The sequence below is a fragment of the Oryctolagus cuniculus genome, chromosome 9 (genome assembly GCF_964237555.1).
Source record: "Oryctolagus cuniculus chromosome 9, mOryCun1.1, whole genome shotgun sequence".
Taxonomy (NCBI): Eukaryota; Metazoa; Chordata; class Mammalia; order Lagomorpha; family Leporidae; genus Oryctolagus; species Oryctolagus cuniculus.
The window spans coordinates 112,177,654-112,431,178 of record NC_091440.1 but is presented as its reverse complement, the minus strand read 5'-3'; the positions used below and the strand labels follow the sequence as shown (position 1 = coordinate 112,431,178).

Genomic DNA, 253,525 nt, shown 5'->3' with positions numbered 1-253,525 from the left:
AAGGAAAGGCAGAGAGAGAGAGAGAGTTTTCCATTTACTGGTTCACTCTCCAACTGGCTGCAATGGCCCAAGCTGCGCCAATCTGAAGCCAGGAACTAAGAGTTTCCTCCAAGTCTCCCACATAGGTGCAGGGGCCCAAGGACTTGGGCCATCCTCCACTGCTTTCCCAGGGCCACAGCAAAGCTGGATTGGAAGTGGAGCAGCCAGGACCCGAACTGGCACCCACACGGGACATCAGCACTGCAGGTGGTGGCCCCACCCGATATGCCACAGCGCCGGCCCCCCAATTTTTGTTTCCTAAATCTAAAACTATTCTGAAATAAAATGTATTTCATGATAAATAAAAACTATGCACTGTGGCGTAGTGGGTAAAGCAACTGCCTGCAGTGCCAGCATCCCATGTGGGCCCCAGTTTGGATCCCAGCTGGTCCATTTCTGATCCAGCTCTCTGCTATGGCTTGGGAAAGCAGTAGAAGATGGCCAAAGTCCTTGGGCCCCTGCACCCATGTGGGAGACTCAGAAGAGGCTCCTGGCTTCTGTCTTCGGCCTGGCCCAGCTCCAGCCATTGTGGCCAACTGGCGAGTGAACCAGTGGATGGAAGACCTTTCTCTCTCTCTCTGCTTCTGCCTCTCTGTAGCTCTGCCTTTCAAATAAATAAATCTTAAAAAAAATGCATGGATTGAGAAAATTTTACCCATCCAAATAAACTTACTTTTTTTCTACTTTTCCACTGACTTCTTTTTTTTTTTTTTTTTGACAGGCAGAGTGGACAGAGAGAGAGAGAGAGAGACAGAGAGAGAGGTCTTCCTTTTCCGTTAGTTCACCCCTCAAAGGCCACTGTGGCTGGTGCACTGCGGCCAGCGCACAGCACCGATCCGAAGCCAGGAGCAAGGTGCTTCTCCTGGTCTCCCATGTAGGTGCAGGGGCCCAAGGACTTGGGCCATCTTGCTGGTCAGTGTTGTCCGGAGGGGTTTTTTTTAGAGGGATTCTAGTCCAGGCAGGGAAATTCCAGGTTTGGGGCAGAAGGTGACTGCCACTTACATGCCACCACCAATCAAAGCTCACCTGGCCATCATAAATTCCCTAAAGAGCACAGCATCACCAACCAATCAAAGGAAGGTCACATGCACGCTTGAACCACCAGGAACTTGGACATGAGATGAATAAGCACCTCTCAACCCCAATTTCAATCTATAAGAACCTTCAGCCCTAATTCCTTGGTGATCCTGACAATTAAGCAGTAGCTACCTAGCTCCTTGCTTTGCATTGCAATAAAATCTGCTTTCTGCCACCACCCCAATATCAATGATCGAACAAGTAGAACAAGGTTGGGGTTCTATAGCAATGCCTCCAACTAGTTTGCAACAGAACTATGATGCATTCATTTCTATATCTGAGATGTTAGCCTTGTGCCCAGCTAACACAAGTAGTAGGTACCTCATGTAAGTTTGCTGAAAAAAAAAAAAAAAAAACTGTGGTCTATTGACTTCAACTATTCTTTGGCATAAAGCAAATTGATTCTGAGTTTGTCAGGAGCTCAGATGAGCTGCCAGGTGTGATCAAAGCAACAAGCCAAACATGAAAGAGTTATGCCTTTAATTACCTATTCCTGTGGGTATAAGCCAGCATGTAAAACCAGAGCAAATGCTGACTTCCCTGGAAAGCTTTAAAAAGACTTAATATTTTTTCTTTAAATAAGTGCCTCTCTGACTAGCGTGTACCGTAGAGCTGGTAAGGAGGGGAGAGTAGAAGTCTGGCATCATTTAGGATACACTTATCAAGGGACCAGCTGAGAGCCGTGTGACTTAGCCGAGTGAGGCAGTGGTGGGGTGCCAAGTGGTTGGATCCCTGGTAGGTTTTTGTTTTGTTTTGTTTTTTTGTTTGTTTGTTTGTTTTTGACAGGCAGAGTGGACAGTGAGAGAGAGAGACAGAGAGAAAGGTCTTCCTTTTTGCCATTGGTTCACCCTCCAATGGCCGCCGTGGCTGGTGCACTGCAGCCGGCACACCATGCTGATCCAATGGCAGGAGCCAGGTGCTTTTCCTGGTCTCCCATGGGGTGCAGGGCCCAAGTACTTGGGCCATCCTCCACTGCACTCCCTGGCCACAGCAGAGAGCTGGCCTGGAAGAGGGGCAACCGGGACAGAATCCGGCCCCCTGACCGGGACTAGAACCCAGTGTGCAGGCGCCGCAAGACAGAGGATTAGCCTAGTGAGCCACGGCGCCCTGGTAGGTTTTGAAGGCAGGTATGACAGAATTGACCAACCATTCAAATGAAGAAATGTACAATATCAAGTCTGGCTCTAAGATGTTTGGTCCAAGCAATTGGATGAAAGGGGCTACCATTTCTAAAGATGTAAACCACTGAAAAGGAACAGGATTGAAGCTAGGAAGAAATCAATGGAGATTAAATAGTGGTTCTTGATAATGAAAAGGAAGACCGGAGTCAAATCATAGAAAGCCTTAAAATCCACATTAATGGATTTGACTTGTTTTGTGAGCATTACAAATCAAAGTCTGAGATTTGGAAGATAAATCTGACACAGCATGTATGGTCAAATGAAATGGACAGAAAAGCCTTTTCTCAATTTAGACAACAACTAGAGGACAGAGAAGTCCAGGCCCTGTTGCTCCCCCTCTTCGTGGAGGAACGACACAGGACCCTGCGCTGTTCTTTCGTCTGCTCGGCCCTCCCCGGGTTTGCTGCTGGTTCTTCCCGGGTTGGCTACTGTCCCTTCCACCTCCGTGGAAGGGCGGTTCCCCCTGCCACATTCCCCACTTCCGCGGGGGAGCGGCACACCGCCGGCCGGCTCTCTCGGGGGCTGCACAGGTGTTCCTTCAGATGTTCCCCTTAGATGTTCCTGGTGCATGCCATCTCTCTCCTCCTTTATAGTCCTCCTCCGCCAATCCTAACTCAGCTGCCCACACGCCGAGTACGCTGCTCTCCTCCAATCAGGAGCAGGATCAGCTCCTGGAGGTCATCACTCAAGTTGGCAAGAGGCAGCTGCGTAGAAGCTGTTTTCTCCTCTCCCAGTGCCATATTGTGGGAGAGCAGATGCATAGAACAAGTCTTAATTCCAGCAACACAGTCCAGTCCAGGTTGCTCCCCACAGGCCCGAGAAAACATTACCTAATATGGCAGTGATGAGCACTTGAGAATTCAAACAGCGGACAGAATTCAGTGGCTAGTTAGAACTCAGGTAGAAGGAAATGGAAAAGTCAAATAAAACTCCAAGTTTTTGCACCTGTATGAGTGAGACAATGTGATACTAACTATGGAACTGAGAAGTCGAGGCAGAGTTTCTCTGGAGAGATGGTGTTGAACATGACTGAGCTTCTGTCATAATCACCTGTGTGTCTTGGTACTTTATATAGGGCTTCCACACTTCTTCCTAGGTGTATACATGTAGTTATTTTACAAATGTGAAGAATACACATAAAACACAATTTATGTTAAAACAATTTACCTCTCAAAGTTTTAGAGATAGCTCACCTTCACAATCTGTATGGCACTTATTATTTGGCAGGTCTGTATTCTCATGTTAATTTCTGTCACCAGATATCATAATAAGGCCATGGCTCATGCTGCTGCTTCAGCATCAACTATTTGCATCTGTTCCAAAACTGCATTATTATTGGGTGTTATCAGCCTGAAACCTACATCCTTCTAATCAGATTTCATCTTTCAAATAACCACAACAAGGATAATTCTAAAATCAGAGATTCAGGTTTCAAAGAAAAATAATAGGAAACTGACCCCTTGTTACTCAGATCCTTGTCTGAACCAGATAGCTGCTCATTCCCTCTACTGCATTTGATCTGATTTCATGATTTCAGGCACTATTTAGCACACCTAAGTGAAATAAATATACCAATCATGACAACACAGTGTTTGGTTTACACAAACTTCATATTTATTTTAAGCGAATCATTGCGGCTTATTATCTTCATCTTCTGTTTTTTTTTAAGATTTATTTATTTATTTATTTATTTATTTGAAAGAGTTACAGAGAGAGGGAGAGACAGAGAGATCTTCCATTCACTGTTTCACTCCCCAGATGGCTGCAACGGTTGGGGCTGGGCTAAGCCAAAGCCAGGAGCCAGGAGCCAGGAGCCAGGAGCTTCCTCTGGGTCTCCCATGTGGGTATAGAGGTCCAAGCACTTGGGCCATCTTCTGCTGCTTTCCCCAGAACACTATCAGGGAGCTAAGTCAGAAGTGGAGCAGCCTGGACATGAACCAGCATTAATATGGAATGCTAGAGTTGCAGGTGGCAGCTTTACCCATTACACCACAATGCCAGCCCCCCACCTCCTGTTTTTAAATTGAACCAGTTCCCCAAGAGATTGGCTATCTCACAACTGAGCTAATTAACTGACAATCAACTTCCCACACCATCAAAACTGGGTACCACTGTGACATCACCTAAGCAATTTCATCATTGGTAGTAGCCCTATTTGGGCTTCCAGCAACTGGGTTGCTTAAAACATAGTGTCACTCTGCCTACGGCAATCCCTGCCATGTTCCACTCCCTCTGAAGAAAGCATTGCCTCATCTTTTATTATTGTGTAATGCCTTGTTCCTTACATATTATTCAAACAAGCCTATGAGTTATAATTGCATGCTTATCCCTTGACTGAAGACTATAAGATCATGGAGAACAGAGCTTTTGTTTTATTCTTCTTCATATCCCTAATGCCCAGCAAAGTTCCTGATACATCGGCCTATTTACAAATGAATGAACAATTCATGCCATGTCAATAGCAAAAGTTACTGTAGGTCAAAGACAGCTGTATTTCTTTAGGTTTATTTACATGTTGAATATATGTGCTGTCATATTTGGTTTAGCAAGCCTGCCATTTGACAACACAATTATACTTACAAATATAATAGGGAGGCATGTGCCATGATACATTGTATCCCTCAGCTTGTTTAATTCTCAAAACAATACTGTGAAGTAACAATCATTTCAAATTTTCAAATAAAGAAACACATTCTAGACCCACACTTGGGCCTTATTGCCCACACTGCACAGTTCACCAAGCCACAGGCAAGCATACTGCATGTGTCAACTATGCCACTCAGACCCTTGGACTAAACCTGGCCCCAAAGCTCAGGAACACTGTGGTGATCTGCAGCTGTTAACCACATTCTTTCCAAGCTCCCCCTCTTCTTAATAGCTGTGCACTTGTACATCCATGTGAGTGTCATTGTTAAGAAATATGGTCATTGCCAGAAGAGAAAACAAAGTGAAATAAGGGGGGCCGGCACCGTGGTACAGTAGGTTAATCCTCCGCCTGCAGTGCCAGCATCCGATATGGGCGCCGGTGCTAGTCCCAGCTGCTCCTCTTCCAATCCAGTTCTCTGTTATGGCCTGGGAAAGCAGTAGAAGATGGCCCAAATGCTTGGGCCCCTGCACCCACATGGGAAGACCGAGAAGGAGCTCCTGGCTCCTGGCTTTGGACTGGCACAGCTCTGGCCATTGTGGTCATTTGGGGAATGAACCAACGGACGGAAGACCTTTCTCTCTGTCTCTTCCTCTCACTGTCTGTAACTCTACCTCTCAAATAAATAAATAAATAAAATCTTTTAAAAAAAGTGAAATAAGGATTTTTTTTGTTTCTAATTATGGAGTTTAACCTAGTTTACACGTTTTGGAAAAGCAATGAGTAAAGAGAAAGGCCAAGGGGGCCCATGCTGTGGCGTAGTAGGCTAAGCCTCTGCCTGCAGCGCCGGCATCCCCTATGGGCGGCAGTTTGAGTGCCGACTGCTCTACTTCTGATCCAGCTCTCCACTATGGCCTGGAAAAATAGTGGAAGATGGCCCAAGTGCTTGGGCCCCTGAACCCACGTTGTAAACCCTGAGGAAGTTCCTGGCTCTGTCTTCAGCCTGGCCTAGTTCCAGTTGTTGTGGCCATTTGGGGAATGAACTAACAGATGGAAGATCTCTCTTTCCCTCCCTCTCTGTAACTCTGCCTCTCAAATAAACAAATCTTTTTTAAAAAGAGAGAGAAAGGCCAAAGGTAAAGAAGATAGACATTTGATATATTAAGGCTGAAGTAGGAGACAAAAGGAGAAAGAAGGGGCCAGTATTGTGGAACCAGATAGTGGGGGGCACCAGTTTGAGTCCCAGGTGTTCTGCTTCCATTTCATCTCCCTGCTAAAGTACCTGGGAAAGCAGCAGAGGACAACCTGAGTGCTTAGGATCCTGCCACCCATGTGGGAGAATCAGATAGAGTACCTGGCTCCTGGCTTCAACCTGGCCCAGCCCTGGCTGTTAAGGCCATTCGGGGAGTGAACCAGTGAATGGAAGATCTGTTTGTCTCTCTCTCTTTCTCTCTGTGTATGTATGTTCTGTGTGTCATTCTGCCTTTCAAATAAATACATAACATTTTTCAAAAGAGGAGTAGAGAGGGGGCCGGTGCCGTGGCACTAAGCCTCTACCTGTGGCACTGGCATCCCATATGGACACTGGTTTGAGTCCTGGCTTCTCCTCTTCCAATCCAGCGCTCTGCTTATGGCCTGGGAAAGCAGTAAAAGATGGCCTAAGTACTTGGGCCCCTGCACCCATGTGGGAGACCTAGAGGAAGCTCCTGGCTCCTGGCTTCGGACTGGCCCAGCTCCAGCTGTTGGAGCCATTTGGGGAGTGAACCAGTGGATGGAAGATCTTTGTCTCTCCCTCTCTGTCTGTAACTCTACTTCTCAAATAAATAAATAAAATATTTTTTAAAAAATAAAAGGGGATAGGGAGAAGAAGATATGAGAACAAGATAGCAGGTGGAAGGGGGTGATCTTAGATGAAGAGAGGGTGAATAGTTCCTCCATTATAATTCATGGAAATGAAGAAAACATGGATGGAAATCCAGGTACTTACATGAGGTTGGTAGAAGGAAGTTGAGAGAGTTCCCATACTATGTTCCACTTTCTCTCTGAGATAAGAAGTGAGGCAATCTGCTCACAGCAAGAGAAGTTTGAAGAGAGTGAAAAGAGTTTGAAGAAGTCTTTGTGGAAGTGAGACAGCAAGCTGAGCAAAGAAATGAGGCTAAATAGGGCTGAGGATCTATTGGAAGTTGTGATGGAAAAATGCTTAATGGCTTGAAACATTTTTGCAGACTGGTCTTCTCCATTAGTACAACTAGTGGAGTAGAAGCACAGGAAAAACATATATAGCTGAGTTCATCTGGGTATTTTGTTGGCCAGGTTAAACTAGTAATTGAGATACCTTTAAGAATGGCTCTGCTGGGGCCAGTGCTGTAGTATAGCCTGTTAAGCTGCCATCTACAGTGCCAGCATCCCATGTGGGTGCCGGTTTGAGTCCCAGCTGCTCCACTTTGAATCCAGCTCTCTCTAAAAGGCCTGGGAAAGCAGCAGAAGATGACCCAAGTCCTTGGGCCCCTGTACCCACATGGGAGACATTGAAGGAGCTCCTGGCTTTGGTCTGGCCTAGCCCCAGCCATTGTGGCCATTTGGGGAGTGAACTAGCAGATGGAAGCTCGCTCGCTCGCTCTCTCTCTCTCTCTCTCTGCCTCTGCCTCTCTGTAATTCTATTTTATAAATAAATAAATAAAATTTTAAAAAATGGCCATAGTAAATCTACTATGATAAAAAGTGGTCCTGTTGAATTTCCAGCATCTCAATGATACCAATTCTTTTTTTAAGATTTTTATTTAATTATTTGAAAGAGTTATGGAGAGAGAGAAATCTGCTGGTTAGTCCCTAGATGGCTACAACAACCCAGGCTGGGCCAATCCGAAGGCAGGAACCAGGAGCTTCTTCAGGGTCTCCCACATAAGTGGCAGGGGCCCAGAGACCTGAGCCATCCTTCACTGCTTTCTCAGGCACATTATCAGAGAGCTGGATCAGAAATGGAGCAGATGGGACTTGAACCGGTGTCCATATGAGATGCCAGTGCTTCCAATGGCAGCTTAACATGCTATGCCATGGCACTGGCTCCATCAGGGCCATTTTTAATGGCATCTCAATTACCACAGTGCCAGCCCCACAATGATGCCAATTAAGTCATTTTCTAAACAAGTTCTTACAAACCAAGGTTACTTTAGAAAAATCTGATCATGAAACAGAACCACAGCAAACCCTCACCAATTTAAACATCACAAGTCAACAGTCCTAGATACTTTGACATGTACATTTTAACTTTAATGGAGAAAAATGTGCCTCCATTAATCTGTAAGTCATGTACAAATCTAAAACTCTCTTACTATCAGCTCTCTGATAACCAGCACAGTACCTAACTTGTTAACTGCATAATGAATGCCCCAAGAATGAATATTCCAATGTGGCTTACTGTTGTGATAGCGAATGTGTTATTGGGAACAATGTTCTTAGATAAGATAGATGGCTTAGCATCATAAAGACGTTAGGCGCCCTAAAAAGCAAAACAAAGCAAAAAAAAAAAAAACTTGTAAAAATAACCATCTTACTATAATACCAATCTCACTATAACACTCCAACAAAGGTTTTATGGAGTTAGATGAGAGTTTACTAAAATTCACACAGAAAAATAGGTATGCAAGAATAGGCAGAAAAACACTAAAACAAAAAAGTAAAACAAAGATTTCTAGACTTGCCAAGAATTAAAATATTTTATAAAACCTCTATAATTAAAGCAGTGTGATATATAGACTAGTAGAATAGAGTAGACAAAGAATATATACAGTGCCTATGGAAATTAGCATATGATAAATATGACATTTCAAATTATTTGGAGCAAAGATGGATTTTTGTAATAAGCAGTGCTAGAACAACTGCTTAGGCATTTGGAAAAAATAAAGTTATATTTATGACTCACACCATATATAAGAATAAACTTCAAGTGCATTAAGAATCTAAAATAAAAACAAATGAAGCTTGGCTAGCGCCGCGGCTCACTAGGCTAATCCTCTGCCTTGCGGCGCTGGCACACCGGGTTCTAGTCCTGGTCGGGGCGCTGGATTCTGTCCGGTTGCTCCTCTTCCAGGCCAGCTCTCTGCTGTGGCCAGGGAGTGCAGTGGAGGATGGCCCAAGTACTTGGGCCCTGCACCCCATGGGAGACCAGGATAAGTACCTGGCTCCTGCCATCGGATCAGTGCGGTGCACCGGCCGCAGCGGGCTGGCCGCGGTGGCCATTGGAGTGTGAACCAACGGCAAAGGAAGACCTTTCTGTTTCTCTCTCTCACTGTCCACTCTGCCTGTCAAAAAATAAAAATAAAAAAATTAAGCCATGCAAAATTAGAATAAAATATTGTAGTCTCTTCTTTAACATTAATATAGGGAAGAGCTTTGAAATAATCAAAATTATTGAATTTATCAAAATCCAGAAGCAATAAAATAATATGACTAGGAAAAAATATACAATTTTACATGGCAAGTAACCACCACAAACAAAGCCAAAAGACAATTGAAAACTGGGAAAAATATTTTTAACTTGTACATGGGTACTTCAAAATGCTCGTGGAATAATAGAATTGGGGCCAGTATTGTGGCATAGTAGGTACAGCCGTAACCTGCGGCTCTAGCAGCAAATATGGGTTCCACTCCTGGCTGCTCCACTTCTAATCCAGCTCCCTGCTAATGGCCTGGGAAAGCAATGGAAGATGACCCAAATATTTGGATCCCTGCCACCAATGTGGGAGACCTCCATGAAGCTCCCAGCTCCTGGTTTCCACCTTGCTCAGGGCTGTGCCGGAGACCAGCTGCAGCCAGTTCAGGGGCCCCAAGGTGTGAGAGGTGTTGGAGCTCGAAGAAATGAGAGACACTCACAGCAAGGCTGATGGCATGGCTCTGGCTTTTGAGCACCAGATTTTTTTTTTTAATGTTTTTTTTTATCTTTTATTTAATGAATATAAATTTCCAAAGTACGACTCATGTGTTACAATGGCTTCCCCCCCATACCATCCCTCCCACCCACAACCCTCCCCTTTCCCACTCCCTCTCCCCTTCCATTCACATCAAGATTCATTTTCGATTATCTTAATATACAGAAGATCAGCTTAGTATACCTTAAGTAAGTATTTCAACAGTTTGCTCCCACACAGAAACATAAAGTGAAAAATAATAGATGATTTTTTTAAATGATGATGAAATCAGATCAGACCTATTGTCATGTTTAATCCCAGTGAGAGTCCCAGATTTTATTTTTATATCATAAGCCACACAATGATTTTTTCTTCTTACAATGAAAAACCTGTTGTCCATTTTTCCTAATTACAATTTTTTTTTTTTATTTTCAAGGGCATACTCAGAGCATGGGTTACAATCACAGACAGGTGCAAGATAACAGGCTGCCCACACAAGCCAAGGCCTTGAGTGCTGCTGAACTATGCAGAAATTGGCTACATAGGCTAGAATAGTACCTTCCTAATCTAATCTTTACTAGAAGCCCCAAGTTCAAAGCAGACCCTTTTTAAAATGTATCCCCTCTTTGCAATTTTTTCTGTAATTCTTTAATTTCTTTATTGCACTTATTTAAACATTTATTTAGATCTATTTTACAGTTTTGACATCCTAACCATTGTAGTATTTGTAGCATATAGTGAATTAAAGCTTTATTAACATCTATCTTTATCTAGTGGGAAGTATATACCAGAGAGCCTGTTGCCTTTTATTTATTTATTTATTTATTTTTGACAGGCAGAGTGGATAGTGAGAGAGAGAGACAGAGAGAAAGGTCTTCCTTTTGCCATTGGTTCACTCTCCAATGGCCGCCACGGCTGGCACGCTGCGGCCAGCGCACCGCATTGATCCGATGGCAGGAGCCAGGTGCTTCTCCTGGTCTCCCATGGGGTGCAGGGCCCAAGTACTTGGGCCACCCTCCACTGCACTCCCTGGCCACAGCAGAGAGCTGGCCTGGAAGAGGGGCAACCAGGACAGAATCTGGCGCCCCGACTAGGACTAGAACCCGGTGTGCCAGCGCTGCAAGGTGAAGGATTAGCCTAGTGAGCCGCGGCACTGGCGCCGGCTCGCCTGTTGCCTTTTAATTCTTTTCTACAAACAGCTCAACCTTGCATAAGGCATTAACCGTCTCTTCTACACTAACATTCTGCTTGATTAAAATTCTATAAGGCAATGGACATTTTGGAGGTTATGAGACTAAATGCTCTTCTATAAAATTAGGAATACAGCAATCATTAGCAGGACCACCAGGAAGCTCCAGCTTGCACTTCCCATCAAACCTAAAACCACCAAGAGGACCGCAGCTGTCCTTCTCATGCCTTGCTGAGACAGACCTTCTGCTGTGACCTTATCAGCCAGCTGAAGTTGCCTTGGCCTCGTCAGGGCTGGTTGTTGCAGCCATTTGGAGAAGGATTAGAATATGGAAGATCTCTTTTTCTCTCTGTGTGTCTCTCTTTCTCCCTCTCTCTGTAACTCAGACTTTCAAAATAAAAATAAATATTTTTTAAAATAATCTTTTTTTAAAACACTTTTTTAAATCTTTGTTTAAAAAAGACAGGTTTATTTTGGTGCAAATTTTTTTGAAATATATGCATATGTTTCCATAATATGTATGTTCCAGGATCTTTTTGAGATACCCTCACACCACAAAACACTAATATCTCTACTATACAAAGAACTCTTCAATTCTAGAAACAAATGACCAAATCTATGATCAAAAAATAGGAAAAAGACATGAACAATTAACAAAAGTATATTAATTATTTATTCTAAAATATATTAAAGGATGTTGAAACTCATTCCTGGGGAAGTACAGGTTAAAGCAATACTGAGATACCAATTTTCACCTATCAGAATGGCACACATGCTGCTGGCAAGGTGTTGAGGAACCAGGCACTTTCATTTTTGGTAGTGGAAATACAAACTAGTACCACCCTTTTGGAGGGCACAGAAGTTAGTACAGCAAAACTACATAGGCATATACCCTCGGAGTCAGGAATCTCACTTCTAGAAATTTACCCTGAAGGCATACCTCCAAGATGCAAAAAAATAAATGCACATGTTGGAATTGTTTGTAATGGCAAGTATTGGAATCAAGCTTAATGATGCCCACACATAGGAGAATGTTAGATAAACTGTGATAACCCACAAAAAGCTATAAGAAATAATAATTTTAAATGAAAATGAGTATGTATACACTATGATCCTTTTCAGTAAGAAAGAGGAAAATAAAATATGCACATGGATTAGCTTACTTTTGAAAAAGAGAAAAGAGGAAGAGAGCAGAGGAGATTTTGATCAAAAGAGGTATATCATAAGGAGATAGGAGATGTAAGTTTAAGAGATCTATTATACAGCAGGGTGACTATAATAAATGACGATTATTGTATTATTGGAAAAGAAACACTAATGATATATGAAAAATTAATTGGCAATTGCTTAGCTACAGGGGGTAGATGGGAACAGAATGGAGAGAAATAAGAACTAGAACAAGCTTCAGAGATGTGGGGTGATACTTCTCTAAGTATAACTTTCTGTGAAGTTCCACCTTTTAGAACTATATTAGGGGCCAGTGTTATGGCATAGCAGGTAGAGCCATCTCCTACAATGCCAGCATCCCAGCATCCCATATGGGTGCTTGTTTGAGACCTGGTTGCTCCACTTCGAATCCAGCTCTCTGCTATGGCCTGGGAAAGCAGTAGAAAATGGGAGACCCAGAAGAAGCTCCTGGATCCTGGCTTCAGATAATGAAAGGAAAAGCCACAGTCTGTAAGACAATAGTTCAGATTATAAATCTAGGAAAAAAATCTTATATCTCTAATATATAAAGAACTCTCAAAATTCAATTAGTATCAACACATGAGTATTTCCAGCAAAACGTCAGAATAAGAATCCCGTATCCTCTTTCCCATTATGTGCACACTGATTTAACAATACACAGAACAATTCCCTTTATGAGAAATTTGGAAACCAATTAAGAGTCTCCTGCACTATGAGAGAGAGTGAAACCAGCTTCATCAAAGTTAGTGGGAAACTTTGAGGCATCTTCTTGGTATAATCCTCCCCATAGCGCAGCCTCACGCAATCAGGAGGAAACACTAGCTCCAAACTTCTCTCTGGGGAGGGAAGAAAAGATTGACAGTACACACAACATTCTGACTTTTCTAAAGCCTTCCTGAGGGACTGGTTTCTGTCTTGTCTGAACATGAACACTGACAACAAGGAATCCCAGGGTGAGAGCTGCTGAAAACAAAGGTTGTGGTTTGGACTAGCCTTCTTACACAACCACCATATAACCTTTCCTCTAGATCAATGCAGGATGAGTAAGGAGAAACCTTCATATCCTACCTCTCCCAAGGGAGGGAGAAAGCTGGACAATGCATCCAATATAGCAACTGTTCAAAAGGCTGCCTTAGGAATTAACTTCTGGCTCAGAGTGCTAATGGGAACAGTGCACATCAGATACCTGGGGGCCCTTGGGCGAAAAAGGATCTTGGGGCATACTGTTGTTTCAGGAGACCTGTGGTACAGTAGACAGACAATAGAAATCATGAAATCATGAACTCAAGTACACAGCCAACCTCTCTGATTTGGAATATATGCATAAGTTTAGAGAAAACTCAGAAGAGAAGGCTTTAGGGCTCCCAGAGTCTCTCACTGGCCTGATGGTGAGGGTTTACTTCCTGTTCATGAAGACAGGAGGGAGTGATCATTTTTTCTAATGAGTAGATACCAACACAAAGAGTTGAGGAAAATGAAAAAATGGAAAGCACAACCCAAACAGAAAGACAAATCACACAAGGCCAACTCTAATTGAATGGACGTATGTATTATCTGACAGATATTTCAAACAAACCATTACAAAAATACTCAACAAGTTCAGAATAAATAAAAGAGAATATCAACAAAAAGATTAAAATTTTTTAATGGAATTATACAGAAATCTTGGAACTGAAGAATGTAATAACTAAATGGAAAATTAAATAGATGATTTCAACAATAAAGAACAAGCAGAAGGAATGAATAAACTTGAAAAGGTCATTTAAAAAAAAAAGAGAGAGTGAAAAAAGCTTTAAGGACTTAAGGTACATCAGATGTGCCATTATGGAGTTCCAGAAGGTGAAGAGTGACAGAAAGCATCATAAAACTTATCCAAAGATGTAAGAGGTGAAATTTTCCAAAATCTGGGTACAGAAACAAACATCCATATATTGTAATAAAACTTCAAAAATCAAAGACAAAGAGAATTTTTAAAGAAGAGAACAAACTGTTATCTCTAAGGATGAACCCTCCATAAAATTAAGCATATTTCTCAACAGAAACCTTGTCTGTGGCCGTGGGCCCTGTTCCCTGGTGTCAGGGAGTAGAGGCTGGGCTGCGAGTGCTGCTGCCCCTGTGTCACTCCTCTAATGCACTGTAGAAATTGTATGTAATGTATTTAAATCAATGCAGATGTATGAATAACAAATCCAATTCTGAAAAAAAAAAAAAGAAGGAAATGGAAGATACACTCCAATGTGCTAAAAGAAGAAAAGCTTCTAAAAATACTTTATTTCCTAAATTGTTCTTCAAAATGAAAATCAAACTTTCTCAGATGAACAAAGTTTGAGAGAGTTCATTACTAGTAGGATCTTACAAGATGTATTATAAAAAATGCTGGGACCGGTGCTGTGGCGTAGAAGGTAAAGCTGCCAGCCCGCAGTGCTGATAGCCCATGTGGGCTCCAGTTCGGGTCCCAGCTGCTCCTCTGCCTTTCATATAAAAATAAATAAATTTAAAAAATAAAAAGAAATGCTAAAGGGAGTTCTTTAGCTTGAAAATAAAAGGACATTAAATAACATATGTGTGTAAGAAAACAAAACTTAATAATGATAATAGACAAATGCTGAATATTGTTTTTGCTGTAAAAGTAGTGAGTAAATTACTTTTTTTAAAAGATTTTATTTATTTATTTCAGAGATAGAGTTACAGTCAGAGAAAGGCAGAGACTGGCAGAAAAGTCTCTCTCTCTCTTTTTTAGATTTGCTCATTTATTTGAAAAGCAGAGTTACAGAGATGCAGAGGCAGAGAGAGAAAGAGAGAGGTCTTCCATCTGTTGGTTCACTCTCCTAAATGGCCACAACAACCAGAGCTAGGCCAATCCGAAGCCAGGAGCCAGGAGCTTCTTCCAGGTCTCCCATGTGGGTGCAGGGGCCCAGGACTTAGGCCATCTTCTACTGCTTTCCCAGACTATAAGCAGAGTGCTGGATTGGAAGAGGAGCAGGTGGGACTCAAACTGGTATCCATTTGGGATACCGGCACCACAGGTGGAGGCTTAGCCCACTACACCACAGCATTGACCCCCAAGTAAATTACTTTTAATTCTGCATGAGACCTGGATGGCGCTCCTGGCTCCTGGCTTTGGTCTGGACCAGCCCCAACCATCCCAGTCATTTGGGGAGTGAACCAGCAAATGGAAGATCTCTCTCTCCCTCTTCTTCTCCTTCTCTTTCTGTCTTTGCCTTTAAAAAGGCTAAGCTGTAAAATTTGAACACAACTGTGCTGAACAGGAGAATTTCTAGGTTTTAGAAATCCCAGTCCACATAAGATCAGACTAAAAAGAGTGAGAAATGGGGCTGGTGTTGTGCTATAGCAGCTTAAGCTTCCACTTGTAATGCCATCATTCTGTATGTCACTAGTTCAAGTCCCAGCTGCTTCACTTTTTTTTTTTTTTTTTTGACAGGCAGAGTGGACAGTGAGAGAGAGACAGAGACAGAGAGAAAGGTCTTCTTTTTGCCGTTGGTTCACCCTCCAATGGCTGCCATGGCTGGCCTGCTGCGGCCGGCACACCGCGCTGATCCGAAGGCAGGAGCCAGGTGCTTCTCCTGGTCTCCCATGGGGTGCAGGGCCCAAGCACTCCAAGTACTTGGGCCATCCTCCACTGCACTCCCTGGCCACAGCAGAGAGCTGGCCTGGAAGAGGGGCAACTGGGACAGAATCCGGCGCCCCGACCGGGACTAGAAACCAGTGTGCCGGCGCCGCAGGTGGAGGATTAGCCTAGTGAGCCACGGCGCCGGCCACTGCTTCACTTTTGATCCAACTCCCTGCTAATGGCCTGGAAAAAGCAGTGGAAGATGGTGCTTAGGCCCCTGCACCTACATGGGAGACCCGGATGAAACTCTGGCTCCTGGCTTCAGCCTGGCCCAGCCCTGCCTGTTATGACAATTTGGAGAGTGAACCAGCAGCTGGAAGATTCTCTCTCTCTCTCTCTCTCAACTCTGCCTTTCAAATAAAAAATAAAATATTTAAAAATAAAAAAGGTAATTTAAAAAATAAATAAAAAGAGTGAGAGTGGGGCATTAAGCATCCATTACTATTTTGAAAACACTTTCTCTCCTTCTCTGCCTCTCCTTTGCCTTTCAAATAAATAAACTAAAAAAAAAAGAAAAGAAAAAGCTTCCTAGATGACTCATGCTCCAACTGTTGTTTTTGGCCATGGCAAGGATTTGCAAAAAATGTATAAACAACTGCAAAAATGGCATGAATGGAACTATTAATCAAAGTGTTTATTCCAAGTAAAAGGCTTAATCTGTAATATATTTTGTTTCAAAGAGTACAAAAGCTAACTCAAAGCGCCTGATTCTAGTTTCAATCCAATCAGGAAGATTTGGTCAATCAGGACACTTTCAAATATTTTAATTTTGTTTATGTAATGTGAAATGTCCTGTGGATATTTTAAAGTCAGATATTTTATTTATTCATTTTTATTTTTTGAAAGGTAGACACAGAGAGATAGAGATAGAGAGAGAGATAGAGAGAGAGATAGAGAGAGAGAGAGAGAGAGAGAGAGAGATATTTCCCATGTTCTGGTTCACTCCTAAATACCTGTCATAGCCAGGGCTGGGCTAGGTTGAAGCAGGTCAGGAACCCAGGATTCAGTTTAGGTCTCCCACATGTGTGGTAGGGACCCAAGTACTGCAGCCATCACCTGCTGCCTCCCAGTATGTGCATTAGCAGGTAGCTGGTTTAAAAGAAGAGCCAGGACTGAACTCAAGCACTCCCATGAGGGATGCCGATGTCCCAGGTGGCATCTTAACTGCTGCATCAAATGCACACACCAAAATTAAACATTTTAAATGAGAAAATTACTAAATCCTTGTTGTAAAAATTCTGAAAAAGTATTGACAAGTGGGGAAAAGAAAAATCTTCTCCAAATCTGAATTCTGAAACACCCATTATAATATGCTGTCATTGTTCTTTCCTTTGTTGTAGTACAACAAACTCAGTTATGATACAGTTGGCAGTTAACTCCCTCCCTCTTTCCAGCCACCATTTCCATTTAATTCTCCTTGCAAAAATGTGCCTCTAGGGGCCAGTGTTGTGATGCAGTGGGTTAAGCATCCCATATGAGTGCTGGTTCGAGACCCAGCTGTTTGACTTCTGATCCAAATTCCCGCTAATGCACCTGGGAAAGCACTGGAAGATGGCCCAAGTATTTGGACCCCTGCCACCCATGTGAGAAACCTTAGTGGAGTTCTAGGCACCTGGCTTCAGCCTGGCCTGGCCCTGGCCATTGTGGCTATTTGGGGCGTGAACCAGCAGATGGACAATCTCTCATCCTCTCTGTAACTCTCTGCCTTTCAAATAAATGAATAAATCTTTTTTTTTTTTTAAAGTATGCCTCTTACAACAGACTGGCTTTGGACTCTGCTTATTGCATCATGGTGGGTTTTGACCACATGTACATATTTTACCTTAACAATCTCAATGCAGTTCGGCCCTCCCTCGAGTTTTTACCTAGTCTTAGATGCCATGCTGACATGGCAAGTATGCTTCTCTTCCCAGCACTGCAGTCCATGCTGTCATCTGGCTTCAGAACCATGCACTATTGGACAAATGTCTCACAAACTCCTTTTTGAAATCTAACTCCTCTCCCTCTGTCTGTGGCCCTGTTCTCTTTCAAGGGCTCAAAATTAGGGCTGGTTCTGTGACATAGTAGGTTGAGCATCCACCTACAGTGCCAGCATCCCACATGGGCACTAGTTCATGTCCCATCTTCTCCTCTTCTGATACAGCTTTCTGGGAAAGCAGTGGAAGATGGCCCAAGTGCTTGGGCCTCTGCACCCACGTGGGAGATTGGGAGGAAGCTCCTGGATTTTGGCTTTGGACCAGCCCAGCTCTGACCATTGTGGCCATTTGGGGAGCAAACAAGTGGGTGGAAGACCTTTCTCTCTGTCTCTCCCTCTCTCTTTCTGTAACTCTGCCTCTCAAACAAATAAAAATCTTTTTTTTTAAAAAAAGAGCTAAAAGCTAAAAGTGCAATCTAGTAAAGTAGAATATCACACCCCATTCTGTCTCCCTCTCTCCATCCATTCTGCTTTCCCCTAAGTGCCTGCATACAAGCCAGCCTACTTCTCCAGTTTCTTTCCTCAGTGCAAACCAACCCAGGAAGATGGGTACATGTGACCTCATGTGTTTATCAGATAATTTCAAATATGAATCCCACACAACCTAAGTGTCTAGGATCATTTCCTAGAAGATGACAACAACAGTATGGGCTTCATACACTTTAACATAGTGAGAACACCCATGCCCACCCACCCCATTCATATCAAAACCTGCAGGTGCTCAATTCCTTTATATAAAACCACATATTTGCTCAAACATCCTCCCTTATACATTACATAATTTCTTGATCACTTATAATACCTAATATAGTACAAATGCCATATAAATGCTTGTTTTCTGTATTGTTCAGGAATAAAGACAAGAGGGCAAGTCTGTACATGTTTGATGCAGACACAATTTTTCCCCATTATTTTCTACCTGTGGTTGGTTGGATCTGTGGATACAAGCCTGCAGATGCAGAAAACCTACCATCGATCGCCCCTCAACCATTTGTTTTTCACAGCCAGTTTTTGAAAACATGAATCATTACTCAATAGTAGTGGTCAGGATGTACCAAATCATTGCCCAATTTATTTGGCAATGAAAATGGCCATTATGGTTTCTGTGTAACTTTGCTTCTGTTGTGTAATCCTTGTTGGCACAGTGTTCCAACCAAGTTACTTGGTAGTGACTACTGTACAGAAAAGAACAGGCAAGTCCTTACATTAGTCACCAGCCAAAGCCAGAAATTAATGTGAATTGTGCCATGAAGAATGCAGCTTTAGAAACGCCGCTTGTGTCATCAGACCAAAAGGAAGCCAAGGGATAGAGTCCTGCTGATAGAAGCCTCGGGAGGAGGCTGACCTTGGGTTTCAGAACCCACCTGTGAGTGTTAGACTAGAAGGCAGACATTAGCCTAAGTACGTGAGAAGGGGCAAAGAACAAAACCAGGAATTTCATGGTGGGCGACTGAGGGAAGAAATTCAGAAGCATGCACAGGACGCTGACCAACATTTGTACATCAAAAGTCTTGCTCGGGTCCAATAACCTTGTTAGGTGGGTCCCAGCCCTCACTCAGAGACATCTTACACAAATATCCACCTAATAGCCCCCATCCAGCAATTTCCCAGGAGAAGGGGTATTGGGTGAGGAGAAATGGTGGGCTCATGCCAACAAAAATTCCAGTCTGAGTACAGACTATCCCTTGGTTCTTTGCACAGTTGCCCACCTGGCCTGTCTGGTATATTATTTGCGATGCAGCATTATAGACAAGAGATAGAGATTTCTTCCATCGGCTGGTTCACTCCCCCAAAATGCCACAACAGCCAGAGCTGGACCAGACCAAAGACAGGAAGCAGGAGCTTCTTTTGGGTCTCCTACATGGGTACAGGGGCCTAAGCACTTGGGCCACCTGTTTTACCAGGCCGTTAGCAGGGAGCTAGATAGGAAGTAGACCAGCTGGAACTCAAACCGGTGCCCATATGGGAAGCTGGTGCTACAGGTGGAGGCTTAACCTACTACACCATAGTGCTGGTCCCTTAAGTTCTTTTTCTATGGGAAGACAAGACCCTCTGATGCAACCGTCTCAGGTAATAAGAATACTGAACCAGCTTGATTGCTGAAGATGCAATCTTGAATTTACTAAACTGGATGAAAGTTTCTCCATTAAATTTTTACGTTCTGACTTCCCTGTTCAAGTATTAATTTTCACTTGTCATTTGAAAGTATATCAAAGTAATTCTTTCAAAAATGTTTCCCAGAAGTTACGTTTCCTTCATCTTCCACACATGAACTAAAATTGAGTATAAAATTTCCTGATCACAATGTTTTCCCTCAAAAAAGACAGAAAATGGTACTCTGTTCTCTTTTGCCATTTCACATTTCAGAGAAGTCTAAGTCAACCTGATTTTTCACACTTTGCAGGTAATATTTCCCCTCTATTGAAATAGTCACAGCATTTATTGTATTTTTTGCACAGCGTAATTCTGAAACCACTACTCTGTTTGTAGCTCACATGCACTAACTGCTGGAGAGAGACCAAACCAAATTTTAAAATCTATTTGTTTGCATTTTATTTATTATATTTACTTCAGCAGAAAGTAAATACATAATTTATATATCCTACAGGATGTAGGAGCCAGTGTTGTGGCCTAGCAGACTAAAGCCGCAGTCCTTGACAGCAGCGTCCCCTATCAGAGAGCCCATTCAAGTCCCAGCAGCTCCTCCTTCATTCCAGCTTCCTGCCAATGTGCCTGGAAAAGCAGCAGTACTTGGGCCCCTGATGCACACTGGAGACCTGAAATGTCGTTCCAGGTCCCTGGCTTCAGCCTGGACCAGCCCCAGTCTTTGTGGTCACTGGAGGAGTGAACCAACAGAGACTCACCTTTGCTGAGAGAAAGTTCAGCCTCCAGGGCTGGGGAGCCTGAAATACTTAGACTTGAAAGAAGTGGTGATAAGAGAGGAATGTGCTGCTTGCCAGGAGGACAGGGAAGTGTTGCCTAGGGCGTAGGCACTGATGGTAGCTTGGAAAAGGAGAAACCAGATGGTAAGAAAAGCCGTCTGGAAAGTCAACAGTCATTAAAATCCATCTGTTTAAGCTAGTCTTTGCTGAAACTATTAGTGATTATCACCCCTCACCCACCTATTATACTTCTGTCCAGTCATATATACATTTATTTTTACCAAACCATTTTCAAGGGAGCTGCAAACATGACATTCCACAACATCTGTGTCCCACAATAATTAGATCATCTTTCTGCATATCCACAATACCATTTTCTTCATTTTCTTGCTTATTTTTTAAATATTTATTTTTTGTTTATTTGAAAGGCAGAGTAATAACAGAGAGGGGAGAGACAGAGAGAAATCTTCCATCCAATGTTTCATTTGCTAAGTGATCACAACAGCCAGGGTTGGGCCAGGAGCCCGGAGCTTCTTCTAGGTCTCCCACGTGGGTGGCAGGGGCCTAAGTACTTGGGCCATCTTTTGCTGCTACCTCAAACACATTAGCAGGGAGCTGGATTGAAAGTGGAGTAGTGGCATCTATATGGGATGGTGGCATTGCAGGCCGTAGCTTAACTCACTATGCCACAATCCCAGCCCCCACGATACCATTTTCAATCCAAGAAAGTTAAAGACATATACTACTATCTTGTGTAATCATTACGTATTCAAATGTCTCCAAATATTTCCTCCCCCCAAAAAATGTCTTTCTTAGATATCCAACCCACCCCTACCCCCACACACCCTCCTCAGGATCCAATTACAGATCAGACACTGCCTTTGGTCATCCCTCTGTTGAACTGTTGTTGAGAAAGTGTCCTTCATTTTTTAATTTTTTTTTTATTTTTTGGTGGGGGAATTGGTATTTTGCAGGAAGGGGTGAGGAGTGTCCATTACGTAACTGACTTTTTTTCTTAAGAGGGAGAAACAAAGAGAAAGAGAGATCTTCCATCCATTGGTCCACTCCCCAAATGCCCACAATGAATGTGCCAGTAGCCAGGAGGCCAGAACTTCACCAGGGTCTCCTACATGGGCACAGGGGCCCAAGTATTTAGGCCATCATTGCTGCATTCACAGGAACACTAGCAGGGAGTTGGACAGGCACCCATATCGGATGCCAGTGACCTCAGTTTAACCCACTATGCCACAATGCCAACCCTATACTGATGGCTTCTCAATGCTAATTACTCCTCTGTACTATTAGACTCCACTGGGAATGTTAATTCCACTCTTTTTAGTTTTCTATCAGTCTGTTTTCATTCTATCTCCCTCTTCATCTTTTGTATTTTCCTTCCAATCTGCTTTTGTTTAGAAAGGTTCTTGGGGCTGGCATTGTGGAGTAGCAGATAAAGCCACTGCCTGCAGCGCCAGCATCCCATACAGGTGCCAGTTCGATTCCTGGCTGCTCCACTCTAATCCAGCTCCCTGCTAGTATGCCTGGGAAAGCAGTGGAAAGTAGCCCAAGTGCTTGGACCCCTGCATCCATCTAGGAGACCTGAAAGAACCTCCTGGCTCCTGGCTTTGTGGCCGTTTGGAGAGTGAGCCAGTGGACGGAATATCTCTCTTTATAACTCTGCTTTTCAAATAAAATAAATTAATTCTAAAAAAAGAAAAAGAAATGTTCTTAGTAAATAGAAGCTGCATTTTCCTATACTCTATGGGAGATGCCAAAATATTTTCTAAAATCTCTTTTGGTTTCTAAAATTCTAAGAGATTTTAAGATTTCAGGGTGATGACCCCTTTTCTTATCCTGTAATAATTTTCAAAGACTCCATGTCTTGCTGATGTGGTTGAGGCAGGGAGTCAGGAAAGGATAAGGTCTACCAAAACCCAAGCCATGGGCACCACCCAAATCCCATCATCTCACATGCCAATTTGACATAGCTGAAGCCTCGGCACACCCACTTGTAATCATGCAACTAAGCCTCACCTTACACCAGGCACCAGGTGCCAAGTCACCTTGGCAATTACCATGGGCAGCAGCTCCCTGGCCAAATCCTGTCTCCTTAGGATCTTCAGTCAGGCCTTGAGGCCCCTACCCCATAAAAGGGTGACATTAGGCTGCATGGGGGCATTTCTCTGTCTTGAGGTTGCCTTTAGTCAAGTCTGAGAGTGTATTATCCCTCTGCCTTTCAATAAATCCTGCTTGTGTGCTCTAAGTCTCCTAATTGTATTCTTACATGTGAGAAGACAGGAACCTGGACTAAGCCTAGCAGGGGGTCTCTCTGAGCCAGCCAGGGGTATCAATCTCCATAATATAATTTGGGGATCTCTACTTCCACACAATACTGGCTCTTGTTTCTTTTTACTCATCTTAAAATTGAAAGGGTTAGCAGATAGTGCATGCTTCTCAACAGAGGGAGTACTCAGATTTCTCTTGGCTGGGCTCCAGAACTCCAATCTCAGACTACAGTTGTACAAAGATTGATAAGCACAGTTTCTAACTCAATTCCCCATATCCAGAAGATTTTCATCTAGCTTACACAACTACACTGAAATGGATCTTTCCCCAGAAATAATTCTGAAGTTTTTGACCCTGAGTTATATTTAGATGTTGGTTTTTGGCCACTTTCCAAGAATGAACTGCCTCAGGTGATTCTTATTATCTTTATATAGGCAGTAGGAGCCCAATTCATCAAATATTTATCAAACACTTTTCACTTATTCATTGTTGTGCCAATACCTTAAGGGCTTAAATCCTTCTTTATAACCTGAAAGGAGAGCAGTGACTAAATTTTTTTTAAAAAGATTTATTCATTTTATTTGAAAGGCAGAGTTGCAGAGAGAGAGAGAGAGAGAGAAGAGAGAGAGAGAGGTCTTCATCGCTGGTTCACTCCCCAGATGGCTGCATTGAGCAGAGCCATGCCAATCAGAAGCTAGAAACCAGGAGCTTCTTCTGGGTGTCCCACACAGGTGCAGGGGCCCAAGGACTTGGACCATCTTCTACTGCTTTCCCAGGCCATAGCAGAGAGCTGGATCAGAAGTGGAGCAGCTGGGACGTGGACTGGTGCCCATATGGGATGCCGGCACTGCAGGCAGCGGCTTTACCCACTACACCACTGTGCCAGCCCCTAGCAGTGACTATTTAATACGGAAATATTCTGCATCTGCATTCAAGGCTGAACATCACTAAAAAAAAGAAAAAGGTTGTATCTTGCTAATTGTTTTTGTTTGGCATTTGCACTTTCTGTAGAACGAAGAGAAGACCAAGATAGTAAGAAGGGAGAAAAAGTAAATAGAGAGGAAGTTGATGCCAGCCACACAAGGTTGTAGATACTCAGGAAGGAACTGAAGAAAGGTTTAGAAAAATTACAAAAGGAAAAAGAAAGGTCAGGTAAAAATTACATCCCTTAAGCAATGCAGAAAATGGTCTCAGCCCTGACAGTATTCAAGAATGACTTTTCCAGCCTCTTTGAAGGTAAGGGTGAGAGATTGTCCACCAACAGAGGGTAAGGTTTGTGACTTTGCCATCTGCAGGAAAATGGTAATAGGAGCAGGCAGCTGGTCTACCAGTTGTGCTGCCGTTCTGTATCCACATCGGAGTGTCTGGGTTTGAGTCCCAGCTGCAGTTCCTAACTGCAGCTTCCAGCCAATGCAGACCCACATGGGAGACTTGGATTGAATAACTGGCTGTCACCCAGTACATCCTCAGCTATTGCAGGCATTTGGGGCAGAGGTGGGGTGGGAAGTGTGTGAACCAGTAGATGGAAGCTTGCTCACTTTCTCTCTCTCTCACTGCCTGCCTGGAAGGAAGGAAGGAAGGGATGGAGGGAGGGAGGGAGGGAGGCAAAGAGAGAGAAAGAAAGAGAAAGAAGGAAGGAAAGAAAGGAAAAAAAGAAAGAAAAGCTAAACAGGCCATTTAGTCAGTATTCAACCTATACAGAAACTTCTTCGTTAACTTCTACCTCTTCTACCATAGCCAGTTCTTTCCTGGTTCACAGTTCACCACTGATCTCATGATCCCAAAGGTAAGGCATGCTGGCAGTCTTACAGCCCCTTGCTGGGGGCAGCCCCTCCTTGGTATACCAATTTGTAAGACATCTACAGGTTGGAAACCACAGTGAATGGAATTGTATACAAATGGCAGGCAAGTAGGTGAAAGAGCAGATAAACAGATGGTAAAGACTGTTATAAATGAGCAAGACAAGCTCCATAGACGTCAAGCCATACCCAGGATTTCTGAGCAATATTCATCCTTTCTTAGGTTCCGCAGCAATTTAGACTCAATATTCTGAAGTCTATGAATCCAGTGGTTGAGTTTAACTACATAATAATGGATGGGAAAATACAAAAGAAAATCAATTACAGAAGTCAATATACATACATGCAGTCACACGGTCATCTAAAATATCCCCCCCCCCCGAGTTTTCTCCTGAGAAATTCATATTGAACCTGGTAAATCTTGTACCACTAGATTTATTCCATGAATCTTAGGTTTATTGTTCAAGAAAGATGAAAACAAAACATTAGAAAACCAAATAATAAAATTTGTGACTTTTTGAGGTGTTTTATGTACAAAGAAAATGGTTTTCAAAATCCATTAAAATGTAAGAGCCATGAATCTGAGGGACAAAAATGTTTTGAAATATTCAAAAGCTTGGCTGGAAAAATGGAAAGGCACAGGCTGAAATAAAATGGCATAAAATATATTGAAGAACAATACATTGGAATAAGAATTATGCTGAAGTTGAATTCTTTCCTATCCACAGCAATAAAAAGTTTGAAAAGCTGTTGCTGATTTTACACACACACACAAACACACACACAGATGCTTATGGAAAATTAAATTAAAGATAAATTTAGGGGCAGGCATTGTGGCACAGTGGGTTAAGCTGCTGCCTGTGACTCCAGCAATCCCTTGTCAGAGTCTTATTTGAGTCCTGGCTGCTTCCTATTCAGCTCCCTGCAAATTTGCCTAAAAAATCAGCTGATGATGCCCCAAGTGTCTGGACCCACTGCCACCAACATAGGAGAACAAAATGGAATATCTGGCTCCTGGGCTTTGTCACAACCATTTGGGGAGTAAAAGTGGACAGGACATCTCTCTCTCTCTCTCTCTCTCTCCCTCTCTCTTTCTCCCCCTCTGTCACTCTGCCTTTCAAATAAATAAAATAATAAAGATTAAAAGAAAAGATAAATTTAGGGGTGGGCATTTTAAACTTTGGTGCAGAAAAGAAATTGAAACAATGCATACAGAAGGTCTTCAAAAAGTTTATGGGAAATGTTATTACAGAAAAACTATTCATGGATTTCAGATTAGTTTTGCGCCAAATCAAACCATCTTTTTTATTTCATTTTTCTGCAAACTTTTTGAAGTCCCCTAAGCAGTAGGTCAACATGAAGAGCCTAGTGCCAAACTTCTCTAAATGGAGTCACCAAATTGAATTGGTGGGGCTGGGTGTGTGTGGAAATATTTGGTAATAAAAATTCAAGATAGATCTCGAATGGCCAGAGCAAAGGAGCTTTGTTTAACCCTTCCGCAAAGAGCCTGTGAACTTGCAAGCCTTGAAAAGGAAAAAAGAAAGCCCCTCATGATGTCTGGGTTCCAGAGCAGCAATGACTGAGGGAGGTATTTGGGGAGATGCCCCTGAGGTCAGGCTCACTGACTGATGTACGCCAGATCAGAGTATCGTTAAGTCCTGACTGCCACTCCCCTAGAGTTCAGAGGGAACTGAGAAGGAGTCAAAGAACCCAATAGGATCCTGCGGTCCAGATGTAGAGGTTGCCAAATGTGTCAGAAAGAGCTGGCTGCCTACCAAAAACCTGTTTCCACACTGAGAGATGACGTTCTAGCTAGGGGCTACATTTTCCAGTCTGGTTAGCACACAGACAATATGTTTAGTTCTTGCAAGTGGAAGGTTACCAGAAGTGATTAAGATACCAGAGGGCAAGGTCGGCTTTGTAGTGTAGCAGGTTGGGCTGCCCGAGATGTTCGTATCTCATACGGGCACCAGTTTGAGTTCTGGCTGATCTACTTTTAATTCAGCTCCCTCCTAATGTGCCTGGGAAAGCAGCAGAAGATGGTCCAAGTCCTTGGACCCCTGCAGCCATGTGGGAGATCTGGATGAAGCTCCTGGCTCCTGGTTTCAGTCTGGCCCAGCTCGCCATTGCAGACATTTGGGGAGGAACCTGCAGGTAGAAGATCTCTCTTTCTCTACTGTTTCTGTCTCTCTTCTTTCTGCATAACTCTGCCTTTCAAATAAATAAATATCTTTTTTTAAAAAAAGATACCAAAGTCTTTACCCTTTTGTGGCTGAAAGAGAAGACTTCAAGGCTGCAGGGTCGTGGCTCTGGCATACAGTATAACAATTCAGTGAATTATAGAGGGTACCAAAGGATATATTAAATATTCATGGGAAACAGTAATAGCAGAACACACTATAATGAAAGAAAAGGGCCCATTGGGATGCTTTAAATTGTTGATGGATATATAGTAAATGTATGTTTGTGGGGAGCAACTCGGACTAGACTGTTACTGGAATTAAGACTTATTCTATGCATCTGCTCTCCCACAATATGGCGCTGAGAAGGGAGAAACAGCTTCTACACAGCTGCCTCCAGTTCAACCAATAAACTGTAGGACCTGCTCCTGATTGGAGGAGAGCAGTGTACTCGGTGTGTGGGTAGCAGAGTTGGGATTGGTGGAAGAGGACTATAAAGGAGGAGAGAGACAACATGCACCAGGAACATCTAAGGGGAACATCTATCTGAAGGAACACCTGTGCAGCCCCCGAGAGAGCTGGCCGGCGGTGTGCCACTCCCCCGCGGAAGTGGGGAATGTGGCCAGGGGGAACCGCCCTTCCTTCCATGGAGGTGGAAGGGACGGTAGCCAACCCGGGAAGAACCAGCAGCAAACCCGGGGAGGGCCGAGAAGACAAAAGAACAGCGCAGGGTCCTGTGTCGTTCCTCCGCGAAGAGGGGGAGCGACATATGTTAAACACCAGGAAAATGACTGTTATTAAGTAGTTTGGCCCTCACTACTTAATAAAATAGATGTCATGTATTTCCTTTGGTCTGCATCTCTGAAAATCTGTTACTGAGCCTTTAAGATACTATAAACCATGAAAGTTTGGGAACCTCTACTTTAGGGAATGGTAGAGACACAAGATATAAGAACACTGGACTCCTAAATTTCTACATGGAGAAAATCCACCTACTAACTAATTAATAACTCTAACATTGAGCTGGCTCATGAGTGGAAATATACCTTTTATGCATTAATCCATTGACCTTCTAGAGTTTGTTACTGTAGTTAGCATTACCCTAGTGAACATACAGAATGTGTGAAAATCAAAACCCAAAATCAAAGTATAGCTGCAGATACCAGCACCAGATCTCTGGGCACCAACATTCTTTCAGACTGCATGAGACAAATTACATCTTAGTGAAGGCCACTAAGCCGAGAGAAAATCTCACAGAGTAGATACCCCTTACCCAACACCAGGTCATTGCATAAAACCCTGAAACTGAGACCACATCAAAGAAAAGGGGAAAGGATAGAGAGGAGAAGAAATGTACGAAGGATTTGACCCCAGAGACATTGAGTAACCTTATATTTAGCATTTAAATTTTTTTTATCAGGGGCTACATACCGATTGGAATAGCGGCTTGGAGACCTTCTGGGATGCCTGCATCCAATATCAGAGCTCCAATCCAACTTCTCATTCCAGCTCCCTGCTAATACATACTCTGGGAGAAAACAGGTGATGGCTCAAGTACCTGGGTTTCTACCACCTTATGGGACACCTGAATTGAGTTCCTGGCTCCTGGCTTTGCAATAGCCCTTGCAGGCATCTGAGGAGTGAACCAGGTGATAGAAGATTTCTCTCTCCTTGTCTCTCTTTTAAATAAAATTTTTAAAAAAATATTTTACTGTCCATGGATGTTTAAACACTAGGTTAATTATACTTTCTTGGAAAAGAAATTCACAGTTTGATTATTTCATTTGGATCTATAAAGTTTTCAGTAAATTCCTGTTGTAATGAGGAAAGAAACACAAAAAAGTAGAGGCCATTGCTGATTTTTCAATCAGATACCAGCTGAAGATATTAATGGATTCCATCCTCCCCTTTCTGTCCATGTCCTCCTAGCTTCGCATCAGCCTCTCAGCTGGTTGGAGATTCTTGTCCATTGGGATAAGGATAGGTGAGGTGATAGCATTGCCATTAGCCATTTTCATGAGACACAACCATACAGGCACTCCCCTGAGTTCTGTTAACTGCTCCTTGTCCCTGCTGTCACAGGACTTCTTCCTTTTGATACACTAAATTACTCGACTCCATAATCCTATTACCTGTTGTTTTAGAGGAGCTCAGAAAAGACCAGTTGGCACTTTCAAATTCAGATTCAGTGGAACCACTCCTAGTGGAAACACACCTCCACCCTTGCTCACTAGCATCTTCAGCCAGAGGAGTCCACAGTAATGAAAAGCTGGTATCAGGAATGGTGTGGCTGGCGCCGCGGCTCACTAGGCTAATCCTCCGCCTGCGGCGCCAGCACACCAGATTCTAGTCCCGGTCGGGGTGCCGGATTCTTTCCTGGTTGCCCCTCTTCCTAGCCAGCTCTCTGCTGTGGCCCAGAAAGGCAGTGGAGGTTGGCCCAAGTGCTTGGGCCCTGCACCCCATGGGAGACCAGGAGAAGCACCTGGCTCCTGCCTTCGGATCAGTGCGGTGCACCGGCCGCAGCGCACCAGCCGTGGCAGCCATTGGAGAGTGAACCAACGGCAAAAGGAAGACCTCTCTCTCTGTCTCTCTCTCACACTGTCCACTCTGCCTGTAAAAAAAAAAAAAAAAAAAAAAAAAAGGAATGGTGTGATGGATGGGGAGAGTAGAGTAGGCCCCAGCCACACAAGTCCTTCATGGAAGTGGTAAGAACGTTTCACAGCCCCCTGTGTCTTCTTGGGTCTGCTTCAGCTCAGGGTTTTTTTGTTTTTGTTTTCTTTTTTCTTCTTTTTTAAAAGATTTTATTTAATGAATGCAAATTTCATAGGTACAACTTTAGGAACATGGTGGTTCTTCCCCTCATAGCCACCCTCTCACCCTCTCTCCCATCCCATTTCCTACTCCTTCTCTCATCCCATTCTTTATTCAGGTTCATTTTAACTAACTTTATATACAGAAGACCAACTCTTTACTAAGATTTCAACAGTTTGCACCCCCCCACACACACACATAATATATGAAGTACTGTTTGAGAACAAGTTTTGCAGTTAATTCTCATAGCACAACTCATTGAGGACAGGGGTCCTACATAGGAGTAAGTGCACAGTGACTTCAGTTGTTAATTTAACAATCAGCTCAGTTTTAATATGAGTGACATCTGTTATTTCCCTCCCAGATACATAAAACTTGCCTGATATAAAAAGGCAAGATAATCATCTAATCCAGTGATTTTCAACCAGGGACAATTTTGTTCCCTGGAGGGAATATTTGACAATGCTGGAAACGTTTTTCATGGTGGTAGTAGTGTGTATGTGTGTGTGTTGGGGGAGGGGATCCTACTACTAGCTTCCAGTGGATTTAAAGCCAGGGGGATGCACAGGACAACTCCCCACAACAAATAATTACCTTGTCCCAAATCGCAGCCTTGATCCAACCAATCTGTTTACATGTCTGCGAGCAGGGACATTTGTCTCGTTTGCCACTCTGTTCCTGGACCATGGTAGTCAACAAATACTTGATGACTAAATAATAGGTGGATAAAGGCCTCATCATTCACACCAGGCATTTTTATATACATTATTTCATCAGAACACGGGGCTCTTTGGACGGGAAGGTTAGTAAAGTGACAGAGGGTGACAGAGGGTAGCATGACTCAGAATACTTGGGGTGGCACAATGTCCCTGAATGACCTAATGTAGTTCTCTTCTGGACACAACACAACCAAAATGCTCCTGATTTTTTTTTTGTTTTGTTTTTACTTTTCTAATTTGAAGGAGAATGTGCAGTTTTTGTGATGTCCTCTGTTCCTTTGTTAAAGAAAATGTCACCAAACAAAATTATGACTGTGTTCGCACAGACACCTGATGGATTTTTAATTGTTCTGTCCTAAATGCATTTCCCCCTCGCATCTTGCCTCAGTTCAGCTTAGAAGGCCAAGAGAGAGGGAGGGGTGCCTCGGTCGCAGCCTGTGTGGTGACTTGTGCCCTCCTGCCCCCTGGCGCATCCTACGTTCCGCACAGCTCTCGGCACCTGCAGCAATTTCCAGGCACCTCACATCTATGGCGGGGTCCCTGCGGCAGGGCGCACTCTCTCTCTCTCTCTCTTTTTTTTGACAGGCAGAGTGGACAGTGAGAAAGAGAGAGAAAGGTCTTCCTTTGCCGTTGGTTCACCCTCCAATGGCCGCCACTGCTGGCTCGTTGCGGCCGCTGCACCGCGCTGATCCGAAGGCAGGAGCCAGGTGCTTCTCCTGGTCTCCCATGGGGTGCAGGGCCCAAGCACTTGGGCCATCCTCCACTGCCTTCCTGGGCCACAGCAGAGAGCTGGCCAGGAAGAGGGGCAACCGGGACAGAATCCGGCGCCCCAACCGGGTCTAGAACCCGGTGTGCCGGCGCCGCTAGGTGGAGGATTAGCCTATTGAGCCGCGGTGCCGGCACAGGGCGCACTCTTAACTGACCTTGGCCCCCCCACCTCGCCTGGAGCATTAAATGGGCTCAGTCAAGCCTTGCTGAATGCATACGATGCCTTTTGCCCACTTCACAATGTCACCCAGGGCACACTCTGCCATCTTCACCATACATCACCCAAGGCCTACTTCACAATGTCACGTTCAACTGCCCCCTGCACAGCAATGGGGGACCTCACAGGGGCTCAGGGGAATCTCTGTCCGGGGCCAGCACTGGCTGATGAAGACAACCAGCCAAGGATCCAAAGTCTGGGGCTGTGCTAATGGATTCAAGCTGAGCAGCCTGGGCCGGAGGGGCACGGAACCCTGAGGGCTTGCGGGACCTGCGAAGGCGTCTCTGGAAGCCCAAGGACTCACAGCTGCGTGTAGGCGGGGGCATGTATTTCACCGCTGCTGCTCGGGGCGCCTTGCCCGCCGTCACTTCACAGGAGGGGCCGATCCTGCGGGCAGGAGCAGGTGATGTGCATGTGAACTGATTTTACAAGCCTCGGGTCGCACAACTGCCGGCCCAGCCCGGAGAAAGCGGCGCGCAGCCCCATAAGGGCTGCCCAATCCACAGGTGGCCAGAGGCTCAGCCCTAAAGGGCCCGCCTCTCCCAGGCTGGGCCCAGTAGGGCGAAGGTTGTTCCCCGGGCCACGTGAAGCTCCCTCGCCCCTAAAAGCCCGGAGCCGGCAGTGCGAATGAAAGAGGAAAGTTGAGACCGTCCCAGCCTCCCAGCGGCCGCGCCGGGAGCCTCCCCTGTCACAGCCGCCGCCGCGGACCGCGGAGCCCCCAGTCCCGCCGAGAGGAGGTCGCGGCACCGAGCCATGGCCCTCTGGCTGCCGCCGCTGCTGTTCCCGCTGCTTTTGGCCGCCGCGGAGCCGCCGAGCCCCGAAGGTGAGTAGTGCTCCGCCGGCCAGGGCTGGGACGCTGCGAGGTGAGGCGCCCGGCACCTGCCCGTGCCCCGCCGCGTGCGCTCGAGCCCCAGCCCCGCGCCCGGCCAAGCTCCCTGGCTTGTTTCTGGGTGGACGCCAAGGAATGCGTTTGAGCGCGGGCACTGGGCGGTCCTGCCTCAGCCGCGTTGCTCCTGGAGGGTACGGGGGTGCGCTTCTGCGGACTTAGAAAGTTTGGGTCACAAAGTGTTGGCAGGCATGGGTTCGCTCCAACCCAGACTCCTGGCCCACGCGGCCTCGGCTCGTCCTGAAGAGTTCCAGCCAAAGGACATCTAAATATATTTATCTAGATCATAGGATGATAGGATCCCAGGCTTCCACTTGTGCTTAAAAACAAAAACGGACCATGACTTTGGCTTAAAATAATGATGGCAACCTGGTATTGTCAGCTTGATGGGTGTCAGGAGGTGTGCTAAAGGGCTTTATGGTTTTTTTTTTTAATTTAATGCTCACTATAATCCTATATAATCCTATATAGAATTATAATCCCCATTGTACGGAGAAGAAAACTGAGATTGGGAAGACTCAGTTGTATGCCTAAAAATAAAACAGTGAGTGAAGACAGCTGGGATGCCACAGGGTATTTGCATAACTCTTCTTGGTAAACAGGTTTTATCTCCTACAGGTGTGGATGCTACACACCTCCCTTCCTCCCTCCCTCCCCCCTTCCAAAGAAAAAGCCTTGGATTTTTCACTTCCATTTTTAATGTGACCAAGATTGTGACCTCTAAGGACTTGAAAGACCCCAAAGCTAACTTAAGAAGAGGATTAATTCTGTTTGATTTCATAATCCCTTTTCTAGTGCAAGGAAAGGGTGGGGTCTGGGGAGGGTGCCCTTCCCAAATGGGTGTGCTGATCTTTGTTACGACATCTTCCATCTACAAGTGTCTGCAGTTATTGGATTTCAAGGCCTTTGCTTTTGCAACTCGCCCGATTATCGCTCTTCAATCTTCAGTTTCTAGTCTGGTCCGTCCTCTGAGATCAGGAGGGGTGAACCTGCAGGCTCCTGACCCTTGATTTAGCTGCACACTCTAGTCTTTGCCTTGACTGTGGAGGGGCCACCGTTTAGTTCAGAGGAAGTGCTAATATAAGCATACCTGGGAGAGGCTTGAGTGGGTCCCAGGAAAGGAAATGGTTTTCGTGTCTGCAGTGCTGGTTGAAATCTTTTTTTTTTTTTTCCTTTGGACTTGCAGATTACTTTAGATGCTTTGGTAGGTGGAGGGGGCAGCCTGGGGAGTGAGAGGCAGGCGTTGTTTTTCCTGAAGATGGCACACTGTTGGAAGATGCCACTTGTAAGACTCTGCATCTTAGTTTAAACTGAGTTCCCCAAATAAGGAACGGACTCCGTGCCTGGAGGACCTGGAGCCCAAGCAGAAAGTGAGGGTGTTTGCGCAGCTGCAAAGTGACCTGAGAGCACCATGTCCAGCAATGCGGAAAGGCTTCTTCCCATGGGCTACAAGGGCATCTGGCAATGCCCATGTTAATTGTTCCAGACAGATGTGATCTCTGGTTCTTTTGTTCCACTCTTATTCATCTGTTTTCCATTGTAGCTTTCTCTTTTCTAAGATTGATTTATTTGAAAGGCAGAGTTAAAGCAAGAAAGGAAGAGATCAAGATCTTCCATCCCCTGGTTCACTCCCCAAATGGCCACAATGGCCAGGGCTGGGCCAGGCTGAAACTTGGAACCTGTTTCTCCATCTGGGTCTCCTGTGTGGGTGGCAGGGGCCCAAATACTTGGGCCATCGTCTGCTTTCCCATGGAGCCTGCTGCAGCTTTTTTGATCTTTGTCATGGTCTTCTAGACTGCCAACAAGTTGAGAGTAGAGAACGGGGACTTAGCTACCTCTTGCTTGACATGTGCTCTCAGAAGTACTCAGCACAGCACCTTGACCTTAGCACAGTGAACTCTAAAGAGCTTGCATTAGACTTCAGATGATGGTGTTGCATTGATCTTTCCAGACTGCAAAGCCCACTATGTGTTTTTAGAAGGTCCTTGTACAATTTTTCTAAGTGCCATGTGTGGTGAAATTGGGCTACCAGTGAGGAGGGAGAGGTTTTGGCTGCTGACTCACCAGGTGGCCTGTGCATTGTTAAACTGGTTCAGAAACCGGCTTTCAGTCTTAAAAGGGCTAGACTCCAGAAATTCAGTCTTTCCAGTGCTCCACATCAGATCAGATGCAGGGCAGCTGATTCATTCTGATAGACACCCAGGTTTAGTCACCAGACTTGCTACTTGTTTATTCATTAGAGATAACTGTCAGGTGGATGGAGTATTTGCATAGCCTGCTGGAGGCACATTCTCATTGTCATCCAACCACCTGGGGTAGCAATGTCAGGCATTCCAAGCTGTAGGCCTGATTCATCTCTATTCCAGTAGATACTAGAAACTTGACTCGGGCAGTGCGGTGCCCCTCTCCTGGTCAGTGCTTGCCTGGCACCGTTGCCCCTCCAGGCAGCCTTTCCTGCACTTCAGTGGCTCACTAGTGCCCACCTGAGACTTAAGATCCCTCTTCTTTTTTAAAATTTATTCATTTTATTTAAAAGGCAGAGTTAGAGATGGAGATCTTCCATCCACTGCTCAACTCTCCCAGAAGCCAGGGTTGGGCCAGGCTGAAGCAAGGAGCTTCGTAAGGATCTTCCCACATGGGTGGCAGACACCCAGTACTTGGGCCGTCTTCTGCTTTTCCAGGTGCAGATCTAGCAGAGAGCTGGATAGGACGTGGGACAGCCAGGCCTCAAACTAGCACCTGTATGGGATGCCGGAGTCTCAGAAGGTGGCTTAACTTGCTGTGCCACAATGCCTGACCCCCTAGTCAAGTCCCTCTTTAGGTTGCTAATGCCTTTGGTTGCCCAAGAGTTCACTGTCTGGAAACCATTCTGTCTCTGCAGGTGACTTGGCAGACCTAAGTTTAGGACCAGTCTCACTTGCTCCTTTAACTCCAGGGTGTTCCATTTACAAACTCATCTGAGTCTGGCTCATGGTTGTTCTGTGTGTTTGTGTTTTACACAAAAGATCTTCCTTCTGGGAAGTACAATATTAGGTGGCATAAGATTCCAGAAATTCCTAGGTCCTGACTCTGGCTCCGACACATACAGTGTGACCTTCATATGGTCACTTCTCTTCCATTTCCCCTCTGTAAAATGGGTGTAATAATATCACATAGAGTTGTTGTGAGGAATGGTGCCTTGTCCACAGTGTGGCTAGGCAGTTGAGTGGTCATTAGTGTGGCCTCTCTCTCTGAAGGCACTGTGTGCGTCTTCATAAGCAAAAAGGATTGCAGATGACCATTCATGTGCTTCAAAGTCATAATCTGATAAAAGCTAGATGTTTCCTTAATCACGGCCCAACATTTCAGGGATTTTCAGAAAACAATGGGCAGCCTCCTCATTTGCTTTTCTTGATCGTAACTCACTGGAATCACCTGGATCGCTGGATCACTTTTTCCTAAATACATTTTTTTTTAAAGGATTTACTTTGTTTATATGAAAGGCAGAGTGACAGAAGGAAGGAGAGAGAAGAGAGACCTTCCATCTGCTGCTTTACTTCCCAGATCACTGCAATGGTTGAGGCTGGGTCAGGCCAAAGCAAAGAACCTGAAGACTCCATCCTGGTCTCCCATGCGGGTGCAGGGCCCAAGCACCTGGACCATCTTCCACTGCCTTCCCAGGCACATTAGCAGGGAGCAGGATGAGGAATGAAGCTGGGACTCAAACTGACACTCATAAGGAGATGCCAGCATAGCAGGCTGCAGCTTAATCTGTGACAGTGCCAACCCCACCTAAATGTGGTCTTTAAAAATTGTTTTAATTGGAACCAATGTTGTGCCTGCAACAATGGCATCCAATATGGGTGCTGGTTTGAGTTCCAGCTGCTCAAGTTCCAATCCAATTCCCTGTTAATGGCCTGGGAAAAGCAGCAGAAGACTGGCCCAAATTCTTGGTCCCTTGTACTCATGTGGGAGACCCAGCTGAAGCTCCTGGCTTTGTTCTGGGCCAGCCATGGCCATTGGAACCATTTGAGGAGTGAGCCAGCAGATGAAAGGGGTGTGTGTGTGTGTGTGTGTGAACGTATGTGAACCCTGTAAACTCAAAAATTTTCTTGTACTCTCCTGATATCAGTTTAGTCATTAAAAAACGCATATGTGGGGCCAGTGTTAGGCTAAATGGTTAAGATGTAAGTGAAGAAAACTGAGTTCCATAATGGAGCACTTAAGTTTAGTGCCTGCCTGTGGCTCCTGACCCCAGCTTCCTGCTAATGCAGACGCTGGGAGGCAGCAGTGATGACTCAAGTAATCTGTGTGGAGGACCCAGATTGAGTTTCTGGCTTCTGGCTCTGGCTCTAACTGCAGGCCCAGCCCTGGCCATTGTAAATATTTGGGGGTAAACCAATGGATAGGAGCTGTTTCTGTTCATCTGTCTCTTTCCCTGTGCCTTTCAAATTAAAGAAAAACTCATAAAATGTATACAAATTCAAGAACAATATCTGGGACAAGTGCCCGTTTATCTTTATCATTAAACTTTGTATCTGGGGACTGGTTCATGTCCTGGTTGCTCCGCTTCTGATCCAGCTCCCTGCTAATGACCTAGGAAAAGCAGTGGAGGATGGCTCAAGTATTTGGGCCCTTGTACCCATGTGGGAGACCCAGTGAAGTGCCTGGCTTCTTCCTGGCCCAGTCCAGGCCATTACAACCATCTGGGGAGTGAAGTAGGGGTGGAAGATCTCTCCTTCCCTCAGTAACTCTCATTTTCAAAAACTTATTTTCAAAAAAAACCCTTCATGAGGTACCTTTCTCTGAAGGGAAAAGAGAACTTCCACTTTGACTATGGACCTTGTCTAAATAAGATAAGAGTCAGTGAACTCAAAAGGCTTCCATAGCCTTGGAAACTCATGACTGTAGCATAGGGAAATTACTGATGCCATAAACAAGAGTGTCAATTTGTAAAATCAACAACAGGAGTCACTGTGCACTTACTCCTCATGTAGGATCTCTGTCCTCAATGTGCTGTACATTGTGATTTAATGCTATAACTAGTACTCAAATAGTATTTTTCACTTCGTGTTTCTGTGTGAGTGCACACTGTTAATCTTTATACAGATCAGTTTAGCATATATTAAGTAAAGAGAATTGAAAATGAATCTTGATGTGAATGGAAGGGGAGAGGGAGCGGGAAAGGGGAGGGTTATGGGTGGGAGTGAAGTTATGGGGGGGGGGGGGTGGAAAGCCACTGTAATCTAAAAGCTGTACTTTGGAAATATATTCATTAAATAAAAGTTTAAAAAAAACTTCATATTCTGATCTTTCTGGAAATAGAGATTTGTTAAAGATACAAACTTTTGTTTAGATGAAAATTAAATAGAATCCTTCAGAGTTTAAGGTAGAACAAGTTAAAATTTTTTTCATAATTTATTCATTTTCTTGAAAGGCAGAGTAAGAGAGAGCTTCTAGCCACTGGTTCTCTTTCCAAATGCCTGCAATAACCAGTAGTTAAGAACTCCATCCTGGTCTCCCATGTGGGTCATGAGCCATCACCTGCTCCCTCCCAGGCTGTGCATGAGGAGGAAGCTGGATGAAGCTAAGTAGCTGGGGTTTGAACTGGACTCTGATAAGGGGTGGAGGTGTTCCAAATGGCTTTTTAACCCACTGAGCCATAACATTTGCCCATGATTTTCATAATATGTAAATGAAATCATGTAAACTCGTTTGTTCTGACTTGAATAATGGAAATTTTTACTTTGTACTTACTTAGGCATTAATTTTCCATTGTTGCTCATTATTTTTGCTTTTGTTGGATTCCAAATTATAAAGTGTTAACTATGGAGACTGCAAAAGAGGAAACAGCAGTATTCATGATGTTAATCTCAAGGGACTTTTTTTTAAATCAGTTTTTGCATGCATAAAAGTTTGTCCTTCATGGCATAGATTTCAGGATCTTCCACACCTTATAATTCTCAATCTTTTGAAAATTTACCTTTATAATGTGGCTGAGAAAAGCATTTATAATATCTCATGTAGCTGCTTTTTGCAGCTGCAAAAGAAACTTGGTGAATGTGGTTAAAAATGAAATAGAGGTAGTGAAATTATGAGGAAATTTCAGTGTAAATCTTGAAACTCTGTGTCCACAGAGATAACAGCATGTTACAGTCTTCCTAGGGAAAGTTGTAAAAGTCCCTCAATTGAGAAACTTGAAGATAGAATGAGCTAATCAAAGAAGAGATAGGCTTGCTCTGAAATTTGTTCATCATCCTTGTGAATTAAGTAATCTGACAACACACAGTGTTGAGTTACTTGAACCAACGTTATTTTCTTTAGGGTCATTTGCAAACCTAAGACACCAAAGTTGTAATTTGTAATTAGACATCAAGGATTAATATGCTGTGAATTTGACAGGAGTCTATTGCCAGGTGTTGCTCTCCCAGTCAGGGTGAAGGACTGGGACTTAAGTGGCCACATAATCAATAAAGGATTGTACTGGACCCAAGGGAGTACATACAGTGACATAGGAGCTGCCACCTCTCACTCCCAAGGAGCTTGCAATCGGGTCTGTTGGACCAGATACCCATAAACATACGCAACTACTAAAGGATCTAGATGAGGAGGGAACCAAGGGCCAAGTCGTCTGGGGCAAGTTGACCTCTGTTGCTGAGACTTTTGGCAAGACCTCAGACATCAGCTGGCAGTGAGGAACAGGTTTGTTTCAAGGGAATGCCGGAAAGGGATCATTCCAGATCCAAGCAAGTCTGCAGCAGTTTTTTGCATGAGTGTTTTGTCACTTTTAAGCTCCTTTTGAAAGCTCTTTCCTCTGACCTAAAGTGTCAGGCACCTCATAGCCCCACCTTGCTTCCCTCCCCTGCCTTCTGTGCTGGCTTCCTGCAGGTGTCATCTCAAGCGTGTCAACTCGGCCACACTGTGTGCCATCTCCTGCTCTGTACCCCAGAAAGTCTTGAAAATCAGTCCTGTCCTGAAGCACATGCAAGTCTGGGGATGAGGGAATTAATGCTTCTTAGGGAAACTTTAAAAAAAAAAATGTGTATATTTGAGAGAGGAAGAGAGTCAGTGAGCGCCATCCATTGGTCCACTCCATAAGTACCTGCAATGGCAGGAAGCTGAGGCCAAGAGCCAGGGACTCAATTTATGTTTCCCTTGTGGGTGGCAGGAATGCAACTACTTGGGCCATTACCTGCTGCTGCTTAAGGTCTGCATTGGCAGGAAGCTGGAATAAGGAGCCAAAAGCCAAGCCAGGCATCGAACCCAGGTATTCTGATATGGGACATGGAAATCGCAATCAGTATCTTAATGGCTATGCCAAACACCAGTCCCCATCAGACAACTTTTGAGCCATGTTGCATGGATGCAGGTATGTAAATGCTCTCATCTGTTCCTGGGGGTGCAGATTTTAGAAGCTCATTCTCTGCACCTTCTCAGAGGGCTTCAAAGGAGTCAACCAACAGTGTCGCTGGTGGAGCACCTTGAATGGGCTTTCTCTACCTGCCTTTGTTACTCCTTCAGTTCCCTGGGAGCACTGCCAAAATAATCCTCCTTTCAGCAAGAGTCTTGGACTCTGATCTCCAGACAGGGTCCCAGTTGCCTGGAGATTGTTTAACTCAAGAACCAGTTATCTTCTTAGTGACTGATGAAGCATCAAAGCAAATCTGAAAGCCAGGTATCAATTTACCAAGAACACTTTCAGATTGAAGTGCAATGCCAATATACACAGGGAAAGTTAAGACTGCCTCGTGAGCATACAAGAGGAAAACACTTCAAGAATCGGAAGCATTGAATTATTTGCCAAGTCCAATCTGAAGAGATGAAATATTTTTCACTTTTATTTTCCCCAGAAATCTTTTATTTAAGGTACACCAACTTCATGCATTTCATAAATAGAACTTTAAGAACATAGTGATTCTTCCCACCGTACATACCCTCCCACCCTTCTTCCTCCTCCCTCTCCTATTCCCATTCTTAATTATTTACTAAGATCTATTTTCAGTCAACTTTATAATCAGATTATACTAATTAAATATTTCTGAACAGTTTTTTGATTTATGTTTTGATTTCTTCTGTGACTACTATTCATTTAAGAGATTGCTGTTCAGTCTCCATGTGTTCGCATATGTTCTAGAGATTCCCGAGTTGTTGATCTCCAGCTTCATTCTATTGTGGTCAGAGAACATGCATGGTATGGTTTCAATTCCTTTGAATTTGCTGAGACTTGCTTTATGGTGTGGCCTGTGGTCTATCCTAGAGAATGTTCCATGTGCTGCTGAGAAGAAAATGTGTATTCTGCATCTGTGGGACAAAAAGTTCTGTAGATACCTGTTAGGTCCATTTGGTCTGTAGTGTTCATTACTGTTTCCTTGCTGATTTTTCTGTCTGGTTGATTTGTCCATTGCTGAAAAGGGGATATTGAAGTTCTCCCTTACTATAGTATTGGAGTCTGTGTCTCTTTAGATCCATTACCATTTCTTTTAAATAGCCAGGTGCCCTGTAATTAGATGTGTATAACTTTATTATAGTCCTATCTTCCCATTGAATTGATCTCTTAATCATTGCACAGTGACCTTTTTCTCTTCTAACAGCTTTTGTGTTAGTCTATTTTGTCTGATATTACAATGGCAATACCAGCTCTTTTCTGGTTTCTGTTAGCATGGAATACCTTTTCTATCCTTTCATTTTCAGTCTGCATCTATCTTTGTTGGTAAGATGTGTTTCTTGTAGGCAGCAAATAGATTGGCCTTGTTTTTCAATCCATTCAGCCAGGCTGTGTCTTTTTTTTTTTTTTTTTTAAAGATTTGTTTACTTGACAGTCAGAGTTACATAGAGAAGGAGAGGCAGAGAGAGAGCAGTCTCCATCTGCTGATTCACTCCCCAGTTGGCCCCAGTGGCCAGAGCTGCGCGATTCTGAAGCCAGGAGCTTCTTCCAGGTCTCCCTCATGGATGCAGGGGCCCAAGGACTTGGTCCATCTTCTACTGCTTTCTGAGGCCACAACAGAGAGCTGGATTAGAAGTTGGAGCAGCCGGGACTTGAACCGGCCCCCATATGGGATGCTGGCACTGCAGGCAGTGCCTTTACCTGCTATGCCACAGCACTGGCCCCAAGGCTGCATCTTTTAATTGGGGAGTTGAGGCCATTTACGTTCAAGGTGACTATTGATAAGTAATGACTTGGCCCTGCCATTTTCCCAGAAATATTCCTATTGTTTACTTTGGATTTCTTTTGTACTGGGCTTTTTTCATTAAGATAATCATCATGTCTGATAACACAAGATCATTAGACTTTTTAACTTTTGAACATTTGTATCAGTAGCATTTTACATTATCATGACAAATTTAGCACCACTTCACATCTTGACAGTACCTTTAATATAATCCAAATAGCCTTATTGTTGGTATCTCCACAAGATGAGCGATCCTTTGATATTTCCCAGGGGCCCAACTGGAAATATCAAAGTCCAAGAAATTGGAACTTTGATTTTTTTTTTTTCCTTTGAATGCTTGTCAAGGATGCCAAGAAGGCTCAATATCTGATTGAAATAGGATCCTTTAACATCATGACATAATATAAACCAGATGTGATTATTGATACAAATTAATTACTCAAATGCTTTAAAATAAGCACATATTTAAACAACCCATAGATCTTGTTTAAAAATAGCTGAGTTTTTATTAATTAGAACTTAACAGACATTAAGAGAGCACAATAGATAACTTCAACAGAACACAATCTCTTTGGTAATCCCAAGAACCATAAATAAAAAATTATTTAGCACATGGAATTATCCCATGACTTGGAATAATTTCAACAGTCAGAACTAGGGAAGATAAAATAGCTTACTGGAGCAGACTAGAAAACTGAAGAGTCACCAGTTTAAAAATTGCAGCATCTTAATAGTTTCATTTAACAGATTTTTAACACTATTTCAGTATATTTACTAACATGCATTGCAAAAACCTCATTGCTTTAACAGAGGATCAGAGTCTAGTTCTATGTTAAATAGACTAATAGCTTTTGCTTTCTACCTGCTGATTTTCTTGATTTACATTTTTGAAATAACCCTTAGAAATCTCCAAGTTAAGACTATTTTCTTAAATACGCTAGCACATTGAATTTCAAGCTTAGTCTCTTCAAGTAGTGTTGAACTATTTTCATATGGATAGCTTATGAAAACACATTAGCAGGCCGGTGCTGCGGCTCACTAGGCTAATCCTCCGCCTAGCGGCGCCAGCACACCGGGTTCTAGTCCCGGTCGGGGCGGCGGATTCTGTCCCAGTTGCCCCTCTTCCAGGCCAGCCCTCTGCTGTGGCCAGGGAGTGCAGTGGAGGATGCCCCAAGCACTTGGGCCCTGCACCCCATGGGAGACCAGGAAAAGCACCTCGCTCCTGGCTCCTGCCATCGGATCAGTGCGGTGCGCCGGCCGCAGCGCGCCGGCCGCAGCGGCCATTGGAGGGTGAACCAACGGCAAAAGGAAGACCTTTCTCTCTGTCTCTCTCTCTCTCTCACTGTCCACTCTGCCTGTCAAAAAAAAAAAAAAAAAAAATTAGCAAATCCAAACAGTTTTTCCATAGAATATAAGGTTCTAAGATTACCTAAAAACACATTTATCTCATTTGCTTTACCTAATTTACATTTAGCAATTACACCTAGATGACTGAAGATGCTGATATTATATCATACCTCTATCTGAATTAAGGTCAAAGTCACATTTATATCAAATTCTCCTTTTTATAAAACTCGAGGTATGAATCAGTGACATTAAACCAGAGATTACAAAATCTACCTTAGGGGGTCTATAATAGGCATTGATTACCCATTGCTATCAGAAACTTGTTAAACCAAGATGTAAAACAAGTTTGGCAAGTTACAAAGCAATATTTTTTAAAGACAGTGGCTCAGCAGGGAGGTTTGATCAGTTCTGTTGGCATAGTTTCATGCTCACCTCCTCTCCTCCAGCGAGACCAATGCCTGGGTGCTAGCCCCAGTGGGTACAGTGTTCATCTGCACTGTCACAAGAACCACACAAAGGATCTGTGCAGTCCCAGGTGTGAGCACAGATCCTGCAGCAATGACCCTCACCAGGGAATCGGAGAGCCACCCGCAGTGATTGCCCAAAGGACCCGGTCACACCCTGCATCCTCCTGGTGTTTTCAGAGTCCCAGCATACAAGGCTCCCACCGTCATGAGCTCCCAGCCCGCTGTCAATTCTCCCAGCCAGACTCGCGCATCTCCTCTCAGCTGGGCACATGGACACGAGTTGGTACAGCTGTTACATCTATCCAAAATAGTGCCTGCCCTCTCTGCCAGTTACAGGATGCCGGTGCCAGGTGGTCAGGGAGAGAGAAACATGTCCCCCCTCCCCCTTTTCCCTCTAGGTTGCCAGGTACACTGTCCCCCCAAAGAGCTCCAAGTTGGACTTGAGCAACATTCTTCCCACAGCTTTATCACCAGTGGATTGGGCTGCTGCAGTCTGATCCCACCTTACTCTCCAAAGCTGGTGCTGAGGCTATTGGCTGCTGGGGCCCTGAATTGTATGCATCCATACCCTCCATGTAGACCCACAGTGTCCCTCTAATTTGCATGGAGTTTCCTGTCATTTTCTTCCTAACTCTTCCCAGAGATTTCACTCTCTCCACTTTTTTTTTTTTTAACTATCTTTCCCTAGACTAGAGCAGTACGTTCCCTATTCTGCCATCTTGGTGCCTCCTTTTGAGATTTTGATTATATAATTTTATTTTTTCTGTAACACATTCTACCTTTTTGCCTACTCCCCCAACCCCCATTTCTTTTTTTCTCCCCTTTCTCTAACTTGCTGAGTATACATTGTACTGCTCAGGGTTGAAAATCACTTACTCTTTAATAAATGAAGTGCTAGGAAAATGAGGTTACAAATATGGAACAGTGGTTTAAACCACTTATGAGTATTACACAAATTTTTCCTTTCTAAGCAGGATTAGGTGGATTTTTCTTTCAATTAAAAACAATGAACTCATAGAAAATGTTAACATTTACAAGTAAATGAAATAAATTTAATTTGGATGTTTGAGTTTTCACATAGAAATATAATGATGGGGCTTCTTGATTTATAGAAGAAAATCTGTTTTTACAATGTAACGCTTCCATTCATTTAACAAATACTAAGTGCACTGATTGTGAAGCCATTTCTCTTCAAAATGTTAAAATCCGATTTTTCATTTTCACAACTCTAAATACAATATCACACAAGGTTCTTAGCTTTGGGATTGATTAGACTTGAGGTGAGATGCCTACAGCACCTCTTGCCCAAACTTGAGGATATAAATAAGTACTTGGGCTATTTTAGACTAACTTCGGTAAATTTTCTGATAAACTTCATTTTTGAAACAACAAATACAAGTGAAAACTAGATTTGTCAAAGGCATGTTGTTTGGTCAACTACAGTGCTCCAGGATGTAAAGTGGTGAGCAGACATAGCTCCTGCTTTCACAGTTTTTATATAAAGCTGGGTTAGGATTAGAGTTGTATAATATTTTTCCATCTTCACTATTAAACTTTTCATACCATTCACTCCCCTTCCTAACATGTAAATGTTTCTGAAAAATAGAAACATAGGGTTAGAGTTGTGGCATAATGGGGGTAAGCCACCACCAGCATACAATATGGGCACTGGTTCGAGACCTGGCTACTCCTTTCCAATCCAGCGCCTTGCTAATGCACCTGGAAAACCCGCTGAGAGTAGCCTGAGTCCTTAGGCCCCTGTGCCCAAGAAGATCTGGCCCAGCTCTGGCTGTTGTAGCCATTTGGGGAGTGAACCAGTAGATGGAAGGTTTCTGTCTTTCTCTGACTCTAGCTCTGATTTTCAAATGAATAAAATCTTAAAGTTATAAAGGCTTAAACTGATTTAAGAGAATCTGAAAAGTATGGATATTTGGGAAAACCAGAATGCATGGAAGTGTGAAGAAAACATTGAGGAACAGAAGACATCCGTTAGGGGTAGAGTGATTCTCAAAGAACATACACTTTGTTAGCAGTATGTTTCTATCATGAATTCTCCTGAGGACTGGGGAAAGGTTTATTCATGCATAGAAGTAAACTGGTGTCAAAAAATGCATGTATTTGCAGAAGTTTATTTTTGTGGTTAGGAAATTAGGTAGTACCAGCAACAGTGAAAGCACAGTGCTGGAGTATTCAGATTGCCTTGAGGAAGCCACGATGTCCAGCAGAAGGGGGAAGGGAGAACACGAAGGTTCTCAAGATGAGAAATCTGCAGGTTATGGAGAAGAGGCCAGAGTTAAAATCACGCTTTGTGGATAGAACTGAAAGAAGAAACTGCTAAGGTTCACTGGACTTCCTTTATTCTTTCCCAGTTCCTGTTTATGGCCACTCCCAGCACAGCCTTTTAAAGCTGCTTTTTCTTTCCTCTTTCTTCTCCTCCTCCTTTATTTTTTTTTTAAAAACATTCTTTCATTTTTATTTATTTGAAAGAATAACGAGAGAACATGAGAGATCTTCCATCTCCTGGTTCATTTCCTCAGTGCCTGAAACAGCCAGGGCTGGGTCAAGACAAAGCCCAGAGCCAGAACTTCATCTGAGTCTCCTACATGGGTGGCAGGGAGTCAGTACTTGAGCCATCGTCTGCCACCTCCCAGAAGCATTAGCAGTACTGGATCAGAGGCAAAGTGGAACTTGATCCCAGCCATGCAGATAAGGGATGCAGACATCTCCAGCGGGGACTTAACCTGCTGAGCCCCAGGGCCAGTCCTTTCTCTTGAGCCAGCCATGTCTCCTCATGCTCTTACAAGGCTAACTGCAAGTGAGGGTGGAAGGGAATGTGCAGAAAGAGCTCAAGCTATGATGCTTAGGGTCAACAATAAAGTTAGACTCTTCCAGTTGGGAGGGGGAGAAGGAATGTTGCCATGGATGCTACCCAGGATGGTCAAGTTGTGGCTGATTGGCTTCATTAACAACTGGAGAATTATTTGTAACTGGGAGTCCATTGACAGAGTATCTTAATTATTGTTTTGAAAAAGCCTTCCATTATGGTCATGATTTTACTAAGTAGATGAGCTTAATCCTACTCACTCATTCCTCAAGGGTCATAATCTGGATTAGCTTCCAAGCCTGACCAAGTACCAGCCTATCCCCAGCTCCTCTGGGCCAATGTACCATGATACTTCTCTCTCTGTCCGCCTCTCTCTGTCCGTCTCCCCCTCCCCGCCTCTCTGTCCGTCTCCCCCTCCCCGCCTCTCTGTCCGTCTCCCCCTCCCCGCCTCTCTCTGTCCGTCTCCCCCTCCCCGCCTCTCTCTGTCCGTCTCCCCCTCCCCGCCTCTCTGTCCGTCTCCCCCTCCCCGCCTCTCTGTCCGTCTCCCCCTCCCCGCCTCTCTGTCCGTCTCCCCCTCCCCGCCTCTCTGTCCGTCTCCCCCTCCCCGCCTCTCTCTGTCCGTCTCCCCCTCCCCGCCTCTCTCTGTCCGTCTCCCCCTCCCCGCCTCTCTCTGTCCGTCTCCCCCTCCCCGCCTCTCTCTGTCCGTCTCCCCCTCCCCGCCTCTCTCTGTCCGTCTCCCCCTCCCCGCCTCTCTCTGTCCGTCTCCCCCTCCCCGCCTCTCTCTGTCCGTCTCCCCCTCCCCGCCTCTCTCTGTCCGTCTCCCCCTCTCCGCCTCTCTCCGTCTCTGTGTGTGTGTGTGTGTGTGTGTGTGTGTGTGTGTGTATGTTAACGATTTATTTTATTTGAAAGGCAGAGTTAGAGAGGGGGATGGAAGATCTCTCAGTCTCTGTCTATCCACTGGTTCACTCCCCAAATGGCTGCAATGGCCAGAGCTGAGACAAATTGAAGCCAGGAACCAGGAGCTTCTTCCAGGTCTCCGACGTGGGTGCAGGGGCCCAGGGACTTGGGCCTCCTCTGCTGCTTTCTGAGGCACGTTAGCATGGAGATGGATCAGAAGTGGAGCAGCTGGGACATGAACCAGTACCCAAATGGGATGCCAGCCCTACAGGCGGCAGCTTAACACACTGCATCACAGCATTGGTCCCCATATATTTTTAGACTTATTTGAAAGGCATTTCAAATTTGCTATTTTACTCCCAAATGCCTGCAATAATGGGTTGAAGCCAAGTGCTGGGAACTCAGTTTGCATCTCCTACATGGGTAGCATGTAGGACTTGAACCATCACCTGCTGCCTCTAGGGATGCACGTTAGCAGGAAGCTGGAATCGGGAGCACAGCCAGGATTGGAACCAAGCACCCTGACAAGGGATGCAGGCATACCATGCCACATCTCAACCACTGTGCCGAACTCCTGCTCCCATGATGCTCTAGTATTAAGTAAGCTGCAGATTGAGTGCTTACTGGGGAGACAATCTTTGCACCAAAAAATAAAATATTGATTCAGATGGGAATGTTGCCAAAGATAACAGCATATAACAAGTCTGCTTCTAGTTTCTTAACCACTAAAACCCAGTTTGTCTAAACTAAACTCATTACATCCCAGACCTACTCCCTAATTGCTTCCTCTCATTGAATGATACATCATCCATCTGCTGAGCCCCAGTGGAGAACCTGAGCATCATAATGGTCTCCTTCCACCACATTTTAAAAATAGAGACACTTCATCAATGTTTAATTTTAAAAGATTGATTTATTTATTTGAAAGAGTTACACAGAGAAGGAGGGGCAGAGAGAGGGATCTTCCATCCACTGGTTCACTCCCCAGTTGGCCACAATGGCCAGAGCTGTGCTGATCTAGAGCCAGGAGCTTCTCCTGGATCTTCCACGTGGGTGCAGGGGCCCAAGCACTTGGGCCATCTCATTCTGCTTTCCCAGCCCATAGCAGAGAGCTGGATCAGAAGTGGAGCAGCTGAGACTTGAACCAACCCATATGGGATGCTGGCACATTGATTTTTAATTTTTTTGATTTGTAACTGATGTATAAGTTGTACATATTTTGGGGGTACCATGTGACTTTTTTTAAATACATACTCATCATGTTTACTTTGATCTGAATATTATGTCTGTTGTATCAAATATTTATCATTTCTATATGGTGAAAACATTTCAAATCCTCTTCTAGATTTTTATTTATTTTTGTTTAAGGAATACAACTTCACAGAATTTAATATATAAAGATTTGGTAATATGATTCTTGCCCCCCTACCTCCCTCCCACCTCTGCTCCCATGTTTCTTCCTCCTCCCTCTTCCTTTCCTGCTCTTATTTTTTACTGAGATCAATTTTGTTAATTTTTATACTCAAAGATTAACCTTACACTAGGTATGAAGAAAAAAAGTAAAGAACAAAACCAAACAAGAAAAACATTGTTCCTCCACAGTCAAGGCAAGAGCTGTTCAAAATCATTACATCTCAAAGTGTCAATTTTGCTCCTATAGATTACATTCTAAGTACTCGATTAGTTATCACAGATCAGACAGACTAAATGGTATTTGTCTTTTTGTGACTGGCTTATTTCACTTATAATAGTTTCCAGTACATCCATTTTTTTTGCAAATGACAGGATTTCTTTTACGATAATTTCTTTATCTAGACCAGTTGATGAACATCTGGGTTGATTCCATATCTTCAGTATTATAAATTGAGCTGAAATGAACATGGTGGGTACAGGATCACTCTTTTATATGTGCTTTCATTTCCTTTGGATAAAATCCCAAGAGTAGGATGCCTGGGTCGTATGGTAGGTCTATATTCAGCTTTCTGAAGTATCTCCATACTGTCTTCCACAGTGGCTGTAATAGTTTACATTCCCACCATCAGTGGAATAAGGTACCCTTCTCCGCACATCCTCGCCAGCATTTGTTTGATTTCTGTATGAAAGCCATTTAAAGGGGATGAGGTGAAACCTCATTGTGACTTTGATTTACATTTCCCTGATGGCTAGTGATCCTGATAATTTTTTCATGTGTCTACTGGCCATTTGAATTTTCTGTCTTAAAATGTTCAGGTCCTTTGCCCATGTCTTAACTATGTTTTGTGGTGGTCGAGTTTCTCGAGCTCTTTATAGATTCTGGAAGTTAATCCTTTGTCAGTTGCATACTTTTTGCAAATTTGTTGTTTTTGAGGTCCTTGACATGCACTGACAGCTCATTTAGTGACTTTCCACTTTGTTGATGTAGACACTAATTGCCATAAACATCCCTCTTAACACTGCTTTTGCTGTATGCCATAAGTTTTGATATGAGATATTATCATATTCATTTCCACAAATTTGATTTCTTTGATTTCTTTTATGACACACTGTTCATTTAGGAACAGGTTGCTCAGTCTCCAAGTGTTTGCATATTTTCTTGAGGTTCTTGAGTTGTTGGTTTTGAGCTTCAGTCCATTGTGATCAGAGAATATGGTGTTTTTGATTTTTTTGAATTTGCTGAGACTTGCTTTATGGCCTTGATTATGGTCTAACTTGGAGAAAGTTCTGTGCACTTCTGAGAAGAATGTGTATTCTGTCACTGGGGTGAAAAGTTATATAAATATCAATAGGTCTACTTGGTCCATATTATCTATTAGCTTTGTTTTTTCTTTGTTTTTCTGTCTGTCTGATCTATACAGTGATCAAAGTGATGTGTTGAAATCCCCAATTACTATTGAATTGGCATCTATGTCTCCCCTTAGATCCATTAACAGTTCTTTTAAATAGTAAGGCACCCTGTAATTAGGTGCATATGCATTTATTATAGTCAAGTCTTCCTGTTGTATTGATTCCTGAATCATTACATAGTGTCTTCCTTTGTTTCTTTTAACAGTTTTTGTGTTAGTCTATTTTGTCTGATATCACGATGACTACAACAGCTCTTTTTTGGTTTCTGTTAGCATGTAATATCTTTTTCTGTCCTTTCACTTTCAGTCTGTGTGTATATTTGTTGGTGAGATGTTTCTTGTAGGCAATAAATGGGTCTTGTTTTTAATCGATTTGGCCAGTCTATCTTTTATTAGAATTGAGGCCATTTATATTCAAGGTAACTATTGAAAAGTATCACATTGGCCCCGCCACTTTTTCCATAAATATTCATATTGTTTACTTTGGATTTCTTTTGTGCTGTTACTGGGGAGTCGTGGTTTTTTTTTCCTTCACATTCTTTCATGATGGCTTTCTTTCAGTTCTACACATCCTTTAGCATCTTTTGTAAGGCTGGACAGGAAGTGACATTCTTTCAATTTTGTTATGGAAAGTCTTTATTTCATCTTCATTCATAAATGAGAACTTTGAAGGGTGCAGTATTGTTGAGTTGACAGTTTTTTCTCTTAAAACTTGGAATATATACCGCCATTCTCCCCTAGCCTGTAGGGTTTCCAATGAGAGGTCAGCTGTGTGTCTAATTAGATTCTCTGAAAGTAATCTGGCATCTCTCTCATGCACATTTTAGAATCTTTATGCTTTACTGTGGAAAGTTTGACTACAGTGTGTCATGGTGAAGATCTTTTCTGGCCATATCTGTTAGGAGTTCTATGTGCTTCCTGTACTTGGACATTCCTTTCTCTAAATTACGGAAGTTTTCTATAATTATTTCACTAAGTAGGTCTTCCAGTCCCTTCTCTTTCCACAACTCTAGGCACTCCTATGATGCATATGTTGGGTTGTTTGATAGTTTCCCATAGATCTCTAACAGTGTTTTATAGTTTAACAAGTTTTTTTTTTTTCTTTTTTTTTTTTTTTTGTCTGAGTGAAAGCTTTCCAAAGACTTCTAGCTCGGATATTCCTTCTGCTTCACCAACTCTGTAAGGCTCTCCACTGCATTTTTTATTGGTTCTATTGAATTCTTAATTTCTAGTATTTCATTTTTATTTCTCTAAAATCTCAATTTCATGTGAAATCTTCATATCATATATAGTTTCCTTTAGTTCATGGATTTGTTTCTGGTTGCTTTTAAGTAATAGTTTTTTAAATTCCATTTCTGGCATTTCCTCAATCTCTTCATCTTTACATTCTTAATATTGAAATGTTGTGTTCCTTTTGAGAGCTAATAGTGTCTTATTGTTTCTACAAATGCCTAAAAATAAATGCAGAAATTCAAGAATGTGTTTTCCTCTGATGGCTTTTATTTTGAGCTATGCCTATGTGGCTTAGTGGAATGTCTACACTTCAGTGAATACCAAGAGGTGTGTGGTGGGTGTGGCCAGGGAGCTCTGGTCAGTGCTTCAGGATGGGGCAAGTATCCAAGGTAATTCTGCTCTGGTTAACTGGATGCAGAGGAATTGGTGTTACCATCCCTTCTCTTCCAAGCTGAGGAATGCCCAGATGTTAGCCCCAAGTGTGTTCAACACTCAGCCACACTGCCATATGAACCACATGTATGGTCTGCACAGTCCTTCCTGTGAGCACAGTTCCCTCTGCTATGAGCTGCTGTAGGCAACCAAGGAGCTTTGAGCGTGAAGTAGTACTCTGATTGCCCAGAGCTCAGCCACACCCTGCCTCCTCTCATGCAGTCAGTGTTTTCTGTCTCAGCTTCCAGGGTTCTCACCGTCAAGGAATTACAAGTGGGGCCACTCTGCCCCTCTAACACATCCTGTCTGCAGGGAGACTGAAGTGTTCCCAGAACCACTTTCCGTGTATGTTCCAGTCCACTAGATTGAGTCCAGTCCTCTCAACTAGATTTGATGTCAGTGGAGAACATGGGTTTTTCTCTAGTAAGATCTCTGGATCATAGGTACACAAAATACCCACTAACGGCAGCCCCGCCTGCTTCACAGTTGTGCTGGCCACATAGGAAAGTCCCGCAGGCAGCACTTCTCTTCTGTAGGGATGGCTCCTCTCCCTATCTGTTGCCAGGTGGGTGGACACTGTCTCTGTCAGTTGCTCTTGGACTGCTGTGGTTGCCCCCACTGGGTGGAGGGCGAGCCCAATAATTGCTGCGTGTGTACATACAACTTGGAGCAGCCACTCCTGCCTTTGTCCCAAAACGACACCAGCCCTTGGGGCTGGTGCTGTGGCTCACTTGGTTAATTTTCCAACTGCGGCGCCAGCATCCCATATGGGCGCCGGGTTCTAGTCCCAAGTATAGGATGCCAGCTTTGCAGGTGGCAGCTTAGCTCCCTGTGCCAAAATGCTGGCCTCTGCTCCCACATCTTCAATGACCAACCCAAATGTATAGCTTTCTCTTAAGCAGAGAGATGTGCAATGGTTTCTCACACAGAGAAAAGGGTGCACATTTCCTTTTTTTCTCGGTCACCTTTCCTTTCACAAACATTTACCCAGTACTTGTGATGGGCTGGGCACTACACTGAGTGCTGAGGAAGGCCTCTGGCCTCAAAGAGTTTGAGCAGACCTGGAAGTTACTGAGTGGTGTGCAGGGTGTAAAGAAGGTATGCACACAACCTACAGAGCTTGTGGAGAAAGCCAACCCCTGCAAAGCGGCTGCTGTCTCCTGAGTCCTCAGCAATTTTGAGATTGCCCAGTGGTTTACAAGAGAGGAAGTCTCGAGCAAAAAAAGTGACTGTTAAAAACTGGATCATCACGGTTGGAGAGCCGCATGTAATGATTTCTGGACCACAAAGTGCAAGATGCGGTGGTGGTGATGAAACTGGTTAGGTAGATAGAAATGAGGCCAAAAGGCTAAGCTGATAATGTTTTTAAAAATAGGAAATAGAAGCCATTTAGCAGGCAAGCTAAGGAAAACTGTTTGCATGTTAAAAATGCTACCCTAGTCAGTGACTAAAGAATGGGTTGGGAGCCATTTAGCATGGTGGCTGAGATGTCACTTGGGATGATTGCATCCCCTATCAGAGTGCTTGGGTTCAAGTTCTGGCTCTGCTTCCTACTACAGCTTCCATCTAATGTGTACCCTGGCGGATAACAGGAGATACTCATGTGGTTGGGTCTTGCCACCATGTGGGAGAATTGGATGGCTCCTGGCTGTTCCAGGCATTTGGGGAGTGAATCAGCAGATGGGAGAGGTCTGTCAAATACAAAAAATTTTTAAAGAAGCTATTAAAAGGTCAGGGCGAACTTGACAAGGCGTCCTCTATAGTTGAGGCTAATTGTGAAACATAAACTTAGAAACAGATAAAGAAGGAGGGGTTGATGGGAAAGATAATTAGATTTTGACTAAAGATTGGATATGAAGGAGGGGGAGAGAGAAAAAGGAGGGGAGGCCAGGATAGTCTTAGGTTTCAGAATGGGAGACGATTGAACTCAGAATACGGAAGATGGGTTGGGATGGAATATGTATTTTATTTTCAGTATTTTTAATTTCTAGTGCTTATGGAGTCATCTAGAACGTGTTACGTTAAAAGGTATACTTCAGGCTGGTGCCGCGGCTCACTAGGCTAATCCTCCGCCTTGTAGCGCCGGCACACCGGGTTCTAGTCCTGGTCGGGGTGCCGGATTCTGTCCCGGTTGCCCCTCTTCCAGGGCAGCTCTCTGCTGTGGCCCAGGAAGGCAGTGGAGGATGGCCCAAGTGCTTGGGCCCTGCACCCCATGGGAGACCAGGAGAAGCACCTGGCTCCTGCCATCGGGTCAGCATGGTGTGCCGGCCACAGCATGCCAGCCACTGCGGCCATTGGAGGGTGAACCAACGGCAAAAGGAAGACCTTTCTCTCTGTGTCTCTCTCTCTCACTGTCCACTCTGCCTGTCACAAAAAAAAGGTATACTTCAAAATATTTGTAGAACTAAATGTTTATTTTGGCCCTGAAAAATTTTGAAATCTATGCAGTTATTTTTTAATACACATTGTCTATGAACATTTTGAAAACCTCATCTGCATGGATTTCAAGATTCTTTTGCACAAAAGTAAACATCTTGTAATTCCATTTTCCATGAACTATTTGAAACCTCCTCATACAAGAATAGGCCTAACCCATGGGGACAGAATGAAGTGGTACACAGAGGGGGAGCAGATTCCAAAGAGTAGTGCCCTTGAGGCCCTGGGTTGAAAGGCTTTATTTTTTATTTCATTTGAAAGGCAGAGATCCAGAGAGGGACAGAAACGGATATCTCCTGTCTGCTGGTTTACTCCCCAAATGCCCGCGACAGCTGGGGATGAGCCAGGCTAAAGCTGGGTCTCCCACATGAGTGACAGGGACCCAGATACATGAGCTATCACCTGTTGCCTTCCACGGTATGCATTAGCAGGAAGCTGGATCAGAAACAGAGGAGCCAGGACATAGACCCAGGAACTCTGATATGGGATGTGGTGACCCATATGCTGTCAACCGCTGTGCAAACGCCTGCCCCACAGAGTTGCAAGAACACATTGTCCCCAGAGTCGGTGCTCTGAGGTTCTTATGACATCAGGACTCCTATTCCGTTAGCAACTTAGGCAGAAGTAGTGCTGGGGCATGTGGGGTGGCTCGCAGATGGCAGCAGGCTCATCTGAGTGAGGCAGGTATGAGACCAATGCCAGAGCACACTTCTGTCTTTGGAAGATGAGGCCCAGACTGTGCCTGTCCTGTTCACCACTCTATCACCAGCACCTAGCATGGTCCTTGATACAACCTGGCTGCTCCCTAAAAGTTGTGAAGGTTGGGGCTGGTGCTGTGGTGTAACAGGTTAAGCCACCACCCTATGGGCAATGGCTGGAGTACCGGCTACTCCACTTCTGATCCAGCTCCCTGCTAATGTGCCTGGGAAAGCAGCAGAGGATGGCCCATGTGATTGGGCCCCTGCACCATGTGGGAGTCCTGGAAGAAGTTCCTGGCTCCTGGATTTGGCCTAGCCCAGCCCTGGCTGTTGCGGCCATTTGGAGAGTGAATCAACAGATGGAAGACGTCTCTGGCTTGCCCTCTCTCCCTCTGTCTGTAACTCTGCCTTTCAAATAAGTAGTCACCGGAACCAGAGAGAGCATTTATAGATGACCTTTTGTTCTCTGTGAAAGTGGAGCTTGTTAATTGTGTTAAAGAGAAAGGAGCAACTGCAGAGAGAGAGGAGGAAGCGAGTGGTTTTAGGACACAGAGGCAGGAAGAAATAGGATGGAATGACATTCCTGAACACAGTGGGAGGTTCAGAGCATGGGTAGAAGGAGGGAAGTGATCCGGAGGGGAGAGATGGGTAGCAGTCCAGGCTTTGTGAGGATGGATTCACAAAACCATCAAGAGCTAGAGATCACAAGCAACAACATCCAATTTTTCTGCAAAATAGGAACCTAATTTTTACATATGAAGGATTAAGCACAAGATACAGGATTAGTATCCTGAGAATGGTGATGCTGAGAGTAACAGAAGAAATCCATTATAAAAACCCTGTCCTTGGCTGAGTGAAGAGGTGGGGCAAAGCTCCAGCCATGCTCAGAGTCCCACCTTAGCCTTAGCCTACCTCAGTCCCATTGTTGATACAGCTTCTGCTACCCCTCAACTTTGACCTGATTCTTTGTGCTCTGAGTCCCTTTCCCTTGACGGATGCTCTGATTGTCCCCCATTGTAATAAGGAGAGATGTTGATGACAGGTTTCCCAATTCTGGCAAAATGGACACCTTCAAAAGCAAATATGTTGGAATTTGTGGATACGCAAGAAATATTTGTCAACAGCTCAGCTGACCAGCGTTCTGCCCTTTTCTTCCAGGAGTCTCCTATGCAACAGCCTACTGGATGGATGCCGAGAAGAAAGTACAAGTCAGAAATGTACTAGACAAGAATGGGGATGCGTATGGCTTTTACAATAACTCTGTGAAAACCACAGGCTGGGGCATCCTGGAAATCAGAGCTGGGTATGGCTCTCAGGCCCTGAGCAATGAGATCATCATGTTTGTGGCTGGATTTTTGGAGGGTTACCTCACTGCCCCGTAAGTACCCTGGTTGTGGCAGAGCACCTGCCAGGCAAGCTCTGTCCTTGTCTTTGTCCAGCTGTGACTCTAGTCTTCCTGGCATAGTACCTTAGAACCAAAAAGTAGTTGAGGCCCGTTGCACCTGTAATCAGAACCTGCCTAGGAGATACAAGGCCCCCAGGTGCGGTGTTCTTCAATCCTCATGGCATCAATCTCCCTAAAACCTTTCCTTCTCATGAAACTTTTAAAAGACAGGGAAGTCATTTCTTCGTATTGATCATTCCTGCTGTCTGGGAGAGAGAACCCGAGAGGTGGAGACTCAGGACCACAGTGAGTGAACATTAACTAAAAATTAAAATGTAAGATCATTTAGTTTCAACCATCTTGAAACAATACTCCAGAGGGCAAAGAGATTACTCACTAAAATTTTAGCAAGTTTACTATAAATGTCCCTTCCAGTTCTGTGGTTACTTGATTTTGGTGTCCTTGCCTTGCCATATGTAGTTAAAAATAATGCAATCAGGATGCCTGCTTTTTAGAAAAATGCTCTTTAGTGAAAGCAAAGTTGCAACACTTGTAATCAGGCCTTATCCCTCCTTTGATATCAAAAGTGTCTTATGATTGGGCTTGCTGCTTTTGTTCTCTGTGCCCTAGATTAAGTGCAATCTAACCAGAACTTATGTTGGGCTGTTACTACCTGAGTCATGGTGAGGTGCTGATCTGTATCTATTCCTGAGTACTGGAGATTATATCAGCTGTTGAAATGACTAGTTGTTGGGTTTCAACTGTTCTGCATAAATATAAACTGTATATTCTGTTTTGTTTTATTTTTAAAGGTTTATTTATTTGAAAGAGTTACAGTGAGAGAGGGAGAGACCGATATCTTCAATGCACTGATTCACTCCCCAGATGGCTGCAAAGGCAGGGCTGGGCCAGGCCAAAGCCAGGAGGAGCTTCTTCCAGTTCTCCCAGATGGATGCCAGGGACCCAAGCACATGGGCCGCCTTCTGCTTTTTCTAGGCCATTGGCAGAGAGCTGGATCAGAAGTGGAGCAGCTGGGACATGAACTGGCACCCTTATGGGATGCTGGCATCATATCTGGCAACTTTACCCTCTATGCCACAATGCTAGCCCCTCTTTTTATTTAATTTTTATTAATTTTTAAAAATAGATTTATTTGAAAGAGAGATGGAGATCTTCAATCTGCTGGTTCCCCGTCCAGATGGCTGCAACAGCCAGGGCTGGGCCAAGCTGGAGCCAGGAACTTCTTCCAGGTCTCCCACATGGGTACATGGGCCCAAGCAGTTGGACCATCTTCCCTTACTTTCACAGGCACGTGCGCAGGGGGAGTTGGATTCAAAGTGGAGCAGCTAGGACTCAAACTGATGCCCATACAGGATGCCAGCTTCATAGGCAGCAGTTTTACCCACTATGCCATAATGCCAGCCCTTCTGTTTTAATGTTTAATGACCATAAAAATGCCCTTAAAACCACACTATTCAGTGATATGAAAGATTTAAAAAGTGAATTAGAAAAAAAAGTAAATTAGATGTTTAAAGCCATATTATTTAAGTAAAAATCTTCTTATCCTCTAAATCTTTGTCTCTTCTCTATCAAGTGTTGATTGTGTTATTTAAATAGAATTGCAAATGTGGGGAAATAACTCTGAAGTTGTAATGAATGTAAAAAGATGAACTCATGGATGATATACAATGGGTTGTTAAGGGAAATTGTGGCAGGAGTAACACTCTTCTGTGAGAATGTTTTGAGGATAATTGTGTCTTCCTGGGCATTTCTGCTGGCTTTCCTGCTAGAGAGACCTCATGGAGTTTAAGAGGACTTGTGACAAAAGTGGCAGTTCGATAGTCTCATGTTTTACAAGATAACCTCTCTGTTCATCTCTGTAAAGTAGGTTGAGCATCTCATAGAATTCAAATTTCACCTTTACCTTTTTTTTTTTTTTTTTTTTTAAGATACATTTATTTATTTGAAAGAGTTAGAGAGGAGAGGCAGGGAGGGGGGTTCTTCCACCCACTGGTTCACTCCACAATTGACCGCAATGGTTGGAGCTGCGCCGATCCGGAGCCAGGAGCTTCTTCTGGGTCTCCTACGTGGGTGCAGGGGCCCAAGGACTTGGGCCATATTCTTGTGCTTTTCCAGGCCATAGCAGAGAGCTGGATTGGAAGTGGAGCAGCTGGAACTTGAACTGGCATCTGTATGGGATGCCAGCACTGCAGGTGACGGTTTTACCCCACTACGCCAGGGCCAGGGCGCCTTTTCTTAAAAGACAACTATTTAGTGTTCTTGTTTAACATTTTTTTTCATCATGGCCTTTCAAAGAAAATCTGACGTGTAGTTTAGCCTTTAAAGATTTAAAGTCTACCAAATTGCTTCCTACCGATTATGCTCCATAATGTGAGGATCTCAGAAGTAGCAGCAGCTCCCGGGGGAGTAACAGGAGTTAGAGTGAGATGAGTCTAGTTTTTATTTGCAAGGTGGAGTGGGGAGGGGAAAAAGTGAGCACCTATCCATGAATTCACTCCACAAATACCCAGGTGCTGGGAACTCAACCCTGGTCTCCCATGTGGTTGGCAGAAACCCACGTACTTGAACCATCAGACGCTGCCTTGCAGGGTGCAAATTCACACAAAGCTAGAAGTGGAATCGGAGTAAGGACTTGAACCAGGCACTCCAGCATGGGAAGCCCTGTCTTCACTACTATGCCAGATACCCACCCCCTAACCTCAGCTTAATACTGGACCCTTACAGAAATCTTGGAACATGCTTGGAAGCAGCTTTGCCACAGAGTGCTCTGACCAAAAGAACTCCAGCCCAGGAGAGGAAAGTGCCCTGGTGGCAGAGCAAAGGCTGTGGAGGAGGTGTTTACAGTCTGGGGCTTGCCAGATGAGACCTGTTTGGCTTGGCTGGGAGGAGAGAGAAGGTCATTCTGGGCAGATGGTGACCAAAAAGAGCAGTGAAAGGGGTGCTGAGTCTGAGGGGAGTGAGTTGTGTTCCTGTGAGCAAGGAGTGGAGGCTGTGACTGAGCAAGCAGAAAACAACATGTCTGAAAAGCTATGGAAGGGGCCGGCGCTGTGGCGCAGGTGATAACGCCCTGAACTGAAGCGCCGGCATCCCATATGAGCACAGTTTCTAGTCCCACCTGCTCCTCTTCCGATCAAGCTCTCTGCTATGGCTTGGGAAAGCAGAGAAGATGGCCCAAGTCCTTGGGCCCCTGCACCCACGTGGGAGACCCAGAAGAAGCTCCTGGCTTCAGATCGGCGTAGCTCCAGCCATTGTGGCCATCTGGGGAGTGAACCAGCGGATGGAAGACCCCTCTCTTTCTCTGCCTCTCCTCTCTGTGTAACTCTGACTTCCAAATAAATCTTTTAAAAAAGTTATGGAAGGCTTTGGAAGGAGAGCTTGCTTTCTTTCCTTCCTCCCTTTTTTAATTAAAAATTATTTACTTATTTGGAAGGCAGAGTTACTGAGAGGCAAAGGGAGATCTTCCATCCAATGATTCACTCCCCAAATGGTCAGAGTAGCTGGAGCTGGGCCTATCCAAAGCCAGAAGCCAGGAGCTTCTTCCAGGTCTCCCACACAGGTGGAAGGGCCCGACTACTGGGCCTTCTTCCACTGCTTTCCCAGGCCATAGCAGAGAAGCTGGATTGGACGTGGGGTAGCCTGGTCTTGGACCTGTGTCCACATGGGATGCTGGCACTGCAGGTGGCAGAGTTACCCACTATGTCACAGTGCCGGCCCCAAGGAGAGCTTTCAACAGTTGTTCTTGGCTGCCATTGCTCAGGGGTTTCTTGGATTTGAAAGATAAGCTCATTGTTCATCTCTGTCTCATCCTTGTGACTGGTGCTTTTCCCACCTTCTGGAGGATGGATTTCCTGTATATTTGGAGCCATGGGTCCAAGAGGGCCACATGATACCATCTGAAGGTCCCCCATCTTGTGCACACACTATTACTGTTGTAAAAACACTGGACTCAGGGCTGGCACTGTGGCTCACTAGGTTAATCCTCTGCCTGCAGGACCAGCATCCCATATGGGCACCGGTTCTAGTCCCAGTTGCTCCTCTTCCAGTCCAGCTCTCTGCTGTGGCCTGGGAAAGCAGTGGAGGGTGGCCCAGGTCCTTGGGCCCTGCACCGGCATGGGAGACCAGGAGGAAGCACCTGGCTCCTGGCTTCGGATCAGCGCAGCTCCATCCGTTGAGACCATTTGGGGAGTGAACCAACAGAAGGAAGACCTTTCTCTCTGTCTCTATCACTGTCTGTAATTCCGACAAAAAAAAAAAAAAAAAAAAAAAAACCATACTGGACTCGGCTTTCTGAGAAGTGGAGCGTTTATCTTTACCCCATGGTACTGTAGGAGAGGAGGGCAGGTCATGTACAGAGGTTTGGGAACTTAGGGAGTTAGGGTAATCAGGGTAGAAATGGGGGAAAACCAAATGACAGAGCATGATGGGTACAGAGGGCAGGGGTGGGGAAAGTCCTCTGAGCATTCGCCTTGGCAAATTGCATCTGTACATGCGTCCTATGTTCAAAGATGGCTGCTGGGCTGTCATTGGAGGTATGTCATTTAGAATTACAGGGACTCGAAGGTCAGCCTGAGTCAATCTGCACAGGCTTCAGTTACAAGGATGATCAGAGCCCATTCTGTCCAGTCTTGTTAGGGACCCTAGAAAGACAACTTAGCAGATCTTGCTTTTTTTTGCAAAAGCTACTAGTATGAGATTACAAATTGCTATGCAACAGGTAGGCACTGAACAATTACAGACAGCGTATTAGGCACGGAGGCTTGCTGTTAAGCCAGAGAAGGGGGATGCTTTTGTTATGCATTGTTTTATGTCATTGAACAAGGGAAGAAGTCGGTGAGCAAGAAGATGCATGAAGGAGAACTGAAGAGGGTGGAGAGAAAAGACAGATGAGGAAGAGGAGGAGGGATAGAGAAGGAAGAAGGAGAGGAAGAAGGGTAGAAGTAAAAAAAGGGGGGGAGGAGAGAAGGAGAAGAAAAGAACAACAGGAAGTGTTAACTGAAAAGTCATAGTCTGGTTGAAAAATCAAAGTTGCTGGGGCTCACTAGGCTAATCCTTCGCCTGTGGCGCTGGCACCCCAGGTCCTAGTCCCGGTCGGGGTGCCGGATTCTGTCCTGGTTGTTCCTCTTCCAGGCAAGCTCCCTGCTGTGGCCCAGGAGTGCAGTGGAGGATGGCCCAAGTCCTTGGGCCCTGCACCCGCATGGGAGACAGGGGAAGCACCTGGCTCCTGGCTTCGGATCAGCACGGTGCACCGGCCACAGTAGCCATTGGGGGGTGAACCAACGGAAAAGGAAGACCTTTCTCTGTCTCTCACTGTCCACTCTGCCTGTCAAAAAAAAAAAAAGATTTTTCTGCTGGTCACACTAAGCATTTAAACCCAGAAACAATCAGGTTCCCCAAGATGGCTGGTCCACAAACCTGAATTTGGTTACAAGGTAAAGATTTTTCTTAGAGTATGTACATGCATTGACTCAGTCACACAATACATGTTTATGTGGGATTATCAGTTATATTGAAAACTAAAGAGTACCTTTTTGGAAATTGAAAAATACCTGGTAACAACCAACAGACTTGATTATGATGAGGGAGATACATGACATTCCCACACTCAGTCCCACATTGCATATGATCTGTGTGCCGGGGAAGGCAAGCCATGGGGTGGTGACTCCCTCTTCCTAGGATGGCCCTAGATGGAAAGCTCCTTCTTAAAGTACAGTAGATGCTTCCTTGCCCATGACTGAGGCTGTTGCCTTGCAAGAAATGGCCTGTTACCCAGGGAGCCAGCTGCAGGCCTCTTGACAGCACTGACAGCACCCTGGCTCACTTAGGCTTTTGCAGGATTTGAGTTCATAGGGAGGGAGAATAGCAAGAGGAGAGAAAAGAGGAAAGAAAGGGAGAGCAAAACAGAGGAGAAGGAAGGGCTGCAATCAAAGCCGTCTCTAGAAGAGCCTTTCCCACAAGTTGCTTCCCGGCTAATCTGCTAATTGCATTACTGAGAAGTCATATATAGCAGGGTTTTTTGAAATCAGCAGGGATTTAAAGTGGTGGCTCTGAGCCTAGCTCTCAGCTAGATACAGTGGGATGACCCACTAGTGGCCAGCATGCTGAAAACAGGCCTCCAGCAATGGGCTGGGGAAGAAGGATGATGTCCAAGAGATGAAGGACAGGAGCCAGGCTCACAGGGGCAGGGAAACAGCAGAGTAGATGCTGCAAGGATCCATGGGATTGCAGCTTCCCGATGAACAGTACCACCGAGGACTGCTGCAGGCAGAACCACAGACACACAAACTCCTCTCCCGCTGTCTCCGTTGAGTAGTGGGAGACAGAATGGTGCCCTAAGTATCTAGCATTCTTGGAAGCAAAGCAGAAGATCTGGGGCAGGCGCTTGGCACAGAGGTTAAGGCATTTAATGGAGTGCCTAGGTGCAGGGCCTGACTCCTCTCCCAATTCCAGCTTCCCACTAATGCAGATATTAGGAGGCAGAAAATGATTCAAGTGCTTGGGTCCCTGCTATCCATGTGGGAAATCCATTGAGTTTGCCTGGCCCAGTCCTGGTTGCTGTGAATGAATCAGCAGATAGGAGTTCTCTCTCTACCTGTTCATTCATGTCTCTGCCTTTCAAACAATAAATGTTCTTAAAAGTAGAGCTTGAAATGCCAATCTTTTGAAACTGTAACAATAGCAACAAGCCAGTGATGAAGAATGCTGGTCACAGGCTAGGGGCGTGTGTGTGTGTATATGTGTGTTTAGGTACAGAGTTAGAAACAGAGAAAGGTCTTCCTTCTGTTGGTTCACTTCCCAAATGGCCGCTATGGCCGGAGCTACCCCGATCCTAAGCCAGGCGCCAGGTGCTTCTTCCTGGTCTCCCATGCAGGTGCAGGGGTCCAAGCACTTGGGCCAACCTCCACTGCCTTCCCGGGCCACAGAGAGCTGGACTGGAAGAGGAGCAACTGGGACTAGAATTGGGCGCCCATATGGGATGCTGGCGCAGCAGGTGGAGGATTAACCAAGTGAGCCACGGTGCAGGCCCCGCAATATCATCTTAATATACAAGTATGTATCAAAAAAGCCCCAACCTCTGCAGGAATTTAGAAATTGGACCAGTGGATGGGAATATTCTCTGTATTGAAATACTGATTATTTTTTTTTTTTTTGGCAGAGAGATACAGAGTCAGAGATCTCCCATCTGCTGGTTTACTCCCTTAACGTCCACAACAGCCAGGGCTGCCCCAGGCCAAAGCCAGGATCCTGGAACTCAGTTCTGGTCTCCCATGTGGGTGTCAAAGTCCCATGTAACTCGGTCATTGCCTGTTGCCTCCCGTAGTGAGCATTAGCAGGAAGCCTGAATTGGGAGTGGAGCTGGATTCAAACCCAGGTACTCCTAAAAAGGACATTACGAGAGGCGTTTTAAATACCAGGCCAAGTGTGTGCCTCTTTTGACTCTTAAAATTAGTCATAAAGCTTGTACACATTAGCAGAAATATGGCTTTAAAAAAACAACCAGGGGCCAGCGCTGTGGCTCACTTGGTTAATCCTCCACCTGCAGCGCCAGCATCCCATATGGGTGCCGGGTTCTAGTCCCGGTTGCTCCTCTTCCAGTCCAGCTCTGTTGTGGCCTGGGAGGGCAGTGGAGGATGGCCCAGGTGCTTGGGCCCCTGCACCTGCGTGGGAGACCAGGAGGAGGCTCCTGGCTCCTGTGCTACGGCACAGTGCTGGCCATAGCGGCCATTTGGGGAGTGAACCAACAGAAGGAAGACCTTTCTCTCTGTCTATAATTCTGTCAAATAAATTAAAAAAAAAAAAAAAAAAAAACCAGGAAAGGAAGATGTTTTCCTCTACATCAATCCTGTTCAGACATTGTTAATGACACATAACCCATTCCTCAAAAGAACAAGGGAGGGTTGCATGTGCTAACAGCATAAATTCATATTTTATGCAAAATTCATATTTTAATAAAATTTGATTTTTAAGGTATTTAAAACTGCACTCACTGGAAGTAGCAGCTACCAGACATGCACATGCCCCACTGCTGGTAGTACTTCCTGGTGGTGCTGTTGTGTATCTGCTCTGTTACCCGTTTGTGTCTCCTGTAGGGTCCTTCCCATCCTGGCTGCCATTAGCATTTCCCCTTTCCCCTTTGAGTACCTTCTCGCCCTTCTTTACAGAGACTTTTCTAGGCACGGGTGCTGGCCTTGATGATTTATCATGACACTCAAGGCCATTGTGACTGCCCCTGCTCAGGGACTCCAGGCTGGGGCCACTTCTTGCAGTAGGCATTACATGTTTTCAGGGGCTTCTCTCACCATTTTGCCTTGTGTCAAACTGTTCCTTTCTGTCCTTTCCTCACCGGTTGCCTCCCCCAGAATCTTGGGCTGAAGAATGTTGACATTGTCCTGGAAATAATCCCCACCCATGGGTCACTGAGCTGTGTTGTGAGACCACAGACTGGCCTGTGTTACCAGATCTTTGTTATATCCCCCTTTCTGGCATCTCTTAGAACTGTGATCCCTGAGAACCAGACACCGCCTCTCCCATCTCCACCTACTGAAAAATTGCCAGGACTCCAAGACTCATCTCAGGTGCTGTCTTCTTGACAAAACTTTACTTTTTTCAATTATTTTAAAAATGTCATTTAAGTTATGAAAATTTCATATATCTCATACACAGACTTAGGAACATAGTGATACTTCCCATCCTACCCTCCTTCCTGCCCACACTCCAACCTTCCTTCCTCTTCCCTCTCCCATTCTCTTAATTTTTACAAAAACATACTTTCAGTTTACTTAATGATTGTAAAATTAAAACTAAGTAAAAGAGTTCAACAAATACTATGAAGAAAGACAACACTTTCTCGACAGGATAAGGGCTGTGAACAATCAAGTCTCAAAATGTCCTTTTCACTCCAATACATTACATCTTAGGTAATCCGTTAGTTTACTTCACATGAGGGAAGACAGATGGTGTCGTTTTGGGAATGGCTTATTTCACCAAGTATAATGATTTACAGTTGCATCCATTTTGTGTAAAAAATAGGATATAATTTTTTACAGCCAAATAGTACTTCTTAGTGTATTTATACATCATAATTTCTATATCCAGCCAACAGTTGATTGATAACTGCATTGATTCCATATCTTAGGTATTTTGAATTATGCTGCAATGAATATGGGGGGTACAGATAACTCTTCAATATTCTGATTTCTTTTGACTCGGGTAAATTCCCAGAAGTGGGATGGTTGGCTCATATGGTTGGTCTATATTCAGATTTCTGAGGTATCTCCATACTGTCTTCCACCGTGGCTGTACCACTTTACATTCCAACCAACAGTGGATTAGGGTACCTTTTCCCTCACATTCTCATCAGCCTTTATTATTTGTTGATTTCTGTATGAAAGCCATTCTAACTGGGGTGAATTGAAACCTCACTGTGGTTTTGATTTGCATTTCCCTGAAGGTTAGTGATTCTGAGCATGTTTTCATGTGTCTGTTGGCCATTTGAATTTCCTCTTGACAAATGCCTGTTCACATATTTTGCTCATTTCTTAACTGGATTGTTTTTGTTGAATTTTTTGAGCTCTGTATAGATTCTGATTATTAACTCTATCAGTTGTGTGGTTTGCAAGTATTTTCTCCCATTATGTTGGTCATCTTGTCACTTTGCCAAGTGTTTCTTTTGCAGTGCAGAAACTTCTTGGCTTGATAAAATATCACTTGTTTTTTGTTTTAATTCTGAGGCCTTTTTTTTTTTTTTTTTTGACAGGCAGAGTTAGACAGTGAGAGAGACAGAGACAAAGGTCTTCCTTCTGCTGGTTCACCCCCCAAATGACCGCTACGGCCGGCGCACTGCGCCAATCCGAAGCCAGGAGCCAGGTGCTTCCTCCTGGTCTCCCATGTGGGTGCAGGGCCCAAGAATTTGGGCCATCCTCCACTGCCTTCCCGGGCCACAGAAGAGAGCTGGACTGGAAGAGGAGCAACTGGGACAGAACCAGCGCCCCAACCGGGACTAGGACCCGTAGTGCTGGTGCCGCAGGCGGAGGATTAGCCTAGTGAGCCGCAGCGCTGGCCAAATTCTGAGGCCTTTCCTAAGAAGTCTTTGCCTATGCCAATGTCTCGCAGAGTTTGCCCAATGTTCTCTAGAAATTTGATGGTATCAGGTTGTAGATTAAGATCCTCTGATTTTGAGTTGATTGTATATGGTGTAAGATAGAGGTCTAGTTTCATATTTCTGGATGTGGATATTCAGTTTTCCAGGCACCATTTGTTTCAGAGACCGTCTTGGCTTCAGAGATTGATTTTAGTTCCTTTGTCAAAGATAAGTTGGTTATAGATGCATGGATTGGTTTCTATTCTGTTCCATTGGTCTGTACATCTGTACATCTGTTTTTGTACCAGTACCAGGCTGTTTTGATTATAACTGCCATGTAGTATGTCTTGAAATCTGGTAATCTGGTATTTTGATTCCTCCAGCTTTGATTTTGTTATATAAGATTGCTTTAGCTATTTGGGATCTCTTGAATTTCCATATGAATTTTAGCATTGTTTTTTCTAGATCCGAGAAGCATGTCATTGATATTTTGATTCAGATCGCATTGAATCTGTAAATTTCTTTCTGAAGTATGGACATTTTGATTATATTGATTATTCCAACCATGAGCATGGAATATTTTTTCTTTTTTGTCTTCTATTTCTTTCTTTAGTGTTTTGTAATTTTCATCATAGAGATCTTTCACATCCTTGGGTAAACGTATTCAAAAGTATTTAATTCTTTTTGTAGCTATTGTGAATGAGATTGATCTTAGAAATTCTTTCTCAGCCATGACATTTGTCTGTGTATACAAAGGCTATTGATTTTTCTGAGTTGATTTTATATCCTACTTTACCAAACTCTTCTATGAGTTCCAACAGTCTTCTCAGTGGAGTCTTTTGGATCTCCTATACATAGGATCATGCCATCAGCAAATAGGGACAGTTTGACTTCCTCGTTCCCAATTTGTATCCCTTTGATTTCATTTTCTTGCATAATGGCTCTGGCTAAAACTTCCAGGACTACATTAAATAGCAATGGTGAATCCTTGTCTTGTTCTGAATCTTAGGTGCAATGCTTCCAGCTTTTCCTCATTGACTAGGATACTGGCTATGGGTTTATCATAAATTGCCTTGATTGTGTTGAGGAATGTTCCTTTTATACACAGGTTGCTTAAGGTCTTCATCACGAAAGGATGTTGTATTTTATCAAATGCTTTCTTTGCATCTATTGAGTTGGGCAAATGGTTTTTGTTATTCAGTTTGTTAATATGTGTCATGTTTCTTGAATTGCAAATGTTGAACCAGCACTGCATGCCAGGGATAAATCCCATTTGATCCTGATGAATGATCTTTCTGATATTTTGTTGGATTCACTTAGATAATATTTTGTTGGGGATTTTTGCATCTATGTTCATCAGTATTATTGGTCTATAATTCTCTCTGTTGTATCTTTTTATGGCTTCGGAATTAAGATGGTGCTGGCTTCATAGAGTTTGGGAGGATAGCCTCCCTTTCAATTGTTTTGAATAGCTTGAGAAGAATTAGAATTAATTCTTTAAATGTCTGATAGAATTTAGCAGTGAGAGCCGGCGCCACAGTTCACTAGGCTAATCCTCCACCTGTGGTGCTGGCACTATGGTTGGGGCACTGGTTCTGTCCCAGTTGCTCCTCTTCCAGTCCAGCTCTCTGCTGTGGCCCGGAAGTGCAGTGGAGGATGGCCCAAGTGCTTGGGCTCTGCATCCACATGAGAGACCAGGAGGAAGCACCTGGTTCCTGGCTTCAGATCAGTGTAGTGTGCTGGCCGTAGCGGCCATTTGGGGGGGTAAACCAGTGGAAGGAAGACCTTTCTGTCTCTCTGTCTCACTGTCTCACTAACTCTGCCTGTCAAAAAATAATAAATAAAATTTTAGCAGTGAAGCCATCTGGTCCTGGGATTATCTTTAAGAGGGTCTTTATTATTGATTTAATTTCTGTCTTGTTTATGGGTCTGTTTAGGTTTTCTATGTCTTCATGACTCAATTTTGGTAGAAAGCATTTATCCAGGAATCTGTCCATTTCTTCTAGGTTCCCATTCAGCTCTTTATAGTAATTCCTGATTCTTTTATTTCTGTGGTATATGTTGTTGCATTTCTTTTTTCATCTCTAATTTATTGATATGGGTCTTCTCCCCCCCTTTTTTGTTACACTGGTGTATCAATTTTATTTTTTTAAAGATGTATTTATTTGAAAGAGTTACACAGAGAGAGGAGAGGCAGAGATAAAGAGAGGTCTTCCATCCAATGGTTCACTCCCCAGATGGCTGCAACGGCCAGAGCTGCTGCGCTGATCGGAAGCCAGGAGCATCTTCCAGGTCTCCCACGTGAGTGCAGGGGCCCAAGCACTTGGGCCATCTTCTGCTTTCCCATGCCATAGCAGAGAGCTGGATCAGCAGTGGAGCAGCCAGGACTTGAAATGGCGCCCATATGGGATGCTGGCGCTTCAGGCCAGGGCATTAACCCGCTGTACCACAGCGCTGGCCCCTCAACTTTATTTTTTCAAAACACCAGCTCTTCATTTAGTTGATCTTTTGAATTTTTTTGTTTCAATTCTGCTTATTCTCTAGTTTTTATCCTTTCCTCCTAATTTGGGATTTGGTTTGTTGTTTTTCTAGATCCTTGAATTGACAGCTCATTTATTTGATATCTTTCCAATTTCTTCATGTAAGCGCCAATTGCTCTAAACTTCGCTCTTAACACTGCTTTATCTGTTAATGTTAAGTTTTGATAAGTTGCATTGTCTTCATTCGATTCCAGAAATTTTTACTTTCTCTTTTGATATCTTTTATGACCCACTGTTCATTCAGGAGCATGTTGTTCAGTCACGGTGTGTTGGCATATAATCTAGAGATTGAGTTGTTGATTTCCAGCTGCATTTCATGGTGGTCAGAGAAGATGCATAGTATAATTTTTATTTTTATTAATTTGATGAGACTTGCTTTATGGCCTAGCATGTAGTCTATCCTAGAGAAAGTTCCATGCACTGATGAGAAGGATGTGTATTGTGCAACTCTGGGGTGAAAAGTTCTGTAGATGGCAGTTAGGTCCATTTGGTCCATAGTATCAATTTGCTCTGTTTTGTTTTGTTTTTTTTTTTTTTTCTTTTTAGATTTACTTATTTACTTGAATGTCAGAGTTACACAGGAAGAGAAGGAGAGGCAGAGAGAGAGAGAGATAGGAGAGAGAGGTCTTGCATTTGCTGGTTTCCTCCCTAACTGGCTGCAATGGCCGGAGCTGTGCCAATCTGAAGCCAGGAGCCAGGAGCCCCCTCAGGGTCCCCCACGCAGGTGCAGGGTCCCAAGGACTTGGACCATCCTCCATTACTGTTGTATTAGGGTCTATTTCTTCCTTTATCCATTAACATTTCTTTTAAACAGCCAAGCACCCTGTAATTGGGTGCATTTATGTTAATTATAGTCACATCTTTCTGTTAAATTTATCCCTTAATCATTACCTAGTGCCCTTCTTCATCTCTTAACAGTTTTTATGTTAAAATCTATTTTGTCTGGTATTAGGATGGAAACACCTGCCCTTTTCTGCTTTACTTCAGCATGAAATACCTTTTACCATCCTTTCACTTCCAGTCTGCATGTATCTTTGTTGGTGAGATAGGTTTCGTTTAGGCAGCAAATAGGTGGGTCTTGTTTATTAATCCATTCAGTCAGTCTATCTTTTTACTGGAAAGTTCAGGCTATTTACATGCAAGATTTATAAGTAATGACTTGGCCTGCCATTTTCCATAACTATTCCTATTATTTACTCTAGATTTCTTTTGTACTTTTACTGGGGGATTTCCTGCCTTCACATCTTTCATAGTGATGGCTGTCTTTCTGTGTATCAGGGTGTAGCATTTCCTTAAGCATAATTTTTAAGGCTGGATGAGTGGTGACAAATTCTTTGAATTTCTGTTCGTTATGGAAGGTCTTTATTTAGCCTTCATTCACAAATGAAAACCAAGCAAGTTATGGTATTCTGAGTTGACAAGTTTTTTTTCTCTTAAGACTTGGACTATGTCTTAACATTCTCTTCTTGCCTGTAGGATTTATGATAAGTCAGCTGTGAATCTAATTGGAGATTCTCTGAAAGTAATCTGACATTTCTTTCATGCACATTTTAGAATCTTTTATGTTTTACTGTGGAGAGTTTGATTAAATGTGTAATGGTTAAGATCTTTTCTGCTCATGTTTCTGAAGAGTTCTATGTGCTTCCTGTACTTAGATGTCCCTTTATTTCTCTGAATTGACTAATTTTTTGGTAATTATTTCAGTAAGTAGGTTTTCTAGTCCATTCTCTTTCCAGACCTTCAGGAACTCCCAAGACCAGTATTTTGGGTCATTTGCTAGTATCTCATAAATCTCCAACACTGTTTTAAGTTTTGTGATTTCTTTTTTTTTTTTTTTTTTTTTCTGGAGGGCAGGTCTGATTTGAAAGATTTCCAAAGATTGGTCTATTAACTCGAATATTCTCTGTTCTGCCTCATCCATTCTGTTGTTAGGCTTTCCATCGCACTTTTTATTTGATCTGTTGAGATCTTCATTTCTAATATTTCATTTTGATATCTCTTTAAAATCAGTTTCTTTGGAAAAATTTTCATGTCATGTATGATTTTCTTTAGTTTGTGGATTTGCTTTGATATGCTTTTGAGTAGTCCTATGATTGATTTTTGGACTTCTGTTTTTCAGCATATCCTCAATCTCTTATCTTCACATTCTGATACTGAAATGTTGTGTTCCTTTTGAGGGGGTTGTCATGGTGTCTTCCTTATTGTTCCTTGTATTTCTGCATTTATTTTTAGCATTTGTGAAGTTACTTGTTGGTCTTTTCCTCTGATAGCTTTTATCTTTCTTCTTGTTTTTGTTTTTCCCAAATAAACCTTTTATTTAATAAATACAAATGTCTCACACTAGGTAAGTACAAACTTGAGGAATATAGTAATTCTTCCCACCCTCCCACCCCCACTCCCACCATTCTCCTTGCTCCCTCTCACATTCCCAGTCCCATTTTCTAAGATCCATTTTTCAATTTACTTTATACACAGAAGACCAAAAAAAATAAACAAACTGTTCCTCAACAGTTGACATAGGGCTGTTCAAAGTCACTGCATCTCAGAGTTAATTTCACTTTTTTTAAACTTTTATTTAATAAATATAAATTTCCAAAGTACAGCTTTTGGATTATAGCGGCTTTTCCCCTCTCCGTAACTTCCCTTCCACCCACAACCCTCCTATCTCCTGTCCCTCTCCTGTTCCATTCACATCAAGATTCATTTTCAATTATCTTTATATACAGAAGATCAATTTAGCATATATTAAGTAAAGATTTCAACAACTTCACTCGTATAGAAACACAAAGTGTAAAGTACTGTTTGATTACTAGTTACACCATTGATTCACATAGTAAAACACATTAAGGACAGAAATCCTACATGGGGAGGAAGTGCACAGTGACTCCTGCTGTTGATTTAACAATTGACACTCTTGTTTATGGCGTCAGTAATCACCCTAGGCTCTTACGAGTTGCCAAGGCTATGGAAGCCTTTTTGAGTTTGCCAACTCCGATCGTATTTAGACAAGGTTGTAGTCAAAGTAGAAGTTCTCTCCTCCCTTCAGAGAAAGGTACCTCCTTTTTTGATGTCCTGTTCTTTCCACTGGGATCTCACTCGCAGAGATCTTTCATTTAGGGGTTTGTTTTTGTTTTTGTTTTTGTTTTGTTTTGCCACAGTGTCTTGCTTTCCATGCCTGAAATACACTCAAGGGCTTTTTAGCCAGATCCGAATGCCTTAAGGGCTGATTCTAAGGCCAGAGTGCTGTTTAGGACACCTGCCGTTCTATGAGTCTGCTGTGTATCCCGCTTCCCATGTTGGATCGTTCTCCTTTTTTTTAATTCTATCAGTTAGTGTTTTCAGCCACTAGTCTTGTTTATGTGATCCCTTTGACTCTTAATCCTATCATTATGATCAATTGTGAACAGAAATTGATCACTTGGGCTAGTGAGATGGCATTGGTACATGCCACCTTGATGGGATTGAATTGGAATCCCCTGGTATGTTTCTAACTCTACCATTTGGGGCAAGTCCAATTGAGCATGTCCCAAATTGTACATCTCTTCCCTCTCTTATTCCCACTCTTATATTTAACAGGGATCACTTTTCAGTTAAGTTTCAACACTTAAGAATAACTGTGTATTAATTACAGAAATCAACCAATAGTATTAACTAGAACAAAAAATACTAAAAGGGATAAAGTATTAATTTGTTCAACAGTCAGGGTGAGGGCTGATCAAGTCACCGTTTCTCATAGTGTCCATTTCACTTTAACAGGTTTCCTTTTTGGTGCTCGGTTAGTTGTCACTGATCAGGGAGAACATATGATATTTGTCCCTCTGGGACTGGATTATTTCACTCAGCATGATGTGTTCCAGATTCCTCCATTTTGTTGCAAATGACCAATTTCATTATTTACTGCTGTATAGTATTCTATAGAGTACATATCCCATAATTTCTTTATCCAGTCTACTGTTGATGGGCATTTGGGTTGGTTCCAGGTCTTAGCTATTGTGAATTGAGCTGCAATAAACATTAAGGTGCAGACAGCTTTTTTGTTTGCCAATTTAATTTCCTTTGGGTAAATTCCAAGGAGTGGCATGGCTGGGTTGTATGGTAGGGTTATATTCAGGTTTCTGAGGAATCTCCAGACTGACTTCCATAGTGGCTTAACCACTTTGCATTCCCACCAACAGTGGGTTAGTGTCCCTTTTTCCCCACATCCTTGCCAGCATCTGTTGTTGGTAGATTTCTGAATGTGAGCCATTCTAACCAGGGTGAGGTGAAACCTCATTGTGGTTTTGATTTGCATTTCCCTGATTGCTAGGGATCCTGAACATTGTTTCATGTGCCTGTTGGCCATTTGGATTTCCTCTTTTGAAAAATGTCTATTGAGGTCCTTGGCCCAGCTGTTAAGTGGGTTGTTTGTTTTGCTGTTGTGGAGTTTCTTGAGCTCTTTGTAGATCCTGGTTATTAATCCTTTATCTGTAGCATAGTTTGCAAATATTTTTTCCCATTCTGTTGGTTGCCTCGTCACTTTCCTGTTTCTTTTGCAGTACAGAAACTTCTCAATTTGATGTACTCCCAATAGTTAATTTTGGCTTTGACTGCCTGTGCTTCTGGGGTCTTTTCCAAGAAGTCTTTGCCAGTGCCAATATCTTGAAGGGTTTCTCCAATGTTCTCTAATAATTTGATGGTGTAGGGTCATAGATTTAGGTCTTTAATCCATGTTGAGTGTATTTTTGTGTAAGGTGTAAGGTAGGGGTCTTGCTTCATGATTCTGCACGTGGAAATCCAGTTTTTCCAGCACCATTTATCGAATAGACTGTCCTTGCTCCAGGGATTGGTTTTAGATCCTTGATCAAATATAAGTTGGCTGTAGATGTTTGGGTTGATTTCTGGTGTTTCAATTCTGTTCCACTGGTCTATACATCTGTTTCTGTACCAGTACCATGCTGTTTTGATTACAACTGCCCTGTAGTATGTCCTGAAATCTCGTATTGTGATGCCTCTGGCTTTGTTTTTGTTGTACAAGATTGCTTTAGCTATTCGAGGTCTCCTGTGCCTCTATATGAATTTCAGCATCATTTTTTCCAGATCCGAGAAGAATGTCTTTGGTATTTTGATTGGTATCACATTGAATCTGTAAATTGCTTTTGGGAGAATGGACATTTTGATGATATTGATTCTTCCAATCCATGAGCATGGAAGATTTTTCCATTTTTTGGTATCCGCTTCTATTACTTTAAGATTTTGTAATTCTCATCGTAGAGATCTTTAAGGTCCTTGGTTAAGCTTATTCCAAGGTATTTGATTGTTTTTGTAGCTATTGTGAAAGGGATTGATCTTGGAAGTTCTTCCTCAGCCATGGCATTGCCTGTGTATATAAAGGCTGTTGATTTTTGTGCATTGATTTTATATGCTGCTACTTTACCAAAGTCTTCTATGAGTTCCAGTAGTCTCCTAGTGGGGTCTTTTGGATTTCCTATATGTAGAATCTTGTCATCTGCAAATAGGGATAGTTTGATTTCCTCCTTCCCAATTTGAATCACTTTAATTTCTTTTTCTTGCCTAATGGCTCTGACTAAAACTTGCAGGACCATATTTAATAGCAATGGTGAGAGTGGGCATCCTTGTCTGGTTCCGGATCTCAGTGGGAATGCTTCCAACTTTTCCTCATTCCATGTGATGCTGGCTGTGGTTTGGTCATAAATTGCCTTGATTGTGTTGAGGAATGTTCCTTCTATACCAAATTTGCTTAGAGCTTTCATCATGAAAGGGTACTGTATTTTATCAGATGCTTTCTCAGAATCTATTGAGATAATCATATGGTTTTTGTTCAGCAGTTTGTTAATGTGATGTATCACATTGATTTGAGTTCTTTAAATGTCTGATAGAATTTAGCAGAGAAGCCATCTGGTTCTGGGCTTTTCTTTGTTATGAAGGTCTTTATTAGTGATTTAATTTCCATCTTGGTTATGAGTTTATTTAGGTTTTTTTATGTCTTCATGACTCAATTTTGGTAGATCGCATGTATCCAGGAATCCATCCATTTCTTCTAGGTTCCCAATTTGCTGGTCTTTTGTATTGTTTTATTTGGATTCAATTTTGTTGATTTCTTTAATTTTTTTTTTTTTGACAGGCAGAGTTAGACAGTGGGAGAGAGACAGAAAAAGGTCTTTTTGTCGTTGGTTCACCCTCCAAGTGGCCACTACGGCCTGCGTTGCGACCGGCGTGCTGCACCGATACAAAACCAGGAGCCAGGTGCTTCTCCTGGTCTCCCATGCGGGTGCAGGGCCCAAGCACTTGGGCCATCCTCCACTGCCTTCCCAGGCTACAGCAGAGAGCTGGACTTGAAGAGGAGCAATCAGGACAGAATCTGGTGCCCCAACTGGGACTAGAACCTGGGGTACTGGTGCCTCAGGCAGAGGATTAGCCTAGTGAGCCACAGCACTGGCCTCTTCTCTAATTTTAATCATTTCTTTTTTCCTACTAGTTTTTGGTTTGCTGTTTTTCCAGATCCTTGATGTATTGATAGTTCACTTATTTGGTGCCTTTCCAATTTCTTGATGTAGGCACCAATTGCTATATCCTTCCCTTTTAACAATGCTTTTGCTGTATCCTATCAGTTTTGATATGTTCTATTGTCATCTTCATTTGTTCCCAGAAATTTTTTGATTTCTCTTTTTATTTGTTCTATGACCCATTGTTCATTCAGGAGCATGTTGTTCAGTCTCCATTTGTTTGCATATGTTCTAGAGATCGCTGAGTTGCTGATTTACAGCTTTATTCCATTGCAGTCAGGGAAGGTGCATGATACAATTTTGATTTTTTAATTTGCTAAGACTTGTTTTATGGCAAAGTATGTGGTCAGTCCTAGAGAAAGTTCCATGTACTGCTGAGAAAAATGTGCATTTTGCAACTGTAGGATGAAAAGTTCTGTAGATATCTGTTAGGTCCATTTGTACTATAGTGTTGATTAAATCTGTTTCCTTGCTGATCTGTCTGGTTGATCTGTCCATTGCTGAAAGTGGGGTATTGAAGTCCCCCATTACAATTGTATTGGAGTCTAAGTCTCCATTTAAGTCCCTTAACATTCCTTTTAAATAGCTGGATGCCCTGTAATTAGGTGCAAATACGTTTATAATAGTCGTATCTTCCTGTTGAATTGATCCCTTAATCATTTTATATTGCCCCCATTGTCTCTTCTAACAGTTTTTATGCTAATGTCTATTTTGTCTGATATTATGATGGCTATACCAGCTTGTTTTTTTGTTTCTGTTAGCGTGGAATAACTTTTTCCAATTTTTCACTTTCAGTTTGTGTACTTCTTTGTTGGAGAGATGTGTTTCTTGTAGTTCAGCAAATATAGATGGGTATTGTTTTTAATTCATTCAGCCAGTCTCTTTTAACTGGAGAGTTGAGGCCATTTACATTCAAGTCATTATTAAGTAACAGTTTTGCCCTGCCATTTTCCCATAAGTCTTCCTATTTTTTAGTTTGGATTTCCTTTGTACTTTTACTGAGAGAGTTTCTGCCTTCACCTTCTTTCACAGGGATGACTGTTTCTGTGTGTAGCACATCCTTAAGCATCTTTTGCAAGACTGGACAGCTGGTAACAAATTCTTTCAATTTCTGTTTGTTATGGAAAGTCTTTATTTGACCTCATTCATAAATGAGAGCTTTGCAGGGTACAGTATTCTGGGTTGACAGTTTTTTCCCTTAAGACTTGGGCTTTATCTCACCATTCTCCCCTAGCCTGTAGGGTTTCTGATGAGAAGTCCACTGTGAGTCTAATTTGGAGATCCTTTGAAAGTAATCTGGTGTTTCTCTCAAGCACGTTTTCGAATCTTTATGTTTTACTGTGGAGAGTTTGACTACAATGTGTCACGGTGAAGATCTTTTCTGGTCATGTCTATTGGGAATTCTATTTGCTGTTGTACTTAGATGTCCCTTTCTTTCTCTAAATTAAGGAAGTTTATTACACTAAAAAGGCCTTCTAATCCTTTCTCTTTGTCCGTGACTTCAGGAACTCCAATGACCTGTATGTCGGGTTGTTTGATAGTGTCCTATAGGTTTCTAACAGTGTTTTTTAGTTTTCTAATTTCTTCTTGTTTTTCTTCTGACTGTATAGTTTCTTGTGATTTGTCTTCTAAGTTGGATATTTTTTCTTCTACTTCAGTGATTCTGTTTTTAAGGCTTCCCACCGCATTTTTTAATTCTTTTTAATTCTTCATTTCCATGATTTCATTTGATTTCTTTAAGATCTCAATTTTGTGTGAGGAATTTTCTTTAACATCATGTTATGGATTTCATTAGTTCTTTCATTTGCTTCTTTTTACTTCTAAGTAATCCTATGATCAATCTTGAATTCTGTTTCTGGCATTTCTTCAATCTTTTCATCTTCACAATCTAGTATTGAAATGTTGTGTTTTTTGAGGGACATCATGTTGTCTTCCTTATTCTTGTTTCTTGAGTTGATGTATTATCTGGCATTTGTGGACACACTCATTGGTTTCTGTTTTGTCACTGTGTCAGCATTCATCTTTGGACAATACCTCTTTCAATTAGTGGAGTGTCTACTTTGTCAGTGACTACCTGGAGGAGTGGGTGGGTGTGGTCAGGCAGCTCTGTCCAGTGCTCTAGGGTGAAGGGAGTATCCAAGGTGATACCCAGGTTGGGTATGGGAAGTCTCCTCTTTTTATTTTTCTTTTTAATCAGAGGAAGGTTTGTTCTGCTCTGTTGGAATAGTCTCAGCTCACCACTCCTCAAAGGAGACCAGTTCCTGGGCGCTATCCCCAGTGGGTATAATACTTGTATTGCCACAAGAACCACACAAAGGATCTGTGCAGTACTCAGTTGAAGGTCAGATTCTGCAGCAGTAACCCTCACCAGGGAATCGGGGATCCCTGAGTATATGGAGCCTCCCACAGTGACTACCCAAAATCCCAGCCACACACTGAGCCTTCCCACACAGTCTCAGTGTTTGCACAGTCCCAGCACACAAGACTCCCACAGTCATGAGCACCCAGCCACCCATCAGTTCTCCCCACCAGACTTGGGTGCCTCCACTATTCTGGTTGCTGGGTGTGGACACGAGTTGGCACAGCTTGTCCAAAATGGTGCACACTCTCTATCAGCTTGTTATAGGATGCCATTGCAGGGTGATTGGGGAGAGAGAAATGTGCCACTCCCTTTTTTCCTCCTCTAGTTTGGCAGGTACGCTATCCTCCACAGGGCTCTAAGCTGATTCCCTCCAGGTTCTTCATGCAGCTTTATCACCAGTGGCTTGGGCTGCTGCGGATGGTTTCACCCTGCTCTCCAATGCTGGCATGGAGGTTCTCAGCTATTGGGGTCTTGAGGTGTGCACAGCTACACCTTCCACATAGGTCCACAGTGTCCCTGTAATTTGCATGGAGTTTCCTCTGCTGTTTTCTCCCTATCTGTTCCCTGAGGCTGCACTCTCTCAACTTTTTTTAAACTATCTTCTCCTAGACTAGAGCAGTAAGTTGGCTTTTACTTTTGAACTATTCCTCTGTGTCTTAGTGGAGTGTCTGCACTTTCAGTGAATACCAAGTGGTATGTGCTGGGTATGGCCAGGGAGCTCTGGTCAGTGCTCTAGGGTTGGGCGAGTATCCAAGGTAACACCCACGTTGGGCATGGTAGATGGGGAGATGGTCACCTCTGATATGATTTCCCCCTCACCTCCATTCCTCCAAGCTGAGCAGTGCCCCATGTTAGCCTCCAGAGGTTTCAGTACTTACCCATACTGCTGTATGAATCACACAGATGATCTGCACAGTCCTTACCCTGAGCATAGTTTCAGCTGCAATGACCTACCACAGGCAACTAAGGAGCTCTGAGCATGTGGTATGGAACCCAGTGATCGTCCAGAGACCCAACTGCACCCTGCACTCATGTAGCCACTGAGTCCTCATGGTCTCAGTACACAAGGCTCCCACAGTCGCTGGGTGCAGAAGTTCAACTCTGTTCTTCCAGACTGTCCAGTCAACAGAGTGGCAGATGTTTTCTGATCCACGTCTACCTAGACAGCTTGAGCGCATGTGGGGAAGCTGAAGGCGCATCACAGTCCTTGTTGGTGCCCAGCCACCTGTCCATCCTCCCAGCCTGGCTCAAAGTCAGTGGGGACTGCAGATTTTCCCCTCCATTAGAATCTCTGGATCACATGCATATGTAAGGGCCACTGGCCAAAGGTTGCCCTCTCCCTGCCGCTGCCCCCAGTATTGCCGAGAAGATGGTATCCTGTCTCAGCCAGTTGCTGTGTGTATGCTCAAAGTTTTCCACTGCTGCCTCCCAAGCCCATAATGGCCCCCACCATTTCTCAGCCTGGCAGCAGATGCCATTGTTGGGAGGACTGGGTGAGACAAACAAGCCGCCTCTGTTTCCATTGGATCCGCAGGTGACAGCTACTAACTGCTAGCCCCTAGGGGTCCAGTCCGGACTCAATCCATACCTCCTTCCACCTATAACACCATGGGTTGCTGCGGTCTTGTCTCATCTCTGTCTCTAAGCTGCTGCCTATTCCATCTCTCGGCTGCTGTGGACGTGTGCTGTGTCTGTTGATGCTACGTGTCCACACCTTCCACAGAGGATCACGGCATTCCTCTTTAATTCTCCCGAGAGTACACTTCCTACACTTTTTTTAAATTATTATTTATTCTTAGCCTAGCATGTCATTCCCTAATCTGCCATCTCTTTTACTTTTTTAAAAATACTTATTTAAAAAGCAGAGTTATGAGGCCAGCACTGAGGAGTATTAGGCGGTCTCTGCTTGTGGTGCCAGCATCCCATATGGGTGAGGGTTCATGTCCTGGCAGCTCCTCTTACATTCCAGCTCCTGTTGTAGCCCAGGAAAGCAGTGGAAGATGGCCCAAATGCTTGGGCCCTGCACCCACCTGGAAGACCCAGAAGAAACTCCTGGCTTTGGATCAGCCCAGCTCTGGCCATTGCAGTCATTTGAGAGTGAACCAGTAGAAGGAAGACCTTTCTGTCTCTCCCTCTGTCTGTAACTCTACCTCTCAAAATCTTAAAAAGAGTTACAGAGAGAGAAAGAGATCTTTCATTTATTAATTCATAGCCAAACAGACTGAAGCCAAGAGCCCAGAGCTCCACCCAGGTCTCGATGTGAGTGGCAGAGGCCCAAGGACTTGGGCCATCTTCCTTCCATTGTCCTCCCAGGCACATTGGCATGGAGCTGGATAAGAAGCAGAGCACTGGGACTTGGACCAGCGCTCAGATGGGATGTGGATGTTGCAGGTGATGGCTTAACTTGCTGTGTTACAGTGCCAGCCCCTGACAAAATATTTCATGATTTCGTTTCTGCTGGACCAGAGCTCCCTCTCTCCTCTTCAGGGCAGAGTCTTCATTTTATTTATGAACCCCAGACACCAACACACTGCTTTGTCCCCAGCAGATAATGATGTGTTTATGAGGTTTAATTGAGTCCTGTTGTCATTCCAAGTCTATCAGATGAATCAGGATGTGGTCCATATTTCCATGTCATGCAGTGTGGCGGGGCAGCCTCAGCCAAACTGGAGCGTCTTCCTTTGTGTGTTTAACTCTTTGGGATGGCTCCCTAAGAGGTACAAATTCAGAATCTGACATCCCACTGATGTAAAAGCTGATAGTCATGGTTGATTATTATTAATACCATTAATATTTGAAATGGAGAGAGAAAGACAACATCTGAGAGATCTTCCATTTTCTAGTTCACTTCCCAAATGCCTAAAACAGCCAGACGTTGGGTCAGACCAAAGCCAGGAGCCAGTAACTCAGTGTTTCCATGTGGGTGCCAGTGGTCCAAGTACTTGAGTCATTACTGGATGCCTCCCAAGGTACACATTAACAGGAAACTAGAGTGGTGGTTGGAGCTGGGACTGAAAACCAGGCACTCCCATATGGTATGCAGATGTCCCAAGCAGCAGCTTAACTGCTGTGCCAATTGCCCATGGTTGATATTTATGAGACATGAATGTTTTTGGAAAGAATGCTGATGAGGTTGTGAGAACCTGGTCTGTTGTGGTTTTGTTTTTTTGTTTTTTTTTTGTTTGTTTGTTTGTAAATGAAGTGGCCAATCTCTTGTGTTGTTGAGCAGCAGCTATACCTACCTCCCCTGGGGTTTCTCAGTTTGCAGGAGTCAGTTTGCAGCAAACACTTGTTTTGCCACCTTGTGGCAGGCTCTGGAGATGGAAATAAAGGGAGGTAGGGGAAATAGTGCTTCTTCAAAGGGGACCCCTTTTAAGTTAACGTGTTGTGATTACAAGTGGCAAGACTGAGAACTGGTTCTAGCAAGACCTTAGCATGAACAGAGAAAGTCATTGAAGTTTCCTGTTTGTGTTTGGGCTACCACCAAGAAATACCGCAATAATCGTCTCCACAGCCACAGCTTTCTCCTTATAATGTGAGAAACTGCATAATGTACTTCCAGGTTGAGACTGGGTAAAGTGAGGATAAGTAAGACACAGCCTCGCCCTCAAAAATAGCAAATGGTCTATCAACTTGTAATTATTTGGAATGTGACATGGACCACAAGAGAATAATATTTGGATGTTAATGGATGATAACTGTCCCTTTATATAGCATTTACAGTGTGTTAGATGTTGTACAAAGCACTTTATGTATGTTGAATTATTGGATCCACAACAACACTAAGAAATTCTTGTAATAGGGCCGGCGCCGCGGCTCACTAGGCTAATCCTCCGCCTTGCGGCGCCGGCACACCGGGTTCTAGTCCTGGTTGGGGCGCCGGATTCTGTCCCGGTTGCCCCTCTTCCAGGCCAGCTCTCTGCTGTGGGAGTGCAGTGGAGGATGGCCCAAGTGCTTGGGCACTGCACCCCATGGGAGACCAGGAGAAGCACCTGGCTCCTGGCTTTGGATCAGCGCGGTGCGCCAGCCGCGGCGACCATTGGAGGGTGAACCAACGGCAAAGGAAGACCTTTCTCTCTGTCTCTCTCTCTCACTGTCCACTCTGCCTGTTAAAAAAATAAATAAATAAAAAGAAATTCTTGTATTATTCATGTGAAAACTTGGGCATAGAGAAGCTAAGTATCTAGCTGAAAGTCAAAAAGCTAGCAAGTAAGAGGCAGGATGGAAATCAGGCTGTGTAGGTACAGAATTTGCACAACTGTAACCACAAATAGGTTAATCACTAGGGGAAATACCAAAAGAGCACAATATGGTTTTTCATCCAAGGAATCAAACTAATGAGAGAACAGGAGACAGTATATGACAAGGACTAAATGATGTGTTATTGACATACACAAAGATTCCGGAAAAGATGGGTGTACATGTGTATTTGGGATTCTTTTTTTTATAGGATCTATTTTTTTTATTTGTTTGATTGAAAGGCAGAGTGAGTGGGTAAGAGAGATTGATCAGTCTTCAGTCTGTTGGTTCACTCCCCAAATGGCCACAGTGGTGCAGCTGGGCCAGGCCAAAGTCAGGAGGCGTATCTCCAATATGGCTGCAGGGGCACAAGCACTTGGGCCATCTTGCGCTGCACTCCCAGGTGCATTAGCAGGGAGCTGGATCAGAAGTGGAGCAGCCACAACTCAAATCAATGCTCATATGGGATGTATAGCCACAGGCAGCAGCTTAACCTGCTGTGTCACAACACCGACCGCTCAGAATTCTTGATACAGGAATGAGTGTGAGTGATGTAAAGATGAGTAAGTTGTAGCCAACTTAGGAAACTTACTGACTTTACACAACACTGAGCCTGCAATAGTCAGCATAAGTTCCCTGCTTCCAACAGGCTCTGTCAACTTGCTTCACCCTATGTCACACAAAAATGTCTGGCTGCCCGCTGACATTCACTGTGGGCCATAGAGATGTTACATTTGCTTTACAAACCCCGGAATCCCAGGCTGCCGTCTCTGTCACCCTGCAATCTTGGAGTAGGCAACTCATATGGGGGATGTTTCTCTGAGAATAAATTTAATCATCACATTCACCAGGGGTTTCTACATTTCATTCACCTAAACATGAGGCCTGGGCAGAAGGTCCCTTCCTTGTCACTTGCATACCTGTATAGCTTTATTGCTAATTTTTTTAAAAAATATTTATTTGAAAAAAATAATAAAATCTTAAGAGGTAACGGGAGGAAAAAAAAGATGCTGATTACAAAGGGACATCAGCTAGACAGCATACTTATAACCAGCCAACACAGCCAGGAGATAGCTAGGTAATATCTTAAAAACACTGAGGCAGGGCTGGTGCTGTGGCGTAGCAGGTAGAGCTGCCGCCTGCAGTGCCAGCATCCCATATGGACAGCGGTTCGAGACCTGGCTGCTCCACTTCCAATCCAGCTCTCTGCTATGGCCTAGGAAAGCATTAGAGGATGGCCCAAGTGCTTGGGCCCCTGCATCCATATGGAAGACCCAGAGGAGGCTCCTGGCTTCAGATCAGCACAGCTCCAGCCATTGTGGCCAATTGGGTAGTGAACCAGTGGATGGAGGACCTCTCTCTATCTCTTTCTCTCATTCTCTCTCTCTCTCTCCTTCTCTCTCTCTGTGTAACTCTTTCAAATAAATCTTAAAAAACAGAGGCAAAATATCTAACTAGAATTTTATAAACATTTAAATTATCCAAGAGTAAAGGTAAATTAAAGATCTGTTCAGATTTATTAGTTAGAAAAAGTTACCACCTAAAGACTTCCATTAAGGTATATAGTTTAGCAAGAATAACAAGAGGGGAAGAGTAGGATATAAAGAGCAATAGTTAATACAGAAGACAAAGAAATTATCAAATTTTAAGATAAAGGTTAGAAAAATAACTTTAAAAAGAAAATTATTTAATTAAACAGGTAATACTAGGGGCCAACATTGTGATGCAGGAAGTTAAGCCAGTTTGAGTGCCAACTGCTCTGTTTCCAATCCACCCTCCTCTAATGACCTGGGAAGGCTGTGGAAAATGGTCCAAGTATTTGAGCCCCCTGTATGGGAGATCAATGTAGAGTTGTAGGCTCCTGGCTTCAGCCTATCCCTGGCTGTTTCAACCATTTGAGGATTAGAACAGCAGATGAAAGATCTTCATATCTGTCTGTCACTCTGCCTTTCAAATAAAATTTTTAAAAAATACTAGGAAACAAAAACTCAATCTTGAAACAATGGCATGGGAAATGTTAATGAGTAGTTAAAGCTAGTGAAAATATGCTTCATGTTTGGAGAAATATAAAATTCATTTAGACTTTGTGTTTTTATATACATCCTTAGAAGAACAGAAATACATTCTATAGTCTAAATCAACAGATGAAAAAGGGATGACCTGCCGGCGCCGCGGCTCAATAGGCTAATCCTTCACCTAGCGGCGCTGGCACACTGGGTTCTAGTCCCGGTCGGGGCGCCGGATTCTTTCCCGTTTGCCCCTCTTCCAGGCCAGCTCTCTGCTGTGGCCCGGGAAGGCAGTGGAGGATGGCCAAGTGCTTGGGCCCTGCACCCCATGGGAGACCAGGAGAAGCACCTGGCTCCTGGCTTCGGATCAGTGCAGTGTGCCGGCCGCGGCGGCCATTGGAGGGTGAACCAACGGCAAAAGGAAGATCTGTCTCTCTCTCTATCCACTCTGCCTGTCAAAAAAAAAAGGGGGGGTGGGGAATGACCAAAAGTGTTATATAAACAAAGGAAACATAAAAGAGGGAACAAAGGAAGAGTAAGTGGAAATGAGTATAGAAATAAATCCAAGAATATTAAAAATCATAGTAATTATAAAGGAATTATTTTCCTTAATTGGAAAATACTGTACAGCATGAGATTTTTTTAAAATTAAATTTTAAAACCAAGAATACCAAATAAACGTTCATTCCATAAAGGATGGGAATTAAATGGAGAAACTCTTTAAAGCCCATTAAATTGTTGGAAATTAGAAAGTCTAATGAGAACAAGTGTTGGTGGGATTATGAAGGGAAGGGGAAGTCTAACGTGAACTGAATAGGAATGTAAATTAGCACAGTCACTGTAGAGAACAATCTGGCAGTATCTAGTAATTTCATAGATATGAGGTGATTTCAAAGAGTTGGTGGAAAAATAGAATCAAAAGATAAGTTCATTTTGGTGTAAAACATTTTGAAACCCATGTATTAGTTTTTTCATAATCAGTATCTTCTTTGAACCTTTTAAGACATGTCATATAGAATCTTTCCTGTGTGTGTGTGTGTGTGTGTGTGTGTAAGAGAATGTATACACATGTGTCCTGGAATAACATGCATCTGTATAAAAATAAATGGGTGTATGAAGTTCCATAATATAAATAAATGCATGAATTGTTATATGAATGTAGTTATACTATGGAATATAATAAGCAGTTGAAAATAATGCATTTAAGGATCAGGTGATAACACAGATATCTTTTTAAAACATTTTAAGGGAAATAAGTTAGAGTGATGGATCAGTATAATCTTATTTACATGTTCTGGGAGCCAGCACTGTGGCATACCAGTAAAGAGCTTACCTGTGATGTCAGCTTCCCATATGGGCACCAGTTCATGTCCAGGCTGATCCACTTCTGATCCAGCTCCTTGCTAATGTGCTTGGGAAAAGCAGTGGAAGATGGCCCAAGTGTTTGGGTTGCTGCTACCGGTGTGGGAGACCCAGATGGAGTTCCTGACTTGTAGCTTTGGACTTGCCCAGCCCCAGCCATTGTGGCAATCTGAAGGGTGAACCACTGGATAGAAGATCTTTCTCTTTCTCTCTGTAACTCTGACTTTAAAAAAATATATAAATCTCAAAAATATATATTTTGTTTCTGAAATATTAAATAATACTGCACATTATTTGTTTATAGTTATTTGTATGAAAACATGCATGAAAATAATAGATCCAAGATAATTACTTTTGAGGAAAAGAGAGCAATTAATGCAGAAGGGCTTTTACTCTAATGCTTTATTTTTAAAATATGTGTGGAAAATATGAACAAATAATCTGAGTAGCAGATACTTGGATATTGTTGTGCTCAATGTTTTTTAAGATTTATTTATTTGAAAGGTCAGAGTTACAGAGAGACAGGGGCAAAGAGATCTTTCAACCATTGGTTCACTCCTCAAATGGCCACAACAGCCAGAGGCCTAGTCCAGGTCTCCCACATGAGTGCAGGGGTGCAAGCACTTGGGCCATCTTCTACTGCTTTCCGAGGCACATTAGCAGGGAGCTGGATCAGAAGCGAAGCAGCTGAGACTCGAACCGGCCACCTGTATGGGATGCCGGCACTTCAGGCAGTGATTTCACCTACTGCATCACAGCACTGGTCCCTCAATGTTTTTCTGTACATTGGAAATATTTTCCAATTTTAAACCATGTATTTGATTTATCTTTTTTAAAAAATCTTAGGGACCGGTGTTGTGGCATAGCAGGTAAAGCTACCGCCTGTAATGCCAGCATCCCAGTGGGTGCCAGTTTGACCTGGCTGCTCCACTTCCTATCCAGCTCTCTGCTAATGGCCTAAGAAGTGCTTAAGCCCCTGCACACATGTGGGGGACCAGAAAGAAGCTCCTGGCTTTGGCCTGACCCATCTCCAACCATTGTAGTCATTTGGGGAGTGAACCAGCGAATGGAGGATCTATCTCTGTCTTTCCCCCTCTCTCTCCATCTCCCCCACCCCCTCTCTCTCTGTCACTCTGCCTTTCAAATAAATCTTTAAAAAAGAATAGTAGAGAAAGCTTGCACTAGAGGACTTCCTAGTTAGCCAAAAGATTGAGTAATTGACTCAGATGGGGAAATCCAAGAAGCAAAACAGATTTAACCGTTTCCATCTGTCGTTTCAGGCACATGTATGATCACTTTACAAACCTCTACCCACAGCTGATCAAGAAACAATCCATCGTGGATAAAGTGCAGGATTTCATGGAGTATGTATGACAGCTTTCCCCTTTGAATTATTAAGCCTGCAGAGCCTGAATCTTCAATTTCATAACGGCAGTTATATTTTCCTCAAATTTCTTATTCTGTCTTAGTAGGATTCTAGAGTTATTTTTGTATTAAGGTATAGTATTTTTATTGATAATGGCCTGAAAACTGGTGTCTAATGTCAAATCCTTCAAAGGTCAGGTTAAGTTTCACATTATGAAATACTAACAACAGTTACGAGAAGACACCGCTGGGATAAAGCAGGCCAAGGGAAATCCCTGGATGCCTTCCACAAGTGGGTGCCTCTGTGCCCCTTGCAGGCATCTCCTTCTCATTCCTTCTCTTGCCTCTTTAAGGTTTTTTGTTTGTTTGTTTGTTTGTTTTTCATGGACCTGGTAATAGCTGGAGTGTTAGGTAATCTCTTAAGTTGTAGTTCTTAACTCCCTCCATTTTAATACAAGTTTCTCAAGACTAACTTCAAAATTTTGTGGGATGACAGGAGATTAATTTAGAGACAGGAAGACTCTTGATTTGGGCCTCAATCACACACTCACCACCCTCTTCAGGAAATGCCACAAATCCTACAAAAAATCAGTTAAAAACTATTGGGTGAGATTCCATGAAGCCATGATATTGCACTCTTCTAAGATTTAGAGATAGCCTGAAGAAATTAGAAATAACTTTCAGGATACAAAGTTACAGTGAATCATCCCACATAAAATGCAGAGTACTGAAAGAAGAGACTGGATGACAAGACTGTAAAAATAAACTTTTTTGTTAAATATTCTGGACAGAGATGTTGAGGTTATAATAACAATTGAAATAGAATGAACCATAAGCAATGAAAATGAGCTGCAAGAGAAATATAAACCACTTTGTCATTAGGAGTTATTTCCTCTATTGTTTAACTTGACCACTTCTACATAAAAAATTATCTTTATTGACTCAGTGAGACATTATGATTTAACATAAAGCTATTGTATTTGTCCTTGACTTCATGTCTCAGTATCACAGGAAGGTAAATACCACACTTAAGTTTTGATTCTAAATGGACCACAGATGAAACTAAAAGAATGTCATAGTCCCAGGGAAAAATTAAAAATCACTTAGGATTTGTCTTGAAATCCTTTGATTGGAATGTTACAAGATCTAATGTTGAAATGACAGTAGTGTTCTGAGCACCTGGATATATAATCTTTCAATGTCTAGTTTGATTTGGCTCTGCATGAACGATTGTTAAGACTGCTAGTACAAATCTAATTTCTCTCCTAGGAAACAAGATCAATGGACCCGGAAAAACATCAAAGAAAATAAGGATGACCCATTTTGGAGACACACAGGCTATGTGATGGCGCAGTTGGATGGCCTATATTTAGGAGCAATGAAGAGAGCTATGGTAGAAGGGATAAAGGTGAGATTTGTAGGAAGCTGTTAGAATTTCTATGACTGGCAAGAAACCTTGAATTGTCGTCAACATTATAATTTAGAAGCCGATCGAAAAAGGACTGGAATACAAATTCCTTGCACACAGGTGCTGTCACATTATAGAACCTAACTTATGATCCAACACCAAACTTCAACTCAATGTGCAAATAAACCAACTTATTTCTGTGTTTCTTCCATTTTTCATACACTGTGCTCAGGAGTAGTTTATGAATGTAGGATTTTCAAAACTTGGGCTTCTTATCTAACCTGATAAAGCTTGATTAGTATATATGCTCATTAAGACAAAAATGTATACAAGTCTGTGCTTCCACAGTGCACAACATTTGCATACACACACACATGTACACACACACACACACGATTGTGGCTGGACGCTTTACTGAGTCGCTGAGGCTTCCCAAGTGCCATTTGACATTTCCAAAAATTATGGGTATTTTGTTACCTTGGACTAATATATATGAAAGAGGTCTTCAGAAGTTCATGGAAACTGGAATAACACTCTCTCGTTCTTTGTTGCTCTGCCTTTAAAATAAATAGTGGATTCTTTAAGATTTATCTAAGTGCAATCTTTGCTGTTCCAGCCCATGACCATGTTCCAGGTTCAGTTCCTGAATTCTGTTGGAGATCTACTGGATCTTATTCCCTCACTTTCTCCCACAAAAAACACTAGCCTGAAGTTTGTCAAAAGATGGGACATGGGACACTGCTCTGCTCTTATTAAGGTAAGACACAGCATTGCCTCTTGTTTTCCTTTCTGGGCTGTGTAATTTTTCTACATGTCACCCCAGCATGGCAACATCTCATCCTGCCTGGCTACATATGAGCTCATGAGCTTCTCTGTTAGAAGTTAAGAACTGGAGGAAATTTGAAGCATGTGGTTGGACCCCTGCTTCTGCCACCATTCATTGCATACTATATGCACTTGCCACTTACGCCTTCCAGTGTTTCATTTTGGATGTTAGAAGGACAATCTGTTTTGTCCACATTAAAGGTTAATGTTGCACTTCTTGGCTACATTTTCTGGTAATAAAAATGACAATAAACATGTCCCTGAATTAACACAGTTCCTTATGCTTCCTATGTTTAATGTTGTAGTCGGTTATCTATATACTTACTATGAATCTGGCTTTAGGTTCTTCCTGGATTTGAGAACATCTTTTTTGCTCACTCAAGCTGGTACACTTATGCAGCCATGCTCAGGATATACAAACACTGGGACTTCAACATCAAAGATAAAGACACCAGCAGTAGTCGCCTCTCTTTCAGCAGTTACCCAGGTAAATACATTTAGAGAGACATATGTGTACTTAGAGTGTTATTCTATGTCGGTGATTCAAAGTTAACTGGAATGGGAGAGAGGACAATTTAGTCCAAAGTATACATTTGTAAATTCTGATTTGCAGAGTGCTTTCTCAAGAGAAAAAATATTAAAAATACTGCAAACTAGTTTAATAGTTACTCAGTAGAAGACACTTTGTAAATACAGATGGATGCCTTTAAATTAAGTTCATTGTGTGACAACTGTATTAGTTAGCTTTTTGTTAGTACATGAAATATCTGAGGCAACTAACAATTTCATAAAGAGAAGGTGTGTTTAGCTTGCCGTTTTGGAGTTTGTGGTCCAAGGTCACTCGGCCCCATGGGTTGGATTTCTCATGAGTGTGATGGCAATGGCAGAGTGTGCACAAGGAAAAATCACATTGCCAAGTCAGAAAGCAGAGAGAGCAGGTGGGCCCAAACCCAGGCTTCTATGACAACACTCTCATGAGTACTCAAGAGGTCACATGAGAACTACCTTCTAAGGATACATTCCCAATAACTGAAGGACCTCCCACAAGCCCCACCAGCCAAATGGTCCATCACTTCCCAGTATCATCACCTTGAGGACGAAGACACATAAACTTTTGGAGACCATGAAACACTGAGACTAATATCCAAACCATAGGACCCACTGAGTGTTTATGAAGTACAAGGCACTTTCCTAGGCTTTGCAGTGGCAATAAAGATGAGCATGACAGGATTCTGTGTTCTGCATCTCCCAGAGGTTCTGTACTCTGTTCCTCTGATTCATGGCAATGGTGCTAGTACTTAATACCTTTTTGCCAGATGAATGAATGAATTCATGGATGAGCTTTTTATAAACCTTATACTATAGTCAGGAGGATAAGAGAAATGAAATACAGGTAAGAATAATATATTACTGGATATTGTATATGCTGGAAAAGAAATATAACAAATGTGAATATTCCAAAGAGGGAGAACTCTGATTTGATTGTTGGAGAGGAAGGAGAGACTGGCATTTGAGATAGACCAAAACCAGAGTTTGCACACACAATAGGTGCGAGCATGGTCTATACAGTAGGGGTTGCAAACTCCTATGCCTAAAGGAGCCTGTTGGTGATGAAATGAGTAAAGGAGACTAGGACAAGAAACCAGAAAATGGAAAGAATTAGAGCAAACTCATGACCCACTAAAGGGAGCAATGACTCACCTCCAACTGACTGTTGTCCAGAAATGTGGAGACCAGTGTTTCCAGATCCTCTAACTTCTTAAGATAAAGATACAGATTTAGAAAACAAAGGCCACTATGTGAACCTGGCAAAGCATGTCTGCTGCCTGGAACTGCGCACTCAGTTGCAGGTTTGTAATTGTCTCAGGAAACATGAGCAAAGGCTAGGGAAAAACACCCATCGAAAACTGAGGCCAGCGTGAATGCAGTCTGGCTAACACTGACTTTAAATTCGTATCTGTAACGTATAGAAGGGTTGTACCAACCACTTGTCCTATCCATCTGCCTTTACCCAAGGTATGACTGCCCTTTTTGGTATTTTATTCCTAGCAGTGTTAAGACCGCTTTACCAAGGATTCTATTTGGGGCATAATCCAGTATTTTTTTTGTCTTTGTGATCTGATCTTTCCTTTGAGAACACTTTGATTTGGTCTTTGTCTTGGTCTGCTTAATTGTTTTAGTATTGAGGACTAGGTATTACTCTTTTAAAATTATTTTTATTTTCATTTTTTATTTGAAGGGTGGTGATAGAGAATGATAAAGACAGATTGTCTATCCACTGGCTCATTCTCCAAATGCCTGCAATAGCCGGATTTAGGCAAAGCTGAAGCTAGGAGCCTGTAAAGTCCATCTGGGTCTCACATGTGGGTGGCAGGGACCCAAATACTTGGACTTTAACCTGTAGCCTTCCAGGATGTGCATTAACAGGAATGCTGGATTGAAAGCAGAGGAGCTAGGACTCGACACTTTCATATGAGATGTAGGTAAATCAAGTGGCACCTTAACCACTGTGCCAAATACCTGCCCCCAGGGACTCCTCTCTTAATACCATGCATTGATTCTTTTATGATCCATCAGGCTGATATTTAAGGAAAGACATGAAGACTAGCCAAACATTCTTCTTCTTCCTGTTATTTGCAATAAAATACGATGTTCAGGGGCTGGCACTGTGACATAGTGCTGGTTCCAGTCCTGGCTGCTCCACTTCCCATCCAGCTCTCTGCTAATGCACCCGGGAAAGCAGCAGAAGATGGCCCAAGTGCTTGGGCTCCTGCACCCACATGGGAGACCAGGAAGAAGCTCCTGGCTTTGACCTGGCCTAGCCCCAGCCATTGCAGCCATTTGAGAAGTGAACTAGTGGATGGAAGACCTCTCTCTGTGTCTGCCTCTCTTTCTATAACTCTGCCTTTCAAAATACATACATATATACATATATACAGTGTTCAACATAACTTGAGCTGCTTTGATATTTCTGTGGAATATGATGTTCTTCAGTAGTCTTAACAGTATACAAGGATAGTAATGATAGTAATAGAAGAGAATGGGGAATAATTTCCTATGAAATTTATGTCCCAGGGGTGGGCATTTGGCACAGCACATAAGATGCTACTTGGGACACCTGTATCCCATATTGGAGTGTCTAGGTTCAAGTCCCACCTCTATTTTCTGTCCAGCTGCCTGCTTATGTGCACTCTGGGGGGGGGGGGGGGGATTGTGATTAGTAACTGAAGTGCTTTGGGTCCCTGACAACCGCATTGGAGATCAGATTGAGTTCCAGGTTCCTGGCCTCGACTTGACCTAGCCCTAACTGTTGTCAGGCATTTGGGGAGTGAACCAGCAGATGAAAGACCTCTCTCTGTCTCTCCCCCTGCCTGTCTATAATTCTGCCTCATAAATAATTTTTAAACAGTTTACAATAGAGAGAATAACAATCTATAACCTCACAAAATTTGCATTCCTGGGAGAAAGAGACAAATAAAACAGTAATGGCAACAAAGGGTGATCGGTGTAAGAATCTAGAAGACTAGTCTGGGATGTTGAGCTGACTTCTAAGAGAATTTTAAATCTAAGCACAAAAGATAAGAAATGCAATGTGACTAGGCCTCTGGGGACAAGGTGATGGTAGAATGTTTCACATAGAACTAAGAATATGTAGGCAAAAAAAAGTGCCAGAGAATGAAGATGAACATGAGACCATTAAATTGACAAGAAGAAGTGACAGCAGTGGGTTTTCACTTTGGAATTACCTGGCCTACGAAAAAAGGTGGAGGGAAGCTACCAACTGAGCACTTAGAAGGCAGATGCAAAAATCTAGGTGACTTGAACACCCATTGTATTTTTTAAATGGTCAATCAATGTATGGATGGAAGATTGATAGCCATTTTTTAAAAAAGAAAAAATAGTGTGAAAAATGACTGCTAAATTACATCACAACCTCTTGTGTCCTCCTTTTGTTCCAGCCAGAACCCTTGAGGGGTACTTATTTAATAGGTATTATCAGAGGGCTCCCCCCAAGTTGTACTCCAGCACAGGAGATGGAACAATAGTAATCCTTTTCATTGGCCAACATTATGAAAGGATTTGCTGCCTGCAGTATTCCCAGAATTACTGAAATCAATTTCCTGTTTTGTGTTCACCAGAACGGAGGCCATGCCATAAAAACAGAGGTGATTGACCTGGGAGAGGGAGGGCCAGTGCAGGGCTTTTACCTTCCCTAGTCTTATCAGTTGTTATGCAAAACAAGAGTCTATGACTATTCAAACTGTCTTGTGAGGGACAGAAAGCTTCTAGAAAAAGTTATCCAAGGTCACTGTCCTTAGAGTTTCCCCAACCTTAGGGAAAAGAATTTTTTTAAAGATTTAGTTATTTCAAAGAGTTACAGAGGGGGGAAGGAAGGGAGAGAGAGAATATCTTCATCTGCTGGTTTCTCCCCAAAAGTCAAAACAGCCAGGATGGGCCAGGCTGAAGCCAGAAGTTTCATCTCTGGGTCTTCCACATGGAAGTAGGGGCCCAAGCTCTTTGATCATCTTGCACTGCTTTTCCTAGGCACATTAGCAGGGAGCCATACTGGAAGTGGAGAAGCTGAGACTCAAACCTGCACCTGTGTGGGATGCCAGTGCTGCAGAAGGTGGCTTAACCTGCTGCACCAGAGCCAGCACAGGGAAATATCTTTTTGGCTCAGCCCCTGTCTATGTAAATAATTTGGCTCAAAAGTACATTTCAGGGCAGGCATTTGGTGCAGAGGTTAAAATGCAGCTTAGGACACCTGCATCCCAGAGTGCTTGGGTTTTGTCTGGTTCTATTCCAGATTCCATCTTCTTGCTAATGCTTACCCTGGGAGGTAGCACTTGGAGGCTCTGGTAATTGGGTCTCTGCCACCTGTATGAAAGCTCTGGATTGAGTTGCTAGTCCTGGCTTTGGCCTGGTCCTGACATGTCTCCGACCTGGCTATTGTAGGCATTTGGAAGAGTAACACAACAGATAGAAGATCTCTCTCTTTCTCTCTCTCTCTAGCTCTCACTCGCTCTCTGTATTGCAAATAAACAAAATATATAAAGACAAAAAATGTTGCAAGAGTCATGTTTGTTGCTGTGGATTCATTCTGAGAGGAGAAGCATGGTGGGGGCAAGAGGCACAGAGTCACCACACAGACCCCGGGGAGTCAGGTGAAAGCAGGCCAGGGGTGAGCAGCTCACAGACTCGTTTATTTCAGTTGGTACAGCAGCTTATATAGCCAAGGCAGCCAATCTGGTCAAGGGGTGGTTTATGCCCTAACCAATCACAGCCTGTTGTCAGGCAGGCTCCTTTGCCCTGTGGTTTCCGAAGCCATCCAATCACAGCCTGATGCCAGGCAGGCTCCGTTGCCAGAGGCCATCTTGGCACGGCCTTCTCATTCCACCACACATGTTTTCAATGTGGGGGATCATAATTTGTCAGGATACAGAGGTGGGGAACATCTGGCCCGTGAGTCATTAGAAAGTCCACAAAGTCATTTGGTGTGGCTCTATCAATGTAACCACAGGCAGGACTTGAAATTCAATAAATCTATAGCAATTTTTAAGTTGATAATTTTGCAAGGCCCATGAGTGATGTTATAAATATCCAAATGGCCCTTGGCAGAAAATTAGTTCCCCACCCATGATAGGCAGAGAAAGGCACTTTTGGATCTGTTTGTCCAGTCAGTGCATGTGAGGATTACCGTGTCCACCTGGCATCTCTTCATATTGCTTACCAAATGCAGTGTTCCTGGCTGACTTCCTATATACTGCCATCAGAAAAAGGTGGCAATACCGGTGTTCTTACAAAACCATGACACTGGAACCTGTTGGTACTGAAACAGCTCTGGCCTCCTTGGTTCTGCAGTTCTCTAACACCAGTTGCTTACTGACTCTGCAACTTCCATCCTGCCATCTGTGAACACTGGCTTCTTATGATGCTCTCATAAATCCTCATGGTGATTTGTTAATGGTGATCATCAATGCAAGTCTTGCCAGAGCACTAAGAAAATAAGAATGATCATTTGCTTTCTGGCCACTAAAGTTATACTGGGAATTTTAGAGCATAAACCTAAAGCAACATAACTTCCAACCATGTCTTGGGTTCTTTAGGCTATAGTTACCAGCTTGGGCTGTCGTCTTCTGCTTTCCCAGGTGCATTAACAAGGAGCTGAATCAGAAGTAGAGCTGCCAGGACTTGATTTAATGCCCAAAGGGAATGCCAGCATCACAGGTGATGGCTTTATGGCTATGCCACAACATCAGCACCGGATTAATAATTTATTAAGGATTTTTTTCATCTATATTTTTAAATAAAGGTCTTCTATCTGCTAGTTCACTCCCCAGATGGCTACAGTGGCTGGAGCTGAGTTGATCCAAAACCAGGAGCTGCTTCTGCATCTCCCACATGGGTGTAGGGTCCCAAGCACTTGGGCCACTTTCTGCTTTCCCAGGCTTCAAGCAGAGAGCTGGATCAGAAGGGAAACTGCTGGGACACAAACCAGTGCCCATATGGGATTCTGGCACCACAGGTGGAGGCTTAGCCCACTATGCCACAGTGCTGGCCACTCATCTCTATAAGAGATACATACGCTACACTTTTCTTGTGATGATTTTGATCTTAGGATAAGCTTATCCTTCCTTAGATCCTGAATTTGGAATTAAGTTTTCTAAAAGTGTTGTAGACAGAAATTAGATTTTGCATCTTGATGGGAGTATTTGGTCCATTTATATTTAATGTAAATATATATTTGGATTCAGTTCTATTTTATGATTTAATTTCATCACTGTTTTCCATTTCTTTTTCCTGTCTTTTTGTGCTAAACATTTTAACTATTTTAATAACCCAGATGGCTTTCTTAGCTGTATTTCTTTGCATTATTTTTTGCTGTAGGGACTGTAATATGCATCTTTACTTCATTACAATTTAAATGAAGGGTACTTATGTTTACTAAAACCTAGGAATCTTTCAATAATTTAATGCACCCATCCTTTGTCCTGTTGCTGTCATATGTGTTAAATCTATAAATATTATAAATCCACTATTGTTACTTTTTTATATTTTAAAGATTTTATTTATTTGAGAGACAGAAAAGATAAGGAGAGACAAAGGTCTTCCTTCTGCTGGTTCACTTCCCAAACAACTGCAATGGCTGGAGCTGTGCTAATCTGAAACAAGGAGCCAGGAGCTTCTTCTGGGTCTCCCACATGGGCACAGGAGCCAAAGCACTCAGGCCATCCTCCCTTACTTTCCCAAGCCATAAGCAGAGAGTTAGATCAGAAGAGGAGCAGCCAGGACACGAACTGAACCAGCGCCCATATAGGATGCCGGCGCCACACATGGAGATTTAGCCTACTATGCCACAGGGTCAGCTCATCTTTTTTCTTTTTAACTGGGGCCCTGTTTACCTTGCACATTTTACTTTTAAAGAGAGCTTGGCTTTCTTTTAATCAAACAGAATAGACTTGGCAATACAGCAGCTCTTAAATTTTGCATATTCTTTACACACGAGTCAGGAAGCTGGTGTGTGAGTGTGCTCATGTGACACCAAGTTTTGCCGAGGAGTTCCAACATTACTAGTTATACTGTTAATTCGCATAGTACAACACATTAAGGACAGAGATTCTACATGGGGAGTAAGTGCACAGTGACTCCTGTTGTTGATTTAACAATTGACACTCTTGTTTATGGCATCAGTAATCACCCGAGGCTCTTGTCATGAGTTGCCAAGGCTATGGAAGCCTTTTTGAGTTTGCCAACTCCGATCTTATTTAGACAAGGTCATAGTCAACGTGGAAGTTCTCTCCTCCCTTCAGAGAAAGGTACCTCCTTCTTTGATGGCCTGTTCTTTCCGCTGGGATCTCACTCACAGATCTTTCATTTAGGTCAATTTATTTATTTATTTATTTATTTATTTATTGCCAGAGTGTCTTGGCTTTCCCTGCCTGAAATACTCTCATGGGCTTTTTAGCCAGATCTGAATGCCTTAAGGGCTGATTCTGAGGCCAGAGTGGTCAGCCAAGGATTTTGGCAGAGTTTATATATTCATATTTTGCTAACCTTCCTGTGATTGTGTTTTCAAAGTTTCCCCCAAATTTCCATTGCTCTGACAGCTCAAGCAATCTGAGCTCTGTAGGAATTGAGGAACACCCTCAGTCAAAACCATAGTAGACTCACATATCTCAGCAGGAACAAATTTAACCCAAAGTTCCCTGTCTTTTCCCACATTGACACGTATTCAGTGCTCAAGCAAGTGAATTGGACTGAAACTTTGGGTCTCCACTCTGCTGTAGATCTTTTGCTCCCACTATTTCCCCCCTCATATTCTCAATTGTTCTACCATGCCAAACTTTGACATCTGTCATTTCAAGCCAGTGGCTCCCACTTTCCACAACCAGGGTAGGGGATGGGGATGAATTCGCTAAAACTACTATAACAAAGTTCCACAGACTGCCTAGTTTAAACAACATATTTTTCTCATGGCTCTGGAAGCTACAAGTTCAAGATCACAGTGTTTGCAAGTTTAGTTCCTCTTGAAGCCTCTTTACTTTTGGCTTGCAGCTGATCACCTTCTCACTATGTCCTCACATGGCCTTTTCACTGTGTGTGCATGTCCCTGGCATCTCCTCCTCCTCCAAGAACACCAGTCATATTGGACTAGGACTTACCCAAATGATCTCAATTAAGTTTAATTACCTCTCTAAAGGAACCATCTCCAAATAGTCACATTATAAGGTATGATGCTACAACTTAAATATGTGAATTTGGAGGGAACACTGTTCCATTCATAATACCACCAAGGGATACAGTGAAGCTGGGAAGGCTTGAACTCCTTTACCAATGCTGTACCAGTGTTCAATTCTCTCTGCCTTTGTTCATTTTCTACTACCATTAGTCATTTTAAATAATTTATACTTTTTTTAGAATTATTTGTGAGAGATATTTACCATAAATATTATTCAAGTACTTTCCACACTAACAAAAAATTGCACAAGAGTTCCTTTAAGAAGGCTTCACATATCTTCAGGCTGAGCTTCCCAGGTATCCTGTGCACAAATCAGAGCCTCTGTTCCATACTTAAATCTGTGTCCCCAGGGCTAGCACAGACTTTTTGAGATTTATTTATTTATTTGAGGTAGAGATGAGAGATCAATCTTCCATTCATTGGTTCATTCTCCTAATGGCTGCAACGGCTGGAGCTGGGCCAGGCCAAAGCTGGGAGCTTTGTCTGGGTCTCCCATAGGGGTGTAGGGACCCAAGGACTTGGGCCATCTTCTGCTTTCTCAGGCTATGTCAGAAAGCTGGATCAGGCCGGCGCCACGGCTCACTAGGCTAATCCTCCGGCTTGCAGCGCCGGCACACCGGGTTCTAGTCCTGGTCAGGGCGCCGGATTCTGTCCCAGTTGCCCCTCTTCCAGGCCAGCTCTCTGCTGTGGCCCGGGAGTGCAGTGGAGGATGGCCCAAGTGCTTGGGCCCTGCACCCCATGGGAGGCCAGGAGAAGCACCTGGCTCCTGCCTTCGGATCAGTGCTGCGTGCCGGCCGCGGCAGCCATTGGAGGGTGAACCAACGGCAATGGAAGACCTTTCTCTGTCTCTCTCTCTCACTGTCCACTCTGCCTTTAAAAAAAAAAAAAAAAAAAAAAAAAGGCTGGATCAGAAGTGGAGCAGCTTGGACTCAAACCTGCACTGCAGGTGGTGGCTTTACTCTCTACGCCATGGTCCCAGCACAGACTTTTTTTTTTTTGAAGGTTTTTATTTAATGAATACAAATTTTCATGTGTACAGTTTTTAGGGATATAGTGTTTGTTCCCTCCATTCCTGCCTCCTACCCACACTCCCATCCTACTTCCCACTCCCTCTCCCATTCCATTTTCCATTAAGATTCCATTAAGAGATTTCAACTATTTGCTCCCACACAGACACATAAAGTATAAAGTACAGTTTGAAAACAAGTTTTACTAATAATTCTCATACTGCAACTCGTTAAAAACATAGGTCCAGCATTGGGAGCAAGTGCACAGTGACTCCTGTTGATTTAACAATTGACACTCTTATGACATCAGTGATCACCTGAGGCTCTTGTCATAAGCTGCCAAGGCTATGGAAGCCTCTTTGAGTTCACAAACTCCAACCTTAATTAGACATGGCCATAATCAAAGTGGAAATTCTCTCCTCCCTTCAGAGAAAGGTACCTCCTTCTTTGATGGCCCCTTTTTTCCACTGGGTTCTCACTCAGAGATCCTTCATGCAAAACCATTTTTGCCACTATGTCTTGGCTTCCCATGCCTGAAATGCTCTCAGTCAGGCCTTAGGGGCTTATTCTGAGGTCAGCATGCTGTTTAGGGTGTTTGTCATTCTGAATCTGCTGTGTGGACTGCTTTCCATGATGGAACTTTCTCTCCTTTGCAATTCTATCTATTGTTATTACCAGGCACTAAGTCTTGTTTATGTGATCCTTTTGACTGATGGTCCCATGTATATGATCAATTCCATACTTAATATTATCATTTTATCACATAAGATGGGATTAGTGCCGCTCAGCACTAATTTGGAGTTCCATGGCAAGTTTTTAGTTTCACCTTTAGGGGTAGGTCTGTGAGAATGTGTGCTGATATGTGCAGCTCCTTCCTCTCTTTCTCACTCTTTTTAACTGGGATCTATTTTCAATTGACTTAATAAATCTATAATTAATTCTATGTTAAGTAAGGAGTTCAGCAAATGGTGTTAAGTAGAGAAGAGAAAAAGGATAAATAAAGTGAAATAATAAAGTGTTGAGGACAACAGTCAAGACAAGGGCTGTTCAAGTAATTGCTTCTCATAGTGTCAGTTTCACTTCTACAGGTTTCCTTTTAGGTGCTCTGTTAGTTGTCACAGATCAGGGAGAACATATGATATTTGTCCATCTGTGACTGGCTTATTTCACTCAGTATGATATTTTCCAGATTCATTCATTTAGCTGTAAATGACTGGATTTTGTTTTATACCTGCTGTGTAATATTCCATATAGTACATATCCCGTAGTTTCTTTATCCAGTCTTCCATTGATGGGCATTTAGGTTGATTCCATGTCTTGGCTATTGTGAATTGAGCTGCAATAAACATAGAGGTGTAGATGTCTCTTTTTATTTGCTGAGTTCACTTCTTTTGGGTAAATTTTGAGGCGTGGGATGGCTGGGTTGTATAGTAGGGCTATATTCAGATTTCTGAGGTATCTCCAAACTGTCTTCCATAGTGACTTCACCAGTTTGCATTCCCACCAACAGTGGATTAGGGTACATTTTTCCCCACATCCTCGCCAGCATTTGTTTGTTGATTTTCATATGAGAGCCATTCTAACTGGGGCAAAGTGAAACCTCATTGTGGTTTTGATTTGCATCTCCCTGATGGCTAGTGATCCTGAGCAGTTTTACATGTGTCCAAGGGCCATTTAGATTTCCTTTTTTGAGAAATGTCTATTTAAGTCCTTTGCCCACTTCTTGACTGGGTTGTTTGCTTTGCTGTTGAGTTTTTTTGATTGCTTTATATATTCTGGTTATTACTCCTTTATCAATTGCAATGTGTGCAAATAATTTCTCCCATTCTGTTGGTTGCCTCTCTACCTTCCTGTTTCTTTTGCGGTACAGAAGCTTCTCAATTTGATGTAATCCTACTTGTTAATCTTTGTTTTTATTGCCAGCACAGACTCTTAAAACACTGATATCACTGAGTAAATATCTATGGAAGGAAGAAGAATGGAAGGAAAGAGATAAGCAGATTATGGTGATTCATTCTGATGGGGACATGGTGGGAAATAAAGGGAAAAAGAGGGAAATAAAGTGAGAGAGGTAAGCACTGCTGGCTGGGGGACGTCTGGCCAGTTGCAGGCTGTATAAGGCCTGCAAGGTCATTTGGTCTGGCCCTGCCAATGCAACTGCAGACAGGACTCGGAAGTCAGTAAATCTATAGCAGGCTAATTTTGAAGTTGATAATTTTGATAGCCTGCGTGAATGATGTTATAAACATCCAAATGGCCCTTGGGAAAAATGTTGCCCCACCCCTGCAGGGGATCTTGGATTCTATTATAACCTCATTGTTTTCTCTTCATACTGCCTTCCCTTCCACACCTTTGATTTGAAAACAGAAGTCTAAAATGTTTGTTCAGAGACTACTGGGAAGGCATTTCAGATGCAGACATGTATGTTGGGTACAGGAGTTGTATATGAAGCTAATCCTTCGTAACCACACTGATAATGACATGAACAAAACCTGACTCATATAGGAGAACTAGGCAGCAGAAGAGTTTTAAAAGTTTCTGTAAACATTCAACTTAAACCCTAAGTGCCTGACTGTGTGACTGACACTATCCTAAATATTTGGTCTGTTAGGTTTTTGTGAAGATTAAATTACATAACAAGGGGTATATTTTATTTGCATTTTTTTTTCAAATAAGCAGGTTGATAAGTTTTTTTCTCTTTCAAATAAACTTTTAAAGAAACCGTTTCAGAGAACTTAAACAGGTCACACAAAATGGCTGTTCAGGAGTGTGTTCAGATGTAATATATCTGATCATGAATTTTTTTTTCAGAAATGTTTGTTTGCATTGAGTTAAGTGTTAGGTTGAAAAAAGCCAGGAATTCAAAGGGCCCCTTGCATGCTGGGTGGGTGGAGCTCTTGTGTGGGAACAAAAGCTGGAACCCATTCAAAATGCTTTTAATTGAAGATTCTAGTAATGATGATCCCTAGGAGGCTGAGGCTTCCTGGTTAATTATCTGGATTAATTATCTGCAAGTCAGGCTCTCTGGGATGCACTCAGCGTGTTTCTTCTAGTATGTGTGTTCCTGCTTTGCACTGAGTCCAGGTATCCTGTCGACTGCCCCACCCACACATACAGTCCTCCTACATGGAAATGTTCCTCAAATGTTACTGGGGAACTTGCCAAAAATGCAGATTTCCAAAATGCAATCCATATGAAATTCTTATTCTCTGGCTGGGGCATTTGTGACAAGTACCTAAGGTAATTCTAGAATACTGGGCCCATGGCCTAGCCTCTGAGACTTTGGCAGTCCTGGGAGTCCAGGTAGCACACACTGGTTCAGCCTTTTCTTGTCTGAAGTACACGTACTTGGAAGTATATACAAAGAAAATTTTAGTCATCATCAAACAAAATGTGATTACGTCCACAGAGTATAGTATTACATATTTAATAGTAATTATATATTATAAACATTTTTAATGCACTTTAATTACTTTTAGTAATTTAATGTTACCTCTTTGATCTTAGGTACTTTGGTCATAAAGCTGAAATATATACAAACAGTCCACAAGTTAGTCCATACCAACATTCATAGTAACTGCTTTCAAAAAGTAGAACCAAGGAGAGAAAACAAAAAATAGTAGAATTAGGGCATATATTCCAAAGAGTTATTGATAGATTTTGTAATACTTACCTTCTGTTTTCTTAAGTACCTTTTCTTCTTTTTCTCCCCTTTTGCACTGTCCCAGATACCGGTGTCTTCCACCAGGTCGTACATTTTGATCATCTGCCACAGGCTCATTCGGAAAGCTTCTTCCCTTATTAACTTTCCAGAAATTCAACCTTATTTTCCCATGCTTTTCTTAACTGTTCATAAGGTGATTTCCCTCAACGCTACCTTGTCTAAACATCCAACTCCCCATGATTCAGTCATTTTAAATGCTTCTAATACATTTGTTCCACAGTTGTGCAAGACCCACATACCTGTTCCCATCACATTGGTCAGGCATGTGGTATAGTGGAAAAAGCTTATGTTAAGAGTCACTCTTAGATTGATTCCTAGCTCATTTAAGCTCTTTTTGCAAAGATCAAATGATAGCATCCATCCTTCTCAAGCAAGGTATCTGATATGTAGTAAATGCAGGGTCAGTGTTAGTCATCACTGCTTTCTCTTTCTCCTTTAGATTTCACAATTACTTACTGAGCACCTGCTATGTGTCAAGCCCTTTTCTTGGTATTGAACTGAACAAGTACCAGTAAACAAGACAGAAAAAGTGTCTCACCTGCTTTGGAATAGACAGAAAAATAACCAAACAATATAATCTATATTAAACAGAATTTATTATTGAAGACATTTCATTTGGATGTAGATGATAATAACAGAATGTTGGTTAAAACAAATCCATCTTCACGTTTCCTCTATGAAACCTTTAAGAGACTTATTAAAGTCTCATATGTAGATACTGCAAGATACCAGACTGCACAGCAAGGACTGGATGTACAGCAACTGGAATCCTTCAGTGACCATTTCAACCACAGAACAGGCAGAATCAATTATTTGCCTAAGGATCACTAGAAGTTGAAAGTGATGAATATCAGTTAGGGTCTTGGCAGGCACACTGCGCAAAGGTGAGAAGGCTAAGGCCATTGTGCAGTAAGTAAATTGAAGGGCTTCAGGATCTCATGCCTGGGATAGCAGGCAGCCCATAACCTTCCTTTTTCTCAAAGTAAGCAAAGTATTTTCCCATTGCACATAGAGTAGGAGATATGATGCAGACTCAGAGCAGGAGTAGAAGGGAGCAGAGTGTGCAGCCTGGGAAGGAGCCTTCTGAAACAGCTTCAAGGGAATTGTGATAGAGTATGGGCTGGGAATGCCTGCATTTGGTAGGTGTTGAAGAAACATTTGTTGACTGAGTGGCAGGCTGGCTTAAATAAATTGGAGAGCTTAGGGCAGGTTAGTGCTTTCCCATAGGCCTGAGAAATGACACTTCCTGCTCTTCATCAGCTGGAAGGGGGTAAGCATAAACACTGAGTGTGGCGTAGAGCTGTCACTTCAAAGATTTACACACACACACACACACACACACACACACACAGAGTTCCCAAGTATCATATCCATCTGCATCGAAGTCAAAATGACAGCAAGACACTTCAAAGTGAAATATGCTCTATACTTGAATGTCTATTCTAGTATCAGTTGGCTATGACCATCTTTAAAATAACCCTCTAAAATAAAACTCTGTGGCTGAAAGCAGTAGGTGATTATCACTGATTTTGTGCTAAGTGGTTCTTTCTACTTGTCTCAGTAGGGCCCATTCATTAGCCATGAGCAGCTCTGCTGACCTTAGCAGAACTCTTACACATTTGGGGCTGACTGAAATAACTGGGCTCTCTCCTTTACATAATCTCTCAGCTTAGAGCCCAGGCAGCAACAGGGTTCCAAGAGGGAACACAAGTGTACAAGGTCTCTTGAGGCCTAGACACACAACTGGCACTTTCTGTTAGGTGAAGTAAGTTCTGAATCCAACCCAGAGTTTAAGAGATGGTGAAATGGACAACAGTTCTTTTTTTAAAAAAGTTTATTTGAAAGGCACAGCAGCAGAGATATTTTTCATCCATTGGTTCACTCCTGAAATACCCACGATAACTGGAGCTGTGTCAGGCTGAAGTCAGGAACTCTATCTGGGTCTTCCACAAAGGTGGCAGGGACTCAACTACTTGAACCATCATCTGCTGCCTCCCAGGGTACACATAGCAGGAAGCTGGAATCAGGAGTGGAGCTAAGTCTCAAAACCAGGCAATCTGATACAGGATGTGGGTGTCCCAAGTGGTGTCTGAACTAATTTGCCAAATGTTCATCCCTCTTTATTATCTCAAACTCTATAGAACTAACCTCAACTACAGTTTTTGCAAGCCAGTTCATCCTTTTTGTTTCAGACTTCTGGGCAGTCTATTTTTCCATTGCTCAGTCTCTTTAATCAAGAGTCTTCTTAAATAAAGCTCCTTAAACATTAGTATTATTCATTTCTTATACAATGTTAAACAATATGTGCCCTCTTGTGTCCAGAGACTGCTACAGTAAGGAGTTAGAAATGAAATGCAGCATTCTTCTCTGAGGGGGTTTTCTACTAGGGAGCTTGCTCAAGGCCAAGTATGGTTATATGGTTTGCAAACGGCAGAAGGGCCCCAGCCCAAGAAACTAATGAATGGTCAATGAAAGTCATCCCATACTCTGTCAAGCTATGTAGCTAGCCCTCATCCAGTGTCTTCCCTGAGAGGTTACTAAAAATTTCATTCAAGGCTGCCATGATGTCCTGTACCACCTGGAGTATGCAGATTTCTGTAATTTACACAAACCTTCATGTCATCCTATGGAAGCCTTGGGGAAGCTCTATAACAGTTCACTGGTCTGCCTTTCTCCTCTCTGCCTCTCAACCATTCAACAAAAGAACTGATACTCTTTGCAAAATGCATTGTGTATGTAAGGCTCTGTGCTAATGATGGTTCAACATTCCAGGCACATATATGCTAATTTGTATATTTGTTCTGTAGGGTTTTTGGAGTCTTTGGATGACTTTTACATTCTTAGCAGTGGTTTGATATTGCTACAGACCACAAACAGTGTGTACAATACAACTCTACTAAAGGAAGTGATGCCTGAGAGTCTGCTGGCCTGGCAAAGAGTCCGTGTGGCCAATATGATGGCAGATGGTGGCAAGATGTGGGCAGAGATCTTTTCAAAATATAACTCTGGTAAGTGGCCCTGCAAAAACATTTTTAGGAATGTACATATATTCAGAGTTGTTAACCAGTAAAGCCTCACTTAGCTTTCCCTTCATGTCTCTTTGATATTTCAGGTACCTATAATAATCAATACATGGTCCTAGACCTGAAGAAGGTAAAGCTGAACCAGAGCCTTGACAAAGGCACTTTGTACATTGTGGAGCAAATTCCTACATATGTAGAATATTCTGAACAAACTGATGTTCTACGGAAAGGTACTTTCATGCTCTAAATCTGGAAGTCAGAGGAGTTGTTTACACATATATGCATGGTGGGAGAATACATGATGTGTGGCTATACAATGCAGGATACATGGTGGGAAGAAAGGGTGGAACACCACTGCCAGTTAAACTGGAAAAGGACTAGGTTCAGCACATGTAAAGCTATACTTCAAACTCTTAGAGGACAATGTGCAGCTTGGGACCCAAGTTAGGCATTCACAACCCTATGACGTCCTTGTCTCCAAGCTTCCTGGTTAAAGCTTTCAGTTCATTTTAGCAAATTCATCAGCATTACCCTGGACCAGGAGCTAGAAAAGCAAGGATACCAAACCCCTGCCTTCTAGGAATTCAGTAGTCTATAAAGGGGGAAGCAGCGTGCAGAGAAGTCATTAGTGCCCAGAGTGGGCAGAGCTGTGAGGTCTGGTGGAACAAGCTCAGTGGTGACACTTAAAAGGACACTGTTGGCCATCAGTTCTGGAGGGTGAGACACAGCCCAGAAAGTGGCAGCCTAAGAGTCACACCGCTTCCATTTGAATCTCAGCTCTTCAAAACTATGGATCTCTCCATATAACAGGGCAGTTATTTGTAATTTTGAAAACCCCAATACTTGGGAAACAAAGTATGACCTGATCTAAACCACAGGGCAACAAAACCTGCAAAAAATAGATCTGAACTTTTTGTTGTCTTTATTTCCTCTTAGAAAGGCTGTTTACTATGAGGCTTCAGCAATGACTATTTAGGAGGTGTTCCCCACATAGAGTCCAATATCATATAGAGCCTCAGAAGTTCATGGAAAACTGAAATTGAGATCCTTCTGGTGCGCAAAGAAAAAAAATCCAGTTTGTCTTTTAAAGATTTATTTATTTGAAAGGCACAATTCAAGATCACCTATATGCTGGTTCACTCTCAATATGGCCACAACAGCCATGGCTGGGTCAGACAAAAGCCAGGAGCCTGGAATTCCATTTGGGTCTCCAGTGTGGGTGCTGGGGCCCAAATACTTGTTATCTTTATAATCTCATTCCTAGAACTCATGAAACTACCCTAATATGACAAAGAATTTATCACTGTTTCCATTATAAAGATGAAGAAACAGATACAGAGAGGTTAAGTAATTTTTTCAAGGTGATATACCTAATAGTGGCAGAACTAGTGTTCAAATCCAGGCAGTCTAATTTGAGACTATATAACCTAGATGTGGTCTAGCAACAAACCCCACTTTGCCCTATAATTTCAATATCCTTATTTCAGTTCTTCTGATGTGGGCTCTGCATCCCAAAATCGGATACATCAATGTCTTGTCCTTTGCTTTTTCTTAACAACCTTGCTTTTGACAAGTTCTACATGCAATAGTAAAAAGAAGAGAAACAGACATGGCCAAGGGAATATGGAGGTGGGAAACCCCTGAATGGTGAAGACCCCATGTGACTGTTCCAAAGGCAATAACCCAGGCCAGTGTCATGTAGGACATTCCTGAAATGATGAGGGTATTTGAGCTGTGCTGTTTGGCACTTAACAATTAATGGACTCTGTAGCCTTTGGCATCCTGTGACAATATACATGAAACTGAGCCTTTATGAATGCTTATTCAAGGGAGTTAAAAGCCTGCTGGAACTTTAAGATGATCCCCAGTCTCCTCACAAGATGGACTTTCCCTCCCTCTCCCTAAAGAAAATGAAGTTCACTACCTAAGACCTAGTTATTCAGCACTGATCCTAGAATTTAAGTATAATGATTCCCAGTGCTGTTTTCTTTATTCAAAGATTAGCACTTTGCATCTCTTTAAGGGCCATGTTGTGAACCATCTTGTGGCACTTTAGTAACAAATACACTCACATCAGCTCCCCAGACCCTTTGCATTACGGTTCATTTGACTCTATAAAGAATAAGGTTACTTTCTAGTAGGTAGTTTTAAGAATCTGGGGGTGAAAGCTTAAATTCTGATGCTCTTCTCCCCTAATGAAATAATCAAGGGGTAAAAGAAATCCTGGAAATTCAAAAGGATCAGTTTGGCTGCCAAAGTCCACACTTGAAGCTTTATTTTCCATACAGTATCACCTTATAATTTAATTACTGACTTCTGCCTGTTTTCAAAATAAACTACATTAACTTAATACTTTTGTTCCCTCTCTTTTCTGTCTCCCTCCATTCCAAATCAGGATACTGGCCCTCCTACAACATTCCTTTCCATGAAAAAGTTTACAACTGGAGTGGCTACCCACTGTTAGTTCAGAAGCTCGGTTTGGACTACTCTTATGATTTAGCTCCACGAGCCAAAATCTTCCGACGTGACCAAGGGAAAGTGACTGATATGGCATCCATGAAATATATCATGCGATACAACAGTACGTAGCACATTTCTCAAGAATCATTCTTCAAAACTCCTTTTCTTCCCCATGGATAAAGAATCCATGTAAGTTTATCATCTCTCTACTAGAAGGAATTGTAAGAAGTTGTTTAAGTATTTAGTATTCAATTAATACTGTACATATACTGGACTAGAATTTTGGCCTCCTTGGAAGATGATAGAAGCTTCTACTAGTCTTTGAATCAAAAAAACTCATATAAAATACAAAAAAAAAAAGACACCTGTACAGGGTTCCTTTTCCCCTCCAAAACACAGGTGTCACAGACAAAACAGCTAATAAAGCAAAAATTATTCATAAGTGCTTTATTTTTGATAAAGTATCAATTTCAAATTGGTATTTTTGTTGGAAAAACTTGAATATTTATCTTCTATTATCTTTCTTCCATCTATGCTTCACTGTGCGAGGTTCCTGAGGCAGGCTGGGTCTGGGACAGAGAACTTGCTGTTGTTCCATCCTAGGAATGAGCCAAGGGAGACGTCTGTATCTGGCAGCGGGCTGGGCTGAGGCCTGTAGGGGTACACTCTCTGATTATCTAGTCTTTAACACGTCCAAAAAATCACTACTGTGGCTAAGTGTATCTCAGAATAGCCAACACTCATGCTTTTCCCGTTACTCTTCTTCCTAGATTATCAGAAAGATCCTTACAGCCAGGGTGATCCCTGCAGAACCATATGCTGCCGTGAGGACCTCAACTCACCTACCCCAACTCCCGGTGGCTGCTATGACACGAAGGTAACAAGCTACTCACGTTTGAATTTAATTTTCACCAGCACACAGGTCTCTTGAGAGGCAAGCTGCAGTTTTTTTGTTTAAACAATGTTAAGTGCTGTAACATATCTCACACTATTACAAGTAATAAGTAGGTCTGCAGAGGTATAATGAAGCCACCACATATGGGCAGTTAAGAACCAACTGTTAAGTCAGTTAACATCACGTCAATAGCTTGAAACCATCCACAGTGGGAGTACTGACACCATGGAAACCAGTAAACACTACAAATCGGGGCATTTTTTCTCAGCTGGTTACTAAACACTTACCTGCACACCACGGGCTGTGAGAAGTTCAGGGGTTCAACTTAGCAATGTGGTTGGCAGGTGTCTTCATTTATATCACCTGTCCTACATTCTGAAAATCTTTGAAGCGTGAACTGTTTTGGAGAAATGCCAACACCAACTATATAGTATTGTCTCACTGTGATAACTAAATAGGAGATGGAACAGACAACTTTTTTTTTTGACAGGCAGAGTTAGAGAGAGAAAAGTCTTCCTTCCATTGGTTCACCCCCAAAATGGCTGCTGCGGCTGGTGCGCTGCGCCGATCCGAAGCCAGGAGACAGGTGCTTCCTCCTGGTCTCCCATGTGGGTGCAGGGCCCAAGCACTTGGGCCATCCTCCACTGCCTTCTAGGGCCACAGCAGAGAGCTGGACTGGAAGAGGAGCAACCGGGACAGAATCCAGCGCCCCAACCGGGACTACAACTCGGGGTGCTGGCGCCGCAGGTGGAGGATTAGCCAAGTGAGCCGCGGCGCCAGCCCAGACTCAACTACTGAGTTCCAGTGCAACCTACTTTCTAGCTATGTGATGATGGCCAAACTTTACCCTTAATGACCATATATCATGTAATACAAAGAGAAAAAGAAGGCTTTAGAGAACCAGGCACATGTAAAACCTCAAACAATGTTTTGGTATTTTTTTTTTAATGGCATTTGCAAACATTCAGCAAAATGTGTGAAAAATGGTACTTAATCTTAATTCCATTCTGTAAACTTTCTTATCTGGGGGCAAGATAAAGTTGAAATCCATTCATAGTTCCCTCGTAATACATATTTTCCATTAACTCTTTGAAGACCCCTCATAGACATTGTAGAATATGCAAAGAAAATCACCTCTCTGGCCTTGCCCAGGAGAACCCAAGCCAAGCTTTCATCTACCAAATTTCACCTTTGGAGACAGGGTCTGTCATTTTTTTGGATCACAAGTTTCTGTAGAAGGATATACTTCCAGATTTCCTTTCCCTTCTAAGACAAGACCCACTGTTATGCCATGGTTGTTTCTGAGACCCAGGGAACTAAGCACACTTCTAGTCACATTTAAATGCCAAATGGATACAGGTGAGAATGTCACATAAAGATACGCAGTAGCTTGCATGAGAATTTTATTTAAAGGAGGCGCATACTGGGATTTTGGAAAGACAGGAGTGAGGTAGGGTGCGGGAATTGTGTGAAGTTTCTTCCAAGTAGTTTAAAATGTCTTCTCTTTCTTTCCAGGTATCAGATATCTACTTAGCATCCCGGTACACAGCTTATGCCATTAGTGGTCCCACAGTACAAGGTGGCCTCCCTGTTTTTCATTGGAACAGATTCAACAAAACCCTCCATCAAGGCATGCCAGAGGTCTACAACTTTGATTTTATTACAACAAAACCAATTTTGAAACTTGACAAAAGATGAGGGAGGATGAAGATGAGGGAACATAAGGAAATAGAAGGCCGCAAGTAAGATACCAAAGGCACTATTTTACTATGTTTTTCCTGTTAGAATCACTCTTAATAAAATACATTAAATTTAGTTTGTCACTTTAATTTTTCCCCCTCCCCCCCGCAAAGTAAAGGTATCCAGAGAGCGCTCCTTTCACTGGTGCACCCTAAATGCTCACAACAGCCTGGAAGTTAACCCAGGTCTCTCACTTGGTGGCAGGAATCAATTACTTTGCCCATCATTGCTGCTTCCCAGGGTCTGCCCTGGAGAGGCTGGAATTGGGAGCCAGAGTGGGAGGTGGAATTAACCCCGGTGTGCTCCAATGTGGAACCACGAGTGTTTTAGCCATTAGGGCCAATTGTCTGCCCTGATTGTTCAACAGCAAGCATTTCCTGTAGGGCACAGAACTGTAAAAGACTAAACATTATATAAGGGGTTATTTCAAAAAGTTCTTAGAAAATAGTATTAAAGAGTTAGTTTACTTTGGCACAAAAAATATTTTGAAATCACATATATGAGACCTCTTCAAAAAGTTCATGAAAATGGGTATAGAAAAATGTTATGAAAAAAAATATGCTTAGATGTCAAAAATATTATGCACCCCAACAGATTCATCTGTTAATTCCATTTTTCATGAACTTTTAAGTTCCCCTGCATGACAAAGTAGGCTTCAGCACTAGATAGATAAGAAGGTATGACAAAAACTGCTCCCTACTTGCCAAAGTTTGCATTTTCCTTTCATGCCTTTAACACTGACCACCTATGCCCAGAGTCCCTTAAACAGCTGTTTCACAGGACTGATGAGTGCCACTTCCAGGTCACAAGGACCGGTACTCCTCTCAGGCTCTTAATGACAAATTCTGAGGCCGTGGTGCAGCTGTGGTTTCAAAAACACCTCTGACAAACACAGGTAGTAGATTTTCTGGTCATAAACAGGCATCAGTCCAGCGTTTTGTGGTGCAAGCTTGGGCACACAGTATAAACCTCAAAGTTGTCTCCTGTTCATGAAAGGCAGCATATCCGATCTGGAAGCAACACTGCATGGCAATTTTTCTTTCAAAGCTGAAGAATTATGTGTTACTTAGTGAATAAGCCATAATGCACAATACATAATGGGGCATCTAAAAAGGTAGAAGACTTAAAAAAAAACCACAAGGGCTGAGAATAATCAGAGTACTCAGAATGTTAAAAAACCCAGTTGTTTATTTCAAAGTATAAATTTCAGGCTTGCCGGACAAAACCCCACTACAGTTAACATTTACACAGACAGCACTTGACTATACATTTAAAAAGAAAAAAATTACCCACAAAAACCTTCAAGACCTAATAAAAATAGGGCAACATGCCCAGTTTATATTAGACATTAGGAAGGTCTTACATTGTCTTACTATTTACACTTTGCAATAAAGAAAAATCAGGATGCAAGTTTCCTACAAAGGGTTTATTTTAATATTTAGTCTTGAAATGACTAATAAAATACTAAAGCCAGGATCCCCAAAAGGTGTTTGATTGCCCAGTTACCCTATTTACAAAAACAATCACATCAAAAAGAAAACAAAAAAACCCAACCCTCACAGAATAAAAGGATAACATTTAAATATAAATGATAGGTACTTAGCTGACTCTACAAATAAAACAACAAAAGCTTATTTTAACATGATAAAGTCATCTGAAGAAAAAACAATACATTTGTATTATTCTATTCCTCCCCACTGGCTGGCTCAAGGGGATGAATATTTCAGAATTACATAAATCTGCCATGCCAAGGAACACCATGAGACTTGTTCTGCTTTTTGGTGTGTGTGTATGCCCAGTAAAAAGTGAGGAAGGCAGAATCATACACTAGTTTTAGACAGTTATCTGCAATAATGTATTACTGGGACATGGTTTCTCTGGAAATCAGAAAACAGGCCAGCCATGGGTCAACAATAAAACAGCAAGAACCAAAAAACATGGGATACTGAAGATACTACAATGGCCCAAGAAGTTCAATCGGAACACATTCAGAAGTTTTGCAGTACCCCACTGTGCTGAGTGAGGATACCACAGGCATTATTTTGTTGATCTTATACAATTATACAGTACTGGAGAACTTATGGGATGAGATAAATGCATATCATGCAATAGTAACACTAGCCTTGCTGAGTAAATGATAATTCAGAAATTATTTAAAGTAAAAGAGCAAACAACAAAAACTAAGTTAATACTTCTCCAATGCAGTAAGGAAATTCAATGGTGCAGCCTGCTTTTAAAGACTTCTGCAGAGAAGCACCTAGGTTAAGACCCTAAGCTTCTCCGTTTAGCTCACTGTTTTCAAGGTACTTCTTACCTGCTAAGAATGAAAAGGAGAGTGGGGACTACCTCTCTGTGAGGCAAATGGTTTCCCAATCAATATTCTTCACTCAGGGAGGAAAGCTCTCCACTTCTCTGATAGTTATATATACTATGTTAAATAATACACAGTATTCTGCATATTTTAAAAGGTGAGTCCAGAGAAAGAAAAAATAGTTACCTCAAACTGTTAACAGCACGTTGTCTTTGTATGTAATTTATAAATCCAACAACGTAATTTCAAAAAGAGGCTTACTCACACTTAAAACAGGGTGAAATTTACTCTGACAAAGTGCAAAGTAGAGAGTAACAAACATCACTGTTACCTTTAAATGCCATATAAACATCTTATATTCCAGGTTGAAATATCAGAAGCTTCCAGGATTTCCAATAAGGCAATACCTACAGAAGTATTATCAGGCTAAAAATGTAGCAAACTTGCATTCCCCAAATGGGATAATTTAGCTTATTCATAATACTTCATGAAAAGGTACCATGAACTAAAAAAAGATAACCACGGAGTGTGAACTGCTACTAAAATGTCATCAGTAGTAATTTCTAACTGAATCCTCCATTCTCTCCCATCAGAAATGAAATAGACAAAAAGCACTCAATATTAAAACCTCCAAATAAAAGCCAACCTAGCGCTATTCTAGCCTAGTACCTTTCAGTAAATCCAACTGTTATTGCCCTCATCAACAGGCTATTTTGAGGACACCATCTTACATATTTTTTCCTTAACCATTACATTCTCTTTGTAATTCTGTTATTGTAGTACATCTTCTAGGGTTAACTGAGAATTTTTCTTTTGACAGAAGACTGACAATAATGAGATCTTCATTCTATTAATCTTTTCTTCACTTGATAATATGTATATGATGCTATAAAAGCTTTAAAAAAAAAGACTAATGAGTATAGTGAAAACGTTCATCAAAAGTTTTGTAGGGTAGATAGGTAACTTGTTACCATATAACTTAAAACTGGCCAATAAAAAAAACAATTTTGAAAACAGGCTTTCTCTTCTGTAGGCAAGAATGATCATAACACTGCAACCACTGCTGGTAAAAACATAATACACATGCAAATAGGTGATCATAAACATCTAAGACCATCAATTTCTCCTTTTTAAAATTTTATGACACTGGCAACTTTACTATCAGTAGTTGTATAATGTGTAATATCTGCATTACTGATTGGCAAATGCAATTCATGGGAAACCTGAATTCTCACTGTGGTCTCATTTTCTGAGAAAGGAAGGTTTGGAGCATATACATTTTGGCAATCTGTAGGCTTTTTTCATTATCAATCCCCATTTCTCAGTTGACAGCACACTGGCCACTGAAAAGCATCTAAACATTTTTTACAAGTAGATAAAACACCACTAACAAAAGGGATAGCCCCTTTCTATAACATGAAGTGGGAAAATGACCAATTTGAGAGCACAGAAATATGAGTTGAAAAACTAGAGGAAGAGGACTTGAAAAGCTACTTCACAAACTGCAAATTTCTTTCAAAATATGCAACCATACTCTCATCCCAAAAACTTAGCTTTCTTGTCCTAAACTATCTACACTCAAAACAACAACCTGACACAAGTACAACCGACACTCATATTGCAATTCCATGACCTATGCTGAATTTTATGAACTCTGAGAGGAATGGAGATACACAAGTTATGTTTTTATATAATCTCAAAGGATATACTTTAAATTCTAGCCAATCAGCTAAATCAGACTCAATATGGCACCATCAAATAAAGGTTAAGACAGGGTGATGTAAAAGGGGAAAGGAGTTTTCCCCTTGATTATTTTAGCTCACTGTATTTTGTGAATTTTACTATTTGCTTTCTTTAAAGAGTATTACACTTTGGGTGATAAAGTGAACAAGAGTTGCTTCCATAACATCAACACAGTGTGTAACACAGATACCAAAGTACGTCTGGAGAATTTTCTTCCACAACATAGTTTTTTCTTGGTCATTTTAACAGAATTAAAATTGTGGCCAAAAATAAAAGTATCTATATTCTTAGAAGAAAACAGCAAGTAAATATTTTAGCAATGCCACAAATGAGTAATAGATTATATACGAAGGCCTTTGCTGAAAATTTTCTTATGGGTGTGTGTGTGTGCATGCACTGTATTTGGTGGAGATAAAGGAGAACTGGGTAAAAAAACAGGAAAGGAAGAATGGACATACGGCCATATCTAATTTTGCAATTAATCGTTAAGGCACAAAATAAATGCAAAAAACAGGAAAGGAAGGAGCCACTGTAGATCTTATTTTACTAATTAACAAGCCAGAAAGAAGATGAATAGATCCTTTGCTGTGTTCAAATTAACCTACTTTAAATTATTTAGCTGTTTTGCTTTTTTCTTTGGGTTTTGTTTACACTGTATTTAAATCATTTAACTTTGATCCTACACATCTGTCAGCAGTAGAATCATGCCAGTTACATACCTCAGATCCTGTGATCTACTTCATACTGGAATAGAGGTAAATTTGAGAATGAAAATGGGCAATCCATTGCAATGAACATATAAATAGAGAAAAAACACAGAACACGAACACATACATATTCCCCAACCTCAAAATTAAAGCAAGGTACACATTTACATTTCAAAACCCTGAAGCTTGAATTGTCCAGGAAAAGATTCTTGCTTTATGGGCTGAGTTTATTTCACTTCTGGTTATAAACAAATGTAGTGTATTACATCTGTTCCAAGAAATCTTGCACAATGTGGATTTTACATTGGTTATCATGCACAAGATTAAAAACAAGACCAAAAAGTGGAACTTTTCAAAGAAGAAGAGATAAAGGCTCCAAGGTTTAACTGCTCTGGGAAGAAGAGATCACATCCGTTGACTGTGGATCACAGAATGGTCCAAAACGTCCATAAATATCCTTGGCCCGTACTGCAAAGTAGTACTTGCTGCCAGATACAAACTGGGTGAGAGTACATGCCATGGGCAAGGGAAGTGCCTTTACCTCCCCAATCTTTTTCCATTGTGAGGGCACAGTGGCACTGGGTTCCTCATGGTAAGCATAGAGATGGTAGCTATCAACAGTGGCACAGCTTCGATCCACCTCCAGGACACTCCATGACAGTACAATGCCATTTTGACTCTGAACTCGTGCTAATTTCAAGTGTGGCTTCTGAGGCAGAGATGTGCTGGCAGCTTCTGGGGGCAGACGCTGTGGTTGTGGGGCTTCTGGTAAGGGTGCTGGGTGCACAGGGCGTGGGGGCTCCTAACAAAAGATTTACATTGATTTACAATGATCACAGAACTACTTTAGAATGCTCGAACTCAGATACCTTAGAGATCATAAAGAGAGCTGCTTACATCATGAATTCTGGGAAATACCAAATACCATATAAAGTTTAGCAAGCTCTGTTTGGTGATTTGTAATCAATCATGCCCCAAAAAATGGTGCTGAATTCACTCCTATACTTCCTAAACCAAAAATACCGAGTTCTTCTAGATAGACACTGTAGATACAGGTAGAAATAATCCCCTTACACAAAATAATTTACAATTTGTCTATGCTACAGATTCTCAGTATGCTGTAACATTTTTTAAATGAGTGGCAACCTATTACATGAAATTAGAGTATACAACTATACTTTGATTTCTAAACTGTTTTGCCATATAGACAGTGGCAAATTCTTATAAATAATTTAATGCTGAATGTGTACAACAGTCTTAGCTTACAAGCAGAAAGTGATATTTAATTTGGACCATGAAAGACTTTAGAGATGTAAAGATAATTATGTACCTTTCAGAGTCACTAGGAAAAGCATGAGCGAAAGCCCAGGGATAGGAAAGTGAGGGGACAGACAAGAACAAGTGTGAACTTTTCTTTGAATACAGGGTTTATGAAGAACAGTCTAAGATAAACCTGGGAAGGTAGATTTAAGGTTAGACAATGAAAACGTCCGCGAGCAACCTTAGGAAGCCCTACTGACTTGTCTAACACTGGAACATCATACAAATATAAAATTATCATTATTATACTTAGGTTTTAAGATGATACGGACAATTTCGTCAAGAGATTTTAGAGAGCCAGAGTAGGGACATGAGGGATTATTTAAGAGGAACATGTCTTTGTTCACTGACTTTATATTAGAAGCCATAAAACAGTATTTCTTTAACAAATTCATTTAACAAAAATTGTTCTTATATGGCATTAAGTAGATGATTCATATAAACTAAGAAGTAAATTCTGTAAGATGACACTTTTTAAAATCTATACTTTCCTAAAGGTCAGTAGTAGTGGTTCTGCATATTAAGAAAACAAAAAGGATATGCTGAATAATTTCAAAGATTTCAAATCTAGCACTAAAATGCTAGAAGGTGAAAATAAAGGAAAACAGGAGCATGTTTGGAAAAGGGTACAATTCACAGTTAAAAAGTAAAATTACAGAAAAAAAACCCGCATTTAATTAGATAAAACATAGAAGGTAAAGCAGAACTGATTGAATACTGGCCATGGTGCTATATATCCTAATTTTTTTCTAAAATGATGTAAGTAACATTAAACATATAGCTAGCAATATCTAAGACAAGCTGGCTGAAGCCATGAATTTAAGAGTAGAGGGAGTGCAGAAGATCAAAGTGTTTGACAATAGTTTAAATGACATTTAATAGTCCCTCTAATTCTTAAAATATTAGGATTTGGAATCTGCTCATACTCACAAACCAGTTAAATCGTATATGGTGTTCTTTGCTTTTTGCCACAATGAGGGTTTTTTACTGAAGTTTTACATATAAGATGCCAGAGATTTGCTTAATTTAAATTAGTCAAGCGTTGCATAGGTAAGATTGGTCATGTGCTGGTAAGAGTTTAAACTAGACACTAGGCATACAGGAACAGCTATCTCATTCACTTGTATGGAAATTCCATTTTAAGTTTCTGAACAACTGGGTAATGACACTGAACAACCATTAACATCCGTGTCACACATATTTCTATATAATAACACTCAGGATTGTGAAAATTAAATACATGTAAAATACTTTGAGTTCTTGAATAGATCAAGTGTTCCATTAGTAATATTAATTTTTCATGTTGAGGAGTAATAAAAACAGCTAAAAGCACAGGTGTCAGAACTGTAATGCAGGGGTTCTTGGGAAGTATGACATTGGTTTGCTCAACCTCTGTAAGCATTAGCTACCAATTTATAAAAAAGGATTTTTAAAAAGGATAGCAAAAGTCCTTAAAGGACTTCTACAAGAGGATCAAGTATATTAACAGTGCTTGGTTCATGGTAAACAATAAATGCAAGCCATTATTATGAGTATTTTAGAAAGGATGTTTTACTAGATAATAGTATCAGCCTCAGTCCCCACTCTTCCCTCTCATAAAGACAGCACTTTTTTTTTTTTTTTTTTTTTTTAAACAGGCAGAGTGGACAGTGAAAGAGAGAAAGGAAGGGCAGCATTTTTGTTTTGACACATAAATCTTGTCACAATCAGGCCACAGGATAATGCAATACTGTTTGAGGCTAAATCTAAGAAGAAATCTTTGGTTTTCTTATCTCTTAACAAATGAATCCCAATACCACTGGATTAATTAGTGAGGGTCTCTTTCGCTTCAGATGCTCCAGTTACAAACCTGTTTTTGGACACTGCACACTACAGCACACTCAATGATCATCACCCCCTAGGGTGACCCCTAGGTGACATTTCTTCATAGTGGTAAGGTGAAAAAGCAGAGCTATCATTTCAATATTACAAACTACTATAACATTTGCCAGCTTTACAGTTCAGAATTCTGTAAAGCCAGGCATCAATACTTACAGTATGCACTTGTGGTGGTCGATGATGCACGGTGAGCTGAGGTCCTGTTGATCCCAGGGTCAGGCCACTGTTTACAACATATGTGGTTGTTTGAGGCACTCGAACTGTAACACCTATAAAAGAAAATTTGTAGACAAAAATCAATTTCACTGCAAATTTTGGTACAACACTGATTAAACACTTGAAGTCAGTGAAGCAGTATTTTTTAAATTTACAAGGAAAAATATTTCTAACCTAGAGGTCCACACTTGGCCAAACCATTTTTTGGGCATGAGGATAAAGACATTTTCATACATGCATGCACTTCCACCCTTTCTCAAGTAGCCACTAAGTGTGTTTTCCCAGTGAGAGAGAAGGTGAAAATAAAGGAAAACAGGAGATACAAGAAACAGGAGATCCAGCACAGAGAAATAAATGCATGTTAGCCAAGAGGACTATGAGCAAAAATTTCAGTATTTTTATGAATACCAATGTGGTACACAACACGTAGACAGAAGGCAAACAGCCCAGATGCTGATACCCAAAAACAAATTGAAGCTGTCTCCAAAAAGATCCCTACTGTCTCATATTTTCAACCAGGATAGAAAGTTCAGGCTAGTCATCCTTGCCTTGTGTGTCTCTCCCTCCACACCCTTCTGATCAGTTGAAGAAACACTTCACACCTCAGAGAAAACTGTTAGGATACACACCAGCACAAAAGGAACAGAAAATTTACACGAACATACTGTCCCCACTGTGTTCCTTCCTTGTATTCCATAACTGCTCCATACTACAGTTCTGCCAGTTGCCCTGACTATGCAGAACCTTGTTTTCCAAAACTCATTCATGACCCTGTCAAATGACTATCAGAGAAGGCTGTTGTAAAATTGAGAATGTTGAAGCCAGTCTATGTTCAGAGACTCTATTTTCTCCTGGAAGCTTTTTTTTTTAAATTTATTTTTAATTTTAATTTTTATTTTTTTAACTTTTATTTAATGAATATAAATTTCCAAAGTACGGCTTATGGATTACAATGGCTTCCCCCCCATAACGTCCCTCCCACCCGCAACCCTCCCCTTTCCCACTCCCTCTCCCCTTCCATTCACATGAGGATTCATTTTCGATTCTCTTTATATACAGAAGATCAGTTTAGCATACATTAAGTAAAGATTTCAACAGTTTGCTCCCACACAGAAACATAAAGTGAAAAATAATAGATGATTTTTTAAATGATGATGAAATCAGATCAGACCTACTGTCATGTTTAATCCCAGTGAGAGTCAAGTTGGGAATTGATAATTTCTTTTTTTTTTTTTTTACAGAAGATCAGTTTAGTATACATTAAGTAAAGATTTCAACAGTTTGCACCCCCATAGAAACACAAAGTGAAATGTACTGTTTGAGTACTCGTTATAGCATTAAGTCTCAATGTACAGCACATTAAGGACAGAGATCCTACATGAGGAGTAAGTGCACAGTGACTCCTGTTGTTGACTTTACAAATTGACACTCCTGTTTATGGCATCAGTAATCTCCCTATGCACCAGTCATGAGTTTCCAAGGCTATGGAAGCCCCTTGAGTTCTCCGACTCTTACCTTGTTTAGACAAGGTCATAGTCAAAGTGGAGGTTCTCTCCTCCCTTCAGAGAAAGGTACCTCCTTCTTTGAAGACCTGTTCTTTCCACTGGGATCTCACTCACAGAGATCTTTTGCCAGAGTGTCTTGGCTTTCCATGCCTGAAATACTCTCATGGGCTTTTCAGCCAGATCCGAGTGCCTTTAGGGCTGATTCTGAGGCCAGAGTGCTGTTTAGGACATCCGTCATTCTATGAGTCTGCTGAGTATCTTGCTTCCCATGTTGGATCACTCTCCCCTTTATTTATTCTATAGGTTAGTATTAGCAGGTACTAGACTTGTTTATGTGCTCCCTTTGACTCTTAGTCCTTTCATTATGATCAACTGTGAACTGAAATTGATCACTTGGACTAGTGAGATGGCATTGGTACATGCCACCTTGATGGGATTAAATTGGAGTCCCCTGGTATGTTTCTAACTCTACCATTAAGATTTATTTATTTATTTATTTGAAAGGCAGAGTTACATAGGTAGAGGTAGGGAGAAAGAGGTCTTCCATGTGTTGGTTCACTCCACAAGTGGCCACAATGACGAGTTGGGATGATCCCAAACCAGAAGCTTCTTCCGGGTCTCCCATGTGGGTGCAAAGGCCCAAGGACTTGGGTCATCTGCTCTTTCCGTGGCCACAGCAGAGAGCTGGATCAGAAGGGGAGCAGCTGGGACTTGAACCAGCACCCACAATAGGATGCCAACACTACAGGCAGAGGCTTTACCTGCTATGCCACAGCACCAGCCCCAGAAGCTGTCATCTAATAGTGGCATTACTGCAGTGTTTTTTAAAACAGTGACGCATTCTTGATATTTAATTTTCAAAACTAAGTTATTGTCTCTCTCTCTCTTTGTGCATATATATGTATAAAATACATAACATCAGGGATACCTACACTGGTGTCAAAACAAAAACAGAATGACTAACAGAAAAGTAAGGATGGTAGTCACCTCTGATGTAAAGGGAAAGGCATATGGCAGCACTTGCAGGATACTGATAAAGTTCTATTTCTTAACCTGGTAGAGGAGAGTTCATAGGTGGTTCATTTTATTATTTTTCTTTAAGAGTTAAATATACCTTTTATATAAACTCCAGTATACATGATACACTTATATTCTACTACCAACATATCTATACCATGTTAATATAATAGCTACATATGTAATTTGTAACTATTACAACTAATAACTAATATATATGTAGAAAACTAGAAGTTTCCATTAATATTTTCCCTTCTTTTCAGTCATCTTCTATACTTTAAGATGCTCTCTCAATAGAGGCTATCCTTTTTTATGATATCTACTCCCTGGGCTAAGTCAAAATTGATCATTCTCACTTTAATCAGGTAGGGTATCATCTAAACACACTAAAGTACAGAACATCAAAAAAAGGTAATGGAGGGCTGGCGCTGTAGCGCAACAGGTTAAGCCTCTGCCTGTAGTGCTGGCATCCCATGTGGGTGCTTGTTTTAGTCCTGGTTACTCCAATTCCAACCTAGCTCTCTGCTAAGGCGCCTGGGAAAGCAGTGGAGGATGGCCCAAGTTTGTGGGCCCCTGCCACCTATGTGGCAAGAAGCTCCTAGCTCCTGGCTTTGAGCTGGCCCAGCTGCAATTGCTGTGGCCATTTGGGGAGTGAACCAGCAGATGGAAGATCACTTGCTCTCTCTCAATATACCTCCTCTCACTGTAAGTCTAACTTTCAAATAAATAAATAAATCTTAAAAAAATTTTTAAAAAGGTAATGTGATAGTACAGGTCATAAATAAAATGAAAACAACACAGAGTCAAACTCATTTAGCATGAATGTTCAGTTTTCTTTGGTTATTCTATTGTCATTTCTTTTTAAAACTGATTTCTGATAAAAAGCATATACTTACTATACATTATGTTTTGAAATAAATATACATTGTGGAATGTGTAAATCACGTTAAATAACATATGTGTTACCTCACATAAGTCATTTTCTACCTACTCTATCAGTCGTTTTCAAGGAAACATTACATTCCTGTTAACTATGTAATAACCAGGTTGTACAACAGCTCTCTTAAATTTTAACAGCTTTCATGAAATTACAAGTACTTCTTGCAAAATCTAGTATCAATATAAACAATTCCAACTAAAAGTTAAACAGGTATATATATACTTTGGGGCCATTTGCCCCCCAAAAAGGAGTGTCACTTACTATTTTGGGGATTGACCTGCCTAACAGCAGGAGCCTGCATAACAGTTCCTCGCAGGGGCGCCTGAGCTGGTGGTGCTGGAAGAGTTGTATAAACCACTTGTTGGTTTCCAGGAGCTCTTGGTACAGGGAGTCTTGTGGTCACCTGAGTAGCTGGACGATGTGTTACATTCACTGTGGTTGGAGCTAATAGAAGGCAGAACAAGATATTAAGAATGTAGTAAATTCTAGGCTAAGCAAACAGTGTTAAATGGTAGTTATGTTTGCATAAATCTAACTATAATAAAGAGGTAAGCAGAGTTAACTTTCCTTTTGTAACCTTGCAAGGTAAGAACCAGAGGATCAACCAAAATTAACAGTATTAAAATCCAAGCTTCAGAAGAACACTACAACCCCATCAAAAGATTTTTTAAAAGGCTTGTACTTGAGAGCACAATACTACAGGAGAAATTTTAATTTCTTTTTTGAAGATTTATTTATTTAGGTGCTGGCATTGTGGTGTAGCAGGAAAAGCCACTACCTGTGACATGGGCATACTACAGGGACACCAGTAAATAGCCTGGGAAAAGCAGTAGAGGATGACCTAAGTGTCTAGGCCCCAGCCACCCACGTGGAAGACCTGGATGAAGCTTCTGGCTCATGGCTTCAATCTGGCCCAACCCTGGCCATTGCACCCATCCGGGATGTGAATCAGCAGATGGAAGATTCTCTTTCTCTCTCTGGCACTCTGACTTTCAAATAAATAAATCTTTAGAAAGAAAAAAATTTATTTATTTGAAAGGCAGCATGCCAGAGAGAAAGATCTTCCATCCACTGGTTCACTCCCCAGATGGCAGCAATGGCCAGGTCAAAGCCACGAGCCTGAAACTCCATCTGGTGTCTCCCATGTAGGTGGTGGGACCCAAGAAGTCGGGCTGTTCTCCATCCTCAACTGCTTTCCCAGGCACAATAGCAGGATGCTGGATTGGAAGCGCAACAGCTGAGACTCAAACCAATGCTTATAAGGGATAGATGCCACCATCAAAGGTATCAGCTTAACCCATAGTACCACAATGCTGAACCAACAGGAGGACTTCAAAAGCAGCAGAAGATAGCTTGAGTCCATGAGCCTCTGCACTCATATGGGAGATCCAGAAGAAGCTCCTGGCTTCTGCCTGGCCCAGGCCTGGCCATTGTGGTCATTTAGGAGTGAACCAGCAAACAAAAGATCCCTCTCTCTCTTTCCCTCCCTCTCTCTAGGTAACACTGCCTTTCAAATAAATAAAATAAATGTTAAAAAAAAAAGAAGGAACTGACTGGTTATTATAATTCATGTATTTTTTCAAGTGAGCCAACTTTTTATTTAAAATGGTAAAACAGCCACTGAAATAGAATCCTTTATGCTCTACTTTGGCATTTCCCTTGACATATGCTCTCTGAAACATACAGGATCATGAGAATTACTAGACACTCATCACAAAGTGAGTCCCAAACATTCACTAACATGAAACTACACTGATAATGATTTTTAAGTTAATATGTCCTTGTTAATGATTCTCAGTTAGAATCACATTTTACCAATAACCACATAAGTTAACAGTATTATAAAAATAAATCTATTTTTATGTGGGAAAAGTGAGTTCTATAATTAAGTAAAGTAGGAGGAAACTACTGAATGTATTAGAATAGTTTTTTCACTAAAGACTTCTCAATTTTTGCATAATCCTTTTTTTTTAGAAAACTTTTATTTAATATAAATTTCGAAAGTACAACTTTTGGATTACACTGGTTTTTCCCCCCATAACCTCCCTCCCACCCGCAAACCATCCCATCTCCTTCTCCCTCTCCCATCCCATTCTTCATTAAGATTCATTTTTAATTATCTTTATATACAAAAGATCAATTTAGTATATACCAAATAAAGATTTCAACAGAATGCACCCACACAGACACACAAAATATAAAGTACTGTTTTAAGACTAGTTTTACTGTTAATTCTCATAGTACAACACATTAAGAACAGAGATCCTACATGGGGAGTAATTGCACAGTGACTCCTGTTGTTAATTTAACAATTGACATTCTTATTTATGATGTCAGTAATCACCCGAGGCTCTTATCATGAGCCATCTTTGCATAACCCTAAATTTTCCATGTGAGCCCTAGGAAAAGCAAAGAGAATCTAGGAGGAGCACTCACTCACCTCATCTCTTTATTCCCATTCCATTATCAATGATGCCCATGGGTTTGCATAATGACATTTCCATCTAAAATATCTAAATTAGGTGACTGTCATTATAACTTTACATGAATGAAAAGACACACACATAACACAGCCCCTAATGCTTTACTTAGTAATAACTGACTATTTAGAGAGAATCATGTCTTCTTTGATTTCTAAACAGCTTAGAAGGTACAGGATACACCTTGAAAATATGACTTACAGCTTCTTGCAATGTAGCAATATTAGCTCATCCTTTCTGATGGTGTGTTAGGACAGCTGAAACTAGTTCAAGATAAGAATCATTTTAAAATCCTTGATCAGTCAATTATATCTTCTTCATTATATACTCAGGACAAATTATTATACACATCCCTGGCAGAGAACTACATTAATTTCTGTTTACAGTCTTCTTTATAATCATTCTCTACCAGTGCTGCCACTCAAAAACTGTCAGCAAAAAAAAAGTTGCCCTGCATTCAAAGGACATGTATTGTCATCAGAATTAACAATTATTTTTAACTTTTTGTCTAATCTTTCCACTCCATTCCACTGTCACAGTTCTCTGCAGGTGAAACTAAATCTTTGGGTCAATGATTTAGGAAATTTACCTGTAGGTAGCAAGTGTATTGTTGTTTGAGATGGTCCACTTGTTGGTACCCCAGATGGCTGAAGAGGTGGTGCTGGTTGGATGGGTTGCAATGGTCGAGATAGAGGCTGAGCAGAACCCATGGTTGATACAGGAGTATGATTTAGCTTTTTGGGATCTGTCAATTCAAAGTGAATATTATGATTAATGAAAGAAAAAAATTAGAAAGTATAGACCTTTCCTTTATGAATTAATTTTACTTTTGCTACCACTTGATGCCACATTTACCCCTAAAAGAACAATTTCTTTTTATTTTAATTATGTGTATCATCTCAAAATCAAATCAAGAGCTTAACTAATTTATTGTTGCTTCTATCAAAGATTTTAATTGACATTATAGGAATTCAGTTTTATGCTTTATTTTTATAAAAGAATCTTCTAGATTCATTACAATATGTTAACTAAAATAACTTCATTGCTTGCACAAAATATGTATGTACATATCTATAGATCTGTATCAAGGAAATTCTCCTAAACAAATACCTATAAATTAATGCAGTTTTCTCTGACATCTTGGATTTCAATTATTCTGTTATTTAGGTTCTTGTTTGGTAACATCAAGCTTATGAATAAAATATACACAGAAAGCTAGTCTCAGAAGTCTTCCACAGTCTATGAAATAGATGTTTGCTTTTCTGACAAAACCCTTAAAAATAGCAAATCAGTAGACAGTATGTAATATGAATGATGTTAAGTCAAAAGCTCTTCTATCTAAAATGATCCCTATCAATTTCTGTAATATGGAATTCCACAAAAAAATGTAAACAGAATTTAATGGTTTGCCAACTAATACTTTAATTCTGTGCTACTGGAAAACAATGTGTTTGATTTTATTTTGAAATTTATTTAATTGAAAGTCAGAGTTAGAGAGAGAGAGAAAGAGAAACAATGTATTTTAAAAAGGGATAATTTCAATACTCCCCCAAAGGCAGGGCAATGGAGAAACTCTAGAAAGGCAGACACTTGAAAGGAAAATGGCAAGAACACTGAAAACAAAGTTTGCTTACTTTACTTTCTAATCCAGAACCAGCACTACTACCTTCATCCTCTCAAATATAATCTATATTTACTTTTGTCCTCTAGGGATCCATTACAATCAAACCTGCCTATAAGAAAAGTAGTAAAAGCAACATACATATTTAAAACTTTCAAATAATACCAGTGTATGCTCAAACTGATGAAGGATGACAGAAATCTCCCAACTTTACACAACAAAATTAATTTTACTGTCTCATAGCCGACTATATGAGTATTTAGTTTTATTTTCCTAAGACATAAAGTTATTCCCTAAATAAAACTTTTAAATTTTTTTCTAAAAATGTTATATTTTTAAAATATTAAAAACCACCTGATGTTACCAGACTTTTCATATTATCACAATAGTCTTAAAGATACACCCATGGCCGGCGCCGCGGCTCAATAGGCTAATCCTCCACCTAGCGGCGCCGGCACACCGGGTTCTAGTCCCGGTCGGGGCGCCGGATTCTTTCCTGGTTGCCCCTCTTCCAGGCCAGCTCTCTGCTGTGGCCAGGGAGTGCAGTGGAGGATGGCCCAAGTGCTTGGGCCCTGCACCCCATGGGAGACCAGGAGAAGCACCTGGCTCCTGCCTTCGGATCAGCGCGGTGCGCTGGCTGCAGCACGCCAGCCGTGGCGGCCACTGGAGGGTGAACCAACGGCAAAAGGAAGATCTGTCTCTCTCTCTATCCACTCTGCCTGTCAAAAAAAAAAAAAAAAAAAAAAAAAAAAAAAAAAAAAAAAAAAAATCCATGAATAAAGTTAGTGTGTACAAGTAAATTTGAGAAATATTTTATATTTTGAATCATTCTCAGAGATTTACACTATGGAGTTGCACAGAAAAGGTTCAAAAAGTCTGAATTAATTTAAAAACAAGTCACTTTAACTCAACATTTCCCAAGTTTATCAATTATTACTGTAGAGAATAACTGAGAAAATGTTTAATATCTATTGAATTAAGTTTCTAAATATTTGTAAAACAGAAGAAAACTGAAGACTCTGGTTGTGAATGCTTTTTAGAATTACACCCATTTTCATTTAGATTAACAATAAAAGAATTAATGCAAGTAACCAAAATTAAATATATACACACTTGTAAGTATCTATATTAAAACATACATGGAAAGAGAGAAAGAACACTTAATGCAGAATCAGAGGACCAAGATTTGATCACCGAGTCCTGTACTAACTGACTTGTCATCTCTTAGGCTAGTACATTTGCTCAATTCTAAAATAAGTATTACACAAGGATCAAATAAGATAGGTATAAAACCCGAAGTTGTTTCATAAAGTAAATATTCTCTTCACTGCTTTTTTCCTCTACACCTTTCAATGTCCAAGTACATACATCATCAAGATTTGGTTTCCATTTTTAAATTCCAATTTGAAAAACTCTCATTGTTGTACAAATACACCAAGAATAATGCTACAGAGATCTGTCTTCAATGAATATTGTACCGTGTTAAAAGGAAAACTTGGTATCAAAGCATTCCTTCATATGATTACTACTGAAGTACCTTGTGAAGCTCCATTCTCTTCATCATCCATTGTGAGGTCAATGACACCACCTGAATCACTACCAGTCACTTTTCCACTCTGAAAAACAAAACATCTGTATTTTGCAAAGAAAATTCTGGCAGATTTAAAGGAAAAATGCAGTGAGAAAGTAAACAACCCTAGTTCAATCTGAACCCCTAAATTGCTTTACCTAAAGAAACAAAGTTTGTCAAATAAATACCACAAAACACTCATTGCTTAAACTTCTATTATCAAAATATAATCCTGAAAACAAAGTCTAGAATTTTAAAAAATTAAGATTACATAAAGTGACTAGACACATAAAGTTGTTAAACAATTGAACATAGACACATTTTGTCATTTAAACCACTGGCCAGTCACACTCTAAAGTATCAGTATTAATGTGGCAAAACAGAACAATCTTAAAAGCTAGATAGAGTTAGTTTACAAAAAGAAATCTTTCAAAATCACACAAAAACAAAAAAGAGCAGGACAACATGGATCTAAAAAGTCAGGACTCTGAAGTCAGAAAGATTGAGCACATCTTACAGTTCAACTTACTAGCTTAACTTATGTTAGGTAATTTTCTCGGGGCTGGTGCTGTGGCGCAGCAGGTTAACATCCAGGCCTGAAGTGCCGGCATCCCATATAGGTGCCAGTTTGAGACTCGGATGCTCCACTTCCCATCTAGCTCTCTGTTATGTCCCGGGAAAGCAGTAGAAGATGGCCGAAGTACTTGGGCCCCTGCACCCAGGTGAGAGACCTGGAAGAAGCTCCTAGCTTCCAGCTTTGGATCGGTGCAGTTCCGGCCGTTGTGGCCAATTTGGGAGTGAACCATCGGATGGAAGACCTTTCTCTTTCTCTCTCTGCCTCTCCTCTCTCTGTGTAACTCTTTCAAATAAATAAATAAATCTTAAAAAAAAAAGTAATTTTCTAAATTTCCAAACTGTATATTAAGGCTATCGGGAGGATTAATCCAAGCACATACAAAGCTTAACACCATACATGGAGGGTACTAAAACTGTTTCATAAATCATAATCATAATTTAACTTTGATACATTATACATGGATTGACTCCAAGTGATTAGTTTGATTTATAAAACTCATTTTGCAAAATTAAATATAAGTGCTTGATTTTATAATTCTAAATTTTACAAATCTTTGATAATAACTTCACAGAAAATGACTTCACAAACCCAACAGCACAAACCTATTAAATACAAAACTAAATTCCAAAGAATCCTCAAAGAATGTAAAAGAATATACTCACTAAAAGTAATCAAAAAATTAAGACTACTGTTGAGCATATAAATAGAAACTCCCCCCCAAAAAGGCAGAAACTTACAAACAAAAATAGAAATAGTAGGGCTGAAAAGAATGAATATGATAAAAATTAGGTAAGTTCAAGCACATTACAGAGGACAGAAAAAAACTCAGTGAAACTGACTTATAAACAATATAAATTTTCCAGTCCAAAGAACAGGAAGAAAAACACAAAGAAATAAAGAAATATAAAAAGAACCTGAGACCTTTTCAATAATAAGAACCAGTTCAGGGGCCAGCATTATGGCATGGGGGGTAATGCCTCTGGCCTGCACTACTGGCATCCCATATAGGTGCCAGTTCAAGTCCTGGCTGCTTCACTTTTGATCCAGCTCCCTGCTAACGTGCCTTGGAAAGCAGTGGAAAATGGCCCAAGTCCTTGAGTCCCTGCATCCATGTGAAAGACCCAGATGGCATTCCTGGCTCCTGGCTTTGGCCTGGCCCTGCTCTAGCCACTGTGGCCATTTTGGGGAGTGAATCAATGGATAGATGATCTCTATGCCTGCCTTCTCGCTTGCTCTCTTTCAAATAAATTACTAAATCTTAAAAAAAGAATCAGTTCAGCAAAACTTCCTTTAAACTATGAACTCTATATTCAATGAAGCTCTCCATGAGAAAAAGTAGCAAGAGACACAAAAGTGCATTTATAAAAAAATATAAAAAACTAAGAAAATTAATTGCTAGCAGTTCTGTATAATATACTAAAAAGAGCTTTAAGGAAATTCTTCAGTTTCAAAGGAAATAACTGATTTCTGGAAAGACAAGAAGTTAACCAGAAAACCCAAGCATGAGGATAAATATTAAATACTACATATCTTTACAGTTCCTAATGTCTTTGAAATTCTATAAGGCAAAATATAAACAGTATATTCACAGATTCACAACACGTATATAAAACATGTGAAAATAAGACCACAATATATATACAAACAGGAATGTAGCATGCAAGGAAACCAAGAATAAGGGGGTAGATGTAAACATAAAATTTCAAGGTTCCTATAATTACCTAAATAATTCAATTTTAAAACTAAGTATACTGCTATGATTTGAAGGTACAGATACATTTGTAAATAAACAAAGCAGCCTATCAAAATATAGATTGTGGCTGGCATTGCAGCTCGCTAGGCTAATCCTATGCTTGCGGTGCCGGCACCCTGGGTTCTAGTCCCGGTTATTCCTCTTCCAGTCCAGCTCTCTGTGCTGGCCCAGGAGTGTAGTGCTTGGGCCCTACACACGCATGGGAGACCAGGAGGAAGCACCTGGCTCCTGGCTTCGAATCAGCACAGTGCCAGCCACAACGTGCCGGCCGTAGCAGCCACTTGGGGGGGTGAACCAATGGAAAGAAAGACCTTTCTTTCTGTCTCTCTCTCTCTCTCTCACTATCTAACTCTGCCTATCAAAAAAATAATTAAAAGAAATAGATTGTAAGATGGCATAATACACCAAGAGATTAAGAAATAACTATTTTTCCCCTAGAGGTTTACTTTAAAAACAGATAAAAACAAGCAGTAAAAGGCTGAAAAACAGGGACAACATGTAAAGAACAGGCATAAAAATGCTGCTGTGACTATTTTAATATCAGACAAGAGGCAAAGATGGAACTTTGTAAGGATAAAAGAGACAGTATATCAAGATTATATAACAAGGTTATATATTATGGAAAACCATATTCCTTATAAAAAAAAAGCCTAAAAAGTGAAGAAAACTTAAAAATAATGAAGCCACACTGAGAACATTTTCTAAACACAACAGCATTAAGTGAGAAATCAGTAATAAAAGGTATTTCCAAATATTAAGAAATTAAACAACATACCTAACAACCCAGGATCCAAAAAGAAATGATAAGGGACTGAAGTGATATGGAAATGAAACATGTAAAAACACATGGAATGCAACTAAAGCACTTCAGTTAGGAAAACTTGTATTAAATGACTATATAGGATAAAATCTATAATCAATTATCTGAAGCACTGTGCCTTCATTTTTATTGACCAGAGCTTGACATGCAATTCATCTATTATCACAACCTATAGTTCCAGCATAGATTTTAAGAAATAAAATTGGTAATTATTTTCAGTAAGTAACAGCATTTATAAGATACCTATGACAGTTACACTATTCCTATCAGATTTTGTGCTAAAAGCTTTACATATATAATGTCTACTGTAACTCTATGAGGTAAGCAGCAGCATTCAGTGCTTTTATAGTGAAAAATCTAAAGAGTTAAATAACCTGCCAAAGAGCACCCTCTATTAAATAACAGGAGCTAGGCTGTCTTACTATAGAACTTATTCTTTCTATGCTTCTAAGCTGAGATTGACAAACTTAACCACACACACACACACACACACACAAAAAGGTACCTAAAGGAAAAGTGGAATTAAATTTATACTTTGGCAAAACTTTTTTTTTTTTTTTAAAGATTTATTTATTAGAAGGACAGAGTTACAGAGAGAGAGAGACAGACAGAGAGAAAGGTCTTCCAACTACTAGTTCACTCCCCAGATGGCCACAACAGCTGGAGTTGACCTGATCTGAAGCCAGGAGCCAGGATCTTCTTCCAGGTCTCCCATGGGGGTGCATGGGCCCAAGCACATGGGGCCATCCTCCACTGCTTTCCCAGGGCATAGCAGAGAGCTGGATCAGAAGAGGAGCAGCTGGGACACAAATGGCACCCATACGGGATGTCAACACCACAGGCAGAAATTTAGCCTACTGTGCCACAGTGCCAGCCCAGTACAGAAACTTTTAAAATCCATGTATACAAGGGGCCTTCAAAATATTTACAAAAGATGTTTATTGTGAAAATACTATGCAAGTATTTCAAATTTTTCTGAAACACCAAATTCAACTTATCTTTTAATTCCATTTTCTACAAGCTTTTTGAAGTATTCTCATATACATATATGTACCTTTACAATTTTTCCTGACAAAACATTGAGAAAATTTACCCAGAGACATCATGTTTTTATCTGTATTTACATATATTACCAAAGCCTTTGATTTGAAATTATAAAATTAGTCATATTAAATTGTTTTTTTAACAGTGAAAATTTATTTCACTAAAAAAATAGCTAGGGGCAGGCATTTGATCTAGCTGTTAAGATGCTACTCAATTGCCTGTATCCCATTATCAGAGTAGCTAGGTTCAAGTCCCATCTCCACTCCTTTACTCCAGTTTCCTGCTGAAGTGCACCCCGTGAAGCAGCAGGTGCAGCTCAAGTAGATGGGTCCCTGCCACTCATGTAGGAAACATGGATTTAGCTCTCAACTACTAGCCTTGCCCATTCCAAGCAGTTTTAGCCACTAGGGGAGTGAACCAGTGGATACTAGCTCCTTTTTGTGTATTTGTGTCTGTCTCTCTCTCTATGCCTCTCAAATAACTTTAAAAAGGATAAAAACCCACACCCTCCTCTCTGTTGTGACCTTGTGCCAGCCATCCTTTAGCTAGAAGATCTAGAAAAACTGCAGCAAACCAGACCCAAAACTAGTAGAAGAGAAATAATTAAAATTAGAGAAAAAAATAAACAGAATTGAATCCAAAAAACATTACAAAAGATCAGCCAAATGAAGAGCTGGTTTTTTGAAAACAATAAACAAAATCAAAACATCATTGGCCCAACTAACCAAAAAAAGAAAAGACCCAAGTCAATAACATCAGAGATGAAAAAGGGAATGTAATAACAGACACCACAGAAATAAAAAGAGTCATCAGAAATTACTACAAAGAGTTGTATGCCAGCAAACAGGGAAATCTACAGGAAATGGATAGATTCCTGGACACATGCAACCTACATAAATTGAACCATGAAGACATAGAAATCCTAAACAGATCTGTAACTGAGACAGAAACTGAATCAGTAATAAAGTCCCTCCCAACAAAGAAAAGCCCAGGACCAGATGGATTCACTGCTGAATTCTACCAGACATTTAAAGAAGAATTAATTCCAATTCTTCTCAAACTATTCACAACCATCGAAAAAGAGGGAATCCTCCCAAATTTCTTTCTATGAAGCCAGCATCACCTTAATCCCTAAGCCCAATAGAATGCAACAACACATCAGAAAGATCATCTACCCAGACCAAGAGGGATTTATCCCTGGTATGCAGGGATGGTTCAATGTTGGCAAATCAACCAATGTGATACACCGTATTAACAAACTGCAGAAGAAAAACCATATGATTATCTCAATAGATGCAGAGAAAGCATTTGATAAAATACAACACCCTTTCATGATGAAAACTCTAAGCAAATTGGGTACAGAAGGAACATTCCTCAATATAATCAAAGCAGTTTATGAAAAAACCCACCGCCAGCATCCTATTGAATGGGGAAAAGCTGGAAGCATTTCCACTGAGATCTGGTACCAGACAGGGATGCCCACTCTCACCACTGTTATTCAGTATAGTTCTGTAAGTTTTAGAGCATTTAGGCAAGAAAAAGAAATTAAATGGACACAAATTAGGAAGGAAGAAGTCAAACTATCCCTCTTTGCAGATGATATGATTGTTTATTTAGGGGATCCAAAGAACTGTACTAAGAGACTACTGGAACTCATAGAAGAGTTTAGCAAAGTAGCATCAAAAAGAAAACCTGCTGAAGTGAAATGGACACTATGAGAAACAATGACTTGATAAGCCCTTGTCCTGACTGTCGAGGAACAACTTAATACTTTTATCCCTTTTAGCATTTATTTTTTTTTTGGTTCTACTGAAGACCATTGGTTGAACTCTTTAATTAACACACAATTATTCTTAGGTGTTTAAATTTAACTGAAAAGTGATCCCTGTAAATATAAGAGCAGGAATAAGAGAGGGAGGAGATACACAATTTGGGACATGCTCAATCAGACTTGCCCCAAACAGTAGAGTTAAGAAATGTGCCAGGAGATTCCAACTCAAACCCATCAAGGTGGCATGTACCAATGCCATCTCACTAGTCCAAGTGATCAGTTTCAGTTCACAACTGATCATAATGATAGGATTAAGAGTCAAAGGGATCACATAAACAAGACTAGTGTCTGCTAATACTAACTGATAGAATTAAAAAGGAGAGAACGATCCAACATGGGAAGCGGGATACACAGCAGACTCATAGAATGGCAGATGTCCTAAATAGCACTCTGGCCTCAGAATCAACCCTTAAGGCATTCAGATCTGGCTAAAAAGCCCATGAGAGTATTTTAGGCATGGAAAGCCAAGACACTCTGGCAAAAAAACAAACAAACAAAACCTAAATGAAAGATCTCTCTGTGAGTGAGATCCCAGTGGAAAGAACAGGTCATCAAAGAAGGAGGTACCTTTCTCTGAAGGGAGGAGAGAACTTCCACTTTGACTACGACCTTGTCTAAATAAGATCAAAGTCGGCGAACTCAAAAGGCTTCCATAGCCTTGGCAACTCATGACAAGAGCCTAGGGTGATTACTGACGCCATAAACAGGAGTGTCAATTGTTAAATCAACAACAGGAGTCTCTGTGTACTTTCTCCCCATGTAGGATCTCTGTCCTTAATGTGTTGTACTATGCAAATTAACGGTATAACTAGTACTCAAACACTTTGTGTTTCTGTTTGGGTGCAAACTGTTGAAATCTTTACTTAGTATATACTAAATTGATCTTCTGTATATAAAGATAATTGAAAATGAACCTTGATGTGAATGGGATGGGAGAGGAAGCGGGAAATGGAAGGGTTGTGGGTGGGAGGGAGGTTATGGGGGCGGGGAGCCACTGGAATCCAAAAGTTGTACTTTGGAAATTTATATTTATTAAATAAAAGTTTAAAAAAATTAAAAAAACACAAAACAAAGTTAGCTGACCTTGTGAAATTCTAAAAATGTCATCTCACTAACTAAACACCAAGAAATTTTTAAGAGATAGTGGCTTTGTAGTTTTTGAAATTCAACAAATAAGAACTTACTTGAAAGGCAAGAGTAGAGCACACCAGCCAAGGTCAATTTAACATAAAATACCCAGGAGCTCACTCCTTTCACATCTCCTTAAGAGAAATTAAATCATAATGGAGCCATCATCAGTTATCAGGAAAGTGGCAGCTGGAAGTCATATTAATTATTAATAATGTTTTTATGTATATGCTGGGTAGTGGATTGTGCCATACTGGCTCATTAGAACTGCTCTGCATAAATATGATTGATGATGTACACTTGGGTCTTCACTACTGGAATCTTGAGAGTTTCCAATGCCATTGATCGGTTACATAGAAAAGTATGGCTATGTGACTAGCCCTCAATAAAACCTCAGATTCTACGACTCATCACACTTCTCTGGGCAAAGAGTTCCTGCACAGGTCTTTACTAAATTACTAAGTTAATAAGCCAAGGATAAAGTAAACCCTATAGGAGCCCAGACAAAAGAACATTTGGAAGCCTGTTCCTGACTGCTTTGAACTCTACTTAATGCCAATCTTTTTTTTTTTTTTTTTAAGATGTATTTAATTTATTTGAAAGGCAGAGTTAGAGAAAAAGGGAAAGACAGAGGTCTTTAATCTGCTGGTTTACTCCTCAAAATGGCAGCAATGGCCAGGGCTGGGCCAAACCCTGAGTTTCATCTGGGTCTTCCACATGGGAGCAGTAGCCAAAGGACCTGAGCCATCCTTTGCTGCTTTCCTGGGCACATTAGCAGGGAGCTGGATCAAACGTGGAGCAGCCAGGACATAAACCAGTGCCAATATGGCATACCAATGTCTCAGGCGCTAGCCCTCAATGCAAGTCTTTTTCCTGTTGATTTTGCTCTACACCTTTTGCTCGGATAAACCGTTACCATGAGTATAACCTGCTACTATGCCTGGACAATGATCTTGATTTCTTAAAAATGACAGTATTATTGCAGATGGCAACATAAAAATGAATTCTATACTGTTTTGTGACATATACTGGTAATTTGAAAAAACTTATTTTCACTATATAAGATACATAAAATCATGTATAACTGACATATAATTCAGAATAAAATATATTAATAATTGTTGGGGAACATTAGAAAAATCTCCACTTAAGGACGAAATGACATAAAAAGAAGAATCAGTCCTCTATATCCATGAGTTCTCAATTTGCAGATCTAAATAATCACAGATCAAATATCTGAAAAAAATTGCCCTGTAATAAACATGTACAAAATTTTTTCTTCTCATTATTCCTAAACATTACAAGTACTTACATAATATTTACACTATATTAAGTATTTTAAGTAATTTAGAATGAAAAGTGTGGTAGAGGATGTGAGTAGGTTATAATGCAAATACTACACCATTTTAGGCAAGTGATTTGAGCATAACATTTTGGTACAAACTGAGGGTCCTGGAATGAAAACCCCTATGGGTAATAGGGATAACTGTTATTTGACTGATTACCAATGGCTGAACAATAACTATTTCCACACTATATCCATCCGTGTTCCTTTTCATCTGCAGTAGTCTTAAGAAGTTCATCTAAGCAGACGAGGCATAGAAAAAAAAGAAATTAGCCAAGTGTACTTAAAAATTGGCACTTCAGAAAATCAGTTACCTGTCTCATCTAGTTTCTTCCTGGTACTAATTAGTATAGAGGGTAAAAAGCCAACAAAAATCACTTAATATATCTTCAAAAAACCAACAGTGTTACATTAATGAACAATGACAAAAACCGTATTTTTAAATTTTCTTCTGACTGCAAGCAAATTATGAGGGACTTCAAAAAGTTTGTGGGAAAAGTGGAATTATAAATTTACTCTGGTGCAAAAAAAAACTGAAACTGCATTTTTCATATGCAGTTTCCATGAACTTTGTACTTTTTTGGAGACCTGTATTAGGCATGAAAAAATTTACATACCAAAATAAACCTTTTTAACTCCATTTTTTCCTTTTTGAAGTACCACCATACACATTACGGTTTCTTAAGAAACAATGGTTTCTTAAGATATAATGAAACTCTTCTGTTATGTTTATTATTCATATCCTTAACTGGCATTCATTTAAAGCTACAATTTTGCTATTTATAACACAGCACTGCTTTAAGTAGGTTAGTTATTCAATCAAGTGCCTGTGTATGTTTTACATAACCTAGTCCAGCAATCAGGAAACTATTGGTTTATAAAATGATTTGGCCTGGCCCTGTCAAGGCAATCACAGGTAGAATTTGTCGATAAATCTATAACAGGTAATTTTTATGTTGATAATTACATGTGGCCTGTGAGTAATGTTGTAAATACCCAAGTGGCCTGTGGCAGGAAAAAAAGGTTCCCTGTACTACTGGTCCACTAAAGTATCTACTGTGAACTTAATATTTGGTTCTACAATCTCTTTGCTAGCTGATAAAATTAATTCCAGTCTCACATATCTTTTGGATTTTCAAACATTTCTTGGACTGACTGATACAAGTTGTTTCTTCAAATATTTCTCTTGTATAGAATGTCAAGTAAAATATTTTTGATCTTAAAAATCTGTGAAATGTAAATACGTACAACTTTCTAAACTACAGTAAGAAGTTAGGTATAATTGTGCTTTGCATTGTCTTATTTATTCATCTTGAACTTAAAGACTATAGCAGTTTTAATTTCACTTAAAGGTTTATGATATTACATACACTATATTTCAGCAAAGAACTTTAGACAGTGCACTGCAAATATTTATATTTATGTTGTCCTGTACTGGAGTCACCAGCAACAGACAGCTATTGACCCTTGAAAACACAGTGACTGCAGCTGACGAACTGAATTTGTAATTTAACATCTCAGTGCGGCCAGTAGTTAGCATATTAGTACACCTTTTGAAGAACCACAATTTATAGAATAGGGAGCTAGCATTAGACTGTCCAGTTTCCTGTCTTGAAAATATTACTCAGGTTATCAAACCAACTAAAAAAATTTACTTAAAGATGTTTATAAATTCTTTCTTTAGTTTTATGAGGTTTCCTTTATAAAGTACAGACAGATTTCCTAATAAGTGTCATTTAGAAGTCACGGAATATGCAAACATTTCTGTATCACCTGTCTTCTAGAGTAAGTATTTTATATAGTTTTATACAATTCTGACTTTTAATATTACACAAAAACAGCTTAAGTTTGTAAGAAATAAAAATTCTTATTAGCTTTTTTGGTCTACAATACAAACCATCAAATCAGGGTATCTAGCTTGGGTCAAAAACCTTTCATTTTTAAAGGAAAAAAGTCATAACTATGATTACTAACATCATTATTCCCTTGTTTTATGAATTCCTATCACTTATCTTAGCATGACATGCTCAAGACTGTTTGTTTTTTCTAGGAATAATATGAGTTTTCTTACACTGTTTAAAAGGGAAGAGAATACAACTATCAACCACCTAATTACTTTGCTATGAATCAATTAAACCAAAAAGTGGTGCAGAAGAACTAGGAAGAAGACTTAACAGAGGAAAGTAGTAGTAACTACATTACTGGGTAATTAAGATTTTAACATGAAAAATTACCAAAACTGGCGAAGTGCTAATAAGCTATCAGAAAGACAAAGACTTGCTTCCCCAAGATATTTCCAAATAACATTGAGGGAGATGAAATGGTGATGGTGGGAGGAGCAGATGGCAGGTATAAGGTTAGAGTAAGCCAGTAAGACCTCTCAAAAAGATGGGCCTGGAAGAAATTATAAGTGTTTTCTTGAGGCATATGAAACACTGCAGTGTATGAAGGCGAATGTCTGCACCTTTAAGCAAATAATCAAATCAGTTAATACATGAAACTAGTATCTAAGAGAACTGCTAAAGCAAAACAACTGAGCTGTTGTCAAACATTACAAAGAAGTACAAAAAAAGGGACAGCTGTAAGAAACAGACTTATAATAATTTTCATTGTATCAAGGGATATTGATGGAAATCCATTTTCTTGTGGGTTGTACTTAAAATTTTACTTTGAAGTAGAAGGGAAAATCTTACCTGTGATGTGCTATCAGCTGCCTTCTTATTAACAGAAGCTTCTATTGTTTTGTTTGTCTGGTTTTCTGAGAAGTTAAAAAAAAAGTCATTTTATAAACTTCTACAAATTAAAAATTTTGCTTTACATGCAACAAGATTGCTTTATAGAGGTATATTTCTGTTATCAGCAAGATTTCAGAACAAGACAGACATGAATGAATGAAATTAGGTATAAATTTGAGCTCTAAGCTTCCAAGCAGCTCTAGGAGATTTATTTTATGATAAACAGAAAATACTGACTTGAAATCTATGACGTTATCCTGAATTATCACTATCAAAAAAATACATACAAATGACACGTAGTCAGTCATCTAGCATACCTTTTCAAGTGACTAATACCTATATAAGATTCATAAAGTTTTTTATTTATAAAATTTTTAAAAAAGATTTATTTTATTTATTTGAAAGGCAGAGTTACAGAGTGGCAGAGGAAGAGAAAGAGAGCAGTCTTCCATCTGCTGGTACACTCCTCAGGTGGCCGTAATGGCCAGAGTTGCACCAATCCAAAGCCAGGAGCCTGGAGCTTCTTTTGGGTCTACAACATGGGTGCAGGGGCCCAAGGACTTGCGGCACCTTCTACTGCTTTCCCAAGCCATAGCAGAAAGCTGGATCAGAAATGGAGCAGCTGGGACTTGAACCAGCACCCATATGGAATGCCAGCACTGTAGGCATTGGCTTTACCAGCTACACCACAGCGCCAGCCCCTTCATGAAGTTTTAAATTATATAATTTATTACATAAGTAGAGATGTATTTAAGTTTGGCTTCAATTTTCTTCTCTTTTTTAAAAGATTTTACTTATTTATTTGACAGGTAGAGTTACAGACAGTGAGAGGGAGAGACAAGAGAGAAAGGTCTTCCTTCCATTGGTTCACTCCCCCAGATGGCTACAACAGCCAGAGCTGTGCCCATCTGAAGCTAGGAGCCAGGTGCTTCTTCCTGGTCTCCCAGGCTGGTGCAGGGGCCTAAGCACTTGGGCCATCTTCTACTTCTTTCCCAAGCCACAGCAGAGAGCTGGATTGGATGAGGAGCAGCCAGGACTAGAACCGGCACCCATATGGGATGCTGGCGCCACAGCTAGAGGATTAAACTACTGTGCCACAGCACCGGCCCCTCAATTTTCATATTCACCCAAATCTTCTGGTTTGGTTTCAGCTCAGGTTTTGGGCTGACTGAACAAATGCCTACATTAATGTCATTTATGGTTCTCCTTAAATTATGCATAATCAAAGAATGTATATTTTTATAGGCTTCAATCTAAATAACATTATGAAAACAACATACAAAACTTGTCATTCACAATTACTGTTAATAACTAAATTCATTTTCAAATGAAGGTAAGCATTCAAGGGACATGAAATAAAGATCTTAATATTTCAGTAAAGTTTTATATTTAGGAGTAGATCTCATGAGATAACCATGAAATAAAACAATACCGCAAGTCACATAAAACGATGTCCATCATAAATCATTACATTGTGAAAGTTACTTTTAGAATTATAAGAAAAAGAAATTAGATCGAAATGAAGTATCCTCCAAAAATCTTGTCTACTAACCTCAATTAAAAGTAGGCATTAGTGTTGCATCATGAAAGAGTGTCTAACAACCTGGAGGCATATAATGCTAAGAAACATTGTCTGAACTATGCAAACATTTAATATAAGTACTATTAAGTACTTTATATATATATATATATATATATACACACATGTAAATATATATATATATGTAAGTACTGCATTTTAAGATTCATTTTATTTACTGGAAAGATAGAGTTACACAGAGAGAGAAGAAGACACAGAGAGAAGGATCTTCCATCTGTTGGTTTGCTCCCCAAATGGCTACAATGGCTGGGCCAAAGCCAGGAGCCAGGAACTTCATCTGGGTCTCTATGTGAGTGGCAGGGGCCCAAACAATTGGGCCATTTTCCGCTGCTTTTCCAGGTGCATTACCAGGGAGCTGGTTGGAAGTAAGCAGCCAGGTCTTGAACTAGTGTCCAGATGGGATGCTGGCGTCACAGATGGCGGCCTAACTCACCCTGCCACAACACCAGCCCCATAATTACACCCACACACACACACACACACAAACACACACAGAGTGTCTTGCAACTACTGAGTCACTCCCCACATGGCCACAACAGCCAGGGATGGGCCAGGCCAAACAGGAGTGAGGAGGTTCTTCTAGATCTCCCATGTACACGGGTGCAGAGGCACAAGCACTTGGGCTGTGTATTCTGCTGCTTTCTCGGGCGCATTTTCAGGAAGCTGGATTGGAAATGAAGTAGTGAGGTTTCCAACTGGCACCCTTTGGGATGCTAGCATCAGAGGCAGTGGCTTTACCTGGTATGCCATAATGTCGGTCTCAATGATTTCATTTTCACATAGAATGTCAGTTTACTGTCCTATGCCAGATGTATGAGGGTAATATTCAGCTTTAGTCCAGTATTAATTTTGACCTGGGGCCAGTGCTGTGGCATAGTGGGTAAAGCTGCCGCCTGAAGTGTTGGCATCCAATATAGGTGCCGGTTCGAGTCCTGGCTGTTCCACTTTCGATCCAGCTCTCTGCTACAGCCTGGGAAAGCAGTAGATGATGGCCCAATTCCTTGGGCCTCTACACTCGTGTGGGAGACCTGGAAAAAGCTCCTGGCTTTGGATCGGCACATTTCCAGCCGTTGAGGCCATCCAGGGAGTGAATCAGCAGATAGATCTGCTTCTCCTCCTTTCTCTGTGTAACTCTTTCAAGTAAATAAATAAATCTTAAAAAAAAAAAATAAAAGTACGTCACAAAAATCTCTTAAAAACAGGATTTTTTAAAAAACATTTGACCTGCCACATACTTTAATAATTCTGTGAAACAACATCACTATTTTATATAAGAAAATCCACTTAGTGGGTAAATATAATACTAATGGTTTCATGATAAGCAGGGTTGTGTTTCTAACTGATGTAAGTAGTTATGCACTATGTCTCATACTTTAATGTCACTTTCTACATCAATAAGTACAATGGTATAATGATGTCACAATATGTATGTCAATCATTCTTGGTTATCTTTCCAAAAGTAGTGGGGGTAAATGTACTAAAGTAAAAAATAATAACCAAGCTAAAATGCATACAAAATGTAGGATTTCTAGGAACAAGAAGGACATGGAGTTCTCAAAGTTTAAATACACATATACTCAATTTCTCTTTTTGCAATACTTCTCAGTAAAATCCAAACAAAACCATATAATATGTCATAAGAAAGGTGGACATTTGGTTTAGCAGTTAGGATGTACATGTCTCACATGGGAATGCCTGGGTTTGATTCCTGGCTCTGGCTCCCAATCCCACCTTTCCCCAGATACAGACCCTGGGAGGCAGCAAGTGATAGTTCAGGTATTTGGTCCCTGCCACTCACATGGAAGAACTGAATTTAGTTCCCAGATCCTGTCTCTGGGGCCAACTATAGGCATTTGGCAATGAATCAGTTCATGGGAGTTCTCTGGTTCTATGTCTCTCAAAAAACAAACAAAAAAAACCAACACATACACACACACATATCAATTTCTGTGTGTATGTATATACATAAAGGGCCTAGAAAAAACAAAAAGGTATCAAAACATTTTATACTAAATAACAGAGGTAAGACCCTTGCTTGAAACTGCTGTAATTGGAAGTTGTAAGTACAAAAAGAATTTTACCAAATGAGCAGGGAGGGTAGGTGGCTTTTATTGTTCTCTTACAAACATACCTTATGTCATTTATACACTTTGTATTATATATAGCCTGGCAAATGAATCATTAAAATAATTCATTATGCTGGGTCTAAAGCCTAAGTTGAAAATTCAACAAAACTAGGAAAATTACTGAAAGAATATATATAAATGGTGGCTTCTCAAACATTCTCAAATCCCATTTTAACAACTATTTTTCTTACTTAGCTAGAAAATTTACTAAAAAATCTAAAAGAAATTCTATTTTTACTCTGTTTTTCCAATAATCCTAGCCACATCCAAAAGTTGAGTCATCTAAATATCATTAACATACTTGTATTTTTACACAGTGACTTACCAACTCTTGGGGTAGTAGTGCCACTCTGTTCTGCAGGAGATGAAGTATTAAAAGCTGAGATTGGAATTTTCATTTGTATAGGACCTCGATTACTGGATGAACTATAAAGTCCTGATGGTCCTACAGTGGGCAATGAAGTCCTTGTGGCTTGTACAATAGAGTGTGCTGTTGGCACAGCCTGCACAGCAAGCGTTGTTCCTAATGGTGCCGCACTGGCAGGAGAGTTCCTTTGAATACTAGGACTGGGTACAGACGGAGCACTGTTTGGTTTTGTGGGATTTGGCAAGGATGGCAAGGATACTGAATTTTTGGTAAGACCACTAACAGCAGGTGGGCTCTGCACAGATATAAATTCAACGTTGCCAGATGGTTGATTGGTCACCAAAGTCCCTGGATGGCTCTGCAGGAGCTGAGGCTGGGAGGACACCGCAACAGGAACATGCAAAATCACTGGCAAAGATTGTAATGAGATTGTAGGCTGGGGATTTCCACTAGGCACCTGAGTAGAAGCAACAACTGTAGCTGTGTTGGGTGCAGGAAGAACTGAAGCTGGTGTCAGAGAACCCGAAGTTGCTGGAGTCTGCAATTTAGGTTGACTATTGACAACTGTTGGTGGAGTGACAAGGTTGGTTGAAGATACTACAAAAGAAAATGAAGTCTATATTTAAAGAGCTACCTTAATTTATTAGCTAAGACAATATAATACATACAAATCCAACATACTGTGTTGGGTATAGTTTTTCATAATGAAATTTTTCTAAATTTAAATTCTGGAAATTCTTAGAAGTATTCTGAATATATATTGGGTATATCATGAAAACAGTATATAATTTATGATTTATATCTCAACATCAAAAGTCTGAAATTTACCATTTCAAAGTAATTAGCAAAATAACTAAGTAAAAATGTACATTAAAAAAAATAACTGTAAAAAATACTATGAATGCTGTAAATACCAGCAATACATAAATGCAAATAGTAAACCCAGAAAGAGTCAGGACCGTCAACAGATAATAGGTAAACTCTGTCATTATATTTTTTAATTTGGATCATGAGAAACCTGTATTTGTGGACCAAGTTTTATTGAATTCCCTCAACTAATGAAGGAAAGCTCTCTCTTCTGACAATGTACAACACAGAAAACAGCACTGAACAAGGATGGAAGATAAATTAAGAAGACAGTATATACCAAAGTGCAGAAAAGATAAAAATTGTGGCCACTAGAGTTTTACAGTAATTCTGATGTAACTACTTGTGTTTATTCTCCTTGGAATGGGTTTAAAATAGGATTAAGGTTATTTTTTATTGATTTTAAAATCTTCTCAAAATCAGCTACACTAAAAGCAGCAATTATTAAAGTGTAGTACAGGGGTTTCCTGAAACCATTCAGGGACTCAGCAATGCCAAAACTATTTTCATGATAATAATAATGAGAATAAGAAGAAAATATCTGACGTATTCACAGTGTGTTCACTTGCATTGATGGAGCAAAAGCAATGGTGAGTAAAACTTCTAATGCCTTACTTAGCACAACAGTCTCCCCGCCTCATCTGTGGGGGACACTGCAAAGAACCCAGAGGATGCATGAAACATACATGGTTTAGAACCCTCTGTATACTATGTTTTCTCCTAAAAAGTCATACACTGTTTAATGATGGGGAAACAGATGTCACTGTTGTATGAACATCAAAGAATGTAATTAAACCTATAAGGTCAAGACCAATCACTTGACTGGCCTCTTGAGGCAATCAAGAAACTAAGTAAACATGAGAAGTATGAGGCTGCTGCTGGCATAACATGGCATACTATTTTACAGCAAACTTTCTTTTTTATGTTTACACTCTAAAAGTATAAATATAACATAATCATAAATCAGTAACATAGTTCACTTATTCTCATCAAGTATTATGTGCTGTGAATAATCATTTGTGATATACGTTAATATGACTGGCAGCAAAGTGTGCTTATGCCAGCAACACCAAACATGTGAGCAATGTTTTCCACTATGATATTACAACAACTATTCCATCTCCAGAGTTGTTAGCAACTTTTCAGTTCCATTACAGTGTGATGGGACCACTCTGCACAAACCTTAAAAAAACTAGTACTTGCCTGTACCAAAGAATATCTACAATTAGCTAAATGGGCTAGACCTTTTACATCTACATATGCAGCTACTTTAAAAAGCCCATGGAGTAACTGAATTAAAAGGTAAGTTTAGCATGGTTTAAAAAAATCTGAGATCCATATACACATTTTTCATAACATGCATTTTCCATGAACTTCCTTAGTGGCTTTGCTTTACAGGAGACTGCATTTCTTTCAAACACTTCAACCAAACCAATACACCAGAACAGACTGAAAGCAAGTACAGAGCTGAGAATCCAGTTATCTTCAGCTGTTTTAATATACCAAACCAAACATTAAAGATATGTGAATATACAACAATGATACTTTCATATCAGTATTTTTTATTGAAAAATTATGATTTTTCATGAAAATTTTCTCAGCATTACAAATTTTGGGTTTACTATTTTTAAATGAATAAACACTCCAGAATTTTGTTTTAATGTCTATTAAATTTCAACTAATAGTAAATGTCAACTGGTATAATAACCCCACATAAACCATTTTCTTCATAATTAATAATTTGTTAAGATTACGAAGGCATCAAAAGACCAGAAAATTTGAATGTACTACCACACTAGAGATATGTGAATGCCACATACTTCTCTGTGATTCTGAATTTTAAAAATGTTGTACTTAAGACTAATGTGCCCCATTCTTTAGTCATTTCAACCTCAAACGCATGTAAAATAATGAAAACCTTCACCACCTAACAAAATGTATTTCAGTGTTAGGAAATGTTACCTGTATTTACAGGAGTTTGAAAAGATGGTGGTGTACTCTCACTTGCATTTCTTTTGGATTCCAGCATCTGTCTTACTGTGCTTGCATTCCTTTGAAATACAGACACAATAAGTCAACATATATGGCATTCATCAAGACACTAATTGATGTACAGAAAATGTAGTGACTCTTAAAACCACAAACCAGTGTAATGTGTGCATAGTTAGCACACAGACAAAAATTTTAAGTGCTTGGGTTAGGCTATCAGGGAAGAGTCTTGCTCTTACATTCTAACATTATCAATACTTAACCAAAAGAACAAATATAGGTCTTTTACACACACACACACACACAGTCTTTCTTATCCTTCAATAAAGCATTTCTCAACTACTTAAGAGAATACTATTTATGACAAGTAGTAAAAGAATACATAATGGATGAAGAAAGCCTTATAACAAATTAACAAAATGAGTATTAACATGAACAAAAGTAGTATCAAGATAAAAATAACAAATCAGAAAAAGTAAACATACTCAATCCAGTATATCAAACATTTATTTCTACAGAAATATATTCTAAGATTTTTCTACAAAATAAACACCCTTGTTCTGATATTTAACAACCGGATGTACTATTCATAATTCTCACCTGTAGGGCATATTATTATTGCTGTTGACATCATTTGTAGACTTTCCTGGTGACACAGGTGGATTTGGTGGATTCTGGAAGGGGGAAATACAAGGTAAAACTAAAACCCAATATACAGGGAACCTTTAAAAAAAATTAGACCTTTAAATACTCTGTCAATACATGATCTGTTACCTTCTGTAAAACAATAACATAACTATTTGAGATGAGAAACTGAAAAGAGACACTGGTATTTGTTACCTGCATCTTAAGCAAACAATGAACTCTATTAAAGATAACTGCTCAACACTTGAAAGACCAGTATAGTAATTCCCAATCAGTGTTCTTTTGAAGATCAAATAAAATACAGAAAGTGAAAATGGCTCACATGCTCTAAGGGTTCAATGAACATTAACAAAATGAATAACTAGACTTACTCATACAATAAATAGCCAGAGAAGCCATAGTAACCATTATACCAGCACCAGAAATTCAACAAACAAGCGGTCAGCGTTATGGCTTAATAGGTTACTGGCATTCCATATGAGCACCAGTTTGAGTCTCAGATGTTCCACTTCAATCCAGCTCCATGCTAATGTGCCTGAGAAAGCAGTCTAGGACAACCCGAGTGCTTGGGCCCCTACACCCACGTGGGAGACCTGGATGAGCTCCTGGCTTCTGCTTGGCCCAGCCGTGGCCGCTGCAGCCACTTGGGGAATGAACCAGTGGATAGAAGACCTTTCTGTCTCTCCCTTTTTCTGTAACGGCATTTGCCATTCAAATAAATAAAATAAATCTTAATTAAAAAAAAAAAACACAGAAAAAGAAATTCAACAAACAAAGTAGGTATATCCAATATCACAAATCAAAATTTTCAAGTCTGTATTAGCATTTCTATTTTAAAAATAATTACTGTGGCTGGCGCTGTGTGGCATAGCAGGTAAAGCTGTTGCCTCAGTGCCGGCATCCCATATTGGCGCTGGTTCGAGACCCGGCTGCTTCACTTCCAATCCAGCTCTCTGCTATGGCCTAGGAAAGCAGTACAAGATGGCCCAAGTCTTTGGGCCCTCGCACCCGAGTGGGAGACCTGGAAGAAGCTCCTGGCTTCTGGCTTGGGATGGACCCAGCTCCAGCTGTTGTGGCCACTTGGGAAGTGAACCAGCAGATGGAAGACCTCTCTCTCTCTCTGCATCTGCCTCTCTGTAACTCTGCCTTTCAAATAAAAAAAAAAAATCTTAAAAAAAATAAAAATTACTATTTGCTACTCATGCAGCTTAGTAATTTCATAAAATGATTTAAGAATTCTAAGCTTCCTTAACCACTTAGTCTTTTCCACCTCAAATCAGGGACTAAATGATAACTCTTACGTATGTTTCATCACAGTTTTTTTTAGGGTTATTTACTTGAAAAGCAGAATGACTGAGTGAATTAGAGAAAAGTATCTTTCAACTACTGGATAACTCTCCAAATGCCTACAACACCAAGGGCTGTGCCAAGCTGGAACCAGGGACTCCACCCAGGTCTCCCCCATGCATAGCAGGGACCGAAACACTTGAGTTAACATCTGCTATCTTCCAGGGTTTGCATCAGTAGAAAGCTGAATCAGAAGCATAGGTGGGACTCGATCCTAGCCACTCCAATATGAGATGCAGACATGCCGAGTGGCAGCTTTTCAAAAATTATTTGAAAGGCAGACAGAGAGAGAATGAATCTTCCTTCTGCTGGTTTACTCCCCACATGGTCGCAACAGCTAGGGCTGGGTGAGGCTGAAATGAGAAGCCAACTCCATCCAGATCTCACAGACAGGTAGCAGGAATGCAAGTGCTTGAACCATTGTCTGCTGCTTCTCAGGCACATTCATAAGGGACTGGATCAGAAGCAAAGCAGCCAAGATATAATCCAGCCCTCTGATATAGGTTGTGGGAGTCCAAGTAGCAGGTTAACCAGCTGTACCACAATGTTTCCAACCCCCACAGCACAAAATGGAATTCTAATACCTACATATTTAATTATCACTGTTTAGGCCTCTATCATTTAAGCCTCCACTATCACTCAATTCTTAAAATAAGTATTAGTAGATCCACAGAAAACTAAATTGATTATAAGGACAATACCTAATAAACCAAAGGTAGTAAGTGCTTAGAATTATATTAAGCAGATGCTACTAATTACTCTTAACAACAAATACATCTCGCTACTTTTGATAAAATAAAATAATTTCAACCCCTTCTAGTATAGTGTTGCATTAGGCATGTGTATAGACCACAAAAGGTAGAATTAAGATCATCTACTATAAAAGTACTTAAAATCCTGTCAAGACGATAACAAGTTAGGCAAGTACTTAGGCTAGTGGTTCAGAAACTCAAGTCTCATGCTGGAGTAACTGGGTTTGAAACCCAGCTCAAACTCCTGACTCTAGTTTCCTGATGATGCAGACCCTGGGAGGGAATGGAGATGGCTCAAGTGGCTAGGTTCCCATCACCCATGTGGGAAACCTGGATTGAGTTGCCGGCTTCTACCTTCAGTCCTTCAGTTCCAGCCACTGTGGGAATTTGGGCAGTAGACCAAGAAGTGGGAGCTTTCTGTCTCAATATCTCCCTGTCTCTCAGATAAACATATAAATAATCTTAAAAAAGGCAATCATGTGAAATACATAGAAAAGCGAATTAAAAGAACAGTATAATGCCCAATAGGAAAAGTTTTTCAAAAATTGAGAGAGAAGAGTATGCATGCATCTTCAAGCAGATCTTTGAAAATTATTACATCAAAATGGTTAAAAGAAAACATTTTAAGGGGAAAAAAGAGAAAAAGCATAGAGAATAAATAAAATCATTACTTAGAACACACAAAGGAGTTCTTCTGATGGATTCTAAGGTCAGCAACATGGCAGACTAGTGAACCCAGATCCTCTTCCCCTATAGATATTAACCTCACAAGGTAAAGAGCAGATTGCTTTTGTGAGAATTCCAGAAACTAACTGAGAGGTCGTGGTATCCCACATGATCACAAGAGGCACACTGAAATGGTGGGAAAGTGTGTTGCACTTACCTACCACAACCCATCAATTTCCCAACACAGACTAGTACAATCCAGAACTCTACATCAGAAAGGAAATAGAAGGTTGAAACTTGCATCCAAATTTTCAAGGGGATGCCCAAAGCACTAGTTTTTATTTCACCCAATTCATGTACCAGACTTGGAGTATGAACCATGACTGTGGCTCTGGCACACTATGGTGGCTTCAGAGCCTCATAGATAGAGGACCAATGGTCAAATAATAGCTTGCTGTAGTACCAGGGGTTGCAACATCAAAAACAGACAACAGGGGGAACTCCAGATACAGACAGACAAATTTCTTCAGAAGGGAGATTGAAAAATTCATTATAGGGGATCAACAATAGACTGGATCAAGCAGAAGAACAAACTGGCAATGTTAAGATAGTCACTTGAAATATCTAAGCCAGAAGAATAAAATGAGAAAAGAGAATGAAATCAAGAACACCTAAACAAATTAGGGGACACCAGCAAGCAGACCAATGTCTGCATTAGGAGACAGAGCAAGAAGAACAAAGCTTACTTCAAGAAAGAATTTGAAAAATTCCCAAAATGGAAAAAAGAAATGGAAACACAAATTCAAGAAGCTCAAAGGATGCCAACTATGATTAGTCCAAAAATGCCTACCTTGAAATATATTATAACCAAGCAGTTGAGAATCACAGTTAATCTTGAAAACAGAAAAGTGACTCTTAACATACAAGGCCATTCACATAAGATTATGAGCAGATTTCTCGGCAGAAACCTTGAAAGCATGAAGACATGAGATGATACATTCACCATACTGAAAGCCAAAAACTGCCAACCAAGAATACTGTATCACAAATACTACCTTCAAAAATGAAAGATAAATGAACACTTCTTTGGATAAACGAAAGCTGAAGGATTTCACCACTAGACCAGTCCTACATGAAATACAGAGTCCTTCAAGTGGAAATGAAAGAACACTAGGCAACACCATGAAAGCATACAAAAATATGAAGGTACTTCAGAAAGTTTTTAAGAAATGGAATTAAAAGATAAGTCTATTTAGGTGCAAAATATTCTGGAAATGTATGCACAGTTGTTCAGCTATTTTCCACAAACTTTCTGATGTTCTACCATATATACCTCTCTAGTAAATAAAGAGACAAAAACAGAATCCTGTATTATAGTGTTGCAGTATATTTAATGCTAGCATAGGATTTAAAAGACAAATGCATAAAAAAGCCATAAAATACATTAATGGACAGACGATACCGAAACATGTAATATGTTTCATTAATGACATCAAGCTGTGGTGAAGGAGAAGTGAAGCAACAGAGCCCCTATGTCATTAAAGTTGCTAGCAGTTTAAAGTAGACAGTTACAACTTTAATATGTTTAAGTATTTCCCATGAATCACAGAGAAAAGTATCTACACAAAACATAAAATACACAAAAGTAGGTATAAAAGAAACAAACTGCAAAAAGATAAGAAAAAAATAGACGAAATAAAAATGAAGGGGGAAAAAGCCGTAAAGCATAGAGAACAGCACTATTAAGTTCCCCTAATTGGTAATTATTTAAAATGCAAATGGTTTAACTTCTCAATCAAAAGACATAGACTGGTTTAACATATTTTACAAACATTTAATTATTTTATTTGAAAGGCAAAGGGACAGAGAGAGAAAGGCAGAGAGACAGGAGAGAGACTGTTCATCCAATAGTTCACTCCCCAAATACCTGCTACAACTAGGGTTGGAACAGGCTAAAGCCAGGAGAATGTGTCAGGGACTCAAGTACTGCTTCCTCCCAGGGTGTACACCAGCAGGAAGCCGCACTGGAAGCAGAAGAGTTAAGACTAGAACCAGACACTCCAATATGTGATGCATGCTCTCTAAGTGACTTAACTGTTGTGCTGAATACCCACCCGTGGCTTGATGTATATTAAAGGAACAAGGTCCAAGTACGTGTTGTCTAAAAGAGACTCAATTTCAAATCTAAAGACACACAGAGGCTGAAAATTAAAGGATGGAAAAAGACACCTTTACCCAACTCGTAATGAAAAGAAAGCATGGGTGGACATACCTGCACAATGATAAAAGTAGCAATTCACTGAATATAACAAATAGATATATATGCCTCTAACATCAGAGACCTAAATATGTTAAGCAAACACTGAAAGTACTGAAAGAAAACACAGACATTAACACAAAAATAAATTTTAATGTCCCACTTTCAATACTGGATAGAACGACTAGAAGGGTAGGGAAACTTTTTTGTGCCAGGGGCCTTTTGGTTCTTGGTAACATCATTCACAGGCCTTATTAAATTATCAACTTCACAATTAGCCTGTATAGATTTACTGAATTTTGAGTCCTGCCTGTAGTCGCCTTGGCAGGGACAGACCTAATGATTTCCCAGGCCTTACAGGCCAGATTTTCCCCACCCCCTGAACTCAGCAGAAGAGCAATGAGGAAACAAAGGACTTAAACAGTACTATAGGCAAATTGGACCTAATAGACATATACAAAACATTCTAACAAACAAGAACAGAAAACACATTCTACTCAAATGCTCATGGAACATGCTTATCCATGGATCATGTTAAATAACAAAATTTAAGAAAACTCAATCATCCCAAGTATTGTTTTTGACAGAAATGGAAAAAACATGAATCCAACAACAGAAGAAAAACAGGAAAAGTCACAAACACATGGAAATTAAACATGATCTTTAAAAAGTCAATGGACCTAAGAAGAAAAATCACAATTAGATACTACCTTGAGACAAATGAAAATGAAAACAGACCAAACCAAAACTCAGGAAGCAAAAGCAGCAGTACAAGTTTAAGCAATAAATTCTTCCCACAGAAGAGAAAAAAATCTCAACAACCCAAAATTACACTTCAAAGAACTAGAAAAAAAGCTGGTGTTGTGCCTTCACAGGTAAGCACACAGCCACCTCTTGAGACCTCAGCATACCATATACGCGCCCATTCCAGTCCCTTCTGTTCCACTTCCAATCCAGGGTCCCTGCTCATTAGAGGATGGCACAAGTACTTGGGTCCCCAACACTGACATGGGTATCTGGAAGAAGGTCCTGGCTCCTGGCTTCAACCTGGCCTAGCCTTGACTTTTGAGGCCATCTGGGAAGTGAACCAGCAGATGGCTCTCTATCCCTCTCTCTTTCTGGAACTTTTTCAAATAAATAAATAAATATTTAAAAAAAAAAGTAGAAAAATAACAAACTAAACCCAAAGTCAGCAGCAGGAAAAAATGATGAAGGTTAGCACAAAAACAGAAAAATAGAAAATCAATGAAACTAAAAATTGGTTTTATTAAGGATCCATAAAATTATAAACTAAGCAAGACTAAAAAAAGATACAAATAAAATCAGAAACGAAAAATAAGATATTAGAATAGTGCCACAGAAATGGAAAATTAAGAGACTACAATGAACAACTGTATACCAGCAAATCAGATAAACTAAAATTGTGTTAAGTTCCTAAAAATATACCTATCAAGACTGAATGAAAAAGAAACAAACAGTAATGAAGCTGTAACAAATAAGATTTATTCATTAATAAAACCCTTTCAGCAAACAAAGTCAAGAAACAGATGTCTTCACTGGATAATTCTACCAAACATTAAAGAATGCACACAAGGCCTGAAACTGTGGCACAAGAGGGAAAGGCAGCGCCTGCGGTGCTAGCATCCCATGTGCACACTGGTTCAAGCCCTGGCTACACCACTTCTGATCCAGCTCCCTGCAATGGCCTGGTAAATCAATAGATGGTGGCCCAAGTACTTAGGTCTCTATACCCGAATGGGAATCTGAAAGAAGCTCCAAGCTCCTGGCTTCTGATCAGCACAGCTCCAGCCACTCCGCCAACTGGGGAGTGACCCAGCAGAAGGAAGACCTCTTTCTCTTTCTCTCTCTGCCTTTCAAATAAAGCATTTAAAAAAAATGTACACCAATCTTCTTCAAACTCCTCTAACAAATAGAGGAAGACATACTTAAAACTCAGATTATGAAGCCATTACTGCCCTAATACCAAAGCCATATAAACACACTAAAAGAAAACAAACCACTTACCAATATCCCCACTAAATATTAATTTAAAAATCAGTAATAACTGGCATGGTGCTAACTTGGTTGAGCCACATCTTACACTGCCAGAACCTGATGCTGTGTCTACACTGCTCTGCTTCTGATCCAAATATCCTGCAAGTGTGCTTGGGAAAACAGATGATGACAAGGCAGATGCCTGGCTCCCTGCCACACAAGTGGGAGACTACAATTGAGCCCAGGCTCTTGGAGACCACATAACCCAGTCCTGCTGTAGGGCCATCTGGGGAATAAACAAGAGGATGGAAAGTACTTCTCTCTCCCTGCCTTATAAACAAAAAAAAATTTAAATAATTTCAATTTAAAATATGAACTGAATTTAAAGCGAATTTAAAAGATTATAACAATGGATAACACCATGGAATGCAAGAATGGCTCAATGCATGAGGATCAATTAACGTAACATAAAACATTAGTAGAAAGGGGAAAAAAAACTTCACGGTTATCTCAAATGACATAGAAGAGGAATCATAAAATTCAACATCCCTTCCTGATACGAACGCTATCAAACTACGAATAGAAGAAAACTACCTCAATTTAACACACGCCATCTATCAAAAGCCATAGTTAACACCATACTCAGTGTTGACAAACTGAACATCTTATCCTCGTAGATTACGAACACACACCCATGCCCACTCTCGCCGTTTCCATTCAATCCAGTACTCGAGGTCCTACCAGAACGATAAAGCAACAACGAAGAACGCACGGCACGGAAAGCAGAAAGGCAGAGGTAAAATTATCTGTTTGCAAACAACACCATCTTATGTACTGAAAACTCTGGAGATGGCACCAAAAATTCTCAGAATAAACAAATTCGGCAAAGCTGCTAGACACAAAGTCAAACTGCAAAAACCAGCTGCATCTCTATACACTTAGCAATAATACGAAAAGGAAAACGTCAAAAAGAATACAATACTTAGAGGTAAACCCAAAAAAGGAAGAAAAAAAGACTGTACAGTGTCCCCACTGGCTGCTGTGAAAAGCCGTCTTGGCACAGTCCCTGGCTCCAGCTCCGGCTCCGGCTCCGGCTCCATGCTCCTCGCCGCCGACGCACACACCGACGCTGACGCTGACACCGCAGACTCGGGCAGCTTTATGGCCCGAGTCCCCGAACTCTGGCTCGCTTTCAAATCTGCAGCCCAGCACCGCCGGCGTGCGCCACCGCGTCAGACGCGGCCCTGGACGCCAGTCGCGGCCCTGGACGCCAGCCGAGGGCTTCAAGGAGAAAGAAGTTGAGAGACGCCCACTGCTGACGGGAACCACGAGGAGAAAGGAAGCAGGAAGTGGACAATGAAGTAGATGAAAAAGGTGGCGAGGAGGAGGAGGAAGAGAAGGGTTTAGTAAGGGGGAGATGGAGAGGAAGAGAATGGTGATGAAAATGAGAACGGGACAGCTACAGGAAAATGGAGTTTAGGCTGAAGAGGAAGCTGACCAGGACGGCCAGTCGGCAAAGAGAGAAAGTGAGCTTCAACCAACAAACAAATATGGCCGTTGTGCCATTGTCACACCCCACTTCCTGTCTCGAAATAGGAGGTGCTCACCTTGGAGCACAGAAGCCGCCCACCCTCCGCCGACAGCGCCACCTGCAGACCACACCACTCTCTACCATCTGACCTATATGTGAATTTGCAATGCCTAGAGCCAGGCCCTGCTTTTTCTCTTTTAAAGTACTTTGAAAAGGAAAACGTTTGAACTTTTGATTTACAGTTTATATTTTTGCACATCTTGTTAGGAGTCAGTCATTTTAATGATGTGACCAAAAGCAGCTTGGGAACACTCTCTGACCTACTTCTGACTTGACCTGTGACTTGGCCACATTCATTATAATCTCAAAGGTGAAATAAAAGATCTTGTGAAACAGCAGCAACAAAGTCCAGGAATCCCACCTGGCATCTCTACTTCCAGTCCAGCTCTCTGCTATGGTCTGGGAAAGCAGAAGATGGCCCAAGTGCTTGGGCCCTGCACCCACATGGGAGACCAGGAAGACGCTCCTGGCTCCTGGCTTCGGTTCACTGCATCTCTGGCAGCTGCAGACATTTGGGGAATGAACTAGCGGATGGAAAACTTCTCTCTGCCTCTGCCTTTCAAATAAATAAATAAATCTTAAAAAAAAAAAAAAAAAAAGAATTGGTGGAAGATGGCTGTAACCACAAGCTAATGAAGGCAGGCACAAACCTTGAACTATTCTAGACCACTGTAACATTTTTCTAGAGCAACACCCACCGAAACCAATGAAATCAATCACCCCCATCTTTATGGACTAGGAAACTAAGCACTAAGAAAGATAGTAATATCTTTCCTTGTTTCCAATACTGCTTTTATGCTTCCAAAACAGAAACTTTTCGAGGACTGTAATATTTTCTTATTTATTCCTTAAAGTTTCTCCTAGTTCCTCTGAGTAAATAAATACGCACTGGGAAGCAGTTTTGAGAATTCAACATGCAATACATTTCAGAAGTACGCATTGGACTGCATGTAAAAAGGGAAAAGTAGAAATCCACATTGTATGAAACACAAAAGAAACAGCTCCAGGATCACACACAGCAAATAAATTTCTCAAAGTAAAAACTTTCTGGGTGGACACTGTGTACAGAGTATGAGACTATCGTTTGGGATATTTACATCCCTTCTCAGAGGGCCTGCCATTTAAGAGTCCCAACTACCCTCCTTTTCCTGCTAATATGCTTTGGAAGGCGGCAGGTAATGGCCTAAGAACCTGGATTCCTGCTACCCTGGTGGGAGATTCAGATGGAGTTTTGTACCCCAGGCTTTGGCCTGGCACAGTCCCAGTAGTTGCAGACATTTGGTGAGTGATCAGTAAATGGAAGATCCTGCCCCACAGTTATCCCACCTTTCAAAAAAGAACAAGTATATACTCAGTTTCAAACAAAAACATATGAAATAAAATAGCTCAGTTTTAAAAGCATAACAAAGAAATCTAAAGTACAGTTTGGAAGCTGATAATCATACCATTGAAGAAGTTTCAATGGAAAAAATCTGAGTATAATCGGATGAAAATGTAGGGAGGTCAGTATTTATAAAACAAACATTAAAATCAACTGTTGCTCAAGAAAAAAAATCTGAAAAAGATTAAAAAGTGACACAGAAAACAAACTAAGGAGGATAAAGCCATCAACAGATGGCAAAATCATTAACAGATGGCACAATGGATTCCCATTCTGGAGACAGAACAGTTCTACATTTTGAATGCAGTGGATGGTACATATCTACATATAAACCAAACTGCAAAGAACATGCAAGGACATGCATAAACAATTAATTCATGTTCAACCTGGTGCTGGCTGATAAGGCATGTAAACTACCTAACAACATCGTACCATTTTCTTGGTTTTGATATTGTACTACAGTTATATAACATTTTACCAGGGGCTGGCACTGCAGTGTAGAAGGTTAAGCCTCTACCTGCAGCGTCCGTATGCCATATGGAAGCCAATTCACCTAATAGCTGTTCTATGTCTGATCCAGCTCCCTGCTAATGAAAATAGGAAAGCAGCGGAAGATGGACAAAGTGCTTGGTCTCCTTCACCCATGGAGGAGATCCAGAGGAAGCTCCTAACTCCTAGCTCCAGCCAGGCCCAGCCATGCCCATTGTATCCATTTGACGAGTGAACCAGTGGATGGAAGATCAATTGATCTCTCTTGCTCTCTCCCCCTCCCCCACTCTCTATCTCTACCTTTCAAATAAAAAAGGAAAAAATCTTAAAAAAGTAAACATTTTACCACTAGGGGATGCTATAATAAACAAAGCAAAACATAAACAAAACCTGAAAATGCTTAAAATAATAAACTGCAATCTAATTCTGTATATTACAGTAACAGACAACAGAGTACATAGGGAAGAAAGGAAGAGAATAGGAATACCAAAAGCAGTGAAATATTAAAATTCTTTAGGGGAAAAGATGACAGTAGGACGATGGCAAAAATGTAAAAAGAAACAAACACGGTAAAGCAGATTCTAAAAATGTAACAAATTACAGCTTCAAGAATGTCTTAATCAGGGATGATATTTTCTATAACCATTATGATGCCATTTTGTACAAATGCATTGTGCATCACAGTGTCTGGATTTGAGATCTAGCTCCATTCTTGATTCCAGCTCCCTACTAATGTGTACCATGGAAGGCAGGAGGGCATGGAGAAATACTTGAGTATCTGACACCCATGTGGGAGACCAAGAATTGGCACCCAGTCCAGGTGTTCTTGGCTTTTGAGGAGTGAACCAGTGCATGGGAGATCTGATTGTCTCTGGTTCTCAAATAAATAAAGATTTTCAAAAGAATGTCATAATCTGAAACACAAAATATAAATGCTGAAATATGAGAGCAGTTAAGTGATAACAAAAGGTCGAATTAGTTCTAGAGATGCAGGTCCAGAAATAGCACAGAGAAGTGAATAGTAAGAAAACAAATTTCAGGGGACCTGCAACATCAGAATTTGAAATCAGCCCTGGTTCCATCCTAACATCTCCACTTCCCATACCGCTTCTTGCTAATGTGCCGGGAAGAGCAAATGAAGGTGGTTGGAGTGCTTGGGATCCTGCTATCCAGGTGGGAAACCCAGATGGAGTTCTGGCTCCTGGCTACAACCAGGCCCAGACCTGCTGTTGGGTTATCTGGGAAGTGTTCTAAGGATGTAAGGTATTTCTACCTGTTAAAAAAATAAATATATTGAAAATCCGTAAGTAATTAGAAAGAAGCAGAATTAACATTAAATTAAAAGATTATAACCACGAATAACACCATGGAATGCAAGAATGGCTCAATGCATGAGGATCAATTAACGTAACATAAAACATTAGTAGAAAGGGGAAAAAAAACTTCACGGTTATCTCAAATGACATAGAAGAGGAATCATAAAATTCAACATCCCTTCCTGATACGAACGCTATCAAACTACGAATAGAAGAAAACTACCTCAATTTAACACACGCCATCTATCAAAAGCCATAGTTAACACCATACTCAGTGTTGACAAACTGAACATCTTATCCTCGTAGATTACGAACACACACCCATGCCCACTCTCGCCGTTTCCATTCAATCCAGTACTCGAGGTCCTACCAGAACGATAAAGCAACAACGAAGAACGCACGGCACGGAAAGCAGAAAGGCAGAGGTAAAATTATCTGTTTGCAAACAACACCATCTTATGTACTGAAAACTCTGGAGATGGCACCAAAAATTCTCAGAATAAACAAATTCGGCAAAGCTGCTAGACACAAAGTCAAACTGCAAAAACCAGCTGCATCTCTATACACTTAGCAATAATACGAAAAGGAAAACGTCAAAAAGAATACAATACTTAGAGGTAAACCCAAAAAAGGAAGAAAAAAAGACTGTACAGTGTCCCCACTGGCTGCTGTGAAAAGCCGTCTTGGCACAGTCCCTGGCTCCAGCTCCGGCTCCGGCTCCGGCTCCATGCTCCTCGCCGCCGACGCACACACCGACGCTGACGCTGACACCGCAGACTCGGGCAGCTTTATGGCCCGAGTCCCCGAACTCTGGCTCGCTTTCAAATCTGCAGCCCAGCACCGCCGGCGTGCGCCACCGCGTCAGACGCGGCCCTGGACGCCAGTCGCGGCCCTGGACGCCAGCCGAGGGCTTCAAGGAGAAAGAAGTTGAGAGACGCCCACTGCTGACGGGAACCACGAGGAGAAAGGAAGCAGGAAGTGGACAATGAAGTAGATGAAAAAGGTGGCGAGGAGGAGGAGGAAGAGAAGGGTTTAGTAAGGGGGAGATGGAGAGGAAGAGAATGGTGATGAAAATGAGAACGGGACAGCCACAGGAAAATGGAGTTTAGGCTGAAGAGGAAGCTGACCAGGACGGCCAGTCGGCAAAGAGGGAAAGTGAGCTTCAACCAACAAACAAATATGGCCGTTGTGCCATTGTCACACCCCACTTCCTGTCTCGAAATAGGAGGTGCTCACCTTGGAGCACAGAAGCCGCCCACCCTCCGCCGACAGCGCCACCTGCAGACCACACCACTCTCTACCATCTGACCTATATGTGAATTTGCAATGCCTAGAGCCAGGCCCTGCTTTTTCTCTTTTAAAGTACTTTGAAAAGGAAAACGTTTGTACTTTTGATTTACAGTTTATATTTTTGCACATCTTGTTAGGAGTCAGTCATTTTAATGATGTGACCAAAAGCAGCTTGGGAACACTCTCTGACCTACTTCTGACTTGACCTGTGACTTGGCCACATTCATTATAATCTCAAAGGTGAAATAAAAGATCTTGTGAAACAGCAGCAACAAAGTCCAGGAATCCCACCTGGCATCTCTACTTCCAGTCCAGCTCTCTGCTATGGTCTGGGAAAGCAGAAGATGGCCCAAGTGCTTGGGCCCTGCACCCACATGGGAGACCAGGAAGACGCTCCTGGCTCCTGGCTTCGGTTCACTGCATCTCTGGCAGCTGCAGACATTTGGGGAATGAACTAGCGGATGGAAAACTTCTCTCTGCCTCTGCCTTTCAAATAAATAAATAAATCTTAAAAAAAAAAAAAAAAAAAAAGAATTGGTGGAAGATGGCTGTAACCACAAGCTAATGAAGGCAGGCACAAACCTTGAACTATTCTAGACCACTGTAACATTTTTCTAGAGCAACACCCACCGAAACCAATGAAATCAATCACCCCCATCTTTATGGACTAGGAAACTAAGCACTAAGAAAGATAGTAATATCTTTCCTTGTTTCCAATACTGCTTTTATGCTTCCAAAACAGAAACTTTTCGAGGACTGTAATATTTTCTTATTTATTCCTTAAAGTTTCTCCTAGTTCCTCTGAGTAAATAAATACGCACTGGGAAGCAGTTTTGAGAATTCAACATGCAATACATTTCAGAAGTACGCATTGGACTGCATGTAAAAAGGGAAAAGTAGAAATCCACATTGTATGAAACACAAAAGAAACAGCTCCAGGATCACACACAGCAAATAAATTTCTCAAAGTAAAAACTTTCTGGGTGGACACTGTGTACAGAGTATGAGACTATCGTTTGGGATATTTACATCCCTTCTCAGAGGGCCTGCCATTTAAGAGTCCCAACTACCCTCCTTTTCCTGCTAATATGCTTTGGAAGGCGGCAGGTAATGGCCTAAGAACCTGGATTCCTGCTACCCTGGTGGGAGATTCAGATGGAGTTTTGTACCCCAGGCTTTGGCCTGGCACAGTCCCAGTAGTTGCAGACATTTGGTGAGTGATCAGTAAATGGAAGATCCTGCCCCACAGTTATCCCACCTTTCAAAAAAGAACAAGTATATACTCAGTTTCAAACAAAAACATATGAAATAAAATAGCTCAGTTTTAAAAGCATAACAAAGAAATCTAAAGTACAGTTTGGAAGCTGATAATCATACCATTGAAGAAGTTTCAATGGAAAAAATCTGAGTATAATCGGATGAAAATGTAGGGAGGTCAGTATTTATAAAACAAACATTAAAATCAACTGTTGCTCAAGAAAAAAAATCTGAAAAAGATTAAAAAGTGACACAGAAAACAAACTAAGGAGGATAAAGCCATCAACAGATGGCAAAATCATTAACAGATGGCACAATGGATTCCCATTCTGGAGACAGAACAGTTCTACATTTTGAATGCAGTGGATGGTACATATCTACATATAAACCAAACTGCAAAGAACATGCAAGGACATGCATAAACAATTAATTCATGTTCAACCTGGTGCTGGCTGATAAGGCATGTAAACTACCTAACAACATCGTACCATTTTCTTGGTTTTGATATTGTACTACAGTTATATAACATTTTACCAGGGGCTGGCACTGCAGTGTAGAAGGTTAAGCCTCTACCTGCAGCGTCCGTATGCCATATGGAAGCCAATTCACCTAATAGCTGTTCTATGTCTGATCCAGCTCCCTGCTAATGAAAATAGGAAAGCAGCGGAAGATGGACAAAGTGCTTGGTCTCCTTCACCCATGGAGGAGATCCAGAGGAAGCTCCTAACTCCTAGCTCCAGCCAGGCCCAGCCATGGCCATTGTATCCATTTGACCAGTGAACCAGTGGATGGAAGATCAATTGATCTCTCTTGCTCTCTCCCCCTCCCCCACTCTCTATCTCTACCTTTCAAATAAAAAAGGAAAAAATCTTAAAAAAGTAAACATTTTACCACTAGGGGATGCTATAATAAACAAAGCAAAACATAAACAAAACCTGAAAATGCTTAAAATAATAAACTGACAATCTAATTCTGTATATTACAGTAACAGACAACAGAGTACATAGGGAAGAAAGGAAGAGAATAGGAATACCAAAAGCAGTGAAATATTAAAATTCTTTAGGGGAAAAGATGACAGTAGGACGATGGCAAAAATGTAAAAAGAAACAAACACGGTAAAGCAGATTCTAAAAATGTAACAAATTACAGCTTCAAGAATGTCTTAATCAGGGATGATATTTTCTATAACCATTATGATGCCATTTTGTACAAATGCATTGTGCATCACAGTGTCTGGATTTGAGATCTAGCTCCGTTCTTGATTCCAGCTCCCTACTAATGTGTACCATGGAAGGCAGGAGGGCATGGAGAAATACTTGAGTATCTGACACCCATGTGGGAGACCAAGAATTGGCACCCAGTCCAGGTGTTCTTGCTTTTGAGGAGTGAACCAGTGCATGGGAGATCTGATTGTCTCTGGTTCTCAAATAAATAAAGATTTTCAAAAGAATGTCATAATCTGAAACACAAAATATAAATGCTGAAATATGAGAGCAGTTAAGTGATAACAAAAGGTCGAATTAGTTCTAGAGATGCAGGTCCAGAAATAGCACAGAGAAGTGAATAGTAAGAAAACAAATTTCAGGGGACCTGCAACATCAGAATTTGAAATCAGCCCTGGTTCCATCCTAACATCTCCACTTCCCATACCGCTTCTTGCTAATGTGCCGGGAAGAGCAAATGAAGGTGGTTGGAGTGCTTGGGATCCTGCTATCCAGGTGGGAAACCCAGATGGAGTTCTGGCTCCTGGCTACAACCAGGCCCAGACCTGCTGTTGGGTTATCTGGGAAGTGTTCTAAGGATGTAAGGTATTTCTACCTGTTAAAAAAATAAATATATTGAAAATCCGTAAGTAATTAGAAAGAAGCAGAATTAACATTAAATTAAAAGATTATAACCACGAATAACACCATGGAATGCAAGAATGGCTCAATGCATGAGGATCAATTAACGTAACATAAAACATTAGTAGAAAGGGGAAAAAAAACTTCACGGTTATCTCAAATGACATAGAAGAGGAATCATAAAATTCAACATCCCTTCCTGATACGAACGCTATCAAACTACGAATAGAAGAAAACTACCTCAATTTAACACACGCCATCTATCAAAAGCCATAGTTAACACCATACTCAGTGTTGACAAACTGAACATCTTATCCTCGTAGATTACGAACACACACCCATGCCCACTCTCGCCGTTTCCATTCAATCCAGTACTCGAGGTCCTACCAGAACGATAAAGCAACAACGAAGAACGCACGGCACGGAAAGCAGAAAGGCAGAGGTAAAATTATCTGTTTGCAAACAACACCATCTTATGTACTGAAAACTCTGGAGATGGCACCAAAAATTCTCAGAATAAACAAATTCGGCAAAGCTGCTAGACACAAAGTCAAACTGCAAAAACCAGCTGCATCTCTATACACTTAGCAATAATACGAAAAGGAAAACGTCAAAAAGAATACAATACTTAGAGGTAAACCCAAAAAAGGAAGAAAAAAAGACTGTACAGTGTCCCCACTGGCTGCTGTGAAAAGCCGTCTTGGCACAGTCCCTGGCTCCAGCTCCGGCTCCGGCTCCGGCTCCATGCTCCTCGCCGCCGACGCACACACCGACGCTGACGCTGACACCGCAGACTCGGGCAGCTTTATGGCCCGAGTCCCCGAACTCTGGCTCGCTTTCAAATCTGCAGCCCAGCACCGCCGGCGTGCGCCACCGCGTCAGACGCGGCCCTGGACGCCAGTCGCGGCCCTGGACGCCAGCCGAGGGCTTCAAGGAGAAAGAAGTTGAGAGACGCCCACTGCTGACGGGAACCACGAGGAGAAAGGAAGCAGGAAGTGGACAATGAAGTAGATGAAAAAGGTGGCGAGGAGGAGGAGGAAGAGAAGGGTTTAGTAAGGGGGAGATGGAGAGGAAGAGAATGGTGATGAAAATGAGAACGGGACAGCCACAGGAAAATGGAGTTTAGGCTGAAGAGGAAGCTGACCAGGACGGCCAGTCGGCAAAGAGGGAAAGTGAGCTTCAACCAACAAACAAATATGGCCGTTGTGCCATTGTCACACCCCACTTCCTGTCTCGAAATAGGAGGTGCTCACCTTGGAGCACAGAAGCCGCCCACCCTCCGCCGACAGCGCCACCTGCAGACCACACCACTCTCTACCACCCGACCTACATGTGAATTTGCAATGCCTAGAGCCAGGCCCTGCTTTTTCTCTTTTAAAGTACTTTGAATCCGCCCCGCGGCTCACTAGGATAATCCTCCGCCTGCGGCACCAGGACTCCGGGTTCTAGTCCCGGTCGGGGCGCCGGGATTCTGTCCCGGTTGCCCCTCTTCCAGTCCAGTTCTCTGCTGTGGCCCGGGAGTGCAGTGGAGGATGGCCCAAGTGCTTGGGCCCTGCACCCCATGGGAGACCAGGAGAAGCACCTGCCTCCTGCCTTCGGATCAGCGCGGTGCGCCTGCCACAGCGGCCATTGGAGAGTGAACCAACGACAAAGGAAGACCTTTCTCTCTGTGTGTGTCTCTCTCACTGTCCACGCTGCCTGTCAAAAAAAGGAGGGGGGGGGTTACTTTGAAAAGGAAAACGTTTGAACTTTTGATTTACAGTTTATATTTTTACACATCTTGTTAGGAGTCAGCCATTTTAACAATGTGACCAAAAGCAGCTTGGGAGCATTCTCTGACCTACTTCTGACTTGGCCACATTCATTATAATCTCAAAGGTGAAATAAAAGACCTTGTGAAACAGCAGCAACAAAATCTTATTTGAGCTTTCCATTTTTGTTGTACTATTAAGTGGTTGGTTTTTGGGAGATGGTTAAAAGGACCAAAAATAAAAGGTTTCATATTTACCCCCTTTTTTGATGATACTCTTTTTTTTCCTGTTAAATCTTTGTGTGAAACAATCTAGCCCAAAAATAAACTGGAGTTTTATTTTTCCTGAGTTCTTATAAAAAGAATAAAAATTTGCGATGCAAATGAAAAGTAACAGCTTAAAAAAAATTGAAGACAGAAATGAAAGACATGTGTCCAAATGTAGAAGACTTAATATTCTCAAAATATTCATCCTACCAAAGTATTCTTAAGATTTAATGGAATGTTTATCAAAATCACAGTGACATATTTTATAGCAGAAACAAGAAAAAATCATCCTGAAGTCTAAAGAGAATTTTAAATAATCTGGATTCGCCTAAAAATCTTAGCAATGAAGGAATGTTGGAGGTTTCACATATCCTGGTTTCAAAACATATTACAAAACCATAGTAATATAAACAGTTTGGTGCTAGCTAACAACAAATATATAAACCAATGAAATGCAATAGAGAGGCCAGAAAGAAATACATGTATATGCTCAAAAGATCTTCAACAAATGTGTCAAGAACACAAGGTTGAAAAAGGATAGCCCCTTCAATAGCAGTGTTGAAAAAAACTGGATAAACACATGCTAAAGAATCAAGCTGGATCTGTAGACCTTGTATAAACATTAATGCAAAGTTGATTAGACCTAAACATAAAGAAATAAAATATAAAACTCCTACAAGAAAACATGAGAAAAGCTTCATGACATTAGTTTTGACCATTGATTTTTTAATATTATACTTTATCACGGAAAACTAAAGGAAGCTAGACAACCTATTGTATTATAATTTTAAAAATTCTGTACATCAGTGCAAAAAGAAATCAACAGAATATAAAGTAAACCTACAGAATACAAAACAAAAAATGATTAAAATCATATCTGATAAGGGTTGTAATTCAGAAAATGCAGAGAACTCCTACAGGTTAACAACCACAAAAAGTAGCCCAATTAAAAAATGGGCAGAAGACCTGATAGACATTTCTCCGAAAAAAAACAAGTGGACAACAAGCATATGAAAAGATGCTCAACATCACTAGTAACTGAAGAAAGGTAACTCAAACCCACAATTAAGTATTAACTAATATCCATCAGGATGCTCACTAAGGACGAGAAAATATCAAATGTTGGAAAGAATGTGGAGAACCTGGAGCCCTTGTGCACCTCTGATAATAACATCAAATGCTGTAGCTGCTATGGCAAACAGTAAGGAAGTTCTTCAAATATCCACAAGTGATTACCATAGGACCCATTAATCCCTCTTCTGGGTAATAAACATTCAAAAGAACTGACAACATGATCAACTGTCAATCTTGAACATATTTCTGAACACCAATATACACTGCAGCATTATGCCAAATAATCACACATGTCCAGGTGACTGGACAAAAACAACAAAAACCAAAAAAACACAACAGTGATGCATGCATATGATGGAAAATTATATAGCCTAAAAAAAGAAGGAAATCCTATCCCATGAGACAACATGATGACTCTTCATTAAGCCAGTCATAAGGAGACAAATACTTTAGGATCACATCTATATAAACTCACTGCAGTAGTCAAAATCATGAAAACATAAAGGGGAGTAATGGTTGCCAGGGTCTTGAGTGAAAAATAATGCAAGAATTGTTTCTTTATGGATATAGAGGTCCTGTTTTATAACATGAAACAGTTTCAGCGATCTATTACACAATAACTGAATATAATAAACTACAGGTATCTAAGAGTCTAATCTTTACATTTTTTACCACAAGTAAAAATAGAAAAACTTCTTAAAATTTCAAAAACCTACATTCGTGATTTAAACTTAGCACAAAATTTAACTGGAAACCAATTAAGTGATTGATTTCATAGATATGTGTAGAAAAGGACTAGAATTGTTTTAAAGAAAAGCTTTTAAGTTTGACAATATACTATCCCTGTTTTCACCAAACTGCTTTATAGTAGTTCAAACTTAAAACTATTTAATGTGATTTAATAAAGTAGAAAAAAGATATGAGTACAGAATAATTCTGTAAAATACCTTGGCAATTATTTTATATGATGGACTAGAATATACAATAAGCAGAGTTGTTGTTATCAGGCAGCATAACAAATTAGATTATGATTGTGGTCTTAGTAGCCCACTGTCTTAAGGGGACTTTCTGCTTCCTTAGAATTTAAGACAAACCTAAGTAGTGAGGTTTGTTTTAACTCATTAGTAGCATAAGAATAAGGAACAAAATCTAAATAATAGAAAAGCATTTAAAGTTTTGTTTTTATTTACTTACTTTGATAAGGGGGAGAACAATAGCACTAAAAATTCCTTTCTATCTCTTGTTTTTAAAACCTACCAAGAAACAGATGTAAAACTATAGGAGGCACTAGAATTGGAGGGCACAGAACTTCCAAGACATTTGAAAATAAACCATAAACAAGAATAGATGAGGCACTAAGATAACTAACAATTAAAATGTAGGTTTGTTTATCCTGGTGATTTAGACACCAGTTGGGACACCTTCATCCCTACAAGAGTACCTGGTTCAAATCCTGCCTCTGCTCCTGATTCTAGCTTCCTGCCAATGTAGACCTTCGATAGCAGTAGTGATGGCTCAAGAAGTTGAAACGGGTCTCAACCAACCACATGGGAGACTTGGATTGAGTTCCTGGCTTCAAGCATTTGGGGAATTTGGGGATTGAACTAATGGATGGGAGCTCACATTTTGTCAATGCTTTTAAAAAACCAAAATTATATCAGTGTGTTCCGTGCCCTTAAAGTTACCTCTGTAATAATTAAGAAAAGAAAGCACAAAACTCTTGAAATATCTAGGAGGGATAAAAAATATCACCCACAATCTTTATGGGCTACATAGTAATACCTTTCCTTGTTTCAATACTGCTTTTATGCTTCCAAAACAGAAATTTTTCAAGGATTCTACCATTTTCATATTATTCCTTTAAGTTTCTCCTATCTCCTCTGAGTAAATAAATGAGCACTGGGAAGCAGTTTTGAAAATAAATTCGACATGCAACACATCTCAAAAGTACGTAATGGACTGCATGTGAAAAGGGAAAAGTAGAAATTCACATTGTACAAAACACAAGAAACAGCTCCAAAGAAAAATGTTTGGTTCATATATATCAAATAAATTTTTGAATGTAAAAACTTTAGAAGTTGGTATTGTGGTGTAGAGTGTTAGACTATCACGTGGAATGTTTGTATCCCTTATTGGAGAGCCAGTTAAGAGTCACAAGCAACCCTGCTTCTGATCCAGTTTTCTGCTAATGTGCTTTGGAAAGCAGCAGGTGATGGCCCAAGAACCTGGGTTCCTGTCATCTAGGTGGGAGATCCAGAGAGAGTTCTGAGGCTCCTGACTTTGGCCTGACACAGCCCCAGTTGTTGCACACATTTGGAAAGTGGATCAGTGGATGGAAGATCTCTACCCACCCCTCTGTTACTCTACCTTCACAAAAGTGTATACTCAGTTTCAAATAAGAATATAAGAAATAAAATAGCTCAGTTTTAAAAGCATAACACAGAAACAAAACTAAGGAAATAGAGTTTGGAAACTTCATTAAAGAAGTTTCAATGAAAATAATTTCTCAGTATAACCAGATAAAAATGTAGGGAGAGGGCCAGTGCCATAGTGTAGCAGGTAAAGCCATCATTTGCAGTAACAGTGTCCCATCTGAGTGCTGGTTCAAGTCCCAGCTGCTCCACTTCCAGTCCAGCTCTCTGCTATGCCCTGGAAAAGCAGTAAAAAATGGCCCAAGTCCTTGGGCCCCTGCATCCACGTGGGAGACCCAGAACTTTCTGGCTCCTGGCTTCAGAGGCGCAGCTCCGGCAGTTGCAGCCAGTTGGGGAGGGAACCAGCAGACGGAAGACCTCTCTCTGCCTCTCCTTCTCTCTCTGTGTAACTCTTTCAAATAAATACATAAATCTTTTTAAAAATTATGGAAATTACTCTCTATTAAAGCAAATATTAAAATCAACTTTAGTTGCTCAGAAAAAGAGAGAGGTTAAAGGTGAAAAAGATAAAAAGAAAACAAATTAACAAGGATAAAACCACTAACAGATACTGTAATAGATTCCTTTTCTGGTGACAGAACAATTCTACATGTTTACTGTGGTGAGAGGTACATAAATCTACACACAAGATCAAACTTCAGAGAACCATGCACACAGACATGCATGGAAAGCCACACAAAGAATTCATGTAAGATCTGGTGCAGGCTGATAAGGTTTGCAAGCTACCTAACCAAACTATACCACCTTCCTGATTTTGAATTAACTACAGTTATGTAAGATTTTATCACTGGTAGAAGACAGGTTCATATGATTCTATGTATTTGTGTATATCTATGTACATATGCATACACACACATTACATAGTCTATACTATATACTTTTACATACTCATTTTTGCAACTTCCTGTGAATCTATAATTACTTCAAAGGAATTTTAGTTTAAAATCAAATAATAACATGAAAATGTACCACTATAGAAAAACCTATAGGAATAATGATTATTATTAATTATTATTAAAATCTCTAAAACGACATGGAACAATTTATGCTATGATATTTGGACTTAATTCTATACTCAAAAAAAGGGTGGGAAGCACTTAAGGCAATAATATGACAATCTAATCCTGTATGTTACAATAATAGGACTCCATGGGGAATAAAGAATGAAAGAAACAGGAATATAAATGCCAATCTATGAGAATAGCAAGTGATGATTAGAAAAGGTGAATTAGTTGTAGAGATGCAGGTCCAGAAATAACACAAGTATGAATAATGTACAAACAAATTTCAGGGGAGCAGCACTGTGGCACAGCAGCTTAGGCCAATGCCTGCACCACGAGCACCCCATATGAATACCAGCTCAATTCCCAGCATCTCAACTTCCAATCCAGCTTCCTGCTCATGCACCTGGGAAAGCAGTGGAAGTGACCATAGTACTTGGGCTCATGCTACCTACAACGGAGACCCAGATGGAGTTCTGGGCTCCAGGCTACAACCTGGTCCATCCCTGGCTGTTGTGGCTATCTGGGGAGTGAACCAGCAGGTCTGTCTCTGTCTCACCCTCCATTTCTCTAATTCTGCTTTCCCAAAAAATAAATCTTAAAGAAAAAACAAGTTTCAGACTTGTAATAAAGGAAAAGTTTTCTCCTGTTTGCTAAGATTATCACTTATCAGTGAATATTAATTATGTACAGATAGAAATTCTTACTTCTTGTCTTTTCTTAAGATCTTCTTTGGCTGCTCCAAAGCGTTTGGTTAACCTTGCTATCTTGGCCTGAAAAAAATAAAAATGAAACACAAATTGCATTTTAAGATTAAAAAGGAATCAATGTATATCTAACAAAAACCCTATAAATAACTGGATCCTCAGAGGCAGCTGAAAGCAGAATTAAAGTACGCTAACTTTAAAACATACACCTGGAGAGTATGAAATATTATGCAGCACTCTTAACTTAAATTTAGCTTATTTTCTTCTAGATCTGTAGGTGTTTACTCACCAAGTAATACTCATATTCTTTTTAAAATGAAAGCCTGGGGTCTGCATTGTTTTTTAATACAGTGATAACCACACTTCATTTTCTTACTGTGACTTATACAGTAGAAATATCTGTAAGTCATCAAAGATCGTCTTCTAAAAATATTCATGTATCAATGCATAGCAGATTGAAAAATTATCTACATACTCTTCTATTACATAGGTTTCATGTTCCTCAATGTCCTGTTAACATACTACTGAAATTAATAATCTTGACTTTCTTTCACATGATTTCCTTAGGATACATTCACAGAGGTGGCATTCCTGAGATCAAATATATTTTTAAACTTCTTGCCTAAATGTGTTCAGAAAGGCTTTACAAATTGACACTTTAATAATTGTGTAAAAGAATGTTTACCAAAACATTTAATTTCATAATCTTAAGTCCATTAATATAGCCTAGAAAATCCATTACCTATAACTCTCAAAAGTGAAGATTTGCTCCATGACTTACTTATGCACATTATTAAGACCAAAAGACAAATAGCATAACTTCACACCATTAATATGGATTCAATTTTATGGGGACTATACTATTTCAACTAACTTTTTCAAAAATGATATATGAAATGGTATTTTTGAGCCCCAATGCATGCAAGAATGGCTTTTATTTATTTCCTTAGTCAGATGGTCTTTGTGGGTATTTTATAAATTATACATATATATCATTACTGTTCTATCTTTACTTAAAAAGGAAAACAAAAAAAGTCATTTAGCCTATGACATGTATATGAGAAAAAGGCTTCGAAGGATACATAACAAGGTGAAAAGTGGTTACTTTTAAGGCCAGATGGCAGGAATTATGGCACTGAAGGTAAAAGCTGCCACTTTTACTGGCATCCCACATGAGCACAGGTTAGTGTCTGAGCTGCTCCATTGCCGATCCAGCTAATGGCCTGAGAGAAGCAGCAGAGGATGGCGTAAGTGTTTGGGCTTTGCCACTCACGTGGGAGACCTAAATGAAGCTCTTGGCTCCTGGCTTCAGCCTGGCCCAGCCCTGGCTGTTGCAGCCATCTCTCTTTCTGTCTCTGTCTCTCCCTCTCTCTGTCACTCTTTCAAATAAATAAAGCTTTTGTTTTTTTTAAAGATTTTTTTTTTTTTTATTTGACAGGTTTATACAGACAGAGAGAGAGAGAGAGAAAGGTCTTACTTCCATTGGTTCACTCCCCAAATGGCTGCTACAGCCGGCACCACGCCAATCACAAGCCAGGAGCCAGGTGCTTCTTCCTGGCCTCCCACGCGGGTGCAGGGGCCCAAGCACTTGGGCCCTCCTCCACTGCCCCACCCCCCCCGCCCCGGGCCACAGCAGAGAGCTGGACTGGAAGTGGAGCAACCAGGATTAGAACCCGGCACCCGTATGGGATGCCAGCACCGCAAGCAGAGGATTAACCTAGTGTACCATGGCGCCGGCCCCCAAATAAATAAAGCTTAAAAAAAAAAAGGTACAGAGGATTCTGCCTTCATTATTGTAAAATTTGAAGTGTTCTTAATTAAAAAGAACTATCACTTAAAAATTAAATCAGTACTATAGAAAATAAAATCAAAATGTGGACATTTACTTCTTTTTTAGCTTTTATACAGTAAGAAAACTGTACAATTGTTTCTTTTTAACTCAAACTATCATAGTGTATATTAGAGTAGGTCTCTGTTTTGGCCATTATTTTTTGAGACTTTTAAAAATATATAAATGAGTCATTTATCTAAGTTCAACAAAGTAATATTCTATTATTATGTCTTTGACTATTAGTTCTAACTTTTAATTGGTTTCTTCTTTAGCACAAGTACAGTTTCTTGTATGATGGCACAACCCTAGCTGTTCAAGTACGAACCACATAAACTGCTGGGAGTCAGACATACCGAGCCTTGCTCAGCAAAACAGACAAGCCAAGAACTGCTTTGCAGATATATCAAGGAACTTTATAACCATATAAAAATAGTTCATTATGCATCAAGTATGGCCTAATAACCAAATATTACTATAAAAAGCTAGTGAATATATGGACAACAGGTATCTATGAGTCAAAACTGTTCCCTGTATTAGATTTTACTATATTGGTAGAGAAAAGGAGGAAAGACTGAAAGCATAAAGTAAAATAGCTACTTTTGTTTAAAATTACTTAAAATTTTCCAAGACATAACCAATTTAATACTGTATTCCAGGGTGAGATGACAACCCATCCATTTCCACAAGAAATCCAGTTGAAATTTGGTGTATTCTGAATTTATAATGACTTGGGGGCGCCGGTACCATGGTGCACTTGGTTAATCCTCTGCCTACAGTACTAGTATCCCATATTGGTGCCGGGTTCTAGTCCTGGTTGCTCCACTTCCAGTCCAGCTCTCTGTTGTGGCTGGGGAAGGCAGTGGAGAATGGCCCAAGTGCTTGGGCCCCTGTATCCGTGTGGGAGGCCAGGACGAAGCACCTGGCTCCTGTCTTGGGATTGGCGCAGCGCCAGCCATAACAGCCATTTGGGGAGTGAACCAACGGAATAAAGACCTTTCTCTCTGTCTCTCTCTCTCACTGTCTATAACTCTACCTGCCAAATAAAAAAAAAAAAAAAAAAAAAAAAAAGGAAAGAAAAGAAAGAAAAAAAATAATGACTTGGGAAAATTCAGCCCTTCTAGATTAAATTAAGTCCTCCTATAGGGACACAATTTAACACCTGTGACTCCTTTTTTCTTTTACTGGCTTTTTTCTTCATAAAGGCATTAAAAACTCATTTTGAGTCTATTCTTAAGTACTTATTTATTTTTAAGTAACTACTTTTTTTTTTTTTTTGGACAGGCAGAGTTAGACAGACAGAGAGAGAGAGAGACAGAGAGAAAGGTCTTCCTTCTGTTGGTTCACCCCCCAAATGGTTGCTATGGCTGGTGTGTTGTGGCCAGCGCGCTGCGCTGATCCGAAGCCAGGAGCCAGGTGCTTCCTCCTGGTCTCCCATGCAGGTGCAGGGCCCAAGCACTTGGGCCATCCTCCACAGCCTTCCCGGGCCACAGCAGAGAGCTGGACTGGAAGAGGAGCAACTGGGACAGAATCCGGTGTGCCAACCGGGACTAGAACCCGGGGTGCCGGTGTTGCAGGCGGAGGATTAGCCTAGTGAGCCGTGGCACTGGCCTTAAATAACTACTATTAAAGAAACCTTTTTCATTACATTTTCTAACCAGCTGTTAGCAATGTACATAGTAAAGTCCCTAGAATATGTTGTCCAAATACCACACAGTTGCTAAAATTCTACCACGTTAATTTTATCAGGGAATCACCAACAATTATTCATTTCTTCTATTGTCACTAGACTACCACCAAAGCTCTAATAGTAATGAAAATGATCTGCTTATCAATATTTCTCATATCAATAAAGGTGTGGACTCTTGCCATGAATTCAGAGAAGAATTCTGAATATTGGATCAAGTACACCAGGCACCATGGTCAGTTTTTTAAGATTTTTAGTTAGTGAGGGAAATGCATAGGGGAATTAGGGCTTTATCTAAGGAGAAAGAAAAGAGAGACTTAAGTTGGGGTCCATACCAAGCAGAGAGCAGGCCAGGAACCACGTGCAGCTAGCATTTGGTTATGAGCAGCCACAAGTAGCTCAGCATTGGTAGCAAAGCGAAGGCAGATAGCGCAGGCAGCCCGAAGGCCATACTGGGCAACAAGGGGATCCAGGGCAGTGAGGGAAAATAAGGGCTGAACCCACTGGGCTCCAGGCCTTTTATCCACTTCCAAAGGGGAGTGGTTACTCAGCCTGACTGGCAGGTGGGTGTACAGGTGTGGTCAGGTAGGGGGAAGAGCTCACAAAGAGGTGTGGTGAAGGCATGGTCTTCAAGCTCATAATTCTAATCAATTTTATCCTATCTGCCTGCTACGTCATTAGCATCTAGTAATAAACCTTTTCCTCCATTCTGAATTTTAGGGGAAGTATTTCCTGTGATGTGCTGTTAAACACAATAATTATAACAAGTTTCTGATGAAGATCCTTTATGAAGCATTGCCCTACTTTTCCCACAAATGGCTGGTGAATGTTAGCAAATTCTTGGCACCTACTGAGATAACCATGCTATTTCTTGTTTTAACTTTCCTCTATTAATAAAATAAAATAAAATTATTTATGATGAACATGCCTTACATTAGTGAAAGAAACCCATGTTAGGAAATAAAATCATGTTTCGTCTTCTGTTAGGCTAAGAATTTAACAGTCGGGCTTGCTTCATATAAATGAGGCTTCATCTTTGTCTACACTCTAGAAGAGTTTAGTATGAGACATCAAGGATCTGTTACTCAAAGATTTATCACCATTTTATGGCAAATCTTTCTGAGGCCAATGACTTCCTTAAGTTTGGAGTTTAGTGTGTTATTGCTGTTTTATCTGGCATAGGAGATGAACACATAATATTTTTCTACCTTTTGTTTGTTAATAATAATGAATTTCAGATTATCAATTTCTGGGGCCAGTACTGTGGCACAGCAGGTTAACCCACTGCTAGCAATTCTGGCATCCTGTACTGCAGCAATGGACGCTGAGCTCTGCTTCTAATCCAGTTTCCTGCCATTGTAACCTTGGAAGGTATTAGATGATGGCTCAAGCACTTTGGCCTCTGCCACCCTGTGGGAGACCCAGATGGAGTTCCTGGGTACTAGCTTCAGCCTGGCCTAGTTCCAGCGGTTGTGGCTATTTGGGGAGTGAAGCAGTAGATGAAAAATCTGTCACTCTGCCTTTCAAATAAATAAATCTTAAAAAAAAAGCAATTTTCCTTTGAAAACTGTTTGGACTCTTACCTATCAGTTTTTATACCACTGCTTAATTACAGTTCTGATTTAAGGAGTCAAGAATTTTCATTTTACTTCCTCTCTGGAATTATCAATAAATATGTTTTGGGAAGAAGTATGGCCTGAGCAGAGTAGAAAAACTATTAGGTGATAATATTCAATTTTATTACATTGTTGCTATTCAATATACAACAAATGACAATGGTTAGCATTCAAGGAAAGTTATTATGATAGCATCAAAGACAGATAAACCTAAAAAGTTACATATCCTTTTGTTTAAAAAATAATAAAGATCATGGAAATAACTGCTGGAATTAACCTTACAATTTGACATCTTTGAAAAAATGAAAACACATAAAAATTTCACTATTCAGAATATAATCAATTCCCAAATTATATAGAAAATTATCATATTACTAATTCTCCAGGATCTGTAACTTTTCTTTTGTCATACTGACTACTGGCTTTAGTTATATCTACATATATTCCAATAACGAAAACTGTTTCAGCATTTGTTAAATGTCTCTTTGCTACATTAAAAAGAAACTAATCATTAAAACTAGGTTCAAATTCAAGCAAATGGACAAAGGTCATGTCATGTAGTAAGACAGTAATATTCTCCAAAACTTTAAAATGACAGATAATTTTGGGGGCCAGTGTTGTGGCAGAGCCGGCAAGGTGGCTACCTGTGACACTGGGATCCCATGTGGGCAGTGGGTTGAGTCCTGAATGCTCTACTTCCAGCCACTCCCTGTTAATGTGCCTGGAAAAGCAGCTGAAAATGGCTGAAGGCCCTGGGTCCTGCACCCACATGGCACAACCAGTAGAAGCTCCTTTCTGCTGGCTTCTATCTGGCCCAGCCCCATCGCAACCATTTGGGGAGTGAACCCGCTGATGGAAGAACTTTCCCTGTGTCTCTCCCTCTCTCTCTAATTCTGCCTTTCAAATAAATAAAGAATAAATCTTTAAAAAATAATAATAATCCTGGGCTAGTTCATTATAATTTGTAACTTGATAAGATTCATTTTCTGTAGAAAGAACTCTTTAAAGATTTTAGCACAATAGAGAACTTCCTAAATTTTCTTCTAAAGGTAAAGTCTATACTACTCAATTCTATTTTCATCAACTTTTTACACAGGTAAACTAATCTCAAGTCTTTTAAAGGTCTTTAAAAGTCTATCTCCATCCTCTCCTAGTAACTGTAGTGCTAAAAACAAAGGTAACTAATGCTAAAAATAATTAGGTATGTAAATGTAATATTCATTAAAGCAAAATGTCTACTAAGCCATCCTGGATTAACTGGTTTCACATGAGTTTTAAATTTGAATTTTTCAAAATTCATACTGCCTTCTACCAAAGTAAGCTAGATACAATACATAAATGAATATATGCAATCAGGAAAACGGTCAGTCGTCAAAATTAAATACAGAATAATATATATCCATTGTATAATGTTCAGGAAGTTGATTTTGGTTGTATCTTAAAAAATAGTAAATGATTTAACAAAGTACATAATTATTTGCTAAAATATGTGACGTGAGGTTTAAACATTGGAGAATCTGAAAGTAGTAACAACACAATGAGCAGCATTATCAAACATGACTAAAGGGGAACTCTGGGAATTTATTCCTTTTCCAAAGCAATTGATGAACCAGCAAACATTGTGAAAATCAATTTTCACATAAAAGACTCATCAACTAGGGGAAGGCTAGGGAAGAATGAGCTGCTACCAGGCACTAAATACTGTAATTGCCTATTTATCATTCCCCACACCCATATCAGCAGTAGCTGTGAGAAGGGCAACTGGAACACCTGGTGCAGGGTGCAGGTACCAAAGGAACCAACATGGACTTTATTTTCAAATAACTTCGGTTGTGAGTGTTGGCTGACCTGACTGGCAACTCTTTCAAGGACCAGAACAAAGTCTGGCATTTGTTTCACCATATTCTGAATAATGTCGAAGACTGGAGAAACTTCTCAGATAGCTTTCGCCTAAAAACATTTAAAGGCACAGGTTGATATTAAACACAGCAGCATGGAGGAAAGGACAACAACTGAGAAAGCAACACAGAAAAGCCTGTGAAGGAAAAAGGTAAAAAAGGGCTCTGAAAAGCTCCTGTACTTCCCAGGAAATCTGGAAGGCTAGATCCATGCCCACAGTAAGAAATATGGCGGCTGGCGCTGTGGTGTAGTGGGTAAAGCTGCCGCCTGCAGTGCCAGCAGACCATATGAGCACCAGTTCACGTCCCGGCTGCTCCACTTCCAATCCAGCTCACTGCTATGGCCTGGGAAAGGAGTAGAAGATGGCCCACGTCCACTCCTGCCGTTGCGGCCATCTGGGGAGTGAACCAGCAGATGGAAGACCTCTCTCTCTCTCTCTCTCTCTGCCTCTGGCTCTCAGATAAATAAATAAATCTTTAAAAAAAAGAAAGAAAAAGAGAAAGAAAGGGAGGGAGGGAGGGAGGAAGGAAGGAAAGAGAAAGAGAGAAAGAAAAAGAAAGAAACCGGGCTTAGAGAAGAACTGAAAAGACTAAGCTTTCACCTCCGAAAGGCCTTCTGATTCAAAACATGCAGGCAATATGTGCAATTGTCAAAAAGTTCATGGAAAAGGTGTACTATGAAAACATCTATGCGTGAATTTCAACACTCCAGTACCATACTTTCCATGAACTTTTTGAAGGCAGGTTAGATAAAGTAAGCTGTAAGCACCCTAAAGAGTACACCAACCTAGCCAATCTGCAGACTGGGAGAATGTTTTTTTTTTCCTTTTACCTTTAAGACAAAACAAACAACCTAACTTCTAAGCTAATGAAACAGAGAACACAGCAGACACACACAACAAAGAATACATACTATCCAAAAAGTTAGAAAAGACAGTTGAGGGGTGAGGATGGGGGTAGAGTTTGAAAGTTAAAATTGAAAAGCCAGTAAACAAACAATAAGCCATAATAAGCAGCGAAAACAAAAGAGCTAAGAGGGTTGAATCTTAATGGAGAATGAGACTGGCAAGGGGAGAGGGAGGAGGAGGAGGGGTGGGAATATGCGTGGGAGGGCTGATATGGTGGGTAAAATAACTATATTCCTAAAGTTATACTTATGAAATTTGTATTCCTTAAAAATAAGTTAAAAATAATAAAAATTAAAATTAAAAAAAAGCTAGGAGGGGTGGAAAAAAATCTGATTGCTGGAATTGCCAAATTATAATATTCAAAAAGTTAGGAAAAACCAAACCCAAATGCCCATCAGCAAATGAATGCATAATGAAATGTGGCATATATACAAGGGTACTTCAAGACTGGGGAAAATACAATTAAAATATAAAGTTTATTTTGGTACAATAAATTTTGAAATCCATTCATTTTGGGGAGAGGCATCAAAAATTCCACAAAAAATGCATATTGTGAAAAAACTATGCATTTCAAAAAACTTTTGTACCAAAGCTAACTTTTTTAATTCCATTTTCCACGAACTTTAAAAAAAAATGCCCTCATATATATCTACATAATGGAATATTATCTAGCCATAAAAAAGAATCAAGTATTAACACAGGCTACAATGTGGATGACCCTGAAAAGTATTATGCTGAGTGAAAGAGGCCAGAGAAAATCTCACATGCAATCCAATGCAGTTTGTATGAAACATGCAAAATAGGTAAATCAACAGAGACAGAAAGCATTTTAGAGATTTCCAAGGGCTACGGCGGAGGGAGAAATGAGAAGTGACTCTTCAGTGAGCACAGGTTTCAAAATGACAAAAATGTTCTGGCACTAGAGATGATGGTTAACACAACTGTGGATATACAAGCAGCTGTAGAAGTATTCTTAAGCCTAACTATTTCATTATCTGAATTTTATTTCTATAGAAATAAAAATATTAGAATAAAGATGGAACTAAATCAAGCTTCAAAACATTTAACTAAATAGCATTGTGACAAGTCATTGTGAGAGAGTAACAGAAACAATATGAAGTTGAAAGCCTCATATACACATACTACAGACATTAATACTCTGTAAGACAATGAAAGAACTGGTGCGTATTAGGGAAAGTGGATCCAAAGCTAAGCGATCTAAATTTTAAAAAGTAGAAAATGGATACTAGTTTGGCACACAATGGCAGACTCTGGACTACATGCAGAATTTCAGAGAGATCAGCGCAATACTTAGGAAGGAGCAGCAAAAAACACAATAATACGAGAGTAGTCATGTAAAAGACTCTTACTATATTCAAGGAATCCCCTAACAATGGCCTAGAAAGAGAGGAATCAAGAGATGAATTTTTTAGGAAAAAAACATTGTCACTTGGTAACACACTACATATGTGAAATGACTACTAAGAGGTGCTTCAGATTTACAACTCGGCATCTTTAGACTACACTAATAGCACACATTTACTTTTAACAGAATGAATGTACCAATTACAAGTTCCATGTTCTTGGCTTAGGAATAAAATAGACTGCTATTGCATGTCTCCTTATGCTCATTTCACTAACCAGAAGCTCTGACATTGTATGTTTACAGCCATACTTAAAAAATGAAGATTAACAATTATTACTACATGTGGAGAATAAACTAATGTCTTAAAAAAAGATTCATGGGAGAAAGATTAAAAAAAATGAAGCCCACAAAATGTTATTTGGTACTTATTAGGTCATACCACAAGTCAGCCTATTTTTTAGTTATTTATTTTAAAAAATTGAAGATGCACTAAAATGATTTTTGAGTCTCTGCTATGGGTTGAACTGAAAGTTAACATATTTAAGTCAGAACCTCCAGTTCCTCAGAATGTGACCTTAATCAGAAACAAGGTCATGACAGAGATAATCAGTGAAGATGAGGTCCTATTTAGTAGGGTAAGCCCCTACTCAAGTGACTGGTATCCGTATGTAAGAGGAAATTTGGACACAGACAAATACAGGGACAACATTATGTGAGCACATACATGCCAAGGAACACCAAAGATGGTCAGCAAACCAGGAGAAGCTATAGAAGGGGCATGGAGCAGAATCTTCTTACAGCACCAACCCTCAGAAAGAGCCAGTCCTACCGACCTCCTGATCTAGCCACCATGTAATGTAATGTGAGACAATACATTTCCATTGTTTAAGCCACTTAGTCCGTGGTACTTTGTTTTCATAGCAGCTCTAACAAGCTAATACAGATTCCTTTTATTTGCTATATTTACAATTGAAATGTATTTCATAATCAATTTCAAGTATATATCCCAGAAAATAATTTATAAAAAGAATGAGACATGGGGTATCCAAATGCAAGTCAGTGTACAAACCTGTAGTTCAGTAAGAACTGTCTTATGCCTCTTGTTACATTCAATCTTTTCCACTCTTGTTTTCAATTCTGCCAAAGTCTTATCAAACACAGCACACTGTAGTGCACACAACTTTTCTTCTAGTAACCACTGTATAACCTAAAGAAATATAAAATCCTGTTATCCAAAAGAAGGCATTTCAGCCAACTGCAAATAGTATTCTTAAGTAAAATTCTGTACTTCCACATAGATAATATCTACCTCATGAGAGTAATTTATAACAAAAGCAAACTTTCCATGGGGTGAAATTTTGAAATTTTTCTAAAATTTATTATTTATGTATTTATTTATTTGAAAGAGTTACAGAGAGAAAAGGATAAATAAATCTCCCATCTGCTGGTTCATTCCCCAGATGGCCACGGCTGGGCCAGACCAAAGCCAGGAGCTTCATCTGGGTCTCCCATGTGGGTATAGGGCCCAAACACTTGGGCCACCTTCTGCTGCTTTCCCAAGCACATTAGAAGGGAGCTGGATCAGATGTGGAGCAACCAGGACTTGAACTGGTACCTGTATAGGATGCTAGCACGCAGACAGCAGCTTAACCTGCTGTACCACAGCGCTGGCCTCGAAATTTTGAAAATAATGTGAAGTCCTCACAATACCCCCTTTGCAAGCTTAACCCACTTAAAACCAGTTAAAAGAAAGGACCAGTTTTTAAATTTTATAATCTGTTACAGATCAGTATTTTAGATATATTACTACAATGTCAAATTCCTATAGAACATTTCTAAATGCCTATCAAATTTTCCAATGTGGTGCACAGGTAAGCTGCTACTTGCAAGGCTGGCATGATTTATCAGAGTGCTGGTTCAAATCCCTGCTGCTCCACATCTGATCCAGCTTCTTGCTAAGTACTTGGGATCCTGTTACTCATGTGGGAGACCAGGACAGAGTTCCTGGTTACTGGTTTTGGCCTGGCCCAGACCTGACTGTTCTGACCATTTGGGGAGTGAACCAGCAGACAGAAGATCTCTCTCTCTCTCTCTCTTCTCTCTCTCTCCCTCTCTCTGCCTTCCAAACAAAGAAATCTTTTTAAAATTTTCCATTTTATTCATTATGGTCCCACAACAAACAGGACCCTGGAATGTAAACCATACACTCTCAGTACACCTAAAGTTTTCAAAATTCTTTCAAGTATGTACCTTCAAAAATCTAGTAACTCCAGAAGAAAAACTGGCAAATATTATTACCATATGCCAAAGAAAAAGAAACTGGTAGGAAAAAAATGCCACTTTTTTACTGACTCACTATACCTTTTCCAAAAAAGTAAAAATACTTGTACTATCTCTTGGCAGAAAAGCCTTGGCCCAAAACTCTGCTTTTTATAATATAATCATTAAGTTTGAGAATACAAGATCTTGCAAAAACTTAACACCCAAGTTTCATATTCCTCTCTACAAAAGGCATGTTATGTTTGTTAACACACTTTCAAAAATTGCCTATATAAAATACTGAGTATTTCCATTTTCTCTATCTTTAGTTTAATAGGTTTGAGGCTTTCAAAGTTTGTACTTTACATATTCCTTTTCCCTAGTCCTTTTAAGGCCCTGCCCTTCAATTTTAATATCAATACCAAAGTATACATACAACATTTTGAATATATGAAATTACAACCATGAAATCAGTTTATCATAAAGATTAAAATGTTAATAGATAATACTGTTTCCTTTTTACTATAAGAAAAAGTCTAATACATGAACAAAAAAGAAAAGCTAAAAAATTACATTCACTTGTTAATAAAGCAAATAAAGAATTCATCATATCTCCCTCCCATTTTGATAATCACTACCATTTCTTTTAAAAAATTATGTAACCAAGAGAATCAGAAGAAATTTAAAAATTAAATTATCACAGAAAATAATAGACTTTATAAGCTCAATTACTTTTCTTCAAGTTTTCTTTCCATAAGAAAACAGGTATGTCAATAAAATACAGAATACTGTAATGTCAACAACCTAGAAAAATAAAGACATTGGCGCTTTTTATTCAATATGGTCTTTAACTCATAATCTACAATACCTTTTGAAGCTTCTGGTTAATGTCTCCTTTGGTTGTAATCTTTACTTGAAATTCTGCCTCATATTCTTCTTCCACATATCGGCGGCGTTTGGACTGTACATTGTCCATGTCCTCTGATTTAGAACGTTTTCTTCTGGAAAATTCATCTGAGAACAAAAATCATGATGTTCAGCTGGGCATTTTTATTATAGGCCTTTAAATACCTGTTCTCCATCTTTGGTACAATACTACTTCTATCACAATAGCATTCTCAAGCAATTTTATGAATTGTTTTTGAGATCAGAAAAGTAGGTATATAGTTTAGCTTTAAACTTGAAATGACTTTTTAATATGCTAAATAAGATTTTTCTAATAGCTAAGCAAAGTATACTGAGAGCACAGAACATTTTTTTCCTTAAAATTTTCCTATTAAAATGGAGAATTGCCTAGCAATTGTGTCATGCACAAGGTAGCTGAAATTATCTCACATTCATTCTTTTGCTACATTTCATAATGTACATGTAACGTCTGACAAAATATTAATTTTCATGTCAGATTCTAACTTTGCATATTAAGCTATTTAATTTTTAATCCTCAATATGGAAAAATTCTTAATTAGCAGACTCAGGAAAATAGCATAATATTTATAATATAGCCCAATAAATTTCAAATATATAAACATAATAAAAGTATAATCATTACAAAAGTACATCTGATAAAGCTTAGACTCAAAGATCTTCACTGAGAAAACTGCTTTCGAAATACATCATTCATGAGGTCAAATTATCTGATTATTGTAAGTATCTAAAACACTGAAAAATGGTCTATGTGATCAAACCTTTCCGTGTCCTTCTCATTCTATACTTTCATCAATGTGCCTATTTTTTAAACACAGTTCTTTTCTACCACTTCTCTCATAATCATAACATACATAAATGCAGAGCAGCGTAACAACAAGACTTACAGAATCCAGGGTTCCTGACTCCTAAGTCCAATGCTCTTTCTGTAAACTCAACATACTTTGGTCTGACCATTTCCCCTTCCCATGAAACTTAAGAGCCTTACATAGACTACTACACATATTTCCATTCACATATTACCAGCACAGATAAAATCCTGTAGTTCCATTCTCTAAATTTAAATCTAAGACAATTTCTTGGGTCAAAAACTCGGTGCAGCAGTTTATGTTGCTGTTTGGAATGCTGCATCCCATTTTGCAGTGCCCGGTTAAAGAGCTTGCTACTCTGCTTCTGATTCAGCCTCCTGCTTATGTGTACCCTAAGCGGCAACAACGATGGCTCAAGTACTTGGGTCCCTACCAACTATATGGAAGACCTGGATTGAGGTTTGGTTTCTTGATTTTGGCCTGGCCCAGCTTTAGCTGTTGTGGGGATATAGGGAGTGAGCCAGTGGATGGAAGAATCCCTATCTTTCTGCCTTTTAAGTAAAATGAAAATAAATTCAAAAAAATGTTTTTAATAAAGTCTGTTTCTTTAAAAAAAAATCTCATAAAAACCAAGTACCCTAGTAAAGCTTAAGCCAAATCTTTCCTGTAAAACAATGAAAACATATTCATAAATAACACAGAATTATATAATTAATACTCCCCAAATGATTTAATTATAGATTATTTAAATTGCAAAATTTTAGAATGATCGGAAAGGTAGAAAAGTATACTTGATGGCCTTAAAGAAAAAAAAAAAAGAACATGTTATTATTTTCCAAACTAGTTCAAGTTTGTTGGTACATGCATACTTTTCTCAGGTCTTTCATCTTCTTCATTTATCACTTGTTCTTCTTCCTCTTCAGGTTTACTGTCCTTTTCATTACTTTCTACTTCTGCTGCAACAATAATGCAAAAGAAAATCTTACTTCCATTAGAATTTGTATCAACTCAGTAATTTACATTATTGGTAATTATCAAGTTACCAGACTAAGCTTTCATGAAATCAGAGTTCCAAAATGTGTCATTTTAGGAATAAAATGGGAGAATAAACTGGTAGAAATAAATGACCAAGTCTACTTTCAACGTTTCTGCAATTCATAATAAACTCAACATGGAAAAAAAAATTCACAGTATCAGTTAGAAAACAAAGGATCTTAGTAATTTTCTATCACAAATAAGATTAATGAAATGTAAAAACAACTACTGTAAGGATATAGATTCCTTTACATTTAATTATTAAAACTAAAATTGTGGCTGTGATAATTACAAAAAATTACCAACTACTGGCAAATTCAAAATGTTTTGACCAAAGAGGTTGAACCATTAAATAATTTTAATGGTTATAGGATAGTTCATAAATGAGAATGCAAAAGCTATCCTAAACATAATGAAAGTTTCACTTAAAAATCATACCCAGTTTGATAACAATGCTAACAACTGAGATGGGTAGCTAACATACGTTATCTCATGGCTGCAGTATAATCCTATCCTGTAAGTAGTACTTTTTGCCATCATATAGACAAGGGAAGAAAGGCTAAGTAAATTTCACATACACATATAAAAATAAAGAGTGCTATCAAAAAATATTGCCAAAAATGTCCATGTATTTATATTAAAACAAGTAAAATCCAAGTATCAGAAATGTCCTTTGGTCAATCTACAGAAGTACTCAGAAAGCTGATGGAAAAAATGGAATTTATTTTGGTACTGGGGAAAAAAAAAACAACCTGAAATCCAGGCATAGTTCTTTCCCTAATACACATTTTCCATATAATATAAAAACATTGTTTTTGCATAAAATAAACTCATACTTTTAATTCTGTTTCTGCATGAAATTTCTAAAAACATACCACATGTCTCTTCAATTAACTTAATCATTAAATGGGTCATAACATGGCTATAATAAGTCACTAAAATATTTGAACTTCTACTTGTTTTCCCCTTATATCACTACAACTGGCTCCCGGTGACGCCAATAAAGCATGCTATATTTCATCACATTCTGTAACTCTTATTAAATAAGCAATCACAAGGCATGAAGCACTACATAATCATTTTAATATGACATTTCTTCTCCAAACATCACAGTTTTTACACACTAGCTCTAAAGGCAGAAGTCAAGTTTAAAGGTAAAAATAGGCAGAGACCATCAGGACCATTGATGAATCTACCAAGTTCTACAAATATTTTATTCACTCTAAGATAAAACAATAAAGCCAACATTTTACATAAATAGTACTAATATTGTCTTTGAACTTTCAATCTGTTAATGATTTCATCTCTCAATCCTAAATTTTAATAGAATGAATGAATGCTTTTGCTTTCTTGTAGACAGATCAGAAACTCCCAACATATTTCTTTCTCTAAATATTTTTCTGAATCTCCCCCAGTTTTAATACTCAGGGTTGGTAACTCATGTGTCTCCTAGTCCCAGAGTTTAGAGCCACAAAGTAATTCCATTGCTTGAGACAAAGCACAAAATTTGCCAAGCCTCCAATTCTGCTAACTGTAGCCAGAGAACCCAGAGGAAAGCAGAATAAGTTGGCCAGGTTTGTTGTGTCTCTTTTAAGCATATTATTCCCCTGTCTTCTTACAGGTATGTAAGGATTTGCTTCATTTTACTCAAAAGCTGTCTCCCCTTGCCTAATTCCCTAGAAGATATGACTGGATTCCTAATACTTAAAACACTCATTCGGATTTCAGAATTGACTCATAGAATTAAACTTTATGCTAGACTTTTATGTAATAGAAAAAACTTGGGATAAGAAAAATAGAGAATCTGAGAATAGACATGCTTAAACCTAGAATAATAATCAAAGGCCACTGTACACAGACAATTTTATATATACATGTAATTTCAGGTAGTTCATAAAACTTCTGAAACTCATCTAAATACATTACTTGGGAATATCTTTTTAGCATCTGTCCTTATTCAGATAAATTTCTGCTATAATTCTTCATCACAAGTTGATAAATTCTCATAGTTCGGTGTACAGTATTCCTTGGTATCAAATCTTATAATTGTGGTAACCTTAAAAACTTTTGAGAAATATCATAGAAAAATTAGTTGTTTAATATCTATCTGACAATTATTAGCTTTAGTAAGATTTCATTGAGTAAAGACAGAAACCTGGTTTGTAAAGGATTAAAAGAATTTATACTGGGGCACTTAGTTTCCCATTTTCAGAACCATACCTCAGATAATTTTATTCTAAGGAAAACACAGACAACAATCATTGTCAGAGGATGGCAAACTTCTTTATCTAAATGGGAAAAAATATTTTTAATTTGCAGGCCACACAGACTCCAGCATAAGTATTTAATTCTCTCCTTGTGGCAGGAATCAGCAATAAATAGGTAATAAGTAAATAAATGGCCTGGGTATGTTCCAACAAAATTTTATTCTCAAAACCAGATGAGGCCCACATGCCATATCTCACAATCCCCTATGTTACATTACTGGCCTCATGAGAATATTTAAAACAAAACAAGAAGTTTCTACAAATTAGAGATAGTGGGAACTTTGCCATCAGAAAAATGGGAAAGGAAATGAACAGGTAATTCACAAAGAAATATAAAAAGTCAATAAACATACAATTCTCAAAGTCATAAAGATGTACCAGAAAATTTTTCCAGAAAATATCTGGTTAATAATGTAACTCTTCCAGAAGTTTTTCAGTTTTATTTAAGCAATACAAGTTGCAAACAATATCTCCTACTAAAATTTTAATACTCCCATTTAAAGCAAAACTGTGGCACGGGTTGGGGGGGTTACATTTAGTAATTTTCTCCCATTCTTTCCCTCCCATTCTTTCTGAAACCCAAATGTGACTTTCCACTCCAACCACTGATCAAAATTGCCCCTGTCAAAGTCCCCAGTGATCTCCAGATTATAAAATATTTTCTTCCCCCTACTTGAACACATAGCAGCATTTGACATCTGTTAAAATGAATGTTTCTGTTGCTCATTACTCATCCCACCACCCCTCAACCTTTAAACATTGGAATGCCAAAATCTCAGTTCTTGAATCTTCTTTTTTAGCCATTTATACTCATTGTGAGGTGATCTCATCTTCTCACTTGACTTCAACTAATGTCTATATGCTAGTCACTCCTAAATTTTCCTATATAGTCTGTGACATTCACAGATGTATGCAAATTGTGAGAAAAGAGTTATTTGAGGCTGGCGCCGCGGCTCAATAGGCTAATCCTCCACCTGCGGCGCCTAGAACATCGGGTCCTAGTCCCAGTCGGGGCGCCGGATTCTGTCCCAGTTGCCCCTCTTCCAGGACAGCTCTCTGCTGTGGCCCGGGAGTGCAGTGAAAGATGGCCCAAGTGCTTGGGACCCGCACCTGCATGGGAGACCAGGAGAAGCACCTGGCTCTTGGCTTCGGATCAGCGCAGTGCGCTGGCCGCAGCGTGCCTGCCGCAGCGTGCCTGCCGCAGCGGCCATTGGAGGGTGAACCAACGGCAAAAGGAAGACCTTTCTCTCTGTCTCTCTAGCTCTCTCTCACTGTCCACTCTGCCTGTCAAAAAAAAGAGTTACTTGAAACTAATCTCCTATACTCCTGTGTCCAAACCCTGCCTTTAGTCTTCCTCAATTCTGAAAAGAAAGATTTGCAAAACCAGACTGTAGGGCTAAGAGACTCCAGAAAGGAAAATACATAAGAAATAGATAAATATAAATGCATTGAAATGATAAACACATCAACATAATAGTGAAGGCAAATTATCAGCAAATTTTAGTTGACTAAGTTTTTTTTTTTAACTTTTATTTAATGAATATAAATTTCCAAAGTACAGCTTATGGATTACAATGGCTTCTCCCCCATTAACGTCCCGCCCACCCACAACTCTCCCCTTTCCCACTCCCTCTCCCCTTCCATTCACATCAAGATTCATTTTCGATTCTCTTTATATACAGAAGATCAGTTTAGCATACATTAAGTAAAGATTTCTGGTTGACTAAGTTGTGTCAATTCAATCATGCTGTCCTAGAGCAAAAATAGGAATAAACTCCAAATTCTTTTCCTATAAAATTATCCTCATTAGCATCATTTTATGTTCATCTTACCTTACAGACACAAAGGCAAGGGGGAAGGAAACAGATTTTTAAAAACTCAAAATCTATAGGAAACTATGTCAAGAATTTAATGGAAAACCCAGCCAACTCTAAAACAGATATTTCTCATAAAACTTATTGAGAAACAGTATTCTTGTTTTGCAAGGGAAGGAATTCTATCCTTTCTATTTCTCTATAAGAAGTAGAACAAGGATGGCTGGTGCCGTGGCTCAATAGGCTAATCCTCCGCCTGTGGCGACGGCACACTGGGTTCTAGTTCCGGTCGGGGCACCGGATACTGTCCTGGTTGTCCCTCTTTCAGTATGGCTCTCTGCTGTGGCCCGGGAGTGCAGTGGAGGATGGCCCAACTGCTTGGGCCCTGCACCCGCATGGGAGACCAGGAGAAGGCACCTGGCTCCTGGCTTTGGATCAGCACAGTGCACCGGCCGCAATGCACCAGCCATAGCAGCCATTTGGGGGGGTGAACCAACAGCAAAGGAAGACCTTTCTCTCTGTCTCTCTCTCTCTCTGTCTGTCTAACTCTGCCTGTCAAAAAAAATTTTTAAAAAAAAGAAAGAAATAGAACAAGGGGCAGGCATTTGCACTGAGGCTAAGAGGCTGCTTGGGAGACCCACACCCAATATCAGAATGCCTGGGTTTCAGTCCCACTTCCTCGTCCAGTTCCAGCTTCCTACTAAAGCACACCCTGGGAGATGGCATGATGGTTCAAGTATTTGTGTCTTTGCCACCCACATGGGAGACCCAGATTTAGTTCCTGGCTCCTGGCTTCTGCCTGGCCCAGCCTCAACTGTTACAGGCTTCTGGAGAGTGAACCAAGGAATGGGAGATCTTTAAAATAAAATGGAAGGGGGACATTTTTTAAAAGAAAAAGAGAGTGAAATGGAGCAAAAAAAGAAGGGAAATAGAGAACAAAGCAGTCCAAAAAGCTAGGGAGAGTCACAAGAGAGAGAGACTATTAAAAGGCCATCAAGTATGAGAACAGGTAAGACAAAGGAAAGAAAAGAGGTATCTGGGGCAGGCACTTTGGCATAGCGGATAAAGCCATTGCCTGCAGTGCTGCAGTAGAAGATGACTCAAGTGCTTGGGCCCCTTTACCTGCAAGGGAGAACAGGAAGAAGCTCCAGGCTCCTGACTTCAGATCAGTTCAGATCCAGCCATTGCAGCTACCTGGGGAGTGAACCAGTGGATGGAAGACACCTCTCTCTCTCTCTGTGCCTCTGCCTCTCTGTAACTCTGCCTTTCAAATAAATAAATAAATCTTAAAAAAAAAAGTCCTTGTATTGAACAGCAAGACCATCAATGTCATTTCATTGAGGGTGACTGGAGAAGCAGAAATCAAAATCCAATTAAAGCTGAAGAGTTAAAAAAATGAAATGGTATTAGCTTTGTTAACGTGAGAGAAACGTATCTAGAGGAATGTGTAGGTATGGAAAGCACATGGAAAGTGTGACTAATATATGCATCTCTCCTGCTGTTATTTTAACTTTCCCATAGAGAGAGAAATATTTACTTTGCTAGCCTTCTTAAACAGACAATCAATTACTACATGGTAGTATGCAACAATATGATACTATCTCAAGACCTATTAAGGTATATCAGCAATACTTTTTTAATTCATTATTTTTCTAAAATTGAAATAGTTGGTTATTTTTGATATTTTTTATTGTTTTTTGTTGCTGCTCATACACAGCATAACTGCTACATTTAGAATAAATTTGTTAAACAAATGTCTGACAGAACAGGTTTATGATGTTTTCCCATTAGTATACGATATAAATGTTAGTAGCTATAAGGAGAGCCAGGGCAAACATCAGGACTTCAGTTTATAATTCTGTGATGTGCTGATGTGAAAACTTAGTCAAGAAAAAGAAACTGCTAAAGCTAAAACTTCAGGAGGTACACAGCAACACAAGCAACAAGTAACAGATTCTGTTGCCATATAACAATAACAGAGTATACCTTAAGAACCAATGAAGGAACCATATTTAAACTCACAATATATAAAAACTCTTTCAGAGAAAGGGCAAAAGACACAAAATAAAAGTTTAGTTATCAGCTAAGAAGTGAACTCTATCACTAACCTTGCTATGCTAATAGCATACTATCAGGTTAAATGAAGGCAAGTTACCAAAAGTAAACCTAACTTTGAGTTTTCCAAGAATGCAACATGACTGGCTTACTATTCATCTGCCTACACTTAACAGTGTTTCGTTGTAACCTCCAATATCAAGATTTTGATAAAGGTAAAAATGTATAAACTCATTAAATCATAAGCTATAATTTGTTATGACTTTCTTTTCTTATACAGATTATAAAGTTTTCTAAAACCTGTCCCAATGCCACATTCTGTAAATATTAATTGAATGAGTGAGAGTTTACCCTAAATAGTTACCTGTTATGTTTTCAAAATGTAAATTTCATAACATTCTCTTCTATTTTTTCAGTGGCTCTCCAGTGCATCATAATGCTTTCACATTGTAAACAAGATCTTCCACACGTTATACTTCTCTTATACTATTATTTATTCTCTCTACAAATATGTACAGGGTGCCTACTGTGTACCAGGCACTGTTTTGGCTTCATGACAGTGGTTCAGGGTAGGGATGATACCAATTATAAATTAGATTCCGGATCTATTCTGAATATACTATCAACAAGATTCCCTAATGGTTTAGATATGGGATATGAGACACAAATATAAAGAAGGTTCTAAGTATTCTGGTCCAAGCAAGTAGGATGGAGCTGTCACTACAAGGAGTCATTAAAACCCTATGTAAACCAAAAATGAAAGGCAAGGCTTTTCCTAAATACATCTTGTACTATCACATAAAACTGCCCTCCTCTATGCTCTCAGAATACCAATTGAATATTATCACTGTATTCATAGCCTTATATTTAATGCCCTATGATGTAAATCTTATCTGCATTCTGAAGGTACTAAATGTTTATCTTCAAATCCCTGGTACCAAGCAGGGCTTGGCCAATCTCTTTCTAAAGGTTCAGTAAATGCTCTTAGAAATAAAAAGTCATCTCTTAATAAGAAAAAACCTCCAACTCCAAAAGTTGGTCTGACATACTGGGGGCAAATTCCCTCTGTATTTCCTAGAGGTGCCTCCAATTTTTTTTTTTTTTTTAGTACTTAACTAGAAAGCCCATGCTGTTTCATACTAGGAAGGTCACTCCTCTCACATCTCCCAGTGTAGCAGAATGTAATTCAAAAAGTCTGCTGAAAGTAGAATTAAGGGATAAGTTTATTTTGGTAAAAAAATTTTGAAATCCCTGCTAAATTTTTTTTTCATAGTCCACATTTCCCATGAGCTGTCTGAAGAGCCCTCATATACACGGACTTCAAATTTTTTGTGCCAAAATAAACATATATTTTAATTATATTTTCCATAAACTTTCTGAAGCACCTTTGCAGTTATAACCATCTGAGAGACTAAGGTTTCATAAAGAAATAATGTTTGAGACTGAAAATAAAGCAGGATTGTTCTCATTCTCTAGGAATAATGAAAGAGATGAGAGGAAGGTACTGAACACAAAACACAAAGTTTACATACCTCCTATATAATGTTTAAATTAACTGAAATATAACAGAGGTCTAATGAGAAAGAGGGATACAATCAAATAAGAGATTTGGGTGTAGGGAGATTACTCAAAAGAAAAGGGAAAAAGGAGCAGGCTGGATAGAATCCAGACAGCTGAGGGAAAAATGAGTCAAGAATAGATCATCAGAATTCAAGGTTTCTGGCTTTCAAAAATGGTTTCATTCCCTCAAAAGAGAATATTAAAGATGTTACAGGGAACATTAACAGAAATATGATTTGTTACACTACTAACAAACTAGCAGGGTTTCTACTCTAAGTTATCTGTTCACTAAGTGACATCAAGAAAAAACAACTGTTAGGACTCTTACAATGTACTGATCTACACTGCTGTCTTACTGCTATGTTGATCTACCTTATCTCTGTTTCTAGACTATAATACCCCTTACGGGCAAGGTTCATTTTTTCTACTTATTTTATCACTCTTCTCAGCACATAACACAGTGCTGCTCAGAGTATAAGTACTCTGTAATTCTCAATTCTAGGAAGTTAACAGAGCCTTCAATACAGTCACCACCATTCTCAGCTTTCTTGCAACTAAAGGCAATTTAAAACTTAGCCCAAATGGTTTTAAACAGTTCATTAAAATTAAGAATAATCTTTAGAATGTAAATAATCTACTAACCTGGAGAGCATGTTTCATTTTGTGATATAACTTCAGATTCATCTTTTTCACCTGAAATATCTTCCTCATCAGAGAGGACCAAAAAGGCTTCTTTTGGTAAACTCTCACTACTTTCTTGTTTGGATGGGGAACCAAAAGAAGCTTCCATTTTCTCTTCCAAATCTGGATTTGCCTCATCAATTGGAAGGAGAGACGTTTTGGAAAAGCAGGTAAGTTCATCCTCAGCAGGTGCAAGCTTTTCCAAAATAGGAATGATTTCATCTGTCTCCATAGAATCTGTATTTTCTAAGATATTCTCATTTTTGTCATTTTTTATAACATTTTCACTAATAGTTTCTATAAGGTCTGCAGAATTTTCATCTTCATTCTTTTCACTTTGGTCAATTTCCATACTGCTAGATATGGTCTCTTCTCCAAGAGCAAGCTCTGTAAAAGGACCTTCCTCTACCTTCTTTTCATTTTCAGGAGGTAGATTTGAACAAATCACTGTGTCATCTGTTTCTACAGTTTCTTCATTAGCATCACTATTACTATCAGCTTTATTTTTCTCATCAATTGAGTCCTTATTCTGAATTTGGTCTAACTTTTCATCATCCTCATTTTTTTCAAGAAAATCATCTTTATTGCTGCTTGGCTTTGCATTGTCTGTTTCAGGAAATGGTTCACAATCTGGTACAGAGCTTGGATCCAAGTTGGAATCAAGGGCTGATTCAGGAGTTAGTTCATTAGAGGTCAATTCACTAGATACAGGGTCACCAGAAGCTGGGTCACCTAAGGCCAATTCACCCTTGGCCAGTTCACCGGAGGCCAAGTCACCCTTGGCCAGGTCACTTGAGACCAGGTCACCAGAGGCCAGGTCACCAGAGGTCAGTTCATCAGAGGCAGGTTTACTAGAAGCTGGATCACCACAAGATGCTGGATCACCACAAGAAGCTGGATCACCGGAGGCTGGCTCACCAGAGGCCAGTTTGTCAGGGACTGGCTCCCCAGAGTCCGGTTCAACAGAGACTGGTTTACCTGGCTCACCAGAGATGGGATCACCAGAGGCGGGATCACCACAGGAGAGATCACCAGAAGCAGTTTCACCACAGGAAGGATCACCAGGGGTGGACTCGCCAGAGGTGGACTCGCCAGAAGCTGGATCGCCAGGAGTCAGATCAGCAGAAGCTGGATCATGAGACGCTAGCTCAGCGGTCAGTTTAGAGGCTGGTTCAGAGGTTGCATTACTAGGAGACAAGAGTTCACAATTTAAATCATCCTCCTGCTTGTTTTTTACATTAACATTTAGATTACACGGTGTTTCTTTCCATTCTGTTTTACTTTCTTCAGGGTCAAAACAAGTATCTTCAATGCCATTCACTTCTTCCTTGTCTTTAATATAATCTGTGTTTTCCAAAGGCGAGGTTGGGTCTAAATCTCCATTTTCATGGTTGCCGTTTAACAGCTTGACATCAGTTTTCAACAGTTCTTCTTTGACCTTGTAGACTGCTTCAAGCTGTTGACGATCACTCACTCTCATGGTTTTACGAGCCTTAAAGACTTTTTTCTGAGGTTCTTCTATACCATCCATTTTGAACCTTTAAAAAAAGAAGAAAAGTTTAAAAAGAATATCTGCTTAATTATAGACTTAATGCAAACTGATCTTATAAGAGGAGCAAGCAGTACACTTTATGTAATTTTGAAACTTTAATCCAGAGGTGGAAGTGGTAGATTTGGTCTCAAAATGGACAGCCACAATCCAAAGGCACCAGAGCTGTTAAGGAAACCATGACTTATTCTTTGTTGGAGGTAGATGCCACAATGTGTGCTAGACCACACAAGACTGATGAGTGTGTAATGGAACCAAAGAGAGCTGTTTCTAGAGAAGATTCTGTAAAAGCCTGGTTCCCATCTAACACTGAAGAAATTTTTGTTGGTGGCATTGAAGAAAATATAGACTAATATAACTTGAGAGACTACTTTGAAAAGTATAGCAAGACTGAAACCACAGAAGTTATGAAAAATAGAATACAAAAAATAGAGAATTTTTCTATCTCTTGATGATGGTACTTAAATGTTCAGAAATATCATGCTATTAACTGGCATGGTTATGAAGTGAAAAGGTCATTTCTAAACAAAATATGTGTTAGAGCACAGAATTCACAGAATTGGGTCTGGCAACTTCATGCGAGAAACTTTGGAGGTGGTGAAGGTACTTTTGGCTATGGTGGAAACCTGGTGGAAGAGGCGGCTATGTGGTAGAGGTAATGGCAGCAGAAGCAGTTATGGAGGAGGTGCTAGTGGATGCAATGACTTGGAGGTGATGATGACAACTACAGAAGTGGTCCTGGTTAGAGCAGGAGAGGATACCATAGTTGTGTGAACCAGGATATGGAAAAACCAAGGTGGCTGATATGGAAACCAAAGAGGTCAGTATGGAAATGGAAAAGAATATGATGATTAGGATGAAGGAGAAAATTTCAATGGTGGTAATTACAGTGGTGGCAGAAACAATGATTTTGGAAATTACAATGCACAACAAATTTTACAAATTACAAATGGACCCACTGAAAGGGGGCAGTTTTGGTAGAATCGGATATGGCAGCACGAGGTTCTAAAAACAGTAGAAAAGGTTTGCCATTCTTAGCAGGAGACAGAGTGAGGAGTTGTCAGGAAAGCTGCAGGTTAGTTTGAGACATGCATCCCCCACATGCAGTAGAGGAACTGTGAAAATCTGCCACAGAAGGAACAATGACCAACAGGCAGGAAAGGGACTACAGGTGTAACAGGAAACTCTTCTTGTTCAGGACTATCATAACCACAGTTTGCAAAAAGTACAGCTGTTGATCAATGCAATGTATCATTAATTAGATGTACAGTGCTGAGGTCTTTTATTTCTTGTAGCTTTGTCTTTTTATTTCATCAAGTGTATTGTCCTACAAATCACGGCAGTGGTACCAGGAATAAAAAATAAAGGAATTTTAAACTTAAGACAAAAAAGAAACCTTAATCCTTCCTGTGTGTTTATTTTCATTATTTATTGGATTTATGTAATTAAAAATTGATGAGTACAGTCTATGCTAGAACAATCACCAGGAACAAGCAAGGAAAGGGGGACTAGTTTTCCCTCTCAATACAAGATTCATACAACCTGAGGAAGCTATAGGAACATGAAAAAAAGTAAATAAAGAAAATGATAAAGAGAAATAAAAGCGTAGGGGTTAGCACTGTGGCACAGTGGGTAAAGCCGCCGCTTGCAGTGCTGGCATCCCATATGAGTGCCAGTTTGAGACCCGGCTGCTCCACTTCCAATCCTGCTCTCTGCTACGGCCTGGGAAAGCAGCGGAAACAGCCCAAGTCCTTTGGCCCCTGCACCCACACAGGGGACCTGGAGGAGGCTCCTGGCTCTTGGCTCCTGGCTTCTGATCAGCCCTACTCTACTCGTTGCGGCTGTTGGCAAGTGAATCAGAGGATAGAAGATCTCTCTCTCTCTCTCCCTCTCTCTCTCTCTCTGACTCTGCCTCTCTAATTCCACCTGTCAAATAAATGAATAAATCTTTAAAAAAATGTAAGAATAAACGTAGTAGATGAATGGAAGGTAAGTACAGAGATATGGAAGAAAAGGAGAAAATAAACAAGTAAGGAAAAGAGTACATTTATAACTAGGCACATATGGATTAATAACTGTAAGAATCATTAGCAAGCAGCTACCATCAAAAAAGTGCAGACATATTATATGTCAATTTAAAAATTTTTAAGAAAGGGAAGACAATTTACACAATGAGAGAAATTATTTGCAAATCATGTATAGATTATATAAGGCTATTTCAAAAAGTTTATGGAAAATTGAATTAAAAGAGTGTTTACTTTAGTGTGAAAAATTTTGGGAAGCCGACACGTCTGGGGGTTTTGAAAAAGTTAATGCATATTGTGCATTTTATTAAAATAGTATCTGGGGTCAGTGTTGGGTACGGATGAAGCTGTTGCCTGTGAAGCCAGCATGTATGAGCACTAGTTGAGTCTCAGCTGCCCCACTTAGGATTCAGCTCCCTGCTAATCCATCTTGGAAAACAGCAGAAGATGGCCCAAGTGTTTGTGCCTCTGCCACCCATGTGGGAAGCTCAGATGTAGTTCATGGATCCTGGCTCACTGATCATCATGGCCATTTGGGGAGTGAACAAGCAGGTGGAAAATCAATCTCTGTTCTTCTTTCACTTTATACCTCTGCCTTTTAAATAAATAAAATAAATCACTGTTTTCTTAAAACTATATATATAATTCAAAATTTTTGCACCAAAATAACCTTTAATTCCATCTTCCATGAACTTTCTGAAGTACCTTCATATAAAAACTACTACAAGTAAGTAATAAAGCACAAATGAGTCAATTTAAAAATGGACAAAAGACTTGAGTAGACATTTCTACAACCAGCAATATTCATATTCAGCAAATAGTTCATAAGCAATAAACCAATAAACATGAAAAGATATTCAACATCTTCCATCATCCGGGAATGGAAATCAAAAATCACAATGGAGTAATACTTCATATAGGACAACTATTTATCAGAGAATAATGAGTGCTGGCAAGAATGTAAAGAAATCAGAACCTTCATACAATGCTAGTAGGACTGGAAAATGGTACAGTTGCTTTGGAAAGCTGTTAGGCAGTCTCAACATTTAAATAAAGTTGCCATATGATGCAGAAATCCACTCGCAGGTATATACTAAAGATAAATAAAAACAAATTGTTCATGTAAAAACCTGTACATTGTTATACTATTTGCCCATAGCAGCAGTAATCCTAACAGCCCCAAAATGGAAACAACCCAAATGCCCAGCAATCAATGAATGGATAAATAAAATGGGATATATTCATACAGTATAATATTACTCCACCACACAAAGGAACGAAATATCATGCTATAATATGGATGAGCCTTGGAAACATGCTTAGGCAAGAAGCCAGTCACAAGGGGCCACATACTGAGTGATTCCATTTATTTGTCCAGAATAGGCAAATCTATACAGATCACAAGCAGACTAGTGATTTTCTACAGGTGGAGGGTTTAGGAGGAATTGCGGGGTGGCTGATAAAAGGTATAGGATCTCTTTACTAGGCAATGAAAATGCTCTAACGTTGTAGTGTCAGACACACAATTCTTTGAATCTGCTAAACACTACTGAATGGTATATTTCATTCAGTAAAACTTCTACAAAGAAAGAAAAACTGGTAAATATATATAGTAGTATTTTCTCTTTTTTTTCTGCTGAGTGTTTTACCATTTCTACTTATTTATCAAAGAATGAACTTTTATCTCACTTGGTATTTCTCAATTTTACATATGCTTTTTAGTTTCACTGATTTCTTTCTCTGATATTTCTTTTTTTTTTTGTTTTACCTGTTTTGAAAGTCCAATTTACTGCTTTGTAAATTTTTTTATTAATAAAAAGGGACCAAATCATCTATTTCATATATACAATTTTAAGAATACTTCCTATCTTACCCCTCCTTATTCGCATCTTCCTTTACCGATGTCTTGCGGCTCAAGCTTAATCATTAGTTTTCAATCTTTCCTCTTTTGTAAGGTATGCATACATACTACACGTAATGCCATACATTTCTAAAAACCTTATCTTCACATGGTTACCCTTATAAAGGTCCTATCCACCAACTAAGTCTACTTCTGCAGTGCTGGGATATTTCTAAAAGTTGCTTTAGTTGCATTTCACATTTTGATGTGTTATATTTTCATTATTATTGTTGAAATATTTTCTAGTTTTCATTGTGATTGTTTTATCTACAAATTATAGAAATGTTTCTTAAAAAGATAATAGCATGAACAAGTGAAGGCCATTTTTAAAAATTCAGTTGATTTCACATCTAAAAATCAAGCAATATAAATTATTAGCAAGTCATAAGGCATTATTCTGGCTTTACTTTATGTCCACCAGGGGGCCCAATTGGTGAGAACATCCTTAACTGAGTAAATGTCTGGCACCAGGCTGTTAGGGCTGAATTATAAATACCCCTCGCCCCAGACAAAGACCTAAGTCCCAGCACTGCAGAAACAGACTTACTTGGATAAGGCTTTATAAAGGCAAGTTAAGATAAGGCTATTAGGATGGGCCCTGATCCATTATGACTGGTATCTTTTTGAAAAGGAAAAAATTTGGTGTGGGCTGTTGAAACATCAATATGGAATGCCTTGGTCTCAGTACCAGCATCTAGCTCTTGATTCCAGCTTCCAACTAATGAGACACTGAGAGGAAGCAATGATGCCTCAAGTAATTGAGTTGTTATCACACAAGTGAGAGATCTGGATTGGGTCCCCAGCCTGACTTCAGCCTAACCTAGACCCTGCAATTATGGGCATTTAGGGTGTGAACTGGTGGCCTGAAGTTCTGTCTTTTTGCCTATCAAATAAACAGAAAAAACGGAGAAGATTTACACAGACAGATATGCACACAGGGAGACTGCCATGGGGAAATGGGAGTTATATTGCCACAAATCAAGGAACTACAAGAAGATAGGAGAGCAGCCTAGAACATAACTTTCCTGAGCACCTTCAGAGGGGCATGGCCCTAACAACACCTGGATTTCAGACTTTTAGTCTACAGAATGTGAGACAATAACTTTCTGTTGCTTAAGGAAAAAAAAACTCAAGAAATTTAATTCACAACAGGGAATAGTATGGTAAAGTAAACAAATGCTCATCTCAACAGATATAGTCACTTGACAAAATTCAACAGTAACTCAAAATTAAAACTCAAAATAAGAATAGAAACTATTCAAGTCTGATAAAATTATTGTAGAGAAAACTACAAATGTCATCCATAATGGTGACATGATCAGAGCTAATATGAGGATATTTTTTATCACCATTTTTATGTTAACATCTGGCCAGTGCAATAAAGGCAAGCAAAAAAGGGCAAGGATTTGGTTCCAGGGAAAGACAACTTTGCCTATCAATAATGGAATAAAACAAGTCTTTAAGGACTAAGATGTGCAGGAAGCAAGAATACTGCTTTCACACTGGATATGCACTGATCATCAACATTAACCAGTAGTAATGATGGTATGAAACACTTGCTGTGGCCTGAGAAAGGCAGGAGAAAAAGGAGCCTCTGATGTCCAGGAACTTCACTGACACTCCAAGCTAGTCCTCAATGTCATTAAAAATTGATCTGAAGTGTACAGCTAAGCCATGCTGTCACCCTGTTGACAGAAAACCACCTTAGAGAACATTCAAGTCAGACAAAATCTCTGTGCAATCTACAAAATACCAAATGTCCCTCTCTCTAAATGAGTAATGATTATGCCTTCATCATCATAGAGTTTAATCCTTGTAGTCGGTTTTCCCTATTTAAATAAGATTTACTGAGATATCCAAGTATAAAACTGCCCCTGCATGCTGATATCGCCCAATCTTGAGTAAAGCTCGACTTCTTTAACATCTTTCCCAAACAACCCAACCTAGACTATACTATAACCAACCAAATCCTATACTAGGAGTTTTCCTAACATCCTCTTAAGGATGATGTGCCTTTGTTTCCCTATGGTATGCATTCCTCCCACCCTGTAACAAAAAATAAACCTAACTATGTTCAGTAAGAAATGGGCTTCGCCTGGAGGGCGTAAAACAATAAGCCTACCCTATTTACTGGAGGTCAATACAGTTTCTACCATGTAGTCATAGAACTTCTAGACTATAGCACCTTCAGCATTCATTCTCTTGCTTTAAGCCAATTACTTACCACATGTTCCCTGGTTTTTACAAGTCTTTTTATTTAAGTTAAAGAATTGAATGAAACTACTTAGAAAAATTATTTTAATAAACAGAAATCTTAGTGCAAAGTTATCACACACATTTTGAGTTATTAATTATCATCTAAAATTTCAACTTCATGTTTCCTCCCCATCCATTTCAAAGTCAAGCAATCAGCAAAGTTTTATGGAAAGTAGATACAATGCAAATTCTGTAGTCACTTTGCTGAGTCCAAACATACAAAACAAATTTATAACATAAGCAGTATAGTTAACCTTTAAATATTTTCAAATACTTAACTGTAATTCTTGTAGACTTTGACCTTATAATACACACATTTCTCAGATGTTATAAGCACGGCTGGCAGTTGCACTGAAATTAAGTACTGCTTTTAAGAAACAATTTCATAACTTTAGTGACCCAATTAAAAACATGAATTCTGTAGACATATGGATTTAAATTCCAGCTCTTCCAGGTATTTATTGTGTGACACTGAGCAGGTTATTTAACATTTCAATTTTTTCTTTCAGCTTAGAACTTTCTTTAAAAAGGGAAGGAATCTCAGTACTTGCCACAGAGATTGTGATAAGGATTAAGTGAGAATCTATACATTATGTGCTTAGAATATAGTAGGCCCTGAACAAATGTTATCATCACAGTCATCTATGGATATTCAGGATAACATTTTTAGACATGAATTAAATCTGAGACAAATTTCTCTTAACTACTTCTGGTATTTCATAAATGAATTAGAAAACCCAACATGCACACTTCATGTTTAATACTAAACAGCTACTATCAAATAACATTTCATAAAAATATAATCCAAGGCAAACTGACTTTTTCAACAAAATTGCCATTAAATCCAATAATGATAAAGTATTACAAAAAGAATCATAAAAATGACTACCATCCATACCCACAAGGGAGCACACTACAGCCATTTACCAGATCTTTATAGCTTCTAGGTATAATGAAAAACAGACAAAGCAATAAGGAAGTAGCATGACCAACCAGTTCAAACTAGTTCAGCCATATCTGTGCAAACCAATCAGTAGTCTGCTTTCAGAAATCTATTTTGCATAAGCAAAACATATTTAAGAAAGATACACATTAGAGAAGGGTGTGCTACCTGCAAATAAGTCTCCATGGCTGTATTACCAGAAGGCATTTCTAAAGATGATTTTGTAAATACTGATGTCTGGAATTAAAATGACATCCATAAAAACCATTCTACAAAGTAAATGCTACATTTTTTAGGTGGCAGCACTAGAATCATGAAGCTTTCACACGACTTACTCATTTTCACAGGAAAAAACATTTATATTTTGTAGCAGAAAATGTCCATCGTATCTACTAGTAACTGTAAACATGAACTAGTTTCTCCTTAAAGTATTTTTCTTTTCATAAGGAAGAATGTGAAAAAAAAGTTGTTAAATCCTTACACTAAATATTCAGATTCAAGACTCTGGGGAAATACTACCAGTAATAAAATCTTTTTTCCACAGAAATTTATATTTAAATAACCAGAGAAGGGTGTGTTACCTGCAAATAGGTCTCTATGGCTTGTAAAATTTTTCAAGTTTTTGGTAAATTATTTTTAGGGAAAGCCCAATGAGCCGCTTCTTCTTTAAGTGAAAACATTATTTTCTTCTATGCTTCATCCCCCTCCACCCACTCCTTTTACTCTTCTTTCTAGCAAAGACACCATAGCTATGAAACAACAAAGGGAAGCTGTTATGTCTTAGCCTACAATCTGCCTGCTCAAAAAGCTCAAGAATTTAAGTGGCTGTTCAAAAGCTGCTCACAAACCCAGCCAATCAGCAGCTAGCATTCTGATTCCTGCCCAGCAACAGGATAGAGACAATAAGGTCAGAGAAACATAGTTAAACAAAACCTGGATCTGCAATACTTCAGTGTGGTTCTTTGTCTGAAAAAGTAATCTAGAACATACTTTGCATAAAATCCTAAATCCATGATAGGAATAATATACCACACACACACATACATACATAATTAAGATTTATGTCATTATGCTACTTTTAAGTTATCTTGCTGCAATAAATGGCCATTGATGATTCCAGAAATATCAATTTCCTACCTGGGGAATGAGTCAGACATGGACAATACATAAGAACATACTTTTCTACACCATGAGTTAGAATTGTAAAATTCAACTGTGAATTTCTTAAAAAAAAAGAAAAAATCCACAAATATTATATTTAGAAAACATATAGAAGCAAAAATCTGATAAAACCTTAAATTTAAATAATGAACAAATTGTTTCCATACCCATCCAGCACTATTTTACAGATTTCTGATTCCAAAAATTAATAGTACTCTGCATGTAAAATATTATTATGAACAGCATTATAAAATGTTATGCAGTCTACTGCACAGAACTGACTTAGTTTAACTGATCTAATGAAATTAAAATGCATGATTCTTTGCAATCTATACTATTAAGTGGTTACAAATACAATGACTACATCTTTTTCTCCTTAACTTCCTTTCACAGCAGGTTACAAAAATGTTATATGAGCTTTCTCCTTTTGAAGCAATAAATAAATGTGTGGGTTACAAAATAAATATGTAAACTGAGGGAATTTTTTTATATCATTCTATAGTTCTTTAAATATAAGATAAAAATAGAAAACCTGTAATCAAAATCTAGTTTTTCCTCAATTTCACCGCCTATTATATTTTCTTAGTAAGCAACTTTGTAAAATAGATCTCATTTTTCCCCCTTTACACAGATGCATCTTCTAATTTTCCAAACATACCCAAGAGGGAGCTTGCTGCAGCCATACTCTTAGTTTATATAATCTCCCCACAGGAAAAATAAATCAACAGCTGCTTCAATGTTTCAGTCCTGTGAGAGAACTGAAATTCACCGTTTGATTGGCCCAAAGCCTCAGTCGTCTAAAACCAATCAGACAGCAGAAATGCAAACCTTGCCCAGCAACAAGGGAAGCAAATGAGGGCAAGTGCTCTACTAAGAACCTAATGGGTGTGAAAATAAAGGTGAACAATGAAACTGAAACATATTAGTTACACAATCTCAGATGCTTTGTTTGATTAACAGGACATTGGTAGGGCTTACTTCTTTTCTTTTTCTTTTTCTTTTTTTTTTTTTTTTTTAATAAGCTAGGGTCTGTAATGCTTTCCAAAAACAAGTCAGAAGTACCAAGATTGTTGGGTCAAAATGCTTACAGACACAATCACTACATTAATTTAAGATAATGAATATCTGGTGAAGTATAATTAAAAATAGAACTTAAGCAAAACCTTAGAAAATGTTAAGCAGAATAATTTAAGTGGATGTGGCACTTCTAGGCATTGCAATTAGATTCATGCTGTTCACTGACATTATTATATTTTTCTGAATAGTGGTGTGCTGCTAGTAATTTTTATTCAAATCTTTTCTCATTAAATAGCTTAACTAAATATTACTCAATAGGCCTAATAATGACCCATTCCTAAATAATCACTTTATGCTGATGATGCCTAACTTCTACAAATGCTACAACCAGATTGTTTAAGAATTCAATTCTCAGTTGAAAACACTGATTTTATTTTGTGGTGCAAAATTTTGCTTGAGGCAGATGAATTAAAAAGTATGTGAAATATATCTCAACAAAAGCTGATATTAAAAAAGAAAGGAACAGCAGAATTTCCACTATTTTATTAGTCATTTCTTTTAAACCTAACCCTCTTTACTGGGTCACACTATCAACATGGACAAAACAACATCAACAAGAGAATGGAGTGCTGTTTAGGGAGTTCACATTTCTAGACCAACAAACATATCTATAATTACACTTGTGAAAAAAGGCAATAAATGTAAAATAATACCAGCATTGTTCTCTTACAGCTTCATCTTCAATAAGCCAATTACTAACTGGGACATAATTTTATATTATGCTTATCTTTCAGGATGGTAGTAATGAGTGTGAAATACCCACAGAAGATAAAAGTACAAAATAAGCAAAGGAAGCAGTACTGAGGATGATACAGGTAAACACTCCAGCTAAAAATTTTAATCAAATCTTCACATGAAAAATGCAATTCAGTATCTTTATCAAGAAGAACTAAAATGTCTTAAGTGAGATAGATTCTCTTCTAAGCTGGTATTTTAATCAAAAAGCTTTATATGTAATTAATGTTGATAAAATTGTTTTATAAATGAGGCACACATCTTGAACTTCTTGAAGTTACATTGACTTGGTCATATTTTATCAATATTGCTTATTCAAATGATGTATTTTGCCATCATTTACTACATTTGCCAGTACTTTAAAGGTATCCTTTTAAAAATAATTGTTATAAATGAATTTTAACAGCTACATTTAAATATTGTTTAATGAAACACTTTGGCACTTCTCATCAAATATCTAGTATAAAATTAACACATTTTTCACGTCCAAAGCTTAGATGTCAGGAAACACCTTAAGTGTACTGATTACGTGTTTTTAAAGTTGTTTCACAAAAAAAATAATAAAATTACTATTTTGGTGTAATATTAATGAAGTATATAATGTTGCACATATGGGCTACACTAAATATTGGCTATAAGATTACTGGGCAACATATATATATTTATATATATATATATCTGACATTTGAAATAATTCTTAAATGAAGACCTTATTTTAGAAAACAAAGGTAATAATCTAGAACATTTTTAACAGGCTTGTAAATTAATGTTGGCATGATTGCCTATGAGAAGTAATAAAAAATACTTACTTATACATTGCTTTACAGAGGCAAAACTCAGCACCATTAAAATTAATCTAATCTGACACAAGAAGCATTTTTTGGCCTTATAAAACTTGCTTAGTTTGATTTAGTATTTAAAAACAAAATATCCCTTTTTAAAGGGGTCTACATTTGCTTATTAATCTGTAATGATGAAAACTCTCTTTAAAATAATAAGCATATCCCAAAGGGAGCCCTCTGCAACCATCTTAACAATTCTTTTATAGAAACAGAAACTAAAATATAATTTGCATAGTCACTGTGGTTGGCTATTTGAAACAGGGTCATATAACCAATCAGGAAGCTAGAAACTGGGAACCCAAAAGAGAAGAAATTCTAAATCTGCCTGGCAACAGCCTAAAAATAGAAAGAATATGCTAGTATGAATCCTGAAATAGATGTGAGAGCAAAACTATCAGCTAAAGAAGTTTATTTTCTTGGGGGGTGAGGGAAAGAGCACTTGCATTTTGTCACCTAAAATATTAACTTGACACCTTTTCTTATTAAGTGCCAATTAAAGAAATCTAAATGCTTAGCTAAAAAAAAGAGGCCTCTTCCAAGTAACATGTCATTGTCTGTTACTTTATTTACATGTGTGTATGTGTACACCCAAATACGTATTTAAGTCATTTTCATTTTTCAAGAGGCATTTGAATCACAGCTCTAACACATCCAATTCTCTGAATTCTCAAATTCTGAATAGTGCTATATTTTTTTCCTAGCACTTTTTTCCTGCAATTATTTGTGAACCTGATTTATTGGTTTAAAAAAAACTCTTTAGCATATTAAAAATACAAAGTTTAAATGATTTATCAAGGCAAACCTCTAAATAAGGTAGGGATTACACATTTTTTATTCTCTAACACAAATTTCTCTCAACGTCCCAGTGAGTGTGTCTTACACACATTCAGTAATCATTTTCTCAATCAGAATAAAACAATTCCAACAATGGAGGAAAAAATTCTTACTGTTCATGTCAAGTAAAAGTTGAACATACGAGCATATAATCTGTCCAACTCTGCTACTTCTGATTTTTCAATTTTGCTTCAAGTGGGGTACTGTTAACGCTGACAATGCTTGAAATTTCCTATTCTGTTACCCAGAAGATAGAATGTATTTCATTATTGTACTTTCCAACCCAATATACACATTTCTCTGTACACTACAAATTTACTCTGCAGTAACAGTGCATTGTGGGCTAGTACATAACAACCAAATTAAACATACACACAGACACACACACACACACATTTTAATTTCAAGAATTTAAATTATAGCTGCTGAAAAGAAAGGCTAGCTAAATTGTCCAGGAACGTTAGAATAAATTAAATTTATCAAAGTACATGCTCTCTATGTTTCATTTCAAATCTTTCATCAATGTATTTTGATGAAATAGTAAATTAACTTTACAAATGTTTTCTTTGGTCACTATCTTGTTATCTAAAATGCAAAATGAATTCATATATTTGACACTGTTAAAGTCTAAACACTTAAAATGAAAATTATCTATAAAGGACTGAATCATGAATAAAGCTTGGAAATAATGACTTTAGAGCATAATTTAGGAACATTCAACAGTTTTAAGTAACAAAAACTCCACTGAAGGAAGGGTAAAAATTAAATGAGCAACCAACTGACTAACATTCTTTTAAATGTAAAATTTAACAATGGCTAGATTGTAAAATTAATCAAGCTTTCAAAAACAAAATACTGTTATTTTAATCATTGGTATACATGAAAAGTAGCTTACCTTGTTTTTTAAATTTTTTTAAAGATTTACTTATTTTATTTGAAAGACAGAGAGGGAGAGACAGAGAAACAGGGATCTTCCATTCTGATTCACTCTCAAAATGGCCCCAATGGGGGAGCCAGGAGCTTCATCAGGGTCTCCCACGTGGGTAGCAGGGGCCCAAGCAGATGTTCCATCTTCCTCTGTTTTTCCCAGGCCATCAGCAGGAAGCTGGATGGAAAGTAGAGCTGTTGGGACACGAACAGGCACCCATATGGAATGTAGGTGGCAGCTTAACCCGCAACGCCAGAGGCTGGCCCCTAATTTCTTTTTCTTAATGTTAAATTCATATGCAACTGATATACAGAATTGTATTTATATTGTTAGACTATCCTCAATGTTATATGTATATATATGTTGTTTACTTAACTATTATGTTCATCACAAAGGAAAGAAATATGAACTAACTAACCTATGAGTTAGAATTAGTGGGAGAGTATAATATTTTTTGTTAAATTTTATATTTATAATATTTTCTGTTAAATAAATTCTGTTAAATAAGACAGTACATGAGGAAAATGCTTTGATAATCCTGTATCTCAAATATCACTTTAAATATGTCTCCATATTTGGTATTTTCTTAAATCGTATTTAAGTTACATCTTTCTCCAAAATTTTTACTTACAGTGGCTAGTTATACTTCAAGAAAACCATGCAAGCAGAACATTATTCAAAGCAGTTATACAACACGTACCAATCTGAGTTTGAGGGGATAATTGAGGCACCTTATAACAATTAGTATACCAATGAAAATGCCCTACAGAACTTAAGATAGTTCTAAGAAGTTCTCTGTGAAAATCTATTCTCTTCCCCCCACCCCTCCTACATGACCCCTGCTAAAAATCCCCAGGAGTATGAAATGACAGCTGAGAGCCAGATGTTCTGTGGCCAGAACCTTTGTGTCCATACATCTAACTTAACAACAAGTACAATTAAACTAAAGAAAATACCTTCGTCCTCTTCCATATTCTGGAGGAAACTCAAATTCCTCTTTGCACCAACTATTTTTCTCTTCTATGGGAAAGCAATATTCCTGGTTACACCTCCTTGCAGATCTAATTAAAATTACTTTTTACCACATCTTTTCAGCCAATTCAATTTATAAATCCACATATTTCTTTAGTAAAGACCTTTCATTAAAAAAAGCTATGCTTTTGATAGCAAGAGCTCAGTTGGGCATACAATAGAGAATGGACCAGCAGCTCCCCTGGGAGCAACAGTAAAAAATTAGATTCCCCCTCTACAATTTTCCCAGTAAGGAATACATAAAAATACAAAAAATTAAGCTATTTCTTTCTGGCAAACATTTCTAAGAAAAGCTTAGTTTCGTAAGTCATGCAGTTAGAAGCTATTATCAAAAAATTATTATGTATTTTAAGAAAACAAGTTCCTTCATCCAAAACCAAGAATTACCACTCATACCACTCAGTTTCATCTTTTAGAATTAAAAAAAAAAAACTATAAAGATTCATATACTGAATGATACCTACAAATACAAAGGGCTCATGTTCTGTTCTCACCTAAACCTGTTCATGTAAGTTATGTTTGTTACTGAATCTAGTTGTACATTTTTACTGTAAAATTATAAACTTCAATTAAATTTTGTGAACTGATGAAATATGAGTGCAAAAAAAAAATGAGAGAGAGGCTAAATATGCCTCAGTAAGAGATAATGATTCAAGAAAAAAACCTAGACAAAGGAATGGGATATCATAGACAAATCATTCAACATCTCTTGGTCTAAAGCTTTATATCTGAAAGATAGAGAAATTAAATCAGAAGGCCTTACAGCTCCTTCAAGTTTTGATTTTCTAATAACATTTTAATAAATTCCATTTCAAAATACATTTCTTTTTAAGCAGTGATAAAAATATTTGGTTTATTAATATATGCAACATTCATTAAATGTCTACACGGTCATTATTACAGGACAATTTTTAACACACTGTAAAGAAATTATGTGATTGAAAGTATAATAATATAGTCTAACAGCAAAATATTACTGCATGTAGATTTTTATGTAAACATAGCAAAAATATATCATATGGATATTTTGCTACATTTGTGTCCATGAAAACTATAAGTTCTCCAGTTTCCATGAACTGCCACATCTCCAGTATAGAATGTTTAATCCTAATTATCAAAAAAATGCTTTCAAATGTGTAATTATAAATAAGATCTCCACAGAGTCCTTAATGTCTTCCTGAGAGAGTCAATATTCCAAATTTTAATGAATCAGATTTCTGAAAACAAAATCTGAATTTTAAAAATCATTCAATTTCAAATGGAGAGGGAGAGTATGCCTTTCTTTCAGTATGCCTTCTTTCCAGGGAGTATACCTTTCTTTCCAATCTCAATTTCAAATGCATTTCTGCTCATAACCCTATTTATAATTCAGTTATAGCCACAAGACTTCACATGTAGTTGCTAAGCAACAGCAGCATGCTGAGGTTCAGGGCTATTAGAAATCTGGCTCTCTGCCACATGAAAATATTTAACCGAGCCTAGAGCCTCCAGAATTTAAGAGTAGAGGAGGAGGAAGAGGGAGAAAGAAACAAAGAAAGATCGATCTGAAGGAAATTAATGCAGTGATAAATGCAATAAGCCACCAAGTATAATTAAGCTTGTTTCATGGGTTCAAAATTTAGTTCTAGGACCTTATTTTGGTATTTCCGAATATTTATTTTATTTCTCTTCTAAATTTTTTTAAAAACTTCTCTATGTTGACAAAAAACTCTAAAGCTATTCTGCTGATGAGAAAAAAAAAATGCGAGAGAAAGATCAGCTGTTAAGAGCACATCAATTAATTCAGTAAATACAAGTATACTGTGCAAAGAACAGCCCTTAGAATAGATAGGCCTATGGAAACTATGTAAGTCTTTAAGGCCAGAAAGCAAGAAATTATATATTTTCCCTTCAAATTCTTGTATCCACTGGTTAACTATAAAAAGATGAGACAGCCTTTACATCTGAGACCATACATTTTTTAATTTTTAATAAATACAATAATTTTAAAAATAAGTTTGCTAAAAATTTATTAACAACTCAAACGTTACAAAAATAAATCATTCAGCAGAAATTGAAACGGCATTGAATTTCTTTCTACATACTCACTGATCAAAACACAAATTAAGCATTGCTAAAAATAAAAAGTAAGCACATAAATAGCAATCCTTAAGCTGATAAAGATCATTTCTCAGGGCCGGCGCGGTGGCACACGGTCTGAAGCATCCCATATGGGTACCAGTTCTAGTCCCAGCTGCTCCACTTCCAATCCAGCTCTCTGTTATGGCCTGGGAAAGCAGTGGAAGATGGCCCAAGTCCTTGGGCCCCTGCACCCGCGTGGGAGACCCAGAAGAGGCTTCTGGCTCCTGGCTTCAGACTGGTGCAGCTCTGGCTGTTGCAGCATCTGGGGAGTGAACCAGCAGATGGAAGACCTCTCTCTCTCTCTCTCTCTCTCTCTCTCTCTCTCTCCCTCTCCCTCTCTCTTCCTCTCTCTGTAACTCTTTCAAATAAATAAAATAATTCTTTAAAAAAAATCATTTCTAACCAATAGAAATCTTCATTTCTAGTAGTGAAACACCATAGTGTTTGCATTTAAGGCACAGCAAGGAGTGTGACACTATATTCAATAGTGTTACTGGAATTCTGACCAAAACAGTTAAGAGTTAAATGAGGGTTATAAGAGACAATGAAGAAAACATAAAATCCAGAATGGTAGGCAAACAGTATCCAGAAACACTAAAAAAAAATTAGAGGTAAGAAAATATGTGAAATACTAGTTATGTTAGATAAGACTCAGTGTAGGAAAAATACCATATATTTCTGGATAAAACTTAGTGAAAATAATTCCAAACAGAACTTCACCTATTTTTTAATCATAACAAACTCTTTACTCTGCAAGAGAAAAATTGCTAAAAGTGGAAAAAATATGAATGTCAAAAATAACGAGGAAAGATGTCTGCCCTCTCGGACGGGACAGTTTATGACAAAGCAATAATTACTATCATAAGCACCAAAGGTGAGTACAGCAAAATAATTATCCAAAGAGAAGACATACACAGTAGAAGAATATAATAGAGAAATCTCAAATTAACAGGGAAGAGATGAATTTTGAAATGAATACACCAGAATAGACCAAAACAGCAATTCAGATAAATGTATACTTGCTAACAGACTAGATATAAATAGAAAATTTCAGAGGCACACAAAGTGGAACACATACAAGTAAACACAAATTTTGAGAAATAATTGAAAAGAAAGCATAGTGATATAGGATAAGTATTCAAATAAAAAAGAACACCTGTTAGCTAAAAGGACAAATACTTTATTAGAAAAAATGAGCAATTTATAAAAGAAATGTAAGATGTCCAAATTTGACTACCAAGCAGAGAAAGAAAAACAAAAACAAAAAAAGAGAAAATACAATTTTAAACTTCAGATTAGCAACTATGTATGGTTTTCAATTATTTACAGAAGTAAGCAATCTCTTGGGGGTGGGCACTGTGGCATAGAGTGTAAAGCTGCCACCTGCAGTACCAGCATCCCATATGGGCGTTGGTTCAAGTCCTAGCTGCTCCACTTCTGATCAGGCTCTGCTATGGCCTGGGAAAGCAGTATAAGATGGCCCAAGTCCTTGGGCCCCTGCACCCTGTGGTTCGACCCAGATGAGGCTCCTGGCTCTGGCTTCAGATGGGCACAGCTCTGGCCATTGCAGCCAATTGGGGAGTGAACCAGCAAATGGAAGACCTCTCTCTCTCTCTGCCTCTCCTCTCTGTGTAATTCTGACTTTCAAACAAATAAATAAATGTTAAAAAAAAAAAAAAAAAAAAGAAGAAGAAGAAGAAGATCTAACCTGGCTCCTGTACTCATGGAGCCTGCAACCCTACTGAGGGGAAAAAAAAAAGAAGTAAGCAATCTCATACACTGTTAGACAAGTTAAGTATCCTAATTTAAAAGGAAAATAGGCAGGCAGGAACTATACAACACTTTAACAAAGGCATCCTGAGGCATATATCAAAATACAGTAACATGTTTAAAGGAGAATGTATCATTGCATACTGTTGCACTATTATAGCAATAAATAAATGTATCATCAATAAAATAGTAGTAATGTCAGCAGTAGATTAAGCCTCCAACCATGGTTCTGGCATCCCATATGGGTGCAGGTTCGAGTCCCCAATGCTTCACTTTGGATTCAGCTCCCTGCTAATGGCCTGGGAAAGCAGTGGAAAATGGCCCAAATGCTTGGGCTCCTGCACCCACGTGGGAGACCTGGAGGAAGCTCCTGGCTCCTGGCTTCCGATCATCTCATTTCTGGCAGTTACGGCCATTTGGGGAGTGAACCAGCAGATGGAAGATTGATCTGTCTCTCCCTCTCTCTGTCTATAATTCTACCTCTCAAATAAATAAATAAAGTCTTTAAAAAAAAAAAAAAAACACCAAAAATCTACACTAAGATGTTTACAAGAATTTAGCAGAACTTTTTCACACACCAAAAGATCTCTAAGAAATATCACTAACTATACAAAAAACAGTTGTAGAATTCAGTAATCAACAGTGCAAATCTGAGGCCAGACATACCTTTTTGAATACTAGTATCATTTCCTTAGTAAGTTGCCAGCAGGATCAGTATTCTTTCCTTGCCTCAACAGCTTATCCATGAAACTGAAACTATGGCAATGTCTGTCCTCTTAGAAATGTCATAGGAATTAAATAACATAATAAATAGAAAGTATTTTTATATTAAAACAATTAGTAAATGTTTTCTGTCATTATGGCATACATTCTAAAACATTAAAAAATCTAAACATGTACTTGTATACATGCATGCAAGTGATATTTTAAAGTCTGCCAAACTAGTTAAAGCAGCCCACTTTGGGAGAAACAAAAGGAACCTAGACTTAAGACTTAGACTTGATACACCAGTTTGAATCTACACGTGAAAACATTCGCTTAATTTGATTTTGAAGAGTTTAGCTCAGCACTTTCTCTCTTCCATGCCAGTGCTGTCAGAGCAGCAGTGACATTTATGCATATGGACAGGGTGGTTACTCACAGACACTAACGAAAACAGAGAAGCTACCATCCGAAGACAAGTAGTGTATCTCATATGCAACAAGTACAATTTCCTCACTCCTTACAATCACCTAAATAGTCCGCATCTCTACAAAATACAAAAGAACATCTCAAACACAAAAGGGGGAAGAATACAACCAAGAATCCAAAAGATTAAGTGCCAAACGTTACCAAGAACCAAAAAAAAAAAAAACCTAGCTAATTAGAAGCAGAATATAAAGCATTTTAAAATCCTCAATGTATATAAGATGCCAATTCACTCACAAGAAAAAGCAGATACAAAAATGAAATTAATCCAAAATCTTAGAAATTGAAAATATGAGCTGCATGAGTAGTTAAATTATCCAGTTGAATTAAGACCGTCTGTTCATTCTCTCATAATATTATACCAAGGAAAAACATTAGACACATGGAAGAAATACCCACAAGCAGCAACTTTCATTCTGGAGGAGTTTTTAAAAAAAGAACCAAAGAAAACGGGAAGAATGATAAGAAAAACACTTTCACAGTGTTGAAAAACGTGTACAAATTGCCTAATAAAAATACCTACTGAATACCAAAACAGACTAAATTAAGACAAGCAAAATAAGTATCTTTGACATCTGGGCATATTGTAGCAAGATTTCAGAAAATCAATGAGGAAATATTAATAAGAGTTTAAAAAATCAGTTAACTACAAAGGAATAAGAAATAAAGTGACATCAGACTTGTCATCAACAATACTGAATACTGAAAGAAAATAGTACACTTAACATTCAAGGGGAAAGTTATTGTTATCCTGGAATTCTATTGCCAGCCATACTAGCAGTCAGCAAGAATGAAGAAAGATAGATATTACTTCTAAGCAAAGACTGAGAAAACAGATCCTAGTTAAAAGAATTACATGATGATATATAAGTAGTACAACAGAAGCAAAATACTCTAAAAGGAGGATCTCAGATAAGGGAACTAGCAATGCTTAATAATAATCATAATAATAATAATAATAAACTCATGACAGGTTAAAATAATCAACATCATCTTCAATATTCTGGAACTAAAATCCCAGATAATTACGAAAGCAGAGCTAGTAGATTTAAGGATTGCAGGATATGGGGCAGAAATAAAGAAAAATATCAATAAGAAAATAAAAATCTAGCATGTTTCAAGCTGGGGAAATTATAAAAACATCTTTTATAATGTACTACAAACAAGAGACACACTTTATAATAAAGTAATATAGAATAGAAAGACTGAAAACTGAGAGATGGAAGAAAAGGATAGGTATCCATATTAAACACATATATAACAAATAAAATAGAAATCAAATTGAAAATCAGTGATACTACACACTGTAGTATTTTATGTAAATATATGTATCTTATTGAGAACAATCCGTTAGAAATGTGTACCTCTGAGATACCTAAATTATATTTATTCAATTCACAACACCAATAAAATAAAAATTTCAGAAAGATACTAATAATTCTACTATTGAAGACAAACCTATACCTAAAATCTAGATAAAGAAAACAAAATTAATAAAGAATGCATCCCAATTAGTATGCTAAATAGAAAAATAAATAGAATTACATACCTAATAAACTCAAAATATAAAATTTTCACAAATACATCCAATATACATTAATACTGATTATGTGATGACAAGGAAATATAATAAACACAAAGACAAACAAACTACATAGACAACACAAGGCTATATTCTTCAGGCATAGTATAACAAGATTGGACATACCAACAAGATGAGAAGAAAATCATCTCCTAATAAATTAGAAAACAAACAAACAAAAAAAAACCAGTTTGGATAAGGGAGAAGATCAGTAGGAAAAAAAAAAAAAAAAAAAAAAAAAAAAAAAAAAAAAAAGCACTGACAGAATACGAGAAAAGTTATAGCCTTAAATTCATATTTTTTTTTTAAAAGTGCAAACTCAGAAACACTAGTAAAGGCAGAAAGGTATAATCCCAAAGCAAAGAATTACAATGAAACAGAAAATTATGAGAGCAAACTCAACAAATTAGTAAGCAATCACTGAAACCAAAAGCAGGTGCTCTGAAATGAGCAAAATCAGGGCAGGCATTGTCCTAGTGGTTAAAATGCTGATTAAGTCACTGCCTTCCCAAGGTTGGATACCCACGATTGGCTCATTGACTTCAATGTTCTGCTAACACACAGTGGGAGGCAATGGTGATGGCTGTTTTCTTGCCACCCACGTGGAAGACCTGGACTGAGTTCCCAGTTCCTGCTTTAGCCCGGCCCAGTCAAGCCCTAGACATTGCAGGCATCTGAGGAGTAAACCAGCAGGTGGAAACTTTCTCTCTCAAATAAGAATTTTCTTTTAAATAGGAGAAACAGAGCAAGGAAGTTCTAGAGAAAGCATAATAATTAATATTAGAAAAAAGGCAAAACTATAAATATAAGGTAAAATACATGGCCCAAATACAGAAGTGCATTCAATGTTATTAATGAAGTATGGGTGAAAAGACTGAGGGATTTCAATCAACTGCAAATCCAAACAATTCAACAGTACAAGATGGCTGCCAAAAATGTTAATACAAAGTCAAATTGCAACAAGTATCCAGTGAGGAAGGAGAACACAAAGAAGTACTTTTAATAACTGTAGGACAAACACGGGTATGACCATGCTAAAGAACGATCTGGAACATGTTATATAAGGAATAGTTCAGAAGATCAGAGGAAATTTAGCTTGGAAACACAGGAAACTTGAACAGCTTCTAAAAACTAGTGTGAATCTGTTGTGCTAGAGATAGGAATCCAAATATACATATTGAGAGAGGGACACAAAGACTGACACATAGACACATGATGGGGGTGCTACTGGAAAGAAAAATAAAAATAAAAACAACTCTGTCTCAAAATAAGCAAAATTTTTTGTTCAAACATCCAACAAAAGAAGGAATTCCTTCTGTCCTTAAAAATGCTAGTTCAGAAATGAGATAGTTACCTGTCAGAAATTTCTAACAGTAGATTCCTGTACCAAGTTCAACGTTGGAACACTTAGATTTATTTCTACAATGCTTGCTAAAATAAATGTTGTTGTCTGAGAGGAACACAAAAACTAAAACTTCAAACTTTTATCCCCAGATTTTGGGTCATTCACACTTAACTTCAATAGTGTCAAAGATTATATCCACTTGTACCCTCGTGACTTTTATCTCTGTCCTACATGTTTCTTCTCTGGTTTCATCTTTCTTTGCTCTTATACTTAACTGGAATTGCATTCAACAAACTCCTATTTTGATGTAACAGTCTTGTTCCTCTTTTTCTATATATAAAACCCAGCTTGTGTGAACTATCTTTCTAGCCCAACATTCTCCCAAACAATATAATAGCTCAAGAGAAGTTTGAAAGATTTCCCAGCTGTTTCAGATGAACATGTCCTCCAGACCAAGAGAAGCATGACCTTCTCCCCATCCAACCTCAAACACAGGAATCAAAATTTTGTTTCCTTCTACTATCACCATACTTCCATGGAGAAACTGTTCACTGAGATGAAACATAGATAAAAATATAAATTTCTATATGTAATAGAATAAGAAAAAAATTTTAAAGAAATCCAAGCAACCCTTTCAAAAGGTAACAGGTAACAACAGTCTATGACCCAGAAGCAGGAGTGCAGCGTCTATCAAAGCTGCCCTTCAGCTTTTAAGTACACAACCATGTAATAATAAATGACCAACTGCCTTCCAGAAGCTAGAGAAATGAAGTCTCATCTAAATAAACACTTTAAGGTTGAAGAGCTTGCTGTTTAACTTCTAGGTAGGGAGGCAAAAGAACTGCCTAATGTCATTCATTTCTTCTACTTCTCCAAGCATACCTCACTACAACTCTTCACTTTATCCTGCTTATTAAACTCCTCACATTCATTCCCCCAAAATTTTCACATAAATCAGTAATCTATTTTATCTCTGGCCATACTAATTAATATAAACAGACTTGCATATTAGCATTTTTTATAAACACATACCTTCATATCTTGAAAGTAAATAGTAATATAGTCTTTATTTTACATAGTTATTTTTAACAGGACTTTTCTTTATTATTTCAGGCATACAGAAAAAGAATAACTAATGCCTGTGCATCCTTTCCTCAGCTTGAAAATTAAAATATTAATCATTAGAATTTCCAATTAATACATTCATTTTAATTTTAGCCTTAAATTCACTTTGTGAAAAATGATGATAAATTTAAATGTGGAAATGGAAAGAATAAGGAAGGAACTGGAAAACTTCACCATGATATATATATAAATATGCATTATCTAATATCTGTCAATGAGTCAAATGTGAAAGCATAAAGCAGTCTTACATGTAATGGTGAGTTCAAAGTGATAAGTTTACACTAAAACTTTATAGTTCAGAAAGGTTACAAAATGTCATCTCTCTGCATGTACCAGCTGGTGTCACTATAACTGAGAATATAGTAGCAAACTATAATGAAGAGAGACCTAAAACTGATTTATATGTAATATGGACATACTGTATGCATGAATAATATTTATATTAAGCCCACTGTTAGTTCACTTCAATTCAAATGTGAAGAAATTTTGAGAAGACGAAAATGACATTTTTAAAAAGATCAAATCCAAATATGGCACTCAAAATCTCTTAAATATTAACATTAAACAATCTACCAATCCTGTTATTACTAGGACTAAAACTAAACAAATAAAAAAATTTAAAAAATAAAAAAACACTTCCCAATGGTGAGAAAGATATGAAGCTCTGAGGGATAGGGAGGTGTTACAAAAAAAAAGGACCTGAATCTCTTACCTGTGGGCAGCTTGATACTGTGAAAAAGACTTCCTCTTCTGTAAACCACTGCTATTTAGTTCTTTTGTATAAACATTAAAAGCTAATGCAGACTTCTAGGTCAGCCTTCTTGAGTCTAAATTCCTTGCTTGGTTCATATTCATGAAAAAAACGAATACAGTAGGTTGGCTACACATTAAAATTCCTTTCAAACAGTGGTTCACATCTGTTGTGTAGTTTGTGCAGCAAACATCCCATTAACCACAAAAGCCAAAAAACGTCAGACAATATGTCAATGAAGCTCACAAAACAAAGTCTATCTTCAAAATGACTGTTTCAAGTGAAAATGCCTAGAATCAGAATTCTTTGTACTGCTTTCTATGCTGCCAACTATTAGGTCTGCAGCAACTGTGTGCAGTTCAGAACCTCCCACATATTACCCAATAGTATCAATAGGCATAAATCTATAAATGCAGAACTTAAAAGCTTAAAAGGTTTATAGCTTCTCACTATTCCACACATTCACTGTCAATTGTAGAGGTCTCACTACTCCTAATCTAATGCATCAACTCTGTTCTAACGGTCCAAAAAGCTGAATTCTTTTACATTCCAAACAGAAAATCCATGACACATATTATTTGCTGCCCTAGCACAGCCAGACTGCAGTTACAGCTAGCTGGCGCCAGTAAGAACAATTTACATAAAGCAGTCCTCATTTCAAGACCAAACTACAGGAAAGTACTGCTGAGTAAACCCTCCCCACTCAATCCCCAACAGGCACTGACTGGTTCTAGAATATATCTAGTTACCTATTTACTAATATAATTCAAATTCAGATAATAAAATAAAACCAACTTATAATTCTTGAATAAATGAAATTCTACTCTCACGAAAAAATATTTTTAACCCCCAGAGATATTCAAAAACCTTAGAACTTGAGGCATGGGCCAGAATGATTGCATAAATTCAATGGTTGCTATTTTTAACAATCATTACAAATTCAAATTATAATTCACATTAGCTAAAAGCTATCTTCATTCTACTCTACAACTACCTTTCAAATTTTATCAGCTAATCAATTAAATGGTATCACCAAATAGATTTGCTTTTAGATTCATATTGCTCTAACAAATCAAATCAGACTTGTACATCTTCAGGTATCACTATTGTGATGGTTAAATAATTCAACACATTTACCACTAGTTTATATTCTTAAGGCACATGCTCAGTATCAAAATTTAGGCATGTTAAATTACAAACATTTTCACCACAATATATTTTTTATGTACCATATCCCTTTAGAACCTACATCATTCCAATATCATTAAATGGTTAGATTTGATTGGGTAAGAGTTGAGTCATTACTTATGGAGGTCCTTTATTTAGGTTATTTTGTTACTGTGTTATCTACTGACCTGTAATTATTTATCGCTACTGTTATTCTTCCACTTTGTTAATAGTACAGATATATTAAATTTTATCTTCAAATAATCTAAAAAATAGTTTGGTACCACATTTGAAATGATAATAAAATAAAAGAAGTACTTACGGGTTAACTAGGGGTTTTCCAAAATATGTTATTTTTCAGTTTATTTTCCAATGTCTTAAAACATACTAATGTTACTCCTCTTACATAATTAAGATAGTAGGGATGAAAATGAGGTGTATGATAAAGCTATCAATAGCAAACAGTTGACTACTAATAGGTGCTTACTCATAAATGTCTAAGTTATCACTGATAAACAATGCTAGATTTCCTCCAACAACTACACTCTTTTCTCAGGATCTGTGCCCCACTAATAGCAGGCGAGGTGACATATTAGGATGCAGTTTCACATAATGTGTACATACATGCATCACATAAATTAACACCTGCTGGAAGGAGAAGTCTTATAAGAATTTGCTAAGTGCCATATATTGATTATAAAATCTGAAGTTGGAAAAAATGCCTTGAAAATCATCTAAATATCCCATTCCTCCCATTTTCTGATGCTTCTTCCCTTTTTGTTCCTACTTTTATGTACATCCAACACTGAATGAAAATACCTGAAAATCAAAGGACTTCAAATTATTTAATCCAGAATAAAATGAATACTTACATATGGTTTTCAAAGCTCAAATAAACCAATCACCTGACAATTAATTAATCCAAAGCTCAAAATCTCCACAATTCACTTACTAAAAGTGACAACAATGGAATTTGTTGATATAGCTCAGTTTTCTCAAACTAGTAACAATAAAAGATCAAAAAGTATTTTATACCACAAAGTTTTTATTTCACAATATGTTTTATTTCCAATCTATCACAAATCATTATTGTAAAATGCAATCAATTGTTTAAAAATTGAAATAAGGCAAGAAAAATGAGTCTAAATTATTTTTATCTGATTCAACTGACACAAAATTTGTTTTTCAGATGGACATAAACACTCTAAATTTCAATCTCATGGAGGACCAAGAACAGTTCTTGGACTGACCACATTTACAATATTGTTCATTGTTTGGCTAACTATTCTACCCTCTATCCAACATTCACAATCCCTCAGTATTTATAATCTTTTCTCCTATTTACTCTGTCATGTCATCTATCTCCCCACTCCTTCCACAAATGTAAACTCCATGAGGGCGGGGATCTTCGATGCCAGACATCAAAACAGTGCCTGGCAAATAATAGGTGCATCATAAGTATTTGTTCAATTTGTTGAGTCCACTGTTCAAATTCACAGTTCATTTTGCTTTCACTGGGTCTTTCTGCCTTACCACAAGAATGCTGTTCTGGCCCCCTGGGGCTCTTTAGAATCTTCCCCTTGAGTTTCTAGACACCTTGTTCTCAGGCATTTTTACCCTAAATCACCTAGACCCCTAACAACCTCTCTCCCTAAAGATCCTTTTCTAAAGTATCCAGTATCCCAGACCTCCCAAATTCACTCTTCCAGAATTAATTACTAGGAAAAAAAAATTCTGTGCCAGAGAGAACCTTCTGAGTTAACAGCAATCAATCTAATGAACTCATACTTCTTTTTGTCAGACACTGGCATTTTATATTTATTATTCTCATTTATATCCCAGGAACACTATCCCCATTTTAAAACTAAGAAGAAAGAGCCAGCACTGTGGCATAACAGATAAAGCCAAGGCTGGCAACACTGGCTTCCCATAGGGGCACTGGCTCCACTTCCAATCCAGCTCCCTGCTCATGGCTTGGGAAAGCAGCAAAGCAGGCCCTATTAGTTGGGTCCCTACCCACCCACCCACACGGGAGACCAGAATGAAGCTCCTGGCTCCCAGCTTTGGCCATCTGGGGAGTGTACTAGTGGATGAAAGATCAATCCCCATCTCTCTCTCTCTCTCTCTCTCTGAAATCTGGGGAGTACACTAGCAGATGGAAGATTCTCTCTCTCTCTCCCTCCCTCCCTCCCTCTTTCCTTCTATCTCTGTAACTCACTTTCAAATGAACAAATAAATCGTTCAAAAATAAAGAAAAAGTGACATTTTAAAATACACAGCTTGAGGCCTGGCACTGTGGTATAATGGGTAAAGCCTCCGCCTGCCCTGCTGGAATCCCAGATGGGTGCCAGTTCGAGACCCGGCTGCTTCAGTTCCAATCCAGCTCTCTGCTATTGCCTGGGAAAGCAGTAGAAGATGGCCCAAGTACTTGGGCCCCTGCACCCACATGGGAGACTCGGAAAACTCCTGGCTCCTGGATTCAGATAGGCCAAGCTCTGGCCATTGTGGCCATTTGGGAAGTGAACCAGCAGATGGAAGATCTCTCTCTCTCGCTCTCTCTCTACCTCTACCTCTACCTCTCTACCTCTCTACCTCTCTACCTCTCTACCTCTCTGTAACTCTGCCTTTCAAATAAATAAATGAATCTTTTGCCTCATCTCATAAAACTAATACATAAAACATACTGAGCATTCACTATAAATTACTCAAGCATTATACACAAAAGTACTTTAAAATTCATGAAAAATGGAATTAAATTATAAGTGTAGGGGTCAGGTGTTGGTACAGCAGTTAAAACACTGAATGGCATGACCACATTAGGGAGCTAGGATCTGAGTCTCTACTTGGCATGCTTCTATTGGAGTGCCTGGATTTGAGTCTCTACTCCCCTTCTGATTTTAGCTTCCTGCTCATGCAAATCCTATAATGCAGTAAAGTGACTGCTCAAGTAGTTGGGTCCCTGACACCCACATGGGAGACCAGAATCGAGCTCCCAGCTCCTGGCTTTGGCTTGGTGCAGCCTCAGTTCTTGCAGGTATCTGGGGAGGAAATCAGCAGACTGGAGATCTGTTTGTTCTCTTTCCCTCTGGTTTTCAAATAAACAAATAAATATCAAAAACAATTTTTGAAATATAGTCATAGCTTTGCTAATATATAATATGCATTTTTCATGAACTTTTCAAAGTGCCTGTGTACACATTTCTCATATAACCTCAACCTAGTGGTAGAACAGGGTTCACCCTGACTCTGACTCAAAGATGGTGGCTCCTTCTTGACTCTTTATCTAACATAATCATTTAGTAGTCAAGGAGTTGCACAGAGATCCCCTACAGGGTCCAGCCAGGTAATGTGAATCAGTAATAGACCCAGACGTGACCAACAGTAGGCCCTATGTAAAGGAAATAACATCTACTCAAGATTATCGTTTTCCAGCAGAAATGCAAACCAGCATTTATGAAACGAGACATCTATATTTGGATGAAATCTGACCATTTTAAATGTTAACCACTAGGGGCCCGTGCTGTGGTACAGCAGGTTAATACCCTGGCCAGAAGCACCAGCATCCCATATGGGCACAGGTTCAAGATCCGGCTGCTCCACTTCCCATCCAGTTCTCTGCTATGGCCTGAGAAAGCAGTACAAAATGGCCCAAGTCCTTGGGCCCCTGCACCCACATGGGAGACCTGGAAGAAGCTCCTGGCTTCTGGCTCCTATCTTCAGATCGGTGCAGCTCCAGCCATTGCAGTCAACTGGGGAGTGAACCAGCAGATGGAAGACCTCCCTCTCTCTCTGTCTCTGTCTCTGTCTCTCTCTCTGCCTCTCCTCTCTGTGTAACTCTTTCAAATAAATAAATCTTTAAAAAATAAATAAATAAATGTTAACCAGTAGAGAAATGGGGCAGGAAGTGAAGGATAAAAATACGTCTGTTGGTTGTTAGTTTTTGGCTACTGAAAGAGAACTTTACCCTTCTTACGATTTTCATTTGTACAAAACATAAAAAACTCTAGGTCCTGAATTCAAGTTATCTTTTATAGAGAAGCTGTTTCCTCACAGTATATTTGGAGGACTTGGCCACACTAAAACTGAAACAATCTGTAATGCCAACATTCTGGCAGTACTTAATACATCTGCCACTACTCATACACCAGGATGGCTAGTTTATTTCAGAAGGTAGGGCCCAATAATATAAACATGAACATACAACATTACTAAGTGAATGTCAGCTCTTCTTCTTTCTAGGCGTGCATTACTAGAGAACTTTTAATTACTTTTACAAAATACTCTGATATATTACCATTGACAAAGCATATGACATTTAAGAAGCAAACAAACTGAAAAATGCTCAAATATTACTAGGAGAAAAGAATGCAGATATGTGCAGAGTACTTCATGGCATTACAGACATACCATGTAAACTGGTTTTCAACTCTGTGTATGCTTCCTAAGTTGATAGGAATTTTTCTCTATTTTATAGATGAGGGAACAAAATTCAAAAAGTGAGATAAATTGGCCCACATCAGAAAACCAGGATTGATATTCAGGTTTGGACTCTTGGTTCATACTCCTTCTACCAACCCAGTCTCCTTTCTAATAAAATGGTTTATAGAAAAGGGTAAACAAATGGGGAGGACAAAAAAAAAGTGACAAAATGATATCAAAACATCAATTATCTAATTCCCATATATACTATGTCCTCAATTATCAAGTACAATAGTTAACCTGGAATTCAACAGAAAAAAATCTGAAAACAATAGCCAACCTCAAAAGTAATAATCCTAATGAGTTTTAGTTTATGCTTACAGTTGCAAAAATGCAACGTAGAAATGAAAGAATTAGCAATATATCCTGAGTAACTACAAAGTATTAGCATTTTCCCATGTACAAGTAATAATCTTATGGAGTTAAATTTAATAATCAGCAGTGGAAGGCAAAAAGAAAGGATCACTAAAATTCCCCCCTAAGGTCTTATTGTCCTCAATAATTTCAACCTAGTCAGTGGTTCTACAGTATTAAAGAATACCAAATAGCTAGTCTGATTTACATAAAATGCTTTGAAATACACATATTCTAAACACTACAATCTCTTCCCTCTGATCCCCACCTGCCACCAAGACATTGAAATATTCATACAGTAAGAGGCATGAAAACAAGAGCAATTAAGGACCTTACTGAAAGAATGATAGATAGAATTGCTCACACACACAGAATTTTTTTTCTTTTTCTCATTTAGAGTTAAGTTAGTGTGACTGGATGATTTATATAAATCATTGTTCAGATTATGAGAATGTAATAATGTAAGATGTCATAAAAGATAGTCATAAAAACAGTGTAATGTAGCAGTTAATGAAAGTGAAATAAACATGCTAAAGCTGTTGATAAAATTGAGATAGTGATTCCAAAATACATTTTGGGTCACTAAGACAAATAAACCAATTAAATTAGAAAAAATAATTTTCTGCCTCAGAAAAAATAACTAAGAGCAAATATAAACACAAGTTTGTGATAAGGCTGAAATTTTAATCTGTTAAGTCATGTAAATATAGATCTTATACTCTAGCCTCAAAAGTTAAAAATGAAGATGTATTCTAGGGTAACTTTAAAACTGAATTCCATTGTGCCTTAAGAGGCTGAGGTTCAATAAATGAATGAACTAGATCTGGACAATTATGACCTTATATTAGTTACATATGATTGTATTTTGAAGTCTTGTTCATCATAACAATCTAATTCTCATTTTATTAAACACATTTATGACAAATAAATGTTAAAAATTTACACTATAAAATTATGTAACAGTAAAATAGCAGTCTTTTTACATACTGGAGTCCTCTATAAGAATTTAATTTGTAAAAAGTTGCTGTGTTCAGAAACCTCTCTATTTAGAAAGTTAAAAACTTACTGTTCTATGTCATATTAGTCAGTGATATATTCATAACACACTACTGACAAAGCCAGTTGTGTGGCATACCATTTAGAAAAAAAGTTCAAATGTACTATAATTTATGCATTTATGCTTAAATTATAACTGTTCTGCTATCTGAAATATTATCTGAGTAAGAATTTCATTTTACCACTTTTCCATATAATCATGAACTTACAGTATCTCAATAAACGTTTCAATTCCAGAACAATGTTAAGAAATCTTTTTGAAAATTTGGAAACTAAATTCATAAAATCATTCAGTTGTATTACTTTTAAATATCCTACAAGTTTAAGCTATGAGTAAAGTGGACATAACAATTAACATCAGTTAATTAATTAAAACAACTGAGTATTTACTTCAGGTCTATTACTACCAGAATACCTACATTAAGTATACAGAAAAGAGGTATCCAGGTCTACAAATAAACTTACTTCCAAATTCAAAATCTGTACATCAACTTAAGGAAAAAGTAATCTGAACAAAAAAAGTGTAACATCATTAGAAATGTGAAAGTGTTAGAGACCTGGATAACCAGCATCATAAGAATTGCAATCCATAATACAAAAAAAAAAAGAAAGACAAACTAAAAAAATTCTCTGTAATTATGATTTATATACAGAATTTAAAAAGGAATGCTTCTAAACAGTATCTCACAAAAAAAAAAGAAAAAGAAAAAATCATGTTCTTCAAGTAAGACTTATTTATGGCTTTAAAAAAATTGATATAAGATAATGTTTTAATTTCTACAAATTCATATCAACAAATAAAATGTCCAACACAAAAGGAATTTTAAGTTCATTGGGGCTAGAGAAATACTACTTCGATGACCAAATGTTATGGCAACGACAGAACATAAAATGGTGAGAAATTACAGGAATTTAACCTTTGACCTCACCATCCTATATACTGTTTCCATAACAGAGGCTTAAAGGTTCTAGCAAACATTTCAACTTTTTAAGCAAACAAGCTCTTAAGTTCTTATATAAACTCAGTTAAATTCAAATGCTTTTTTTAAATTAGAATACTAAAAAAATAATGAGAAATTGATGCTTACCTCTGGTCCTGATGCAAGTAGCAAGACTCCTCAGTGGCATACTTGCTGCTTAAGCAGCTACAAAGGCTAGGATAGCAGCCATTTTGAGACAGCTGCACAGTCTCAGTTGCACAAAAGTGTAATTAAGATGGCTGCAACGTGCACTCAAGAACTCACAGAGTGAAAACTCAGCTATGTATCACACGGAGCCCCTCCCACTTTGTCAGCCTACAGGAAACTGAACACGGACAACAGCTAATGCATATACTGCAACAAACAATGCAGCTACACAGAACACAGGGAAAGAAAAAAGAAGGCAGCAAGCCAGTTTTGTAACATAATGCCCGTGAATTCCGACTTGCAAAACAGACTTTGGGTACATCCAGATCCCAAACAACTTGAAATCCATGCCACATATTAGCAGTTACAGAGATAGAGCCAAATCACACAGAGCAAACATCAGGGAATTCGCTTGAAAGAAAGCCTCCATTTCAGTCCAGAAAAAAAAAAGCCAAAACCTTGCTCAAGGCCTGTTTTTTTTTTTTTTTTTTAACCTTCTATTTTACTTTTATCATGAAAAGAGTTTCAACTTTATATCTGGAAAACTAAGTTTTTTACATTGATATTCATTTGATCAAGTTAATTTCAATTTATAGAAGGCTAATTAAAGATTTTCTCCTCACAGTCTAAGCCCCAAAGTGCTCCAATGTTAACAGGATGGTTACAGCTTACAATCCAGTTTGAATCTTGACAATAGTGTCCTTAGAATTAGGTAGCAACAGAGCTTATTTTGAGTAATTTACCAATAAAGATAAAAATAATTTCTTCTCTCCAGTAGTCCAGATGGTCACAAATACATCCCCAGGTGAGTATTTGGTCCCAGTGCAAATTACATTTCATGCCCGCTACTATCCTCCCAACATTCTGATATGAATGAAAAGCAAATAAAAATAATGTAGATAATCTGGGGGGGCAAAAAGAGAGCACAAAAGGGTAAAACTCAGTCTGCAGGGTATATTAACAAGACAAATAAGGGAAGGATACTAATAGTGTCATCAAGAAGAGGACAAATGCACACAATGAACCTGTTTGCTTGACAGTTCCCATTAGCTATATAATCCACATTTTCTTCTCTCTTCCTTGATCTATCTTCCTAGAATTTAGTTATCTTGTGCTATCTTTTCCTCTATCTATCATTAAATGTAAGCATTTATTAAAACTTTTTCAGGGTATAAAGAAGATGGCAGGAATAGAGTTAAAAAGAAGAGATAATTATTCAAGCTGAATGATGAGCATATGGAATCCATTCTTTCAGTATATTTTTGAAATTTTTCATTAAAAAGTCTTGAATTACTCAGCTTTAAAAGATCCTTATTTATTTTTCCTGGGGCAGACTGGATCATGAATGTAAAAACTGCTTTAAGTGCAGTATCATGAAAAATCAAAGTTATAATTGATCTAAGCCATATTAATTCTTAAAAATATAACTATTGGAGCTTATTTGACGGAGCAGTTAAGATACCACTTGAGGCACTTAAATCTCATATCAGAGTTCTAGGTTAGAGTCTCAGCTCCCCTCCTAATCCAGCTTCCTGATAATGTAAACCCAGGGAAGCAACAGGTTTCCCAAGGGGGAAAACAAGATGGAGTTCTGGCCTCCTAGCTTCAGCCTGGCCCTGCCTCAGCTGTTATGGGCATTTATGGAGTAAATCAATGAATGGGAAGTCTCTCTGTATTGGTCATTCAAAAAATAAATAAGTAAATATGTATATATATGATTCTCTGAGGGTGGCTCAAGCAAAGTTTATTCATGAAAAACATAAGGGGGATAAAGTAGAAAAGACTGGAACAGACAAAACACTGCTATGGCACTGGCATATTATTGAAATGGGGATGGCAGTCCAGGGCCCAGACAAAGAACCGAAACATTTATACTTGCCTGATGAATATGAGATTGAGGGAAGTCTGATCCACAAAATTTAAATTATGTAACACTCTCAAGCACAGATACTACGCTTCTGCCCTCTTCAACCCTCCCTTGTCTTGTCAAATATCTTTCCAAAGTAAATCCTAACTACTTTCTTCTTAGTCTAAACTGTATTCTTAGAATAGATAGAAAAAGCTGCTATCTACTAACAGTAGCTGAAAAGCTATTTTTCACCTAATTTAGATTTCAAAATAAGATACGGAATGTAAGCTCTATCACTGTACCCATTGTCTTTCAGTATTACAATTCTCCTAAGAATTTGTTAGGTTTTTCTCTACTATCCCAGGATACTTAAATAAAATCAATAAGTATGCTGAATGCCTCTATCTGGAAAGGGACTTTGCAAGACAAAAGAGTAGCAAAGGACAGTATTATGGATCAAGGCTTCAGATAAGTTGTATACACACCATTTCAATCAATTCTCACACTAGCCCTGAGGGTAGATTTTTATTGCCAGTTCTTGACACCAGTAACAGACTCAGAGATTAAATAAATTCACAAAACTGATTAACAGTTGAAATAGCCCCAGCCCACATATCTTCATCTACCCCTCTGACATCAGTTCTGTTTCTGCATCTGATGAGGACAGGTTAGGAAAGGAAAATGAGACTGTTACTCAGATTAACTAGTGTCACTGTCAAAGCCCCTTTACTTTCAGACCCAAAGACATTATCCCAGTTCACCTGGCAAATCCTATCATGATTTAGTCTAAATTATTTTATCACTGACAATCCTTTCTTACTCTCCTTTCTTCTTACTATGCCCATCCCCCAAACCAGCTGTAACTGCTCTCTCAAGATCTTCTTATGTATATTATTGTACTCACCACATTTCATTACTTGTATCTTGGTTATCCAACTAATCATTGTAAGAGTGAAGAAATCACATCTTAATTCATTCTCCATTTTTTCCCTTAGTGTTACCAGTATTTTCTCAGTAGATGATGAGCTGTAACTAATTCTCAGTATGCTTATTTCTACCACAAAAATTTCAGAAAATCTTACATCTTTAAGAATCTTCATTTTTAGGATCTCAACTCTTACTTTACAGGAAGGAGTCAACTACATTCTGTCTCGGCATGCAAATCTCTGCACTTCAGAATCCAAGATAGAAAAAAATACCTTCTGTAGGACATTTTCTATTTTTTAAGATTTTTTTTAATGCACTATTCTGCTAGAATATTTGTACTACTGTGTGCTTAGCATAGCAGAACTCCAAAGAAGTCTACAAGAAACTAGGGAAGAGGGGCCGGCACTGTAGCATGGTGGGCAAAGCTACTGCCTGAAATGCCAGTATCCCATACGAGTGCCAGTTCTTGTCCTGGCTGCTCCACTTCCCATCCAGCTCCCTGCTAATGTGCCTGGGAAAAGCAACAGAAGATGACAAGATGACCCAAATGCTTGGGCCCCTACCACCCACATGGGAGACCCAGAAGACGCTCCTGGCGTCAGTCTGGCTCAGCCCTAGCCATTACGGCCACTTAGAGAATGAACCAACCAATGGAAGATCTCTCTCTCTGCCTCTCCCTCACTCTGTAACTCTTTCAAATAAATAAATAAATATATTTTTAAAAAGAAAATTATGGAACATAAATCAATTTTTATTTTTAAACTTTATTAATATTGCTAAGTAGAATACAGTCTGTATAAATTCTTTTATAAGATACTTTTTTAGAAAGCATATTTCTGATGAGTCTAATCATTGTTTATAAAAGCATATATTGGGGCTGGTGCTGTGGCATAGCAGGTAAAGTCTCTGCCTGCAGTGCCGGCATTCCACATGGGTGCCGGTTCGAGTCCCAACTGTTCCACTTCCAATTCAGCTCTCTGCCTTGGCCTGGGAAAGCAGTGGAAGATGGCCCAAATGTTTTGGCCCCTGCACCCGCATGGGAAACCTAGAGGAAGCTCCTGGCTCCTGGCTTTGGATGGACTCAGCTCCTGCCATTGTGGCCACGTGGGGAGTGAACCAGTAGATGGAAGACCTCTTTGTAACTCTGCCTCAAAATAAATAAAAATAAAATATTAAGAAAAAAGCATAAATATTTATAAACAGTTTCTAATATTAGGTAAACATTTTGATGACTATCCAATGTTTCACCTCTTCCTGAATAAAAATATTTTTTACAATTTCTTTTTTTCCACTCTTAAAGTGACCAAGTAAAGTACTACAATCTTCTACTTTTATGATCACAGAATGTAATCATTTGCCAACAGCCATTCAGTTATAACTAAAAACCTGGAAAAGAATTACCACTGCTCAACTACTACATTTTTTATATATCACACTATTAGAAAACTTTACAGATGCGAATTAGGGAAAATCCCACAGACCCTAAAGAGAAAGTTTAAAGTGTAGAAGGGTACTTCAAAAAGTCTGTGGAAAGTGGAATTAAAATTTTATTTTGGTATAAAAAATTTTTGAAATTCATATCACTTTTTTTATAATATGCATTTTTCATGAATTATTTGAACACCACCCCTCCTATACACACACGCATGTGCGTGCACACACGCACACACGCACACACATAAAATAAACTTACCTTTTAATTGTACTTTCCACAAACTTTTTGAAGTACCCCATACTTGGTAAAAAGTAAATACATGTTTCATTTATTGAGATAAGACATTTTAATTAGAAGTTGTTATCAACATCACACAATTAAAAGGAAAAAGGAATGTTAGAAGGCTGTTAAGAAGATGAAGTAAAAATATATAATTTCACTCTTTCAAATCCCACTTAACCTACAGTGAAAATATATTTGAAGGTTTAAATCCTAAAGAACAGGGAGAAAAGTAAAAGATAGTAACTTAGACCAGCAGCAGGGACCTTTTTTTCTGCCAAGGGTCATTTGGTTATCTATAACATCATTTGAAGGTCACACAAAACTCTCAATTTATAAGTTAGTTCTGGGGGCCAGCACTGTGGTGTAGTGGGTTAACACCCTGACCTGAAGCGCTGGTATCCCATATGGGTGCTGGTTTGAGACCCGGCTGCTCCACTTCCCACCCAGCTCTCTGCTATGGCCTGAGAAAGCAGTACAAGATGGCCCAAGTGCTTGGGCCCCTGCACCCACGTGGGAGACCCGGAAGAAGCTGCTGGCTCCTGGCTTCAGATCGGCACAGCTCCGGCCTTTGCGGCTAATTGGGGAGTGAACCAGCAGATATAAGACCTCTCTCTCTCTCTCTCTCTCTCTCTCTCCTCTCTCTGTGTAACTCTGAATTTCAAATAAATAAATAAATCTTTTTTAAAAAAAGTTAGTTTACTATAGATTTATTGAATCTCAAGTCCCACCAATGGCTACATTGGCCAAATGATCTTACTGGACTTATTCGGCCCATGGACCAGATGTTCTCTACCCCTGGCTTAGACAAAACAGATTTAGGAAGCGAGAAAATAAGCAGGACCAGTGATAACCAAGCATTTTCTTATCACCATATCTCAAGCTACAGTTAAGAATCAGTTTGATTTACAAGACAGAAATCCCCCAAAAAATATAAGCAGAAGAACCAAGTACCTTTGGAAACTAGGGTGAAGGAAGAAAAAAAGTGGGATGATGTGACTAAAAAAGAGAAGACTAATGAAAGCTGTTTCAAAAGCTGTAAGATAACCTAGATGTCCCTACCACACATTCTAGTAAATACCTGCTCTTCCCAACACTAGCAAAAGTATGAAGAGAACACCAATAATTAAGAGTACCATACCCAAGAGGTAATCAGTGCTTACTGCAGAGATCCCTAGTCCTCTTCTTCCATTAATCTCCCAGAATGCCAACAAGTAGTACTTTACTGCTACTTACAAGAAATGGAAGGCCGGCGCCACAGCTCACTAGGCTAATCCTCTGCCTGCAGCGCCGGCACCCCAGGTTCTAGTCCTAGTCAAGGCACCAGATTCTGTCCTGGTTGCTCCTCTTCCAGTCCAGCTCTCTGCTGTGGCCCAGGAAGGCAGTGGAGGATGGCCCAAGTGTTTGGGCCCTGCACCCGCATGGGAGACCAGGAGGAAGCACCTGGCCCCTGGCTCCGGATCAGTTCAGGGCGCCAGCCGCAGCACAGGGGCCGTAGCAGCCATTTGGGGTGTGAACCAACAAAAGGAAGACCTTTCTCTCTGTCTCTCTCTCTCACTGTCTAACTCTGCCTGTCAAAAATAAATAAATAAATAAGAAATGGAAGGCCATTTCTAGAGGTTTACGACCAGCACAAGACATAAGATCTAGGGTCTGGTCGGGAGCTCCCCAAAAATGGTCCATTTGATCACCCTATAAGGAAGCTCAAAAGTGTAGAATTTATACATTGCACTAATACTTCAATCTTTCATATCACATTATGTACTCAGACAAGGGAAAAGAAAGCAACTAAGAAAACTGTCTGATATGGAACACAAACACACACAACTCAACACACAAAGCAACAGATAATCTAGGAACGAGAACACATCAAAAAATATATTCAGAAAAGGAAATATGTCACATTCTTGAGTCAAGAATACAATGTCAGGGCTGGTGCTGTGGTGCAGCGGGTTAACGCCCTGGCCTGAAGCACCGGCATCCCATGTGGACGCTGGTTCGAGACCTGGATGCTCCACTTCCAATCCAGCTCTCTGCTATGGCCTGGGAAAGCAGAAGATGGCCCACGGCCTTGGGCCCCTGCACCCACATGGGAGACCCAAAAGTAGCTGCTGGTTCCTGGTCTTGGATCAGCCCAGCTCTGGCCATTGCAGCCAATTGGGGAGTGGACCAGTGGATGTAAGACCTACTTCTCTTTCTCTTTCTCTCTCTCTCTCTCTCTGCCTCTCCTCTCTCTGTGTAACTCTGACTTTCAAATAAATAAATAAATCTTAAAAAAAAAAGAAGATCAAGAATGCATTTATCACTATGTCCAAGAAATAAAAAATAGAAAATAAGAACATAATAGAAGACTCAACAATAAAGAAATCTACCTAAGCAAAAAAGTATCAAATAGAAGGAAAAGCTATAGCTGAAATATCCATCCAAAAGTACATCCTTGAATGAGAGAATAGCAGAAGAAAAAAACCACTCATGAAATCACTTTTAATTCAAGAATTAAAAGGCAAGACTTGCCAGACCAAAAAATCCCAATGAATGTGAGCAATCAATAATAAACAGATCCACATTAAGGTGTGTTACAGAGAAATTTAAAATAGTGGAGATAAATGACTCTAAAAGCTTCTATTGGGGCAGAAAATCAGAAATAATGATGGCTTCAGATTTTTCAGTAGTAATAACAGAAGCAAGAAAAAGCAATGACTTTAAAACTGCCTTCAAAATTCTGAAGGAAAATTATTTCAGCTGAGAGTTCTATACCCAGCCAAACTATCAATCAAGCACAAAAATACAGAATGACTTTTTAGACATACATGGTCTTTAAAAATATATAACTCCTTTGCATCCTTGTTCAAAAAGCTACTGGAAAATGTGCCACCCTTCTCTGCAAAAAATGCAATAAATCAATAAAAAGATATGGCATATGAAAGACAAGAGTCTTAGAACAGGGACAAAGAAAATTTCCACAATAGTGAAGAAAATTCTAAGGATGAGTTAAATACGAGATAAAGAAAAAAAAAAAAAACAACAATAACAACAACTAGGCAATAGACTCAATAAACAAACATAAGTCAAGATTTTTGCTACCACTCTACTAGAGAAAATGAATATATCTTCTTAACTTCAATATTCTATAGACATCAGAATATCTTAAGTAAAGTACTATACCATGCCTTATGAACTATCACACAGAAGTGACTCATACATGCAGGTATTCTGGTATATAGCTGACATCACCTTTATGAAACAACATCTGTCATAACTATATCGAGGAGATGGGTTAACATTCTCATGATTCCATTAGTGCAGAGTAGACACCTTTTTAAATAAATTACTTAATCTAAAACCAGCAAAATAACAATTACCTAGGAATGTGTAAATTCACTTAACTGTGACTAACATCTTATTTTTAATGGTCCTGAAAGAAAAATACTCTGCTTTATTTCTAATCTTCAATTTAAGTTAGGGTAATTTAAGTAGGGTTTTAGTCCAATACCCCTGGAATTCAGAGGGGACAAATATCCTTTGAAAGATTTTAATGTGAGCATAGATGATAAGCTAATAAACAGGCAGAAACATTTTCAGAATTGCTTGAAAATACTGAATATATTTATTGATGACCTTGTGTAGAAACTGCTTAGAACAATGATTAAATATTGTATAAAATATCATAACTCACTCCTTTTAATGTATCAGTTTACACAGTTTCAACAAGAATGTTTTCCTGCTACCTGGATAAAATTAGATAAATCAAATTTGTAACCATGCCCGCACAAGAAACATGATATCTAAACACAAATCTCTTTTAATTAGGTATGAAAGGGAACAAGGTCTACACCTCAGATGTAGGAATGATGCTTACTAAACCTTCACAGGAAATCAATTTATTATCTCTTCTATACTTTATATATTCCAAGCTTCAAAAAAGTAAGAAATATCACTTCCTCAAAGACCGGAAATGTGGGACTCACAAAGAACCATGTTCCCTTCAGTTATATGCACTGCAGATGAAAATTCATTGACATAAATGACATATGGCTTGGTAGACAAGCTGATAAATATTATACCACTTTACAAAACATGCCAACAAAAGTTAACTCTTAAACCTCCTATTAAACAGACATCATTTTGTTATGCAAACATTGGGAAAGTCTTTTTATATTACTTAATATTTCATTAAACCTACATAAATTATTAAATAGCCAAAAATTCATAAAATATCAAAAGAAAGAAATAGAATCAAAGTCACTAAACAAATTTATATAGACTAATCTGTGGCTTTATGAGCAGAAACTTGATCAAAGGAAAGGTTATGGAAGAAAAATGGAACCTTGCTTTTGCCTCAATTTTGAGTGACCATTTTCAGTAAATTCCATAGCTAAATGAAAATGGGGAAATGGGGAGAAATATGATATTTTAAAAGTAGGATAGGGTAATACTACATGAGTCTAGTGCTCTAAATAATGACTTTATCCTTTTAGCAATAATGATTGTCTAAAGATCAATCCCATTCACAATAGTCCCCCCAAAAAGTTAAATATCTTGGAATAAACTTAACCAAGGAGGTCAAACTAACTCCTTTTAATGTATTTTCAAACAAATTTTCATCACAATGATGAAAATTACAAAACATTAAAGAAAGAAATAGATGACACCAAAAAAATGGAAAAATCTCCCATGTTCATGGATTGGATCAAAATGTCCATACTACCAAAAGTAATTTACAAGTTCAAGGCAATCCCAATCAAAATACCAATGACATTCTTCTCAGATCTAGAAAAAAAACGATGCTAAAATCTGTATGGAAACATAAGAGACCCCAAACAGCTAAACCAAACTTATACAACAAAAGCAAAGCTGGAGCCATCACAATACCAGACTTCAAGACATATTACAGGGGGCTAGTGCTGTGGTGTAGCAAGTAAGCCACCGCCTGCAGTCCCTGGGCATTGATCCAGGTTCAACACCAACTGCTGAGGCATTTGGGTAGGGAACCAACAGTTGGGAGCTTTCTCTGTCTCTTTCTGACTCTTAAATAAATAAATGATTTTTTTAAGCTAGAAGAAAGGATTTTGAATGTTTTTACTGTAAAATTATAAATATTTGAGATGGATATGTTTTTATTTGAACATTACACAGTGGATATATGTATTGAAACATCACACAGTAGCCCAAAAATGCACAATCTTTATTATCACTGAAACAAAAATCAAATATTACACCTTGAATATGCACATTTCTTAAGTTTATGCATATCTGAAAGGCAACCCAAAAATGTATTTTATATAAACCATTATGAAGAAAAAAATAGATAAAATGCCAACATAAACCTAACTTGAATCCAAAATTAGCAATATAAGTAATTACAATTCAACTCTCTGCAGTCCATTCGTTTAAATTAACCAAGTTAGCTTGCAAGGTTCAAAAATACATTAGCTTTTAAAAATTAAAAACTCTAATTCTTGCAAAACTAATCACAGTTTAATTCTTAAAACAGAACCAGTTTTTGATATCAAATTATGAATTACTTTAAGAGACCACTTCTCTGGCCTCTTTATATAGCAGAAAATGCTAGCTGTTCACTAATATCCTCTTCTTTTATAAAACCCTAACTCAGTCTACCACCAGCTACACATTTCCCAGTCTTCTTTTCCCAGCTAAACGTTCCAATGACTGAATTATCATTCATAAAACATGGCTTAAGGTGGCATGAGCCATGTTTACATCATGTCTCAAAAGAATGATGTGTGTCCCCAATGCCCCTTCTATTACCCCCTTGCCACTAGAGTTTCATGCTCTACCCAGGGAAGCCATGTGCTAATAAGGCAAAACCACTTATAAACCCTAAAATGTCTTACTTTACATTGCTGTATGAATGCATTTGTATGAAGCATTTGTCATCTTCAAACAATAGTAATGGAAAACATCTTCCACCTTGAAACAGTAATGGAGTCTCTTTTAGTAGCTTAGCCTTTAATCCAATTTGCTTCTAATATTTACCCATCATAAAGAAGTTCAAAAGTTGTCCCTGTTGACCCTCCCATGCTTTCTCCCATATCTTCCTTAAGACTTGCCATCTCAAAAAAAAAAGAAAAAAAAAAAAAAAAAGATTTGTCCTCTAGAAAGCGTAATAGGACAGATATACTGCAAAGGCTCCAAAGACTTGGCTGGAAATGAGCTACAGCAATCTAGTTACTTACTATTGTTCCATTAAACTTTTCTCCTGGTCCTCAAAACAGTAGATTCCCTTCTTACTGTCTACATTTTTACCTTTTATAAAATGGAAGGCATTATCATTGAGATTACTGACCAACGGAGAGATCCTTTCAGGACCTTAACAATTCTGAGAATCCCTATTCTAACATCCAACTCAAACATCTTATTAGAATGTGAATGTGCCATGGTCACTGTAATTGGAGACATTAGTTTTCCAAAGCAGTGCAGGAGGATAAAAACAACAAAGAGGAAAAGGAACACATAGTAAGCCATAAGGACCTCACATTACCATTACACAGAGACCTCCCAAACTAAAGGATATATGGCTAGTTACACTTATGATTAAAAAAAAAAAAAAAAGTGTTTAATCTTCTGAGTGATGAAAAACTGCAGAGCAAATATGAGCATTTCTGACAGCAAAGTTTGAAGAAATCATCTTCATTTCCAGACTTTCATGTTTATACAGGTCCAATTAGGAAGAATCTCAGGGAAGTGCTTTCAACTGTACACTTGGGCTGCCTACATTTTGTTTTTAAAGGTGGCCAAGAAAATGCTAAAGTAACTCTCTTAAATCAAAAATTCATATAATAAAATTTTAAAACTAAAAACATTCACATATATAATTTACCACCAGTAGGTGTGGTCCACTCATTCTTAAAAATTTGAAAATGTTCTCCATTCCCCAGCACTCACACTCTGTCTCCAATACAAAATGATTTCCACTAAGCAACTTGAAGCATATATAAACAAGTTTAACTTTGTGGAAACTCACTTCTCAGTTGTGAACAAACTAAAATGCCAGTAGAAATTCCTGACTTACTCTGTGGACAGAAAGAGAACACCCAAACAATTATAGAGTCTTGGACTCACTAACAAAACAAAAGGAGGTCAAATGGGCAAGAATTTTAAGAGAAGTCCCACTAATAGATAGGTCATTTCTTCTAACCACTCTAGGAAAGTGCAAAGGACTATAGCTCCCCAGGGTTCATCAATGATAATCTGGCAATCTACTACATAAATAATGTTAAAATATCACCTGACTTTTATCTATAGTATGCCTCACAGCAGCTAGGAACTCAAAGACAAGACCTTTTATCCTCAAACTTCTTTCCATCTATGACTTCTTTGAAAAACTATGCCAATTTTCCACAGGCTTCAAAACTTCTTTCTGAACTTAGTCATACACTATTTTGCCTTCTCAAACAGGTTAAATGAAACTCAACAATCTCTACAATTCAGAAATATTAAAATGATAATTATCATAATGAACACACTGCAAATAATGATTCCGCTCTGGGAATACTGATTCCCAAACTTCAGAACTGAGTTTATAAATTCTTGCTTCTAACACTCGAAATAGGTCTCTCATTCACAATCAAGATGACAGCCACATGCATTTCTCTAGGAGCACTCATCCTGTCTCTAATTTGCTACTCTTTGTCTATTATAGTCTGAGAAATGAAGTATCATAATTTCCCAAGATTAAGAAAAGTTTTTAGCTAATGGCAAAGGTCACACAAAAGGTAAAATATCCAAGCTTCCATAAGTGGATCTGCTTGAAAAAGACCCAGAGCTAAAATTTTTTCATCACAAATGAAAAAATGTTTAAGAAAAGTCAGTCTCAACATTTGGTATCTATTTTCTAGACTTATTTTCCTAAGGCCAGTAATTTTTATAATTTTAGTTCTATCGTCATTTCTTTGATTTCTTCTTTTCATGCCTCTACGACCTCTCAAGTTTAACAAGTTCAGTGAAAATAATATTTTAGTAATAAATTATTTCTACTACCCATTATGAAAAAGATAAAAAATTAAATTGCTGTAAAAGTACATCAGTATTAAGAAAAGATCTTCACTGCATCAGCATAAAGAAGATTTAATGGATAATTAATTTATATTAATTAAGGAAATATCCTTACAAGAAAATAAGTTAAAGATAGCAAGAAAAATACAACAAAAGATTTTTATTTTTATTATGAGATTAGGCTCCATCCTGGCCAGGTTGAATTAGATGACTTTTCAAAATTTATCCTTTAGGGAGAAAAAAAGCCTATGTTTAACAATACAGACATATTGGTTTCATATATGAATAACACTTTATTTTGTAAGCTGTTTATCCCACTTCTAATTTCATACTGTGCTACTTTTATGTCATCATGTCCTAAACCAGATTAAAAACAGAAATGTATTCCTCTATCCTCTCCTAACTCATCCCTATTCATATTATATCAGCACTAAGAAACCAGTACAACAACATCTCACTGAAAAGTCATAGGTATCGCAAGTTTTCCCAGAATTTTTAAACATAGGAAGAGAGTACGTCAAACAATTCATGGGAAAATGGGAATTAAAAGATAAGTGTATTTTAGGGCAAAAAAAAAATTTGAAATCCATAAGTAATATTCCATAATGTAGATTTTCCATGAATCCTTTGAAGACCAAGAATACATTTGGGGAGTCTATAAGTATATTATATTCATGAATAAAGAAAAAACAAATTACTAAAAGGTAAATTCACCTCAATTTAAAGTTCAAGCAATTCTAAACAAAACATTAGTTGGCACTTTTTACTTTGATTGTTTAAGACTGATGTGCTGCCTGCTGCACTAAAAAGGCACTTTGGTGCTTTTTACTTTAATCAAATGACTCAAAAGTCCATCTGCAAAAGCTGACAGAAAAAACTAGCAAAGAAAATTGTGAAAAGGCAATGACATATCTCATCCTAGTTAGAACAGCTATTATCAAAGACACAAAATAATAGATGGTAGTAAGGATGGGAGAGGTGGCACTCTCATACACTGTTGGTAGGAACATAAGTTAGCCCGGCAATTATAAAAAAACAGTATTTTCTCAAAAAGCTAGAAATAAAACTACCATATGATTGAGCACTCCAACTACTGGGTATATTTCCAAAGGAACATGAGTAAGTTGAGGAGACTTCTACATACATATACTTACTTCAGCATTATTTACAAGTCAAGATACAGAATCAACCTAGGTGTCTACTGATGGATGAATGGATAAAGAAAATGTGATATACACAAACGATGGAATATTATTCAGCCATAAAAAAGAACAAAATCCCCATCATTCATGGCAACACAGATGGTGCCAGAAGACGTCATGTTAAGTGAAGTAAGTTAGGCACAGAAAAACAAATAATGCATGTCCTCTCTGACCTGTGGAAGTTAAGCCCAACTTAAAAGAGGACAGAATGGTGATTACCAGAGCCTGAGAATGCTGCGGAAGAGGAAGTACTGGAGAGTGGATGGTGATTCTAGGGATGCAGTTGGATAGCAGGAATAATATCCAATGTTCTACAGCACAGTAGGATAACTGGTTGACAACAACATTTCAAATAGCCAATAGAGAGGATTTTGAATGCTCCCAACAGAAGGAAATGATAAACTTGTCTAGGTATGTACTGAAATGCCACACTGTCCCCATTAATATGTACAATTACTATGTGAAAAAAATTATCGTGAAAAACGATTTTGATTATTTCATATAGCATGTAGCACTAACACACATTTATATAATGTACAGCCAGCCCAACAGCTAGCAAGGCAGAACTGCTGTAACAAGGAAGTTCACAGGGTCATCATGGTATAGTGAATTAAATCACCACCTGCAATGCCAACATCTCATACGGGTGCCAGTTCATGTCCTGGCTGCTTCACTTCTGATCCAGCTCTCTGTTAATGCACCTGGGAAAGCAGCAGAAGATTGTACAAGTAGTCGGACCTCTGCACCCATGAAGGAGACCACGATGGAGTTTCAGATTCCTGGCTTTGGGCTGGCCCAGCCCCAACTGTGGCAGCCATTTGGGAAATAAGCCAGCAGATGGGAGATGTCTTTTTATAACTCTACCTTTCAAATAAATAAATAAATCTTAAAAAAAAAAAAAAAAGATTAAAGCTCACACACAGTGGCTCTTAACATGTTTTTAAAATGTATCATTTAAGTATATTCCTTTGAAAGGCTGATGAAAGCTGTAACTTTTTTCCCAACAAAATGCACAAATGCATACTGTGTACATAAACTTGTGTACATGAAGGGATCCAAGGAGCTTTTTAAGTTTATCAGTACAACCATTGGAGGACAATGGATCACAGGTTAAATAACCCTAATGAATGAATCAGAATTCTTTGCTCATGAAAAATTCAACTTCACTGGTTATCAAAAGAATAATAAATGAGCTATTTTATTGTACACTCACCCAATTGATGGGGGTATGGACAATGCTTTTGAAAAACCTTAAGTTCTTATCAATTTTGCAAATTACTTTAAAAGCTCTTTAAAACAGTATTTTCAAAGGAATGTTTCTCAGAAATATTCTGGGCCAGTTCATAACTCATGGACAAGGATGTTCACTACAGTATTATTTATAATAGACAAATAAGCAAAAAAGTTCAATAAATAAAATTCAGTAAGTCACAATACATTCTTATGTAGCCATTTAAAAATGCATTTGAGGAACCAGTGCTGTGGAACAGAGTAAGCCGCTGTCCGCAGTGCTGGCATCCCATATGGTCACCAGTTCGAGTCCCAGATATTCCACTTCTGATCCAGCTCCCTGCTAATGCACCTGGGAAAGCAGTGGAGGATGGCCAAGGTCCTCGGGCCTCCTGCACCCGTGTGGGAGACCTGGAAGAAGCTCCAGATTCCTGGCTTCAGTCTGGCTCAGCCCCGGCTGTTGCGTCCATTTGGGGGAGTGAACCAATAGATGGAAGATCTCTCTCTCTCTTCTTGCTCTCTCTCTGTAACTCTTGATTCTCAAATAAATAATCTTTAAAAAAACTGTTTGAAAAGATTATTTGATAATTTTGGATATTTTTACAATATAGTATAATGTAATCACTAAAAAACCATAATATGGGGAATTATAAATAGAGAAATATTGATAATATACAATATTAAGTTTAAAATGCTGGCATGAAATTACAATTCCAATGATAATTGATAACTAAGTCCATAAACACTTACAGATTGATCAACCATGGAAAAATCATCCAAAACATTTAGTACATGTATTTCTAAATGTTGCTAATTATTTGTCAACATTTTCCAGATGATCTTTGATAAGTTAAAAATACTGAAATATATTTATCACACAAATCATAAAGAAAAAATACAACGTTTACAGCTTCATCATTAAAATTTGTTTTTTGCTAACTAACTTTCATGCTTAAAATTTAAAAAGCTTAGTATTCATTTCTGGAGTAACCTAGTTTTAATATTTATTTATGCTGCATATGTGTCGAAATTTTGTGGTATAACTACCATACTAAAATTTCAAAATATGCTTGCTCTTTACAGAGTCCTAAAGAGTTGATGTTCAGAAAAATCATTAACCTTAGTTAAATTTATAGAATTACATGTGCATGTGCCTTTTAACAAACATGACAACAAATCTTTCCCACCAATAATATTTACAATGCACATTATGAGCTTTAATGTTTCCATGTATCCCTTATGACCTTCAATATTGACCTATATATTAAACAAAAACATAAGTCTAAATATAGAAACCAAAGTTTCACTTTTCTGAAAGTAGAAAGGGTATCTACACCTTAAGGACAAAGTTCTTTTCTTAACCTACATATGTTATGTGACAATAAACAAACATCATATACGTGCACAGACATAGAAGATACAGCATAGTTTCAATTTTAAGTCACCTGAAATTGCAAAGGGGGCGGGGAAGGAGGAGAAGAGTACTGGGTAGCTACCCCAGAAGTCTACAAGGGACAAGATTACACACATTTCTGCATAGATCTCAAAGGGCCAGGAATTACCTCAGAACAAACTAAAATTCTGTTGAGGAAAAAAATAATTTTTCCTATCACTCCATTCTATCTCATGTGACGTCATTTAAAAATCCACCAACCAAAGTGTTCTTTTCAGTTCCATCTAGTTACCACTTTAACGGTATCTGTTTTAGGTAATAAAAATGTCCCCAAACTAGCCAAGATTATAAAGCAATAGCCTTTTCTTCATTTGACAATAGACGGACTCAAACTTAAGAGTTAAATAACCAATCAAGAAACCAACTCTTATATAAAAGAACCATAAAGTTTATGACACCAGTTACAAGTTTTTAGCCTAGTAAGAAATAATCTGCACAATGGTAGAATCATATCAAACCTTACATAACATCTCCCAGATGTGTTATGTAAGATTTAAATATAGTGACACTGTCATTTTTAACTAATCAGTAGCATACTTAAAATTACCTTAAGAAACTAAAACCTTCAGCACACTTCACATTTCTAAAAATCACAATTTTATGCTCTACACATGTATGAGTATAATGTTAAAAAAATTAACAGCATTACTATTGATGGCTCACTTTATTTCCTCATTAAAGGCCTCAGTCAGCATAACTGGGAGTTCTCTGCAGAATTCTTCATCAGAAAAAGTTACAAAGTGTTATTTCTCACATATCGCAAACAAAAATTCTAAGAAAATGTGTTGATTTAAAGAATAATAATAACTAAAGCAGTAATGAACAAATGATCAAAGGGACCGAAACATGTAAAACTCACATGCTCAGCAGCATATCAATTGATTAAAAATACTAACTTCAAAATTTTTTTCAAAAAATAACCAAAAAGATTGAGATTTCACTTTAAACTACATAGTATATTCTTCCCCTCCCCCTCCCCTACATATGACCAGAACTAACAGTTTCTATTTTGTAAACATTCCCCACACTCATAATAGAACTGGTAAAAACCGGGTTGAAAATATATTTGCAAATTTGCATTTCAAAGAAATGCACTTCCCCTCCGAACTCCATAAAGTGCTCCTCTTCCTCTCCCTGAACAGAAACCTGAATCCAGCCAGACCCTAAAAGTACAGCCATAATCGAGAACCACAAGTGACAGCTATTTTTATAGAAAATTAACTCCCCAGCTTCTCAAAGAATCGGAGAAACAGAGAAGTCTGAGGTGGGTACCGAAGCACATCATCAGAGGAACGTTTTTTCTAGAAAGATGTGGGAATTTGAGACGAACAAAACGTAACCCCTCAAGAGTGAGGAAAATTAAATCTAGAACCCAAATGGCGCCCAACAAGAACATTAGATCTCGAAAATGAATATTGCGCTTGCGCAGCCACCGCCCCGGCAGCTGCACAACTGCAGCTAGAGCCCGACCCCGCCAGATCACGTGCTCCCATGCAGCGCCGCCCGCAGCTCCGCAGCCGCGCAGGCGCACACGCAACGCCCGCAGCCGCCATACTGCGGTCTTGGCTCTTCCGAAATACAATAGTAATTTCAGAAAATGTGGTTAGAACAGCCCCTGGGAATCACCTATACCTTTCGGGGCAGGAGCTGAGGGAGGGGGAACCAAGTTCCTTCCTACAGACCCGTCCCGCGCAGCCGTCCCCAACGCTGCCGCCTGTCTCGCGCGCTCCAGTCGCCGCGCTGCCGCCGCCACTGCCGCCGCCACTGCCGCCGCCTCCGCAGATTCAAAAACAAACCCGCTTCTCCCTTGCACGCGCCGGGGCCGTTATGCAAATTATTGTAGGCGGGGCTCCGTGATCCTACTAAGAACCACGCCCACTGTGCTTTCCGCCAATAAGCGCACGGACTCTCCATTTCCCCATGCAAATATCCTGGTTTTTTATTTGAATGAAGGACTTTGGCCCCGCCTCCTGCCGCGGAAAAGGGAACGAAGTCTGAGGTGGTGGCGCTGCGCCGTTCTGTTGCGCTGCGAGGTGAGCGCCTCTGAGTAGCGCTTCCTCAATCCGTGAGTAGCACTTTGCGAGCGCCCCCTATGAGCCTCGGCAAAGAAGGGAGGAAGTTTGCTCAGGGAGCCAAAGAACTGAGCGCAGCAGCTTCAAAAAGGCTGCGATGTGCTGATTTAGTCGTCGTTTGTTTTTGAAGTTGACAGAAGGTACTGGAAGTGTGTTAGTCCTCAGCGAAGGGAGAGAGCACGCTTCCGTTGCTCTGTGACGGCGGAAGCACTTACACTGCCACCCCGGAAGTTTATCCATCCCGCACAATTTGGTGTTGGGAGTCAGCCCCTAAAAGACGATCCCCGGGAGGACGTGGAGGCCACCCCATTGCTTCTACAGTTCGCTCCCTGGAATGAGTGTGTTACTCAGTTTTTGATAACTGTAGTTCACTTCGATTGAGAAGGCTAAGGGATAGAGTAAATATCTTTATGTCTTGCAAAGCAAGAAAAGCCTGAAAAATACTAGCTCGAAAGGTTGATTATTGTTTCAAGTCCTGGCTGCTCCACTTCTGATCCAGCTCTCTGCTATGGCCTGGGAAAGCAATAGAATTTGGCCCAAGTCCTTGGGCCCCTGCACCCATGTGGGAGACCCAGAAGAAGCTCCTGGTTCCTAGCTTCGGAATGGCGCAGCTCCAGCTGTTGTGGCCATCTGGGGAGTGAACCAGCAGATGGAAGACCTCTCTCTTTCTCTCTCTCTCTGCCTCTCCTTCTGTCTGTGTGTAACTCTGACTTTAAAGTAAATAAATAAATCTTTTTTAAAAAGTCAGTATTTCTCTAAAAAAAAAAAAGGCTTCAGGGTAGTAAAAATACTTGTAGTAGTAGAGGAGTAGTAGTAGTAGTAGTAGTAGTAGTACTGATACAGCTCAACTTGAACAGTTTCTATCTACACTTCTCTTTCAAAAGAAAGAAGATGAATCAACCACAACCTGATAGTTTTTATTATCCTCCAATTTGCAGAGAAGCTTACCAAGGTGTTAAACAGATAAACCTGGAATAATCCAGCAAAAACAACTCTTAAGAATAGGATATGTGGGGAACGGTGCTGTGGCTCACTTGGTTAATCCTCTGCCTGCCAGCTGGGTTCCAGTCCAGCTCTGTGTTGTGGCCTGGGAGGGCAGTGGAGGATGGCCCAAGTGCTTGGGCCCCTGCACCCACATGGGAGACCAGGAAGAAGCACGTGGCTCCTGCCTTCAGATCAGCGCAGCTCCGGCCGTAGCGGCTATTTGGGGAGTGAACCAATGGAAGGAAGACCTTTCTCTCTGTATCTCTCTCTCTCTCACTGTTTATAACTCTACCTGTCAAATAAATTTAAAAAAAAAAAAAAGGACATGTGGTAGTGGTAGTCAAAATTCTAAAATGATGCCCATGATTCTCCTAGTGTTCATACTATGCCTGTGAATGTGGCAAGAATCTGTGATTTGCTGTAGCCAAAAGAACATAGCAAAGGTGGATGAACTTTGCAGATATAAGATCCCAAATTAGGGGCCAGCAGTGCGAGCAACCCATGTGGGAACCGATTCAAGTCCCAGCTGCACCAGTTCCAATCCAGCTCCCTGCTAATATACCTGGGAAAGCAGTGGAAGATGGCCCAAGTCTTTGGGCCCCTGCACCCACATGGGAGACCTGAAAGAAGTTCCAGGCTCCTAGCTTTGGATCAGCCTAGCTCCAGCTGTTGCAGTCATTTGGCGAATGAACAAGTGGGTGGAAAATACCCCCCCCATCTCCCTCCTTGCCTCTCTGTAACTCTACCTTTCAAATAAATTTTTTAAAATCCCAAATTAAGTCCTAAACAGCACTCTGGCCTCAGAATCAGCCCTTAAGGCATTCGGATCTGGCTAAAAAGCCCATGAGAGTTTCTCAGGCATGGAAAGCCGACACACTGCAGCAAGAAAAATGACCTAAATGAAAGATCTCTGTGAGTGAGATCCCAGTGGAAAGAACAGGCCATCAAAGAAGGAGGTACCTTTCTCTGAAGGGAGGAGAGAACCGCTTTGACTATGACCTTGTCTAAACAACATCGGAGTTGGCAAACTCAAGAGGCTTCCATAGCCCTGGAAGCTCATGACAAGAGCCTCAGATGATTACTGACATCATAAATAAGAGTGTCAATTGTTAAATGAACAATGGGAGTCACTGTGCACCTACTCCCCATGTAGGACCTCTGTCCTTAATGTGTTGTACTATGCGAATTAATGGTGAAACTACTACTCAAACAGTACTCTATACTTTGTGTGTCTTTGTGGGTGTAGTCTGTTGAAATATTTACTTAGTATATACTAAGTTGATCTTCTGTATATAAAGGTAATTGAAAATGAATCTTGATGAAGAATGGGATGGGAGAGGGAGTGGGAGATGGGATGGTTGCGGGTGGGAGGGAGGTTATGGGGGGAAAAGTCACTATAATCCAAAAGTTGTACTTTGGAAATTTATATTTATTAAATAAAAGTTGAAAAAAAATCCCTAATTTTGAGTTAACCAAAAGATACCTGGGTAGACCTGTCTTAATTTAATTAAACATCCTTAAAAAAAACTGAGGGGCTGGTGCTATGGCTAGTGAGTTAAGCTGCCCTTTGAAACAAGCATCTGGCTGCTCTGCTTCTGATCCAGCTCTCTGCTAACGTGCCTGGGAAAGCAGCATAAGATGACCAGTGTGCTTTGGCCCCTGCCACCCATGTGGGAGACTCAGATGAAGTTTCAAGTTCCTGGCTTTCTCCTAGCCCAGCCTCAGATGTTGTGGCCACTTGGGGACTGAACCAGCAGATTGAAAATCTGGGGGAGGGGAGTGGCAGTGAAGTGTCTCTAACTGCCTTTCAAGTAATTTCTTTTTTTAAATGTCTCTTCTGTGTCACTCTTCAAATAAATAAATGAATCTTAAGAAAGGGCAGGAAGGAAGAGAGGGAGAGATGGAGGGTCCTCTCTGTGGAGACATAGTTTCCTTGCATAACTTGATGAAGACAGCGGCACCTTGAAAGACGCTGGGACTAGGGCTCTCATATAGTCACAAGGAAATAAATTCTGCCAACCAATCAAATGAGCTTGGAAGCAGATTCTTCACCAAAGCAGCCCTCAGATGAAAATTCACTGAGATGCTATGGTTTGAATGTGTTCCACAAAGGTCATGCACTGGAAACCTAATCCCCAATGCCAAGATGGGACCTTTAAGGTGTGATTAGGTTACTGCCCTGCCAGTCTCAAATGATCCGCTGTGAGAAAGCCACCAGTGAGTCCCATACTAGGAGCTGCTGTCCTGGTTGCGCTCAGTGAATGAATGAATGCCACCCTTGTTGTGTGCTTTTAGGCCTCTGTTCCCACCCCAACCCCCTTCAGCCTTACTGGGCAAGCTCCACCCAGAGGAGGCCACTGGGGTTTAGCAGAGCAGTTGGCCTGCTGGGTTGGCTCTGCCCAGAGGGGGCTAACAGGAACGCCAGTTTGGGGCCCGCTCCTTCCGGAAGGCCGGGAGCCATACGTCGTCTTGGTCCCCTTATGTCCTCCTTGGGATTTCTACCTGGCAACCCTCGTGGAAGTGGAGCTCTGTACGGTGTAGTTTGGTGAAAGAAAACCCTGCACCAGCCTTCTTAAGCTGAGTGTAGATCTTAATGTGTAGCGTGCAGTACTTAATGAAGACGGATCTCAGCAATCTGCCTATGGACATTCCAGAAAATGTCGACATCAGTCTGTAGGGATGCACGGTGCCCCAGAGGAGACCTGCACATGGACTTCAGTCACATCAAGGCAGAATCAGTCTCCCTGGTGGGAGAAAGAGGCTCTGGGACAGAAGGGAGCTGTCAAGCATTTGCGGTATTCATCGTCACGGACAGAACAGGTGGGGAGCCCTGAGCTTCCGTTACAAGGTAAGGTCCAGGTATGTTCTCTGCGTCGTGGATGTCATCATTCAGGTAAGCGGGGCTCGTTTTGGAATCAAAGTTCTTGGGTGAAAAATACATCCGGAGTGTTCCGTGTAGGTCAGGGGTTGCTTGTTCAGTGTCAAGTCCACGAAGATGAGTTAGGGGCTGTTGTGGTGAGTTCAGCCACCAGGCCAGCCTCACATATTTGAGTTGGGGTTCACGTCCCCCAAGTGCTCAACTTCTGATCCAGCTCCCTGCTGATACTCCTGGGAAAGCAGCAGGTGATGGTCCAAAGCTTGAGCACCTGCCATCCACGGGGGAGACCCGGATGCAGTTCTAGGTTTCTAAAGCTTCAATCTGGCCCAGCCTGAGCCATTGGCGTCATTTGGGAAGTGAACCAGCAATGAAATCTCTCTCAGTGTCTTGCCCTCTCTCTGTCCTCTACCTTTAAAATAAAGTAAATCTTAAAAAAAAAAAAAAAAAAAAAAAAAAAAGTTAGTGCTTGAAGGAAATGACATTGGACTTCTTTCAAATTCTTTTATTTGACAGATCACATTACTGTGACAAGGTGGGGTGTTCTAAAAATTTAGAACTTCAAGACTGTAAAAAAGTAAAGGTGCGTGGGTTGTGTTGACTGAACATTAAGGAAACATTTGGTAACGAGGACACCTGGCGCCAGCCACTGAAGTCAGGCAGGAATAGGTGTTGATTGCTGATTGGCTAACTGCTTCCCGCTTGCTCACCATGCCGGCGCGATTAACTGCTGATTTCAGAATGTGGTTTTGCCTTTAAACCCCCCTCCACCCCTGCTACTGCAACTCACTGCTGTTTTCTCCGGACTTGTTCTGTGAGAAAGGCAGTTGCCAGCTGTTAATAAAGATTCCCAATTTTATCTCAAAGTCTGTTTTTTTTGTTTTTGTTTTTGACAGGAAGAATGAACAGTGAGAAAGAGAGACAGGGAGAAAGATCTTCCTTTTCCATTGGTTCACCCCACAATGGCCGCTGTGGCCAGTGCGCTGCAGCCGGCGCACCGGCGCACCGCACTGATCCGAAGCCAGGAGCCAGGTGCTTCTCCTGGTCTCCCATGCGGGTGCAGGGCCCAAGGACCTGGGCCATCCTCCACTGCACTCCCCGGCCATAGCAGAGAGCTGGACTGGAAGAGGAGCAACCGGGACAGAATCCGGCACCCCAACCGAGACTAGAACCCGGGTGCTGGCGCTGCAGGTGGAGGATTAGCCTATTGAGCCGCAGCGCTGGCCAGTCTTGCTGTGTTTTAATCAGTGCACCCCGCAACATAACTTAACAAGGATATCAGAAGATTTGGGGTTGGTATCTACCTCTCTGTAAATGGAACAATCCAGCAGGCTGATGAATAATATCTAAGGGTTGTCTGGCTATACAAGAAAGACCCTGGAACATAAAACTGATCTGTGATATTTTATTTTTAAAATTTATTTATTTTATTTGAAAGTCAGAGTTCCAGAGAGCTCTTCCATCTGCTGGTTCACTCCCCAAATGGCCACAATGGCCAGGTCTGGTCCAGACCCAAGCAAGGAGCTTCATCTGGGTCTCCCATGAGGGAGCAGGAGCCCCAGCACTTGGGCCATCTTCAACTCTTTCCCAGGTGTATTATCAGGGAGCTGGATCTGAAGTGGAGCAGCTGGGACTCAAACTGATGCCCATATGGGATACCAGTGCTGCAGGCCTCAGCTTAATCCATTATACCACAGTGTCGGCCCCTAATTTGTTCAATGAAAGACAATGATAGGGGAAAGAGAGGTATTTAATGCTCACTGAAAAAGATAGATTCTGTATTGCAGTTATACTTGGGTGAGGGGCCTCTGATCTGCTTTCCACGTTAGAGGTTCCTACATATAATAATCACGTACATACATTTAAAAGAACACAGGGATGCCTTTGTTCTACCAGAATCTGACAGTCAGCCTTATTGTAATGGGAACTGTAACCTTAAACATCTGCTCTCTTAATATAATCGTCCTATAACACTCCCCAGGGGATTGCTTCCTAGTCCTTGTTTCATGTCCTAACAACAAAAGGCAGGCAAAATGCTGTGAAGATCAGTGGTTTGAGACATACACGAGTCTCAAATTATGTAAAGATTTAGGCAGGGCTGGCACTGCGGCTCACTAGGCTAATCCTCCGCCTGCGGCTCCGGCACTAGGGTTCTAGTCCCAATCGGGGCACCAGATTCTGTCCCGGTTGCTCCTCTTCCAGTCCAGCTCTCTGCTGTGGCCGGGGAGTGCAGTGGAGGATGGCCCAAGTGCCTGAGCCCTGCACCCACATGGGGGACCAGGAGGAAGCACCTGGCTCCTGGCTTTGGATCGGCACAGCGCACTGGCCGCAGCGGCCATTGTGGGGTGAACCAACGAAAGGAAGACCTTTCTCTCTGTCTGTCTCTCTCTCACTGTCTAACTCTGCCTGTCAAAAAAAAAAAAAAAAAAAACTAAAAAATGATTTAGGCAGTAAAAAATTAAGTTTTCAGATCCTTTTTATTAGTACAGATTCAAAAGATTTTTGCATAACAAAGACATGCTGGTAATGTTAAGGATATGTTTTCTTGCCTTTACATGTTCCAGTTTGTGATTCTGTAGATATTCAGAAAAGTTACACAGTATTATCAACATGTGTGAATGGCTGCTGTAAAAAATTTGAAATATTAAATAATTTATACTCCTCTTATATATGTGTACTCTACATATAAATGTTGGTGTCACATATATGAAATATGAAATTCAGTGTTTGAATTGGCAGCTAAGGGGTAGGTGTTGTGGCTCAGCAGGTTAAGCTGCCACTTGAACAGAGCTGTGACTACTCCACACTTCGATCCAGTTTCCTGCTATTGCACCTGGGAGGCAGCAGACAATGGCCTAAGAACTTGTGTTCCTGCCACCCATTTGGTAGACCTGGATGGAGTTCCTTGGCTCAGCCTAACCCTGACTGTTGGTGGCATTTGATGAGTGAGCCAGCAAAAGGAAGATCTCTCTCTGCCTCTTCCTTTGTCTGTCACTCTACCTTTCAAATAAATAAATATAAAAAAAAAATTGACAACTAAATTATACTGGGATTCAGCATTGTCAGTAATTTTATTTTAATGAAAATATTTCATAACATTGTGTTAAATTTTGAAAACATTATTTGGTTATATTTAAATAATTTGATAGAAAAGTTTAATATTTTTTTCCTGCTGACTTAGAGTATTTTGAATAACTTAGAATATAAACAAGTTTTAAAAGACATATGTGTCAGGTAATTAAAATTGTGATATTTTATTTTTAATTTATTGTCCTGATAAAGAGATATTTGGGGTCAGTGTTGTGGCATAGTGAGTTAAGCTACTGCTTGCGATGCCAACATCACAGAATACTAGTTCAAGTCAAGTCTGTTCCACTTGCAGTTCCCTGCTAATGCACCTGGGAAGGTAATGAAAGATGGCCCAGTACTGGGCACCTGCCACCCATATTGGAGACCTGGATGGAGTTTCAGGCTCCTGGTTTCATCCAGACCAGCCCTGGTTATTGCAGCCATTTGAGGAGTGAACCAGGTGATGTAAGATCAATTTCTCTCTCTCTCTTTCTCTCTCTGCCTTTCAAGTAAATGAAATAAATCTTTTTTTAAGTATTGATGGTGCTAATTTTACTTTTTTAAAGATTTATTTATTTATTTGAAAGGCAGAGGGCACAGTTACAGAGAGGCAGAGAGAGCGAGCTCTTCCATCCACTAGCTCACTCTCCAGATGGCCAAAATGGCCAGAGCTGCGCCGATCCAAAGCCAAGAGGTAGGAGCTTATTCCAGGCCTCCCATGGGAGTCCAGGGGCCCAAGGACTTGTGCCATCTTCTGTTGCTTTCCCAGGCCATAGCAGAGAGCTGGATCAGAAATACAGCAGCTGGGTCTTGAACTGGCCCCATGTGGGATGCTGGCACTGAAGGCAGCAGCTTTACCTGCTACGCTACAGTGGTGGCCCCATAAAATCTTTCCAAAAAAAGTTTTAAAGATATGTCCAAGTTTGCTATTTTCTGAAAACAAATACATTTTCTCCTAATCCTTTGGAACATTAATAATAGATACAAGTTGAATTTGAGAAAGAAAAATAAATTACATGAATGTGGACCTCAAAAGAAAAGGACTGAAAAGAGAAAATCCTCACAGAAATTCTTCTTAAATTTTTTTAAAAACTGGAAAAAAATTAAAATGACTAGATATCTATCAAGCACAAACCATGCAGAATCTATAAGAAGGATATTCTATAACTTTTATTTACAGGAAATAAATCATTGATCAAAATGGGGAAATGAGAATTGGTAATCCCATCAAATCCACAATAGAACAAGCAAGCTGAAATCCTGGAAACATCATGTTCGTGTACACAAAGGGGATAAAACCATCTCTTGAGATGTCTGTATTGGAGTGCCTGGGATGGAGTCCCACATCTACTTCTGATGCAGCTTCCTGGTCCAAATACTTGGATTCCTGCCACCGACATGGTAGACCAAGTGTTTGATCCCTGACCAAGCTCCTGGCTCCTCCATCCTGTCCCAGCCCTAGCCATTGTGGCCATCTGGGAAGTGAACCAGCAGATAAAAGATTCTCTCCATCTCTCTCTGTAAGTTTGGCCAAATATCCACAGCACTGAATAACTTCAGCAAAAGAGCTATATCAAAATAGCATCAAAGCATCTGACATAATTTGCACATCACAGCTGTTATCCAAAGTGTTTTGCTAAAATCACTTTGGGAAAATAAAATTAATTTCAAAAATCAATCTATTTAATTCCCCTCTGTAGTATTACAGTGTTTTCATTCATAGTACAAATATGAAGTTGACAATACTGCTTTGGTGTCCAACACCATAGTACATGAAAAAGGTTGCTGATGGCTTTGGAAAATCTGACATCAGTGAATCAGCATGTCATTGTACCTTTCTACTTCTCTTAGGAAGCTCTAGTCAGGCTGGCGCCGCGGCTCACTAGGCTAATCCTCGGCCTTGCGGCGCCGGCACACCGGGTTCTAGTCCAGGTCAGGGCGCCAGATTCTGTCCCGGTTGCCCCTCTTCCAGGCCAGCTCTCTGCTGTGGCCCGGGAGTGCAGTGGAGGATGGCCCAAGTGCTAGGGCCCTGCACCCCATGGGAGACCAGGAGAAGTACCTGGCTCCTGCCATTGGATCAGCGCAGTGTGCCGGCCGCAGTGCACCAGCCGCGGCGGCCATTGGAGGGTGAACCAACGGCAAAGGAAGACCTTTCTCTCTGTCTGTCTCTCTCTCTCACTGTCCACTCTGCCTGTAAAAAAAAAAAAAAAAAAAAAAAAAAAAAAGG

At 39.8% G+C, this 253,525-nt stretch overlaps 2 protein-coding genes across 26 annotated transcripts; one reads left to right on the top strand and one right to left on the bottom strand.

The window, feature by feature from the left end:
- The first annotated feature begins 31,861 nt into the window (after positions 1-31,861).
- Positions 31,862-110,378, top strand: PLBD1 (phospholipase B domain containing 1). Of its 2 annotated transcripts, none has more exons than XM_008259602.4 (11): positions 31,862-32,253; positions 55,780-55,999; positions 86,397-86,480; positions 87,751-87,889; positions 88,506-88,646; positions 89,057-89,201; positions 104,993-105,193; positions 105,298-105,438; positions 107,604-107,789; positions 108,439-108,545; positions 110,079-110,378. In XM_008259602.4, the coding sequence occupies exons 1-11, from the start codon at positions 32,184-32,186 to the stop codon at positions 110,259-110,261; spliced, it is 1,617 nt and encodes a 538-aa protein (XP_008257824.1). In that variant the 5' UTR covers positions 31,862-32,183; the 3' UTR covers positions 110,262-110,378. The 2 variants fall into 2 exon arrangements, 1 of the variants encoding a protein (XP_008257824.1); XR_011379002.1 differs by having other exon boundaries at positions 31,872-32,253; positions 107,604-107,857.
- Positions 108,101-244,579, bottom strand: ATF7IP (activating transcription factor 7 interacting protein). 24 transcript variants are annotated; one of them, XM_070049417.1, is made up of 16 exons: positions 243,931-244,096; positions 206,778-206,987; positions 192,523-194,099; positions 184,019-184,102; positions 182,285-182,430; positions 180,227-180,364; positions 169,855-169,920; positions 146,394-146,467; positions 145,767-145,855; positions 142,896-143,534; positions 138,803-138,867; positions 127,579-127,657; positions 125,010-125,165; positions 122,202-122,384; positions 118,419-118,531; positions 108,101-108,320 (listed from the first exon to the last, which is right to left on the bottom strand). In XM_070049417.1, the coding sequence occupies exons 3-16, from the start codon at positions 194,090-194,092 to the stop codon at positions 108,174-108,176; spliced, it is 3,549 nt and encodes a 1,182-aa protein (XP_069905518.1). In that variant the 5' UTR covers positions 194,093-194,099; positions 206,778-206,987; positions 243,931-244,096; the 3' UTR covers positions 108,101-108,173. The 24 variants fall into 24 exon arrangements, with proteins under 24 accessions (XP_069905518.1, XP_069905519.1, XP_051706241.2 ...); XM_051850275.2 differs by lacking the exon at positions 108,101-108,320 and adding an exon at positions 111,472-115,866 and having other exon boundaries at positions 184,019-184,105; positions 206,778-207,004; XM_070049408.1 differs by lacking the exon at positions 108,101-108,320 and adding an exon at positions 111,472-115,866 and having other exon boundaries at positions 206,778-207,004.
- Between the last annotated feature and the right edge of the window lie 8,946 nt (positions 244,580-253,525).

Excerpts from the sequence above, each read along its gene's own strand:
- ATF7IP (XM_070049402.1), bottom strand. Across the intron at positions 180,365-182,284 it reads TTAACCAGAAGCTTCAAAAG|GTTATACAGTGGTTACTAGA; the intron begins GTATTGTAGATT and ends ATATTTCTTTAG. Across the intron at positions 125,166-127,578 it reads AGAGAATGGAGCTTCACAAG|ATCCCAAAAAGCTAAATCAT; the intron begins GTACTTCAGTAG and ends TTGAATTGACAG.
- PLBD1 (XM_008259602.4), top strand. The coding sequence starts at position 32,184 with ATGGCCCTCTGGCTGCCGCCGCTGCTGTTCCCGCTGCTTTTGGCCGCC. Across the intron at positions 86,481-87,750 it reads AAAGTGCAGGATTTCATGGA|GAAACAAGATCAATGGACCC; the intron begins GTATGTATGACA and ends TTTCTCTCCTAG. Across the intron at positions 105,194-105,297 it reads CTTTTCAAAATATAACTCTG|GTACCTATAATAATCAATAC; the intron begins GTAAGTGGCCCT and ends TTGATATTTCAG.